The sequence below is a fragment of the Phoca vitulina genome, unplaced genomic scaffold, assembly GCF_004348235.1.
Source record: "Phoca vitulina isolate PV1807 unplaced genomic scaffold, GSC_HSeal_1.0 scaffold29, whole genome shotgun sequence".
NCBI lineage: Eukaryota > Metazoa > Chordata > Mammalia > Carnivora > Phocidae > Phoca > Phoca vitulina.
Genome location: NW_022589732.1, coordinates 22,628,904 through 22,901,301, shown reverse-complemented (window position 1 = coordinate 22,901,301; position 272,398 = coordinate 22,628,904). Strand labels below are relative to the sequence as shown.

The following is a 272,398-nucleotide window of genomic DNA, read 5'->3' as shown; positions in this document are numbered from 1 at the left end:
ATTGGAGCAAATTATAGCAGAGAACTTCCTTAATTTGGGGAAGGAAACAGGCATCAAAATCCAGGAGGCACAGAGAACCCCTCTCAAAATCAATAAAAATAGGTCAACACCCTGACATCTAATAGTAAAACTTACGAGTCTCAGAGACAAAGAGAAAATCCTGAAAGCAGCTCGGGAGAAGAGATCTGTAACCTACAACGGTAGAAACATTAGATTGACAACAGACCTATCCACCGAGACCTGACAGGCCAGAAAGGACTGGCATGATATATTCAGAGCACTAAACGAGAAAAATATGCAGCCAAGAATACTATATCCAGCTAGGCTGTCATTGAATATTGAAGGAGAGATCAAAAGCTTCCAGGACAAACAAAAACTAAAGGAATTTGCAAACACGAAACCAGCCCTACAAGAAATCTTGAAAGGGGTCCTCTAAGCAAAGAGAGAACCTAAAAGCAACATAGACCAGAAAGGAACACAAACAATATACAGTAACAGTCACTTTACAGGCAATACAATGGCACTAAATTCCTATCTTTCAATAGTTACTCTGAATGTAAATGGGCTAAATGCCCCAATCAAAAGACACAGCTATCAGATTGGATTAAAAAACAAGACCCATCGATATGCTGTCTGCAAGAGACTCATTTTAGAACCAAAGACACCCCCAGATTTAAAGTGAGGGGGTGGAAAACCACTTACCATGCTAATGGACACCAAAAGAAAGCTGGCGTGGCAATCCTTATATCAGACAAATTAGATTTTAAACCAAAGACTGTAATAAGAGATGAGGAAGAACACTATATCATACTTAAAGGGTCTATCCAACAAGAAGATCTAACAATTGTAAATATCTATGCCCCTAACATGGGAGCAGCCAATTATATAAGGCAATTAATAACAAAAGCAAAGAAACACATTGACAATAATACAATAATAGTGGGGGACTTTAACACCCCCCTCACTGAAATGGACAGATCGTCTAAGCAAAAGATCAACAAGGAAATAAAGACTTTAAATGACACACTGGACCAAATGGACTTCACAGACATATTCAGAACATTCCATCCCAAAGCAACAGAATACACATTCTTCTCTAGTGCCCATGGAACATTCTCCAGAATAGATCACATCTTAGGTCAAATCAGGTCTCAACCGGTACCAAAAGATTGGGATCATTCCCTGCCTATTTTCAGACCACAATGCTTTGAAACTAGAACTCAATCACAAGAGGAAAGTCGGAAAGAACTCAAATACATCGAGGCTAAAGAGCATCCTACTGAAGAATGAATGGGTCAACCAGGAAATTAAAGAAGAATTAAAAAAATTCATGGAAACCAATGAATGAACGAAAATGAAAACACAGCTATTCAAAATCTTTGGGATGCAGCAAAGGCAGTCCTAAGAGGAAAGTATATAGCAATACAAGCCTTTCTCAAAAAACAAGAAAGGTCTCAAATACACAACCTAACCCTACACCTAAAGGAGCTGGAGAAAGACCAGCAAATAAAGCCTAAACCCAGCAGGAGAAGAGAAATAATAAAGATCAGAGCAGAAATCAATGAAATAGAAACCAAAAGAACAGTAGAACAGATCAACGAAACTAGGAGCTGGTTCTTTGAAAGAATTCACAAGATTGATAAACCCCTGGCCAGACTTATCAAAAAGAAAAGAGAAATGACCCAAATCAACAAAATCATGAATGAAAGAGGAGAAATCACAACCAACACCAAAGAAATACAAACAATTATAAGAACATATTATGAGCAACTCTATGCCAGCAAATTAGATAACCTGGAAGTAATGGATGCATTCCTAGAGATGTATCAACTACCAAAACTGAACCAGGAAGAAATAGAAAACCTGAACAGACCTATAACCACTAAGGAAATAGAAGCAGTCATCAAAAATCTCCCAAAACACAAAAGCCCAGGGCCAGATGGCTTCCTAGGGGAATTCTACCAAACATTTCAAGAAGAATTAATACCTATCCTTCTGAAACTGTTCCAAAAAATAGAAATGGAAGGAAAACTTCCAAACTCATTTTATGAGTCCAGCATTACCTTGATCCCAAAACCAGACAAAGACTCCATCAAAAAGGAGAATTACAGACCAATATCCCTGATGAACATGGATGCAAAAATTCTCACCAAAATACTAGCCAATAGGATCCAACAGTCCATTAAAAGGATTATTCACCACGACCAAGTGGGATTTATCCCTGGGCTGCAAGGTTGGTTCAACATCCACAAATCAATCAACGTGATACAATACATTAACAAAAGAAAGAACAAGAATCATATGATCCTCTCAATAGATGCAGAAAAAGCATTTGACAAAGTACAGCATCCTTTCTTGATCAAAACTCTTCAGAGTATAGGCATAGAGGGTACCTACCTCAATATCATAAAAGCCATCTATGAAAAACCTACAGCGAATATCATTCTCAATGGGGAAAAACAGAACTTTCCCTCTAAGGTCAGGAACGCGGCAGGGATGTCCACTATCACCACTGCTATTCAACATAGTATTGGAAGTCCTAGCCACAGCAATCAGACAACAAAAAGAAATCAAAGGCATCCAAATTGGCAAAGAAGAAGTCAAACTCTCACTCTTTGCAGATGATATGATACTTTATGTGGAAAATCCCAAAGACTCCACCCCAAAACTGCTAGAACTCATACAGGCATTCAGTCAAGTGGCAGGATATAAAATCAATGCACAGAAGTCAGTGGCATTCCTATACACCAACAACAAGTCAGAAGAAAGAGAAATTAAGGAGTCGATCCCATTTACAATTGCACCGAAAACCATAAGATACCTAGGAATAAATCTAACCAAAGAGGCAAAGGATCTGTACTCAGAAAACTATAAAATACTCATGAAAGAAATTGAGGAAGACACAAAGAAATGGAAAAACGTTCCATGCTCATGGATTGGAAGAACAAATATTGTGAAGATGTCAATCCTACCTAGAGCAATCTACACATTCAATGCAATCCCCATCAAAATACCATCCACTTTTTTCCAAGAAATGGAACAAATAATCCTAAAATTTGTATGGAACCAGAAAAGACCCCGCATAGCCAGAGGAATGTTGAAAAAGAAAAGCAAAGCTGGCGGCATCACAATTCCGGACTTCCAGCTCTACTTCAAAGCTGTCATCATCAAGACAGTATGGTACTGGCACAAAAACAGACACATAGATCAATGGAACAGAATAGAGAGCCCAGAAATGGACCCTCAACTATATGGTCAACTAATCTTTGACAAAGCAGGAAAGAATGTCCAATGGAAAAAAGACAGTCTCTTCAACAAATGGTGTTGGGAAAATTGGACAGCCACATGCAGAAGAATGAAACTGGACCATTTCCTTACACCACACACAAAAATAGACTCCAAATGGTTGAAAGACCTCAATGTGAGACAGGAGTCCATCAAAATCCTAAAGGAGAACACAGGCAGCAACCTCTTCGACCTCAGCCGCAGCAACTTCTTCCTAGAAACATCGCCAAAGGCAAGGGAAGCAAGGACAAAAATGAACTATTGGGACTTCATCAAGATAAAAAGTTTTTGCAAAGCAAAGGAAACAGTCAACAAAACCAAAAGACAACTGACAGAATGGGAGAAGATATTTGCAAATGACATATCAGATAAAGGGCTAGTATCCAAAATCTATAAAGAACTCATCAAACTCAACACCAAAAGAACAAAGAATCCAATCAAGAAATGGGCAGAAGACATGAACAGACATTTTTCCAAAGAAGACATCCAAACTGCCAACAGACACATGAAAAAGTGTTCAATATCGCTCGGCATCAGGGAAATCCAAATCAAAACCTCAATGAGGATACCACCTCACACCAGTCAGAATGGCTAAAATTAACAAGTCAGGAAATGACAGATGTTGACGGGGATGCGGAGAAAGGGGAACCCTCCTACACTGTTGGTGGGAATGCAAGCTGGTGCAGCCACTCTGGAAAACAGTATGGAGGTTCCTCAAAAAGTTGAAAATAGAGCTACCATATGATCCAGCAATTGCACTACTGGGTATTTACCCCAAAGATACAAAAGTAGGGACCCAAAAGGGTACGTGCACCCCAATGTTTATAGCAGCAATGTCCACAATAGCCAAACTATGGAAAGAGCCAAGATGTCCATCAACAGATGAATGGATAAAGAAGATGTGGTATATATATACAATGGAATATTATGCAGCCATCAAAAGGAATGAGATCTTGCCATTTGCAACGACGTGGATGGAACTGGAGGGTATTATGCTGAGCGAAATAAGTCAAACAGAGAAAGACATGTATCATATGACCTCACTGATATGAGGAATTCTTAATCTCAGGAAACAAACTGAGGGTTGCTGGAGTGGGGGGTGGGGTGAGAGGGATGGGGTGACTGGGTGATGGACAGTGGGGAGGGTATGTGCTCTGGTAAGTGCTGTGAATTGTGCAAGACTGTTGAATCTCAGATCTGTATCTCTGAAACAAATAATGCAATATATGTTAAGAAAGAAAGAAAGAAGAAGAAGAATGTAGCAGGAGGGGAAGAATGAAGGGGGGGAAATCGGAGGGGGAGAAGAACCATGAGAGATGATGGACTCTGAAAAACAAACTGAGGGTTCTAGAGGGGAGGGGGGTGGGAGGATGGGTTAGCCTGGTGATGGGTATTGAGGAGGGCACGTTCTGCATGGAGCACTGGGTGTTATGCACAATGAATCATGGAACACTATATCTAAAACTAATGATGTAATGTATGGGGATTAACATAACAATAAAAAATTTAAAAAAAAAGAAAAGAAAATCAAAGTTAATCTCTCTTACATAGAATCAAAAATTGTACAAATCTAGCAATATATAAAAATAATAATACAGGGGCATCTGGGGGGCTCAGTCAATTAAGCAGCTGCCTTCAGCTGAGGTCATGATCCCAGGGTCCTGGGATCGAGCCCCCGCGTCAGACTCTCTGTTCTGCGGGGAGCCTGCTTCTCCTTCTTCCTCTGCCTGCCCCTCTGCCTCTCTCTCTCTCTGTCAGATGAATAAATAAAATCTTTACAAATAAAAAAAAAAATAAAACATCATAACCAAGATGTGTTTATTCCAGGAATGGAAGAAAATTGGTCATTAGACAATCAACTAATTTCATTTACCACAAACAGAATAGGGGAGAAAAAATCACATTATAATTTCTTTAAAGATTTTATTTATTTGAGAGAGAGAGCATGAGCAGGGGAAAGGGGCAGAGAGAGAGGGAGAAGCAGACTCCCTGCTTAGCAGGGAGCCCAATGTAGGGCTCGATCCCAGGACCCTGGGATCACAACCTGAGCCTGAGGCAGAAGCTTAACCAACTGAGCCACCCAGGTGCCCCATAATTTAATAAATAAAGATAAGTCATTTGATAAATTCAACACTCACTCATAATAAAAACTCATAGCAAACTAGAGTTACAGGGGAATCTTTTAAATCTGTGATAGGTACAAAAAACCTACAACCAACATTACACTTAATGAAATCCTAAAAGCTTTCCCTCTGAAGTTGGAAATGAAGCAAGAATACTTGCTGTCACAACTCTATTCAATATTATAGGAGACATCCTAACAGTGCAATTAAGCAAGAAAAATAAATGAAAGAGTTAAGGATTGAAAAGAAAGATGTAAAAGTCATTACAAGCTACTACATAGGCTATGATATATATGATAGAAAATACATGAAAATATATAGATAAACCATTAAAATTAACAAATAAATTTAGCAAAGGCACTGGATACAATATCAATACACAATTCACAGTTCATACACAAAAAAAGTAGTTGTAGCTTTATATTCCAATGAATAAGCAGAAAATGAAATTTTAAAATATTTCAATTACAGGATTATAAAAATACTATAAGATATAAAATATAAACCTGAGAATAAATTTAACAAAGAAGTTACAAGAATTCTATGCAGAAAACTACCAAATATTGTGAGAAATGAAAGATGACCTAAATAAATGGAAGGACACACTGTATATATGGACCAGAAGACAGTCTTATACAGATATTAATTTCTCTTCAAATTGGTCTAGAGATTCAATGCAACTCCTATCAAAATTCCAGCAGGATTTTCCAATTCAGTTTGGAAGTTGTTAAGCTGATTTTTAATTTTAAATGGAAATGCAAATGTCCAAGGAAAGGGAAGAAGCTCTTGAAATAGAACCAGGTAGGATAATAAATATAAAAACTTAGAAAGCCAAAATAATTAAGGCAGTAATTAAACCAATAGAACAGAACATGGAGTCCAGAAAGAGGCCCATACAATGTGACTGCTGGTTTCTAACAAAGGTAACATTCTATGCCAGGGGGGAAAATGATGCTGTTTTAATCAGTGTGGAGCTGGGTAAATTGGAAAAAAAAAATCGAATCTTGACCTCTACTTTACACTATCCACAAAGAGTAAACACATTTGGGTTATACATTTAAATAAAAACATAAAACAATAAAGCTTCTAGATGATAATATGGGGAAATTTCATCATTATCTTGGAATAAAAAAAGATTTCTTAAGTAGGACCCAAAAGGACCCAACCACTAATTTTAAAGGAAGTAATTGCTAAACTGGATCTGATTAAAATTGAGAGCTCATTCTCCAAAAGATACTATTAAGAGAATCAAAAACAAAAACAAAAGAAAATCAAAAACAGACCATAGAATGACAGAACTTCTGCAATATACATATATGTAACAAAAGACTTTAATCCAGAATATATAAAGATCTGTAACAAGTAAATAGGAATAAGACAATGCAATAGAAAAGGTACTTCATTAAAAAGTGTAGACAAATGTCCAATAAACATATGAAAATCTCCTCAACTTCATTAGTAATCAAGAAATTATGCATTAAAACCACATGAAATATGATTTCACACCCACCAGAATGGCTAACTTAAAAAGATTAGCAATACCAAGCATTGTCAAGTATAGCAAGTGGAACCCTCATATACGTTTAAATAAATTATGGTTCAGTAGATCCACACAATGAAATACCCAGTTTTTTAAAAAGCATGAGGTATTTATATGTACTTACATAGGGAGAACTCCAATTCATATTTTTAAATGAGAAGAGGAAAAGGAAGAACAGTGTATTATCTCATATGTATTAAAAAAATGAAAGGATACAGGTATGTGTATATATTTACATATATTAGTACACTTACAATGATATAAACTTTTTTGTAAGTATACACAAGAAAGTGTTAGTAGCAGTTCTTCTTAAGGAATAGAACAGAGGATAGAGGGAGGCTTTAATAATTCATAGTGTTTGAATTAACATGTGCATATATTTCTTCATATGTGTTTGTGTGTGTGCCTACTCATATACACCACACATGTACACAAACACACACACACATTCATGCATTCTTTGCTTTAATGTCTAAATCTTGTTTTAAAGTTACTATAAACTTCTATATGTTGGCAGACGTTTATTTAAAAATGACTGGAGGGCACCTGGGTGGCACAGTTGGTTAAGTGTCCAACTCTTGGTTTTGGCTCAGGTCATGATCTCACGTTCATGAGATGCAGCCCAGCATTGGGCTCCGTGCTCAGCACAGAGTCTGTTTGAGATTCTCTCTCCCTCTCCCTCTGCCCCTCCCACTTGTGCACTCTCTCTCTCTAAAATAAGTAAATAAATCTTTAAAAAATGACTTGAGGTTTAGAATATCAACCTCTAGCATTTAGAATATCAATGCTCTAATTCTGGTAATGATTAGATAATAGCCCAATCTGCCTCTGAGGACAGGCTTAGTTCGGGGCAATAAAACATTTCATCCCATTCAGAAGCAGAGTCCTGCTACATGCAGGTCACCAAGGTAACTGCAGAGTGGAGAGTCAAAGCAGAAGTCTAGACCTACAGAGGGAGTGAGGGTTCAGCTTAGTACACTCTGGATGCCTATGATTTGACCAAATAATTCATACACTATTCATTCTACTAATAGAAGTGATCCAGAGAAATTCCAGATCCATCATTGCCTATCCCCTACTACTACCCTTGTTTTGATCCTAACCTTATTCCTGATCCATCCCAGTCCTTCCTGGTTCTTAACTCTGGGTTCACTTTCTTGGCTTTATCTCTGCTTTTACCTAACTTTTATCATTTCAACACTGTCTGGTTTTTTGATTTGCCTTTTATTATATCTAAAAATTTGGTTCCTTCAACTTTTAGCTGACTTGGGTAGGTAACCACTCTCTACTATTTAAGACCCAAATCACAGTCCTAATACCCTTGGCCACAACCAAGCTAAGTCTACATAGCATCTACAGGGGAGTTTTAGTACTGACTATATCTGGGCAAGAACTTGCTTTTTCCTAAACCACAGCATCCCTACTCTACTCATAGGACAACCTTGAGCAAAGGTGTATCAGAGCCTAGGATTTGCAGCCAGTTCAGCAGAACTCAGGAATGGTAACTGGGCTAATTCTACCATCTGTACTTTCACCAAATGTATTACTTGTAAAAAGCCCCCAAATTATCTAAATTTATATATAAAATAACAGTATCCCTTGATAAACAAATAACTTTATTTTTAAAATACTATTATGAAGAATAAGCGAATGGGATATGGTGGCTAGATACAAGATAATTATATAAAGATCACTAGACTGTTTTGTTCTGGCTTTTATTTCCCCCTGTAGCAGTCAGAATTCTTAAATGTACACAACCAACTTGGGTTAGTTTAAACAGAAAAGAAATTCATTAAAAGATATGAAATCTCTTAGAGGGTCAGAGAGTCAGGCTTGGCATTTAGTCAGAGTCAAATTACTTCACGGAACTGGAGCAACAGAGTCACCATTGCTAGGAAAAAACATTACAGCTTGCATCATCAAGCCCATGGATACTAGGCACTATATGTCACAACTAGAAAATGCTTCTGCAAACTTTGTGTAGCTCCTTCAAACCATGCCAGACTTTCAGTACATCTTTCTATGTCATTAGCTTCTGACTCAAAGTCTGGAAAAGTATAACTAAGTGGCAAAGCCAAAGTCAAATGCGTGAGTCTCAGCTACAAGTGAGGCAAGGAAATTTCAATATGAGAGATGGTCTCTACCTCCCACTAAGATGCATAAAGTGGGAAATTCCTCAAAGATAGAAAATAAGTTCAATGCTCCTGGGTAGCCAGAGAGAATGAGAAATGTCAATTGCAGTCCACTCCTTAATTATCCAACATCAACATATGACTTTCTCCCTTAATCTTCCAAATCACAACAATAATGATCCCACCAAGAATAATGAAACTATCTGTCCCAGAAAGATGTACTCATGATCTTCCCTAAAACAGAGACAATACAAAGCCTTATTAGATACTTCACCCAACCCCTTATCTAGGCTTACCGAAAAATGCCCATTCCTCCTCTAGTTCTGTGATAATCATGTATTGACATTCTGTAAATCATGGACTAAATGGTAGAGTTCAATATCATAATACACCCTACATAAAATTACCAAAAAAGGAAGATGAAGGAAGAATATAATTAGCTAAAATATATCATTATATCTATGATATTGCAAAGAGAAAGTGCCTGTATCTATACTTCCAAAAAATACCATGCTTCCTCCTAACATAGTGCAACTAGCACAAATAAGGGTATGCTAGCCCTCTTCCCAAAAAGGGATGACCCAAAACCCATAAGTTACTAAATCCATATTTGGATGATATTTATTCATATCATTTAGTCACAATTCCCTTTTGCTCTCCTGGGTAACCTAAACTATATTACAAGACTAACTCCAAATAACACATATAACACCAACTAGTATGGAGAGAAGAGAGGGAAAATTGATCAGTAGATAAAAATATACACATATAAACATAAAGATGAATATTATGGACACTGCAATCCTCATTTCTACAACTTGGTATGAGGCCATATTTAGTGATTAAAATTTTCTGTTTCCACTATCCACCCTTCACTTTTAGCCAGTCTTTTAGCTCATTGTAGCTCTTTTCCCAGGTATTTCCCAGCCCATCCTAACTCTGTCTAGCAGTACTCAGCAAGCACTTGGAGAATGCTTGCTGGAAAAGAAGTCGTCAGCCTGTAGGGCAAGTATGAGGCTGAATAGGTAAGACGTGGGAGATCAGCTCTGCCTGCTGCTGACACCTGCTCACTGCATACTCAGTCCTTCTCAGGGCTCAGTCCCTTCTGTCCAAGGCCTACAAATGCCTGGAAGGACCCACTGGCATAGGATGAGGTCTGGTGACAACATGTGACGGCACATAAGCTCTATGAAGCAGAAAACAGGTGTGCTTGGTCTGTTCCTAGAACCCAGTTCAATGTTTGATTCATGGTGAGAAGGCCAGATGAGGTTTGGGTCCAGAGCATAGATCTAGGACCAGACAGAGCTAGATGTGATAACAATCTCTGACTCTTGTTAGCTTTGTAAATTTGTGCAAACTTCTTCATATCTATGAGCCTCAGTTCTTTGTAAAATGGAAATAAAAACCACAACTCCTTTAAAGAGTTATTGCCATGACTAAGGGAGACAATGCACGCAAATACTTAGCATGGTTCTGGGACATAGTGAATGCGCAATATATTCAGGTAATATTTCTTTTTGCCATAGATGCATGCAACAGTTTTTTTCCCCTCAATAAACGAGCCCACATTCAGGGAGCCTGGGTCCCTAGCTCAGTCTGGTGTGCCAGCGCTGTCCCCAGGTCCCTGCCAATTCTGTTTTGCTTCTAATAGGCACTCTGGGACTGAAGAGGGTCCTTCCCCAGAGCCCTGCCTATTTTCTTGGGCTCAGGTCACCTCCTCTAAGTTTTTACATGTCCCAGTCTTGGCAGTATCTGGGTCTGGCATCCCTCTAAGCATGCCCCCAGGAACAGAGAACTCCTATTGACTTAATCATCAGTCAGGCTGTTGAGCCCTGATGCCACTCTCAGGATTCCCTGCCCAACCTTAGCTGAGACCGAAAGCCTCCTACCTGTCATTCTCTGTGGACAGACGGCCAGCCTCTCCTAGTTGTCCTTTCTCACTTCATTCTCAGCATACCTGAGGGCTAAGCTGTACTGGGGAAGAAAATGGACTAATTCACTGAAAATCAGTTTGCCAAAGTCAATTCATAAATGATTGAGCCACCAACTTATTGAGAATTAATTTTCGCTTTAGTTTCATCATAGGTTTCTTGTAGCTATTTAACTATAGAGCAGAGTGCTCAGGTCAACTGAATTTGAAATCCTTCTGTGTTTCACAGTTCAAAGGCAGAGCACTGCTTAACATGAACAGCATCTAACTATGCACAGCTGGACTTTCTTTTAAATTCAGTTCCTATCTTCTTTATTTTTAAGTATCTTTCCCTAGCCCTTACTTTGCTTTGGAGTCTTCTTTCCGTGTGCCTCCTGCTCTGATGGCAGTGTCCATAGCCAGTCATCTAAAATACGGTTGAGGGTTGGACACTATTCAGTGAATTGGTCAGTAAGTTATTTAATGATTCAGCAAATTTATTTTCAGCAAATTAACTTTTGGTGAATTGGCTTTGGCAATTAGCCATTCAATAAATTAGCTTTCATCGAACTGACCTAGTTCCATTGGCAATCTAAGTTCCCAAGTGATATTTCAGAACAAAATGCCAACTGGTAGCAAAGAAAGAGTCACATTTTTCTTATACTCTAAGACAACTAGGACTCACTAACTCTTTTTTTAAAAAAGATCTTATTTATTTATTTGACAGAGAGAGACACAGTGAGAGAGGGAACACAAGCAGGGGGAGTGAGAGAGGGAGAAGCAGGCTTCCCACAGAGCAGGGAGCCCGATGTGGGGCTCGATCCCAGGACCCTGGGATCATGACCTGAGCTGAAGGCAGATGCTAACGACTGAGCCACCCAGGCACCCCAGGACTCACTAACTCTTAATCAGTCTGTGTGCCAGTATGTGAGTGTACACACACACACACACACACACACACTTTTAACAAAGGATGCAGTTGCCACATTGCAGCAGTCAGAGTCTATCTGAACAGATCTGGCAGTCCTCAAGAGAAAGGTGGTAAAGAGGATGGGATGAGGCCACATAGCATGTTGCCACCCAGAAACAAGGGACTGTGGAAGCCTGGATATATTCAAGAGTTGGTTGCTAAAAAATAAACAAATTACCTGGTTGAGAATCAAGTTCAGTGGCTTCACGTTGATGACCAGGTCTGATGATTATCATAACCAACATATATTGAGTACTTTATAAATACAGGCATCATCCTAGTCTTTCCATCAACTCTGGAAGGTGAGCATTCTTATCCCCACAACAACCAAAGAATACAGAAGTGAAGTAACTGGCTCAGTGTCACACAGCTAACAAGTGGTGGAACCTGCATTTATTTTTTTTTATTTTTTAAAGATTTATTTATTTGACAGAGAGAGACACAGCGAGAGAGGGAACACAAGCAGGGGGAGTGGGAGAGGGAGAAGCAGGCTTCCCGCCAAGCAGGGAGCCCGATGCGGGGCTCGATCCCAGGACCCTGGGATCATGACCTGAGCTGAAGGCAGACGCTTAATGACTGAGCCACCCAGGCGCCCCTGGAACCTGCATTTAAATCCAGAGGCCAAGATACTATTTCTCTGGTAGTCGTCAAAGCTTGATCTCAGTTCAGATGGACCCTTGGGAAAGATGGTGCCTGGGCCACAGTCCAACAGTGTGGAACAAAGCCATGGCCCAGGAGTAGGAATAGGAGATCAGAAGGGAGAGAGAGGAGAGAGAAGAAGAGGAATGGTAAGGTACTGAGCTTCTGCTCTGTGCTAGGAATTGTGGCCAGAACTTTCTTCCCCATAGTCCCAACGCTGAAGATATGTCTCAGTTGCACAGAGAAGGAAACTCAAGCCCAGAGAATTGTTCAGAGCCCACAGCCTCAAAGTTGAGCTAGGCTTAGCATTCAAATAGGTCTGACTCTAGAGCCTACAGAAATTGGGCTCAAATTTGGGTCTGAGGCAACATTCAAGGAAGACCCAAGACCAGAAAACAATCACTTGACTCTTGCCAAGTGTTTCGCGAGGAGGGGCAGGAGGTTCTAAGGACAGCCCCTGCCTCCTGGAGGCTGCCAGGCACTTGCAGTCCTTTTATAAACCCCCTCCCAGCGGCCAAATGCAGCCCACCAAACCATTTAATTTGGCAGAGCAAACATTGGTTATCAGTTAGAATGCTTACCAAATGTCAATTAGTACTTTGCGGTAATTGATGTCTAATTAACATACCGTCGCCTGTTGTTGGATGCCAATTAAATGTCTAAACAGTCCTTTCTATTTTATTGCATCAACAAGACAGTAATTGTACATTTCTCAGTTCAGTAACTTTGGAGTTAATTTTACTGTGAGCCTTTTGGAATATGGAAACCCAGGGAGAACTCTTAGGCAGATATTTAATTGATATGCGGCTTTGATATCGCTAAAGTCTACCTTATGTTCTCTACCTTCCTGAGAAATCAAATTATTCCTTTCTGTAAAGGTCAGACTCCACTGGAGGTGTCGGTGCCACGCTTGGGCGAACACATGTGACGGAAAGGGGCTGGACAGGCTGAGGAGGGAAGGGCGAAAAGCACTGCCTCGGCTTCCCTCCCTCCCCGCCCAGACCGACCGTCTCTGGGAAGGGGCTCACTCACTGCAGGGACTCACAGCCGAACTCGGGCTCCGGGCCACCCAGGAGTCTCAGCCCCTGCATGAGGACATATCACGCACACTCCTCAGTTCGGTTTGGAGAGAGGCCTTGGCTCTGGCTACCGGCATCCCATGGAAATGTAACAACGGCTGTGTGGAAACTGAGGCATTGCAGGGCTCACTGCAGGGCACTGCAGCCAAGCAGAGTCCACCTGGGTCTGGGGCATGTCCCGAGATATGAGACACAAGGGATGATGGGCCAGTTAGTAAGTAATTGTCCTTCAGCTCCAAACCCACCATCCTGTCTCAGCTCTACCATGCTGAAGCGGGTACCCAGCCCGCCACACGCAGGCGTGGACGGCGGCTCCCATCAGACTCTGCCAGTAGGGGACGCTGCGGAGACCGTGAGGCTGGAAGAGGGAGCCAGGCGTGCTCCTTCCCATTTGCCTCCTGCTCCTGGGAGGGTCTCCCCAGCATCGTGTCTTCACCCTGGCAGAGGCAGTTCCTTCCTGGAGCAGGAGCTGAGTTTGTCTGCGGGTTTTTCGTCCCATTCTACCTGCCCTGCCAGCTGGGCAGAGACCCCGCTGCAGCGCGTGCCCCTTCCCAGCAAGCCAAGTTCCAGCTCCAAGATTGGAGTCTTACTAATTCCATTGCTCCAGCCCTAGGAGTGGTGTGGCGTCTGGCTTCTTCCAGTCACTTCCTCTGGGACACCCTAGAGTCCTCTGACCCTTTCAGTCATGCAACAAACAACTTTGTATCTAGTGAGAATCCTTCGTATTCAGTGCTCTCTGCTCGAATGACTCCTGCGGCTCCAGACCCCTACAGAAGGATTGGACCAGAACCAGGAGGCGGCCTTGCAGAGGGCGGCGTGAGAAACACCTGTACCAAAAGGAGAACAAATGAGGGGTGAGGGTGAGGAAGCCCACCTGCTCAGGTGTGGTGGGGTGGGTTAGCCTGTGGGGTTGAACCCAGCTCCGCCTCTTGTTCTCTGTGTGGCCTTGGGCAAGTGGATTCGCCTCCCTATGCCTCAGTTTACTCATCTGTAAAACAGAGGCGATAGCAGTCCCTGCCACCTAAATTTGCTCCGTCTATGTAATGATATGTTAAGTGAAGGCATTTGGCAGAGTGCCTGGCATGGCAATGTGCAGTGCATGCTGCCTATTATCGTGATGATGGTCGTCATGATCCTCATCAGAGGGCGCTTGGAAGGAGTAAGGAAAGTGATGTGCAGAAAGTACAACAGCTTGCCCAGGACCACACGGCCAGCAATGGCCAGCTATTGCATTGAGAAGAAGTGATGCACTCAGCTCACCTGACCCTGAAGCCTGCGAGCGGGGGAGCTCTCCGGGCCATGTCAGTGCATAGCCCTGGCAAGGGCTCCCAACCCCTCCTGGAACCTGGGAGGTACCCTCCCGCTGCCCAGCGGAGCTCTCTGTCCCTGGGGTTGAGGGCTGAGTCTGTGGCCCTTCCCACATCCTCAGGCTCCCCCAGTGGCACTTTGCACTTGGAACAGAGCCGTTGGGCAGAGACACCTCCCAACCACCACCCTAAGAAGCTGAGCGAGGTGACCACTCCTCTGACCAACCTGGAGGTATATCCCGGCAAAGGACAAGGTCCTTCAAACGCCTTGGAAAGAGCCACCAAACAGTGGTAGCAGGGGCTCTGCAGACATGACCACTGCAGAGGACCCCAGCTCTGGGCCGTGTGGCTGCCAGTCACGGGGAACCCTTGGCAAAGCCTAAGTGATATGGAGAAGGGAGAGGAGAAGGTGTGGATGCTGTCGTGTATGAAATGATGTGAGCTCCCGTGAGCAGCACGACGCCCAGCACGTGTAACGTGCAGGTAGTCAGTAACTGGCAGCTCTTGGTCCCTGGACTTCTGGGCATCGCGACCCTCCTGATAAAAGCTTGTCCTCCCTCCAGGCCCTGCATGGCGGCTCTCAGCCATGCCTGCACCTTACGCTGCCCCCTCCCCACAGTCAAAACACCACCAATGCCCTGCCTGATCTCAAAATGAAATTAGAACTTCTGGGAGCAGCGTCCGGGTTTTAATAGGTCCAGAAAGTTGTCACTGTCACCTCATGCCTCTGCCCCAAATAGCTGGATATTCAGCAAGGTCGGGGACCACAGACATAGGGCTGTGATTTTCAATACCGGCTGAAACATTAGAATCAAAAATCCTAGCTTGTGGGCCCTACTCACAGGGTCTGCTCGTACACAGCTCCTCTGGCAAGGGAGGAGGTGGCCCCGCCAGCCACAGCCACCGAAAGTCCTGAGGGGCGCTTGTTCTAGAAATCAGCCAAAGATGGGCTCCATGTATTGGCCTCTAGGTTGTGTCTTTCTTCACTGCAGGCTGAGACCCCTTAGCTCAAAAGGGGTCTGCTCAAAAGCCTGCAGGTGCCAAATGCAAATATGTACATAACCAATTATTTTAAAAATAGTCGAACAAGCAAGTTTTTAGCCATTTGGAGCCTGCCTGCTTTGCATACCCCACCTCACCCAACAGCTGTTACCTACTGATAAGATTGGGCTTTGCAGCTAGAAGGTGCCAAGCTGCTAAGGCTCTTCAGAGTTCAGACTCCCCACCATGCCATGCTGCTCAGCACCTCACCAGACACATAAGCTCCCTTCCAGACTACTTGCTCTCCTAGGGAATTCCCTTGCCCCCTCCCCTCTGAGTAGTGACCCTGAACTGCCACAGCCGCTAGACAGATTCTTTCTTTTTTTTTAAAGATTTTATTTATTTATTTGACAGAGAGAGAGACAGCGAGAGGGAACACAAGCAGGGGGAGTAGAGGAGGGAGAAGCAGGCTTCCCGCCAAGCAGGGAGCCCGACGCAGGGCTCGATCCCAGGACCCCGGGATCATGACCTGAGCCGAAGGCAGACGCTTAACGACTGAGCCACCCAGGCGCCCCCGCTAGACAGATTCTTGCTGCAATGAGCTTCCTTCCCTGAAATGCAACCATATCCAAGCTTCATCCAACAGAACTCACTGTGTGTTACTGCATCTTGAAGTCATACCTTTTTCCTTGATTGCCCCCTCCAATCCCTCACACCCTTACAAGACTGCAGCCTCCTGAACAGAAAGGACAGGTGTAGATTGAGGGACCCACATCCATCCTTTCATGACAGGCCAAGGAAGGGGGGATAGGCCCAAGACCCCTCTACTGGGAAGGCTGGAGGCAAGGAACAATGTAGCCTGGCCTGATGGGAATTGGAAATGCACTCTAGGAAACACTCCCCCTGGGACCTGTAAGTTATTTTTGTGCATGGGATGAAGCCAAGACTTAAATGTTCTTGTTTTCCAAATATTTTGCCAGGGATTACAACACTATCAGTTAGTTAATTTTTCTACTGTTTTGAAATGCCATTTTTATTATGAACTGAATTCTGATATTACTTGAGTCTATTTCTGCATTTTAATATTGCCCACTAATGTAACCATTTCTCTACCAGTACCATATTCTTTCAATTATTGTCCCTTTATAATAGGTTTAATATCTGGAAGAAGCTTAATATCTGAAAATTTTTCAGCTCAGGATTTTCTTGGCTGGTCCGCGTTCATTATTTTCGATGAACATCATTAAAAGTTAAAAAATAAAATAAGGCCCCAGTAATATCTTAATTGAACTGGAATTCTATTTATCGACAGCTCTGGGAGGATTGCCACCTTTAGAGTGTTGAGTGTTCTGGTCCCTTCATTCACTGGCTGAATAAATCATTCCTGGGGCTCCGCTGTGCCAGGTGTAATGCAGGTGCTGGGATGCTGGGCAATGTCAGCAACGATTCCTGTCCTCTCAAAGCTTATTCTGAATGTTATATTTATTTAAAGAATTATTCTACACATAGGTAAGAGTTGAATTCTGGCTGTGAGTGCAAGTGGGTCTTGGCTAATAAAGGACATGATCAGGACTCACGACTCCATTCCCCACTTCTCCTATGGTGACTACAGGAAGAGACGGCTGCTAGCTCACCGTCCCTGAAGAGCATACGGGAGCTGCCCTCCCTTGAGTGTGTGTGATCAAATGGAGAGTGCATAGGAGCCTGTTTAATGACCCAGAACAGTAGCAAGATAGGAAGAAACTGGAAATAAAATGTCTATATCTGAGTCCTGAGGATCATGGCAAATGGGTTCACCTTAGGAAGTGGACTGAGATCCTAGCTTGTCTGGGCACCTTTCTTACTGTCTCCCAAAGAAGTTAGGGAATAACTTGCAGACAAAGTCAGCAAGACCCAGACTCTTCATGGAGGGTAAAACTGTGAAGGGCCCCTAGACTCCGCAGCCTCCCCATCTCCTGGCCTGGCCTCCTGGAGCTATGGCCTCATTTCTCCTGGGAGCTGTTCCTGCTTGACCCCTCAGGCTTCTCCTTCCCAACCTGCTCCTCAACAGAGGCTTTCTTTAAAGCACACCCTTTTACCCTTGGCTCAAATCCCTTCTCAGGGCCTCCACTTCCATCTTCCTGCCCCCACTGGCTATTATCTCCTTCCTATTCACTCAGATTCCAGTCCCTAGCATGTGGCTTCCAGGCAGACCCATCTCCTAAGCAGGCCCTGTGCTCATGCAGGTTACCCCACATGCACAGTGAGGCTACTAACTTCTCTGGGCCCCCGGGCTCACTTCCTTCATTCTCCCCGAGAAAATTAATAAGAGGAAACCTCACTAAAATGGAATCCAGAGGCTGGAAGGGGGAGCCAATGTCAATTACAGGAAAAAAACTGTCAATTACAGACTCTAATAGAAGAATCCTAGACTGGAAAGGACAATCACTTTCAGGTCCCAACAAGGAAAGATGTACATTGCATCTCCTGCAAGAAATCGACCACCCTTGCAATGAGAAACCATCATCATCCTGATTCATTCAAAGCAACCCCTCCCAGTTTCCTCCTTCTTCATAAAATAACATTCTTCTCCTTTGTTCCTTGGACTTGTTTATGGTTTTGCCACAGCTTGCATGTCCTAAATTCCAATTCCCTGCTATTCCCAAACAAATGCATTTTTTTTTTACGGTAAAATACCTATTTTATTTTTAAGGTTAATATCCCTTTCCAGCAGACATTCACCAAGGGCTGACCCTCTGTCCATCACTGAGGGAGATGCAGGGACGCAATGATGGGTCAGACAGGGTTGTGTATAACAGACAAAGAAGTCGGCTTCAAAACACTCCCAGAACAACAAACAAGCCATTAGGAAAACCAGCAACTCACAGGAGAAAACTCCCATGACCAACAAACATAAGACAGAGGCTCAGCCTCAACAGTCATGAGGAAATGCAAATGAAACAAAACATCATTGCCTTCTAGTCAGAGTGACGAAAACTTAGAAGTCTCATAATGGTAAGTGTTGGTGAGATTTGAGGGCTACATGGAAATGAAATCCTTTAGGGGGGTTGTGTAAACAGGTAGAACACCCCAGCGAGAACTCAGGCAATGATTATTAAAGTTGAGGGTGCAGAGACCCCACTTACGTATGTGCCAACAATTCCACCACTACCGGTATATCTGCTGATGGCTTCCTGCCTGTGAGCCCAGGAGACACATGCAAGAACATTCACTGTAGCAAATTTGTAATATTGAAATACCAAAGACAAATCCATTCATGGGGAGGAAAAAGGGTAAGTAAGGTTTATTGTTAAAATCAAAAGCACTCCGTTGTTAAATGGTGTTGGGAAAATTGGACAGCCACAGGCAGAAGAATGAAACCTACACCAGACAAAAAAATAGACTCAAAATGGATGAAAGACCTCAATGTGAGACAGGAGTCCATCAAAATCCTAGAGGAGAACACAGGCAGCAACCTCTTCGACCTCAGCCGCAGCAACTTCTTCCTAGAAACATCGCCAAAGGCAAGGGAAGCAAGGGCAAAAATGAACTATTGGGACTTCACCAAGATAAAAAGCTTTTGCACAGCAAAGGAAACAGTCAACAAAACCAAAAGACAACCAACAGAATGGGAGAAGATATTTGCAAATGACATATCAGATAAAGGGCTAGTATCCAAAATCTATAAAGAACTTATCAAACTCAACACCCAAAGAACAAATGATCCAATCAAGAAATGGGCAGAAGACATGAACAGACATTTTTCCAAAGAAGACATCCAAATGGCCAACAGACACATGAAAAAGTGCTCAACATCGCTCAGCATCAGGGAAATCCAAATCAAAACCTCAATGAGATACCACCTCACACCAGTCAGAATGGCTAAAATTAACAAGTCAGGAAACGACAGATGTTGGCGGGGATGCGGAGAAAGGGGAACCCTCCTACACTGTTGGTGGGAATGCAAGCTGGTGCAGCCACTCTGGAAAACAGTATGGAGGGTTCCTCAAAAAGTTGAAAATAGAGCTACTCTACGACCCAGCAATTGCACTACTGGGTATTTACCCCAAAGATACAAATGTAGGGATCTGAAGGGGTACGTGCACCCCAATGTTTATAGCAGCAATGTCCACAATAGCCAAACTATGGAAAGAGCCAAGATGTCTATCAACAGATGAATGGATAAAGAAGGTGTGGTATATATATACAATGGAATATTATGCAGCCATCAAAAAATGAAATCTTGCCATTTGCAATGATGTAGATGGAACTAGAGGGTATTATGCTAAGCGAAATAAGTCAATCAGAGAAAGACAAGTATCATATGATCTCACTAATATGAGGAATTCTTAATCTCAGGAAACAAACTGAGGGTTGCTAGAGTGGTGGGGGTGGGAGGGATGGGGTGGCTGGGTGATGGACATTGGGGAGGGTATGTGCTATGGTGAGCGGTGTGAATTGTGTAAGACTGATGAATCACAGACCTGTACCTCTGAAACAAATAATATATTATATGTTAAAAAAAAAAAAAAAAAGAAGACAGTAGGAAGGGAAAAATGAAGGGGGGGAAATCGGAGGGAGAGACGAACCATGAGAGACTATTGACTCTGGAAAACAAACTGAGGGTTTCAGAGGGGAGGGGGGTGGGGGGATGGGTTAGCCCGGTGTTGGGTATTAAGGAGGGCACGTATTGCATGGAGCACTGGGTGTTATACGCAAACAATGAATCATGGAACACTACATCAAAAACTAATGATGTAATGTATGGTGACTAACATAAAATAATAAAATAAAATTTTTTAAAAAATAAAATTTAAAAAAGAAGCACTCCGTTGTTGCTCAAAGGAACAAAACATTTACACAAATCAATACAGATAATTCTCAAGAGTGTGATGTTGAATAGAGACTCCATCCAGTTTCAGGAGCCTGGGAGCAGACGGAAAGAGAGTGGGGGATTGGGGTTTTAGTTGTATTTTCTAATTTTTATTTCTTCAAAGAGAAAGATAAAACAAATGTGGCAAGCTGTTGTTATCTATTAAATCTGGGTTGTGAATACATATTTGTTATTTTCTGCGGTCTCCTAATGTTTGAAATGTTTCATAATAAAACATTTAAAAGAGTATTTTATAGCACAGTCCTTAAGAAGTTTCCAGACTCCTGGGGACATGAGACAAGGAGACAACCATTAAAACTGATACATAAAGGACCAGCACAGAGAGCCAGAGCATAGACAAGGTAACTGCCTGGGAGAACTTGTGGGAGGCATCACAGAAGGAGTGACACCATTTGGGTCCTGAGGGATATAGAGGAGTTTTCTAGCTGGCAGGGGTCAGGGGGATGGCTGGGCACCTCAGGTAGGTGCAGGTGCAAAGCCCAAGCATGGGAAAAGCATGATGTTTAGGGGACCTAGATTGGTCCAAGAAGTCTGGAGATGGGGACACACGAAGGTGCTGGGGCCTCATCTTATGGGAGTGGGAGCCACCAGTGTATCCAAAGGGGAGTGGATCCTTTGCGTTCCTCAAAGTTTTCTCAGACAAGAGTAACTCAAGAGGGAAAAATATAAATAAATAAATAAATAGGCCTGTAGCAATGCAGGCATAAAAAAGGACAAACCTAAGAGCTGTATGGAAGGGAACCCCACATCTGTGGGATCCATGCTGATCCGCCTTCCTAAAACACTCCAGCAGGCTCTGGGCCTGACCCTGCTTCACCCAGCCTGCCTCCCTGTCATCAAGCGTTGCTGGCAAGTACGAGTCGCCAGACTTCTGACAGTGACTCATGGAGAACCACCATTTGGGGACCATGTGGTTCAGGGGGAGTCCATGGCCCTGGTGTGGTTGAGCACAGCAAGTATTTTGCTAGGCACAGGGGTTGTGTCAGGGGTGAGCACATGGCCTGATCAGTGTCAAAGGTCTGGCAATGACACTTTTAGTGGGTGCTTAGAAAGGGACACTGTGTTTCCCCAGAGCCTGACAGGATGAGTACACTCATCCTGGAGCCTGACCATGACGGGGAGTCCGAGACAAGACCCAAGGTGGAAGGGAATGGAGTACAAGAAGGAAAAATGAGAACTAGCCCCCTCTTGGCTTCCTGTAGGCTCAAATCAAGCCACACCTGAACTCCTTCTGCTTAAGCCAGCTTGGCTCTAGTTTCCTGCCATCTACTTGAGTCTATCCCATGGCTTCATCCCTGGCTCAGCTTGGAGTCAGTTTCTCTGTATTCAATGTCAGGGCCCTTGCGTGGCCCCTAAGACCATGGTCTGTCTCCTCCTTGGCCTGCTGGTGCCCAGGCTGATGACCTGCAGTGTGCATCTCTCTCAAGGACCTGCTTGGGTCATTGCCAGGAAGCCCTGGCCCTAAATGGCCAAATGCCCATTGAGAGACCAGAGCGACTGCTTGAAAGACTCCAGGGGAAGGGGCACGAAGAGGCAAAAACACCCTCTTCCCCAAGAAACATGCAAGTTACACACCACCTACTCACCCTCTTTATGGATATGGGGCCTTCCACCATGGCTGTGTGGCAACTGGCATATTTTACATCACTCCTTTCCAGTGGTGACAGACACTTCTCTTCTCATTGCCATTAACGTAGAAATAGCTCTAGAATGACACCAAGCCTTACCGAGCATCGCTATCCATTTATCTCATTATAAATGAAACTATCTTGTTATCTGGGTAAACTGGAAACAGGAACGTTCTGTGTCAGATGTCACGGGGCAGTTGTCTTATTATTTCATCATACCTAGAGGAACTGGAGTGGCTGCTAAAATCTGCTCCTGCTTTTTGAGTTTTAGAAGCCACATATCAAAATAGAAGCTTGGACATCACATGCAGTGAGTGAATCCTATGGGGCTCCTGCACAAGGGTACGTTTTCTGATGACAACTCCCAGGTATGCATTGTCTCTGCACAAAGCAATGCCCAGGGAAGACACAGGAGAAGGACAGGGGGAGATGGGCGGGGGGGGGGGGGGGGGGGGGGGGGTCCAGAGATGGCCAGAAAGTCCCCCAGGTCACTCACTGTGTCCAGGTTGGCCCTGAGGTTGGAAGGGGAGCCCGCAGTGATGACCAAAGGCCAGATGTTAACAGCCCACATGAAGCCTGGGGAGGTCCACCCACCTGTCAAACCAGAGAGAGAATCTTGTGACTCGGCCTTGCCTCCTACTTCTCTGAGTTCTCGCAGCAAATACGCACGGGACATGGCCTGTCCACCACACCTTGGCCCACTGCTCCCGTGATGGCTTTTCCTGGCCGGTGACGAATTGCTTTGGGACACCTGCCTGCACTGAGCCCTCAGGCCCCCGGCCACAGTGCTTTACGGCTGTCGGAAAGGAAACCACTTATCCGGCGTGTGTGAACTCAAGGCAAGTTGGAATCTTTAGAACATGTTCGGCTTAAGTTACAGGAGGACCAGAGTTCATAATACCTGGAAACACTGATCTCACGGGGAGCAGTAGCTTCTGTGACTTCAGAATGGAGACAGGACAACGCCCCCCCCTCCACCCACCAGGGGAGAGAAGACAGAATCTGAATCTGTCGATGCGGGTCAATCGTTCCCTGAGCAGAAGGCTACAGGACTGCGAGATGGCTAATAACGTTGTTGTAGCACCAAGCACTGAGCAGATCTCATCTAGAAAGTCCACAAGGAATTCCCTGCCCACCGATGTTGGGCAGGAAGCGTGCTCCTCACCTTGGACTGGTGTGTAGGCCATTTGCCTGAGCCCTGACTCCCCATCACACACACACACACACACACCCCCCCCCAGAAATCAGACATCATGCACTCACACCATACACACCTTCCTTATACCCTACACACACCTCACATACCCTACCCACACATACCATATGTATATGTATATACCATGTATACCACACATGCACACACCACACACACACACACACCACGCATACACACAATGTCACATGAACATACCACAGATACACACACACCAAAACTCCTTTCCTAGGTAGGACAACAGCAATCTGCCTTGCACAATCTTCAAAATATTATCGTCCCAATGACGTCCTTTATGTCAAGGAATTGGGCTGTAACTCATTCAGGCCTGGGGGGTAAAGGACACTAGTCGGTCAGCTTGCTGCACACCAACACTATCTCAGTGGCGTACGGCCATCCTCACACTTAGAATGTGGGCCTCTGGGTATCGCTGGCCAGGCTGGGCTCAGCTGGGCAGCTCCATGGCAGGTGTGCTCTCCCCACGACAGGACCAAGCCTGTGCTGCTACACGTGCTCATTCTGCGGCCCAGCATCTACCTGGGGAAGCGGGTCTGATGTTGGACCCCCAGAGTGCAAGAGGGCAAAGCCAATCCGTCAAGCACGTTACAAAGCCTTGGCTAACCTCATGCCACTGGCCGCAGTCATATGGCCAAGGCCAAAGTCTGGGGCCAGGAAGAACACTCTGCACAGCATGAGGCATGGTTAAGGGCAGGTATAGGATCCTATTACAGGCTGGTGAAGGATCAGGACCACCACTTCAATCTACCTAGGGTAACTTCTCAGGGATTTTATGGATGAGATCCTCAGATTTCTAAGCAGTTAGCTGACAACTTTCACAAGAACACAGGAGTTTAAAGCTAGGGATAATGCAGAAAATCAGCTCTTTAATTGGGTACCTGTTGGGGGGCTTGGGCTCAAGAACTCAGACCCAGGAAACTTTTTATCACAATGGGTCATGGCAGGGCTATGGAGAGCATGGACGGCCCAGGTTGTAAATGAAGGTGTGGGGAACTATAGCCCTGGCACCCTGCACACATACACCCACTCACTCAAAAGAGACCCCAGAAAGTGCCCTCACCCCTCTGGCCAAGTGAGGTTATAGTGAGCAGACCGCATTCAGTGAGGAATTCAGCTGTGTTGGCCTGGCGCCCTAATCTCAGACTTCTCGCCTCCAGACCGTGAGAAATAAACTTCTGTTGTTTACAACCACCCAGCCTGGGACATTCTGTGATAGTTGCCCAAAGAGACCGTCACCCTGTGCAAACCCCCCACCCCCCAAAAGAAAACATGGCTGGACCTCCCTACAAGGGCAGAAGGACGGTCATCCTTGGGCTTTTTTACTTCTTCCCCACTTTTTGCTCATTATCCAGTGTTCCTTCTTTCACACTGTCCCGTTCTTCTCCAGAGGCAGGGATGGGCCGGGACCCACCGGGGGCACCCACTGAGGCATGACTGCATGCCAGAGGAGTCTTCCCTAGCCTGGTTTTGTTCGCGGAGAGGTAACTGCTAGCAGTTTGGGTTCTTACTGGTTGAAACATCAAGCAGTGGAGAAGGCCTTTCTTTGCTTAGGGCCCGGCACGACAGCCTGCAGGGGGCGCTCCTTTGTGGGTGTCTGTCCTCAGGAGCAGGGTGGGTGGAAGAGGCCGTGGGGCGGGATGAAGAGGGGGCAGAGCAGAGGTGATGGTGGATCAGGGTCACCTGACCCCAGCTGGGCCAGTGACCCCCCAGCGGAGGCCAGAGGACAGAAAGTGCCCCGAGACTGGACCCCACTAGGGCCCAGCTCCCCCAAGGCAACTCTGTCTCCCTTCCGAGCCGGTACTCTGGCTGTCCAAACGGGCTCTGCCCTTGTCCCGAGGCCATGGGAAAAGAAGACAAAGGCTATGCCCTGACTGGGGGCTGAGGGCCCGAGAAGGGCCAGAGAAGAAGGCCAGACGTTGCTGTGTGGGACTGAGATGTCCTCGTGCTAGGCTTAAGGGCCAGACCAGATTCTTGCCCCTTTGTCCTACTCGGCCCAGGGAGGGAGGGCTGGCTTGGGCTTAGGACTCTTTCTTCTCCTTTTGCTTCCAGCGGTGAACACGTGGGTGCCGGGGCCACGTGAAGGGGCACAGGGGTGGGCCAGCTCAGCCTAAGTGCTGGCTCTGTGTCCCACCCCTGGCCCCCAACCTTCACACTGCGGGGCTGGGAAGGAGAAAGCAGCATCAGCACCAGGGCTGGGTCCCCTCCACCCTGCTGAGTCCTCAGGCACAGAGAGGCAGAGGGGGACACAGGCTGAGAAGCTCCTGACCTCAGGCAAAATGAGGAACAGGACCTGCCACACGGCACCCCTGCTGAGGGCCTGGGCTCATTCATGCATGTAGATCACGTACACACAGAACACACATGCATACACACTAACACACAGAACCTAGAGAAACACACACATGCACACTCTCACACTCACACAAAAACACATGCATACACAGTCACACATAAAAACACACACACACAGAATGACATACACATGCATACACACCCGTACACAGAAACACATAATGCACACTAACAAAGAACACACACATAAATACGCATACAGAAACACATGGAAACACACATACAGAGAAACATGCACACACAACACACTCCCACATACACCCCTAGGCTCCATCTACTAATGTCCACAATCCAGAAGCCTTGGTCTGCTCACATCGAACAGCATGCCTGGACCCTGCAGCACACGTGAGCCCCCAGGTGGGTGAACCGGGCAGTCAGGATGGAGGAAGGGCCTTCTGGGCAGCACGGAGGCCACCAGGGCTGGTGTTACCTGGAGAAGATGGCTCCTCCCTATAAAAACCAGGCTCAAGGGCTGCAGGCAGTGAGGTGGGTGCCTTTGATATCTGCCAGGGAGAGGAAAACCCAGGAAGTTTCCAGAGCTTACAGGATTGGAGGAAAACACCACAGAAACTTCACAATATGGGTGCTGGAGAGTCCACCATGACAGGCAAGACTACAGCCCAACAGCGCGTCTGCCATGTGGGAGAGTGAGGCCAAGGGGAAGGCCAGGGGCAGGCACAGGCGATGGGCGCCCTTCAGAGAGGGGGGCGCAAGGTACGCTTTCCCAAGCAGACCCCGGGAATGAGAACTCAGAGGAGGAGGTCCTGGAGGACTCCAGGCATAGAGTGCCAGAGAGATAGTGGTACCAGGCCCGGGACGCATTCTCAGATAGTAGGGGAAAGGGAGGCCGATGGGGCCCAGGACATTTCCTGAGCCCTCCTTTCTGTTCACCTTATTCTTGTTACTATCACAGGAATATTGAGGCTCAGAGAGGGTAAGGAACTTGCTCGAGGTCACACAATAGGTTTGCACTGACATCTGTCAGACCACAAAACTCAAAATCACGTCCCTATGGCTCTAGTCTAGAATGAGGCTTGGGGGACCCTCAGAGCCCGGGGCCTGGGTTAGGCTGTCAGCTGAGTCCACAGCCCTTGCAGGAATGCAACTGCGTTCCGCAGGCCCTCAGAGGTTGTCCAGAGGCCACAGATGGGGAGGCAGGCAGGGGCCCAGGAGGATGGCTGGTCTCCCAAGGTTCCTGGGCAGCAGGGTGACCAACCTTCCACGTTTTCCTGGGACTGAGGGGACCTCCCTGGTGGTCATACTGTCAGGCCCAGAGCTGGGCCAAATCAGGACAAGATGACCAACCTCTGGGGGGTCAACAGAGGACTGGACTCCTGGACTGTAGTTACACATAGGGCTGGAGCATCCACCTTTCAAGGAGATGGTGAGAATCATGCTGGCAGGGAGCCCTGACTTCTAGGGCAACCTCGAAGAGGGTGACCTCTTGCAGGCCCATCCACAGGAGGCCTAACGAGTTCTTGAAGTAGGACCCTGGGGGCACATACACCAGGCTGAGGGCCTTGCAAATGCCTCCTCAGCACATTAGCTGACAAAACTTCTAATGCTTTTAAATAAAACAGTTTTTGAAGGTCAGATTCAAGCATTTCTGCCTGCTATCCAAATTTTTAAATTCTGAGTATCAAATGGTCAAATATAACAACTGTAACCAGCGACGGGTCTCAGAGACGTTCACTCTTTTGTAGAGTTTCTTGTCTCCGCGTCCCTGGCCTTGTTTTTGCAAGAACTGTTGTCTGCGGAGCCTTGGAGGTCATGACCCACTGTTTTTCTACAGATGCAGTGCTGAGGAGTCCAGGGGGCCTCGTTAAGCACCCATCTGTACCAGGGCTTAGAAACTGTGCTTCTCCAGCCCTTGCGGCCTCAGGTCAGAGGATGGGGTCACCTGGCTCACCTCTGCACATCCCTCAGGGATCTAATGAAACAGTACCATCTCAGGGAAGCCGGCCCTGGCCTCCCAATCAAAACAGGAACCCCACACTCACACATTCATACACATGCTCCTCTCCTGTCCTGCTTTTCTTCCTTAGCGCACAGCACCATTTAAAGGTCTATTTATCTTACACATTTTCTCTCTTTCCCACCAGGATGCAAGTTTCATGAAGGTAGGGATTTGTGCCTTTTTTTCTCCCCACATTGGTGCATCCCTAACACTCAGAACTGGATCTAACATAGAACAAACACCTTATAAATATTTATTGAATAAATGAACTTCAGACTTCCATTTATAAGACACAGAAAAACCCTCTGGGAGTTAAGAGACACCTCCCCGACCCTTTGCAATTAGACCTCTGTGCCCTGAGTCCATGAGCTCTCGGCAGCTGCCTGCTGGCTCACTAGAAAAACTATTTCCTAAACCCCCACTCTGGGCCTGGACCTGCCCTCACGGGCTTTCAAGAAACTCATGTCGCCCCAACAGTGAGGGAAGGTCTAGGCGATGTTAGACAAGGATGCTGAGCTCAGGTAGGAAAGCTGAGAAGCACCTGACTATGGGGAGAGCGGGGATTCAACCCTGGGGTGAGTCTGGGTCCTGGAGATTCTCGGTCCTGCAGTGGTATCCCCTACATTTGGGCGGCTGTGGGCAAGCCACTGTCCTTCTACTTCCTCAACTATAAACCGGGGATCAGGAGCACCTACGTCCCGGGGCAGTGGTGGGATTAAGTGAGGACTCAGGCATCGAGGGCTGGCCTATGGGAAGTGCTGGGTGCTGGAGCTGTCATTGTGTGGGCCCCAGCCTCTCCTGTGGCTCCCAGTACCACTCAGGGCAGGACTGAGGCTCAGAAACCTCTGCTTCGGTTGTCAACTTGCAGCTAATGCCTTTGTCTAACCGTGGAAGCTCCCCAGCTCACGGCACAGGTTTGGGCCCTGCTGACTTCAGACAGACAGACCGCCGCCCCGGGGGATGTGGCCAGTACAGCCAAGACTGCAGAGGGTCCCTGATGGAGCCCCCTGCTTGGCTGAGGTTCCCAGTCCTCATCGGCACCCTGCCCACCCTGCCATCTGCAGGACGGCCCCTCCTCCCTGCCGGCAACTTCTGTTCTCAACAGACCCCTTGCATCTTCCCTGCACTTGAGAAGGACGAAGCATGCCCTGTTAACTAGTGAAATCTTTCATCTCTCCACAACCCTGCAAGGAGGGCGTTGTCATCATAGCTCCTGGATAACCAGATAGAAGCCAGGCTGCACTGCAGGTCAGGTGGCTATAGAGGCCAAGGGTAGGCCACCCAAAACGTACCCCAATGGCATACTGATTATTTTGAATTGAAGCTACTTGGGAAACGGCAGGTGCAAGGACACTCAGACCCTCCTCTGCCCCCTGAAAACAGCAAACAAATCTCCTACATGTAGGGTGCCCTCCAGGTGCTAAGAAGTAAAAAGACATCCTTATCACCAGATAGGAACTTAAAAATATATTTTTAAGATCTTATTATTTTTAAATTTTTAATTTATTTTTTGAGAGACAGAGAGAGAGAGTGAGCACGTGCATGAGTGGGGGGAGAAGCAGATAGAGAGGGAGAGGGAGACTCTTAAGCAGGCTTCATGCTCAGTGCAGAGCTTGACACTGGGCTCAATCTCACAACCCCGAAATCATGACCTGAGCTGAAATCAAGAGTCGGGCCCTTAACCAACTGAGCCACCGAGGCACCCCAATTTATTTTATTTTACTTTTTAGCAATCTCTACATCAACGTGGGACTCGAACTCCCAACCCCGAGATCAAGAGTCCATGTTCCATCGACTGAGCCAGACAGCTACCCCCAGATAGGAACTTTAAATCCAAGAAAGCTGTAGAAACAAACCTTGTCACTTTTTTAATAATCTACTTAGAAGCTCTCAAACATCTATCTTCGTTATCCTGTCAATTCTTCCCAAATTTATTGTCTCTGCCTAAAAAATATAAAAATTGCCTGCCTTGGTCATTACTTTAGGTCTCAATTTCATTATTGGGCCTCTGTGAGCACATAATAAAACTTTTTTTTTCCTTCAGTTAATCTGTTTCATGTAAATTTAATTCTTAATCCTGCTGGAAGACCTTGAAGGGTAAAGAATTATCCTCCCTCCAACAGCGAGCAGTCCCCTCCGGGTTGTCCTTGGCATCCTTGGAAACAAAGTCAGAAGAGAACTCAGGCACAGTGGCCTGGCCCCTCAGATGCTCAAGGAAGATCCCGCCCTCAGACAGGGTTCCTGCGACCCTAAGAGAAGTCCTCCTCTACACCGCTGACCACCGCCCTCCCCAAATCCCGCCTGGCCTTTCTCCCTCCCCTCCCCCTCCAGACGGACGACGAAGCTGCTCAGGAGAGGGAGCCGCGAGCCCCCTTGTGGCCGTGCCTGGGAACGCAGGTCCCAGAAACCGGCCACCCCAGGCTCAGGCCCCCTGGAGCCCCTCTCAAACTGGAAGGCACTTGCCAAAACTGGATCTCCTAGGACAGCCACCCCTGAGGAGCATTCCCCTGAGGAGAGGGCTGCCAGGTGGCACAGCTCCCACTCCTGTATCCCAAGGTTCTTGTTCTCCAAGGACTTCGCCCTCCCATGACAGCTTTACCCTGGTCTGGGTACAAGGCCCCGCCAGGGTTTCCCTGGAGATTTAAGGGCAGCTCAAAAACAATGGCCCAGAGTATCGGGCAACAAGACAGAGCACAGCTCACTCGGCTTCCTTCATCCATCCAGCAGTACTTACTGAGCACCTACCTACCTACTCAGCACGCTACCTACTTATGGAGCATCCTGCCACAGACTATGACAGGCTGTCAAATCTACCCACTGAATTTCAGACTTAGCAAAGGACCAAAGCCCCACTGTGAATCCTGTGTACCTCAGCACGGGGCTTCTCATCGCTCCCTTCCCAGGTTTGTGCCCCAGGAGAAGGCCCCATGCTCCTCTGATACGGTGACTCATATTTAAGAAAGAGGCATCATGTGGGAGGCACACACAGCCCTGCAGTGATCTGGGCAGTGCCAGTCCTACCCGTGTCTTACCTCAGAGTTGGTGTGTGACCTCAGATGCACTAGGAGTAAACCAGAAAGTCTGAGGAAGCTCATGCGGACAAGTTGCCTTCACGTGCTGGCCACCGTGCCAGGGTACACAGTAGAGCCTGGTGCCATTTTTGAGATTTTTGTGCAAGATTCCCAAACCTGTGCTCTGTCGTGTTCCAACAAGTCTCTAAAGGAGTTTTGTTGCTTTTAGTAATTATGCAAACATGGTGCCCTGGGATCTGTTGACATTCACTTGATGTGACTGTGAGAGTTTCTCTGTGATACAGAGAAAAGCTGTTAAAACTTTTGGGAAACTGATTCTTAATATTGTAATATGTGATGCAGAAGAAATAGAATCAGAGCAACGATGAGCTCGTGATTGGAGACTTGTGGTTCCTGCATGGTTGAAAATGTATGCACTTGGGACTTGGATAGCTTATGAAAGTTGTGTGCTAGAATCTCCCCACCTCTAGCCTTTTCAAAACCCAAAGGAAATTTGCAGAGATTTGCTTCTGAAAGTTGTAACTATATAACATAATAAAATAAAATTTTTAAAAAAGTAATGAGATAAATAAAAACAAAACAAAACAAAAAAAGAACACATATCCTCTTGCAGTCACTGTTCCTGCAAGACAAACCACTCCTAATAGCATAATTTACTTTTACCCATATTTGTCCTTATATAAATGAAAGCACATAGTTTGTACTCTTTTGTGTCTGCTTCTTTCAGTTAGCATTATATATGTGAAGTTTATTCATATTGCTGTATGTGGTTGTAGACCGTTCATTGCTGTATAATGTTCTGTTGTATGACTATGCCATTAAGAGAAATACATTCTACCTTGATGAGTAAAAAAAAAAGTTGTAACTGATGTAGTAGCAAATCAGAGCCTGCCTTAGCTGTATAGTGCAAACCCTAGCCCCCAGGCCTACACCCTGCAGAGGACTGAGCAATATATACCTGGAGACTGGGGAACCCTTTACAAAAGAGAGACCCCCTTCAGGTATACAAGGTTGTTCATTCCGGACTCCAGAAAAACAAACCTGCTTTCCCCTTCCTCCTCTCCCACGGCTGGCAACACTCCCCTTCCCCAGCACTGTGCGTACACTATACAACGAACCAGATGTCCCAACTGGCAAAGCAAAGCTGTTTGGGAGTACTGAACATTTTAGCCGAGTTCTCCAAATCTAACCCAGCTTTGGTGTGGCTCCTATCAAGGTCTTGAAAATCCTTTCTGGAACCAGCTTGTGTTTAGAGGACAAGGACAAAGTTCCTCCCCTTGATGGCACAGAATATTTTCCGGGGTCCTGGGCATTGCACATGACCACCACAGTGCCTTGTCCATCTGGCCTCTGGTAGGAGCCAGGGAGGGGAGGGGAGATGGTCTGGACCTGCTCTGTTTCACAGAAATACAATGCCAGCCACGCAGATAATTTAAAACTTTTTAGAGGACACATTTAAAAATTTAAAAAGAAGTGAAATTAAGTTTCATAACATATTTTAAAAACCTAATATGAAATAATTTATTTCAAAATGTAATGGGTATAAAAATTATTAATGAAATATTTTACCTCTTTAAATGTGAAATCTGGTGTGGATTTTATACTTACAGGACATTTCAGTTCAGTCTAGCCACATTTCAAATGCTCAGCCTTTCTATGTGACTCATGGCTACCCCACTGGACTGTGCAGGTCGGGAGTCCAACTCTGGGAGCCCAGGGCACAACTGAGCAACATTACTGCTGTTCTCCAAAGTCCTACCCCGGGGGTCAAGTCCTCAGTGCTGCTTTCAAAACATAACTGAGCCTAAAGTATTGAAATGTGGGAGACTGGGGCTGAAAGACCGAGTGGATAGAGTTTGCCAAAGCCTCCACAGGGCATGTCCATCCTGGGAGCGATGGCTCAGGGAGAGGAGGAGATGGGCAGGGCTGCTATACAAACAGGCACACCTGTTACCCTGAAACTCTAGGTTGGCTTTTCCAAGTTAACGAATGTCTACATGGACAGCGTTTCTCAGTACTGTTGTTGTTGAATGACTGATAAGGTCCAAGATCAGGCAAACTCTTGCGACTGATCTATTATTTTTGGGCGGTGAGTGCAATGGAACACTTAAATTTCCTTCTTTGCCTTGGCTACTAGGAAACTCAGAGTTGGGTCTGTTCTCAGTGCAAAGATACCGCCTCAGTAATACCTCCATTATTAACTAGTTATGCTTTCACTCTTATTTTAATACTTTGGAGATTTTGCAGGGTTTCTGTCTTCTGAAATTTTAAGAAACCTTGAAGTCTTTTGGAAATGGGCAGGGTGTGAAATGTGTAAGGAAGTTTCCAAATTTACCACTAGATGGCAGCATTGTGTAATAGACTATATTGGTTTCAGCCCCGTCAGGACTATTCTGCTATTTACTAACTGTGTGACTTTGGGCGAGTGACCTTTATTACCTCGTCTCAGTTTATCATGTGAGGAAGGAAGGGCTATTGTGAAAATGAACTGAGATGAAATACAGCTTGAGAAGTGGGGATAGCCTTGGGATTAGTTGCAAGGACTCTGAACCAGATGGCCTGCTTTTAAATTCTATTCTGTCATTTAATAACTGTGAGGTCTCAGGTAGGTTATTTAACTTCTCTGAGCCTCAGCTTCCTCTCTGAAAAACAGAGATAGTAGCGCCTACCTCAGGATTGTTCTGAGAATTACATGGCAGTATATAAGGTGCTTAGAACAATGGCACACACAGAATTCAGGGTATTGCCTTTTATCATTATAATTAACACATAAAGCACCCATCAAAGTGCTTGGCACGGTGCCTACTTAGACACCAAGGTTATACTACTGTGCCTGTGAATATCTAAGATGTTTGAAATGGGGCCTCCATTTGCCCTGTAGGCTCTTCTGTGTGTGAGGCTGTGGGACTGGCTCCTGGCCCTGTTGCCCTGGGGTAAGGACGGATGTGGAGGGACGCAGTGTCGGTGAACAGGGCAGAAAGATAGCTCAGAGTGGCTCAAATGTGGGGAAGGCTTGCAGGAAGTGGGCTGGACAGGTGGAGAGACCTCTTTAGTAATGTTGCTGTGTGAAGACCTTGTATTTGGATTCCATCGTAGTTTTTCCCAAGGCAAGTAAAGAATTTACACTACTGTGAAATTATTTTTGGTAGCCAGACTGTGTTTTGTATTTTCCATTTCACCTAGCATCAACACTGAACAAAACGGGTCCTTCATTTATAACAGTTGCATTTATAAAGCATTTAACTCTATTCTTGCAAATAGAAAGCCCTCAACAAACATTAAGTCTTACTATGTGCTGAGATTCCTCATTGGGCACCAGACTGGGGGCCACAGTAATGGTATTTCCCCAGTGTAGTCTCTACCAGGACTACAGCAACCCCTACAATTCCATGTTTCCTTTGAGACTCACTGTATCTACTGCAATTTTCAGTAACAAAGATGACTTTGTTGAATTTAATTTTTTTGTTTATATCGCAGCAAAAGGAGTTGATTTGGAAAACAAAATTCAAATTATAGAATTGAATATTCCTTCTTTAAAGTGTACCCATCAGACATTGTAATCTACCCCACTGAAGGCAGCTTAACCTTCCTTGAAGCTTCTTGGTTCCCATGAAAAGTAATCTCCTCCTCTCACCCCCTACTCCTCATCTCTATACCTCTTACTGTATTAAAAAAAATATATGTATCAGGCATGAGGCTCTATATTCTGTTTGGGGAGCATGTATCTAAAACCATAGGCCCTACAGTCTGGCACGCTCAGCTTCCCAAATGCCTCTATACTTTATTTCTAAGATCCCGGATATTTCAATAAGGGAAAATACAAGATGAATTTTATTACAATGTAGGGCCACCATTTGGGGCCTAAGCAGTCAGCACCTGCGGCAATGTGTGTTTGGAGGAATGAAGTAGGAATAAAATACTTAAAGCCTTCAGTCGGGCTCTCAGAACCAGGAGATGCCAAACTAAGAGGTCCGTCCAGAGGCCCCGCACACTTTATGTGCTTCCTGGCTCCATGGGCCGGTGTGACAGGCCTCTGACAAAGAGAGCACGGGCTTTACCCTCCTTGCCCCCCAAAGGTTGAAGGCTGTCTTGACTCATTGCTGCTGTCCTCGAGGCCACTAAAGACCACAGCAGGAGTTCGTGGCCACAGGGAGTCTCTCAAGTGTGTCCCACAACAGCAGCAGCAGCCTCAAGAGGGCCATGCAATCAGTCAAGGAGAAGGAAAAAGGCATCCACATTGGAAAGGAATAAGTAAAACTGTTTCTTTTTTTTTTTTTTTTGCAGATGACATGACCCTATATGTAGAAAATCCCATAGAACCCACAAAAGTGCTATTAGAACTAATACATAAGTACAGTAAGTTGTAGGATACCAGATCAAGATACAAAAATCAATTATATTTCTATATATGAACAATGAATAATCTGAAAAGAAATTGAGAATGCAATTCCTTTCACAATAGTATTAAAAAGAATAAAAAACAGGAATCAATTTAACAAAAGAAGTATAAGACTTAGACACCGGAAATTATAAAACACTGCTAAGGGAAATTTTAAAAAATCTAAGGAGCGCCTGGGTGGCTCAGTCGGTTAAGTGTCTGCTTTTGGCTCAGGTCATGATCTCGGGGTCCTGGGATCTAGCCCTGCATCGAGCTCCCTGCTTAGCAGGGAGTCTGCTTCTCCCTCTTCCCCTGCCCCTCCCCCTACTCATGCTCTCTCTCTCTCTCTTAAATAAATACAATCTTAAAAAAAAAAGATCTAAACAACTGAAGAGATATCTCATGTTCATGGATTAGAAGACTCGATGGTGTTAAGAATACTATTCTCCCCAAATTGAATAGATTGCATGCAATTCCTATCAAAATTCCAGCATGCTGTTTTGCAGAACTTGACGAAATGATCCTAAAATATATATGGAATTAGAAGAGGACATGAAAGGTCAAAATAATCCTTTAAAAAAGAACAAATTTGGAGAACTTTAACTTCCTAATTTCAAAACTTATTATCAAGTTATAGTTAGGGTAAAAGCAAGGCTTGTAAAAAATAGACATACGAATCCATAGACTATAGAAGAGAGTTGACTGTCCAAAAAAAATTACTTGTATTTATGGTTAATTTATTTTCAACAAAGGTGCCAAGACAATCCACTGAGTAAAGGATAGCCTTTTTAACAAATGGAGCTGGGACAATTGGGTATCCACACATGAAAAGATAAACTTTAAAATCTTAACTCACACCCTACACAAAAATTAACGCAAAATGAATCACAGACTTAAATGTAAGAGCTAAAATAATAAAACTTTTTAAAAGATGACATAGGGGAAAATCTTCAAGTCCTTAGATTAAGCCAAGATTTCTTAGATATGATACCCAAAGAACAATATATTTTTAAAAATTGACAAAGTTGATCTCTTTAAAATTGCAAGCTTTTGGACTTCAAAAAACATTATTCCCCTGAAATGAAGACAAGCAGCAGATTGGGAGAAAATATCTGCAAAACACATATCTGGTAAATGATTTGTACCTGGAATATGAATAGAATCCTCATACCTCAATAATAAGATAAGCAAGCCTACAAAAAAAAAAAAAAAAAAAAGGACAAGAGATTTAAATAGACATTTTACCAAGGAAGATCTATGAATGGTGAAAAAGCCCACGAAAAGATGCTCAGCACGGCAGTCATTAGGAAACCACAAAGCAAAACCACAGTGAGATACCATTTCACACCTGGTTGGGTGGTTATAATAAAAGACAAACAATAACAAATGTTGTCAAGGATGTGGAGAAATAAGAACCTCGTACGTTGCTGGTAGGGACATAAAATAGTACAGCAACTTCGGAAAACAGTTTGGTAGTTTAAACAAAAATTTGTCCTATGGCCCAGCAATTCCACTGTTTAAGGTATGTATCTACCAAAGAGAGATGAAAACATATGTCCACGCAAAGACTTACACATGAGTGTTGTTAACAACACAATTCACAGTAACCCCAAATTGGAAACGATGTCAGTATCTGTCAACTGCTGAATGTGGTGTTTCCATGAAATGGAAAGTTATTTAGCAATAAAAAGGAATGAACTGATTCATGTTATGACTTGGATGAACCTTGACACATTATGCTAAGTAGAAGAAACTATACCCAAGAGACTATATCTTATTTGATTTCATTTATATAAAAAGTCCAGAAAAGGCAAATTTATGGAGATAGAAAGTAGAATAGTGATGCTTAAGACAGGGGGCAGGGAGTAATATTAAATGAGCATATGGGATCTCACCAGGGTGAGGAAAATGTTCTAAAACTGATGTATGCTGAGGGTTGCACGATCTGGTAAATTTTAAAAAAAGCATTGACTTGTATGCTTGGAATGGGTGAATTATATGATATGCAAAGTATGCCTTGATCAAGTAGCATTTAAATAAAGTAAAGTGAGGCCACACAGCTTGGGAAAAAACAACCTACTTTATCTCCCTACCAGTGAGTATCAACTCTGGGAGGGGGAGGTGTGACAGGCAGGGGAAAGATACCTTATTTAAAGATGCTTAATCAATATAAAATACAAAGAACTCAGGGAAGCTGGGGCAAAATCCTCTTGCATATTGGGAACACTCAGAAGCTGGAGCGAGAAAGTATAGGCAGCAGGAATTAAAAGGGGCTAGAAAGAGCATTGTGTCTTCTTGCCCACATCATGCAGAAGAGGAGGAACAGCTCCTTGCCCCAGTCCCCACAAAGCCACCCACACCCTGATCTGCACAGCTCACTACTCTGAACACTCGTCTATTCCCTCTTCTCAGGCTCTGCAGAGAATCAGACATTGGATGCGCATGGCACAAAGGCACCTGTCTTTGAAGTGCTGAACTTGTCACATATGATTTACAAGTGCTGAGTGGCGTAAGGACAAAATAGTTAAGCGTGGGGGGCTTATTCAGATAAAAGGAAAAATTACCATTTCCTAAGGCAGAAAAACACAATCCTTGGTCTAGTAACTTCACTTGTAGTTAGAAGCTATTGGGGAAGTGGGGGTGAGGTTGGGCCACCAGCTACAGAAAGCCAAGTATTGATAACAAGAGACACAGTTGTCATGGGAAGAATTCTGTTTCTTTGCACACTGAATGAATACATGCTTGGATTTTCACCCGGTTGCTTGTTAGGGATTCCTTTTCCTGTTCTACTTCTCAACAGTGTGCAGCTGTGTGTGGTGTTCCTTAGGGCAAGAAACTGTGAGCTGACCCTGGGCTGTTCAACACTGGGCACCTGGACTCAGGCAGATTTTCCTACTCACCCCAAACTGCAGTAAAAACTTAACGTTAAGGAAACCGTAAATAAATGGTATACGAAAAGGCTGAGGTCTTCCTCCTTGGCTCAGAACAAGCAGAGTTGGGTGGACTGTTCTTGAGCTTGCCCAAGTTTGGCCAAGACGGGAGGCAGCAGAGCCAGAGCTGAACTGATCAGATGAGTCTTTGGGTCTGTAACCAAAGCATGGCCAGGCAAAGCCCTGAGACTTGTGTGTTCTGGTTTCCAGCATCACTGAACCATACTTTAAAAATCTATACAATTGCATGATACCAGCCCTGAAGGTCCGGTTATATAGGAAGAGTTAACATCCCACAGCAAACAGCCCTAATGATGCCGCGGGACCCAGGTAAGGATCAATCAACCTCTACAGATTTTCACTCATGGCACTCACATTTGAGAGGTTGTAAATAAAACTGATGACTAATAAGAAAATACTACATGAAGAAGGGTTGGTGTAGATAGAAGATGAATATCTCCAGGCCCAATTAGTATATGCTAAGTGTGTAAACTATCCAAGTTCAGGAGAAATGTATTTTGTCACTGATAGAGGCCCTATCTCTGATGCCAACCTCAATTACCTGAATGCAAAATGGAGTAAAACAATGATGCAGTTGTACTACACTTGGTGTCAAATAGATCTGCCACTAGCTGTGTCTTTGCATAAGTGACTTAAAATTTGCATAAGTGACACATCATCCTATAACAGGACATTGTGAACAAAGATGGCTCACTCCTCCGTGGCTGTACCCCTGTAACCAGAGACTGCTGGGCCTGGGGACCCTGCAGGGAGATGAAGGAAGCCCAGGACACATCTTTTCCTGCTCCAGGGAAGTGTAAAGGAGCACAGGAGACATAGGACGGGGACAGGTGCAGGTAGACTTAAACAGGTAGGTGAGAAGGAATTGGATCTAATGGATACTGACCAATATACTGATGGGATACTGAGGGTTACGCCAGGGCAATGGGCCCAGAGGCTGGGAAGGGGAGGCTTCCAAAGCTCCCGCCATTTTCTTTTGGCTCTGACTCTCCTACATGGAAGGATCATCACTACCTGCCACATCTTTTTTGAGTGCCTTCCTCTTTAGTGTTTTACACATTTTGTTGAGTGGGGCAACATAGTTAATAAAGGTAACCATTAAAGAAAATGCAACAATTTTGTACACCATGGATTTTAGTAACATTTCCAGTTCCTGTCCAATAGCCCCAAACATGTCCTTGCTCCAGGTAAGTCTGGTGGGGCACAGGAATAAAATTTAGCCGAGGCCAATTTGACCATGTTGTGACATACTAGTGACATTTCACATCCTATTATATCATGTTCCTAGAAAACTAAGTATCTTCCATTTCAAATGTTTTAACTTGCTGTTGCTAGTTAATAAGAGAAATTTTAAAGAATTTGAAATGCCCCATTCCATCCCTCACCCTTTCCCAACTTCAGCTCAATTGGTTGGGGGTTTTCAAATTCATGGTCACTCTTTCTGCAGGTCCTATCCTGACCTTCCATTTGTCTACTCATGTAACAATGTATCAGTAACCAGATAGAGAGGCATGAGTGTCAGTCCCAGAGGAGTGGTGGAGAGGACCAGCTCCCTCCAGGGTGTTGAGGGCTCCCGCTGAGGAGACGGCTTTCAGGTGTGTGCAAACCCAGTGGAAACAGAAAAGGCTGGACAAGAAGATGGAACGCTGAAGGATGAGTAAGAGTTCAAAGGCAGACCAGGCAGCACCAGGAGCTTGGAGGAAGCCTGCCTGCACTGAGGATTCCTGTCCTCCTTAATTTTACTAAGTCATAGCCCAAGTCAGCTGGGCTCAGGGAAGGCTCTAGGTCTATTTCTGGGTTCAAAACTTAAATGAGGACTATAGGATTGTGATGATAGCCATGAGTAAAGTCAGAAATTCCTAAGGACAAGGTGACCCAACTCTCCCTTTCCATAAAACATTTTTTTCTAGGCTCAAAGTAGTGTGTGTGTTTTAGGGGAACTGGGGGTTTGGAGTAAGGAGGATCAATTAGTGATTGCCTTTGCGCCAGGTGCTTTACAAATGCTGCCTAGACAATAGAAATGACCTTGCTAGTTAAAACAAACAAAAAACCCTTTTTCTAAGAGCACAGTCTCTTAATTTAAAAACATAGAAAATATATAAGATGAAGATTAAAAAATAAAACCACCCATAATTCTTTTTTTTTTTTTTTTAAGATTTCATTTATTTGACAGAGAGAGAGAGCGAGAGAGGGAACACAAGCAGGGGGAGTGGGAGAGGGAGAAGCAGTCTTCCCACCGAGCATGAAGCCTGATGTGGGGCTCGATCCCAGGACCCTGGGACCATGACCTGAGCCAAAGGCAGACGCTTAACGACTGAGCCACCCAGGCGCCCCAAACCACCCATAATTCTATCACTATTCTTAACTACTGTTCTTTTGTCTAGGTATTTATAAGAACATACATATTGGGATTGTACTGCATTCACAGCTTTGTTATTTTGCTTTTGTCCCAGTTATGGTGTGAATACTTTGAGTAAATGTTATAATGTGAACACTCGAGTAAATATTCTTTAAGACACAAAGAGACCATATAATTATTTTCATAATGGATTTTTTTTTTACTGTGATGAAGTGGGATTTATTTTTTTTACTTTTTTTATTAATCACCATACATCATTAGTTTTTGATGTAGTGTTCCATGATTGTTTGCATATAACACCCAGTGCTCCATGCAGTACGTGCCCTCTTTAATACCCATCACGAGGCTAACCCATCCTCCCACCCCCTCCCCTCTAGAACCCTTCATATGTGAATAATCTAATCACCCATCAGAAATTTCTTATTTTCCATTCTTTTAAATAGATCTTTGTGTACAAAGGCATATAAATAGCCTGCCATTCTATTTTGCCTCACTCTAGCAAAGGTCAAGTTTTCATGTTTCATTGTAGTTTTGTCTGTGGTTGGTCCATTCTGCAACTTAAGTAATGCTTTTTGCAACATTCACAAATGATTATAAATCCACGGTCTCCTCTGCTTCTCAGATTCTTGGGGAGTTCTGAAAGGCAGGAGTTCATTGTACTTTATTCCCTTGCCCTCAGCCCAAGCTCCCTTTAGAAGAACAGTCAGACCAAGGTCTAGGGTTCTCAGGGAGTCCTGAGATGAGCTGCCCAGGTCAGGCATAAGCTGATTCCCAAACATCTCCTCTAAGCTCTGTCTAACCCTGGCTCTTTGAACTGGACTGAGGTAGCAAGGTGCTTAGAGTACATGTGTTTGCATCTCAGCGTTAGTCTGGGATACAACTTATGAAAAACCATGAACTAATAATTCATCAAAGATCCTATTTTTTTCATTGCAATTCATGAAAACTACTTCTAATTTACATTACATAAATGTAACATTTCATCTAAAATTTGTCATGAAAATTCCTTAGAACTCAAAAGTATTTTGAACTAGTCATGTGCTTAAAAAGGTCTCAAGTTGGTTGAATGTATCATTACCTATGACATATGTGATAATGATCTAATTTTTACTGGTAATTCAGTGAAAAATTCTAACACAAATGCACATTTGTTAAGGGAGAATGGTTCTGGAGGTAGCCCTCCATCGTTTGGGGATCTATTCTGCTGTAATGTGATCTCTTCCATGGCAGGAACGTGTCTCATTCATCCCCTACAAGATCAAATCCAGGGTTTGGCACACAACAAGCATTTTAACAATATTTATTGGGAGGAATCAAAGAAAAGCTGGTATCTTTCACTTTAACAGATGAACATTTGAGATGTACTTTTGCAGAAAACTATAATCACCTAAAATATCACCAAAGAAGCATTATTCATACTCAAAATGTATGCCTGAATAAATGTATGTGTGGATTAGATCAGATAACAGGTCATACTCCCAAATCTGGAAAACAGCAATACCGTTTCTATGGTTGGAAAATCAGAGAAAGGCCTGTGAGGAATTGTTTTTCTTTTGTTTTTTTTTTTTTTAAACATGGATGCTAATTTGAGGATTTTTGGGGAAGAATTCATGAATGAGGAAAAGGCTCTTCCAGATGACCTAAATTTCTCCTCACAGATCACATAGCAAAAAATGGCAGGTAACCAAAAGTATCAACTAGGCCATACTAGATTTTATATGTATACGGGAATGGGACAGAAGGAAAATGAAGCCTGGATGTGAACTGTATGAACTGAATGTTAAAGGCAGACTTCAGAATATGAGATCCTATGGGCCAAGGTCTAAAAGGGAAGGTGGTTTAAGAGAGTTAGAAGCCTCAAAATTAAATCCTGACTGATGACATAAGAAAGAAAGGGCAGAGAATTTAAGAATATTTGATATGGTTAAAGAAGGAGTTCTGGAATCAAATCAGATTATCAAAGGGAAATGAAGGCATGTAACCAATAATTAATACAGAAGCAAAGATGTGAATAGTAAAAGGCAGTTAAAGCCCAGAATAAAATGAAATGAGGGGGAAAGGAGTTTTCTTGTTATGTTCTAAACAAGATGATAAATAGGGCATTCCTGAATAGGATGGCATGATGTTAAAACCACCCGCAGCTCCTCAAGCTCCATGAGGCAGGGACCACGTGGCCTTCAACCTCAGAACACCCAGCAGTTAGCACAGGGACTGACATCCGTAAGACATCCACAGAAATTACTTAAACCTCATTAGTAGAAGCGTAAGTCAGATTCAACTTCTACTTGTCTTTCTGTGGGGAAAAAAAAAATTTTCAGAATGGAAAATGTGGAATGAACATGAGAAACAAATGAAATTACTACACTTGATTAACAGCCTAAAAAAGAAAAATTTAGAGTTAATCTAACTAAGAAAGTACTTGCTAGTAACTCAGAGGGCCTTAAAACTGATAGAGATGTCTTAAGAGGTGGTAAATGCCATTATTAAAGTTATTAGTAATGAAATTTCCTTCATTCTTTTTCCAACATTTATAAAACCATTTTGAATTAATAATTAATATCACTGCATCAACTTTTTATATCCCATTATATAATTATTACCACATATAGTTAAATTGGAAAATTATAAATGCCCTGTTCCTTTTGTTCCTAAAAACTATGTAAAATTTCATTAAGCACTCTTGTTGCTTCAAGCTTTTTTTGTATATGTTATGTCTAAAAAAATAATTAAAATTACAAAGTCTTCCTCTTGTATGCAGTATTCTCACTCAAGGTGCTAATATTATTTTAAGTAAAAATTATCCATTATCCCAATTATTTTTCTGAGATAAAGCAGGCATTTGATTAAAATGGAAACTGATGTATTAGATCACTTACAGAGTCTGTGGAAACACTAAATTATTGTTCACCTCCTACTTAATCAGGGCTTGGAGTGTGACACATGTGTAGAAGGGAGCGTGTAAAATGACAGCTTGAAAATCAACCAAATGAAGAGCATTTTGGATCTTTGTGGAGAAAAATATATCCGAGAAAAAGTACACTATGGAAGGCAGTGCTGAGGACAAGAAAACTTTTATAATTATGAACTTTATTTTTATTTACTATGCCAACATTTTCAGGAGACTTTACATCCAGTTTTTATAACTCATTTTACAAGCAAATTCTAATATACAGTATTTACTCTGGTTTTTAAAATCAGTGGGGAAAACAATACTGCAGGTATTAAAGACTGTGGTGTTTTTGTTTTTAGTTAGTAATGACTTAGAGACTTTAAATTCGTAGGGTCGGTATTATTTTGTTATGGTGACGCTCTAATGAGGAGAAAGTGGGTCGCTTTTCCCCAACACAGTTAAAATATATGATGTATCTTTAATTAATAGCATAGTTGTAGATTGGCACCCACCATTGTAATCATTTATCCAAGTGTATTCTTTCAAATTGCTGCAGCAGAAAAATTGAAGGGAGGTGTGGAAAGAAAATTAGAAAATATAATTCAAGCATCAGAATTAAGAAAAATAGCAAGGCCATCATCCTCAAGGAAAAACATCAGGTATTTGTATTACAGCTATAATTAATTTTCAAATGTGCGCATAGGCATGCAAACATAACCACCTGAACTAATGTATAAACACGAAAACTACTGTGTAAGAGAGGAGTAAACTGAAACTATGCTGCAGTCTTACTGAACTTCATTGTAAGCCTAGTTGGTGACTCCAAATTACATCGTCAGTGCCCCAGAGACCAGGAAACCATCATGACAACTCTGCTCAGAAATGAAAAGTGCACTTCTGTGTCTGTAACAACCACCTACAGGAAGACCAGAAGTGACAGCTATGGGGGGGTGGGGGGCGGATGATCATGTTCTCTTTGACACACTGAGTAAAATACTTAAGGGTACCATGAAACATTCAAAGAACTTAGTGCTTTAATGAGTAAAGTGACATGCTGAGGATATAATTCTGTGAAAGGCTGTACTTCAAACAGCAACAATTATAGAGAAATTCATTTCAACAACAAAGCCACGCCCAAGAGGCATTTCGATATTTCAGGCACAACTCCAAGCAATTAAGCTTATTTAAAGTGCAAATCTGATACTTTCTCTCATTATTCAGATTTTTACTTGTTAAAATACTTACTAAGTTCCCTAACATCTATATAAATACAATGAACAGTAGTTTATATGCCTGAAAATATTGCACAAATTAAAATGAGACTCCAAAAGAAAAATGCTAGAGGGTCTCAGTTATTAGGAACATTCTAAATGATATAACTATATAATCCTTTGTTTAATGCCTTAAAATCATCTGCACCTGTATTGATTAACTCCTTAGGCCAAGCCTTCTCTAAAGAATTTGATATACATCCATTCTATCAACAGCCGAATGTCTAATTCTACATGCTCTATTACTTTTTTCATTCACAAATGTGAAACTTAACCAACCCCCACAAAACTTTTTCTTCAGGATTTACAATTCATATACTGCAGCCATCTTCACCGAAATCACAAGAACTCAGAAAAAAAGTGATCTGAGTTCCCGTAGAGGAGGATTTGGCACAGAGTTGACTTATAGAAGCACTAAACAGAGATCAAGCCAAATCTGAGAGTGATCCCTGATTATTCAGGTGAGTTACATCCTCACCTCATTTCTGACTTAATTACTATGGAGCAGTTTTTAAAGAAATATTCATGCAGTTTTTAAAAGCAAACTGCAGGCAAATCTTGTTTTGTACAAGCATCCTGGATTTTTTCTCTTAAATATATTATCCTTCATAATTATATTGCTGAGCCAAGACTGAGGCTCAACAAAAGCACAGAGAAGTTAATAAACTCATGGGTTAATATTTCTGTAAATTCATCAGGGAGAAAAAATAGAGCAGGAAAAAGACTGGAATAAACAAATTGCAGGAGTCAACATTTTTATATAACAAAGATATTTCCCTCAGACTAGGGGGTCAAAAATAAATAAAAAGCTTTGAATTTTTCCATTAAAGGACTACTTGTAAATAATGTTTCACAAGAGTCTACACCAACTTCTAAATAAACCAAAACCAATTCGTCAATGTTTACTTTAGGAAAATGTAGTGTGGTAACATTCCATTTGCAATATATGAGATCAGTTTTCTTTCTTCTTCAAGATGACACACCACATGACCCACTTACAGCTGCCAGCCATCACTTCTTGTCTCTATGAACAAAGAATAGCTTTGCTGATATATCTGAGTACTTTACACTAACAATATCTGGACTATGTGAAAATCTTTCTGAACTTTAGTGCTTCTCTGTTGAATGAGACTATGGTACTAGATTTGTGTTGCTCACCTGTTACCAAATCCAAGAATGGTTTTTGTATCCAGTGAATGGCAAATTCACTCGAATGGTCTTCTGGTAGGTAAGGGAAGAGTACATCAAAATGACAGTAAACAGCTCTTCCGAAATTTCCACTAAAGCACTTGCTGTTGTTTTTCTTAAAAGGGGCAATTTCACCAGTGTACATTTTTAAAATGAAATCCCTGGAACTTTGGGTGACTAACTTTTTGGTCATAATCCCTTATGATACAGTTTTGGTCAGCTGATCACAACAAAAATTGACTTTGTAAAAGGCTATCTGAAAAACATTAATTCTAATTAAAGCAGCAACAGGTGAACAGCCTAAAGATGACATGATTTGGGAGAACAGAGGGCAAATTTACTGAACCATCTGATGAGTGGCCTGCAGCATGATTGGGTTGGTGTATATGGTCCCTTGGCGGTTCCCCAGCTACCTTCCTAGAACATTAGGATAGCTTTTAATACCTTTTAGTAAAACACAATGTCCCTCTCCAATTCTATTTTTCATCCCAAATCTACTTCTCAAGAAACGGCCAAACACACTAACATAAAAGGGAAACCTGGAAAACTCAGAAAAACAAAACTATTAAGAATTCCAGCTTTCTCAAGATAGTCTTACTTAAGTTTATAATTATTCTCAAAATATTTTAACTGTTTTGCTATAGAAAATAGTTTCAATCCCTATTCTGGGGGGTATTTATAGCTCATCAAAGGTTTGTGCAAACATTTCAAGTCCATTATTCCAGTCTTCAGATATTAGCAGAAAGTCAATAAATATAAATATTATAATAAAGACTTAATTTAAAATATAAGCTGTGGAACCTTAAAACCGCTATCATGGATCCATAAGCCTACAGGGTTCAAAACAATTACCAGCAAAACTCTAGCACCAACAACACATATTACAAAATGAATACATCTTTAGGTACAGGCTTCAAGATGTAACCCAAGCTTTCCAAAATTTATGGAGTAGCAAAAACAAATACAAATGGGGTGGGAGGGTGTGTGTGCGTGTGTGTGCGCACACGCGCGTGTGCGTCTCTGTGTGTACTCACACACATGCAAAACAAGATGCTAAAGCAACATATAATTGGTTTTTATATCACATGAAACATCTTTATGTGGTAAATAAATAAATACTGTGACTAACTGGCTGATCCTAGCAAGGAAAAATAAAACTTACATAGACTTCCCATTAAAAGCCTGATCTCTTTTATTCATCACAAAGCTTTTGCATAGACCTTTTGAATACACAAAGCACTGGCCAGAATTTTACTTACAGTCTACCATCTTCAATTATCACCATATCTTCAGTTAAAACAGTAACCATATTCACAGGAGGGACAAGTGAAAAAGGGTGAGGCTCTAAGAACCACATTTAATACAGACCTTAAAAGGACTAAATGAACAAAGCACTTTTCTTGCCTGCTAAGTGGAATATTATGAACTTTCTGATGTGCAGAGGGATGGATAACATGATTAGAGCCTTCTGTAGGTCTCTGAAATGGGTAAGCAAACTTTTGTGTTTACCTGAGACAAATATGCTCAAATGCTGTGTACTTCAACCAGGATATAAAATGGAAGAGCCAAACTATTAGAAGCTTCCACATTTTAATTTTAAGATTTGCAAGCTTTCAATGAAACCTTCATCATGGTAGCAAACTGCACATAAAGCTATTACAGAACAGATTGTTTTTTTAAAAAACAAATTGGCAGGTGATGGCTGTGCACTTAATGTATCTTTGGTTTAGGAAGACGGGAGTATCGATTAGAAGCCAAACAATCCCCAGAATTCAAATTACCGTTCAGATTCTGCATGATTTCTTTTCTTCTTGTTAGAGGCCTTGGGATGCTTGTCTTGGCCTGGAAGTTTTGAGGCTCTAGTTGGGAGCTGCTTATTTGTTTTTGTCTGAAAGAGCCAGAAGGGGGACGGAGCTTAGATGCTTTTGGATTTGGATTGCTTGCAAGATTTGTTTGACTAGATGTTGGCTGAAGTTTTGATGAATTCCATGGTGTGATTATTGGTGACTTTTTATAAGTGGGAGTCCTACTTGGAGATGATTCAGAAACTGGAGGAGGTACCAAAGAATTTGAGATGGATGGCTTAAAAAGCGGTAAGGACTTGGGCTGGGATGTGTAGCCCTCCAGTGAAGACTGATTTCTTCCAACTCTCTTAGTATGGTCTACTGTACTTGACTGGGGAAGCGTCTGAAGGGAAGTAGGTACAAATTGCATGTCACTAATTTGATTATTTGCCGAATGATAAGGCTCTTGAGCATTCGTGGTCATGTTCAAGTTTGCTTCAGAAGATGTATTCTTAGCCACATCCTCAGCGAATTGTGGGCTTGAAGAAAAAGGCCGGTCTTCCAGACCATAGCTGCTTTCTTGTTGTAAGCCATGTGTAAAGCTTTCATCCAGATGTGCAACACCCTGCTGTATGTCCTGGATTGTGCATTCACTGTGGGCCTCGATATGTTGCGGCTTTATTAGTTTTCCCTGGGCGTGGTCTGTGGGTCTGGGAAGGCTGCTGGAAGGCTGTAGTACTTGAGGCTATTAAAATTAAAAACAACATTAAGCAACAATTCATTTTACAAATGCCACCCAGAAGTTATATAAATTCCAATTAGGCTGTGTTGATACTTATGTTTTAATATGAAAAGTATGTGGGGTTTTTTTAATAAAAAAATAAACTGCAATATTCAAGTGAATTCATGAGACACATACAAGAGTGATAATGCAAACAAAAAATGATACAGGCAGTAAACACTAAACAAGATTCAAAATCAAACAGGGGAAAAGAAAAATCTTAAAGTACTTATTTATTGTAGAAAAAAGATTTCCTGCCTTGATTCATTTTTTAAAACTTTATATGTAAGATAGCTTGATAGAATGATTTCTATAGCACTTTGATTTAATCTTCAAAAAGCACAGATAAAAACTGTGATCATTCAGAATATTACCCATTTTAAATACTTTTTTTTTTTTTAAAGGAAAGATGTATAACATTTTATCACACTTGGCTAGAGAAAGTATTAATTTAAAAGTGTCAAGGTGCTGTACTTCTATCAAGAGTTAAAATTACCAGCAGATAAACAAGGCTTAGATTGATTATATTCTCCCTTGATGTGAAATTCTAATTACTCAAAAATAGGTCAAAACATTTAGCTAATACTAACCTACCTTTAACATTCTTGTTGAAAAGTTTCAGAATAAAATGTTTTCACAGCTTATTTGTTCTGTCTCACTGCCATATGAGGGATCAACTAAGGTTTTGGTAAATGGAAAACAGTTACCCTGCCCAAGAGTGAACATTCATTTAAGATTTAAAATAATCAGCTTTTCTGAATAACAACTGAGAGTAAAACGAATGTGAAATTACCTGTAACTTGAACTAAAGCTGAGAAGCCTACAATAACAAAATTCTTCAGGCCAATGTGCCTCACACACACTTCCCTGGAGCTCACTGTGTGATTATATGCTATATAAATCAGAGGAAACATGCAACTTCTATTACTCTTGGGTAGTCGGTAAAGAAATATGAACCTTAAAGTTATCTTTCAATGGCCCAGATAGTAGAGTATATGGGGCAGAGCCTACTGGTCATGTCCTATTACAGGGGAGGTTGTTATCAATGTATAAACACAAATACACATAATTTTCTATTAAATAATGTGGGCCGAAAATATAAAAATGTTTGCCAAAGGGCTTTGAAACACAGACTTTAAAGGGTCAGCTTTTACTAATAAAATAACTTTTTTTTTGCTACACTAATCCACAAATAAATCTACGCAGTATCTCTAATTTCTCCAACAAAAGGGGCAAATCTATTTATACTGCATCATTCATGTTTTGTCACTTTTTCACCTCCTTGACCAGTACTAATTATGGCTGCTGCGGCCAGGAGTCAGGCCAATTATGGCAGATGACTGAGAGCAAAGTTTAATGACTTGTAGAGGGATGGCTGGCCAGGACGGTATATGGTCAACTGGTTATTCAAAAAAATAGTAAAATTAAGACAATGACTACTCAAAATTCATATAGAATATGTTACATTAACTCTTATTTTAGAATATTTAAAACAAATAAGCCATCTCAGTTTCTGCTTCAAGCTAAATATTCTAAACTTTAAAGTCCAGTGGGCATTTTCACAATAAATCACCACAGAGATGAATAAACTATCCTTCAAGAAGGAAAGTACTAAAATCACTAGGTAATGACAATCAGCTGGGATTCCCTAGAAAAAAATGACAGTGCCAAAGTGATCATACATTTTAGAAAGATTAATAAAAATATAGAGCAGGACCATATTAAGCAAACCAAAAACTACTAAAAGGAAAAAAAGCAACCAAAGGGAAAGGTGCAGCACCAAATGGTTGATTGAAATGGGGATTTACTTTCCCTTTTCCTATCTTTTCAAAACCTTCAAAAATATCAAAAGATACTCTAATCTTGAATAAAAAAAATCATAAAGCAACTTAAGACCTTTGAAAATATAACAATTTAAAATGACTTTACTGTAATATGCCTATTGCTAGTAAGGAAAAAAGGTATCAACATGTGCTATCAGTTCAAAGCATAAAAAGGTATGATTTCCTAATTAAGTAATAAACTTATCATTAAGATAACCAAACCTCCAGAAAAGGGGCACTGTGAACTGTAGATAAATTATCCATTTGCACTGATTATAGTAGTCCCCCCTTATCTGCAGGAATATGTTCCAAAACCTCCAGTGGATGCCTGAAACCGCAGATAGTAATGAACCCTATATTTACTATGTTTTTCCCTATACGTACATACCTATGATAAAGTTTAATTTATAAATTGGGCACAGTAAGAGATTAACAACAATTACTAATAATAAAAGAGAACAATTATAACAATAACTGTAATAAAAGTTATGTGAATGTGGTCTCTCTCAAAATACCTTATTGTACTGTGTTCACCCTTCTTCTTATGATGTGAGATGATGAAAGGCCTACATAATGAGGTGAATGATGTAGGAATTGTGACACAGCATTAAGACTACTATTGATCTTCTGACAATATGTCAGAAGGACAATCATCTGCTTCCAGGTGGCAGTCAACAGCAGGTAACCGAACCACAGAAAGCAAAACCATGGATAAGGCTGGGGGGACTACTGTCCTTTTATTACCCAACTGACTCCTGCTTATCAGAGAACTAAATGGAAGTACAGCAGGAAGATGTGCTGCATGTATTAAATGCAATAAAGCTCCATATCAAGTATTAAAGAATTAGGAAATAATCAGGTTTTAATTTTTTTATTTTTTAAAGATTTTATTTATTTATTTGAGAAAGGGAGAGAGCACACGCAGGGGGAGTGGTAGGCAGAGGCAGAGGGGGAAGCAGACTCCCCGCTGAGCAGAGAGCCTGACGGGGCTTGATCCCAGGACCTTGGGATCATGACCTGAGCCGAAGGCAGACACTCAACCGCCTGAGCCACCCAGGCGCCCCATAATCAGGTTTTTAAAAATAATAAAATTTTGAGTCTTCTGAGAGGAGTTAGGTTGAACAATTATATAAAAGATGCCTATCACTTAACTACAGTGAATAAATTAGTGGTTTCTAAGTGCTTTATAAATAATGCAGATTTTGCATTTTTATTAAAAGTTAATTTTAGTGGTGTGAGCTAATTTCCCTATCCCCAAATAAATGTCCTGTTTTATTATTTATTTGGAAACTAGTTTTGAAATCAATTCTATTACCATAAGAAAAAAGTCTCTCAAAGAAGATGAAGAAATGACTGCAGTAGTGAGGACCAAGAAAATGACTTCTCCTAAAGGTGGATGACTGTGTAGAATTGGATGCCCATGAAGGACTGAACTGTCATTAGTTACCTGCTGGCGAGTTAAACAACAAGCTGCCTCTTAACCTCTAGTAAACAAAGCAAAGATGGGTTTGGATAGCTTGTTGCTTGCAGCACTATTTCCTCCAAATTCTAAGCACTCAACTGTATTAACAAAAGGCAAGTTATTAACAATTCTTCCTGCCCACATTTATTACTGCTTCTATGCCCTCAGACACCTTTAGAATGAATTCCAAAGAAATAAATAAAAAAGACTCCATATTCTCACCAATAATAAGACTAATAGGAAGGAACATCAAAGACCATTCATTTTTTTTAAAGGTCTACAATATATCATGCATTGTACTAGGTATAGAAAAATAGGGAGCTGAATTACAATGCTGTTCCTATGGAACCTAGAGATCTAGCGAGGGAGATAGGTAAACAAATGACGAGACCATGTCTCAAGCATAACAACATATGAGAACAAAAAGAAAAAATATGCCTGATTATAGAGGTCATAGAAGGCATCCAAGAATCACAAACATCTGAACTGAGTTTTAAGATGAGTTAAGAGTTTGCCAAGTAGACAAGAAGGGAAGAACATTCAGGGTAGAGCACCAGTACATGCTAAGCACAAAGGCAAAAAAAGAATACGGTATGTTCTAGTAACTTCAAACTGTTAGACTGAATTTGGAGATCACAGTGTTGGTGGGAAAGCATAGGCAAAGGGCCAGCTCATAAATAAACTCATATCAGGTTAAGTGGTTTGACTTTATGCAACAGATGATGGCAGATAAATTTTAAACAGAGGAATTCTAAGATCCAATGCGTATTTTACAATGTTATTTTGGTGGAATTAGTGAGGAACGTACAGGAAGGGTGATTATAAGCAGAATAGCCAGGCAGTATGCTATTGCTAATAACCCAGATGATAAATTATAAGGGTCTAAAATTAATATACTGAAAGAAAAACTGGAAAGGATTGAAAGAGATTTTTTAAATGGTGGTTAGGTAAGCAGCTGTTTGGAAGGAATTCAAGATGAGTTACAGGTTTCTTGCTTTGGAGATGGATGATGAGGTAATAATCTGTATCCAAAAAAGTTGCCCACCAGCCCACTCATTTCATAGCCTCAGCAGCCCAAAAGACTCAGAGGGCAAAAGGAATCCCACCACCTACTGGGGGGTGGGGCAGACTTCTGGAAATATCCTGTAGTCACAAGTAAGTAGAGCTTTAGTACTCCATCCTTGCAACTTACAGAATGGTTGGTTACTGAAGTTTCAAAATGTGGACACATCCCCAGATTTGAAGAAGTAAGTTCTTCTAACTAGACTCAGTGATTTCATGTCTTACTTTATTTAGTTAGATACAAATACCTCAGCGCACCATTCTGAGAATTCTCAGAAACAATGGTTACAGGTATCAAGGTCAAGGGAGCCAGGGGCACACTAGGTAACTGTGCAGGGGATTGGTAGGATCTTCAAAGATAATCTTAAATGTCTATTTTGGGCTGCTTACAAAGATAACCAGAGACATGGGCTCCTTACAGGAGTGTACCATGCTTTATTTGTTGTTGTAGTTGGTATGCCTAGTATTTGGCACATAGTAGGGATTAAATATATATTTTCTAGATAAATTAATAAATAAATGAAATTAGTAAGTGGTATATTACAAAATTGCTTCTTTGGTAATAAATAATCAAAATGATACTTCCCTATTAGGTCAGTGATACAGCACTAATAACCAAATAAAAACAAGTTTAAAAAATAACACTGATGAAAAAGAAATCTTATAACAGAAAAAAAAGTCTTCTCTAAATAAGTTTGGGGTTAGCATAATGATTAATGTTTAGAAGGGCAGCAGGAAGAATTGTAAGTTAACTAGAACATAGCACCTCCCATGACCTACTAACTAAGCTACAAATATTTTTTACCTGAAGATCGATATTTCTGGATGAAATAAGTTGGAAAACTGTCTTAACAAACATTCAACTATTTTCCATTTCTAATCCTAATAATTAAATATGATTATACATGTAAAACACGTAGCATAGGACCTCCTAGTCACCAAAAGTGCTCAATAAATGTCACCTATGATTATTAAAAGGTGTGAGAATGATGAATTCAACCCATGGTCCTTTTGTAACTGGGTTTTGAAAAAAAGGGGCAAGTTTTATAGCAGTATAATAAACTAGTTGCTATAGAATAAGACTTTCTAGGCTTCGAATAAGTATTTCAGTAATGTCAGTTATATCTTAAGTGTTTTAAATCCATAGCAGGCATGTTTGATATGATACAGAAGTCAAGGTTCCTTAAGTACCTTCCTTAAGATAAAACAGAGCTAGGACATGCAAGGCACTTTAAAGTATAGAAGGAATTTATATACGGCTATATGGAGGAGCTAGTACAATACATACAATACTGAATCACTTAGCTTTTGGAATCAGACTGATCTGGGTTTAGTTTTAACTCCATCACTTATTATTGGTGAGATATTGGGTAAATTATCTTACTACTCTGAGATGGAAGGGTCTGGGATCAAGCCTCACATCCACAGGGAGCCTGCTGGTGCTCCCTCTCGCTCTCTCTCTCTCTCAAATAAGTAATATAAAATCTTAAAAAAAAAAGGAATTTCATAATTTATAAAATGACGATAATAACAGTATTTATACCTCACTGAATTGTTGTAAATAATAAATGATAACATGCACACCAAAGTGCTTAATATAGTGCCTGACACATTATAAATACTTGAGAAATGCTATATTCTGGGCTCTGAGAGAACAGCATTTCCCTTCTCCCACGGTTAAATAGCCAAACACTAAATTTGCATGCATGATCTCTAATTATCACAAGAGCCTCAGTGGAAAGTACTGTCTTATTTTTGTAGATGAGTAAACAGAGGTTGAAAGAAATTAAGTAACATATTGAAATTCACATACTTTAGCAAATGGTAAAGGCAGAATTTGAACTGACAGAATTTAAAATGCAGCACTAAAACTTTATCATTCTGTGTTATTTGGGTAATTCCAATGAGTTCACAGACTTTCAGAATATGCAGTATAGCAGGATGATTATTTTAAAAAGTTAATAGGCAAATTCAATACCAACATTCAGGTACTAACTTTCCTGGATAATATCCTATGTCTTTCTCAGCTGATCTATCCTACACAAGCTAAGTCTCAGACACCAAACTCAAGCCACACTATGCAGCAGTATTTTAGGAGAAAAAAAATGGTTCTAAGTGACCTACTGGAGGAAATACACTGAACACAAGGAAAGGCAAAATAGCACTCATCACTGAGAAAAACTTCACCTTCACTGTTTCCTACAATTTCAGAGATTTCTAGAATTAGCATAAGAAAAAACTCATAGCAGTTTCTGTAAACATTTTGTTCTAGAGTTACCAACGATAAGATGCCAGCTAGAAACATCAAATCGTGACTGAGAAAAATATGTCCAGGTGTGTAAGGTAGAAAGCAGGAAATGTTCTAAAGCATAATAATTCTACTGCATAGCAGGCACAGGAATCACTTAAAATTATTTTCTTGGTACATATAAGTTTATTATTATTAAATACATTTTAAAGGCTAAAAGGAAGATGGAAACGGAGCCATCTGTAACATGCCTGTATTTTCATGCAGGCTCTGACATGCATCATGCAAACTGGAAAAAAAACAAAAACAGAAAGTGACTATGAGGAAGGTGGTAGGAAAAAATCTGAAATTGTACTGTACCACGCTTTGTCAGAGAAGTAATGGACTAACTTCTCAACTCCTTGCCAATGGCATAATGGGAGAGCAGAGACAAGAAAAAGACAGGACAATGGTGTCAGAGACCACACACAACACCAAGGAACTGCCAGGACTGGGTACAGCAGCCAACAGTATTTGCTTAGCTTTTGTTGTGTTTTTCTAGGCGGTATTATTTTATTTAGTATATTTATGTAAAATGAAAACATTTTTAATAAATTTATACTTTCTTGCTAAAGAGGTTTGCAAGTTAATATAAATATTCATAACCACAGAATAGTATATGTAAAACTTCTCACACTTAAAAGGAATCATTTGAAGAATATTACCAAATCAAATATTGAAAGGGTTTTTACACAGTAGTCATACTCCAAAGATCTAAAAACGTTTAGCCACAAGTAATCCCTTATAAAGCAAGTAGAAATTATTTCTCTAATAATTTCAGAAAGCCTTGCACATTATAAACTAAATACAATTCAATATTAGTTCACTTTTATTACTACTGCTGCATTAAAGACCAATTAAAGTATTATCTGATCTTCATGTATGTGTCTGTCTTAAATATGATGTTCTAAATTATAAGCGAGGCTCCACACATCACTATAAAGATAGAAGATATGACTAGATCCCTAGTATAACTGGATTCAAAGAATTTTGCTCTGTAATTCACATGAAACCAATCACAACTTCCAAAGTGTTCTGGGAACCAGGAATGCTCTTATTCCTCTAGATCTCAGAATGATGCCTCTAGATCTCAGAGAATTTAGAGAAGATAACTGATTGATAAACAGAAATTATATATAAACAAATTCTGAGATAAGGAGTTCAATGGCTTTCTAAGTTGATCAGTTAACTTCTTTAAAAACTATCAAACTGATTAATATTGACTTAAATAATAAGCGTTTACGACCCAAGCACAATCGGTGTGAATACTTAATTTTCATAGGTCTTTATCTCTAAGACACAGAACCCATTAGCATTTAACCTCTGGGATTCAGAGTAGTTCAGAAAACAAAACTAAACATCATAATAGTACCATTCCATTGCTGTGACCAATATGCATGGTATATTTATCCAGAGTACGATACTGCAGGCATTATGGTACAACAAACACAGCTAACAAAACAGTTCCATAATATACAGAGCAGGTTGTTATAAAAGTCTTATGCAGAAAACAGCCATTGCTGTGTTTCTCATAATTACAAAGTGCCCAGAGAAACTAGTTTATGGGACAGCCTCCTGGACCATGAGTTTAATGCACATTTCTAGTCAATTAACCAATGACTAAAGTAAACAGCCTTGAAATTAGCTACAAAAATGGACAGAGTGTCATATTCTGTATTATTTGTTCAGTTTTTACTGAGTCACCCTAGTTTCCATTTCACTGAAAATATTTTATTTTTATGAAAAGTCACTCCCAGAGCTAATTTCTCATTAAAGCACTGAAGCTAATGCTACCCTTATATATAAAATTGATTACAGTCACATGGTGGAGCCAATCAGATTGAGCCACATTAACGTATACCTTATGAACATGTTTGGCATTTCAACAATACACATCAAGTGTTTTTAGAAAGTGCACACACCCTTTGATTAAGCAACATCCTTCTAGTAATCTACCTAAGAGAGATGGTGATACTGATCTATACACAAGGATAAACGTCATTGCAAGCGTATCTCTATTTAATAGGGAAAAATGTAAACAACATCAATGCCCAACAATAGGAAAAGATTAATTATAGTACAGCCACATAATAATGTATTATCATGTACCCATTAAAATGATGCTTTCAAGAAATATGTACTATATCAAAAATGTTCATATAATGATACTATGTGAAAAAAAGCAAAACAAAAAATTAAGAAGAAAATATGAGAGTATTATATATTCTAAGAGAAAGTATTATTTCATTCAACTTTTATCTGAATATTAAATACACTCACATGTGTGCTGGGCTGTTAAGTACATAGTTTCGTTTAGTAAATACATACTGGGTTGTGATATAAAGTGAATTTTAAGTGTCATTTGTCAAAAATGTTTGTAAAATATCCTCTGAGGGTTATAAGAGAAGGAGGAGGATATAAGACAATGTAATCATCATTCTTAATGTAATTCTGGGTGGAATGGTTATTATAATATAAATTTAGAAATCAGGCAATACTAATGCTACATCAAGAAACTGCTGAGCTATTAAGACATAGGTAGATGCACTTATGTTATTTTTGTTGTTTAAAAACATTTTTTGTCTCACCGAAGTTAGTGCACATTAAAGGTAAAGGTTGAAAAAAAAAAAGGTAAAGGTTGGTAAGATTTCTAAATTCTTCCAATCAAGGTGTTAAAGAACAAATTTAATAGTCTTTTTAGGCATGACAAGAAATTACTTCAAAATAAAACTATTACTTCAAAACATACTTTTTGAAAAGTCAAGTATTCCTAAAAGTATATGCTCTGGCAAGAAGTGCTACTTCAGATTACCATTAGGGCTTTTTACTTGCCAAAAGCAATTATTTTTATTAAATTTTCCTACTACGAGGTAGGTTATTTATCATTCCTAATTTTATACAGTTGGATATCAAAAAGACTAAACTAATGTTAGTTAAGTCAATTTGGACAAAAGCTGAAGTCAGGACAAGAAGAAGACCTCTTCTACGTCCAAAGGTAGATATTTTCTACTAACCTAGAGAAAAATTTAATTTGAAATTGGAAGACAAGCATTATCAAGTTGAGACTAGTAACATATTCAAGAAAAGAAATGGAAGTCAGAGAAAAATATATAAAGACCAGGATTTTCCTTTTTTCTCCATTTTTCTAGAGTTATTCTTAAATTCAGCAAGAACATCCTTGGCCAATGCAGCTTTCCTGAGTGACCAGAGCTAAACATTCCCTGTAAATGTTAATTATTTCACTCTCTACATAACCAGAACAGGCTCTCATTATGCTGGAAGGTCTACTATTCCTATAAATTAAAAACAAAAACAAAACCAGACTACCCTTACTAAAGCCTGCTTGACTTTTGCATTTAGAAGAAAAGTCAGTTCACTTATGTTGATGTTCAAGAGGGCCTCAAAAAGAACTTATTAATGAAACAGATTATAATAAAGGAGAACTCTCTCAACTATCTACTATCACTTACAGAATTAACTTCTCCAAAACTCAGCCCTAGGAATCACATACTAACTAACTAAACATGGAGACAAATATTATTTCACTAAATATAAGTTTAGTGTAGGTAGAGGGAGATCTATTCCAAAACCCTATGAAAACCATTGGAGACTCCATACCTTTCTTCTCTATATATTTTTAAAAGACTGTATTTATTTATTTGAGAGAGAGAGAAAGCGCACGCACGCGTGCACACGAGCAGGGGGAGGGCCAGAGGGAGAGGAAGAAGCAGACTCCCCACTGAGCAGGGAGCCGGATGTGGGACTCGATCCCAGGACCCTGGCATCATGACCCGAGCCGAAGGCAGATGCTAAACCGACTGAGCCACCCAGGCGCCCCTTTTCTATATTTTAGAAAAATTCAAAATATTCTTTAAAAACATTAAAATTCTGTATTTTAGATAATTTATATATAATACATATAATTCTATATTTTATATTCTATAAAAATTCTGTATTTTGGAGAAATTTAAAATATTCTTTAAAAATTAAAATAATAATAATTTTATTAGTAAACTGCTTTAGCTGTTCTCAGGGTAAATCCAAAATAGTGTAGTTTAGAATATATTTTTCCTCTAAAGGAACTTTCCCCACTCAGTAAGAGGTATCAAAAAGCCATGAACAAGTCATCTAATTATCACTTTCCACAACCAGGGTCCTACAAGTCTCAATGATCAAATTCCAGGGCCAGTTCTCTTAGCTACGTAAGCTGTGAGAACTTACTCAAGAAAAGACTCCAATATGTATTACTTTCTGATAGGTGGCTAACACATCCAAACTCTACAGAACCAAAACTTTCTCCTTACTAATGTGAAGATGAGGATAAGGAAGGTTTGATCTACAAAAGCCAGAAAGACAGATCTTGATAGTGTTGCAGGACAGTGCTTCTTCATAGTTGGGAAATGAAAAAGGCAGCTCTAACCCAAGAGGAAAGAAGGAAGAAACATTTAAAAATGGAGGGCCAATGACTCAAGGGAGAGACAAGAAAATTCTAAAGCTATACAAATAAGAAACCAGTGAAATGAGTGTTTCTGAGAAACATGTTTTAAAAATAAACATAAATCTTTGTTTGCAATATGGAATAATTAACCTTAAACTTCAATTCCACATTATAGCTAGCTGAAGGGAAGGAGAATGAGGGAGAAGAATGGTAGGGAAAGAGGACAGGAACTAAAAGGGAGTTACAGTAAATTCAAGGCAGGGATGTTAATCTGAGAGAAATCTGTCAAACCATGCAATTTACTAGCTATGAGCCTAAAAATATATTATCATGTTATAGCTGCCCTTTGAAAGTCAGATTAGTTCACTAGCATTTTAAGGTAATTTTTTATGTGCTAGGAATACTTAATACAGGAGAAAGGAATGGGAAGTAATTGAAGACAAGAGAAGTAAAAAGGAGGCGTACAGAGGTGGTAGGGGATGGGAAAGGAAGAAGAGGAGGAGGAAGAATCCCTCTTCTCATTGCTTCCACTAAACAAATTAACTTGCTACTAAATAATCTGACATAAAAGCCTATACAAACTTTCTATTAATCTATTTTCTTTGAAACAAAAAACACAAAAGGGAAACAGAGGCATAATAGCCAAAAAATAAACCTCAAACCTTGTCTCAAATTCATACTAATACCCCATAACTTTGCCTAATTCAAAAAATGAATTTTTATTTGAATAAATCACATTTCTTAATTTTAACTGCTTAAAACTTTGGGACCTTTGATACTTCACATGGATAAAGATAATTTATAAAAAAATTGATCTGAATCAAAAATCAGGGTAAATCCATGCAGGAGGCATAAAAGTGACTGATTGACAATATTAATATCTCTTTTCCATTAATATTAGCTTTTTTGGGTGACTTTTCAAAAAAGATAAAATATAACCAACTTACCAGGTGTATTTAAGCACATAATATAAAATAATAAACACTGTTTTGGAAAGCAGATTCAATGTAAACAAAAAATTTTTTAAGTCAAACAATTACTAAATCATTAGAAATGTTAGTAAACCATGCATATTCAAAAGCCATTTTTTTCTGTACTGTAAAGCAGCTGATGAATTACAAAAACATATTAGTTGTTAAACCCTTGAAATGATTAAATTAAAAAGATAAAAAGACTGCTTTTAGATGACAGTGAAATGCAATCGAAGCTTCTTGATTAGGATTTAAAGAAATGTGCAATGGTCTAGTAAGCCTGCTCCCTCAAACAGTATGCATCTGTCCATATCGCTGCAAATGGTGTGTACATTTTTGACGTAACTAGATAAAAAAATTTTGTTATTCATAGATCTCAAGGTCACAAAAAGAGAAAATACATTAAAGGCAGATGCATGTCAGTAGATCTAGGGTCACTGGCAATAGGTTTAAACAGCATTAAAATGAGATTAATTTCAGACAGTTCTCCTAAGGCTCTAAGTAGAAGTCTATTCACATGCAGTCAAAGGAAGGGTTAATTAAGAGAAGAGAGCCCAGGGAGTGCTGGTTTAGCACATGCCTGCAGGTCACTCTGGACAGGAGATGGGGTGCTGGGGGAGGGACAGGTCATGCAGAAGGGAAATACCATGAACGGGAAGCCAGAGCAGGATAGGAGTGAGAGACACAGACTCACTCTGTCTGCGGTGCGGCGGAACAGTCCGTGGGATCCCCTGGAAGGAGCCCTGCCAAGGAGAGAAGGAGGGAGCAGAATACCCACCCTGTGCAGAGAGAGATGGGGTAGGGAGGTATAATAAAAAAGGGAACCGAAAAATAGAGAAACCAAAGTCATACTTTAAAAAAAAAATAACAACAATAGTGTTAATAAGAAGATTTCATTTTTTTAATATAGGTAGCTCAAATGATTAAAAATACATCATAATCCAAACCTAGGTATTACCAAATATTTTAAGAAAAAAATTATTTTCCCCTAATATAGTTAATACATAAGAAATGAAATATATATTTTCTCATATACATTACATTTATCATCATATAGCTCTTTTTTAAATAGCAGATTCCAGTCTTTTAAAAATGTGAAAGCATTTAAAAAGGGAGATAGACTTTTAAGTGTTAAACACAGAAATTGCATCAATTATAAATCAGGCAACAAGAAAACTATCATATAAAAAATTTTTATTTCTTTTTAAATCGTAGGTTTTCAGAGGATTAGCAGGTAAAATAAAGAACATTGGCTGAAGATAGCAGAACCAACACAGCATTAAAAAGACTCAGGATGTTCTGAGAGTGAGTACTGTCAAGAATGTGACATACAGGCCACAGGTTAAACATGCACGCTTTTTAATATGAGTAACTTATGGTTTCTTAGATTTACTTAATAACAGGTTATCAAAATTGGAATACATCTGCAATGGCATTTACTTCAATTTCCTCACTTTCCAGATAAAACTGGGTTATCGAGAAAAAGATTCGTGCAATGTCTCACAAATAGAACCAGACTGGGTCTCAGGTCTGTTCCTAGCACCCTCATCGACTGAAATATAGCCACAAATAAAACTATTAAAACACTAACAAAATCATCAAGGAAAATGAGCTGTAAATAAAATAATCATCATACCCAGTTCAATTTGCAAAAGTATGCATAATTTACAGACAAATTAATCTGACATAGACATAATTAGAAAATTACTAATGTAGTTTTTATTGGTGTTTACAGATTTCACAAACACACTGGTCCAAATAAATTTTTTTTTTCCACTTCTGTATCAATATTTCTTGGCTCAGTTCAGTATAATCAGATACTTAATTTAAATTTAAGAGTAATTGTATCTACACTGCTCACTATAAAACAAAAACAGAATGATCCACTTTCTATGTTAATGAAGGGGAAAAACAGCTCCCAGAAACCATGTGGAATTAATGATTTTTAGAATATCCTAGTAAGTAAAGATCCTATCTTTTGAAATTATTATCTTTTCTCCACTAATTTAGCCACAGGTGTTTGTGAAAGTAGCTTAGAAAATATTTAATAGGGTGATAATCCCAAGTGTTCTCCAAAGAGAGTGCCTGATACAATTCTATTTTGCTGTTTCAGATATGTTTTGGTTCAAAAGCTTTACACAAAACAAATCCTCAACCAAGAAGGGGCTTGCACTTTTCCTATGAGTTTCACCAGGGCCAAGGTTCCATCCACTGTACTGGGTAAAGACACTTTCAGATGGGGATTTTGTATATAAGCTAAACCAGCAGATTCCTTTTCAAAGAAATAAATTCTCTCTGGAGGTTTGTGAAAATAGTACTGACTAGGAGCCAGGAGAATTGTGTTTTTCTTTGGATCTTCCGTAAGTCCTATAACCTTAAAAAAGTCACTGATCTTCTCTGAGCCTCAGTTTCCTCATTTGCAGGATTAGAATGTGCTAGAGAATGAATTATTTGTGTTCCCCCCAAATTTCATATGTTGAGACCTATTCCCCCAGTGTGATGGTATTTGGAGGTGGGGACTTTGGGAGGTGAGTAGGTCATGAGGGTGGAGCCTTCAAGAATGGGATTTGTGCCCTTATAAAAGAAACCCCAGAAAGCTCTCTTGCCCCATCCACCACAAGAGGACACAAGGAGAAGACAGTTGTCTATGGCAGGCCCTTGCCAGACACTGAATCTGCCGGTGTCTTTACTCTTGGACCTCCCAACCTCCAAAACTGTGGGAAAAAGATTTCTATTGTTTATAAGTCTGTGGTGGTCTATTATAGCTGCCCAAACAGACTAAGACAGAATGGTTCACTCTAAGGAGATTCTCCCTTTCAGTTCTTAGAATTCAGTGACTCACATATCTGTCCTTATCCCCACTCCAATCATTGTTATCCTTTAATTTTTTTTTTAAAGATTTTTAATTTATTTTTTGACACAGAGAGAGACAGCAAGAGAGGGAACACAAACAGGGGGAGTGGGAGAGGGAGAAGCAGGCTTCCCACTGAGCAGGGAGCCCGACGCGGGGCTCGATCCCAGGACCCTGGGATCATGACCTGAGCCAAAGGCAGACGCTTAACGACTGAGCCACCCAGGCACCCCTATCCTTTAATTTTATAACTATTTATATGGCATTTAAAACAACCAACTTTGTATTAAATGGTGTCTCATGATAATTCATTAGTTCTCTGAAATAATTTAAGTGAAACTATCTGTCAAAATACCGAGAACCTGGCAGGAGTTTTAAAGGATGTTAAATGTCCTACCTTCTTTGCCTAACAGTCCCTAACACACAGCAGACTCTAAATAACTGTTTATGGATTTACACTGAATTAAATGAAGCTATTAAAAAACAAATGAAGTTAATGTATTTAACTAGAGATAAAGCTATAACATCAGGTCTGGCTACACATTGCAAGCACCTAAGAATTTTAGAAACAAAAACAATGATACCCATCTTCCCTCACCCAAGATCAACAAACCATGATCTCTGGGATGGGCTTGAGCATGAGAGGGAAAGAGAGACAACCTTGTGAAATAAATACATAAATAGCTTTGCCTGCTCCTGCCAAGGGGCACCCATTTATTACCAGTTGAACAGCTGTCATTTCAGTTTATGTCTAGAAAGGCAAAGAATATTACTCATTTTATTTACTTCACTTCAAATGTCTCCTTCCACTTCTCCATCCCCATCTACCTAATTCCTATCCAGCCTCTCAAAGCTTCTCTGGATCCTACCTGAACTGATTATGATCATTCTTGTTTATAAATATCTACATCGTTTGGTGGGCGCTTGTCTCAGGGAATTTTTCTTCTGCTTTTCATTATGTTGATTTGAATGTTGCTCTTATTCTTCTATGAAATATAACCACCCTGAGAATAACAGCTTTCTCACTTTTCTTGGTGTCAACTATAGCTTCAGTAAGTGACTTTCACAGAGCAGAAATATACTTTGATTAAAATTTAATCAAACACTTCCCCTTCTCCTTCTGCAAAGTAGAGGCCAAAACTCTTGACATTATATATAAAACAAACATAAAACTCTGAAAGGTGGAGCTAAGAAGATAGATCAGCTAGGGACCTTGAAATCTGAGGACATAGTAGAAAATTCCTGAGGTATCTTTTTGCCTAACGTATCCTAGACTAGGTGATGGAGAAGCCAGCACACAGAAACGCCACTGGACACAGACAAAAACAAAAACAGAAATAGTGTCAAGAAAATCCTGAACCATGCCAAAGAACCAGGAAAGAGGTAGCCTAGCAGTTCACAAAACCTGTACACAAGGACATGCTAAATGCCACAAGAAAAACTGCAGCCCCAGCCCTATTCCCAACAGAAAAGACCAACGATGGAGCCTAGGCTTCCATCCTTCCCTGGCTCTAATATTGTCTTATGTCATTCTTAATATATGTATAGGAAATATTTAAGACACTTATATTATAAATGGGGGAGAGAAAGGGACTTAAAGGGTATAATACTTACAACAACCATAACAGTCCCATACAAACAGATACACTCAAAACACTTATGTATAAACCAAAATGGAAGTCTAAGAGGTCTAAGTAACATACAGAAAGGCAAGAAAAGGAAACCAGAAACAAATGAGAGGAAACAAAACAAAAAATAAAATGGCAGACTTAACATATCAGTAATTACATGAAATATAAAGGTGTATAGACACCAATTAGACAGACTGGCAGAGTGGATAAAGAATCATGACCCAATCATATGCAGGACACAAGAAATTCACTTTATATATAACAATACAGTTCTAGAGTGGAGGGGGGGTCGGGGGATGGGTTAGCCTGGTGATGGGTATTAAAGAGGGCATGTTCTGCATGGGGCACCGGGTGTTATGCACAAACAATGAACACTTGTTTCATGGAACACTACATCATGGAATCATGGAACACTACATCAAAAACTAATGATGTAATGTATGGTGATTAACATAACATAATAAAAAAAAATAAAAGGTTGCTAAGAAGAAGAAGAGGTGACAGAGACAGTATGTTACCTATAAAGCCTAAAATATTTACTATCTGGTCCTTTACAGAAAATGTTTGCCACCTACATCAGGATACAGTAGTAAGAGTGGATGTTTTATTGTATTAAAAACTATTTCAGAAATCCCCATATTTTAAGATGGGGATTTGATGAACAAGGTGATGAATAAGCAAGTGGCCTAAAGCTCTACAGACCTGATAAAGACAATTCATAAAAAATCCATAAATAATACAAGTGCTTCTAATTGACATAACCAGGGTCAATTAAATTTAACGCCAAAGGATATTAAGGAGAGACATAATTGTTGAATATTAAAGATGTGAAAGAAGAAAAAAAAATAAAGTAAAACAGGAAAAAGTTATACCATGCAAAAAAATCAAAAGATAGTAAGAGTTGCTATATTAATATCAAATAAAGGAGGATTCAGAGCAAATTACCAGGTATAAAAAGTGACCTTATAAAATGATAAAAGGGTCAATCTACCAAAAAGACATAGTGATTTTAAATGTGTATGCACCAAACTATAGGACTGTGCAACACATGAAACAAAAACTGATAGAACTGAAAGGAGAACAGACAAATCCATAATTACAGTTGGAAAGTCTAACACTCCTCTCTTAATTGATAAAACAACTAGACAATAAAATCAGCAGTGATACAGAAGGACTCAAGGATACCATCAACAATCAGGATCTATTCAACATATATAGACTACTCCATCCAGCAAAAGCCAAATAAACATTCTTTTCAAGAGTCCATAGAACACTTACCAAAACAGACCACAGTGTAGGCCACAGCAAACTAAAAGAATAAAAATTGCACAGAATGTGTTTTCTGACCACTACGGAATCAAATTAGAAATCAGTAACCAAGGGGCGCCTGGGTGACTCAGTCAGTAAGCATCTGCCTTCAACTCAGGTCATGATCCCAGGGTCATGGGATCAAGCCCTGCATCGGGTCCTGGCTCGGCAGGAAGCCTGCTTCTCCCTCTCACACTCCCCTTGCTTGTGTTCCCTCTCTCACTGTCTCTCCCTGTCAAATAAATAAAATCTTAAAAAAAAAAAAAAAAGAAATCAGTAACAGAAAAATGATAGAAAAATTTCCAAACCCTTGGATACTAAACAACATAATTTCATGGATCAAAGAAGTTTCAAGGGAAATTAAACACACACACACATGCACACACACACACTGAATACAAAAGAAATACATATTGAAAATTGTAGAACACAGCTATAGCAGTAACAGAAAAGAGAAAAAAACCCTCAAATCAATAAGCTGAACTGCCACCTTAAGAAACCTGGGAAAAAATACCAAAATAAACCAGAAGTAAGTAGAAAAAAGAATACAATAAAGAGCAGAAACTACAGAAACTGAACACAGAAAAACAGAGGTAATCAAGGAAACAAAAAGTTGGTTCTTTGAAAAGTTTGATAAAATTGACAAACCACTACAAATGATAAAGAAGATCAGAGAGATGATTCAAATTACCAAAATCGTGAATGAAACAGGGTCACAATACAGATCCCCCAACCATTAAAAGGGAATACTATAAACAACTTTACAGTCATAAATTTGGCAAATGAGAAGAAATGGACAAATTCCTCAAAACCACAAACTATGAAAACTCATCTGAGATGAAAGAGATCATCTGAATAGGTCTATAACAATTAAAACACTCCCCAAAAAAGAAATCTTCAGACCTAGATGGTCCACTGGAGAATTCTACCAATGTTTAAAGAATTAACACCAATTCTACATAATCTCTTCCAGAAAACATATTTAGAGGAAAGAATACTTCCCCACTCATTTATGAGGCTAGAATTACCCTAATAGAAAACTGACAAAGATAGTACAAAACAAAAAAAAACAGAAAGCAACAGACTATTACTCCTCATGAATATAAACATAAACAAGCTTTATCAAAATATTATTGATTAGAATTCAGAAATACATAAAAGAATTATACACCATGATCAAGGAGGGTTTAGGTCAACAAGACTGATTCCAAAAATGATCAATGCAATCAACAGGCTAAAGTGAAAAAAAATGACATGTTCATATATTAGTATAGAGAAAGGACTGAACAAAATCCAACACACATTCATGATGAAAATTCTCTGCAAACTAGGAATAGAAAGGAAACTTCTCAACTTGATAAAAAGCATCTTTCAAATATCTATAGCTAACATTTATTTAATGGTGAAATACTGAATGCTTTCCCCCATAGATCAGGAACATGGCAAGAATGTTCACTTTCATCATTCTTATTCAACATACTATTGAAAGGTCCTAGCCAGTGGCATAATGTAAGAAAAGGAAATAAAAGATATATAGATCAAAAAATTGAGAAAACTGTTCCTATTTGCAGATGACATGACAATCCACATAGAAAATCTAGATCTACAGGAAAAACCCAGAACCAGAAAGTGAGTTTAATAAATTCATAGGATACAAGATCCATATACAAAAGTCATTTGTATTTCTAGGGGCGCCTGGGTGGCCCAGTCGTTAGGCGTCTGCCTTCAGCTCAGGTCATGATCCCAGGGTCCTGGGAATGAGCCCCGCATCGGGCTCCCTGCTCGGCGGGAAGCCTGCTTCTCCCTCTCCCACTCCCCTTGCTTGTGTTCCTGCTCTCGCTATCTCTCTGTCAAATAAATAAATAAAATCTTAAAAAAAAAAAAAAGTCATTTGTATTTCTAAATACCAGCAATAAACACATGAAACTGAAATTTAAAAGACAATACCATTTATAATCCCACTCAATATGATGAAATACTTAATAAATCTAAGAAAGCATATGTAGAACTCGTATTCAGAAAACGAGAAAATGTTGATTAAAGAAATTTAAAAAATGATTTAAATTAATGGAGAGATATACGTTATTCATGGATTGGAATATTCAACATACTAAAGATGTTAACTCCAAAATGATATTTAGGTATGACACATTTTCTGTCAAAATCCTGGCAAGATTCTTTTTTTAGATAAACACAAGCTAATTCTAAAATTATGCAGAAAAGCAAATAAATTAGAATATATAAACAATTATGAAAAAGAAAAAGTAGGAGGAATCACTCAACTTAAGACTTTTTATAGTTAGAGCAATCAAGACAGTGCAGTATTGGTGGAGGGGTAGACACATAGATCAGTGGAATAGAAAACCCAGAAGTAGATCCATACAAGTATATATAGTCAACTGACTTTTGACAAAAACACAAAAGTAATTCAATAGAGAAAGGATAATATTTTTTTTAAATGGTGCAAAGCAACTGGGTAATTGTAGGAAAATAATGAACCTTGACCCAAACCTCATATCCTACATAAAAATTAACTCAAAATGGATCACAGATTTATTTATGTTAAAAATGTTATTTATGGGGCGCCTGGGTGGCTCAGTCGTTAAGCGTCTGCCTTCGGCTCAGGTCATGATCCCGGGGTCCTGGGATCGAGCCCCACATCGGGCTTCCCCCTCTCTCACTCCCCCTGCTTGTGTTCCTGCTCTCGCTGTGTCTCCCTCTGTCAAATAAATAAATAAAATCTTAAAAAAAAAATTTATTTATTTATTTGACAGAGAGAGAGAGAGGGAACAAGCAGGGGGAGTAGTAGAAGGAGAGGGAGAAGCAGGCTCCCCACTGAGCAGGGAGACCAATGAGGGGCTGGATCCCAGGACCCTGGGATCATGACCTGAGCCGAAGGCAGACGCTTAACTGACTGGGCCACCCAGGCACCCTGTGGATCACAGATTTAAACGTAGAATGTAAAACTATAAACATCTCAGAAGAAAACAAAATTTTCAGTGTCTTGGCCTTGGTAAAGAGTTTAGACATAACGTAAAAAGCACAATCCATAAAAGAAAAAAATATTGATAGATTGGACTTCAAAATTAAAATCTTTTACTCTTGAATGACTCTGTGAAGAAGATGAAAAGACAAACTATCAGGAGAAAATACTCGCAAACCACATACTTTACTCTTATGTAAGGACTCGGGGAGTACATAAAGAACTCTAAATTCAAGAGTAAAAAAATTAAAAATCAAGTTAGAAAATAGGAAGACATGAAGATATATTTCAAGGAAGATGGCAAATAAGCACACAAAAAGACGTTAACACTATTAGCCATTAGGGAAATAGAAATTAAAACTACACTGATATATCAATACACACTTACCAGAATGGCTTAAAATTAAAAAGTAATAACACTACTAAATGCTGATGAAGATGCAGAGAAACTATCACTCATACAATGTTTATGAGAATCTGTTCTGGCAGTTGTGATAAATAGTTTGAGAATTTTTTTGAGTACTAAACAGAGAATTGTCATATGACCCAGAAATCATACTGGGCATTTATCCCAGAGAAATGAAAAATGTACATCTACACAAGATCCTCTACACAAATACTCACAGCAGCTTTATTTGTAATAGCTAAAAACTAGAAGTGATCAAAATGTCTCTCAACAGATGAAGTGGTTAAACTATGGATCACCCATATCAATGGAATACTACTTGGCAATAAAAAGGAACAAATTATTGATAGACACAACTTCTTGGATGAATTTCCAAGGTATTATTCTGAGTGAAAAAATAATCTCAAAAGCTCACACACCATATAATATCACTTACATAACATTCTTTTTTTTTTTTTTTTAAAGATTTTATTTATTTGACAGAGAGTGACACAGCGAGAGAGGGAACACAAGCAGGGGGAGTGTGAAAGGGAGAAGCAGGCTTCCCGCTGAGCAGGGAGCCTGATGCGGGGCTTGATCCCAGGACCTTGGGATCATGACCTGAGCCGAAGGCAGACGCTTAACGACTGAGCCACTCAGGCACCCCACTTACATAACATTCTTGAAATGACTGAATTATAGGTGTGGAAAACCCGATTAGTGGTTGCCATTAGAAATGGTAGAGGAAGAAGGGAATGATTGTGACTATTAAAAGGCAGCACACAGGGGTGCCTGGGTGGCTTAGTTGGTGAAGTTCTGCCTTCGGCTCAGTCAGGGTCCAAGGGTCCTGGGATCGAGTCCCACATTGGGCTCCTTGCGCAGCAGGTAGCCTGCTTCTCCCTCTTCCCCTCCTCCTGCTTGTGCTTGCTCTCTCTCTCTCTGACAAATAAATAAATAAAATCTTAAAAAAAAAAAAAAGGCAGCACACAAGGCAGAACTTTGTAGTGGTGCAATAATTCTGCATCTTAAATACGGTGTTGTTGCCGGAATCTACATAATAATAAAAATGGCATAGAACTACATATATACTACTGTCAATTTCCTGGTTTTGAAATTGTACTATACTTACATAAAATGTAATCATTGTGGGATATTGGGTGAACCATACAAAGGATCTTTCTGTACTATTTTTATAACTTTTTATGAATCTTAAGTATTTAAAATAAAAATAAAAAATAGAGGAATAAAACCATAATGCACATTAGAATAATACAGAGGAAGATTATTTAAAATGCTGATTATATTGGTAGGGTCATATTTTCTTGGGGAGAGATGGAAAACATGTCTAAGGACATGCTCATCTCTATAAACTAAAGGTAATTTCCCTGAGTATGAAAAGAAGAAAGATTATTTACTCCTTTCAACAGTAAACAACTGAAATAGCTGTAAAATACATGACCAAACCCTGAGATCAGGCCAGTTCAGAAATACTAGACATCTGAACAACACTAAGCAGCAGCTCTAAGAGCAGGTATTGCCTCCCCATGATTCCCTATCCATTGGGAGTGTTTCTAAAATAAAAGAGAACTTGTGGAGAAGAACTTAACTTAGAAACTTAGAAGACAGGATTTATAAGATGTAAGGAAAGGGTGGGAGACCTGATCTTCAGCAAAAAGAGAGCAGAAGCAATGCAAATTCCCAGATGCACGGATCTGTTCCATCAGTGAGTGCTGAACACGCTACACTCCTGAACTGAAGTTACCATTAAGTGATGGCAGTTTTAAGATGGATTTGAAAGCCAGAAGGTCTAGTCCCCAAGTCTGGAACACATGCCCACCTTCCTCTGGTCTAGAAACAGAGCCTCACCCTCCTATCATCTCAGATTTACCCTTTGCTGTCTGCTCATGAGGATCATAAACTAAGAATCAGGCAATGTCTTTTTAGTATCCAAAACCCTTAGCACACTGGGATTGAAATATAGAATAAAGTAGTCAAGGTTCACTGAATGAATGAATGAATGAATGAAACTATGGTTTAAAAGCTGAAGGAATGTACCTTTTTTTTTGTGGGGGGGGTCATTAATTCCTGCTACTTAGTTCAGGTTTAAAGCCTAACCCAATGACGACCACACAGCTGAATTATGGATAGTCTGAAATGGAATGCTGTATAAATGTAAAATACCCCCAAATGTCAAAGACTTAGTACAAACAAAAGCCAAAACTCAGAATGTAAAATATCTCATTATCTTCTTTAGACTGATTCCATTTTTGAATGGTACTACTGGGTTAATAAAATATTTTATTAAAATTAATTCTGTGTGTTTCTTTTTTTTATTATTACGTTATGTTAGTCACCATATAGTACTTCATTAGTTTTTGATGTAGTGTTCCATGATTCATTATTTGCGTATAACACCTAGTGCTCATTGCAGTATGTGTTTCTTTTTAATTTGGATACTAGGGCATTTAATTATATATGCAGCTCACGTTATATTTCTACTGGAGCACTAATCTAGAGGGCAGAGAGTGCATAATTCTTTCTTAGTTGATGCCATGAACTCATGAAGTTCTCTAAGCTCTAGCCAAGAAAGTACCTTTTGCTCATCTGAGTCTACTTTAAAGCTTCTGATGACTTTTAAGATGAAGTGGTAGATATGAGATGCTTTCCGCTAGAGAAACCACGGTGGTTTTTCTAAAACACTTTGTTTTACAAACAAAGAGAAGTAGGTATGCATATGAATATATTCCATCCAAGGGGAAAAATAAAATCTAGTTGTAGAAAAACATACCTGGGATATCTGACATATAGTTTAACAATATGCATAATATTTTAATTATACCTGAAATTGGTGGGACATAAAAAAAATAAAGGAAAAAGAAAACATGAAAAACAGAAGTGTCTGAACTCAGGGTTTTAGAGGTAACTTCATTTCTCTCAAGATAAAGCCTACCAAGTCTTCACATAAAACACTGTGTGAGCTCTGTGTGGGATAAGACAAGGAACTGTGAGCCAATTCCTCCAGGACACTTGTAGCTCTTCCCTCAAACAGCTGCTTTTTCTAAACGCAAAAGTGAGAACAGATGAGAGTTTTCACCTGAAGTCAGAGTGTGAGGGATTTTTATCTTAACACCGAAGAGATAAAACTCTTCCTGATTCATGATTAAGTTTGCCTATTTCTCCCTCTTCTGGGAGAGTTTAGGAAGCTTCCTGGAATGGTCTTACTTGCTCTCAAAGGGTCTGTGGCATTTGGCCCTACAACACTGAGGTTTCCTAGTAGATGAAGCTCTATCATTAAAGATTTCTGCCTTCCATACACTCAAGTCCCCTCCACACTCTGAATCTACATCTCCACCTAACTTCTCCTGGAAGACTGATTTGATCAAGTTGCTTCTTTTTTTTTTTTTTTTTAAAGATTTTATTTATTTATTTGACAGAGAGAGACACAGTGAGAGAGGGAACACAAGCAGGGGGAGTGGGAGAAGCAGGCTTCCCGCTGAGCAGGGAGCCTGATGCGGGGCTCGATCCCAGGACCCTGGGATCATGACCTGAGCCGAAGGCAGACGCTTAACGCCTGACCCACCCAGGCACCCCTGATCAAGTTGCTTCTTGAAAACTAACAGGATTATCCATTTCTTAGTGATTGCTATCATTAAATTTCTACGAGTAAAATCTCTCTATGTCCTGCCTATACCCTTGGTGTACAAGTCAGTAAATTAAACTATGTATTACACAAATGAAATGGATCCCAGTAGTAGAAAACTTTGGTGTGATCCTCTGTTTTCTAACTACAGTGTAGATAAACTTTGCTTCTTCAATGGATACTTTAAACAAAGTTCTAAAAATGCTTTCTATAGTTCTGGCATTTGGTATTAGAAGGCGCCGATTTAGATACCCTTAAAATTTATGACCAGATAAGTCAATCAATTGCTAAAATAGTCATATTTAATTTGTTCTTAGCCTTGAAGAACAATTCTATTTTTCAGTTAGTGGTTTCAGATGTATCCACGAAAGTTACAGTACAATTGTTTAAAAATCAGTGTAAAGATACACGTAATAGGATTCTCGTTGTATTGTCATAAATACGTGCGGCTAGCATGATGTCTCAGCCACACAGATGGCTCCTGTCAGCATGTAGCTCATTGAAACATAGGCCATATTCAATAAAAATGACTAGACATCAATAACTTAAAAATAATTACATGCTCACATTATAATTATTTGTTTAAACACCAAAGTATATGTATATTTCACTTAAAAAATACTTCTAGTGGCATATGCTATATATAAACAATAGTGAATATAAACAAAGACCTCCACAAAGAAATAAATCAATTCCCTCTGAAATATATATGAGTAGTAATATAACACCTCTCCAATTGGGATAAAATGAAATACCAAAGTATAAAATCAGGACATAAATCTCACGTAAAAATTAATAATGCTGCCCACTCCCAAATCAGGAAGATGTACAGAATAAAAGAAAAAGGACTTAGGAGAGAGTCCTCTTAAGACAAATCTTTAGGTTGCGATGTTCCTTTCATTTAATATTTTATCTTATCTCCCAGGCAAGCAAAAAAAGGGAGGGAGCAGAGTTCTTTAATAGTACATAATAGCATGCTGCTAGGAAGTAGGCAAACTCCTCCTTTGGAAATTATGAACAGTTGACATGAATTCTGTTATATGTCTGTGATAAAGTTTTCTGATTTTATCTTTTCTATTTTATAAATAGTTATGATAGGAACATACATGACTATGATATTTTGAACTATATGCATAATCCAGTAAATCTCAGACATGAGAACCTAATTCTAAGCACAAAGAATTGCTGATAATGCTGACCATATTCTAATTGTTGAATTTATGTAAGTTATATACATATCTATTAAATAGACCATAAAATGGATTAAATCTTTGATTCACTACTAGAAAGTAATTCTAAGAGAACATTTTAAAATGCATATAAAATCATCTTTTCTCACCTCTTTGCCATATAATAAAGTGAGTTCTTAGAATATGAGAGAAAACTAGTAACAGATCTAATTGTGTATATTCTGAATTTCAACTGGTAGGCAACTTTCCCACTGATACTGATAAAACAGCATTTATTTCTACTCAATTTTAATAGTAATACAGGTGGGCCATTATGTGACAGGCCAGGTAGATCCTTTGGGTCCATCTTACAATCCCTTCTTTGAGATTCAAAGGGATAAATAATAAGAGTGTTGATGGTTTGAGTCTAGAAATGTTTTCTTTTTTGATATTTTGGCTTCTCTAGTTCATTTAAGATATTTAAACAAAGGCTCTGTAAAATGTATATATTGTGAAAATTTAGAATTTACTTAATGTGCAAATCTTCAAACACTGATGTTAAATGCTTTGAAACAATATTGGAAATATGTTAAAAATATTTACTTCAGTCCAAGATAATGCTATTTATAAGAACATGCTTGTACACAAATCAATAATGTCATACTATCTTTAAAAATAAACTTTTATAAGTTTATACATTTTAAATGAATCTTCTCACATAATCACCATCTTTTCTCACATAATCACCATCTTCCTACTATTCCTAGCTTACTTCAACTGTTTTTGCGTGAATGATTAGATACCTTCCCACATTGTTGTTGTTCTTTTCCATGTTACCCATTTCACCACTTTATTGGTATTCTGTCCCTCAGATGAGAATATTTCACCGGAAGCAGACTTATCCACTCTCCTCTGAAAGTAGCATCTTCTCCTATAGCTCATTCTTATCTCTCTTCCCTCTTTCTTTCCCTCCCTAAATTTGAAATCCATCTCCTTTATCTTCCTTCATTTCTTCAAAAAATGTCTATTTTTTTTTTCATGTTTCTTTCCATATCCTAAGTGGCTGCCAACAAGTATTATGGACGGTATCTCTCTCTTCTCCACCATCCTTCTCTGCCTTCTACTACAACCAGATTTCTTTCTCGGATGCCAGGAAATGTTCCGAGGACATGCTTACATATGCCTCACAAACCTCTGAAGTAGATTCTACTTCAGATCCTCAACTAAGAGTGTCAAGAAGGGCATTTAAATTTCCCAAGATATTCAGGGAATGGTAAAGAACAAGGACTCAGACTATAACTTTTAATCTTCCCAAAGTCTTATTAGCCAGATCAAAAAATGTTACCTACACTCAACCTGGGGATTTTGAAACATAACACATTTTGATTCCCCAAATTGCTACCTAACAAACTCACTCTGGCCAAAGAAGGATCCCACTGCACCTCCCCATCATCAACATTTTGTTTAAAGATATTGGGTTCCTGCTAAAAAACGAACATGTAGAGTAAAGTATAACTTTTTAGAAGAGAAAAGAAAATCTTTATTATAGTAAATGGTTTCTAAAATAAAGTAATTTTATTTCAAATGAATGCTAAGTCCAAAAAACATAAAAATCAGAGAATAAACTCAATATTTAATGTTAATAGCTAATAATTATCATTTAACTAAGTAAATAAATATATGTAACTACCTCTTTAACTAAATACAAGTCAGTAAAACTACTTTTCCAATAATTCCTGGATAAAATTTTAAATTCTATTTTCAAATGGACTTTACACCAACTTCAACTATTTCCCTAAACATACAACTGTGTGCAGCCAAAATCATACACTTACTATTGCCTAAATGTATCTTCCTACTTCATCACCTTTACTTGTATTGTTCCTTTTGTAAGGGATATTTCTCCCATTTCAAACTGCCAAACCTCTCTCAATCCTTCAAGGCTCCTCAGTGTGCCTTTGGGGAAAGGAACCTTGAACTAGTGGTCAGTGGCCTGAAGTTAGAGTACTATCTCAGCCACTGATTAATTATGGAAACTTTAATATGCCATTTAATCTCCCTACCTTTTGTTAACTTAGATAACTGTAAAACAAAAGTGCTAAGCCAGGTGATTCCTATAGTAGTAGATGACAAGGAAGCCTAAAGTCTGGGTTTGTTAGCAGTGCTAGGCTAGAAAACTGACCTTCATTTCACCCAAAATTATAGTAAAACTAACTGAGGAATGTCTTGGGGTTGTTTTGTACCATTTACTTTTGTCTGATTAACAGCCAGTTTTCAGAACAGAAAGATCAAGGAACCCAGAGATGGTATAAAAACTCCCATGAGGATGGGAAAATGGAACTTCTCACACTTAAAGAAATCACCAGTCTTCTTAGTGTCTGAAAGCACAAACTTCTGGAGAAACAGGGAAAGCCTAAACCCCCATCTACAAGCAAGAGGCATAGTCTTATTTTGCAATTTCCTTCAAATAGGTAAGTTTCCACAACCTTTAAAGAAATATATCATCTCTGTCTACCGGCATCTTTTACTTTCTAGAATTCAACCACAACCTTCCCCTTTTTCACCAAGCTCCTTGATTCTTCCAACTAGACTTTCCCAATCCTCTGAACCTAACAGAACTCACTACACTTTAATTGTAGTCTCTGTACACACCAGTTCCTTTAATAAACACTTGCTAATGGAGGAAAGAATTCTTACTGGTCTGTATATTTTCTTTCCCAATTCTTACTTCTACTTCAAGAGCCTAATAACTGAGATGGGAGAAGCTCACAAACTTTTGTTGAATAAATTAATTATTAGCATTGTACCTTATGTAGAGCACACAAAAAATAATTACTTACTAGATGAAAATGAAAAAAAGTATTTTATAAACTTTAAAGCCTGTACCTAAGTTTTAAATATTGGATTGTTGATTATATTAACCATTATAGTTCCCTGTTCATTTCTGTTACTAGGATTCCACTGCTAAAATAAGGCAAGAGAAGAGTCAAAGGTGGCTTACTAGGCATTCTCTTAACAAAAAATGTCTATTAGTTGGCACCCAACAACAGGATTATGATGACTGGATGGCCATGTGATGATTCTCTGGCTCAGGCACATCCTGAACTTAGTTTCAGACCTCAGTGTATGTTAGCCTAAATATGTTTTGAAAAACAAGAAACATGGTTACTTTCTACTGTTTAGAAGAAACTATTCCCTAACCATGCCTAAAACATAACCTTTACTATCTATATCTTAATGCATTTATACTTCTTAACAGCCTCAACATTTGAGTAATTATAATAGAATATATTTGAAAAATCTCAACAACAACAAAAGAATAAGCTACATCACATATTTCCAAAGAGTCATGCTGCTAAAGAGGGAAGACTGCTTTTTTGGATTTCTATTTCTTTTAGGGCATGGGGAAAACTACTCTCATAAATACATGCAATGAGAGGAGACTAAACACTCAAATAAAATGGGCTATATAGTGTGCAGAATGGAAAAGCTACTAAATGCACATTCATTTATATAAGACACACAAGAGAAGCTTTAGAAAGTACATGAACACCTATGAGACAAGAAAAATCAACTTACCTAAAAAAAAAAATTACAGCCATGGCAGATTCAAAATTATTAGATTAGAGTAAAAAGAGTGGAACAAACATCAAAAGAGTAAATGACATGAGAAGAGGTTAAGGTCATATGTTACTTACAGGAATTCTTCTCCAGGGTGTTTGAGTATATTTATCAGCATATGTGCATTTTTCCTCTTTAGATTTTTGGTGACAGTTACACCGAGTTGCCTGAATAAAACCACAAATTTTTACACTGGTATAATTCTATAAACACACATATACATACAAAAATAATTAGAGGCTCTCTTGAGGGGTAAAAGACCACCATCACAAAAAAAGGGCAAACATCCAGGTCTATTCAGTAGTCTCCCATCTTATTTAGAGACTGGATTCTAGAGTCAGTCAGTAAAGCTAAAATTTTGAATAGTAAAAATTAACCTTGGGAATCTCTTACGTTGTCCATAAACACACTATCTATGATCTTATGTACATAAATACATATAATACTATTGTATATAAATGTAGAATATATATACAACATACAGATTATAAAGAATACAATTGCAAAATATAATGTATTTGTCTAAACTACCGTGGTACTACAGTCACTACACCAGTTTCTTAAATTCATTTTTGATGGCACTCCATGGATATTAAATACCACAGTCTACAGATAAGGTTGTCTATTCACATGTGTAGTGCTTTTAAGCCTCCTTAATGAGGTGTTAACCTTATTGGACTGAAGAATTTGAAGGACCACTGCCTTTTGACAAGACGTATCTGACCATTTCAGTTCACAGATGAATTCTCTACATATGATTCCACTTAAAGCATACTCATTTAGTCATTTATACAACACAAAGCAATGTACCTATTGTGGAAACTCTGGTCTCTCAAATAAATAATGATCAAATTTAAAAAAAGAATGAAAAGATTGATAATGAGAATTTCTCCTTAGTGTGAAGTTGGAATATACCATATTATTTATTAAACAACCTCACCAGAGGTAAACATACTTTCTTCTAGGAAAACCCACATAACAAATTCTTGACTACTGCATCAAATTAAAATTAGGTGTCTTATTTTTAAAAATTTACCAAAATTCAGCATTTTTCTTAATTTTAATCAGATCATTCCATTTTCCATATATAAAATAAGATCTAATTAAAAACAAAAATCTCTGTAGTATAGACATTTTTCCATTCCTTATAGTACAGGTGAAATATTTCCCATTCCTAAGAAATGGGATAGTGACTGAAACAAAATTCACTATATAAGTAGGCAAATTAAGAGTCTCATGGGGGCACCCGGGTGGCTCAGTTGGTTTAGCGTCCGACTCTTGGTTTCAGCTCAGGTCATGATCTCAGAGTCCTGAGATGGAGCCCCGTGTCTGGCGTGGCACAGAGTCTGCCTGAGATTCTCTCTCTCCCTCTCCCTCCACCCCTCCCCCTGCTCACACTCTCGCTCTCAAAAATAAAATTTAAAAAAAAATCTTAAAAAAAAAAGAGTCATAGAATTCACTATAATAGGATGTAACTTTTAATATATATGGAAGGTATATAAAAAAAGAATATTTATCTTAATGCAAGCACATTATGTATTCTACCCTGACTACTGCAATTCCAGAAGCAATTTCCTTTCCTTTTTGTAATCTATCTGCTAACATATGAAGAACACTATTTGGCAAATGTTTGAATTTTTCATAATTTGAAAAACCTAGTTTTTAGTGACACTTCAGTAGATGTAAAACAACTACCCAAATCATTCTCTGTCCACATGCTTTTCTTTTTGCTAATAGATTGTTTGGATGATCACATTCTATGTAGTCCTGTATTGAGGGAAGTGTATCCTACCTTTTGACCCAATGATACATTTTGATTAGTCTGAACCAATCAGATTAATCCCATTTCACCATGCTTAGAAAGGGACAAAGAATCCAAACCTAGCCAATAAAACATGTGAAAAGTCTGGGTAATTTCTGAGAAAGTGCGCTTGATTTTAACAATAGGCATGCTAGAGGGATGCCTGGGTGGTTCAGTCAGTTAAGCATCCAACTTCTGGTTTTGGCTCAGGTCATGATCTTAGAGTTGTGGGATAGAGCCCCGCATCAGCTCCGTGCTCGGCGTGGAGTCTGCTTGAGAGTCTCTTCCTCTCCCTCTCCCTACCTTTCTCTTTCTCTCTTTCTGAAATAAATACCTTTAAAAAAAAAATAGGCATGCTAGAGAAAACAGGTCCTTTTCCTACATTTGGGGACTAATACAGAAGTATGTGACACATAGAACTATAGAAGACATCTTGTAACCATCACAGGACATACAAAAAGATTCCAGAAAAGCCAACCTAGAACTTCACCATTACCCAAATGACCATTTAAGTAACCATGAGATCTATACAATTTTGCTATTTGAGTTTACAAATGTTCTAATTTTTAAGTCACTGTTGGTTAGGGACTTTTACTTGGAACTTTTAACATCTTAAGATATGCATTGATTTACTAGCTGGGTGATCTGGGGCAAGTCATTAAATAAGAGTTAATATTTATCATGTACCCATGGTCCAGGTATAGCATTAGGTAGTTTGCATACATAGTTTATTAAACTACCATAATCCTATATGGTATTATTTTTATTACCCCCACATACAGAAGAGGCTTAGGAGAAATTAAGTAACTTCCCTAGGACAACATGGTTATTAAGTTTCAGGGCCGGATTTGAACCCAGATACATGCAGCTTTTCATAGCTGGTCACAGTTTTTCAAATATATGACAGTGCTAACTGCTTAAGTGGACTTCTACTTTCTATGGCACTATAAAGAAAATTCTACACTAATAATTTCACTGATTATTCTGAGGGTTCAATGAGTAAATGTATCTAAATTAACTATTACTTAACTAGTATACTGAGAGGAAAATAAAAGGGCATTCTCAGCATCTTAAATGAGGTTTAAATAGCTGAGCTTCTATACGATCCAGTTAAATACTTAGAGCACTGCAATCTGGTTTTATATATGCACATTTCACACAAAATATGAATTCAACACTTTATATTGTCACTTTTCTGAAAGTCTGCATGCAAACCCAGGTTGGGGTGAGTGCATATTTAAAAAAAAAAAAAAAAGATAAAAGGCATAGAAAGCTAGAACTAGAAAGGGACTTTGAAATCACCTAGAAAATCCTTCACATTTGTTCCTTCTTTTTCCTTAAATTCCAGTGTAATTGACATACAGTGATAGATTAGTTTGAGATGTATAACCCAGTGATCCACCAATTACATACATTACTGTGTTCATCAAGACAAGCACAGTCCTAATCCCCTTCACGTATTTCACCCACCTCCCTACCCACTTCCCCTTTAGTAACCATCTGTTAGTTCTCTATAGTTAAGAGTTTGTTTCTCACCTCCCCCACCATTATTTGGTTGTTTTGTTTCTTAAATTCCACACATGAATGACATCCTATGGCATTTGTCTTATTCTAACTGGCTTATTTCATTTAGCATTATACTCTGCCTCTATCCATGTTGTTGCAAATGGCAAGATTTCATTCTTTTTTTTATGGCTGAATAATATTCCAATACATATACATATATATAAGCATGTGCGTAATGGAATACATATATATGTGTGTATATACATATACATATATATTACACATATATGTATTACATACCCATCCACACACACTCTCTCATATATATATATAAACCATATCTTCCTTATCCATTCATCTATTGATGGACACTTGGGTTGCTTCTATAGTCTGGCTATTGTAAATAATGCTAAAATAAACACAGGGGTGTGTATATCCCTTCAAATAGTGGTGTTTTTTTTTTGTTTTTTTAAAGATTTTAGTTATTTATTTGACAGAGAGAGATACAGCGAGAGAGGGAACACAGCAGGGGGAGTGGGAGAGGGAGAAGCAGGCTTCCCGCCAAGCAGGAGCCCGATATGGGGCTCGATCCCAGGACCCTGCCTGCGATCATGACCCAAGCTGAAGGCAGACGCTTAACGACTGAGCCACCCAGGCGCCCCTTAAATAGTGTTTTTGTATTCTTTGGGTAAATACCCAGTAGTGCGATTACTGGATCATAGAGTAATTCTATTTGTAACTTTTTCAGGAACTTCCATATTGTCTTTCACAATGGCTGCACCAGTTTGCATTCCCAACAACAGTGTACAACTCTCATGTGTCTACTTTTATGCCAGAGGCATTCTGTTTTGATTACTACAGCTTTGTAATATAACCTGACATCTAAAATACCTCCAGTTTTGTTTTTCAAGATTGTTTTGACTATTTGGGGTCTTTTGTGGTTCCATACAAATTTTAGGATTCCTTCTTCTAGTTCTGTGAAAAATGCTGTTGGTATTTTGATAGCAACAGTATTAAATCTGTAGATTGCTTTGGGTAGTACAATTTAACAATATTTGTTCTTCCAATCCATGAGTATGGAATTTTTTTTTTTTTTTTTAAGATTTTATTTATTTGGCAGAGAGAGCACAAGCAGAGGAAGAGAGAGGGAGAAGCAGGCTCCCTGCTGAGCAAGGAGCCTGATGTGGGACTTGATCCCAGGACCCTGGGATCATGACCCGGACCAAAGGCAGCCGCTTGCTTAACCAACTGAGCCACCCAGGTGTCCCTGGAATATTTTTCAATTTCTGTCATATTCAATTTCTTTCATCAATATTTTATACTTTTCAGAGTACAGGTCTTTCACCTCTTCGGTTAAGTTTATTCCTAGGTATTTTATTATTTTTGGTGCAATGGCAAATGGGATTGTTTTATTAATTTCTTTCTGCTGCTTCGTTATTAGTATGTAGAAATACAACAGATTTCTGTATGTTGATTCTGTATCCTACAAGTTTACTGAATTCATTTATTAATTCTAGTAAGTTTTTTGATGGAGTCTTTGTGTTTTCTATATGGAGCATCATGTTATCTGCAAATAGTGAACATTTTTCTTCTTCCTTACCAATATGGAGGACTTTTATTTCTTTTTGTTGCCTAACTGCTGTGGCTAGGACTTCCAGTACTATGTTGAATAAAAGTGGTAAGAGTGGACATCCTTTCTTGCTCCTGCCCTTAGAGGAAAAGCTCTCAGTCTTTCCCCATTGAGTATGATGTTAGCCATGGGTTTTTCATATGTGACCCTTATTATGTTGAGATACGTTCTGTCTAACGTACTTTGTTGAGGATTTTTATCTTGAACAATGTTATAATTTATCAAATGCTTTTTCTGCCATCTCTTGAAATGATCGTCTTTTCTTATTGAGGGGATGTATCACATTGACTGACTGGCAAATCTTGAACCATTCTTGCATCCCAGCAATAAATCCCACTTGATCATGGCAAATGATTGTTTAAATGTATTGTTGGATTCAGTTTGCTCATATTTTGTTGAGGAATTTTGCAACTATATTCATCAAAGATACTGCCCTAAAGTTCTTTTTGTGATGTCTTTACCTGATTTTATTTGTTGGTAGTTTTTTGATTACTGATTTAATTCCATTCCGAGTAACTGCTCTTTTCAAATTTTCTATTTCTTCCTGCTTCAGTTTTGCAAGGTGACATTTCTAGGAATTTATCCATTTCCTCTAGGTTGTACTGTTTGTTGGCATATAATTTTTCAAAATATTCTCTTACAATCATTTGTATTTCTGTGCTCTTGGGTGTTATTGCTCCTCTTTCATTTCTGATTTTGAGTCCTCTTTTTTTTTTTTTCTTAATGAGTCTGGATTAGATGTTTATCAATTTTGCTGAACTTTTCAGAGAGCCAGCTCCTGATTCCATTGATCTGTTCTATTGTTTAAGTTTCTATATCATTTATTTCTGCTCTAGTCTTTATTATTTCCTTCATTATGCTGGTTAGGGTTTTGTTTGTTCTTTTTCTAGCTCCTTTGGGTGTAAGGTTAGGTTGTTTATTTGAGATGTTTCTTGCTTAAGGTAGCAATTTTCATTTCTCTCCATATAATTTTTTATTTCTTCTTTGATTTCTTGGTTGACCCATTCATTGTTTAATAGTATGTTAGTTAACCTCTATGAATCTGTGCTCTTTCCAGATTTTTTTCTTGTGGTTTATTTCTAGTTTCATAGTGCTGTAGTCAGAAAAGATGTATGGTATGACTTTGATCTTTTTGAATTTGTTGAGACTGGTTTTGTGGTTTAATATGTGATATATTCTGGAGAATGTACCATGTGCACTTGAAAAGAAAGCGTATTCTGCTGCTTTAGGATGGAATGTTCCGAGTATTTTTCTTATTATTATGTTCAATTAGCCAACATATAGTACATCAATTTTTGATGTAGTGTTCAACGATTCACTAGCTGTATATAACACCCAATGCTCATCACCACACATGCCCTCCTTAATACCCACCACCTGGTTACCCCATTCCCCCCGCCCCCGTAACCCTGTTTGTTTCCCAGAGTCCAGAGTCTTTCATGGTTTATCTCCCTATCTGATTTCTTCCCATTCATTTTCTCTCCCTTTCCCTGTGGTCCTCTGTGCTATTCCTTATGTTCCACATATGAGTGAAACCATATGATAACTGCCTTGCTCTGATTGACTTATTTCACTTAGTATAATCCCCTCCAGTTCCATCCATATTGATGCAAATGGTGGGTATTCAGCCTTTCTGATGGCTGAGTAATATTACATTGTATATATGAACCATATCTTCTTTATCCATTCATCTGTTGAAGGACATCTCAGCTCCTTCCACAGTTTGGCTATTGTGTACATTGCTGCTATGAACACTGGGGTGCATGTGCCCCTTCTTTTCACTACATCTGTGTTTTGGGGTAAATACCTAGTAGTGCAATTGCTGGGTCATAGGGTAGCTCTATTTTTAACATCTTGAGGAACCTCCATACTGTTTTCCAGACTGGCTATACCAGCTTGTGTTCCCAACAACAGTGTAACCCCTTTCTCCACATCCTCACTAACACTTGTTTCCTGTCTTGTTAATCTTTGCCATTCTAACTGGTGTAAGGTGGCATCTCACTGTGGTTTTGATTTGTATTTCCCTGATGGCTAGTGATGTTGAACATTTTTTCATGTGTCTGTTAGCCATTTGTATGTCTTCTTTGGAGAAGTGTCTGTTCATGTCTTCTGTCCATTTTTTGACTGGATTGTTGTTTTTTGGGTGTTGAGTATGAAAAGTTCTTAATAGATCTTGGATACCAGCCCTTTATCTGTAATGTCATTTGCAAATATCTTCTCCCATTCCATAGGTTGCCTCTTAGTTTTGTTGACTGTTTCCTTTGCTGTGCAAAAGCTTTTTATCTTGATGAAGTCCCAATAGTTCATTTTTCCTTTTGTTTCCCTTGCCTTTAGAGATGTGTCTTGAAAGAAGTCGCTTTGGCCAATGCCGAAGAGGTTACTGCCTATGTACTCCTCTAGGATTTTGATGGATTCCTGTCTCACACTGAGGTCTTTCATCCATTTTGAGTTTATCTTTGTATATGGTGTAAGATAATGGTCCAGTTTCATTCTTCTGCATGTGGCTGTCCAATTTTCCCAACAATATTTGTTGAAGAGACTGTCTTTTTTTCCATTGGATATTCTTTCCTGATTTGTTGAAGATTAGTTGACCATAGAGTTGAGGGTCCATATTCTGTTCCACTGATCTATGTGTCTGTTTTTGTGCCAATACCATGCTGTCTTGATGATCACAGCTTTATAATATAGCTTGAAGTCAGGCATTGTGATGACGACAGCTTTGGTTTTCTTTTTCAACAATCCCCTGGCGATCTGGAATCTGATTCCATACAAATTTTAGGATTGTTTGTTCCAGCTCTGAAAAAATGTCGATGGTATTTTTATAGGGACTGCACTGAAAGTGTAGATTGCTCTGGGCAGCACAGACATTTTCACAACGTTTATTCTTCCAATCCATGGGCATGGAATGTTTTTCTATCTCTTTGTGTCTTCCTCAATTTCTTTCACAAGTGTTCTGTGGTTTCTAAAGTATAGATCCTTTATCTCTTTGGTTAGGTTATTCCTAGGTATCTTACGGTTTTTGGTGTTATTGTAAATGGATTCCTTAATTTCTCTTTATTCAGTCACATTGTTCATATATAGAAATGCAACTGATTTCTGTGCATTAATTTTGTGTCCTGCCACATTGCTGAATTGCTGTATGAGTTCTAGTAATTTGGGGGTGGAGTCTTTTGGGTTTTCCACATAAAGTATCATGTCATCTGTGAAGAGAGTTTGACTTCTTCTTTGCCAATTTGGATGCTTTTTGTTTCTTTTTGTTGTCTGACTGCTGAGGCTAAGACTTCTAGTACTATGTTGAACAAAAGTGGTGAAAGCGGGCATCCCTGTCGTGTTCCTGACCTTAAGGGAAAAGCTCTCAGTTATTCCCCACTCAGAATGATATCTGCTGTAGGCTTTTCATAGATGGCTTTTATGATATTGAGGTATGTTCCCTCTATCCCTATATTCTGAAGAGTTTTAATCAGGAAAGGATGCTGTATTTTGTTAAATGCTTTTTCTGCATCAATTGAGAGGATCATATGGTTCTTTTCTCTTCTTTTGTTAATGTGATCTATCACATTGATTGACTTGCAAATGTTGAACCAGTCTTGCATCCCAGGAATAAATCCCACCTGGCTGTGGTGAATAATCCTTTTAATGTACTATTGGAGCCTATTGGCTAGGATCTTGTTGAGTATTTTGGCATGCATGTTCATGAGGGATATTGGTCTGTAATTCTCCTTTTTGATGGGGTCTTTGGGATCAGGGTAACGCTGGCCTCATAGAATGAGTTTGGAAGTTTTCCTTCCTTTTCTATTTTTTGGAACAGCTTCAATAGAATAGGTATGACTTCTTCTTCTTCTTTAAATGTTTGGTAGAATTCACCTGGGAAGCCATCTGGCCCTGAACTCTTGTTTTTTGGGAGGTTTTTGATTACTGTTTCAATTTCCTTGCTGGTTATTGGTCTGTTCAGATTGTCTATTTTCTCCCTGTTTCAGTCTTGGTAGTTTAGAAGTATCCAAGAATGCATCCATTTCTTCCAGATTGCCTAGTTTGTTGGCATACAGCTGCTGGTAATAAGTTCTAATAATTGTCTCTATTTCCTTGGTATTAGTCATGATTTCTCCCCTTTCATTCATGATTTTATTAATTTGGGTCCTTTCTCTCTCTCTTTTTTTTTTTTTTTTGGTAAGTCTGGCCAGAGGTTTATCGATCTTATTCTTTCAAAGAACCAGCTTCTAGTTTTGTTGATCTGTTCTACTGTTCTTCTGGTTTCTATTTCATTGATTTCTGCTCTAATCTTCATTATTTCTCTTGTCCTGCTTGGTTTAGGCTTTATTTGCTGTTCTTTCTCCAGGTCCTTTAAGTGTAAGGTTAGCTTGTGCATTTGGGATTTTTCTAATTTTTTGAGAGAGGCTTGAATGGCTCTGTACTTCCCTCTAAGGACCGTCTTTGCAGTATCCCATAGGTTTTAAACCAATGTTTTCATTTTCATTGGTTTGCATGAATTGTTTAAGTTCCTTTTTAATTTCCTGGTTGACCCATTCATTCTTTAGCAGGATGCTCTTTAACCTCCAAGTGTTTGCATTCCTTCCAAATTTTTGATTGTGGTTGAGTTCCAGTTTCAAAGCATTGTGGTCTGAAAATATGCAGGGAATAATCTCAAATCTTATGGTATCAGTTGAGACCTGATTTGTTACCAGCATGTGATCTATTCTGGAGAAAGTTCCCTGTGCACTCAAGAAGAATGAGTATTCTGTTGTTTTAAGATGGAATGTTCTGTATATATCTACGAAGTCCGTCTGGTCTAATGTGTCATTCAAAGCTCTTGTTTCTTTGTTGATCTTCTGCTTAGAGGATCTGTCCGTTGCTGTGAGTGGAGTATTGAAGTCTCCTGCTATCAATGTATTATTATCAATATGATTTTTTATTTTGGTTACTGGTTGGTTTATGTAATTGGCTGCTCCCATGTTGGGGGCATAGATATTTACAATTGCTAGATTTTCTTGTTAGAAAGACCCTTTAAGTATGATATAGTGTCCCTCTACATATCTTACTTACAGTTTTTGGTTTAAAATCTAATTTGTTATGAGGATTGCTACCCCAGCTTTCTTTTGAGGTCCACTGGTGTGGTAAATGGTTCTCCATCCCCTCACTTTCAGTCTGGAGGGGTTTTTAGGTTCAAAACAAGTCTCTTGTAGACAGCATATGGATGGGTCCTGCTTTTTTTATCCAACCTGAAACCCTGTTTCTTTTGATGGGAACATTCAGCCTGTTCACATTGAGAGTAACTATTGAAAGATATGAATTTAGTGCCATTGTATTGCCTGTAAAGTCCCTGTTTCTATAGATTGTCTCTGTTAATTTCTGTTCTATATTACTTTTGGCATCTTTCTTCTTTTATAGAACCCCCCTTAATATTTCTTGCAGGGCTGGCTTGGTGGTCATATATTCTTTCAGTTTCTGCCTGTCCTGAAAGCTCTTTATATCTCTGTCCATTCTGAATGACAGCATTGCTGGATAAAGTGTTCTTGCCTGCATGAATATGTCTTGCCAGCCCTTTCTGGCTTGCCAGGTCTCTGTGGATAGGTCTGATGTTATTCTGATGTTCCTCCCTCCGTGCGTAAGAAATCTCTTCCCCCTAGCTGCTCTTAGGTTAGCTTCCTTGGCTCTAAGATTTGCAAGCTTCACTATTATATGTTGGGGTGTTGATCTATTTTTATTGATTTTGGGAGGGGTCCTCTCTGCCTCTTGCACAGGAATGCTTGTTTCCTTCTCCAGATTAGGGCAGTTCTCAGCTATGACTTGCTCAAATATACCTCCTAGTCCTCTCTCTCTACCTCCTCGGGGATCCCAATAATTCTGACATTGGAACATTTCATGGCATTACTGATCTCTCTAAGTCTATTTCATGGGCTAGGGATAGCTGCCTATCCCTATTTTCCTCAGCTTCCTTCCTTTCTATCAGCTTATCTTCTAGATCACTGATTCGATCTTCTGCCTCATTTACCCAGAATGTTAGAGTACCAGTTTAGACTGCATCTCATTCATACCATTTTTAAGTTTGGCCTGATTAGATCTCATTTTTGCCCTTAGAGATTCTATACTGTCACTAATATTTTTTTCCAGCCTAGCTATTGACTTCATGATTGCTATCCTGAATTCTATCTCTGACCTCTTGTTTATTTTATTTTTTATTTTTTATTTATTTTTTTTTTTTAAAGATTTTATTTATTTATTTGACAGAGAGAGAGACAGCGAGAGCAGGAACACAAGCAGGGGGAGTGGGAGAGGGAGAAGCAGGCTTCCTGCCGAGCAGGGAGCCCGATGTGGGACTCGATCCCAGGACCCTGGGATCACGACCTGAGCCGAAGGCAGACGCTTAACGACTGAGCCACCCAGGCGCCCATCTGACCTCTTGTTTATATCCATATCCATTAGTTCTCTGGCAGAGGACAATTGTCTCTGGTTCTTTTCTTTGTTGGGAGTTCCTCCTCCTAGTCATTCTGTCGAGGGATGGTTGAGCGAATGAACAGAGTCCAAAATATCTCAAGCAAAATGCACCCCAGAAAAAATCCAAAGTGGTTGAAAGCTACCAGAGATATGCAACCAAAGCCAAGATGATCCAAAACAAAACAAAAAGCGGGGCGGGGGAGGAGAGGAGAGAGATTATAATCTCTCAGGGTGGACAAAGCAGAGTGATCTGCCTGTTCCTGACTGATTTTTGGTCTCTGTGTTAAAAGACACTATATCCCCAAATTGCAAAGAAATCAGAATATTACATATACATATATATATTCTTGATATGTATGTGTATATGTATCAAGATAAAATTGAATAGAGTGAAAAACGGGCTAGTATGGGGCATAAATCTACAAAACACAGATGTGAAAAACATAAAAGTTAAAAAGCAACTTAAAAACTTAAGTTGGGAAGAATCTATTTGAAACGAGAATAGGGTAAAAAAAAAAAAGAAACAAAAGAAACAAAAGAAGAAATGTAAAATTTTAGCCTGAAGTAAACGAGTCGTGAGGGAACACCTGGAGCTCCCTATATTATTTTCCCCTGTTGCTGGAGTTTTACAGTCCTGTGGGAAATTAAGCTTATCATTCACCTGTTCTTCCAGTCTGTCTTCTGGGGGAAGGGTCTGCTGCTCAGCTTCTCGGGCGTCTTTGCCTGGGTGGAGATGCCCCACCCCTTGTCAGGGGGATGGGCTTAATGTGAGCTGGTCAGCTGTGTGGCTTTTGTTCCCTGGTGTCTTTCCACTTCTCTTTAGAGGGTCAGAGCATATATGGCTATGTGGGAATCTGTGGCCCAGAGCAAAAAGTAGTCGTTTTTTTGCTTGTAGAGATCCAGATAAATCTTCTTACATCTCAGGCTGAATTTGCGTGTGTTCAGAGTGGTTTGATAGATATCCAGTTCACACTATTCATGCCCACTGCAGCTCTCCCAGGGGAGTTATGGGGACCTGCGAGTGTCTCTGCACTTTGTGACTTTGCATTGCTAGTGACCGTGTGCTTTCACGTGCACCCTCTTTCACAGCTCCCAGGTCATGCTGGGTGCTGCCCCAGTGTCCCTTCGGGGGTCACACCACCCTGAGAGCTGTTGCGCTGTTGTGGGTGCAAACTGTTTTATATCTCCCCTAGGATGTTAAACACCCCACACCTTCTAGTCCTTTTCAGGGTGGTCAGGCAGAGAGTGGTCTCCCTACCTCAACTCTCGGTTTATGCTGACCAGAGCTGAGAGACCCTTCTGGACTCACTGACCATAACCAGTCTCCCCTGTTCTTTCTGAGTCTCCCGGAATCCTGAGACCACAATCATCCACCTAGAATTCTGCCCTATTCATCCCCTGCCCTTTTCAGAAAGGGGTGTCTTTCACTAGAGCAGATTTCCAAGGGTCCTGATTTTTTGCACCAGTGTTATATCACTTTCCGGTGGCCGGCTTATGGAGGTTCTCTCCCCCCTCCATTTATCTTCTGATATTTTCCCCGAAGATTCAAGGTTCCGTACCTCTTCCCTTGCAAAAAGTAGTCGGTTTTTTGCTTGTAGAGATCCAGATAAATCTTCTTACATCTCAGGTTGAATTTGCATGTGTTTGGAATGGTTTGATAGATATCAAGCTAAATTCAAGGGACCAGATGAAACGAGGTCCCCTACCCTGCGACCAACTTGCCCCCCTCATCCCAAAATGTTCTGATTATATCTGTTAAATCCATCTGTCCCAGTGTGTCACTCAAGCCCCGTGCTATTATTGTATTACTATCAATTAGTTCCTTTATGTTTGTTATTAACTGTTTTATGTATTTGGGTGCTCCCATGTTGGGTGCATAAATATTTACTACTGTTATATCTTCTTGTTGGATTGTCCCCTCAATGAATATAGTGTCCTTCTTTATCTCTTGTTACAGTCTTTGTTTTAAAGTCTATTTTGTCTGATATAAGTACTGCTACCCCGACTTTCTTTTCACATCCATTTGCATGATAAATGTTTCTCCATCCCCTCACTTTCAATCTGCAGGTTTCTTTTGGTCTGAAATGTGTCTCATAGCAGCATATAAATGGGTCTTGTTTTTGTTATCCATTCTGTCACCCTAAGTCTTTTGATTGCCTTTAGTCCATTTACATTCAAAGTAAGTACTGATAGATATGAACTTATTGCCATTTTGTTACTTGTTTTGTGGTTGTTTTATATTCTTCTCTGATCTTTTCTTTTCTTGCTCTCTTTCACAGTTTGCTGGCTTTCTTTAGTGATATACTTAGATTCCTTTCTCTTTATTTTTTGCGTATCTCTTACTGGGTTTCGATGTGTGGCTACCATTATGTTTGTATGTAACATGTGCATATAGCAGTCTATATTAAGTTAATGGTCACTTAAGTTTTAACCCTTTCTTTACTCTTCTCCTTTCCACATTTTAGGTACATGGTGTTATATTTTACATCCTTTAATTTTGTGAATCCCTTGACTGATTTTTACAGATATACTTATTTTTACTACTTTTATGTGTCCTACTTTTCTTACTCTTACTTATAGTCTGTCCTTTCCACTCAAAGAGTCCCCTATAACATTTCTTGTAGGGCTGGTTTAATGGTCAATAACTCTTTTAGCTTTTGCTTTTCTGAAAAATTCATCATCTTACTTTCTATTCTGAACAACAGTCTTGCTGGATAGAGTATTCTTGGCTGCAGATTTTTCCTTTCAGAACTTTGAATATATCATGCCACTCCCTTCTGGCCTGAAGTTTCTGCTGAAAAATCTGCAGATAGCCTTAGGGGGTCTCTTTTTTTCTCTTGCTGCTTTTAAAATCTTCTCTTTATTACTACTTTTTGCCATTTTAATTACTGTGTCTTGATGTGGACCTCCTTGGGTTAATTTTGTTCAGGGATCTCCGTACTTCCTGGATCTGGATGTCTGTTTCCTTCCCCAGATTAGGCAACTTTTCAGCTATTACTTCTTCAAGTAAATTTTCTGCCTCCTTTACTCTCTCTTCTTCTAGGATCCCTATAATATTATGCTTGATGGGAGTCTCTGAGTTCCCTAAGTTCATTCTCATTTTGCATAATTTTTTTTCTCTCACCTGCTCAGCTTGATTACCTTCCATTACTCTGTCTTCCAGGCCACTAATTTATTCTTCTACTTCCTCTAGCCTGCTATTTGTTTTTTTTTTTTTTTTTTTTTAAAGATTTTATTTATTTATTTGACAGAGAGAGAGACAGCGAGAGAGAGAGAGAGTAGGGGGAGTGGGAGAGGGAGAAGCAGGCTTCCTGCCGAGCATGGAGCCCGATGCGGGGCTCGATCCCAGGACCCTGGGATCATGACCTGAGCCGAAGGCAGTCGCTTAACCGACTGAGCCACCCAGGCGCCCTAGCCTGCTATTTGTTCCATCTAGTTGTATTTTTAATTTCATTTGTTGTGTTCTTTATCTCTGATTGGTTCTTTTTCATCTCTTTGTTAAGGATCTCACTGATGTCTTCCACTCTACTCAAATCCGGTGAGTGTCTTTATCATCATTACTTTAAATTCTTTATCAGGCATATTACTTCTGTTTCCCTTAGAAATCTCTTACTGTGGTTCAGTCCTGTTCTTTCATTTGGGACATATTTCTCTGTCTCCTCATTTTGTCTAACTTTCTGAATCTGTTTCTTCATGTCAGGAAAGTCAGCTATGTCTTCTGCTCTTGAAAAGTAGAGCCCGTATGAAGAAGAGGTCCTATAGTACCCTGCACTGCAGTGTCCCCTGCTCCCCAAGCATTTCAAGGGTGAGGGTTCTCCTATGTGTGTTGCGTGTGCCCTGCTATTGTGTCCTGGTCACTTTTTCTTTTAGTCCAGTTGTTTGCAGAAGTTCTCTTTGCCTGCTGTGGGCAGTGTTTGGTCCCTGGCCGGGGTGCACAATTTTAACACCTTGGGCTTCCACAGGGCCTGCTGCCAATGGGTCTGCTGCCAACCCAGCCTTGCAAAATGCCTGGATCAGGTGACAGTGTTGGCAAGGTTTGTACAGGTCTTCTGGGGGAGGGGATCTGCAGTATTGTGGACTGAGGCAAATATGACTCGGAAGGGCAGATCCCCCAAAGCACGAGGGGTTGGGCAGGGCTTGGTGTTACCAAGTTAAGTAGTGAATGTCAGTACTTGGCTAGTTCACACAGGTGGCCATGTGTTTATGCTGGGGGGTGGAGGAGGCAGATGGTGCCTGCCGTCTCCTTTGTTCCTGTAGAAATCCCTCAGCAATCCCTGCCCCTCTGGAACATGCTCCAAAATAAGTAAACTGCTCTCCCTTACATATGTCCCAGGTGTTTTTCAAACTGCTGCTTCTATACTGTATCTCCGTGGGTTGTCATGCTGTCTCTTTAAGGGCAGGGATTCAACTTCCTCTCATCCTTCAGACTCTCTCAGATCCAAGCTCACTGATTTTTAAAATTCTAGGCTTTAAGTCCCCCTGTTTTAAAAACTCATGAAATTCAGCCCCTCTTGCTTTCAAAGCCAAATGTTATGGGGATTCATCTTCCCCACTCAGGTGTCCCAGTATGATAGTCTGTTTCTCTCCATCTCTGTTCCTGGGGCTCCCTCCCCTCCACAGATGGCTGCAGTCTGTTTCATTCCCAGCCACATCTCCACTCTTCCTACCCTCTTCAATGTGGCTTCCTCTCTACCTTTAGTTACGGAGTTTGTTCTGCCTATCTTCAGGTCATTTTCTCGGTTATTTACACTGATGGGAGTGTTTTCTAGTTGTATCTGTAGGATGAGCTGAGTTTAGGGTCCTCTTGCTCCGCCATCTTCCCAGCTTCCAAAACCTTCACATTTTTGATAAGAAAAGCACTGGAGAGTGGTGAACCTGCCAATGTCATTCAGCTAATTAATACTGAAGGCAAACAAAGTCCCCTATCCATATCTTTTTAAGTTATTTTGATTTGAACAAGTGACTTTCCTAGAGTTCCATTACTAAAGATAGGTGATGAGCTCTTCCAAAATAAATATGATTTCTAGGTTTAATATAGCAACATAACATAGGAGCAATGTCCACAACAGCCAAACTGTGGAAGGAGCTGAGATGCCCTTCAACAGATGAATGGATAAAGAAGATGTGGTACATATATACAATGGAATACTATTCAGCCATCAGAAACGATGAATACCCACCATTTGCATAGACATGGATGGAATTGGAGATTATGCTAAGTGAAGTAAGTAAAGCAGAGAAAGACAATTATCATATGGTTTCATTTATATGTGGAACATAAGCAATAGCACCGAGGACCACAGGGGAAGGGAAGGAAATCCAAAAGGGGAGAAATCAGAGAGGGAGATGACCCATGAGAGACTCTGGACTCCAGAAACAAACTGACGGTTTCAGAGGGGAGATGGGTGGGGGCAGGGGTAACAGGGTGATGGGTATTAAGGAGGGCATGTGCTGTGATGAGCACTGGGTGTTACACGTAACTGATGAGTCACTGAACACTACATCAAAAACTAATGATGTACTATATAGTGGCTAACTGAACATAATTTAAAAAAAAACAAAAAAAATGAACATAGCAAATATAGAGAACTTCAAAGCATCTTTTGCTGAAAAGTAATGTTTTCACTTTTCTTCTGTTTTCTTTCTTTAGGATTCTCTTAGATATTTCTAAGATCTTTCTAAAAGTTATTTGCAAGGTAAGATATTGTTCAGGACAATTGGGCCAGTCTCTTCAATAAGTCAGTATAGCAGCAACAAAAAAGAATGGTTCTACATGAAAAGAGACTTAAGAGATGTAACTAGAGGTAATGTACAAAGGCACAGGATATTTTTGAAACTAGGGAAATCAGAAGATGGACTGCATATTAGAAGACATTAAGGATTTACTATTAGTTGGTTAAGATGGTAGTATCTCAGCTATAAGCTGTTCTTATTTTTTAAAGAAACATATTAAGACTAACAGAACACTATTAAAACTTCTCAGCATAAAAAGCTTTACCTTTTCATTCCTTATTAATCATATATCAATATATAGTGACTTCTTTTCATAATTTTTTCTGTCTTAAATTTATTTTTCTATTGCAACCCCAGCTTTTTTGATGAGAATAATTTCATTCTGTCTCCTTTTATGTTCAGCATTATTGTACCATTTTACTTGATCTAAATTTCTCTTATATACAAAGAAAATTAATGGATTTTGCATTAAATCCTCAATGAAACTAAGGGAGATAAGACCATTTTCATTTACTGCTATATTTATTACATTTGATCTAATTTCTGTCACCTTAGTTCTGCTGTTTTTAGATATCCTTGGTATTTTTCAATTTTCTATGTCTTTTTAAAATTTTATCTTTTTGCAAGATACATTATTCTAACCTAATAGTTATCTTAAAGCATTTCATAAACATTTTATAATTTATGTTAAGTATATCAAAATAATTTTAAAAATAATTTTAATATCCATTTGCAGAAGATTAAAACTTCAGTACGACTTCTTCAGGATACTCATTTCCTTCCTCAAACCTGTATTTTACTTAATGTAAACATTTTCAAGAATTTAATAGTAATTTAAAAATTTAAAAACTAAAAACTTTCAATTTCAAGAAAATAAAAATGTATAAATTCAAAAAGTCCAACATTCAAATGATATATAATTACATAAGATGCAATAAATTTTCTCCCATTACTAAGTTTCTCTCATCTAGCCTACCTAAAAATGGTCTTCTTTCCTTTTTTTTTTTTTTAAGATTTTATTTATTTGACAGATAAGAAGAGAGAGAGAGAGCACGCACACAAGCAGGGGGAGCAGCAAGCAGAAGGAGAAGCAGGTTCCTCACCAAGCAGGGTCCTGGGATCGTCATGACCTGAGCCAAAAGCAGACGCTTAACCAACTGAGCCACCCAGGCGCCCCCAAAATGGTTTTCATTTCACTCTTCGTTCATTTTAATCTTTACCTCCTAATTTTTTTTCTAAACATTTTATTTATTTGAGAGAGAGAGTGAGAAAGAGAGAGAAGCATGAGCTAGAGGGAAGGGCAGAGGGAGAGGGAGAAGCAGACTTCCTCCTGAGCAGGCAGCCCGATGCGGGGCTTGATCCCAGGACCCTGAGATCATGATCTGAGCCGAAGGCAGATGCTTAACTGACTGAGTCACCCAGGTGCCCCCTTTACCTCCTAATTCTTGAGTTATTTTTAAATCTCTCCCTCAAGTATTTGGAATGCATTATTTTTAAAAAATGCAATTTTACAAAGGTAACTGGACGGAAGGTCTGAAAATTTACCTGGTATATGAATAAAAATTTGTTTAGATATAAAATATGAGGGCATAACCTTTTTCTGAAGTGCACTACTTGTGCTCTGTAATATATTTTTCCAAAATCTGAAGCTTATTTAATATCCTAATGCTGTTTTTCTTCTCCCTGCAAACTGGCTAGGTTTTTATCTTTAGTTTTGAAATACAAACATTAGGTCTTATTATTTTCCTTTTTAGTTTTATATTTGGTAGGCCCTCAATTTGCAATATTCATTCATTCATTTTTCAGATTTTTAAGTTTTCTTCATACTCTTAAAACATAACATCTAACTGGCCTTATTATTTATTCATGAATTGGATCTCTGTGATCTGACCTCAGTGGCTCAGAGTTCAGTATATTATATCCTTTATATTCTAAGTGATATTAATATTTTATATTACTAAAAGCTTTGCTATACCAAAATATGCTTTTGACTTCCAACAAAGATTTTCCTTGGCCTGTTGTCATTTTTATGCCATTATGTTGTTATCCTGGCCTTCTAGATTTTATGAACTGAATTATAATTACATTCAAGACAGTGTACATATTGTTTTTATATGAGACTAACATTTGAAATTGTAACAATTATAAAATTACAAAGACCCAAACATGACTCTGAGGGATCACTCAATATCATCCATGGGAAGAAACATTTTCTTGACTACTGTTCACTCTGACAGTCTTACTTACAGAAACTTAACCCTAAAATCCAGTTTAATTTCTGCTCTCAGAGAGAAAAAAAATACTGCTCTCAACTCACCAGTTCATTTCTTTAACATATATGAAGAAAGACATTTACCCTTCATCAAATAACATGAACGATAAGTTGGTGAATTTCAGAACCTCCAAATAAAGGCGACTGAAAATGGATTGATGAAGACTTTCTTTACACTTTGAATACTTAATATTTAGACAAAACTTTCTTAATATTTAGATTGAAGTAAATCCCATACTTTCAGAGTGCATATAATCTAAATATAATACAAGAGTGCAACTTTGAGAGCCAAAAATAAAGTCAAATTTCAATTCTAGCCAGGCTTCTATAAAAAACAAGCAAACACATATATTGTGTAGTTTGAAAAGCCTCTACTTTATGTACTATACTATAATACTTACAAGCTGATGTTCTAATAGTTGAATTTTTTCATCTTTTTTCTTTATTTCCTCTTTAAGTTGTTTTATTTCATTTAATAAATCTTCATTCTGAAATATTTAAAAAATTAGCAAGCATTAAATCAATGATGAAGACGGAATAATGAATGGTTTTTGTTAAGGGGAAATTAAAGGGAAAACTCTTCTTAAAAATGCCAGCTATTAACCTATACACAAACAAAACGAACAAAAACCCATTTTGGTCTTCTAAGAATTCATAGTATAGGGGTGCCTGGGTGGCTCAGTCGGTTAAGGGTCTGACTTTAGCTCAGGTCATGCTCTTAGGATCCTGGAATTGAGCCCCACGTGGGGCTCCATGCTCAGTGGGAAGTCTGCTTGTCCCTCTTCCTCTGCCCTTCACCCCATTCATGCTCTCTCTGTTTCTATCTCAAATAAATAAATAAAATCTTTATTATTTTTTAAAGATTTTATTTATTTATTTGACAGAGAAAGACACAGCGAGAGAGGGAACACAAGCAGGGGTAGTGGGAGAGGGAGAAGCAGGGAGCCCGACGCAGGGCTTGATCCCAGGACCCTGGGATCATGACCTGAGCCGAAGGCAGATGCTTAATGACTGAGCCACCCAGGCGCCCCATAAATAAAATCTTTAAAAAAAAAGAATTCATAGTGTAATGGAGACCAACATGTGAAAAATGAACAATAACAGCAACACAGCTAACATTAAATACTTTTTAGGTGCTAAGAACAAAGTACTTTTAGATATCTAAGCATTTGATCCTGAGTATGACCCTGAGACCCTGAGGTAGATACTATTATCCCCCTTTGCAGATAAGGAAACAGGGACATAGGCCAATAGTAAAATAAATTACATATAAAACAGTAACTTCGGGTAGATTTAAAGAGATGTATGAGAGTTGCCTATCAAGAACAATGCAGGGCACAACAAACAGAAGAACAGCATAATTAAAGGCACAGAGTCATTTCACAGCTGGTTCAGAAATCAGCAGAAAGATAAATATTCATGGCAGGGTAACAGGAAGATTCTTTTTTTCATGAACCACTTTCCTGAGAACTGCCTGTCAATTTAGTCTATAAGAAATTCCTAATAGTATTAAATGGAAACCTACTGTCAAGCTTATTAAGCAGGAATCCAGTTACATTTCGAAGTGTAAAGTATCATTACCTTATAGTTAGTCCACTGTGTTTACTACTATTCAATTATCCAGAAATATCTACTGAGGAAACAGTATAAGCAAGGAAATAAAAATATATGTACGTGAATGATATATCTTTCTAGAGAGAAAAATATGTAAGCAAATAATTATAATATGTTGTTACTGAGCAAAGTATGGCATCTCTTGCAGATACATTGGGAACAAACAAAATATTGCAGTCTCTTTAACAAGAGATCAGAAACAGACATTTTACAAAGGCTTTAATACATATAAGCATCACAAAAATGGGGAAGAAAAGATTTTTGTAATGCTGTTATGTATACTGCAATTGAACAAGACTGTTTATTATATATAAAAAATGATTTCCAGTTGAATTTAAAGAGTTTAATTTTTTTAATCATAAATCAAGACCAAAAAAAGAGAGAATCGGATTGCAGATCGTGAAGGATACACTTTTAAGCTATGTGGCAAATGAAACTATTAAGAAATGATAAGTATATTTGACTATATAAAATTTTAAAGTATCTATACAATTATCATTGAAGTTAAAAGCTGGTGAAAACCTATCCAATTATGACAAAGGATTTATACTCAAGTATATTAAAAGCCTGTTCAAACATACAGATCATTTTCTAGGCCCCAAGACAAATAAACCAGTTCTTACAAATATACAGATAACTGGTAAAATGTTCTATATGACTTGCTGAAGAAATACAAATTCAAGTATTAAGGTATTATTTTATAGGTATTAAGTTGGGGGGAGAAATATTCAATGTGATTAACAAAATTGCAGGAAAAAATGGTACATTATCAGGTATCAAAACTGGCCTTTCTGGACAAACATATGGCTGTACATAGAAGAGTCATAAAAATGCTTGCACTCTGCTTCAGTTGTCCCACTCCTGGAAACTATGCCAAAGAAGAGTCATAAAAATGCTTGCACTCTGCTTCAGTCGTCCCACTCCTGGAAACTATGCCAAAGAAACAATGTGAGTTTTAGATATACTATTAGAGGTACCTGTGGGAGGGGCACAGTGGAAATGTCCAGTAGGCAAGTGGATCACCAAGTATGAAAGAGATAAATTTATAATTGTCCAAAAAGGGGGCAACTGAAATAAAATGTAGCAATTTGATGAAATACTATGTAGCCATCATTCAGTCACTGCTAGGTCCTGCCAGTGTTGGAAGAAACAGACCTGAAAATGAAATCCAAATACAATGTGATAACGTATTAATGACCAACATGTACATAGTACTTAACTTTATTTATGACAGGCACTGCTCTAAGGATTTTACACATAAAGATGGGCAAAAACATATCAGGAAATGGGTAACTCCAGTGAAGTTTTAAAGGATGAGTAAAAAGTTCTGAAGACACCAAAGTGTGTCAGGCTTTGGATTTTAGAGTAAGAGAGTCTCAGTATCATACAACAAGACAGAGATGAAGGCAAGCATAGCATATTTGGAGAATTACAAGCAGTGATGTTGTCGCACAAAGGCTATAGTGAACAGTGGGTACCAATGTGGTTAGTAAACTGGGCAAGGGCTAAATCATAGAGGGCCATGAACATCAAGCATGGCCTAATAAGCCAGGGGAGTGACAGTGCATTTGAGATGTCTCTGACAGCTGTTTAGACAACAAACTTGACAATAATAACAAAATTAGACTAGGGAACTTGTTACCAAGATGTTGTAATACTTCAGATGACAGTAGGAGCCTGACCCAAGAGAGTGATAATAGGGAGAAAAAGAAAGAGCAGGAATGAAAATTAGGAGATATTGGTGATTGACTCCATGTGAAAGAGCACAAGGGGCAGTCAAGAGTGATTACCTATATTTCTAGCTTGGGTGATATGGTGATTAGTTGTGCCACCAAAAGATATGGAGATTAAAAGAGGAGAAATACATCCAAAGAGGAATATTTGTGAGTTTCAGATATACTATTAGAGGTACCTGTGGGAGGGACACAGTGGAAATGTCCAGTAGGCAAGTGGATCACCAAGTATGAAAGAGAAATTGTATATGTTATCAACACATATGTCATATATGAAATCACGACAGTAAAAAGTTCAAGGAGAAATGGACAAAATATATAAATCTCTATTCTAAAGAAGAGAAGGAACCTACGAAGGAAATGGGAATATGGAAAAATGTTGAGGAGTGTAAGGAATTTTAGAGAGAAGTGACAGAAAAATAAAGGATAAACCTTTTAAGACAACAGTCACACCAAATGTTTATAGCATTAAAACAAGTAGCTGCTTTCATCTTTCCAGGCTTCCATGTTAACTGGAAAAAGGTTTAAGGAGAGTCAAGGAAAGGTTTATTTGGTTTACTGAATTTATGATACAGGAATTTATAAACTGAGAATGAAGAGAAAGTAGAGAAAGCACAGAGAAGAGAGATGAGAGAGGAGGAGCTAGTTAGGTCCTTAACAGCAGCAGAAGATAGTCAAGAACCTAACAAAGGATGGTCTTCCACAGCATAGTGACCATTTTTGTCCTATAACTGGAACAAAGTGAATGAGAATGATAACAGACATAGGTAAGTCAGAAGGCAGAAAGGAAGGTAGCAGATCTTGCTTGATGAACACAAGGCCACCTACAGAAACTGAGAAGAGTGGCTAAGAATGAGGCTTGAAGAGAGTGGTCAATGTTGAGACTAGCTCATCAGCGGAATGGGAGAGGGAGCTGTCCTGAGATAAAAGACAGATTAGAGATATGGCAGGTCCAGTGGAGATTTTAGACCCTAAATTTGCAATGACACAAGTCGCCATATTTGTATGCTAAACCATCTTGGATAAACAGGGGACATAACTGGGAATTTGATGATCAAAGTGCAAGAGAGTCCAGTGTACTGGAGACAGTATCTCACCTTGGGAAAGAAGGAAGACTAGGAACTACCTGCTTGGAAGGAAATGGAATAGGGACAAGAAATAAATACCATGTAACAATATATTTATCATGTAACATTAAATATATAGACAAACTGGAAAGGAACACAGAAAAAAATAGACACTAGTTGTGTAAAAAAGTTGGAATTAAATTTTTTTCTTTAAAAATTATTTCTTTATTTGTAAAAGTTTTTCACAAAAAAGAATGCAGGAAAAGTCAACTTTACTTTAAAAATGTCAGTCACAAAACTTAAAATTGAGAGATGATCAGAGACCATCTAAGTCAATGGTTCTCAACTGGTATATATGTAAAGGTTTTTTAAAAAAAGAGATGTCCTACTGCAGACCTGCTGATTTAGAATACTATACATACCCACAATAGGATGGAAGCACAGAGATGGGAAGAGATTTGTGCAAAAACAGGTAAGATAGATAACATGTTGAAAAACCAAGACTAGATAACCAGATGTTACCATTAATCCTATATTCTTTTGATTTTGGTTGTTTTATATACAATCTTGTTGCCAATAAGTCACCCTACATCCTACGAGAAAATTATGCTTTTCTGACCTCTAATACCAGCTGTTGGCTACTTGACTTGATTTGGAAGTGAAATACGCAACATGCAAGCAGAATCCACATGTGGTTCTGCCAATGCTCTTTTCCCTCAGATACAAAGACATGTCCCAGGATAGGGGCTGATCCTTCAGCTTGGGTCCCAGAATGAAGAAGAAGCATAGAGTCCCAGCTGATATCTAGCCAATATGTAACATATAGAAAAATAACAAGTGAGAAATACATTCTTGTCATTGTAAGCCACCAGTATTTCAAGATTATTTATTGACTAGCAAACCCTGAAAATAGAATGTAAAAGAAAAAAATAATTTTACTTGGAAACATTAAACCAAGAATGCTTTAGTGTGCTTAAGAAACAGTACTTCAGAAATAACTGCAAAAGAAAAGAGCTTTTTTTCTTTTTTTTAAAAAAGATTTTATTTATTTATTTGAGAGAGAGGGGGAGAGATTGAGAGAAGGAGTGGGGGGAGGGGCAGAGGGAGAAGCAGACTCCCTGCAGAGCAGGAAGCCAAACGCAGGACTCGATCCCAGGACCCTGCGATCATGACCTGAGCTGAAGGCAGATGCTTAACTGACTGAGCCACCCAAGTACCCAGAAAAAAGTTTTTTTCAACTAAAAATGAAAATTATAAAAAATATACTTTCAAAAACTAAAATGCATCCGTTTTCTATAATTATACTTTTAAACATGAAAAAAGATAAATTAATATCATTTTCTGTATATTTCAATGTTGTGATTATATATGAGGAGTACCTGTTAATCATTTTAATTGGTAGTTATATTTTAAAAACTGCTATTCATAATTATCAAAAAGAATTTAAAAATTTAATAATTTCTTGATTTTTTTTTAAGAAAAAGAATCCTGCACCAGTAATAGACAAATAATTATCCAAATGATAAAATAAATTCAAATTAAAGTACCACCGTGATATCATTTTAACTTAGTAAGGTAGCAAAAGTTAAAAACAGACCTGATTAAAACTCAACACAGCAAAGCTTCAGGTTTTAACACATTTATTATTAAATGTTTTAATTGTTACTGCTTTATAATTTTAGTAATAAAAAAGAATTTTGAAAAATTTAGCATGACTCCTAATCATACCTTATATATTTGATCACCATCTTCTGGTTCTGGACTGGACGGCAAAGAGAGTTGAATATCATGCAATGAACCACTTCCATCATGCTGTCAGAAGAGAAGGAAAACATGAGATTAATACAGTATCTGCAGACACTCATTTCAACCTGAATTCACCCCAACCAAATGCTAGCATGGCAAAGAACAAACAGGAAATAAGATTTCAGAAATCTTTTCATCCCTATGCACAGGTAGAATAAAATGTGGAAGAGGGAAAAAGAGAGCTAGGGCAAGAATAATTTGTGGAAATAAATAAGATACTACATGAGTGGATGAAGCAAAAAGCCACTGAAAGTTTTAGAGTGGGAAAAGGAATATGGAAAATTTCCTAGAAAATTTGAAGATTAACTCACCTACAAAAAATACAAAATGAAAGTCAAATTAAATCTGTTTTAGTTTAGATATAGTTTTTTGAGTATTTTTTCTTTTTAGTCAGAAACAATAACCCAACAAGGCGTGGCCACAAAAATCATTTGATTAAAAATACTAGACAGGGGTATACATATTGCATGTATACCCCTTCATATTTATATGAAGCCTGAGAGCAGGAAAAACTAATTTATTGTGCTATAAATCAGAACAGGGGTTGACTCAGGGGAAAGGGGCTACTGACTGGGAAAGAGCATTAGCAAATCTACTAGGATGCTGGAAATGTCTTGACTGTATGATGGTTATGTGGGTAAGTACATATGAAAAGTTCAAGTTGTACACTTACGACTGGTATACCTTAAGCACCTTACTGGGATGTATGCTACACTTCAACAGAAGTTGAAAAAATTAAACTCTCATCCTTAAATGCAATAACGAAAATGACAAGATAAGAATTGAGGCCTACCCCTTGCTGAACTGGTTAGGAACAACCAACTAAGAAATGGCATGTTAAATAACTCACAGACAACTTTGAGAAAGATGAACCAGTAAAGAATATGCCTGGGATGATGGTGAGGGACTGAGCCCCTGACCAAGGCAGCACAAGTGTGGCTGGACACCTGGTTTGTTCAGATGGTACCTAGCTGCCTTGGGACACCCACTCAATCAACAACCTTTAAGAGTGCTACCATCATAATCCTCCTCAGACATATCTGTCCTGAGGAAGTCTAGGCCATAGACATGTCCTGTATTAAAAGAAGAATGTTAAAGTAGAAGACATAGCATGTAGGTCATTTTCTTCTTTATTTACTATACTATACACCCACTGAGTCAGAATCTCTAGGTATGGGGTCTACAAATGTGTATTTAGTAAAGTTCAATAGGTAATATTGATTGACAGCAAAAAATAAGCATTTGTCAAATTTCTACAATAAATAAATTATATTTTTTGGAGATTAAGAATTTGACCTGAGAGTGAAGGCAATGTCCTAATGAATAACTAAGTGTCTTTAGAATGCCACGTTAAATGTTTAAAATAAAAAAGAAAGAAATTTTACAAGATTCATCTCAGTAAAAGTTCATCTCTGCTGTAAATACCTTGACATATAAAAACAGTCCTACATATAACTATATATTTGAGAAAAGAGGAGCTGTAAAATCTGGCTTATTTTCAAACATCTCCGTTATCATCTTCCTGCCCACTACAAAGCAGGAACCCCAAAGAATGGGACACAACACAAGTATACACCACTTTTGTCTTGCACATGGTCATAGCTGTGGAAAGTAAGTAGCAGAACAGGAAAAATAAAACATCAGCTTTCAGGGTGAAGGAACAAAAAGGGGATCCCCAGGTAAAGAGAAAACATCAGGGAGACCATGAAGTACCAGCTCAGGGAAGTGACTCCAGAAAGCTGTATGTAACTTTCTAGGTTCACCCCTCAGCAGCACTTTGGCTTCAATCTGATCCTAAACAGTACATCAAAGACTTTGAGAAATAAACTAAGACCATCGCCCAGACCTAATCTAGCCTCTGAAAGATGTATACTAAGAACAGATCTGACAAGCATGGCAAAGGCTTTGAAATAGAACTGACATTACAACCACAATCCAAAGGTAGCTGGCTAGTTGTAAATTATAGCCTGAATCCAACCAGAGTGTTTACCTGCTTTAGAATTAAAACCAAAACCAAAACCAAAAACCCCAAAAATCCCACAGTATTCTCCGTATCATTTAAACAAAATTAAGTGTCTCATAACAAAACATGCAAAGATCTAAGATACAATCCAAAACTACTCAACCTACAAACAACAAGGAAAATCTCAACTCACACAGGAAAAGACAATCAACAAACACCAATGCCACAACAAGACAGAGGTTGGAATTAATTGAAAGAGATTTTAAAAGGGCTATTATAAAAATTCTGTAAAAGTAAAAGAGAACTCTTGAAGGGGATAGAAAAGAGAAAGTCTCAGCGAAGAAACAGAATATATAAAGTGGAAACACATGCAAACTTTAAAACTGAAAAGATTCAATAGCCAAATTTTAAAATGCACTAGCAGGACTGAATACCAGCACTTGAGATGACAGATTGAACTTGAAGACAGATCAACAGAAATCATGCAATCTGAGCCATGAAAAGAAAAAAGACCAGGGGGAAAAAAACAGAGCCTGCTGAGGGAGCTATGGGACAAAAACGAATTAAACCATTAAAGTCACAGAAGGAAGGGTAGAGGGCAGAAAAAAATGTTTGAAGAAATAATGGATATATACACCTCAAACTTGGTGAAAGACATAAATCTACATATTTGAGAATCGCAATTTAAAAGACTAGAAAACGCAAAGCATGCTCTCTGAACATAAGGGAATTTAACTAGAAATCTTCAAACTCTTGGAAAGTAAACAACAAACTTCTAAATCATCCATAGGTCAAAGAAGAAACCTGAAGGCAAATAAGGAATTATTTTGATTTGAAGGAAAATGAAGATACCACATTATCAAAATTTGTGGAATTCAAATAAGGCAATGCTTAGAGGGAAAATTACTGTATGAGATGCTTATATTAATACAAAGGTGTCAAATCCACAACTGGAGCAAAATAAACCCAGAACAAGCAGAAAGAAAAAAATAATAAAGAGCAGAAATTAATGAAATTGAAAATGAAGAAATAGAAAGAAAGCAATGAAACCAAAAACTGGTTATCTGATAATTGCAAAACTGCCAAAGAACAAAATAGAAGGCACAAATCAGACACATACCAGGACACAGAAAACATACATCAGGAATGAAAGCAGGGATATCACTACAGATGTCTCAGGCATTAAAAGTAAATAAGGCAATAATACTATGAGTGACTCTATGCACACAAATTTGACAACTTACATGTAATGGAGAATTACTCAAAAACCAGACTATCAAAACTCACCCCAAATGAAATGGACAGCCTGAGGAGATCTGTGATTATTAATAAATTTAATTCATAATTTAAACCTTCTGTAAAAGAAATATTGAAAGCCAGATGTTTTCCTAGCAAATTCTTCCAAAGTTTAAAGGAATAATATCAGTTCTATATAATCTCTTACAGAAAACATAAATCAAATTAAATTAGAAAATTAATCAAGTTAATGAGCCTTGGGGTGCCTGTATGGCTCAGTCGATTGAGCATCCAAATCTTGATTTCGGCTGGGGACATGATCTCAGGGTTATGAGATTGAGCCTGCTTAAGATTCTCCCTCTCCCTCTGCCTCTCCCCTATCCTGGTAAAAAAAAAAAAAAAAAAAAAAATGAGGCTAGTACTTTCCTGATACCAAACAAAGATAGTGTAAGAAGACTTCTAGATCGGGGCACCGGGGTGGCTCAGTCAGTTAAGCATCCGACTCCTGATTTCGGCTCAGGTCATAATCACAGGGTTGCGAGATGGAGCCCCGTGTGAGGCTCATGCTGGGCGTGGGGCCTGCTTAAGATTCTCTCTTCCTCTCCCTCTGCCCCTCCCCACTCCTTTCTCCCTCTCTAAAGAAAAGAAAAAAAAAATAAAGAAAAAAGACGACTTATAGATCAATATCCTTCATGAAAAGTCCTAAGGACACAAAAGTCCTTAACAAAACATCTTTAAATCAAATTCAACAATATGTAAAAAGGAAAAAAAGATCGTAAACAAGTGGAGTTGATCCTTGGAATGTAAAGCTTATTCAATAGTTAAAAAGCAATGTGATTCCACATATCAAGAGATATCTATATTATTACGCCAAAAGACACAGAAAACATTTCTGCCAAAATTCAACATCATTCATGACAAAAACTCAGCAAACTAGGAATAGAAGGGAACTTGCTCAACCTGATAAAATCTATCTTAAAAAACCCTGAAATTAATATCATATTAAGTGAAAGACTGAATGTTTTACCCCTAAAACCAGGAACAGGTATTCTATTATCTAGAGTTTCTACCCAGTGCAATAAGGCAAGAAAAATAGAAATAAAAAAGACAAGTAGAAAAATAGAAATAAAAAAGACAAGTAGGAAAAGAAGAAATAAAATCATCTCCATTCAGTAATATAATTTTAGCCATAGCAATTCCCAAGTTATCTATAACACTACTATTAGAACTAATACCTGAATTTAGGAAAGTCACAATATACAAGGTCAATATACAAAAATCTACCATTTCTATGGTAAAGAACTGAAAATTGAAATAAAAAAATTACTTCTATTTACATTAAACCAAAATCCAAGAAATAAAAAACAATCAAAACTAAAAAAAAAAAATCAAAATCAAAACTTCTAAAAAAAAAAAGAAATGTTTGGGTACAAATCTAACAAAACAGATAAACTCTCTATATAAAACAAAAAAAAATCAATGAAAGAAATCAAAGCTGACTTATATAAATTGAGAGGCATATTCTGTTAATGAATTTAAAGACTCAGTATTTTTGAAATGTCAATTCTCTTCCAAATTCAACTACAGATCAGTGCCCTCCCCCAATTCCCAGCAGAATTTTTTGCAGAAATAGAAAAGCTGCTTCTAAAATTTATACCATAAGGTAATAGAACTAAAACAGCCAAACACTTTTAAAAATAAAGCTGGGAGATACCATATTACTTCAAGGCTTAGTATAAAGCTATAGTAATCAAGGGAATGTGGTATTGGCAAAAGGACAAACATTGATCAAAGAAACGAAAGAGTCCAGAAATAGACCCACATATATGTTCAAAGGCATTTTTGACAAACGTACCAAAGCAATTCAACAAAGAAAGGATAGTCTTTTCAACAAATGGTACTAGAACACCCATCCATATACATTAAAATTAACTTCATTCATACCTCACACCATATACAAAAATTCTCAAAACAGTCTGTAGACCTAAATGTTAAACTTAAAACATTCTCCAAATAAACAGAAAATCTTCGTAACCTTGGGTTGGGCAAAGATTTCTTAAATATGATACTGCAGAAATGACCATAAAAAAACTGACAAATTTGACTTCAAGAGAAGAACTTCTGCTCTTTACAAAACGATTAACAAAATAAAAAGAGAAGCTATGAACTGGGAGAAAATATTTGCAATAATTCAGGTAAAATACTGAGCACAGTGTGTATCTCATAGAGAGCATTTATAAATTGTTAGCTACTTTTTAAACAATAGCGACAGTAAAAATAATGATAATGTGAAGATCTAGGGTTTTTTACGGACTTCGTTAACTCAGAATTGTACATAGCTGCCTAAAAAGCAAATTCCATTTTTTTCAATATTCATTTGTTTCATCATTCACATGCCTGCTTAAGTACTTATATACATAAATACATAAAGAACTATCAAAAATCAATAAAACAGACAACATTTTGTTTATGGGCAAAATAATAGACAACAAAGAAGATACACAAATAGTAAATAAGTACATGCAAATATGCTCAAAATCACTAGTCATTAGGCAAATGCAAATTAAAACCACAGTGAGATACCATTACATATCTCTGTGAAGGGCTTCTGAAAAACACCCAGGCACAGGCAAGGATGCAAAACAGCTGTGACTTCCATTAATCACTGGTAGGAATACAAAATCAGACAGCCACTTTGGAAAACAGTTCGGCAATTTCTTAAGTTAAATATATACTTACCATAAAACCCAGAAATCCTACACGAAGGCACTTACCCAAGAGAAATGAAAACATGTACACATGAAAATCTGTGCATAAATGTTTATAGAAAGCTTTATTCATAAATGCCCCAAACTGGAAAGTGACACAAATAACCTTCGACTGGTAAATGGATAAACAAACTATGATACATGCATACAATGGAATACTACTCAGCAATAAGCAGGAATAAATTAGTGATATGAGGACAGCATGAATGAATTTGAAATTAATTATGGTAAGTGAAAAAAGCCAGACTCAAAGGACTATATATGATTCCATTTATATGACAGTCTTGAAAAGGCAAAACTACAGAGACATAAAAAAAGATCAGAGGTTGCCAGGAGCTAGCAGTGGGTGTAAGGATTGACTGTAAAAGTTAAAAAGGGGGGGGGGGTGGAATTTTGGGGATGATTGTAATACCTGTGCAATTGTACAGATTTGTCAAGCTCACAGACCATACAACAAAAAAGGCTGAATTTTAGTGCATGTAAGATATACCTCAAAAGAGCTGTACTAGATTGAATAGTGTCCTCCTAGAAATTCATGCCAATCCAAAACTTGGGAATGTGTCTTCATTTGGAAATAGGGTTTTTGCAAATGTAATCAAGTTGAGGTCATAATGGATTAGCATCAAGCTTAAATCCAATATGACTGGTGTCTTTATAAGAAGAGAAAAATTTGGACACACCCACACACACACACACACACACACACAGGTCATGTGAAGATGGGAGGCAGAGACAGCAGTGATGCACCTATAAGGCAAAGAATGCCCGTGATTGCCAGCAACCACCAGAAGCTAAAGAAGCAAGGAAAATTCCTCTCCTAGATCCTCCAGAGAGCACATGGCCCTGACAACACCTTGACTTCAGATTTCTAGCCTTCAGAACTTTGAGAGAACAAATTTCTGTGTTATATGCCACCTAGCTTGTTGTACTTTATTATGGCAGCCCTATAAAATTAGTAAAAGACCTGACTAAAAAACTTTTTAAAGCAAACAAAAGGAGAGTGTAACACCAGATAAATCTCACAAACACAAGAAAAAGAAAATTGACATATCAATATTACTATAACACAAGAGGCAAGGAAGAATTAAAGATAAAAAGTATTAATGAGGATAAAAAAAGACTTTAGTGATCAAAGAAACACTCCACCAAGATGATATGCCAATCACAAACATTTATATACCTAATGAAATAGCCTGAAGATACTAAAACAAAAACTGACAGCATTAAAAGCTGAAAAATCTATAATTATAGCAGGAAATTAACACTACTCTCAGAAACTCACAGATCAAAGATAAAAATTTAGTAAGGATGAATAAGATATAAATAATACAATTAAAAAGATTAATATAATAGATATACTGCTACCTAAAATATAAAGAATATATGTTCTTTTCAAACAAACATAGAATGGTCACAAGAATTGAACATACTCTAAGCCAGGAATAATTAATTATGGTCCACGGGACAAACCCAGCCAGATGTCTTTTTTTTTTTTTTTTTTAAACAGATGTCTATTTTTATTATAGTCCATGAGCTAAGAATGGCTTTTACATTTTTAAATGATTCCACTTTAAATGATTTTATAAATATCAACATAAGAGCTGCAATTTTGTTTCTTGCCCCAAAAAGCGAGAATATTTACTATGTGGCCTTCTAAGGAAAAGTCTTCCAACCCCTGCTTTAGGACACAAAAGCGAATATTGACACATTCCAAAGAACTTGTATCATATAAATGTTCTTTATTGTTAATGTACTAAGACTAGAAATCAATAAAAAATGAAAGCCCATACTTAAACCAGTATTTTTGAAAATTGAAAAAATATTATTCTAAATAAGTTTATAGTAAAGGCCAAGACAATGGAGAGTCATTAATGTTTAAGTTATTTGCTATGCCTCAAAGAAAAAAAAATTCCACTTTTTATTAACGTCCAGCAGTCTAGACTTAGGCAATCAAGAGGGAAAAATTTATTTCCATCAGAGTACAAGAGCCTAAAGATCATGAATAAAATCTCCCAACTGAATCAATTAATAAAACCATCTCCCCTCCAAATAACTCTGAGACTAACCAATGGTAGTACTCCCTATTAAACCTTGATTCAAATGAAAAGTGCCTAAGGCTAAATTAGGAAAAGCTTCTTTAAGCATTAGAGGGGGAAGAAAAACATAAAATGGACAGAAAATCTTCTCTTTTTAAAAAAAACACTGAATAACAATCATGCATGCAATGTTCATGCTTCATATTACATATACTAAGAAGCTAACATTTATTGGACAATGCTGGCACTGTTCTAAGCATTTTGCATAAACATATTTAACGAATGCACAGATGCAGAAATACATAATAACTACAACACACCAATGCACGAAAAATAAGCAATTCATAGTTAACTGATTGTCCAAGTATGCTGGGCTGCTTTACTAAGTGAAGTGTCTCAGTTTCTATGGGTTCTAGTTAGGATTTTTAAACTCTAAATACAATTAACCTTAATTAACTCTTGTGCCATTTACATTTTATTTAAGATTCAAAAAGATAGATAAACTTTCCTTTATTCTAAGAGCATCAGGAGACTACTGTCAGCAAGTCATCTTTCACTTTTCTCTTTTGACATAGCATCAAGGTAAACTTTCGTTCTAACGTTATAACTCTTCCACATATTAACTTATTGGAAAACCCTGTAACAAACTCCATCTTACCCAAGTGGTTCTTCCATGAGTTTGCAAAAACTGGTATTTTCCTATGAGTTCCAGAGCAGCTGCAATGGACATGGATACTTGAAATGACTAACAAAAAAGTTTTGGCAGCGTTGACCAATCTCTGCTGACAAGCATCATCAGTGATGTCAACAAAGCTGCCTTGTTTTTCAGATATGCTACAACACAATCACAAGAGGCATCCTAGGAAAGGGAGTAGAGGAAGAGGAGAGATTGATTTTTTTCATTTTCTTTTTGAAAAGTCGTTTCTTTAAAAACAAAAGTATATGGATGAACAATCACATATACTCTACAATGTGCACTGAGAATAATTTTTGAGTAATGCTGTAATTCACCTATGGGATTTAACATCTAATCATTGAAGCTATACTTGAGAGGATTTCTAGAACGCAAACTTATAAAGCCTGATTTTCAATAACAGCTTCAGAGATGAGGTGATCCTAACAAATGGTTGGGATAAAGATATTTTTAAAACAGAAAATCTGGCATTTCAATTGACTAGAACATTGTTATATATGGACAGGTCTGTAATATTCTAAGCAAATAGTATTTATAAATTTCCTCTGTTTCAACTTTTATATTGAGCCTAATTATATATATCTGAGACAGGATATCCTTTTCTACAGGTTTCTTCTGTTACTTGAAAATATTAGTTGTAAATTTTTTCTAATTTTTTTAATTAAAAAAAAAAACTCTTCAAACCACCTGTTTACTATAGTATGAACTAAATAATTGCTTCTATACTACTGAGTTTTTCCTCAACATTTCCTTTAAAATCCTTCTGTGTCCAATTGTTTTTTAGTAGATACCTCAGCGCGTATGTCTGCATTTTCTATTCTTTTCCACCGCTTTATGTTTCTATTTGTGTCAGTATTATATCCTGCTCTAAAGAGTTCCCTCCCACCCCCCTTTCTCTTTCAGTCTTTCTCAAAGAACACAAAGAGTAAGCTCTTTGGTGTTAACAGTTTTGGAGTCACTTTCATGAATACCACAAAGGTGTTTTGATTTTGACTGAAATGGTATTACATCTATAAAAATAATACTGGGAAGAACTGTAAGTTCCAATCATACACTCAGTTTGTATCTTATCTTTTTGCCCTTTATAAAGTATCATTTTTTAAAAAGATTTTATTTATTTATTTGATAGAGACACAGCGAGAGAGGGAACACAAGCTGGGGGAGTGGGAGAAGGAGAAGCAGGCTTCCCGCCAAGCAGGGAGCCCGATGTGGGGCTCAATCCCAGGACCCTGGGATCATGACCTGAGCCAAAGGCAGACGCTTAACGACTGAGCCACCCAGGTGCCCCTATCATATCATTTTTATAATTACTTAATGCTTATATGTTCTCCTAGAGTATAAGGTAGTTGTCTTGGTTACAACATTAATATCCATGGAATAAGTTAATTTTCACAACATTTAGCCTTCCTATAGAATGTATTTTCTTCAAATCTTTTATACAAAATTTTGCAGGAGTCTTTATAAAACGTCACAAACATCTTTCAGTGTATTTACTGATGATTTAATGTTTCATTGATGCAGTGATCATTCCTTTATTTTCAATTTAAATCTATGATTTATTATCTTGGAGTTTTGAGTATAGTATTGTTTATGTACTAAAACAGGTTTATTTTGGGGGGAACCATAACCCACAATAAGAAATAATTTATAATCCAACCAAGCATACATACTCATGAATATGTGTGCATGTATGTGTGTGTGGGCATATATCTAAGTAAGGATGGATGGGTAGATAGTGGACATACAGATACAGATATCACATTAAAAACAAGTTCCACAAGGCAATATTTGTCTTTGCTACATGTGATGCCCCCTGATAGTGCCTATCCTATTCTACTTTATTAGGAAAAAATTCTAGTTATGATGGTCAAAGTTTATTTCAAAATCCACTAACCAGTTGTAACGTGTAGTTTTAAGAACAATTCACTATGTATAAGACAAGAATTGTGTCTTTTTTATCTTCATTATTACCCCAATCTTAGTACTCAACAAGTGCTTAAAAAATATACTGAATGATGGAATGACACTAATTAAATGAATACTAAAGTAAATGGAATTAGCTTTCTGAGTAGCTACATAAAATTTTAAGCAATGCAAGCAGTTAAAAACCCCTGACCTTCCCATTTTTACTGTTACTGTTACCATTGTTGTTATAATAACCTAACATTTATTAATTGCTTTCTATGCAGCAGACATTATGCTTACCACGTTATCTGAATTTCCTCATGCATTCTTTAAAACAGTCCTGAGATAGGAGCTATTATAATTTCTGTATTTTTTATAGGGAATTTGCCCAAGACCACACAACAAACAAGTAGAAGAACTGGTCGAAATTCTAATTTTTTGAAATTATATTCATTCTTATTAGTTTTCATCATTAATATCTAGAAATTAAGCATTATCTCAATTACCCCACAACTAAAAACCACTCAAATGTCTATCAGCAGGTATATGAATAAAAATAAAATTGTGGTATATATACACATACATACACACACACACACACACACACACACCCCAAAATGCTATTCAGTAATAAAAAAGAACGAACTACTGATACTCTCAAAATAGATGAATATCAAAACCATTATGGTGAGAGAAAGAACCCAGAAACAAAAAGAGTACACACTGGATGATCTCATTTAGATGAATTTCTAGAGAAGACAAAACTTTAGTAACAGCAAGCAGAGCAATGGCTGCCTGGGACAGGTTTGAGAGAGGACTGACCCCAAAGGGATATGAGAGGATTTCAGCAGCTACAGAAATGTTCTTTTTTTTTTTTTAAAGATTTTATTTATTTATTCATGAGAGACAGAGAGAGAGAGAGAGAGAGGCATAGGGAGAAGCAGGCTCCCAAGGAGCAGGGAGCCCGATGTGGGACTCGATCCCAGGACCCTGGGATCATGACCTGAGCCGAAGGCAGACACTTAACCATCTGAGCCACCCAGGCGCCCCCAGAAATATTCTTTATCTTGATTGTGGTGGTGGTGGTTATACAACTGCAGACATATTCATCAAAACATAAACTGTATACATAAAATGGGTACACTTTATTTGAATGTGAATATTACCTTAATGAAGTCGATAAATTTTTTTTCCTAACTTGTTTCTTCTTCCTCTTCACTATCTTTTCCCTTCCTGAACAAGCCATTAGGTGAGACAGAGCAAGTGAAGTCTCTACCCAAAAAAAGCCCAAGTAGAGAACAGGTCCCTGCAGGGGGGCAGCTTACCAGGCATGTCAGAGTCTACAAGACTGAGAAGGACATCCATAGAGGGAGTAGGGGAACAATGTGATATCAGAGTCAGCCTGAGTAGAATGAGAAGGGTACATGCACTAATGGGCAGCCTGGTATGGACTGTCAGAGTCCAAGCTGACTGAGGTGGGAATCCACACATGAGATGGCCCGGAGAGGGCTACCAGAGCACAAGCAGCATGAGGAGGGCACCTATACAGGAAAAGAACTAGTGCCAGGTGTCAGAAACAATTATGGCAAGAAGTGTGTCCATGTGCAGGCATCAACTGACATGTGGTATCAAGCCCAAGCAGAGTAAGGAGGCATCCATATGGGGAGGGAGACTGGTGTGGGATGTCAGAATCCAGGGGGCTGGTTGACAAGGAGTTGGAGCCCAAGTAGGATGAGGAAGGTATATACAGAGGATGATAAGAAGCTATGCATAACGATCTCACTAAGATACAGAATCTTTTTTTTAAAGATTTTATTTATTTATTTGAGAGAGAGAGAATGAGAGACAGAGCATGAGAGGGAGGAGGGTCAGAGGGAGAAGCAGACTCCCTGCCGAGCAGGGAGCCCGATACGGGACTCGATCCCGGGACTCCAGGATCATGACCTGAGTCGAAGGCAGTCGCTTAACCAACTGAGCCACCCAGGCGCCCTAAGATACAGAATCTTAATGGGGTGAGGAGAGCAACTACACAGGACAGGTGGTAACAGCGGTGGCAGGAAATTGGTTGCACTCTGGATGATTGATTAAATGAATAAATATACTAAGGAAAACAGAGACCAATTTTCTCACTGTTGGAAGAGAGAATTATAAACACAGAAAAAGAAATGCTGTATTTAGACTGGAATTAAACTTATGAGAACAAACCCACAGTTTTCAATACATAGAGGCAGATACAGAAATATAGTCATAAGTATGCATATAAATACCCACAAATACACACATTCACACTCACACACCTTGAGAGGGCTTAAGGGCACTGACAACCCAATAGCAATAAGCACACCTAGCCCCCAGATCTTGGCTTCTAAATACCATTCTCCACTAGAAGTAACCTGGGTTCCTTGAAAAAATGACTGTTTCCAGATAGGATTAGGGCAAATACTAAATAAGAATGGGATTATCTTGCATTGCCAAAAAAGTACTCAAAGAAAGATGAATACAAGAAGTCAAAAGTACATAGAAGCCAACCTGAAGGAGTTCTCAAATGCCAAATCCTGGACAATGTGAGCATCAAAGTAAATTATATTCACAGATTATAAACGATGATATAAAATAAGGAACCATGAGTACATGGCATAATTACATAAATAAATCAGTGAATAAAGTGGAAATCTAACAAGGAATAGGATATTTATATAGTTTCAAAATTCCTCCCTATAAAATACTAATTACAAAGGGGGAAAGAGTAATGTTACAGTAGAGAAGGCTAACAGACCATACCTTTATCAAGTGATCAGAGGTAATATCACTAATGAGACAAACCAAAGTCATGAGCCATCTGACAATGAGAACAATACAGCACTGTTTCTGTGACATTTCTGTTGAGGATATGTAACTTGAATCCAATCATATGGCTACAAAGACAAACCCAAACTAAGAGGCATTCTGCAGAATAACTGGCCTATAATATTAAAAAGTGTCAAGGTCATCAAAGCCAAGAGAAAACTGAGGAAGTATTGCAGTTTGAAGAAAACTAGACACATGACAATTAAAAACAGTATGTGATTCTGAACTGGATCTTTTTGCTATAAAGGACATTACTAGCACAAATGGCAAGCCCGAAACAGGCTCTGAAGATTACAAGGTAATAATGCATCAGTGCTGACTCCCTGAATTTGATGACTGAATTGTTACAGAGGAGAAAATCTTTATTTGTAGGAAATATATACTTAATATTTGGCAGTGATGCACTTCAGCAGGCAACTTACTCTCATATGATTCAGGGGAAAAAAATATGAAACTTGAAGTACTTAAAATGTTTTTGTAAGAATGAGAATGTTTTTAAAAAAACTTTCATATTAAAAAATAAAATAAAAAACAAATTTCCTTTATCTCATAAAGGGTATCCACAAAAAACATATAGTAGATATCATGTTTAACAGTCAAACATTGAAAACACTCCTGTTAAGTTCAGGAGCAAGAAAGGAACAAATCAATATTAACCTGGAATTGCTAGCTAGTCCATAAGGCAAGGAAAAATACAAACACTGAAAAGGAAAAAGAACTGTCATTACTGCAAATTATATAATAATCTAAATTTAAAAATTCCAAATAAATCTATGGATAAATTATTAAATAAGTAATAATTGTATCCAGGTTGCTGGATACAAACTCAATATATCAAGAGTCTATTGCACTTCTGTAAACCAGCAACGATCCGTTAGAAAATGACAGCACTTAAAATAGCAACAAAAACTTTAAGTACTAGAAATAAATCTAAAAAAATGATACAAGTCTTGTAAATAAAAAAGTATAAAACTTTATTGGAAAAAAAAAACCTCTTAAAACTGAATCAGTGACCTATATATATATATCATGGTTTTGGATACTAAGTTGTAAGATGTGGAGCGCCTGGGTGGCTCAGTCGGTTAAGTGTCTGCCTTCGGCATGGTTTTGGATACTAATATTGTAAGATGTGGAGCGCCTGGGTGGCTCAGTCAGTTAAGTGTCTGCCTTCGGCTCAGGTCATGATCCCAGGATCCTGGGATCAAGCCCCATGTCAGGCTCCTTGCTCAGCGGGGAGCCTGCTTCTCCCTCTGCCTGCCACTCCCCCTGCTTGTGCTTGTGCTCGCTCTCTCTTTCTCTCTCTGTCAAATACATAAAATCTTTTTTAAATAAGTAAATAAATATTGTAAAATGTTAATTCTTTCTGAAATTGATCTATTAGTTGTTATTCCCATTAAAATCCCAAAAGAATTTTTCATAGGACTCAACAAAATGATTCTAACATTTTATGAAAAAGCAAAAGACTAAGAATAGTTAAGATATTTTAGCAGAAGAGCAAGATAGGGAACCATGATGATGTATTATCAAGCCTTATTATAAATGTTAGACTGTGTTACTTAACACTGGGATAATGTCACATATATGGACAGGTACTGCATATCCGAGGAAAAAGAGTGGATTCTTAATACTTTTAGAACTGAACCCACTGATTATTCATATAGAAAAAAATGAAAGTGGATCTCTATCTCACACTTACACACAATGAAATCAATTCCAAGGTTTTTGTAATTTAATTGTGAAGGTCAAAACTCTTAATGTTTTAGAAAAGAAAGGGAGATTATGTCTATAACCTCAGGGCAAGGAGAGATTTCTTAAAGATTTCTGAGAGGAAAAAAACCACACACACAAAAAAAGGTCCGATAAATTCAACTACATTAGAATTGAGAATATTTGTTCATGAAAAGATACCACAGAATGAAAAAGGAGGCTACAGAAGGGAAGAAGGTACCTGCAACACATAACTTATATCTAGAATATACAAAAAAACTCTAAAACACACACACAGACAAAAGACATGACCAGGCAACAAACATTCCATAAAGATACAAAGCAGCTCAATTTTATTATGAGTCAAGCAAATGCAGAATAAAGCCACAATTAAGTATCATTATATTCCCATCACATGACAAAAATTAAGAAAGTGTTGCACAGATGTAGAACAATGGAAAACAGCATAAACTACTTAAGGGGAGTGAAACAGATTGAACAATTTTGGAAAATAGTATGATATTTCTAGAGTACAATAATTCTATGTCCCATGATTCAGAAATTCTACTCCTAATGAATCCAGAAGAATTTTCATATATGTGTACCAGGAAAATGTTCATATTATTTGTCATAGCAGGAAAAAAACCCAAACTGGAAAGAAACAAAGTGTACATTAAGAGTAAAATGGGCAAAGAAATTATTGTTTGTTCATAAAATACAGAAATGAAAATTTATGAAACAGAACATAAATGTGAATGAACCTTAAAATGCTCAAAATGCCTTAAGATCACAGAAAAACACAGTATAATTTCATCTATATAAACTTCTAAAAGAGTCAAAACGAGTATCACAGGATTACAAATACAGATGGTTAAAAATTAACAGAAAAACAAGGGAAATGCTAGATTCTGGCAGAGAAGTCACTGCAATCAGGAAGGAGTACAGAGGAGCTTCTTAATGCCTTTCTTAGCCTGGGTGGGGAGTACAAACCTGTTTCACATTATTCATTTAATTGTACCCTTATGTTGTGTATGTGCTTTCCATGTATATTTCATAAACTTTTTCCCCCTAGAATGATGAAAGAAGTCCGGAGATAAAGAAGCATGATGTCCTTCGCTTTTCTGTGGTTCTCTGCCACCAAGAGGCATTATTTCAGCAGCTCCTTAACTCTTAGTACACTCACCCAGGATGCTGCTGCTTTAAATATTCCATCCATTACACACACACACACACACACACACACTCCCTCACTCACACAGAGAGCAAGAGCCAAGGTAGGGGCAGACAGAAGCATTAGAAGAGGGAAAAATTAGGGGCGCCTGGGTGGCTCAGTCGTTATACGTCTGCCTTCGGCTCGGGTCATGATACCAGGGTCCTGGGATCGAGCCCCACTTCGGGCTCCCTGCTCCACAGGATGCCTGCTTCTCCCTCTCCCACTCCCCCTGTTTGTGTTCCCTCTCTCGCTGTGACTTTCTCTGTCAAAATAAAATAAAATCTTTAAAAAAAAAAAAAGAAGAGGGAAAAATTAATGGTTTTATTCTCAACATTGGAGGTGAGAGGAAATAATGAAATAAAACATTTGTATATTATACTTGACAGTTTATAAAACACTATTATACACTTTATTTTTATCCCCTAAACAGGTAGATAGGGTATGAATCATCAGGATCAAATATTTTACAATCCCAAAGAAAATGTCAGAAAGAGGTATCATCATGCTCTTCTCATTATTCCATCTTAGAGTTTTCATTTCCTACCATAGGGTCAAAACAGATGCTGACAATGATAATATGATAAAAGCAAACAGGGAAAATAATGAAAAAAAAAAATGGGAGGCAAGAAAATGGATGGGCATAACCACTTTGGAAAACTGTTTTTGCATTATATACTAAAGCTGAATATCTACATACTTTATGATTCAGCTACTCCACTCATATAGACCCAACAAAAATGTACACATATGTTCACCAAAAAACACATATTAGAATATTATAGCAGCATTATTCATAGTAATCCCAAACTGGAAAACTGCTAAATGCTTATCAACTGTAGAACAAATAAACTGTGTATATTCACATTATGTAATATTCTTACCTACAGCAACGTGAATGAATGCAGAAAATGGATGACTTACAAACAAAATGTTGAGCAAAAGAAGCCAGATACAAAAAGAATACATACAATTTCATTTATATAAAGTTAAAACACAGGCAAACGAATCTATGTTTTCAAAAATTGGTAGTCACCATTAGAAATGAGGGGTAGTGGGGCGCCTGGGTGGCTCAGTCATTAAGCGTCTGCCTTCGGCTCAGGTCATGATCCCAGGATCCTGGGATCGAGCCCTGCGTCGGACTCCCTGCTTGGCAGGAAGCCTGCTTCTCCCTCTCCCACTCCCCCTGCTTGTGTTCCCTCTCTCGCTGTCTCTCTCTGTCAAATAAATAAATAAAATCTTAAAAAAAAAAAAAAGAAATGAGGGGTAGTGATGCTTCTGTATGGTGGTTCTGGTAAAGTTCTGTTTCTTACTGGGTGCTGTCTACATGTGTATTTTCAGTTTGTGAAGACAGAGATAGACATTTATTAACTATAACTTCTCAAGTGTTTGAAATAGGGTATATGGAATTAAAGTAAGGAGACAAGACACCACTGAAAGATTTTTTTTTTTTGGTATGTCCCCATGTTCCAGATCAGGATCAAAATTCTTATTTAAATATCTCTAAATTAGGCAACACAATATGAGAAGTACTAAACTAAAAAATTTCAAAAGCCCTGAGTTTAAAATGCATTCTGCATTAGAATGCAACTGTGTGGCCTTGAGAAAAACAATTAAATCTGGGAATTTCAATTCTCTGCCATTAAAATAAGATTACTGAAATCCTCTCTGTCCCACAGTGTCATTGTAATAAAGAAAACAGGGTACATGAAAGTGCTGTTTAAACTGTGAAATAACCTTGAACTACATATAAAACAAAAAATAGATCAAAAGCCAAATGGTTTACAATTTTAAATTTTATCTGTGTGCAATCAGAACTCTGTTCAAGTGAATGCTTAAATATAGAGGCCTATTTAATAGACTCCATAGCTGTGGGTTTGGCTGAGGGGATGCAAGGTGATGGTGAGGAGTTGGGAGCTGCCTTCACATTCTCCTCTCCCTGTTGTCCCCAGTGAATCTCCTAAGAATGCCACTGTGTGCAACAGGCCTTGGAGTCATGAAGATTGAGGGAGAAAAAAAAGGTATCCTGGTTTTATCCCTAATTAGCTATCTTTTTTCTTTCTTTTCTTTTTAAGATTAGAGAAGCAGACTCCTTGCTGAGCTCAGAGCCCTATTCAGCTCTATCTCATGACCCTGAGATCATGACCTGAGCTGAAATCAAGAGTCCAATACTTAACCAACTGAGCCACCCAGTTGCCCCACTAATTAGCTTTCTGAGCCTCAACTTCTTCAGCTGTGAGTTGAAGCAACTATCACCTACTTTTCAAGGACGAGAGATAATGAACATTAGAAAACCTAGAAAAATGCCCAGTACGCAATATAGACAACTATATAAAAGTTTTACATACACAACTCTGTAGGACATATGCATGAAAGAGAACACAATTTTAACTATTTTCAAAGCAATTAAATTTAACAAATATAAGCTAAAATTTGGATGTCTGCAAAAACCTCTTAAATATTATGATTTAAGTCATTCCCTCTGCTATTCATTTTCCACAAATCCCTTCAAATAATATTTTTAAAATATCAATTTGGCCATGTCACTCATCTGGCTTACTACTGCCTAAAGAGTAATGCTCAAGCTCCTTCTGTGGCACATAGGCCCTTTACAATCTGCCCCAAACCTAACGATCACTACTGCCTCTTCTCCAGCATCCTACCTTTTAACCATATCCCATACGAAAAATACGGACATGTACTTTTTCAATAACGTTTTTTCCCCCCAAAATAGTAAATACATATTATAGAAAATTAGAAATTAGAAGATGTAGATTTAAAAAAAAAGGCATCACATTCTCACCATCCGGGTATCACCACTATTAACATCTTAGTGCATTTCCTTCTGGAGATACACATATACAGATATATGACTATAATGCACATACCATTTTATAACCCATCTTTAGTCAACAATCTTTAGCTTTCCATTTCAGTAAATTTCTACCTCATCTAAACATAAGCCATATTCAAATTTCCCCCAATTGGCCAAAAATGTCTTCTACAGTTGATGTGTCAACCAATATCCAATTCAGAATCTCACATTACATCCAGTTGTCCGTTAAATTTCTTTTAATGTAGCGCTTTCACCTCCCCACATCAACTTTTTAGGACAATAACAAGCTAAAGGGATATTACTGTTTTTCCTACAGAGTTTTCAACCATATGAATTTGTCTGGTTTCTTCCTCTCTTTTTCTTCTACCACCTGTTTAACCTATAAAAAGAAAGTTGTAAGCAATGGCTTGAGGAATTAAAATTAAATGGTTTTGCTAGAATATATTATGCACAATTACATGTATCGTATGAGCAGATACATATTATCTGGATAACTCAACTCATTAGTAATGGGAAAACCATCTCTGGATTAGGGTGATAACAGTTTGATCTCTTGGCGCGCCTGGGTGGCTCAGTTAAGCATCTGCCTTCAGCTCAGGTCATGATTCTGGGGTCCTGGGATCGAGTCCCCACATGGGGCTCCCTGCTCAGCGGGAAGTCTGCTTCTCCCTCCCACTGCTTGTGCGCTCTCATTCACCCGCTCTCTCTCTCTCTCTCTCTCCCTCTCAAATAAATAAAAATCTTTAAAAACAAACCAACCAACCAAACAAACAAAAAACCAGTTTGATCTCTCCAGTGAACAAGAATGTTTTTCTCTTGCAACCATAAATAATTTATATGGAGTTACTTTGGCACAACAAGAACTGACTAGGAACCCACTGCCCATTCACCTAACAGTTATAGCAACAATTAATAATCCTGGCATAAAGCAGAAATTTCTTTAGGCTTTGTAAAATAATGTTTTTCTAATTTTATCAGACTTTCTACATTTATTTGCTGGCATTCTTCAGCAAAAGTCAATCCTATTTCATTAAGGATTTAGTTACTGAAATATAGACACCACTACAAATGCAATATAAATGCTTAATTCTTCTTATTAATAAACATTTTAAAAGTAAGAAGTTGTATTAAAAGTTATCTCAAAATGTATCAAGTGAGCACTGCTTTTCTGGCTTTCTCTTTATTGATTATCTTACGTACTCATGGGTTTTCCCAAAGTCATTATGACAAATGAGAGCTCATGCTCTCAAGAACCTCTAACTATGTTCATGCTGATTCCACTGATCTCCCTCAAATTTTTCACCTGATAAACTCAACTTACAGTTTCACATCTTCTCCATAATGCCATAGAATGAATTTCTTCATCTCCAATCCCAAAGCAATTTCTCTATTTCGTATACTACATAAAGATACCTCTAGTGTAATATTTGGTTGCATATCTTTTTCATTTCCTGGACTTCTCTTTCAGAAGTAAGGATAGTATCTTTCACCAGTGTTACTTACAGTTTGATTTGCAGATCACTTCTGGCACAAACTATTTTCTGTCTGTGACACAATAAAAAGCTTGCACCAGACTATAAATCAACTAGTTACTAAGCACAGTTTAGTTTTGGCTCAGTTTTTTTATTTGATAGCAAGAATTTCTGGAAGAAGGATGAAATGTGTTTATTTTGATTCTGGCAAGAGCTACTTTAACTCTCCCTGGACTAATAACAAATACTTGTACAAGCTACTTTGAATAGCACTGTCCAGTCATCAATTTACCCTTAACTGCCAGGAACACAAAAGGAATATAAACAATTGTTTGTAGAGAAAGAAGGCAGTGTGCAGGAGTAAGGACCATGGGTGTGTCAAAATATCCCTTCTAAGGTAAAGGATAGGTCATTGCACCTGGATCCTGCTATAACCAAAAAAGATGTACAGTACGTAGTGGGCATCTTTGGAGGCAACATACTCCTCATTTGGGTGTGTTATTCTGGTCCACTTACCACGTGACCCAAATAGCTGCTAGTTTTCAGTAGGGCCCAGAAGGTTCTGCAACAGGTCCAGGCTGCTGTGCAAGCTGCTCTGCTCTGTGGGTCATATGACCCAGCAGGTCCCATGGTGTGGAAGTGTCAATGACAGATAGGGATACTGTTTGAGACTAGAGCCCTTTGTAGGTGAATCTCAGTGCAGGCCCTTACGATTTTGGAGCAAAACCCTGCCATTCTTTGTAGATAACTACTGTCCTTTTGAAATACAGCTTTTGGCCTGCTACTGTGTCTTAGTAGTGACTGAATGCTTAATCTTGGGCCACCAAGTTACCATGCTACCTGAGCTGCCCATCGTGAACAGGGTATTATCTGACACACAAAGTCATAAAGTTGGAGGTGCACAGAAACATTCCATCATCAAATGGAAGTGGTATAAATGTGATTGGGCCTAAACAGGCCCTAAGGATACAAATAGGTCACATGAAGAAGTGGCTCAAATGCCCATGGTCCCCACTCCTCCTACACTGCCTTCTCCCTCCCAAACCACACTATGGCCTCATGGGGAGTTCCCTAGAATCAGCTGACAGAGGAAGAGAAGACTCAGATCTGGTTTACAGATGGTTCCATATGATATGCAGACAACATCTGAAAGTAGACAGCTGCAGCACTACAGCTCCTTTCTGGTACATCCTGGAAGGATAGCAGGGAAGGGAAATCCTTCCAGGGGACAGAACTTCAAGCACTGCATGGGTTGTTCACTTTACTTAGAAGGAAAAATGTCCAGACACGTAATTATATAGAAATACATGGGCCAATGGTCAAGGACTTAGAAGAAACATGATTGAAAAACTGGTGACAAGGAAATCTGGGGAAGAGGTATGTGGATAGACCTCTGTGAATGGGCAAAAAATATGAAGATGTGTGTCTCATGTGAATGCTCACCAAAGGGTGACCTCAGCAAAAGAGAATTTAAAAAATTAAGTGGATAGTCTGATCCATTCCTGGATACCAGTCAGTCTCTTTCCCCAGCCACCTCTGTCATCCCCCAACAGGTTCATGAACAAAATGGCAATGATGGCAGAGATGGAGGTTACGCATAGACTTAGCAACATGGCCACCTTGGTTACGGTTACTGCTTTGTGCCTAACTTGCCAGCAGCAGAGATCAACACTGAGCCCCTGATATGGCACCACTCCTTGGATGATCAGCCAGCTACCTGGTGGCAGGCTGATTATACTAGACCACTTCCATCATGGAAAGGACAATGTTTTGTCCTTACTGGAATAGACACTTACTCTGGATATGGGTTTGCTTCTCTGCTCACAATACCTCTACCAAAACAACCTCCATGGGGCAGAAGAAGAGGGAGAAGCAGACTCCCCAATGAGGAAGGAGCCTGACACAGGGCTCAATCCCAGGACCCTGGAATCATGACCTGAGCTGAAGGCAGACGCTTAACCGACTAAGCCACCCAGGTGCCCAATTTAATTCAATCTTATAAGGGAAATAGCCTAACTAAACTGCTAAAAAAAATCAAGGAAAAGATTTCTGTCTATATTTAAGGAACATTGCCTTGAGGTAAACCATCTGGAAAAGAGAGGAGCAAAGTAAAAGAACATAAGAGATAATGCAACTACCTCTTTCTTTGTGGACATTCTTCTTTCTGAGCTAGTACTCAGTCAAAATCTTTCACGGCTTCATATTTTACTGAAATCAGGGTGACTCCTCCCTATAATAATCAATCTTTTATGAGTAGGTCCAAGCAGATACCGGTTACCAGTGCTTATTTAAGTTCTTATGTTTGCAAATCAGTGCAAAACCCCACCTCTCTAATAGCAAATCCAGCAAACAACAAGAATGTGCAAAGAATAATCAAATTTTGAGCTGTGACACACTGAAATTTCAAAGAAGCATTCACACAGCTAAAGTAATTTTAAAAATATTTTCTCTTTATTTTAAAAAGAAGAGAACTTTTTTTTTAAGGGGGGGGCGCAGGGCGGAAGGGGGAGAGGGGGAGGGAGAATCTTAAGCAGGTTCCACACCTAGTGCAGAGCCCGAGGCAGGGATCGATCTCACCACCCTGAGATCATGACTTGAGCCAAAATCAAGAGCGGATGCTTAACCGATTGAGCCACCCAGGTGCCCCAAAAGAAGAGGACTTTTGATTAGAGATACTTTTATCTTTTCTTTTAAACCTATATTAAAATGATAGAGAAGAAATTTTTAAAAAAATATTTATTTATTTGACAGAGAGACAGCTAGAGAGGGAACACAAGCAGGGGGAGTGGGAGAGGGAGAAGCAGGCTTCCTGCTGAGCAGGGAGCCCGATGCGGGGCTTGATCCCAGGACCCTGGGATCATGACCTGAGCCGAAGGCAGACACTTAACGACTGAGCCACCCAGGCTTCCCGACAGAGAAGAAATTTTTAAAAACATATAAACCATAATGATAAAGAGCATTACAAAGGGGACGGAAACTTTAATAAGTGAGTTAGCAGGACCGGAAAAAGACCCGAAGTATGTACAGATGGGGAACATGGACAAAAAGAGAACCAATTTGCTCCCCACAACCCCAAAGAAGGTCAAAATGCTAGATACAGAAAAAAGTAAGAATATGACCCATCAGGGTTAAAGATGATGGGAATTAACTGGAAGTCTGCATAAGGCAAGAACAGACTTCCAGTCTTCTACCTCTATTCCAAGCAAAAAAATCAGAGGTTGCTTCTCAGGAGAAAATAGAACAACCTAAGAAAGAAAAAGCTTCCACTCAATAGATATTGAGGGTCCTCCACTATCCATCTAGTACTATAAAATCAAGCCAGCCAGTTGACCAGCCCAGCCCACGTACAAAGAGTTCTGAATCAACTTTTTAATTCCTCACTCTTAAATATTAATAAACAACAAATAATCATTAGATATTTGAAGAAAGATTCCAAAAGAAAGAAACCAAAATAAACACAAAGAACAAAATGACTATTTGGAAAGAGAGAGATAATACAATGAACCTAAGAAATCTTAACAAAACCTAACAGGAACACTCTACTTAATACAGTTACTGATAAAACAAAAATTGAATGATATGAATAAGGAGTGGTATATAATAAAGAGTTCTTGGAACTGAGGATACAATTGCCAAGATAAGTAATTCAACAGAAATGGAGAGCTGGAATATGATGCTGAGTAAATATACCAGAAAAGATAATCAAATCCAAAGGAAAATATGAAAGAAAAAGATAAAAGATTGAAAATCAATTCAGAAGTTCCAGTTTGTAATTACCAAGAATTCCAGAAAGATGCAGAGAAAGTGAGGTAAAAAAAAAAAAGAAAATTTCACACAATATGAATCTCCAGAGTCTACTAAATTACCCATACATTAAGTGGGAAACATATAAACAACTACAGCAAAACTCAAATCCCAGGACATCTCTGTGAAACTATATAATGCCAGAAATAAAAGATTAAAATGCCAGAAAGAAAATTACAAATCTCTCAGAAAAATAAAAACGGGCAATATAAAATGTAAAATGGATCAGAATGTAGAATCTTCTCAGTGGCTAAACTGAATCCTAGAAAAGCAATGCATTCAGACTTCTAAAGGAAAACTCATTTCTTCCATCCCTGCCAAATCATTAATATCAAATATTAAGAGTAGATAAAAGAAATTTTCAGTAATGCAGTAACTAAAAAAAATTTACCATCCATTTGCCCTCTCTTAGAAAGTAAATTAAATATATACTCTAGCAAAATGAGGGAATAAACTAAAAAAAAAAAAAAAAAAAAAGATACACAAGAAATAGTATACCCAATCCCAGAATATGACAAAAGGAAAGCCCTGAATGATAGCTTTAGAGAAATCTTCAGATGGTAATCTGTTCAGACTAAAAAGGTTAACTGAGGTGGAGAGAAGGACAGAAATACTGCATTTTCATTAAGTCTCTGAATACTATGTGAATTTTTTAAAACTATGTATATGTATCACACTGAACTTCTTTAAATTTAGTAATATTAAACTGGAAAAAATAGAGGTAGTTATATGAAATCTTAGACTCATTCAGCTTTTAACTTCTATTAGCATTTTGGGAAATTTCAAAGATGCCCTAAAAAGATTCTGCAATTTTTCTTCTCATAATTTTGTTTTCACTGCATAAACAAAAAGTAAAGTAAACTTGACCAGTGTTTACTATAACATTTCAGAGGTCATAATGACAGAAAAGAACCATTAAGAGAATCACAGTTTTTCTTAATGTGTCTAAAAAAAGTTTTCTATTTTTATGGTGCTTTATCATTGGTTATCATTTCATGTATTCTCTCCTGGATTATACTATTTCTTCCATTATTAGAGATTAGGCCTGGTCTGGTTAGCTGGTATTTATCATGCTTCATGTTTCAGAGCAATAAACCCAGACAAAAAAGAGGGTATGTGGTATAGGTAGTACAAGGACTGATTCAAAGTATATATCGAACATATTTTAGCTACTCCCCACCACTTCTACCTTCTCTTTCCTTTGACTCTGAAGCTTCTGATAAGAAAATCTCCCCAGACTAGTGAGCAGAAAAATACTATAAACCAGAGTATATCTCCTAGTTACAGTTAAAATTCTAAGCTCTATGTTTGGATATTTCAATCATGAAATCTCTTTCTCCCTCTAGAGAAGTCCCAGGATCTCAGATCTGAAAAAGATCTTCCACTTTCTTGCTCCCAGCCATAGCACAGAGTTTATTTTCAAAAAGTAATCCAACATCCACAAGAATGGAGAAGAGTAGTCCAAAGAATCCACCATCAAGTACTTACATAACAATTTTCATGACTTTAACAGAATATTTATACTAATCGTCATTACTATTACTAACACAGGAGCCATATTTCACTTCAACTAGCCTTTACTGAGCATATATCAAGAGTTTGCTTTTGAGGGACACCAGGAATTCTAAGAATTGGTCCCTGTTCATAAGAAGCTATAACATACAATCCTGAGGAAGGTAATCCAGAAAATAAGTTCAGCAGAGAAGCTAGATTGTTCATTCTCAACCATAATTTTAAGCAAACCGTGGCTAGTCTACAAAAAATAAACATAGCTTTAAAACTAACCAAAAGATATCCATAATTTAAAATTAGTATTTTATTCCTTAGTTTTCTGCTATTTATCTGACCTTGTCTGTAAGTTCAAACAAAAAAAAGTACTATTGAATGAGAAGCCAGGTTCTAACATCAGCTCACCCTGTGTGTTTGGACTTTGGACAAATCACATCACTGCTATGAGTCTAGATTTTCTCAAATAAAAAATGAAAGGACTGAGGAAGACTAAACTTGAAGGTTTCAAACAAAAGTTAAATTATATGACTATGATTATGTAAGTAAAAACTGCTGTTTATTTCCTACTTAGCTGAAATTATAGTAGCAGCCACTGCTGACTAAATGCCTGAATACCATACTTCAGGTATTAGATCTCTAAATTTACAACTACTCTTTCTAATTCTGTCAACAACCTTAAATGTAGGTACTACAAAAATAAGGAAACAGGAGAAAAACTGGCTTACCAAATACCACACAGCTCATAAATGTTGGGGACTGTACTGAAATATCACACAAAATCCCATGTTTTCTTCTCCAGCAAAAGTTTATTATGTATTATTTACAAGCATTATTTCTACAGAAATTTGAATAGACGTTAGAAACCCAATTAACTTAAAAAAAAGTAAAGTTAATCCATTTTGCAATTCAAAATTTCAGAGCTAAAAATGTTCACATATACTCACCTGATGCAACAGACGTTTCAGTTTGAGTAACTGAGTTTTTACAGCAGTACAATCTTGGACCATGTGCCGGAGTATCATCTCATCCAGTATCACTGCATTTTCGGGTACATCTACAAACATCTTCTGAGCCTGGAAAAAGGGGGTCCCTCCATAGCTTTCAAAATGACCCAAAGGAGATTCTCTATAGGGAGAGCCTCTGGAAGGGCAGGGGAAGAAGTTGGAGGAAAAGATATACAATATAATTTCAGAAAGAAATAGGGTAATGAAATTATTGCAGTGATTATTACAAATCAATTATCATTATCACATAGCCTTTGACTTTTGCTTACCTCAGACACTGAATTTGTTTCCACCAAAATTTCCAATCAGTTCTAGTTCTCATTAATATAATTATCTTCTTACTCCTCCCCCTTTTTGTGCATTTTACACATTGGTGAATAAACCTTACTCCTTAGGAAATGGAGAGAAACAAAAAACCCTAGGGAAAGGCCTTGCCTGAAAAAAATTATACTTATTTTCCTTGCCTGAACAGATTGTCTGCGCTTTAGCTTTTGACTTTAATTGGCCTCTTGAACTTCACATCTTTTTTTAGGCCCATAACTATACTACCTATGTTAATTCCCAGTTTGGTCACATACCCCTGGATTCCGGTCTCTTGTAAGTCCCAGAAAACAGTTAAGACAGACGAACTGTTACTTCTTATTTTGTTTTTACATTATTGATAAATCTTCTTTTCCAATAAAGGTTAAACTTGGTTTTATAAAAGTCCTATACACACCACGTATTTCCTAATCTTAAACTATATTTTTAAAAAATCGACTCTAAGGGGTGCCTGGGTGGCTCAGTCGTTAAGTGTCTTCCTTCGGCTCAGGTCATGATCCCAGGGTCCAGGGTCCCTGCTCGGCGGGAAGCCTGCTTCTCCCTCTCTCACTCTCCCTACTTGTGTTCCCTCTATCGCTGTATCTCCCTCTGTCAAGTAAATAAATAAAATCTTTAAAAAAAAATTGACTCTAAGAAAATTTAAACTTCCCTTTAGTTTCATACAACATACATGCTGAAAAAAAAATAAACAACTAGGGCTGATGTGTTTCATGGATGTGAAAAACACAATGTTTTAATCAGAAGTCATTAGCTACAACAATTTTGAAATTACTTCATTCACATAATACATAATTCCAATTGGTTCTTAAGACATGAACTTTTTATATATGTCAATAATATATGCATATATATGTATATTTAAATATAAAAATAAAAAACATATAAAATATATAAAATAACACACTGAAAGAGTATTCTCTCCAATATAATGACTATGTTAACATATCAGGATTAAAGTTAAATTCATGATGCATTAAATTTGCAAAAGCCACAACACATTAATTTTTAACCAGACTGAAAAAGTAGAAACATGGTTTTCACTAAATTCTCTAGTTTTTAAACAAATATTCCCAAATCCCCAAACTCTTAAATATTCAATATAAGCTTGGTTTTTACAAGATTATATTTCTCTGAAACTATTTTTCATATTTGATTTCAGGTCTGATTTTTGTTTTAACCAAGGAAAAAAAATTTAAGAACTTTTAAATTTTGATCTATAGTTAAGACCTAATGTGTTTATATATAATTCTGCTTTATTTTTATTGGTTCAAATTATAGTTGAATTATTAAATTTCAAATACTGATCAATTAATTAATATGATTTAACCATTCATTACTGAATAGATGGACAATCTATACATGAAATAATAAAAAATATATAGTAATAGTAAGTTAGCAAAGCAGTAAAACAAAAATATAGAATCAGCTGGCCTATGAAGAATGAGATAGCGATGTTTTCAGAGAAAAAAGGTGACATACTTTGGAAGATTTTCTTGGGCAGAAAAGAACCTGGGTGAACTATAAAGTATGAAGTTTGAATTTGACTGGAATGAAAAGTGAAGGCTTTCTGGAGAATGAAAATGAAAAGCAATGGCACAAAGTGCAAGGCATGTTTTCAGGGACAGGGACACTCTTAAATATGGCTTATGAGGCCAAAGATAGCCTGAATCCAATTTATTCTTTAACTTCATCCCTTAACACATCTGCCTCCCACAGACTGACTTCTTAATCCACAGTCAATTACCTGAGATCGCCTGAAGCACGCTACAATCTCCCCCATCTCCAAACCTATGTCAATCTCTCTCTACTCCTGGCCAGGCTACCCACCCTGCCCTCCACTGCACACTTGATCTGGAGAGTGATAACTCTTCTTCATCTTAAATTAGTTGGCATTTCCTCAGGGAAAGCTTCCTTAATCCCCCAAAGCAGGGCTTGGTACTTCCACAGGTGTCCTTATAGAGCCCTCTAGTATGCCCCACCATATTATCTGACATAGTACCTTGTGTTCATTTGCAATCTGTGCCAAATTATAAACTCCATGACGACAGACTATATATTCTTTTCCTCTATGTCACAGACCAGTTAGCTTTTTATTTTTGTTGCTGTTGCTCTCACTGAATATTAAGGATCATGGATTTTAACCCCTAGGTTGTTTCTTTTCAAGCTTCCATCACTGAAATTCTAAAGTTCTTTAGCTACTACTTTAAAATTATAATTTGGAAGCAGTTACATTAAAAAATCCCAGTTAATAATCAAATTAAACTTTACCTGCTATGTTACCAAGTGAATAAAACAAAGATTAGAGAGGGAAGAGACTGAAGGAGACTGGTCTGCAATCTACAAGAAACAGGTACAGAGTAAGGCTTCTTTTAGGTTGACTAAATATTAACCACATGCAAGGAACTAATGAATTAAAAACATTCAAAGGAAGAGTCACAAATCTTTATCACTAATAATACAGGGTCAAAGATTTGGTATCTAGAAAACCACAATGGTATAAAAGAGCCACCTCTTGCCTAGGATTAAGGTTTAAATCCTGACTGACAGTAACTAGCTACTGAAAATACTTAATGTCTTCGGGCCATAATTTCCTTAACTCTCAATGTTCTCCAGTGCGAAATAAAGTTCATATACCTTAGGTTGCATTTCAAATACTTCCACTATGAGATCCAAAATGAAACTTAAATATTCTCCTCATACTAAAATGCTACTTCCTCCTAAAGCCCTTCCTGATCCCCTCAACTAGATAAAACTACCACTTTAGGATCCTTAATTTATTTAGTACAAATTAAAGAAATCTATATAGCTATTACCTCTAATTAGATTACATGCCCTTTGAAAGCAGGACCATATCTTATTTTTATATTATCTCCACAGATTACCTGAGTTCAAATCTCAGCTTTGTCAATTATTAGCTAGTAACAGGACAAGTTACTTTAACAATCCTTCATTTTCTTGATCTATAAAATGAGGATAATAAGAGTACTTACCTCATTAGGTTGGTATAAGCTCAAATGAGGTAATATATGTTAAAGTGCTTGGAACACTGCCTGACACATAGTAAATGTTAAATAAAAACTAATTGCTATTGTATTATTGTTGTTACGATAATTTCCAACTTCTTTATATTGAAAAAAATTTCTAACATAAATGTCAAAAGAATACTATAATGCCATATAACCTTCACCTATATTCCCCAATTGGTAAATTTTAACACAATTTGTTTATACTTGTGTATTTGGTGCGAAACCATCTGACAATACATTGGAAATAACATTAACACCTTACTGAACTTTGCTGGAAAAAAATGAAGATAACTGAGAAGGTCAAGAGGCAAAAGAAAACAAAGATGGAAGAGAAAGTAAATATATAACGGGTTATTTTCAGAAAATAAAAGGACACTATTAAAGACAGGAGAGGAAAAAAAATAGGACAGAAAGATAATGAGGATTTTGAGATTCCACATTCTAAGAGAATGATGCAGTTCACACATGGAAATCTGAACCTTTAAAACAGAATGAGAGGCAAAATCACTTTCCAAGAGTACAAGCACAAACCCAGGGTTGAAGACATAAAGAATGTAAAGAAAAATAAATATGAGACAATAGAGGAATTATTGGACACAACACCTCATAAGTTGACAGGCATAAATCTGTATTTGTATACAGATTTTAACAATCGTGGATTTCTGGTAGAGAACTTAGATAGTGAAAGCAACAGAAGACTGCATGCTGTTTGGGGGAATACACTGGACAGTTAGCAGTGTGTTAGCATAGGCAGACTCTATGTAGCTGACCACAGGCCAAGTGGGCTGCTGAATATGAAGAAGTGAACCAATACAGGTATGGGTTAAGGCAAAAATGAGTCCAGTAGTTACAGAAGCATGAGAAAGAATTGTCTACCATCACCAATATTATTTAACATTGTTCTAGAAGTATAGCCAATAAAATCATCCCCCCAAAATGGGATCAGAATAACTGTAAAAAGGAATCTCTAAGAGATAAGCTTTTTTAAAACCCATTTAAACTGAATCCATACAATAGCAGCACCTGATATTCAATCCACACACCTAATAATCACATCACTGCATAATCATTATTGCAGTTTTAAAGGAATCTCTCCAAATTACGTGGCTGTACCCATATACTTATATCCTTCACTTCTACCCAAGCTTCTTGATTACTAAGATGTGTGATTCTGGGCTAATCTGAAGGCTTGTGATTCACACATTAGAACAGCAAGTGGAAATGTGTGTGTGAGAGACAGGGAGAAAGAGAATTTTTCTTCTTCATTTATTTCCTAATCCGAGTCGCACTTCGACTTCACAAAACCTTTAGTGTTTCTTTTTTCATCTTTAATAAAAACTGTATATTAAAAGTTAAATATATGTATTTTATATTCATGGTTATTATATTTTTTCAATGTTAGATTCAACACAATCTCAATCAAAATCCCACCAAATTATTTTGTGAATGTCAACAAAGTGATTCTAAAGTTTATATGAACAGGAAGAAGAGCCAGAATAACCAATACAAAGAAAAAGAAAGTCAGAATACTGACACTATCTGATTTCCAGACTTACTACATAAAGTGACAGTAATCGAGACTGTGGTGCAGATGAAAAAATAGACAAACAGATCAGTGGAACAAAAGAGAGAATCCAAAATATATCCACACATATAGTCAAATGATCTTTGACAAAAGAGCAAAGGCAATTCAAAGGAGACAGGATGACAGAAATACCATATGATCTAGTAATTCCACTACTGGGTATTTACCCAAGAAAACAAAACACTAATTTGAAAAGATACATGCACCCTTATGTTTACTGCAGCATTATTTATAATAGCTGAGATATGGAAGCAACCCAAGTGTCCACTGATAGATGAATGGATAAAGAAGATGTGGTGTGTGTAAGTGTGTGTATGCACACAATGGAATATTACTCAGCTATTTAAAAAAAGAAAAGAAAAGATCTTGCCATTTGCAACAACATGAGTGGACCTACAAGGTATTATGCTAGATGAAATAAGTCAGACAAAAAGACAAATGCCATGATTTCACTTATATGTGGAATCTAAAAAACAAATAAAGAAACAAACAAAGAAACAGACTCTTAAATACAGAGAACAAACTGATGGTTGCCAATGGGAATCTAAGTAGGGGGATGAGTGAAATGAGTAAAGGGTATTAGTGGGTACAAATTTCCAGTTATAATATAAAATAAATAAGTCACAGAGATGAAAAGTACAGCACAGAGAATTTAGTCAGTAATATTACAATAATGCTGTTTTGGTGACAGATGGTGACTATATTTATGGTGAGTACTGAGTAATGTACAGAACTGTTGAATCAATATGTTGTACACCTGAAACTAATAACATTGTATGTTAATTATACTTCATAAAAAAAATAAAGAAAACCTACGAAAAGAAAAAAAACCAAAAAAACAAAATATAGGAGACTGGATAGTTTTTTCAACAAATGATACTACAAAAACTAGAATCCATACAGAAAAAAATGATCCTTCACACTGCTCACAAAAATTAACTCAACATGTATCAAAGACCTAAATGTAAAATGTAAAACTACAAGGTAACAAAGAAGAAAATCCAGGTGACACTGGGTTGGGCAATAACTTTTTAGAGGCAACACAGAAGTACAACCCATGAAAAAAAAAATTTGTAAACCTGACTGAATAAAATTTAAAACATCTGCTCTTTGAAAAAACACCATTAGGAGATTTGAAAAGGAAGTCACAGACTGGGAGAAAAATATTTGTAAAATATCTGATAAAGGACTGGTATCTAAAATATATAAAGAACTCTTAAAATTCAACAAGAAAACAAACAACCAAATTTAAAAACGAGCAAAAGTTCTAAGCAGACATCTCACTAAAGAAAATGTACAAATGGCAAATAAGCATATGAAAAAATGCTCAATATTATATATCCTTAGGGAACTACAAATTAAAACAACAATGAGATATCACTACCTACCTATTAGAATGGTTAAAATTCAAAACACACCACCAAATGCTGGTGAGGATGTATAACATTGGGAGCTCTCATTCATTGCTGGAGAAAATGCAAAATGTACAGCCAATTTGGCAGTTTTGTACCAAACTAAACATCTTACTATATGAGCCAGCAACTGTGCTTCTTGATATTTACCAAAATGAGTTCAAAACTTACACACGTAAAGGTTTAGAGTAGCTTTATCCATAACTGCCAAATTTTGGAAGCAATCAAGATGTGTTTCAGGGGGTGAATGGATAAATGAACTATATAGTGCACGTACACAATAGACTATTATTTAGTGATAAAAACAGATGAGCTAGCAAGCCATGAAAAGGCATGGAGGAAACTTAAATGCATATTGCTGAGTGAAAAACGCCAATCTGAAAAGACTACAACTTATATGGCATTCTGGAAAAGGCAACACTATGAAGGCAGTAAAGATCAGTGGTTGCCATTAGTATTGGTGGCGGTTGGGGAAGAAGGAAGGGATAATACAAGGAGGACATGGTAGTCTAAGGGCAGTGAAATTATTCTGTATGATAGGTAATGGTAGATACAGATCATTACGCATTTGTCAAAGGCTACAGAATGTACAAAAGAGTGAACCCTAATGTAAACTATGGATTTTAGTTAATAACAGTGTATCAATATTGACTGATCAACTGGAACAGCTAATGCAAGATGTTTAAATTGGAAAAATTGCATTAAAGAAGGTGAGGGAGTATATGAGAATTCTCTATGCTTTCTGCTCAATATTGCTAAAACTAAAACTGCTCTAAGAAATGAAGTCCATCAATAAAAAAGAAAAAAAAATGACAGAAGGAAGTATTTCTAGAATGGCAGAATAAAGATCTCCAAAAAGTCCACTCCTCCATAAAAGCATTGAGAACAATGGTGAATTTGTCAAAATCAACTTATTCAGTACTATGGAAATCAACCAAACGCCTGCCACAACCAAGGAGCACTTACAAAAAAAATCAAAAACCAAAAAACAAAACGGTTGAATCTTGGTGAGAACAAGCTCTGTGGATTTTAATTTACTCTACTGCCATGCCTATCTCCCCAGCTCTGTGGCAGCTTGAAAAACAAGAGCCTTACAAGCATAATAGCAGTGAAATTCAGCAATCACTAGGGGGAGGGGTGAATGGTAATCTGGGTTTGGAATTCTTGGAAAAGCACCATTTCCAGAAAATAGTTACTATTTGACCTAACTAGCACCTCCCTAGAAAAGGCCCATTCTCAGTTGTTGTTTTATTTGACCCAATTCCGAGGTTTCTCAGTGGGAACAGCCTTATCTCTAGCGCATTTGTTGGAAAAAATCAGTGCAATTGTTTAAAATTTCAAGCTGTCAGAGACGGTGATCAAAAAACTTAAAGAAAAACCTGAGGAAGGAGATGCCTACAGGAGGCTTTGAAATGCCCCAACATATTCTTGGACATAGAGAAGGCCATACACCTATGTAGGGCTGTGCATGCCAAGGAAATACCTGGAAAGGCCTTCACCTCTCACATTTGGCTGACCCTGAGTCTCTGAGCAAGGAGGAAACGAAGGCTAAGGCAGAGCTGCAATACCAGGTTGTTGAAAGTATCCCTAAACACATACACATATAGAGCCCCTTGGCAAAGGCTGGGATACTTACTGGTTCAAGGCATTTAAAAAAAAATTGTTATCTAGTCATTAGCTCAACAAACTCCAAAATATATTAAGAGAAACACATCATAAACTATCAAAAGCTAAAGAAAAAGTGAGAATCCTGAACAATGCAAGAAAAATACGACTCATGAGAAGACACACTGATTTTTCATAAGAAAGCATGGGGGTCAAAATGTTAAAAGGAAGATTGTCAACCAAGAATTCTATATCCAGCAAAATTAGTCTTCAAAATTAAAGAGAAATTAAAACATCACCATATAAACAAAAACTGAGAGAATGTGTTGCTATCAGACCTTCCCTACAAGATAAACTATAGTTGGAGACTTTAATACTTCCTCATTAATGGACAGAACTAGGAAAAAGGTCGGCAAGGAAATAGAAGATTTGAACAATACCACAAACTAACAAAACCCAATAGATATCTATAGAACATTTACAGAGATTAAACTAGTAATCAAAAAAATTTCCACAAAGAAAAGCCTAAGCCCAAATAACTGCACTGGTGAATTCTATAAGATCTTCCAAAAACAGAAATGAAAGAAACACTTCCCTATTCAATCTATATGATCATAATACCAAAACCACACAAAGACATCTCAAAAAAATAAAATTATAGACCAATACTTATTATGAATATATACACAAAAATTCTCAACACAATACTAGCAAATTGAATCTAGCAATACATAAAAAGGATTATATACCATGACCAAGTAGAATTTATCGAAGAAATGCAAGGCTGGTTCAACATCTGTAAATCAGTCAATGTCATATACCACATTAAGAGAATGAACACCAAAAAATGATTATCTCAATAGTCACAGAAATATCATCTGACAAACTCTAACAGTCTTTCATGACAAAAACACTCAACAAAATATGAATAGAAGGGAACTTCCTCAACTGATAAAGACTACCCATGAAAAAGCAGAGCTAACATCATACTTAACAGTGAAAGACTGAATGCTTTACCCGTAATAATAGAAAGGCACAAATGTTTGCTCTCACCACTCCTGTTCAGCACTGTATTGGAGGTTCTAGCCATAGGAATTATGCAGGAGAAAAAAAAGAGAAGTACCCAGATGGGAATGAAAAAAGTAAAACTATCTCCATTCTCTGATGACATGATCTCATATACAGAAAATTCTAAGAAACTAAGGAGCCAGGAGGTTAAAGAATCATGTACATGAACACTGGAGGCATTCAGGATTGCAGCAAAGCTTACAACGGAGAGGGAAAATAAGCCAAGGGTCAAAATTTTTGTGAGCGAGGGGTAGGGACCAATAAGGAGGATTTGATACAGCCAAATGCCCTAAGTCTCAAGGAAAGAGACTGAAGAATACTTTGATTAGAAGCAAATAAGGAGTGAAGACAAAAGATCCCACCTCTAAACAGTAAAGTACTAGAGTGATTGGAAAATAAGAATCCTTCATATAAAAATACTACTAGGGAACCAGTACATTTAGGAAAGAGTGAGATTTCAGTTGCAATCAGGAGAATGTAGGCAAAGGGGTAAAAAATGTGAGTTTGTTAGGATGTGAGAGAATTCCATACAGCATAATGGAAAGTATAGGGAAAGAAGGAGGTTGCAGGAGAAAGAGGAATGAACGCTTAGGCCAGATGAAAAGAGAGCATAGTATTATGATAAAAATATAAAGGAAACTGAACTACCAGTCCCCTAAATTATGGATAAGACAGATTCGTATAATTAAAAAAAAAAAAAAGAAGACAATGATGGGAATTAAAGGACAGAAAGGAAAGGGAACTTACACTCAAGAAGTCATAGAATGGGAAGAGATACTTTTACACATGTCATGTCAAAAAGGCCCTGGGATTAGTGTATCCAAGCTTTTAAAAATCAAGGCATGGAGAGAAGAGAATAGTTTTAAGGTATACTGGAGAGTAAGCCTTGTCTTAAATGGAGTTTCTCTCTGTACCACCCAACTTCATAACTAGTTCTTGGGGATCTAGATATCCCAAACCCAGATGGCCACCCCAAAGCCTGAAGGGATCAATAAAATGGTTAACCTATAACTATTCATGACAAACCAGTGTGCCCACTTGTTGGGAAGTTCTGCATTGAGTCAAATGAGCAACCCCCAAGAATATGGTGCATTTCTCTCTCCTCCCTGAGAATCAACAGTGTGGGTGATCCACAAATTACTAGTCCCTCAAAATATACTGTGTAAAAGGGATCTGCAGTCATATGTTTTACAAAATGGCTACATATTCTATCTTTTACCACATTTTGCAAAATCATAGTACTATATATATCAAAGGCAATGCAAAGTCCACTTTACAAAAAACTCATTTAATATTAATTTGTTTATTCCTATACTTATTTGATCAGATAATTGCTCTTCTACACCTATTAACATCCAGGAATATGGTTTTTGGAAAATGTTCTTTAACTTTTCTGAAAGATGACTAATCAGTCTCAGCTTGATCATTCCCAGGGACAGAGATTACTACCTCCATCCAGGTAACTCATTCCATTTGGGACAGTCTGATTTATAATCCCATTTTAAGCTGAAATTTGCCACTCATTATCTTAAAATAGAGAGTTTTGCTGTTAAGAGTTAGAGAGCACATCTATTCATTCCTCCAAATGACCTTGCAATCCAGCTATGAACTTAGTTCTCTAAAAATAACACAGTACTGATATATGGTTTTGCACATGCTATTTTTTTCCATCTGAATACTCATCCTTCTCCTATAGAAACTCCTCCTCTGCAATCTCTACAGTCACACTTACCCATTCAATAGTAACTTCCTTTACACACCACTACCCTAGACAAAAACCAGATGCTGCATGCTTCTGGAGTCCTATATAAATCACTTTAATTAAGGCACCCATCATCATTGTGCTGCACTAATATTGTAATATACCTACCTCTCCCACAGACTCAACATCCAAGAAATATTTACTACTCAACTTTGTATGGGATGGAAGAGGAACATGAATCTTCTACATAACCAATAACTGTAATGACTCCAACTGAGCTCATGCATTACATAATTGTTTTTAGCATCCTCAGAACAATGCTCTAAGAAGCCATTACCAATCCACAGCTATCACCTCTCACACTATTTCCAAATTCAACCCAGCTTGAGAATTTAGTACAGAGTTCAACATATAGGTTCTCAATGAATATTTGTTAAATGGATGAATAAATATTATCAGAAGTATAAGCAATTCATATTTTAGTTAGGCTTCTAAATTTTCATAAGTTGGCCTCAAATTTACCTTCTTATAAACCAACCATCAAAAATGAGGGAAGCATAATCTTCATTATTTGCAATCACAACTATCTTTACATCATATTCTTGCCTGACAATAACAACTCTGATGTCCATTCCTTATCAAAAGCCTGCTATAAAAAAACAACAGCCAAAATAATGCCTGGAAAAATATATACTCCATGTATTCTTCTAGATCTTCTACATTTTATCATTTCATCAAATTATACCAACAGAGGATCCTTAGTTAAACCTCATTATTTTGTGACCCACTGCAGAACTGCCTTTTCTCACTAGTCTAGAGTTCTTTGTAGCTTGCACTGAAGAACATAAGTAAAAAACTGACTTAAGGAATTTATCATTTCTACTTTGGGAAGCTGAGACCTGTTCACTATATCACAAAGTATTCCCCTTCTCTAAGAACTCATGCAAAGCAACTTCTTTCAGGTTTCTGTCTCATGAAAGCAAATCAGTTCAGGAGAAACATTCTTTCTTATGTATAGTATAAATCTTGTAATGCATCAAGGTTTGTTCTTTGTTTTTGCTGCAAGGATTCTTAGAGCCAATTTTTTTTTCTTACTTCAAGAACTATATGGACCCACACATTTCCCTTCCATTGTTTCTTTATCCAATTTTATTATCTGCTTGGTAACTGTGCCCCAAAATGATCTCAAATCCCTAGTGAAATGAGATGAGGAAGTGAAAAGGAAAAAAATTAATAATAACTACCACCACTGGGTGCCTACTCTAAGCCATATACTGCTCAAGCACTTCTGCCTCTCATCCTTGAACAGTGAAAGGTATTATTAACTGTGTTTTACAGATGATAAACTGAAGCAGAGAGGGTTTAAATAAATTATTTAAGCTCACAAAGCTAATCTGTGTCAGGCCACAGTCTGACCTCAGGTTTGACTGACTACAGAGCCATAATGCACATCTTATCAAATTAAAAACTATGCTATGCTTCAAAAAGGAAAAGAATCCTAGCATTGTACAGTATCTTCATTTCTAACAGTACTTGAGGAACTTTTAGGTTTTAATTTATTATATAAGCAAAAGACAAATCACTTGGCACTAATTTCATATATTATTTTAAAAATAATTAACTTTAACAAATTCAACATATAATCATTCCCAAATGAGAACTAGAAAATCACACCAAAACATGAAGTACAAATAGCAGACATAAATAAAATACTTTTATTTATGATAAAGCTAATGAAAAAAGATTTGGGCCAAAAGGAAAGAATCAGACAAACTATTCCAATTAATACCATATATAATTTGAAATATTTTTTGGTGCCTCTAAAAACCAAATTAAAAAATAGTTTTGAGGGGGCAGGGGAATATTAGGATTCAAAATTAATCAAAAGGGAATATAATCTAAATTAGACTCACCTGCTCAAGTCACTTTTTCCATGGTGATGATAGTGGTCAGGATGGCTGAGGTGGTAATGCTCCTGTCCACTCCACCTCTGGGGTGGCCTTTTCCAAAATCCTTCCTGAGACTGCCGAACATTTCTGTCTGACCGGTCAAAGCGGTTCATATTGTCACACTCCACTAGACAGATTCAAAAGCAAAACACTATAAACATGCACACACTCTATAAAAGTTAACTACTTATAGCTTGATAATTAAACGCTGCTGAGAATATAAAAATGATATGCTAAAAATACCAGCCATTTACATTAGCTAATCACAAAATCAAAATTTCCAGAAGAAAAGTAACTAGTTCTTTTGGTGAAAACTGAACTTTATAGTATCCAAATTGAAGTAAATTATAAAACTTTCATATCATAGGCACTTAAGTAACAACGGTCCCAGTGTTTTAAAACAAGCAAATTATCCTTGTTATAAACATTATACATTTTATACATTTTAAACACCAGTAATTAGTTTTTAGTGGTTTTCATCATTATCACTAGCTGGTTCTGACTTCAGAATGAAAATTATTAGAAAAAGTATAAGATTTTAAGTCTAGTAGAGAACTTGTTCCCAAAAATAAATGCCACAATTAGCTTTCACTGATTTCAAGAAGCACAGATTAAGTTTTCATCACAAACAAATCGTATTTTTTTTAAATTAAACTCACAGTTTAGAAAGTAAGAAGCTTCAATATGCTTACAGTAGAGCTTGTTCAAAAAGTCTAAAATGTCACTGAAAACAAAGCCAGTACTTTGCCGCAACAAATAGTACACTCCCTGAAATCCAAATGCCACAAAAACACGAGAAGAATCTCCTTCAAACACCCCAAGCTTCTCCTTCACTTACCCAAACACTTTTTCCTCACATATCTGAGCACTCACTAAGAGAGTTACTTTGTACAAGGGAGACATTGTGTCGCCGGCTGCCTACTCAGACATAGTTGCATACAAGGCACTGACAAACAGGCCTTCCTTCCTGCTCAACTCCCAGCCCTCCCTGTGGGAAGCAAGCCCAGTTTACCCTGTGACTCCATCTTCGCTCAGTGGTTACATAGCTACTGAGTTAGGACTGTTACTAAAAATACAACTAAACACTAACTCAAGCCAGGAACAAAAAAGGTTTCTCTAGTCTTAGAATTATTACATGAGAAAGTTCAAATCCGGAATGCTTAGAATGCTTAGAATAAAGAAGCTGTAGAAATCAATGTGATCCCCAATTTTAAAAAATTCATTATTTAAGTGATTATTTTCACTTAACCTAAAACTTGAATTTGAAATACGGAAAGTGTTTCATTACAGTACACCAGATAAAAACAAACTTCCCCACTACAAAAAAGTAGTTAAAGTGCAGATGTTCAATTCTCATATACACTAAACTCAGTGTAACGTAATTTCTTCTAAATGCATAATAATTTTGTATAACTTTTTAAAACACTTTGAAATTTTATTTATAACCATTAAAGAAATCAATTTTGGGGGAAAACTATACATTTTATAGTTTAAAAAAATTTAAAGAAAATATTTTCTAAAGAAGCCTTACATTTGAAATTATTTCAATTTCTTGTCATTTTATTGAGATAAATTACAATCTATTTTTTATCTATTTTTTTTAAAGTTCAATTATAGAAAACCTGACTGTTAGATAAATAAAGACATGGTGACCATTATAATGAAAAAAATAAGGAATGGAAGATGAGATCGGAAAAGAAAAATAAATTTAAAAATATCCCAGAAAGACTTAAAACTGATTTTAGTTCATATTTGTATTACACTCAAAGACTCAGTTAAGCTCAAGTATTTCTACATGGCATTAAAATGTTACTTTAGTTTAAGCAATTCTATAAAGCTAGAGATAATCTGTTATCTACTTTTATCTGAATCCATATTTAATTCAGGCAAGTAAAATTCCACTCACTCCCCAAACAAGAAATTCTGTCATAATAAGAATCTGATATGTAATTAGGATATCATCAACAAAGTGCATACAGAGTAGCAAGAAGCAAATGAACCAGGCAAATAGGCCAGGAGATGGGGTTAAATACTGTGGGAAATTAAAGTGCATAAAATTGATGTGCCACTTTTGTTTTTGCTAAAGAGGTTGTTGATACTACACACAGGCTACAGATTAAAGCCCCTTTATTGAAACAAGAACTCAACCACAGACACAATGGCAAATAAACAGTGGAAACAAACATTTGCCATGACCACAAAAGACTACTGGTAGACACTGAGATAGAGGGGCCTAAATTCTCAGATAAATGAGTGCTCCAAGACTTTTTAAGGTTTCTGCTTATATAGTTGACCTTTGAACAATGTGGGTGTTAGAGTATGGGACCCCCTGCACAGTCAAAAATCCGTGTATAATTTTTGACTCCCCCAAAACTTAACTACTAATAGCCTACTGTTGACCGGAAGCCTTACCAATAACATAGTCATTTAACACATATTTTGTACATTATATGTACTATATACTGTATTACAATAAGCCAGAGAAAATAAAATGTAAATAAGAAAATCATAAGAAAAAATACATTTACAGTACTGCACTGTATCAAAAGAAAATGATATTAAGAAAATCATAAGGAAAATAAACACATTTATAGTACTGTCCTTTATTAATTGGAAAAACCCACATATAAATGAACCCACACATTCCAAACCTGTGTTGTTCAAGGGTTAACTATACTCCTATCTGAGGCACCCATCAAACATATATTCATGTACTTTAAAATGTTACTAAGAAAATAATGTGAAATAACATTAGTGGTGGTTTCTTAGATAAGATTAGGGGGTTCTCTGACAGAATGAAAGAAACAACATAGAAAAGAAAATGGAAAGCAAACAAAATTACAAGATGGAGATAAATCAAAACCATTTCCATAGCCAATGATGGAACACGACAAAGAAGACTAAGAAAGGAAATAAATCCCTCTGAACATGAAATACCATAAGGCATGATGAGGCAAACCAAAACATATCCTGGCTTGAAAAATTTTAACCAGGTATGTTGATCACAGCTCTCTACACACCAGATTTTGCCCTAACTATGCATTTAGGACTAGAAAATAAAGGCCCTGTGAAGGAGGTTTCCAGGTCCAAAAGTAAGAGGCAGCAGATTTTAGTTCTTTTACTGTGAGTAGGAGACAGAAATAATATCAGGAGAGGGAAAGAGGATCTAATATAGATAGCTAACTGAAAGGTATGGGACTTGGGATGCCTAGATCTACCACTCATCACACTCATTTCTTCTGATTTGATAAAGGAAAAAATATAACACCAAAAGTAACCTAGATTATTTCTCTGATTATTTAAAGTCATAGGAAGGTAATGGATGACATAGGTATTATTTCCACCTGTGAATAACAATTGGCTATGAAGATGGCAGGAAGAAATTACACATTACAAAGCCTAGAAAGAATGTGCTTTGCAGGAGGTTTTACAATCTGATCAGAAAAGTTCTGAACTAAAATTTGGTTCAAAAGAAGAAAAGCTCATCTAAAAAAAATAATAATAATAATCATGAACCTTGTTATTACTAAACACAATTAGCACTGAAAAAGAAAGATAAATTTCCAGAAGAAAATACAGTAACTGGAAAGTGATCAAGGATAATACTATAGAACTCATATAACTATAACTCAATAAAAGCAAAAATGTGGCCTTAGGAAATATAACAAAGAATAAGTACAATTTAATAGGAACCATAACTTGCTGTGGTGTGGGATTCAGGAAGTAATTAGAAAGATATCTCTCTTCTTTTTTTTTAAGAATTTATTTATTTATTTATTTATTTATTTATTTGCGAGACAGCAAGTAAGCACGAGGCGGGGGTAGAGGCAGAGGGAGAGGGAGAAGCAGACTCCCTGCTGAGCGGGGAGCCTGATGCAGGGCTTGATCCAAGGACCGGGGGATCATGACCTGAGCCAAAGGTAGACACTTAACCAACTGTGCCACCCAGGCGCCCCAGAAGACATCTTTTTCCAGAGAAAAGTTTAAAAACAGAAGGAGTAGATAAAATAGCACATGTAACAAGGTATACACTATAGAAACATCATAAACCTGAGGATTAAACTATAAATATGCCAAATGCTAGGCTTTAATCTGTAGGCAATGAGTGACCATTAGATGTTCCAGAGCAAGAGAATAAAGCAATACAATTGTGTTTTTGATACAACCTGAACAGTTCATTTGAGAACTTTAGAACAAAAAAGGTGAAAATATCAAATACTCAACAGTCTGCCAAAAGAAATTCAGAACCAAAACTGTTTCCTTAAGAGATTCCTTGACAAAGGTAAAAGAAAAAATGTAAAAGAATTAAAACAATTTTGTCTTTCAGATCCTTCCTAATCACAACTGAAACCTAAAGTCCTTTCTCGTTTTATTCTTCTTCCCTCATTCTATGCTCCTCGATTTTGCTCTGCCCCATCTCTCCCTTGACCTCTTTCCCTACCCTGAAGCTGGCCAGAAACCTCAAAGGCTCATTATCTCTTGAAGTTAAACCTCTTTCAGAAGAGGGAAAACCCCATAAGATTGATTTTTAAGACCTGGACTCATTCTAAGCTGAGAGTCATGGCTGCATGTTTTCTAAGATCTAAATAAGACTGGGAGAAATTTGCAGAGGTATTTAGAATAGTTTCAGGAATTGATAATCCAGGATCCCTATTACACATTATTAGTTCATATATTGAGGGAACCCCAGGTGCAAAAAATAAAATGGAAAAGGCACAGTGTGAAGAATCTGAAGGTCATGTAACTTAAGAACCATGATTGATTGTGTAGAAGAGGAAAGAGTTTTTCTTGATCTTGTAGGGTCAGAAAATTAAACTGAAGGAAAGCATACAAACTTATTTAATATTATTTGTAACAGGGGAGCCTTCACAAGGAAATAAAGACCCAAAGAAACAGACCTGTATTTTTTTTTTTTAAGATTTTATTTATTCGAAAGAGAGAGAGAGCGAGAGCAGGAACACAAGCGGGGGGAGTGGGAGAGGGAGAAGCAGGCTTCCTGCTGAGCAGGGAGCCCGATGCAGGGCTCGATCCCAGGACCCTGGGATCCTGACCTGAGCTGAAAGCAGACGCTTAACGACTTAGCCATCCAGGCGCCCCAGACCTGTGTATTTTTATGCTAGGTTTGATAAAAAGTGGTCAGTCATGGAGGAGTATGACAGGTCAAGGAGTATGAGGTAACTGTAGTAAACTGAGGGAAACTTAGCAAGCCCTATTTTTTAGGATTCCTCTTGGGAGTCTCTTTGTCTTGGTATTAAGAATGCGCCTTTCCTCTAGGTATAGGGAGGGTACCTCTCACATGAGGGTTTTATGATCTGTTTCAGGGAAGGAGGGTTGGGGAGGAGGTCAAAGTGACTTTCTTGTTTCTGCCATTTTCTCAAACTCCTTGAGCTTAAGCTATTCAATATGCCAAGGTGCCATATTTTTGGGTAGTACATACTGAACTCCATCAATTGCATAAGAAACTAGAAGAGGTTAGAAAAGGACTTTCAGAGGCTGTTAACAAAGTCTTCTCTATGAATGTAGATTGGGCTCTGATTCAGTTCTGTAAGGAAAGAAAGGATAAATCCACTGCAGACTTCAAGAGTAGACTAACACCTTTAGATAGCATTCAGGGGTAGATTCTGAAAGAGATGTGACCAGTCTCCTCACATTCTGTAAAGGATTTTAAGGCAGAAATAGGATAAATATAGCCTCATTACCAGATTTCTAATACTTGGAAAGAGCCTTAGAAAAAAGTAGAATACAACTCAGAATAAAATGATGTCCTTCACATATCACAACTAGATGCTTCCACCACAGCCAATTAAACACTAGAGGAAGAAGTCTCTTAGTACACTTCTAACAGCAGGGCACTGGAAAAACAAGTGTCCTGCATCACCTGTGAAATAAAAGACAAAATAAAGTAGGTGATTAATCAAAGTGTTCTGGAGGGGAGATCAAGTGCTCAATTTCCAATTTTATCCTTGCACTCAAAAGATAATTTTCTCTAAACATTAAAAGAAAATCTTGCAAATGTTTTATTGCTACAGGCACTATGATATCAACCTTAAACCCTCCTATTGTTATATAATCTTCCCCCCTCAGTGTCACCAAACAACTCAGTTATGGATATTTCTGAAAACTCTCACTTCCCAAATCCTAGCCCATAACAATCCAAGAAACACCTGACCACCAAACATTCTTTCCTCCTCTGTGTTATCACATATGCTACCTAATAGGTCATGATTTACTGTACAAATATAATTGCCAGATGACTATTCTCATGGCCTCTTCCTTGAAATCCCAGAAGATCCCTTATTCATAATGAAGTCATAACAAACTTGTGTCCAAAGTTAAACCCAAACTAAAGATCTCAACAAAGTCTCAGACTTCTTGTTGGTAAAAATTCCACTGATATTGGCAGAATTAGTGATGCTGAACACACCAAGCTTCAGAGTGACCCATTCAAAACTCTACCCAAATTTGCATAATAGCCACCAAAACCAGAAGCTAAAGGGAATGAAAATCAATAGTCAAAAGTATATTAGAAAACTCCTTTAAACCTAGTACCAGTCCTTGTAACATTCCTATCCTCCCAATCAAAAAACTCAGTGGGGGGTATAGTCATCCAGGACCTCAGAGCTATAAAGAGAACAGTCACTCCTTACTCCCCAGTAGTACCAAACCTGAATACTATTTTATGTTTGGTGCCTCGGAAGGCTACGTATTTTAGACTTATGTTCTGCTTTCTTCAGTGTTCGGTTATCTCAAAACAGTCAAAATCTGTTTGCCTTCTCCGAGGAAAATCTACAATATATGTGAGATATTATACCTCAGGGGTTCCCTACTACTTTTCATAAGTCCCCAACCAAGACCTCGAAGATTTTAAATTTCCCTATGATTCTAATTTTATCTATCATGAGGATAACTTTATGTTGTCCTCTAAAGATGAGGCAGGTTCTAATACCAATTCCTATAGCTCAGAAAGGGTATAAAGTTCCCAAAGAGAAGTTAAAATCTGTCAAAGTAAAATGCATTATCTAGGATGTGATTTATTCCAAGGAAGTATATTCCTCACTCCTCACTACCAACCCTTAAAACTTCACATGAAATCTCCTAGTTCATCATCTCATTTCCCCCCCCATAATTGTCAATGGTTTATATTTTCCCCTGTTCTCCAATATTTTTCCACCTGATCTTCCAGGCCACTAATTTGGATTTCAACAGCAGCTATGCTTTCTGTCATCTACTGAACTGTTCTATTAGGAAATCTTTTATAGCTCCAGAAAGCACTGTGCTACAACTGTTATTTCCTTAAGTGCTTTCATTATTATTTCCTTGGGCCACTCTAAACCTGGGAGTTCTGTTGTTTTCCCTATTCTTCTTCCTGGATGTTGGCTGTGATTTTTCTTTCTCAGTTGACTGGAACTCAACTCTGGTTGCCAGAGTATCCCAGGTGACAGCAGAACCATGAGAAGGTGCTAGAGTCTCTACCCCTGTGGTAGAGTAGATATTGTTCTCAGCTCTTCACTCTCTCCTTTAGTAGAATTATATATTCAGTGTCCTCTGCCACAGAGTTTCTAACTGCAAACAGAATCCGCTTCCCAGTCCCACTGGTATTAGGCTTGGCCATATAACTTGCTTTGGCCAACAGATGTGCGCAGAAGTAACAGTGTGTTGGTTCTAAGTCAAGACCCTAAGAGCTATTATATTTTTGTTTCTGTTCAACCTGTTGTCCTTTTGCCATCTGCCATGAGAGCAACCTGCTCCAGGTAATCCTGGTCTCAAAATGAAGAAACAAGGAGCAGACCTGAACTCAATCCCACAGCCTGAGCTGTCCCAGCTAATCTATAGATCCATGAATACAGAAAATAAATGTTTATTTTGAAAGCCACTGAGATTTTGAGATTGTTACAGAGCATCCTGGCAGCATGGGGGCGGGGGGGAGGAGTGACAAACGTGAGCTCCTAGTACCTTCAATAGCACCAGAACAAACACCTGCCCTCTCTGAAATATCCCTACATTTTTCTAGCATCATGTACAAAAAGGACTTCACCACCTTCTTTGGTTCATCTCTTGCCCCTGGGAGGCCTGAGAGACCAGGAAAATGTTGACTGACAGGGAATCCACAGATCTTCTGGAGCCATTCCTCTTTCCAGAGAATTCCCATTTCAACCCTTGCCCCAGGGGCTTTTTTTTTAGGCTGGTATCTGATTCTAGATCAGTCCTTAAGATAGGAAATCCTACAAATATTAAGTTAGTGGGGGCAAGAGTACCTAGGCCCCTCTTGCATATGGATTGTCTAAATCCCTACTCCAGCATGACTGGGATCCAGAGAGGATGAGAGATTGGATTTGGGAGTAAAAAAAAAGTGGAATGATTCATTCAGAAGGTCACCATTTTCCCAGAATTAATCTTTTTAAAATTTTTTCAGAATTGATCTTTTAAAAATACTTATTCTTAGTAAAACTTACTTATCATAAGTAAAATTTAATAAATTGTACTGCTGTATCAAAAGTCAAATGATATCTCTGTTTCTCTAAATGTATTTCTTCTTAGAATCAAAACAAAAGGGAAGAAAAGTTGGATATGTACACAGGGGCAAAAAGGACAAATCCTATCTACTACTTACTTTATAATATAGATATACAATTTTATTGGATCATACAGAATTATATCTAAGACCTACAAAATCGAGGTTTTAAACATTTAAATAAGTTTGCAAATGAATTTATTTAGTATCACTTAAGATTGATTCTCAGTCTGAAAAGACTTCCTTCACTGAGATTAAGAAGTTTGTAAATAATAGTAAATTGGCCCTAGACAAGCAGCTCAACTATATATGCCTCTGGAATTTCAATATTGTCCTCACTTACCATTTTCAAGAGGTGCATCCTCAGGCAGATCCACATCAAGCATAAGGTCATCGTCCTCAAGGTCACATGATTCAAGATTATTCAGGATATCCTGTGAACAAAAGCAGTAAAAAATGCTATAACCTACCTCAAGAAATGTATGTAATCATCAGTTTTGAAAACATCACTCTATGATAGTCTGAATTTACTCAATGTTTGTGTTGTAAAAATAAATTTTTAAGATAAAAATTTTTTAATAGAAAAGATTCAATTGGTTTACTTGTTAAACTATTTGTAACATTCTTCTTCTACTCTTCCTCCCACCAAGAAATTTTTAATTCATTTTTAAAAACTTACACAATGCTCACTGTCCACAAGATACTGTTCTTAGTACTTTACAAATATTAATTCATTTAATCTTCAAAATAACTCTATGATTTAATGACTAGTATAATTACTAGAAATTAATGTACAGAGAGCCAAAATAGGATGCAAACACAAAAGGTCTACCTCCTGAGTCCATACTTTTATCAATCTCCTTGAATAATCAAAGATGGTAAAGAATCTCCCAAAATTTATTCATATTTGGTGAGAGGTTGTGTTTGATTATATATAGGGATTGGACCACTCATGTAAATAACAAAAGCATTTAACTACATGATTATTCCATTTCCTTTCTTGTGCCAAACCCACCTACTCTTAACTTCAGCACCACTATTACCTTGGCTTGGTTTGCCTTAATTTGTTTTTTCTATAAAAGACAAATAGTACTGGACTAGTCAAACTGGTATAAGCAGCCACTCCTGGGCTCTATTTGCAACCTCGCCAGCTCTCACCTATCCTGAGAAAAGTAATGTTTTGCTTTCAAAGACTCTTATTCTGAAGTCAAATTAGCAAAATAAAAACTAAGTTTAAAGTCAGGAACTTAGTTTGACCTGTAGCCCACTAGCGGATCCTTCCAATCCAAGAACTGATTCAATACTGCAAGACCTTTCATTAGTATATATAAATAAAAAGATAAAAAAATCCACAAATTTTTAAACAATTTAGAGATTATGGACTGAAAAACCATTATAGAAGGGGGATGTCTACTTTATTACAGATGATATGAATAAAATTAGAATTTGTTTCCTATGTTGGGTATTCCATCCAAAACTTTCCAGTTTTGTGTTGTTGGCCTTCCTTCCAGGATGCATTGATGACTAAAGCAAATGGAATAATTGTTTCTGAAAAAGCAGAAACAAAAAACACCTCTGGATAATTATTTAATCTTGACACAAAAAGGGATTATTTCACAGAACCTCTTTCCATCATGAAATACCTGCTGTTCCTAATATGTAAGTCTTCCTAAAAGCCAAGAAAAAAAAAAAAAGATGGACATGGAAAAAAACTGGCAAAGGCCATAAGAGACAATTCACAAAATATAAAATAAACAGCCAATAAATATGATGTAGGAAAAAATGCTAACACCCATGGTGACTTAACACAATTGAAAAGAATCTAGTACTCATTAATATTGCAGATAGGATTAGATTCATAAACTTCCTGGAAGCCAATTTGTCAAAATTTAACTAAAACCTTTTTATTTTTTTATTTTTTATTTTTAAGATTTTATTTATTTATTTGAGAGAGAGTGAGCGACAGAGAGCATGAGTTGGGTGGAGGGGCAAAAGGAGAGGGAGAAGCAGGCTCCCTGCCCAGCAGGGAGCCCAATGCAGGACTCAATCCCAGGACTCTGGGATCATGACCTGAGCTGAAGGCAGACGCTTAACTGACTGAGCCACCGAGGCGCCCCTAACTAAAACCTTTTTAAAAAGACAAGTTCTTCCTTTGTCTTTTTAGCCCTCAGAAATAAACAAAATGTATGTGTAAATATGGTTATTGCAGCATTATTTAGAATGGCAAAAAAGTAGAAATGCCCAAGAACAGAAAAATGGCTAAACACAAAGTATGACACAGTCGTACAACAGAATATTGTTTTATTAAAAAATAATAATGAAAATATATTTATAGACATGGAAAGATGTCAACTGGTGAAAAAACACACTAGGTTGTTTCTAATCTTTTGCTCTTATAGATGTTTTGATGAACCCCTATAAGTCAAAAGTAAATTAAAATAAATGAGTCTAACTGTGTATTAAGTTTATGGCATTATACTCAGAAACTATTTCAAGTGAGGAAAAATTTTCAAACTATTTTCAGTAATTATATTATGGATGGTAGTACTGGTGTCATTATTCTAGTTGTGTATACATGGGTATAAATGAAAACAGTTAAATTGGTGTTTGTTGAAAAGTGGATTCTCATATTAGGAAAAAGAAAAAAAGGATGTAAAAAAACAATGAAATTAAATTAAAACCCTATGTTCCTGAATATAAGTGCAAAGTATTGGTATGAACACAAAATGTTTTTAATCTTAAATGAGAAAATACATTTTTTCCACTGAAAAGGCCTAGATATTAACTTAAAAAACTAGGTCTGTAAAACAGTATGTACAGAATTATACATTTTATGGAAAAAAAAAACCAACACTATAATATTCAAAGAAAAAAGTTGAAAGGAAGCCAAAACATGGGTTATGGAGTTTTTCTTTTTCTTTGTTTTCGTTAGAGTACTTGCATTTTCTCATTTTCTGCATTAAGCATTTGACATGTAGTTTTACTAAAAAAAATCGTATCTCCTATAAAAACATTTGGCTGTCTCTGTATATATAAGTATGTGTGAAACAAAATAATGTTGGGTGCCCCAAGCCAGCTCTGATAAATAAGGATGCAGCAAAGAATCAAAGGCAATAGAGAATCTCATTTTCTAAGTCCAGAGGAGGCCTTGCCTTGCTGAGACACACCAGTCAGCAAAAGCAGCACTGCCAAAAAGATGTTCAACTTTTAATAACTAACTAAACCCTACATTTGTTTTGTGTGGTTTTCTGTAGGTTTCATTTTATAACGAAAGGTTTAAAAATTAATCTTAAAGAATGAGAATGAGCCTGTTTCAATGAACGTAAAAGTAATAGAATAATTATGATATCACACTGAGAAGGTACTAAGAAAGCCCAGTGGAAAAGGAAGGGGAACACAGTTATCAGTAGTTACAGGGAGGAAAGGAGAGAGGGAAAACCATCCATATTTATGCCTCAGCTTAACACTCACAATAAATCACTGCATATGATGTTTCATAAATTTAGTCACATGGGAAGATGGTCTGTAACATGGGGGTAGGGGAAAGAAGATTGCATATGTACAATATGACTTCATCTTTAATGCTGAAAAAGTCAAAGGATTATTATAATTTTCCATTATGTGAGATAATATGTACTTATGTTCTTTATACTCTTTTTTTTCTGTAGTAAGCTTTTATAATATGCAAAACTTCATGTTGGAAAAAGTGTACCTTTCTTGGCATCAGCAGAGAAGTTCAAACCACACAAACCTAGCCTGAGTGTGGGAACCCATCAACCTGGCACATCCCTTAACAACAATAAAAAACAGAGCTATTTGCCCCTCCTAACTTAATTCAAACTATTCTGGACGACTTTGGGTACCTGCCCTGCCCTCCCCATAAAGCATCATTATGTGAATAATAAATCGTTTCATACCTTCTTAGTATACAGTCTTGACATCTAAACAAATTTGGGGGGAGGGAAGTAGACCCTGTCCCTCCATGTGGCAACTGAAAGACACGCTCTCAATAACTCAACACATAAAAAAAACCAATATATGGAAGGCACGTCTTTGTCAAGAGTTTAGCTAAACTACTCTATGATATTGCTGCCTTGGCATCCATTTAGTGTGGCCAAAGGACGTGCAGGGGCCTTGAACAGAAACTAGCCCCTCCCATGAGTTCATGCCCTACGTAACAGCCCCAGCATCACAAGAAAATGTAAATTCCTGATATGATTTCTCCAACAGCCCTTGTGAGCAATAATCACCCTGTCTCCTAGGGCCTTCCCCTTGTGTACCCCTTAAATAAACCCACGTGGGGCTTATAAAAACCCTGCTCTTTTTGGTTTGAATTGACCAATCCAGGCTTAGTTCAGGAATCCCAAAGCACTCTAGTCATCAACCCTAATAAAGTCACATATCCCAGATTCTGTGACTCTCCTTATCTGCACTTTTATGGCCCCTCCAGGCATGCCAAATACTTCCTTCAGAACCTGTTAGTAATAAAAACTTCTCTATTTCAATTTCCTTTGTGGTCTTTTATTGAACTGGGGTTCACCATCCAACACTCCAGCGCTCTACTTCACAAATGTTAATTTAACAAAGTTGAACAGCCCTCCAAGTCTACTTGTCTTCCCTCAAACAGTTCCTTTACAGTATGGTAGTGGCTCAATGACCATGAAAGCCCAATGGATGGATATCTAAGTCTTAGCTTGTCAGAAAAAAACCTAAAACAAGGTCAAGTCAGAGAAAATCTAAAGAACAAGCAAATATGGCCTCTAGAACATGGAAGAGGAGAATACCTTCTGCATAAACAGTATGCTAAAGGCAAGGAATCAAAAAGCATAATCTATTCTAAGTGTTAGCAAATTTGTTTTTAAAAGACAAAAAGTAAATACTTAGATTTTACAGGCCCACAGACAAAATCAGTATATTATATAGGTACTTATATAACCATTTAAAGTATAACCACCTAAAATATAAAAAACATTTTTCAAGCTGTAAAAAACAAGGTGGTTGGCCAGATGTGGCTTATATGACACAGTTTGCTGACCTGCTCCATGCAAATAACTGCAAGTAGTTCGTTAATAATTGTTATGGACCGAGTATCTGTATTTTCCCAAAGTTCTTATACTGAAGCCCTAGCCCACAATATGAGTGTATGTGGAGGTAGGGTCTTCAGGAGGTAATTAGTTTTAGACAGGGTCATGATGGTGGGAACCCCATGATGGGATTAGTGTCCTTATAAGAAGAGAAAGAAACCAGAGCACACACTCTCTCTCCCCCAACCATGTGAGTATATCGTAAGAAGGTGGCTGTCTGCAAGCCAAGAAGAGGGTCTTCACCAGGAAATGAATTTGCCAACACCTTGATCTTGGACTTCCAGCCTCCAAAACTGTGAAATAAATGTCTGTTGTTTAAACCACTCTCAGTCTACAGTATTTTGTTATAGTAGCCCTAGATGACTAAGACAACACTCAAACAGAGAAGCAGATCTACATCATGAACAACTATTTAGGCCACATTAAGGAGTTTGGACTTTACATCAATGAAAGGGGTATGACTGATGAGTTTTCACAAGTGGTAAATTGAGATTTACATTAAAGAAATACTATTCTGGCTGCTGTGTACAAAATGAATTTAAGTAGGAAAGAAAAAGCAGTTTTGTGGCTATTGCAGAATGCATGTGACATATGATGGTGGTCTGACATTAATCAGTGTCAGTGAGAATGAAGAATAAGCAGTTATGAAACATACTGAGGAGTTAGGATCTATAGAACCAAAGCTCACTGAGGGGTAAGGAAGGAGCCACGAATAGCTCCTTGGTTCCTGGCTTAAGAAACAAATGGATAATTCCTATTTAGAATTAAAGTATAAAAAAAGGAAAACCAAATCTAGTAAGAGATAAAAGAATTAATATATAATTTTAGAACCTGGTAATTTTGACATGCTTGCTGCATCTTTGAGAAGACATGTTCAGCAGATGACAATATATGAGTGTGGAGTTCGGCAAAGAGATTTGAGGTGTGGGAGTTAGCACCACACTGATGACATATAAAGCTGAGTAAGGAGTTTCACAAGAGAGACAGTACAGAGTTGAAGACTGGATTCTAACATCTGTCTTAGACAATTTCCCCCTATTCATCTTTATAGGAGGTCTATGTTTCTCTGAGTTATATCAGAGATATTGTTGAGACTTTTCAGTAAGGAACCAGGCAAAGAGAGAAAGAAAAAAAAAATTGATCTACTGTAATTTTTCTTCACCAGCTTAGAAATCTGTCGTCTGCACAGGTTAGGAGCTGTATCATTATAGAAAGAAAGAAAACCATGTAGCATGGAGATTGGTTAACGTGGGAAAGAGTTTCTGTTCCCATGTTTGTTATACCAGGCTCCTCTCACTGGCAAGCTTGCACTTATTGAGAGCCAATATCCACTTATACCTGTTTTAGTTGGGAGACCATCTAATAAGACCATTAGCTGGGAGTATGACAAAGAAAACCTAAATCTGTATATTCTGGCTCCCAGAGGCTTCCCACAAGCCTCACTGGAATTAAAACTCTGAATACATATTAGCAGAATCATCACAGAATTTCCTTGACCTCTGAGAAGAGAATACTTTTCCATTCAAATAGAGCAAGCTGGGGCGCCTGGGCTCAGTTGTTAAGCATGTGCCTTCGGCTCAGGTCAAGATCCTAGGGTCCTGGATCAAGCCAGGCATCGGGCTCTCTGCTCAGCGGGAAGTCTGCTTCTCCTTCTCCCACTCCCCCTGCTTGTGTTCCCTCTCTCTTGTTGTGTCTCTCTCTGTCAAATAAATAAATAAAATCTTTAAAAAAAAAAAAAAAAAACAAATAGAGCAAGCTATGAGATGGTGGGGGCCAGTTCTTCCTCCCATGAATCCCTCCTTCACTAATAAATTGGAGAAAGCCTCCAAGTTTGTTTGTTTTTTTTATATTTTATTTATTTGACAGAGAGACACAGCAAGAGAAGGAGCACAAGCAAGGGGAGTGGGAGAGGGAGAAGTAGGCTCCCCGCTGAGCAGAGAGCCCGATGTGGGGCTCGATCCCAGGAGCCTGGGATCATGACCTGAGCTGAAGGCAGAGGCTTAACAACTGAGCCACCCAGGTGCCCCAAAAGCCTCCAAGTTTTTGACAAATGAATAGCACTATCACAATCTGCTGTAATTATCATGCAGTAAAATTAATTTTTTCTTATGGTATACAGTTTATGAATTTTAAAATACATATTAATTTGTGTAAACACCAATGCAGTTAGGACACAGAATAGTCTCTTCACCTGAAAAATCTCCCTTGTACTATCCAGTTATAGTTACACCCGCTGCCCACCCATATCCCCAACAAACAATGATCTGTTCTCCGTCACTACAGTTTTATCTTTCAAGAATGTCATATAAATGGAATCATACAGTTTGTAACCCTTTCAGACTGGCTTCTTACACTCAACAGAATGCCTTTAAGATTCACCTAAGTCGGGGCACCTGGGTGGTTCAGTTGGTTGCAGCATCTGCCTTCAGCTCAGGTCATGATCCCAGAGTCCTGGGATCGAGTTCCGCCCACATCAGGCTCCTTGCTCAGTGGGTAGCCTGCTTCTCCCTCTGCCTCCCGCTCCCCCTGGTTGTGCTTTCTTTCCCTCTCTCTCTCTCTGACAAATAAATAAATAAAATCTTAAAAAAAAAAAAAAGATTCACCTAAGTCACTGAATAGATCAATAATTCATTACTTTTTATTGCTGAGTGGCATTCCATTGCATGGATGTACCAGTTTGTGTATCCATGTATTCACTGAAGGACATTTTGGTTTTTCCAGTTTTTAGCTGTTATAAATAAAACTATTATGAACATTCATGTACAGGTTTTTATGTGATTATAAACTTTCATTTACAGAAGTGGTGGGATTGCTGGGTGACATAGTAAGTATATGTTTAACTTCTTAAGAGACTTCTAAACCATTTCTCAGAGTTGCTCTAAGGGTCTGCATTCCAGTTATCAGTGACACTGGCCTTTCCCATATGCCCCTCTACAGCTAGGCTGCAAATCTGAGGACAGCAGATCTTGTTCCCAGTTTAGGACCTTGGTCCCTGTTTCCAAAGAGCTCAGTGGAGACCTTATACCAAAAAATTGTGTTTCTCTGTTCCAACCTGTTTGGGGTTACCTGAATGACTGACACAAAGTGCATGTCTTTGTTTTGCCTAACTTGGAATTCACACACGGTAGAAAAGTAATGGGCATTGCTCAAAACCACTGTGAAGCAAACAATCCACAATCACCCTGGAGCAAAATACTATAGTTGAGGGGCGCCTGGGTGGCTCAGTCGGTTAAGCGACTGCCTTCGGCTCAGGTCATGATCCCAGGGTCCTGGGATCGAGCCCCGCATCGGGCTCCCTGCTCCGCGGGAAGCCTGCTTCTCCCTCTCCCACTCCCCCTGCTTGTGTTCCCTCTCTCGCTGTCTCTCTCTCTCTCTGTCAATTAAATAAATAAATAAAATCTTTAAAAAAAAAAAAATACTATAGTTGACACATATAATTGAATACTGAAAGACTGAGAAAAAGGCTAGGGAGAGTGTTCCCTTGGGAAATTAGATAATTAGAGGTGCCATGTATAGTGGGGAATTTATCACTTATTTTTTTTTGAGAGAGAGGGAGCGTGCGTGCGCACATGGCAGGGGAGGGGCAGAAGGATTCTCATCTTAAGCAGGCTCCACACCCAGCAACAGGGCTTGATCTCACAACCCCGATATCATGACCTGAGCTCAAATCAAGAGTCAGATACTCAACCAACTGGGCAACCCAGACACCCCTACAGTGAGGAATTTAGAAAGCTACAAAAAAGCCCAGGGCAGGATGCATTCTCAGTAAAGACCTAAGGGGACCTGAAGCCTTCAACTCTAGCTAATCTCTAGGCTCAGAAAAAGTAGTAAGTGAAGGTTAAGGCAGGGTTGTAAATCATCAGGCTAAGCACTGAAGGAGTACACGAACAAAGAGCCAAAGTGCAAAGATGAAAGATAACAAGGTTTTTTTAATTTTGACTTTGAGAATTTTTTATTCTCCTGCTTTGAATTCTTTGTTCTTTCTCTGTCACCCTCCCTTCATCTTTCCCTCCTTCCCTTCTCTCTTACTCTCACTCTCTTTCTCTCCTCCTTTTGTCTCTTTTGTTTGTTTTTGGCATTCAAGGAAATCCCTGCATAAAACACTAAAGAAACACATGCTAAAGTAACACAAACTTCTTAGACCAAACATGACAAGCAAGAAGACTTTACAAAAATAGTTTTAAAAAACTACCTAAAAAGCAAACACCTACAGCCTACAGCAAGTAACAAAACAAACCCTAAGGAGAGTAAAGAATATGATTTCCAGTTTTACCACATTAAAATATTCAAAATGTCCAGTTTTCAACAAAAACTTCAGGTCATGCAAAGAAAGTATCATCCATTCACATAAAAAAATAAAATAAATAACAGAAATGATCCCTGAAGGAGCTCAAGCACTGAATTTTGTCTATTGACAAAGACTTTAAAACAACTGTCTTTGATATGTTCAAAGAACTCAAGAAAACCATAGGCAACGAATATCTAACCAAGTACAGAACATGGGTAAAGAAGGAATATAAAAACAAACAAACAAATTCTGAAGTTAAAGTATAACAAATGAAAAATTTGCTGAAACTCCTGGGTATATATCCACAATAACTGAAAGCAGGATCTCAAAGAGCTATGTACACACCCACATTCACTGCAGTATTATTCACAATAGTCAAGAGGTGGAAACAATCCAAATGTCCATCAAAAGATGAATGGGTAAATGTGGTATATACACTTAATGGAATATTATTCTCCTTTAAAAAAGAAGGAAAGCTTATTAAATGCAGTAACATGGATGAACCTTGAGGACACTATGCTAAGTGAAATAGGCCAGTCACAAAATGACAATACTGCATGATTCCACATATATGAAATATCTAGAATAGTCAAACTCATAGACACAGAAAGTAAAATGGTGGTTACCAGGGACTGGTGGGGAGAGGGAAAAGAAGAGCTTGTTGTTCAATGGATATAGAGTTTCAATTATGCAAGATAAAAAAAGTTCCAAAGATGTGTTGTACAGCAACATGAATATCGTTAATTCTACTGAACTATACTTTAAAATAGCTGCAATTGTAAATTTTATGTAATTTTTTTACCGATATTAAAAATTAAGAAAGAACAATTAACTGTTAACTCTTAAGAATTAAGAGATTATACAGTTGTAAACCTATATTTTTGCATACCTACTTGATGCCAGGTATTGTGATAAACATTTCAAATAAATTACCTTGATTTGGTCCTCATGAAAAAAAAAATCATGAGAATTTCAATAGCAGATCTGAACAGGGAGAAGAAAGAATCAACAAATATGAAGATTTGTCCATTGTAATTATTCAGGCTATGTAGAAGAAAGAAAAACAATAAAAATAAAAAGCTTGATCAGAACCACGATGAGCTACCACTTCACACCAGTCAGAATGGCTAAAATTAACAAGTCAGGAAACAACAGATGTTGGCAAGGATGCAGAGAAAGGGGAACTTTCTTACACTGCATACACAGTGGGAATGCAAACTGGTGCAGCCACTCTGGAAAACAGTATGGAGGTTCCTCAAAAAGTTAAAAACAGAACTACCCTATGACCCAGCAATTGCACTACTAGGTATTTATCCAAAGGATACAAACATAGTGAATCAAAGGGGCACATACACCCCAACGTTTATAGCAACAATGTCCACAATAGCCAAAATATGGAAAGAGCCCAGATGTTCATCAACAGATGAATGGATAAAGAAGATGTGGGGTGTGTGTGTGTGTGTGTGTGTGTATATGATAAAATGAAATATTACTCAGCCATCAAAAAGAATGAAATCTTGCCATTTGCAACGATGGGAATTGAACTAGACGTTATTATGCTAAGCAAAATAAGTCAGAGAAAGACAAATGCTGTATGATTTCACTTATATGCAGAACTTAAGAAACAAAACAGATGAACATAGGGAAAGGGAAGGAAAAATAAAATAAGATGAAAACAGAGAGGGAGGCAAACCATAAGAGACTCCTAACTATAGGAAACAAACTGAGGGCTGCTGGAGGGGAGGTAGGTAAGGAGGATGCAGTAACTGGATGATGGGCATTAAGGAGGGCAGTTGATGTAATGAGCACTGGGTGTTATATGCAACTGATGAATCACTAAATTCCACCCCTGAAACTAATAATACCCTATATGTTAACTAAATTGAATTTAAATTTAAAAATTTTTTAAAAGCCTGATAGATTTCTGTCAAGGCATCCAACATATGCATGATAAGAACTTCAGAAGGAGAATGAAAAACAGGCAGAAAGAATATTTGAAAAAATAATGGCCAAAAACTTCTCAAATTTGAAAAAAGGGATACACACATTGAAGAAACAAACTGAATTACAAAAAGGATAAATGCAGACAGCACACCAAGACACATTATATTCAAATTGTCAAAAGCTAAAGATAAAGCACCAAGAGAAAAGCAATGCACTGTATGCAAGGGATCCATAGTAAGATTAAGAGCCAAGTTCTCATCACAAAGCATGGAGGCCAGAAGCCTATGGGATGGCATGTTTAAAGTGCTTAAAGAACACTCAACCAAGAAATCTCTATCCAGGAAAACTATCCTTCAAAAATAAAGGAGAAATTAAGAGATTACAAAATAAAAACAAAGACCAAAAAACTGAGTTTGTAACTAGTAGGCTTGCCTTACAAAAAATGCTAAGGGGAGTCATTCAGGCAGATACATAAAACAAGAATTATATGTTAATTGTACACAATGTATTAAGATATAATTTGTGACAATAACATGAAGGGGAACAAAATTATATAGGAATAGAGTTTTTGTATACTACTGAAGCTAAGTTTGTATCAATTCAAACTAGGTTGTCATAAATTTAGGATTTTCATTGTAATTCCTAGGTAACCAAAGAAATATTTTAGATACACATATTTGAAAAATTAGAAGAGAATCAAAATGGTATATTCCAAAAAATCAATTAAACTCAATAAAGTAGCAATTGAAGAAATAAGAAGCAAAAGTATAAGACATGCAAAAAAACCCCACAAAAAACAGCAAAATTAGATACAGATAAGGAATTCCTTATCTGTGACTACTGTAAATGGATTAAATACCCCAAATGGCAGAGTGGTTTAAAAAAAAAAAATCCATATGTAAATATACATATAGTCACCTTAGAATCACACTGTATCTAAAGACACATAAAGGTTAAAGGTAAATATGCAAATAGGAACCAGAAGACAGCTAGGTGGCCACACTAATATCAGAAAAAATACTTTAAGGATATTATATATTGATAATAGGTGAATTAATCAAGAAGATATAACAATTACAGACATGTATATACCAATCAACAGAGCAAAATATATGAAGCAAAGACTGACAAATTTGAAGGGAGAAATAGAGAGTTCTACAATAATACCTGGAAATGTCAATACTACACTTGCAATAATGAATAGAATATCTGGATAGAAGACTGTTATGGAAATAGAGAACTTGAACAATACTATAAACCAACTTGACCTGAAAGATAAATATACATATAGGTACAGATACAGATATGTAATATTTAAATATATATAACACATAATACAGATTTATATTTATATACTTATAAATATATATTTATATTACATGTTACAAGTTATATATAAAATAAAAATTCAATTATATAAACACACATATATATGTATACACACAAAATAAAAAAATTTACCCAACAAAAGCAGAATACATATTCTTCTTATGTGCATGGGGCATATTCTCCAAGATATAACATGTTATTCACAAAATAATCTTCAACAACTGTTTAAAAACTGAAATCACAAGAAAATCTTCTTGGTCCAAATGTAATGAAATTACAAATCGTAACAGAAAAAACCTGGAAAACTCACAAAAAAATGGAAATTGAACAATGCATTTTTTAAAGAACTTTGCAACAGGTTTTTATTAAAAATACGGAATGCTTCACAAATTTGTGTATCATCCTTGCCTAGGGGCCATGCTAATCTTCCCCAAATTGTTGTATATGTGCTGCTGAAGTGAGCACTGAACAACATATTCTAAATCAATTGATCAAAGAAAAATCACAGAAGAAATCAGATAATACTTAGAGAAAAATTAGTGCAAAAATACAACATACCAAAACTTATGGAATGGAGCAAAAACAGTGCTCAGAGTGAATTTTTTTGCAGCAAATGCCTACCTTAAAAAGAGAAGAAAAATCTAAAATTCAATAATTTAACTACAGCTTATGGAGCTATAAAAATAATAGAAAACTAAACCCCAAAGTTAGCAGAGGAAAAAACATAAAGATCAGTGCAGAAAAAAATAAAATAGAAAACAGAGAAAACTCAATGAAACCAAAAGTTGGTTATTTGAAAAGCACAAATATGACAAACCATTAGCTATACTGACAAAGAAAAAAAGAAAGACAAAACTATAAAAAATAACTAAAATCAGAAGCAAAAATGGGGACATTACTACCAACCTTACTAAAATAAAAAGGATTTTAAGAGAGTATTATGAACACTATGAACAACAGTACAAAAATTAGACAATTAAAATAACTGGACAAATTTGTAGATGCATAGAAATTACCAAAATGACTCCAGAAAAAAATAGAAAATCTGAACAAACTTAAAACAAGAGACACAATCAGTAATCACAAACCTCCCAATAAAAAAAAAAAACAACTATCAAATCAGATGGCTTAACTAGTGAATTCTACCAAAAATTTAAAGAATTAACACCATTCCTTTTCAAACTCTTCAAAAAAATATAACACTTCCTAACTCATTCTATGAGTCCAGAATTACCCTGATACAATTGCCAGACAAAAACACTACAGGAAAAGAAAACTACAACAGATGAATGGATAAAGAAGATGTGGTCCACATATACAATGGAATATTACTCAGCCATCAGAAAGGATGAATACCCAACATTTGCATCAACATGGATGGAATTGTAGGAGATTATGCTAAGTGAAATAAGTCAAACAGAGAAAGACAATTATCATATGGTTTCACTTATTTGTGGAACATAAGGAATAGCATGGAGGACGTTAAGAGAAGGAAGGGGAAAATGAAGGGGGGGAAATCAGAGGACGAGATGAACCATGAGAGACTATGGACTCTAAGAATCAAACTGAGGGTTTTAGAGGGGGTGGGGTGGGGGGGATGGGTGAGCCCAGTGATGGGTATTAAGGAGGGCACATATTGCATGGAGCACTCACTGGGTGTTATACGCAAACAATGAATTATGGAACACTACATCAAAAACTAATGATGTACTGTATAGTGACTAACATAACATAATAAAAAAAATTATAAAAAAAAAGAAAGAAAACTAGAAACCAATATCCTTGTGATATGGATATAAAAACATAAATATATACTAATAAATTCAACCAATCAGCATATCAAAAAGATTATATGCCTGGGATTTACCCCAGGAATACAAAGATAGTTCCACATATGAAAATCAATCGATGTAATACACCACGTTTATAGAAGGAAAGAAAATAACCACATCACCTCAATGCAGAAATAACATTAGACAAAATGATCATCCTTTCATAACAAAAATATTCAGAAAAGTAGAAATATAATGGAACATTCTCAACATGATAAAGGACCATTTATAAAAAACCCACACCTAACACACGCGATAGAGAAGGACTAAAAGTTTATTTCCCTAAAATCAGAAGCAAAACAAGGATGTATGCTTTCACCATTGCTATTCAACAGTGTACTGGAGGTTCTAGCCAGAAAAATCACACAAGAAAATTAAATAAAAAGGCATTTGAATTGGAAAAGAAGAAGTAAAGCTATCTTGTTTCACAGATGACATGATTTTCCTTTTTCAATACTGTTTTGATATTTGGGGCACCATGGAATTTTATTTATATATATATATATATATATGATGATATAAAGAATTCACAAAAGAACTACTAGAGCTAATAAGAAACTCAACAAAGTTGAAGGGTACAATATCAACACTGAAAAATCAGTTATTTTTTTCTATACACCAAAAGGAACAATCAAAAAAAAAAAATTAAGAAAACAATTCCATTAACAATGGCATCCAAAAAAACAAAACAAAACAAAAGCCTAGAATAAATTTAACCAAGGAGGTAAAAGACTTACATGCTGAAAAGTACAAAATATTGCTGAAAGAAACTAAAAAAGACCTAGATAAATGAAAAGACATTTTGTGTTCATAAACTGTAAGAATTAATGTTGTTAAAATGGCTACTAATCAAAGTAATCTATATTTTCAATGAAATCTTTCAAAATCTGAATGGCCTTTGTTATAGAAATGAAAAAACTGATTCTAAAATTCAAATGAAAGTGTGAGGCACCTCAAATGTCAAAACAGTATTGAAAAAGTACAAATTTGGAAAATTCATACTTCTTGGTTTCAAAACTTATCTTTGTAATGAAGTAATCAAAAACATGTGATTACAGGTTACTACAGTATTCAAAATAGTGTGCTACTGACACAATGACAGACATACAGATCAACAGAACAAAACTGAGAGAACAGAAATAAATGTATTCATCTATGGCCAACTGATTTTTGACAAGGGTGCCAATATCACTCAATATGGAAAGAGTCATCTCAACAAATGGTGCTGAGAGGTAAATATCCACATGCATAAGATGGAAGTTGGACCATTACTTCACACCATAATAACCTGCACAAAAACTAACTAAATGGATCAACAACCTAAATATAATAACTAAAACCATAAATGTTTAGAAGAAAACATAAAGGTAAATCTTTGTAACTTTGGATTTTGTAGTGAATTCTTAAGATATGACATCAAGAGCAAAAGCAGTAAGAGAAAATATAAATTGGACTTCATCAAAATTAAAACTGGACTTCATCAAAACTGTGCATCTTAGGATATTATCAATTAAGTAGAAAGACAACCTACAGAATGGAAGAAAATATTTGCAAATCATGTATCTGATAAGTGTCTAGTATCCAGAATACATAAAAACACAAGCAACCAATTTTTTAAAAAATGGGCAAAGAACTTAAATAGACATTTCTCTGAAAAAAGATATATAAATAGTCGGCAAGCACATGAAAAGACGCTTAACGTCACTATTCATTTGGGAAATGTAAATCAAAACCACAATAAAATACCACTTAACACCTAGTAGGATGGCTTTAATTAAAAAAAAATTTTTTAAGGTAAAAAAAATTAAAGGAAAAAAGTAGAAAACAACTACTGTCAAGGATATAGAAAAATTGGAAGCCCTACACATTGCTGGTGGTTTATAAAATGATTCAGCTGCTTTAAAAAGTTTGGTAGTTCCTCAAAAACTTAGACAGAATTACTACAAAGTAAATGCCCCTCAAAAATGTAAAGCAGGTACTCAAAACAAAAACATGTACATGCATGTTCATATCAGCATACATGCATGTTCATATCAGCACTATTCACAATAGCCAAAAGATAGAAACAACCCATAGTCCATCAATAGATGAATGGAATGTACATATGATGGATATTATTCAGTTTTAAAAAGGAACGGACTACCAATACATGCTATAATGTGGATGATCCTAAAAAGACATCATGGCAAGTAAAGGAAGCCAGACAGAAAAGGTTACATATTGTATGCATGATTTATATGAAATATCCAAAATCCGTAAATCCATACATGCAGAAAGCAGAGTGGAAGTTTCCAGAGGCTGGGGAGGGGCAGGTGGGAAGTAACTACTTAATACCTGGATACAAGGTTTACTTTGGTGTGATGAAAACATTTTGGAACTAGACAGAGTGGCGGTTGTACAATATTGCAAGTGTACTGTCACTGAGATGTTTGTTTTAATATGGTCAATTTTATGTTATGTGAATTTCACCTAAAGGGAAAAAAAGCTTTTGGAAATTAAAAATTATTGCTCAAACATCTTACAAAATTACTTGTGCATTTAACCTTTGATTCAACATCACAATTCGAAGTATCTATCCCCAAAATACAGAAAGATAAGGTTATTTATCAAGGATTTACTTGTAATAGCAAAAGCATATTACACATGCATAGAAGTTGAGGGGAAGTAAATATATACATATCGTCTTACTTTTTCTAAAATCACTGGAGTAACAAAAAAAAGTTAAAAATTTTAAACAAAAATAGATATATTCATATCTCTTCCACTACTTAGCCTCCATAATATTATATTTTATGTAATACAGATATTATTTGGATATTTGGGTTGTTTCCAATCTTCTTACTAATACAAACAATGCTTGAATGAATCCCTAAAAATCTAAAGTAAAATGATATACACAAACCCAACTATATATCAAGTTCATGGAATAACGATTCAGGGAGAAACTATTTCAAGTAGGAAAAAAAGAAAAAAAAAATCCTCAAACTGTTTTCAGTAATTATATTGTCAGTGGTAGAATTATTATTCTGAAACCTTCATAGAACAAGATAATCCCATCAACTGTTGCATCCCCAACGGTAACCTCTATCATTAAGACTTCACCAAGCAGTTCTGGTTTTACAATACTAGGTAAGGCATATTATTTTGCATAAAACATTCAGGTAAAGAAAACCAATCATTTCACATAAAACCTGTTCAAACATTCCAGTTTTCATCTGAACTTTTATCTTAATCCCATCAATCCATACATTACTATATTCTCTCAGTCTAAAAGTAGCCACAGTTAGGACATCATCAACAGGTTGGTTTTTTTTTTTTTTAATTATTTATTTATTTATTTATTTATTTATTTGACAGAGAGGGAGACACAGCGAGAGAGGGAACACAAGCAGGGGGAGTGGGAGAGGGAGAAGCAGGCTTCCCACTGAGCAGGGAGCCTGATGCAGGGCTCAATAATGACCTGAGCTGAAGGCAGACGCTTAATGACTGAGCCACCCAGGCGCCCCATCAACAGGTTTTGATACCAAAGCACATGGGGTTCCTATGTTAAAGAGTCCCAGAAAGGTCTCGTTTACACACAGTCACCATTTTACCCATTTGTATACATAAGGCCTTAGGTCCCCAGAGGGGAAGAGTTAAGAGCCAAGGGACCCAGACCCTTCTTCAATCTTCATTTTGACTAACCTACCAGACCACTGTCCCAGGTAATTCCAGGTCAGGTTCCTCATTTGCATCTTTGCCTTTCACCTTTTAAATTCTCCCAAACTAAGATAAATAGGGGGTACTTATTTAGGGCCCTTTAAGGGTATGGGACCAGCACTGGCTTCCATTGGTACACTTGATCTTCAATAGTGCTGCATTAACACCTCTGCTTCAACCTCATCAATGTTTGGTATATTCATCCCATTTCTAATAAACATCCAGCCCTGAAAGAACAAGTCCCTAGGCTCTCTCCCCTTCTGTCTTTCCCTCCTTTCTTGTTAATGATTTTTTTTTTTTTTTTGATCTTTAGTACCTATAAGGGAAACAGAGACAGCAAATATGACAAAGTTTCTTGAACAGTTGCTTGGTTTTACAGCATGGTTACATAGGATGCCCATGTAAAAGGGGCCCCCTTAATCATAGCAGTTACCATGATCTGGGTAAGGAACGTATTCAGTAGATGACTATCCCAATCACCATAAAGCCAGTCCAGCATGGCTTGCTATAAGGTGTACAGCCACTTCATCTTGGGTTTTCCACTAGGCATTTACAGAGGAAAGACAGTCTCTCTTTTCAGGTAAACAAACTTCACAGCAGTTTTTATCCAGTCCACCAGGCTACCTGCTCCCTTGGTAATAACCCACTGTATATAGCCATTTGTGACTGTTACATAGTAAGCTGTGGGTCTTATATCAACCATTCTCTTCCTCTTTATAACATTCAAAACCAAAGATACTAACCCTAAATTAGTCATTCTCACGATCCATTTCAGTAAAAATTCTTCAAGAAGCTGATGATGAACAGATCCACAAAATGAGACAACTCCTCGGCACTATAACCACTGGTTTCAGAAGTTTCTTGGTTTTGCCCTCCCTCCAACTGGACTACTTTTCTGGTAACCAGAGGTCATAGCAATACTGTCTGTTGTCCTAGAATAATTTTTCCCATTGCAGGTGGCTTCAAGACTACTGGTTGTAGTTCAAACTGACTGAAATCTAAGCTTGCCTCCGCATCAGAATCAGCTCCAGAACTCTACATTACTTTCATTTTAGCTATTACACATAACAATAATCAAGAAATTCTGTATTTAGCTTGTTTCTTATGTATGTATCCAGTGAGCCATCTCATTGGGAGTTGAATATCATCATTTCTAAATTCCATCCCATAACTTTTGCCTTTAGTAATGGATCACAGCACAGCTACAGTTTCATATCATGAATGAATATATAGCCATCTAAAAATAAAAAATTCTGCACTCCTTTGCCCCTTCATCCTTTCTCTTCTCAAATTATGTTTCAGTGAGTCAGGGTTGATATAGCAAATTTCACTTTTTATGGTACAAACTCCAATGACTTATCATGCTAACGATCCAGAGTTAAAACAAACTTCCTAAGTTAAAAGCACAGTCTTCCAAAGACTGACCTCAATTCAGACACCACTAGCTAAAACTCAGGGGTTCCCAGGCCCTAACCTTCTGATCAAGTGGCTACATATCCAGAGGTTCCCAGTACTCCCTCAGGTTCAATAATTCACTAGAAGAACTCACAGAACTCAGGAAGGCAATACACTTTACAATTACAGTTATATTACAACAAAAAGTGTATCAATCATGCCCAGCCAAAAGAAGACACACATAGGACAAGGTCTGAGATGATCCCAAACATAAAACTTCCGTATTCTCTCTCTTTGGAGCCAAAAGAGGTCACTTCATTGGTACAGTGATGAGTAACAATATGCATAGAGTATTGTTAACTAGGGATGCTCATCTGTGATTCAGTGTCCAGAGTTATTGGAGTTTCATTACATAGGCATGATTGATCAAATTACTGGCCATATACTGAACTCAATCGCCAGCCCACTTCCTCTGCTCCCCAGAGGTGAGACTAATTTTATCTGGCTCAATGCCCCAACCCTATAAACACAGGTATGATTTTTCTTGCATAGTTTACCCCCATCCTGAGTTACCTCATTAGCATTAACTATTAAGGCCAACATGAACAAAAACACTCCTGTCACTTGAGAAATTCCAAAGGTGTAGAGATTCCCATGCACAAACTAGATACAAAAGCCAGCTGAATTCTTTGTTATACAACACAAGACTTACTATAAGACAAAACAACACAATAAGACAACATGTTATTGGCTAAAAATAAACATAGGGTGCCTGGGTGGCTCCGTCGTTAAGTGTCTGCCTTCGGCTCAGATCATGATCCCAGAGTCCTGGGATAGAGCCCCGTGTCAGGCTTCCTGCTCAGCAGGGAGCCTGCCTCTTCCTCTCCCTCTCCCTCTACTGCTCCCCCTGCTTGTGCTGTCTCTGTCAAATAAATAAATAAAAACTTAAAAAAAAAAGAAGAAACACATAGATCAAGAGAACAGAACAAAGTTCAGAAGAAGTAGACCCACACAAATATACTCAACTGATTCTGACAAAGAGGAAGAAGAAACGGTTCAATGTAGAAAGGACAGTCTTTTCAACAAATAGTGCTGCAACTCTTAGACAAAATTATATGCAAAAAAATTGACCCAAATACAAGTATTAAACAGAAATTAACTCAAAATGGATGACAGATCAAAATGTAAAGTACAAGACTATAAAACTTCTTAAACAAAGTAGAAAACCTACATGACCTTGGGTTTAATAATGATTTGTTAATTACAATACCAATAGCATTATCTTTGAAAGAAAACATTGATAATTTGGAATTTATTAAAACTTCTGCTCTGTGAAAGACATTTTTAAGAGAATGAAAAGACAAGGCACAGACTAGGAGAAAATACTGTAAAACACATATCTGATAAAAGATTTATATCCAAAAAATACAGAGAACTCTTAAAACTCAACAACAAGAAAACAAATCAATTAAAAAATGGGCAATAATCAAAAGGAATGAGATCTTGCCATTTGCAATGACGTGGATGGAACTGGAGAGTATTACGCTGAGCGAAATAAGTCAAACAGAGAAAGACATGTATCATATGACCTCACTGATATGAGGAATTCTTAATCTCAGGAAACAAACTGAGGGTTGCTGGAGTGGGGGGTGGGGTGGGAGGGATGGGGTGACTGGGTGATAGACACTGGGGAGGGTATGTGCTCTGGTAAGCACTGTGAATTGTGCAAGACTGTTGAATCTCAGATCTGTACCTCTGAAACAAATAATGCAATATGTTAAGAAAAAAAAAAAAAAAGAAGAAGATAGCAGGAGGGGAAGAATGAAGGGGGGGAATTGGAGGGGGAGACGAACCATGAGAGACGATGGAATCTGAAAAACAAACTGAGGGTTCTAGAGGGGAGGGGGGTGGGAGGATGGGTTAGCCTGGTGATGGGTATTGAGGAGGGCACGTTCTGCATGGAGCACTGGGTGTTATGCACAAACAATGAATCATGGAACACTACATCAAAAACTAATGATGTAATGTATGGTGATTAACATAACAATAAAAATTTTTTTAAAAAATGGGCAATAGATCAAAAGTGACACTTCACCAAAGATATACAGATGACAAATAAGCATATGAAAAGATGCTCAGCATTATTATGAGGGAATTGCAAATTTAAAAACAATGAGATACCACTGTACACCTATTAAAATGCCTAAAATCCAAAACACTGACAATACCAACTGCTGATAAGAATGCAGAGCAACTGGAACTCTCACTCACTGTTAGTGGGAATGCAAAATGGTACAACTTTGCAAAATAATTTGGCAGTTTCTTTTAAATAAGGCTTTTTTAGCCTTACCCCATGAGCAAGCAACTGCACTCTTTGATACTTTCCCCAATGATTTAAAGAAACATCTATACACAGGGCTCACTTTGGCAGCACATATACTAAAGAAACATTTACACACAGAAATACCTGCATGTGGATATTTATGGCAGCTTTATCAATAATGGCCAAAAACTGGAAGCAACCAACATTTCCTTTGGTGAATGGATAAACGAACCGTGGTACATCCATACAATGTAGTATTATTTATCAATTTAAAAAATGAGGTATCAAGCCACAAAAAGACATGGATGAATCTCAAATGCATATTGCTAAATGAAAGAAGCCAGTGTGAAAAAGATACACACTGTACGATTTTAGTTATATGGCGCTCTTTAAAAGGCAAAACTATGGAGATAAATCAGTGTTTGCCAGGGGCTCAATGGGGAAAGCAATAAACAGATGAAGTATAGGGAACATTTTAGGATGGTGAAACTACTCTTTATGATATTGTAATGGTGAATACAAAACATTAAGCGTTTGTTAAAATCCACTGAACTTTACAGCACAAGGAGTAAACTTTAATGCATGCAAATTTGTTTAAAAATCTTTTAGGAAGTCAGCGTCCCTGGAGGGAGTACAGAATGTGACAAAAGTCTGAATGTATTTATTACAAATGTATGACGCAAACTCACTGAAGGGGATGAGTGGTATAAGGTGCTGATCTAAGTAACTTCAGAAATGAATGGAGTCTAAGACTAAAGGCTAAGAAATTCTATAAGCACTGTACTCTAGTTGATAAAGGTGTTTCCTGTCGGGGTACAAACTAACAATTCTGAAATGATTAAATATACTGGAATTGAACAATTACATAAATGGATGGCTGAGAGTAAGCAGTTTTCTTCCTCTTAGAGTGGGAGGTTACAAACAAGCAAGGGGAAAAAGCAAGAATGATGCACATGGTAATGGATTAGAATCGGACACATCAATATGTGAACTCATGTTTAGCTCAAAATATAAAAGGTTACATACAGAAATATTTATAGATATGTGTATATACACAGGTTGGTACACACACATATATCTCTTCTTTCAGCTGACAAAATCTAGAACCAAAACCCTGGTTGCCACATATCTTACATGCAAATTTTGGTTTCTAATACAATTCTCCAATTAGAAACTAAGGCTCTTTGGGGGTGACTGGGTGGCTCAGTTGGTTGAGTGTCCAACTCCTGATTTTGGCTCAGGTCATGACTCTGGGTCGTGAGATCAAGCCCCATGTTGGGCTCTGCGCTCAGCAGAGAGTCTACTTGAGATTCTCTCCATCTCCCTCCTCATGCCACTCTTGCTCTCTAAAATAAATAAATAAATCTAAAAAAAAAAAAAAAGAAACTAAGGTTCTTTGGAGAAAGGGCTGATTCTAAGACTGAGGCAGGAAATATACGAGATGAGTCTGGAGCATCTTACAATGCCAGAAAGTTAAAAAAAAAAAAAAAAAAAAAGCTACCCAAAACCAAAATAACAAAAAACACAATGACAGGGGTATGAATTAGAACCAAAAGTATAAAATATGTAATCCATACTGATATAAAGAAATGAGGGAATAAATAAATGAGGAACGAGACAAATCCTTTCCATCTTGCAGTAGAAATCCAAATAATTTATATAGAGATACTCCACACTTAATGAGGTGGATCATAACTAGCTATTCCTTAAGTGTGTGCTGCCCAAAGTGATGTTTCCCAAAGAGTACAGTATGGAAAGAGAGAAGAAAAGAAAAACTTTCACTGTGGAGAAACCTGAAAAACACTATCTCATGCCAGGGTCAACAGCAACAATGATGAGTCATATTGACAGTATGCATCCCTGAGAGAATGCACTTTAACTCTGTGGTCTTCTGCCCAAAAACATATTTCCCCAGTCTAATCATAAGGAAAGCATGAAACAAACCCCAGGTGGGCAACATTCTAGAAAATATCTAACTAGTAGTACTCTTCAAAAATGCCAAGGCCATCGAAATCAAGGAAAGTCCAAGACACTGTCACAACCAAGAGCAGTCTAAGACATGACTACTAATTATAATACATATCCTATATGGAATCCTAGAACAGAAAAAGAAGGGGAAAACTGAGAATATCCAAATAATGTGGACTCTAAGTAATAAGATATCAATATTGGTTCATTAATGTAGCAAATACGCCATATTAATATAATATGCTAATAATAGGGGAAACTGGATGTGGGATAAACAGGTACTCTTTATACTATCTTTGCAATAATTCTGTAAATCTAAAACTCAAAACTGATGAATCATTGAACTCTACATCTGAAACTAATGATGTACTATATGTTGGCTAATTGAATTCAAATAAAAAAAAACCTAAAACTCAAAAGTTTACTAAAAATTGAGTATTTACTAGGATCTTAATGATATTAAGAAATGACTTATTTTTTAAAGGTACAGTAATGAAATTTAGCTATGTCTGAACAAGAGTGCTTATCTATTAGTAAAACATTGAGAAATAACTAATTATTAAGGCATAGTGAAATATCTACATATAAATGTACAAGTGTACATTTACATATAAAAATTTTAGGGGTGCCTGAGTGGCTCAGTCAGTTAAGTGTCTGCCTTTGGCTCAGGTCATGACCGCAGGGTCCTGGAATCGAGCCCTGTGTCAGGCTCCCTGCTCAGCGGGGAGTCTGCTTCTCCCTCTCACTCTGTGCCCCCCACCCACCGCCCGGTTCATGCTCTTTCTCTCTCTCAAATAAATAAATTTAAATAAATAAATATTTTATATTACATTATTGTATCACATAAATCATGATGATGTGTAAGACTCACTCAAATTAATCCTGTTTGGGGAGAGGAGTGGGTGAATCGGGATATAAATGAAAAAAGGCCATGATTTTGATCATCCTTTAAGTTGAATAGCTGGTATAGTGAACCCCCTTGACTCTTCTCTCTAGGTTTGAATAGGTGTGAAATTTTCTACAAAAAATTAAGTAACTGCCTGATTTAAAAATTTAACATAAAGGGCCAGAAGACAGACTCTAAGAATTAATCTCTCAGAAAGACAAAGGACAAAAAAATAAATAAATAAATAATAATAATAATAATAGAAGAAGAATGAACAGAAATAGAAAAACAGGAGAGAATGGAAGCTCATAAGCTCATGTGAGATATAATAACCAACTATTAGAAGTTCTAGGAAAAGGGCACAGAAACAAGGGAGGGGATAAAATAATAAAAAAAGAAAATAAAAGAAAAATTTCCAGATTTGAAAAGGATAATGGATCAAACTCCTCATTTAAGAAGGCTTCAAAAATTCTTGTTTGTGATTATCTCATAGATACCCAAAACATATGAGTGAAAATGAATCCAGACTAACACTCAGCCTCAGTAACTTCTAATCCAGAGTTCTTCCTTGTCTCTCACTCCCACCACAATATTAAAAAATCCCTGCTCAGAGAGATTTCAGATGTAGTACTGCTACAAGACTCTACCTGAAATAAAGGCTGAGGCAGTTAGTCTAACCGTAAAGAAAACTCCAATGGCCAGATGTGATGACAGTGACCAAGTTTAAATAAGCTTATAAAATATCACTACAATACAAACATTTTACAGAAGAAATTTCCTTAAAATAGAGCTTGTTCCCAGACCAAGAGAACAGAACAACAGGGCTCTATTGACATTTCTACACAAATTCTTTACAAAGAATACCCTATGACACAAAACTCTTAAAAAAAAATTTTTTTTTAATTAAATGACCACTCATCATTGTTATTTCCTGTGAATTATGTAACTAGAAAGAGAAGACTTCAGCTATAGCTCAATGCTTTATAAATTTCTCTTTTGCTCTCAAGAAATGCTCATCTTAGATTTTCCTCCATTATTCCCAGGAACAAACCCACCTTAATACCCAGGAACACCTTACAAAAATAAACACAGTATACAGGGTCACAAATCTAAGAGCTCCAGAGGAAGAAATGACTACTCACTGTTTCATTTTGGGATCTCCATGCTGAAATTATGATTTCTCACAAAATATTTTAAGAATTCTACTGCAATAAAAATAGGAATTCCGGAGAAATGAAATAATTTTCCTGATAAAGAGAATAATCCCTGGAATAATACCTGTGAATATGTTAAGTTACACAGCAAAAGAGGAATTAAGGTTGCAGGTGGAATTATGGCTGCCAGTCAGCTGACCTTAAAATAGGGATTTTATCCTGGATTATCTAGGTGGGTCCACTGTAATCATCTTTAGAGTGCAAGAGAGAGGCAGAGGAAGAGTGGTGAAAGAGATGCAGTGTTGCTGGCTTTAAAGATGGAGGAAGTGGGGAGGGTCATAATTCAAGGGCAGCTGCTTGAAACTGGAAAAGGTTAAAAAAAAATAAAAATAAAAAAGGATTCTCCCCTAGAGCCTCCAAAAAGAACACAGCCCTGCTGACACCTTGATTTTAGCCCACTGAGACCTGTATCTGACTTCTCACCTACAGAACTATAAGATAATAAACGTGTGTTGTTTTAAGACACTAGGTTTGTGGTAATTCGTTAAAACAGCAAAAGAAATCAAATATATTCTGTTTCTTTAATTCTATAATAAGACATTTCTGTTTCTTCTGTTTTTGTTTTTTAAGATTTTATTTATTTATTTGACAGAGAGAGACACAGCGAGAGAGGGAACACAAACAGGGAGTGGGAGAGGGAGAAGCAGGCTTCTCGCTGAGCAGTGAGCCCAATGTGGGGCTCGATCCCAGGACCCTGGGATCATGACCTGAGCCGAAGGCAGACGCTTAACGACTGAGCCACCAAGGTGCCCCATGTTTCTTCTGTTTTAAATCCAATCCTATTCCTATTGCCTGAGAACTTTATAGGTTTAAGTATCTGTTCCCTCCTTTCTGTGGTACTTCCCAGTGGGCTGAAAGAGACAAAGGCCAACACATAAGCACATCACCCGATGAAAAGGAAGGAAAGATGAGTCAGTGTGTGATCCTGTGTGGGACTTCTACTGGAGGTAGGTAAACTGTCTCTGCCCTGCCAGTCTTGTAATATGTTGTAGACTTTGGCAAAAAACCCAAGTCAAATTCTGCTTGACTTGACTTAGATCTTTTTAAAATTTACTTTAGCCTTTACAGGTTTCAGATGAACAATTTTAGCCACACTGATTATAATGGTGGGTGGCAGATTTCAGTTAACATGTATGTTTGTTGAGAGCTTAGCTGAGCTATTCCATCATATTGCTGCCTCGGCTTACATTTTTGGCCAAGCTGCCTGCAAGGGCCTTAAACTGACACTAATCCCTTGTACAAGTACAAGCCCTAGATAACAGCCCACAGTCACAAGCAAATGTTAAGTTCCTTGCCTCCCAACACCTTCCCCTTGTGTGGCCCTTAGGTAAAACCCCTGTGAAGCTTACCAAAACTCTTGCTCTTTATGGTCTAACTGGACAATCCACCTTACCCCAAAAAGGAACCCCAAAGCACTCCACCCATAGACCCTAATAAAGGCAGGTGCCCCAGTTCCTCACTCTTTCTGCCTGTACCCTGCCTTGACCTTCCTGGGTGGTCCCTCAAGACAAGGGGTATACTTCCTCCACAGCCTGTGAGTAGTAAACTTCTCTTTGTTTCTCTTGTGGTCTTTTGGCTCACCATCCAGCACCCTGGAGGCTCTACTTAAAAATGTTGATTTAACAAAATCATAACAATGTTTAATAAATTGAAATGCCAAATGCATTGGTGATCTGGTGTAGTACTCTTGTTGGATGATGGAAAAATGAATGTATTTAATGGCCCCAACTCCTTCAGTAGTCTGAATTTCCTTGAGATTCAATTTTCTGTCCTTAAAACCAGTCAAGTTACCGTGCATCACTGAGTGCCCATTTTAGCTGAGCATCAGACTTATTGCACATTACATCAAATGGAGTTTAATATGCTGTTTTCAATGCCTAAAATGAATGTTCATCCTCTCTTTTCCTTGGCCAACCGGTCAACTTTGTATTCATTCACTGAAACTCAACTCAGACATAACTTCCTCTTTGAAATCTTCCAAACACACACACACAGAGTTAACCTCCCATCTGCATTATTTTGAGACCACATGCATACTAATCATAGCATGCACATCACTTATAAAATTACAGTATGATAATTTATTTATATCTGCCAATCATACTAGACTTTGTATTCAGTAAGGACAAAGATAACCTTATCTGTATCAGTATCTTCAGCACTTAACAGTATGTTTGGAACACAGTAGAAGCTCAATACATAATTACTAAATTAAACTTCAGATTGTAATAAACAATCCATAAGAAATAATGTAGAGTGAAGAAAAATATTGTGTTTAAAGGGTCATCACAACTATATTTGATAAATTTAAACTTTTTTTTCATATATAAAAGTTACATTAACAGGTCAAAAAAAACCCTACATTAATAATTAAATGCAAATGGAAGATTTACTAGTTTGGCAAAAAAAAATAAATTAAAAAAAATTTAGTTTCCTTATCTCATTTTATCCCCTTATCTTAAAAAAAAACAAACAACAAAAGCTGAGTTGGATTAAATCCTTCTATGTGTTCAAGTTCTGTATGCTATATCACAGCACAGCTGAAAGTATCAGTATCAGTTTAAAATTTTCATTTACCTATATGAAGACGGTCTCAACTTTCTGTAAGCTGTCCCTCCACTATGACATCCATGCTAATGTCACATTTTTAGTTACTTGTACCTTGCCATTATGACACGTGGTACCTTAGAAACTTACTTTGTGAACAGGTTATGTCACAATATGAATGGAAAAATACTGAATAGCATTAAACAGTACCTTTAAGTTTTTCTATTTATCTCAAATTAAATGGCATGTCATCACAGCACCCATTCCAACGAGTATATATTGAGCACTTACTTAGTGCCAGAAACCTAAGAGTGATGAGAGAGATAATGAAATATCAAGTATATTCCAGTATATTCTCCTAATAATAGGAGATTAAAAGCAACCAGACAGACCAGCATAAGAACCAGTCAAAGGAGTTTAGATTTGACATTAGAAGTAATGGGAAAACCAACAGAAAAATAACAAGTCAAACTAACAATTTAGGATGATTTGGGCAGAATGAATAGAACCAACAATATTAGTCAGAACTTCTAAAAATGAGGAGGTAACACTTTTCTCCCCTACAGTTAACAAATAATTCAATTTTACCAATTGCACCCACTAAACCTGTTTTCAAAATCACCCACCCCTCTAGATCTCCATTTTGCTACCACTTTAGCCCAAGCCACTACCATCCGTCTTCAGGAACAATAGCTTCCAGCATCTTGTCTAGCTCCCTTCTAATTCAATCTTCATACAGAGCATTTTTTAAATGTAAATCAAATTATGTCCCTTTCAAGCTTAAAACCCTCCATCAGTTCCCCTTCAATTTTTAGGACAAAGATCCAAATCCTTTGAGCTCCATAAGAGCCTGTACTTATAGCCTCCTCTCCTGCCACTCCTCCCTTCCATGTCAGTGCTCAAGCTATAGTAGCCTTCTCATAGTTCCTCAAATATTCCATAATCCCTTCCTGCCTCAAGGCCTTCTCATATGCTTTTTACTAAAACAGGTAACATCCTTGCAACTACATATACCCTTTTAACCCTAGGGCAACTTAGCCTAAATATCATTTCCAAAAAACGCCTGACCTAACACCCACACTAGACCAGGTTTTCCAGTAACATACTTTCATACTTTGTAATTCTCCTCTGTAGAACTTTCCCCACTTACTAACTGAAGATAGTTACTAAGTTAGCTAAATATTTCAACCACATCGGCCTCATTAGGACACAAGCACCACTAAAATAAAAGCTATAGCTGCCTGATCAATGTATCCTCAACATCTTGCGCATAACATTCAAATATGTTGAATGGATTGATGGATGCCTTCCACTGGAGGCCAGAGAAAGAATGGTGCTAGAAATAACAAAAAGAAAAGTGAAAGCCTAAAGAGCTTACATAGACTTATACTGAGTTTGAAAAATTAATTTCTGAATCTTTAAAATTATCTGTAGTGTTCTAATGCAGGAGTCAGCAAACTTTCTTAAAAGACCAAATAGTAGGGGCACCTGGATGGCTCAGTCAGGTAAGCGTGTGACTCGTGATTTCAACTCGGGCCATGATCTCAGGGTCCTAGGATCGAGTCCCACATCGGGCTCCACCGCGCTCAATGTGGAGTCTGCTTGTCCCTCTCTCTCTCAAATAAATAAAAAATAAATAAAATCTTAAAAAAAAAAAGACCAAATAGTAAATATTTTTAGGTTTGTGGGCAATACAGTCTCTGATGCAGCTATTCAATCCTGCCATAACAGCATGAAAGCAGCCACAGACTATATATAAATTAAAAGGTATGGTTGCACTGTAATAAAACTTTATTTACAAAAACAGGTTGGCAGCCTGAGGCTACAGCTTTGCTGGCCCCTATTAATATATCCCAAAGAAACAGGAGGCAGAAATTAAACAAAAAAAAATAAAACTGTTCTTTCATTTTAAACTCATAAAGAAGCTTTTCTTGAGATGCCATACAAATTTTTCCCCAAACTTTGAACTCAAAATGGGTTAACATGTATTAATTAAAAGCACACATGGAATCTTCCTTTAATGGTCAGAATTAAGTATATCTCCTCTCTTAATGTGGATAAGTTTCTGTTGAGGCAGCAATTGTCTCTTTATTCACATGTATTTCTCAGTAACTAGAGTACAGAGCACACAGTGGAAATTTAAAACACATGCTGAACAAATGAATGATCCAACCACAAATTAGCCTTTCCCCTTTTCATTCTTCTAGTCTACTATAGTTTGGTGCAGAGACAAGAGGAGAAGCAATTAATCTGTAAATTTCGATTTTCAAAAAAGATAGGGACACCTGGTATCAAGCATCTGCCTTCGGCTCAGGTCATGATCCTGGGGTCCTGGGATCGAGTCCTGCATCAGGCTCCTTGCTCAGCAGGGAGCCTGCTTCTCCCTCTGCCTGCCGCTCCCCCTGCTTGTGCATGCTCTCTCTGTCAAATAAGTAAAGAAAATCTTAAAAAAAAAAAAAAGATATTCTCCAGTAAGACTGAAAAGGAACAATTTTCCAAAAGGCAGACATTTAATAACAAAGAGAAAACAGAATACAACAGTGAATAGCACCTTCTTTACCTTAAAGAAGAAACCCAGTATAAATTTATGGTGCCACATCGTACAGTAGAGACAATAAACTGGGAGCTGGTTTATTCCAACTTCTAATTCCTCTGTGTCTCTTAAGTGATTGTGTGACTTAACTTTTCTAGGCTTCAGTATCCTTATCTATAAAATTAGTGGATAAGAGTAAATGATCTCTATGTCCTCAATTCTACAGCATCTAATTTTTCTGTATATAAAAGACTCAATATAGCACTGCCAAGTGGATGAATAGAAACAAATGCAAAATCTCATAAACTGAATAATGAAGGGTGGGAAAGAGTAGTAAACAATCTCCATTGTGATAGGTATGACCAATAGATCTAAAATGAAAATTCAGAGTAAATGTATAAATTCCCAGAATATATATTGGTCCAATGTCCAAGAAAACAAAAGCTGGGAGTTATAAAGTAATCCCATCCTCCTTTTATTTAAAATCATAGTTCATAGTGCAGCACACCTAGCATGAAAATACAAACATACACACACAAGCTGCTATAAGTTATTTCCAGTTATTGGAAGATATCAAATATTACAAGTAAAAATATCAAATATCTCCAAATAATAAAACCTATGATTAGCTACAGCAATGACAAACCTTAGTGAAGGCCACTTCAATAACTATGTCATCAGTTTAGAGTAACTTAAATTGAAAAAAATGAGTTTGGCTAAACTGTGCTTAAAATTTACTATTTTATTTTTAGTACTAGAGCTAAATTTGTCAACTTCAAAATAATATAATAATCGTATTATTTAAAAAAAACTCTAAGGCAAGGTAGAAGAATAATGGCCACCTCAAAGATGTCCATATTTTAATCCCTGGAACCTGTGAATATGTTAGGTTACATGGCAAAGAAGAATTAAGGTTACAAATGAATTAAGATTGCCAATGAGGAGACCTCAAAATAGGGCAGTATACTGGATTATCCAGTTGGGCCCAATGTAATCACAAGGGTCCTTAAATAGAAGAGGGAGACAAGGTCATAGTAACATGAGGTGAGACTCAACCAGCCATTGCTGGCTCTGCAGATGGAAGGGGCTATGAGCCAAGCAACGCGGCAGCCTCGAAGCTAGAAACGCAAGGAAAGAGATTCCCCTCTAGGGCTTTAAAAAGGAAAGCTTTGCCCACCTTTTTTTTTAGTCCAGTGAGGGCCTGGGTCCTAAGACAGTAAGATAAGTTTATGTTGTTTTAAGCTATTAAGATTTTTGGTAATTTGTCACAGCAATAAGAAAAAACTAATACACCTATAGATTTATAAATGTGTTTTTAATTAAAGTCTGAATCTGATTACAAAAACAACAATAAAAATCAGAATGCCCAGCATCCTTAATGAGATTTTTCTAATTTCTGAGATTATGTAGTTCTTTATTGCTACAAATACACAACAAAGACAGTATTATATGTGCTATATTTTTTCCAAATAAATACTACTTTTCCCCCTTTGAAAAAGCAGTTTTGCAATAGATGCCTCTTAAATCTTTATGGTTGACCCAATCCCAGATTCTCATAAATCCTTCCAACACAAGACACTGTTCACTTTCCTCATTGATTATAATTAATTTCACTGACCATTATAATAATCTAATTCACATTTCCTAAAAATCAGAGCAGTTCATGTCAAACTCTGAATTTAACCAGTGTTTGAAAAATGAACCTTTTAGCTGTCTGGATACTTCCAGACCCAGATTTTCATATTAATCACATAAAATAATACAGATTCTATAAAATTTACTACATATAGAAGCATTTTTCATGATTTTTATGAATTTTTTATCATTTGCTTTGATAATAAAACAGATACATGTACAGGTCTGGGAATGTTTATACTGTACCTATATTATTAAGATTAAGATGTCCAAGAGCATCTTCATAAATATTCTTTCAAATTGGCAGGTAGGGGTTGGGGGTGAAAGAGTGAGGCATGAAGAGTCAGAGACTGAGCAAGCTAAGGAAGGCATACATACAGAGGGACAGTGAACATGGGCAATTAGAACCCAAGTAATGTGAAAAGAGCATCCATGCCCAGGTGGGCCTAGTACATCAGGGCTTAAGTACATCAGGGGTAATGATGAGAGTGAAGAGGGAGCATTTGAGGCAGGAGGTTGGCCTGGTATGAGATATAAGAATTTAAGCAGAATATATGTGGGGGATGGCCTGATATGGTACATCAGAGCCCAAACACGGTAGAAACATTATCCATGCATGGTGTGTGACCCATTATAGGGGTTTCAGAGCCCAGGTAGGATGAGAAAGACATAAATGGGAAAGAGGAAGTGGTGGTAAAGAACAGAAATCAGTTACATAGAGGGAAACAGATCAAGTAAGTAAATATTTTAAGGATAACAGAAGCCAGGTTTATCACCATCAGAGAAGGGAGGTTGCAAATATAGAAAGAAAATTTGAATGAATCCTGTGGCATTGGATTGGAATTGGAGGTATTAGTATGAATGCATGGTTTTCAATATATATAGATAATGTAGAAATAAATATTGATGTAAATGTGTATGTATATAAATAAACACACACACACACACACACACACACACACACACACTTATATTCCCTCTTTCTGTCCACTGAAGATGCCTGGGAGCAGCAACTTTTCAACAGCAGTAAGTATACCTAGCCCCCAGAATTCGGCTTCAAAAAGAGCATTTTCCATTAAAAGGAACCAGGGCTCTTGGAGGAATGGCTTTCTTTCCCTTTAATACATTTATGTATTTGTGAACAGTAAATAATATTGTTTTATATGTGTTTTTACAGCTTATATAAGTGATACATAATGTTCTGCAACTTCTTTTTTTTTAGTTTTACATTTTTGTGGTACATGTGTATTATAAGTGTAAGTTCATTCATTTTTACTGCTGTATAATATGTATAATATACTGTATAAGATCACTTAAATCTGTTAATTTGTTTCCCTGCTAATGAACATTTAAGTTATCCCTAATAATAATAAGACGACGACGACAACAGTACAGCAACAAACATTCTTATTCATGTCTCTGATCATATATGTTAGGGTTTCTTTAGGATATAAACCTAAGAATAACATTACTGGATCAGCGCATATTTGGATCTTCAACTTTACTACATGTTGCCAAGTATCTTCCAAAAATGATTTAGCAATTTATCCTTCCCAGCAGTGAAGAAAGATTTCTATTGTTCGTCATATTCACCCCACTTGCTATTATCTGACTAAAATTTTAGCCAGTCTGGTGAGTGTGAAATTGTATGTCTCAGTACACATTAGCTATTTACTATTTCATTATCTTCTATCTGTTGTATTATTTTGCCTTTTTCTTATTGATAAGGAAAATTTATCATGTGGTCTGACTTCTAATTCTTGTTAAATGTATCACAAATAATCTCTTAGCCAGTGGCTTTTAACTTTGTTTTTATTTATTATCTATGTCTAGTTTTAAATTTTGATGTAATTAATTTTTTTAAGATTTTATTTCTTTGAGAGAGAGAGCATAAGCAGGGGGAGGGGCAGAAGGAGAGGGAGAAACAGGATCCCCGCTGAGCAGGGAGCCTGATGTGGGACTCAATCCCAGGACCCTGAGATCATGACTTGAGCCAAAAGCACTTAACCGACTGAACCACCCAGGTGCCCTTGATGTAATTAAATTTAGTAATTTTTTTCTTTATGGTTTTTAGTGAGTGTATGTGTGTGTGTGTGTTTAAGACATCCTTTCATGTCCTAGGACCATATAGGTATTTTGCATATTGAGAGGCAATATAGCACAGTGATTAAGAGCCAGGGCTCTGGAACAAGCTAAATTAAAAATCCATGTACTAGCTGTATATCCTTGGATTCTATGTTTATTCCTTTTTTTTAATAAGATGGATATAATAACAGCACCTACCTCTTGGGCTGATATTAGGAAGTACATGCCTGAATAGTGTGAATAGCCATGGTGATACCGGTGTTGAGTATTTTGAGTATCATCTCTGACTATCTCATGGGGTTGCTATAAAGATTAAATAAGGTCATACATATAAGATACTTAATGCCAGGACTATAGCAAGAGCTCAGTAGACATCACTATAATACCGTAAAGATGTTAAAAGATAAGATAATCTGGGGGTGCCTGGGTGGCTCAGTTGGTTAGGTGCCTGCCTTCAGCTCAGGTCATGATCCTGGGATCAAGCTCCACATTAGGCTCCCTGCTCCGCGGAGAGCCTGCTTCTCCCTCTCCTCCCTGCGCATGCTCTCTATCGCTACCTCTGTCTCTCTCTCTCTCAAATAAATAAATAAAATCTTAAAAAAAAAAAGATAAGGTAATCCTGAATAATTTTTTTTTTTTTAGAGAGAGAGCATGCACATGAGTGGGGTAGGGGGGTGGGAGGCAGAGGGAGAGGGAGAGAGAGAATCCTAAGCAGACTCCACACCCAGTGCAACACCCAACACTGGGCTGGACCTCACAACCTTGAAATCATAACCTGAGCTGAAATCAAGAGTCAGACACTTAACCGATTGAGCCATCCAGGAGCTCCCTGAATAACTTTCACCAAGAAATGACAACTTAGATGAAATTGACAAATTCTCAAAAAGCAACACACACAAAAACTATACCTATATATCTTAGTGGGCATATCTACTTAAAACATTATATCTGTTATTAAAAACCTCTCACAAAGGAAACTCCAGGTTCTAAAGTTTTATTTGGTGAATTTGTAGACATTTAAGAAAGGGGAATATCAACTGTCCATAAGTTCCTTTAAAGGGCAAAAAAAACAGGGAATACTTCTCAACTCATTTATGATGCCAGCACAACCCTGATACCGAATGTGAAAAGAAAAGATAGAGCCATCTTGCTCATGAACATAAATGCAACAAATCTAAATAAACTATTAGGATATCAAGCCCAACAACATTTAAAAGAATAATACATCACAACCAAGTGAATTTATTCCAGGAATAGAAGGTGGTTTAACATTTGAAAATCAAGAAATGTAATCTACCACACTAACAGATAACATATAACAGGAAAAAAATTTTTGATGATTTTAATAAATGTAGAGAAAAATTAACATCTACTCACAAAAAAAAAAAAAAATCAAATGAAACAAAGGGAACTTGCTTAATCTGATGAAAGATATCTATAACCACCCCCACCGCACACACACAGAAATTTTAATGGTGGACTATTAAAACTTTGCTGAAATTCTATCACCTTTTCAATTCAACGTTATGTTGGAGGTCCTAACACATCCAATGAAAGGGAGGATGGGAAGATGGAGACTTTGCAAATGGTATGACTTCACAGTATATGTAGAAATTCCAGGCAATTATTAAAACTAGTAAGTGAATTCCCCAAGGTCACTGGAAAAACGGCTCAAAATACAAAAATCAAATATATTTGTACATACAACAAAAACAAAGAAAATAAAAATTTAAAGTGGTACCATTTATACTGATGAAATCAAATACCTAAAAATAAAGCAAATATGTATAAATTTTTATAGAGAACATTAGCAAGAAATACTTCTGAAGTCCCAAGTAAATGGAAGAACACACCATATTCATGAACTGGAAGATTCACTGTAGTAAACATGTCAATTCTTCCCAAGCTGATTTACAAAGTTAATGCAATCCCATTCAAAATCCCTGAAGGTTCTTTGTAGAAATTGACTTGTTCATTCTAATAATTAAAGAGACTGCAAAAGGTGAGCTATGGAAACCTTAGAAAAGAAAAAGCTGTAAGACTTACATTACCAGATGTCAATACTTAAAGCTACAGAAATAAAAACAGTATAGCACTGACACATGGATAAAAGAAGAGACCAATGAACTAAAAGAGAGTCAAGAAATATATTGATACAATCACTGATTTATAACAAAGATAACTCTGCAGTAGAGTAGGGAACAAAAACTTCTCAAAAAAAGAAAAAAATTAATCTTGACCTCTACCTCATAACATGCACAAAAATAATTTCCAGATGTCTCATAGATCTAAATGTAAAAGGCTAAAAAACAAACCTTTTAGAAGAAAATACTGGAACATATCTTTAAGACTTTGGGGTAAATGAAAATTTTGCAGTTCAAAACAGGGCTAACAACAAAGGAAAAAATGTAAACTACACTATATTGAAATTGTTAATTTCTACTCAACAAAAGACACTATTAAGAGATTTTAAAAGCAACCCATATGTATGAAATATATACACATACATGTATATAAATGTGTATGTATATATGTGTGTAAAAAAATTTATATCCAAAATATACGAAGGGGTTTTTACAAACCAAAAAGAAAAAATACAGCTTAATATAAGACATGTCACATAAGAGGATATCCTAAGGGTGAATAAACATAGGTGAAGGTGCTCAACAAGCAGTTATCACAAAACACAAGACAAAAATCTCAGTGCAATACTATACCCCCACCAGAATAGCAAAAATGCAAAAAGACAGACAACACCAAAAGAAAGTGGAATTTCTAGAATGCTCATTTATTACCAGTGGTACTGTACACTGGTACAACCACTTTGGAACACTAATAGCATCTGAAGCTATATACATAAATACCCGATAACCCAGTGGTGCCTCTCCTACATATTTTACCAACAGAAATGCATAAATGTTTACCCAAAAACATGTAGCAAAATCTTCCCAACAGTAGCAGTTGCCAAAAACTGGAAACAACCTGAATGTCTATCAATAAGTGGGATAAAGTAAGTTGTACTACCTTCACACAAAGGAATGTTATATAACAAAACAAGAAACAAACTATAAAAAGTACAAAATATTGACTCAAAGAAGCCAGATATAAAATAGGCATGTTTATAATTCTACTTATATGAAGTATAGGCAAAACTAATCTATAGTGATATAAATCAAAACAGGGTGTGCCTTTGGGGGAGGGGCTGATTGACTGAAAAGCACAGGAAACATTCTGGGGTGATAGAAATATCCTCTATCACAATGTGGATGACTTAAACAATTATATAAAAATATTCAAAATTCTCTGTGCTGTATGAAAAATATTTGTGCGTTATATTTAATGTAAATTATACCTCAACAAAACACTATTCATATTTAAACAAAAAAAAAAATCACCTAGATTCTAGATAAGCACTATGCAAAGTAGTCAGTCTACAAACTGTTTGTTAGGGTCCATGACAAGATAAGGAGGAGCTCCCACCAAAATGCTATCAATGCACTGCTTTTTTCAAAGAGAAAGTTTTACTATGAAAACAGTATCAACTAAACTAAATAGTGGGTTGAACTAAACTGTGTTAGTAGTGACACAGTTGACTCACATTCTAATGAAAGCTCCTTATCTTGACCTGGACCGGAAGGAGCACTGTTGTAGAGAACAACCATGAGGGTGGCTGGGGAACTGGGGGTGAAGGGGGTGGGGACATGGGCTTTGGTGAGAGGGATAGGGAGGCCAAGAAAAATGAGAATATGTTAAAAGTTCTTTTTGGGTTAAGTTTTAAATATTCATTTAAACTACTCTAGGCAAAAAAAAAAAAAAGGAGAAAAAGTGAGACAATTAAAAATAATAAGATGGCAGAATGAAGTCCAAGTATATCAATAAATGCAAACATAAAAGGACTAAACTCACTGGTTAAAAGAAAAAGAGAAATTGTAATTTAAAAAAATTATAACCTATTTGCTATGTATCAAAAGGTTCATGGTAAAAGCATGGAACATACATAAATAAAAATGATAAAATATACTAATATCTGAAAAAAGGGCCTTAAGACAAAAAGCATGAGGAACAGAGAGCACTAAATTATGACTTTAAGTCCAATTTCACCAAGAAAACAATTCTAAACAGGTACACACCTAACAAAATACACTCAAAATATAAAAAGCAAAAACTGATAGAATTTCAGGACAAAAATGGTAAATCCACTATCCCAGTAGGAGATCTTAACACTTTTTGAACATCTACCATCAATTCTCCATCCTTTCTCAGAGTGTTTTCCTCTTAAATCAGAAGCTCTGAGATCTTAAAGACTAATGGTCAATCGAGGTGCATTCTTTTTTTTTTTTTTTTAAGATTTTATTTATTTATTTGACAGAGAGAGAGATAGCAAGCGCAGGAACACAAGCAGGGGGACTGGGAGAGGGAGAAGCAGGCTTCCCGTGGAGCAGGGAGCCCGACGCGGGGCTCGATCCCAGGACCCTGGGATCATGACCTGAGCCGAAGGCAGACGTTTAACGACTGAACCACCCAGGTGCCCCTCGAGGTGCATTCTGAACTCTTTTAGAGGCATCATTAAGTTATAGGAACAGTGAACTGAAAATAGTGGGAACCTCTGAAAAATGTCAGGTACTAAGTGGATTATTGCTGCCATCTGCTGGACACAATGTTCACTCCCACTTTGATCATGCTTTAAAAAGTCCTAGTAAGAAAGCACATAAGGCCCTAAAACTATAATCTTTTCTAAACTTCCTTTATCTAATGAGATAGAGATACTCTCTAAATTAAATATGTGTCCTCTCTATGTCTGTGAAATTTAACAATTCCCTGGTAATGATGTTTATTTTTTCCAAGTCACAGGTTTATGAGAACATAGAAAATTACATTTGCAAAAAATCCACTTGGAATTTAGTATATCCACGAAGACTACCAATTTTCCCATACAACTACTGGAAAATCTTTTTTATATACTGAGTAATTACAATGAGTCACTTTAAACACCCCAACTACACTTTACTCATGTGGCATATTAGCCACATTACGTGCAATGTCTCTTAAAATATGCACATAATAATGTATGGTAGGTCTTCTAGTGCTGACCCATATTTGGTTCCCTTGCCTTCCAGGCACACAGGAAAATTACACTTCTTGCCCAGTTAGTACTTAATAGGGTCAATAGGTTGTGAGTAAAAGTACCATGTGCCATCTGCAGGCCACGGCAAGTAATTGCACATGTGAGACCTAGCAGCATTCTTCCTCTACAACAGTGACCTTTTGATGGGGCCTCAAAAGGAGATGGTGAAGCCACCTTGTTTTGGTGATGGTGAAGATGGTGAAGATGAAAGCAGCTGAGAACACTGAAGTTGCCCTATATAGTTTTCCAGACCTACAACAGACTCTGGAAGAGTAAAAAATAAGCTTTTATTGTGTTAAGCCACTGAGTTAGCACTTAAATGATACCTCAGCATAGCCTAGCCCAGGATTTCTCAACAGTGGCACTACTGACATCTTGGGCTGGATAATCCTTTGCTGTGGATACCACTGTAAGGGCATTAAGCAGCATCCCTGGCATCTTCCCACTATTTGTCAGTAGCACCCCTCAATATGACAACCAAAATTAGATCCAGACGTTGCCTTCCTCCCCAAATTTGAGAACCACTAGCTTAGCTTAACCTGAACATAGTATATCTATTTATATATACGTCTGTGTATATAATGTATGAGAGTGTATTTAACTCAAGTGTCACGTGATACAAATATACGCTTTATTATGTATTAAGGTCAGATGTTTTATAGGCTCTTAACAGGTATGAATTTCCTTTTTTAAACTAGGAGAGCTATTTATAAACTTAAAAAAATCCAAGCAGTATCACAAGTCTTTCCATAGTAAGGTAAACAAAATGTTGCAAAACAATATACAAATTCATACGTACTATGCTGTTCATTTCTGAAGACTCATAGCTCCCAACTGGATGGACATTTCCAATGGGCTCCAAACCCTCTTCATCCCACATGTATGTTCCATCAGAACTATCAGATGGAGAGAGCTCAAATGAAGAACCAGCTCTGTAATCTGTATCTGGTGAAATCAAGTTATTCCCAGAAGTATGTTTTGTACATTCACTCCTGTCTTCAATTGATTTTTTAAGAAGAAAAAGAAAAAAAAAGTTATTAATTCACAAAAATATATTTCTCAAAAATAAATTATAAATTCTAATAATTTAATATATTATAGCAAAAAATGGCAAAAAAGTATTAGTAACTATAGCATTTTCTAAATCCTAAATAATAAAAAAGATCCAGAGATAAAATCTTAAATAACCTACTGAAATGTTTCCTAATACATTATGTAAAAGAAAATTCATGGAGCCATCTTTCACTTCTGCAACATTTCTAAAATTATAAATAAAGCTTCATATTCTTTTAATATTTCCTAAGATATTTACTTTTACACACTGGCCATGAAACTCCTTACTCTGTATATATCATTTAACCTTGCAGTTGCCTCCTCATAAGAGAAACACTTGTTCTGGCATTCACTTCTAACTAGAAGACCCTCGGACAGTCAAGGGTTTTTATGCATTTATATCAATGCGCTGCTTTTTTCAAAGAGAAAGTTTTACTATGAAAACAATATCAACTAAACTAAATAGTGGGTTGAACTAAACTGTGTTAGTAGGCATAGCCTAGACCCTTGACCAGATCACATGCCTACACCCAATCCCTTCAGTTTGCTCTTTTTCAGGCTATATGGGGACAAAGATATATTTTCTCCAGACTTTTAGTACCAGGATGACCAAGTATAAGAGGAAATGTTTAATAGGTACTAATCTCACTTTCTTCAGTTAAAAAAATATAGTTCCTCTGAAAGTATAAGAAATCTAAGTCCTCCTTTAAAAAAATGAAAATTTCCTAGGATAAAAACATTCATTAGATTGGACATAACCTGTATTATTATTAGCTCATTTACCCTTTGGCACAGCTTTACTCTAAACAAACAGCATCTATTACCATAAGGGAAGAGACAGTCTAAAATGGCATGCCACTGTTTAGGGAAGTGTGGGAAAAGAAAAAATTCTGAAGCAGTAGGAATAGGCCTGTACATGAGAGCCAAAGAAGAACAAAGTTAAGATACATTAGGGAAGAGTATTTTTATTGTTGTTTTAAATAGTGAAAAATAATACCAGGAGCAAAAGTCACAGGAAGATAAAAGTTGCCCTACCCCAATTTTATCCAGATCCATCCCTCCACAAAATTGACAGTATCTTGGAATTAATCAAAAGGTAATCCTAAATGAAGTTCAATTATATTATCTAAGAAAAAGCAAACAAACTTAAGAATATTAATATTTACCAGAGACACTTATATCTATCCACTCGTCAGTTTTACTTTTTTCATTTTCCTTGGGGGAATCAAATATATCCTTCGATGGTGCATTTTCATGCTTTTCTTCTTTGAGAGAAATTTCCTCTGGAGTTATTCTAGTTCTGTTGGAGTCTTCTATATCTATAAAATCATCACTAAAGTCTTCACTTAAATCATTCTTATCAGAAGATGACAAAGACGACAAGGAAATATCATCCACATCATCACTCAGGTATCTAATTTTAGCATTATGCTTCATGGTCTGGTCATTTTCTGTTCTATAACTATCATTTTCAATTAGTTCTTGGTCCTTATTAGTAGCACTGTCCTTAGCCATAAGTTCAGCATCTTCTTCTACACATGAATCAGCAGGTGAATTTTTATTACCATCAACGGTGATAGTGCCAGAAAATGGAGGTCGGCTAGATTTCAGTAGCGAGGGATGAACCATCCTATAACCCAAAGTGGAAGTTACACCTGGGCCATTTGGTAAAGCCAACTTTTTTCCACCAGCAGCATAAGGCCTATTAAATCCAAATCCTATGTGATCATTCCCATTGAGTACTTCTGACTGTCGGGAATTTCTTGCTAGCATACTTGACCTCAGAGGCACTCTAATGGGTAGCTGTTGGTTCTGATAAGGCTTTGTAAGATCTGCAGCTCTATTGAAGGAATGTGATCTGGTTATAGATGAAGGTGGAAGGAATGAATTCTGAATGGAATGTGAAAAACTTTGTGACCTTACCATTTTTTCACAAGTAAGAGATTTAATATTGTCTAGGGACTGTGCTAAGCCTTCTCCAGAACTGCTTCTGGTGGCACAGGAGTTTGCTCTAGGCCTTTGTATGCTACCAGCTGAACGGTTCCCATACAATCCATTCAACTGTGATTTTGGAGCACTGACTGAAGAATATGAAGTCCTTCCTAATAATGTGCCTTTGGTGTATTTACCCAAACTAGATGGTCCAGACAAAGACTTTTGGTTTAACTCCTCTGTAGATGACACAAACATAGTGGATGGCTTTGCTAACTTTGATGTGAGTAAAGAAATACTTTTCAAGCCTCCCTTTATCCCATTTTTATCAAACATTCCTTGAGTAGGTGCATGTTTTTCAGGATCAATTACTTTATCGTGTGAAGTTTGAGTACTGTTACGCTCTTCAACACTTTGTGCACTGAGCTGGTATTTAGTTGCCGTTCTCCAATTAAATGAATGGGATGATGGGCAATCAGAGCCATTATTTTTGATGTAACTTTTGACGTTGCTACTCTTGGAAGTTCCCAATAAATTAACAGGGGTCCCATTTGGCATTGGCTGCAGTGTACTTCTCACAGACTTTGTTCCATACTTTGGCAATTTGGAACCCAAAAATGTCTTGATTTGTGTTTTTTCTTCCATGAGCTATAAGATGCATTTGTTCTTAAAATTTGACAGAATCTGAGGAGACAAAAAAGTAGATTAAAGGTTCCTAAATAAGCATAATTACATGGGTTATTACATAATAAGTATATTCATAGACAATGAAATGCAGCAAAGCTCAAAACCTACTTATGATTCCTACAAAGCTCTTAATAAATATTGAATGCAGTAATTAATAAATTAATGTTAGGAGAAACTAAAGAACATTTTTATAAATACTTTTATAAACTTAGGCTATGCATAATGATAGCAAAATCCAGAATTAATGAAACTAGACTGCCAATTTTGACATTATTTTTTTTATTATGTTAGTCACCATACAGTACATCATTAGTTTTTGATGTAGTGTTCTATGTTGACCGTATTTTTTAAAAAAGAAACACTTCTATAAAAAACACATCTTCCAATTTCCAATCCAAATTATTTTTTTCACTTCGGATAGTATTATCTCCTTTAAAAAATAAAATGTGATTTGTTATTTTTTAAAGCATATATGATCTTATAAAAACTGGAATACATTTTTAAAATTCATTACTAAAATCATGGTAGGATGTAGGAAAAAATACAGTAACACCAAAAAAAATTCTTCTGACATTAACAGTGGAGATATCAGGTATCATTTTAAGCAACTATCTCAAAAAAATTTCCAACTGGTAAAATAAATAGATACTACAGTAGGTGTCATGGTGAAAAGTACAATGGTTTTAATCAAGTTGATTAGCCCACTAATCTCAACCTTCCAAATTTATTTTAAAGGTAACACAAAACAACAAACACAACAGGGTTCAATGCACAGACAAGAGCATAAAACTAGAAACACCTAGTGTTCTTTATTTAACTGTTTAATAAGGTATGACATATGTCATGGTCACATGATGAGATTACAAAGATGAGATAGAAATATTAAAATGTTTATCCTAACATTAACAGAAATATAATATGCTATATGCTTACTGCTCACTATATGCTCACTGTGATTATATAAAAATTCTACAAAAGCATACAGAAGTGCAAAATGTGAATAAAAGAAAAATATATGCCTTAGGGTCACTGACAGTTTTTAAAATTATTTTCTTACAACACTGTAATTTGTTGGTTGTTTTTTTAGTAAGCCATCCCTATACTTTAAAAATTGAGAGTTTCTAGAGTATGTATATGTTATTATGTCAAAAGTAAATATTCAGGAAATCATACAGACATTCAAGTAAAGATGGTGGGGTGAAGCAGAATTTCAGAACTTCCTATCCCCAGTAACTAATAAAAGAGAAAGATTATATACACATGTGTGTGTATACAATTTTTAGCCAAAAAGTCACCAGCTTCAAACAAAAATTGTTGAAGCACCTCTAAACTTTAAAAACTAGTGGACAGAAAAAGATTCTGTACAATGTGGTCTGGTTCCTAGCCTGATGACACTGCCTGAAAGCAGTAATGGGGAAAATAGGTGAGTTGATAAAACTTCAAGGTTTTAATAAACATCCTCCAGTTTGGATAGAAACTGGTTTGGCATGCCATAGAAAAGTCCAGGAAAACACCTTCAGCACAGAAGCTCTGAAATCTCAGCTGAGGCACAGTGGGACCAGAACCTATCAACTACTAAGGCACTATTCTGACTTGAGGGAAGGGTCTGAAGCCCCTAAAATTATACTACACCCTCAGCAGGATGGAGTGAGGCTAGTAGACATTTAACAAAACCTAAGGAAACAGGAGAGCTTGGAGCACCAGAAGAGTTCTTCCCACAACACCACCTTATACCCCTCGATCACAGAGAAGCAGACAGAGAACAGCATACAACTGCTCAAAAGGTCTATTGAGGGGGTGCAGTAAAAGGAGGAGACAAAATCACAGCTAAGGTGAAAAAGGAATCAATGGGAATTCACCCATGTTCTATCAGGGCAAATACAAGTCTTGATCTAGCTAGTTAAGTCTCTACCTAGAAAGATAAAAAGAAATGGCCACACAACTGTATACACAAGGGAGTAGAAGGAAAGAGAGAAACAAATAATGACTATAGCAAGCAGAACAAAGGAAGAACCCAGAGTGAAAGAAAACACACAAAAGGAAATAAGGAAATTCCCAGTGAGTTCTTTGTAACAAAGAACAACCTAATAAGAACAAACATTTAATACAACAAGAATTCAAAGATAAAAAAAACAAAACAGGTAAATTAAAATCAGCTAAGGAAATCAATTAGGAAGTAAAGAACTAAAGACTAAAAATCAAACTAATTGGCAAGGAGAAAAGTCTTAAAATAACCTGAGTATTGAGGAGAAAAAAAGATATCAGAGCACTTAGATAGAAGATGTAGGACAGAGATCGAATGTAAAGATCATTAGTATCCCTGACACAGAATAACTAAACAAATAGAAGAGAAAAAGCAGGTAGACATAAGGGAAACTATCCCTAAAATAAAGGGGAAAACAAATCTATAGAACAGAAGGAAAATTAAACCACAGATCTAAGTACATATCTAGGTTAAGTTAATAAAATATCAAGGATGGATAAAGAAGTCATTCTCCAGGAATGCAGGCAGAAAAAAAAATTACTTTGTAACAATGATTGAGAGTTTGATTTCATGGACTGCCATTTACTAATCCCTGATGGTTTATAGAAACCTATTCTGTGTTGGGTGAGACAAAAAGGAGAATTTGACCCATTAGTGATTTGTTCATTTATCTCTTCTGTTTACCTATTCTGAGCTCAAATCAATTAAGAATCTCACACGGACCAGAAAGAAGAATAGCCCTTTGGTATCTAGACAGGTCAGGTTTTGTGTTTCTGTGTTAATTCTGTAGCCACAGTTAAAATTGTAGAACTGGAAACTATAAACTCTCTTAGTGTTTGTAAGGCTATGTATCTATAATTCAGAAAGGTCTTTTATTTCTCATCCCAAGTACATATTACTTTCCTACCCCTGGAGGTTATTAATAAATTAGATTATAAAGTCTCTTAAAGCAGCTCTGTTCTGATTAGCTTACAGAGATAAATATGCATTTATACAGATTATCAAAATTCCCAGAAAATAAGAAAATTGATCTTCTAATATTTTAAATGTGTTATACTTTTAAAAATCATTCTTACAGAAACTAACTCAGAAAGGTTTTAAGAACCAAGTTCACATAATTAAGGTTAAGTATCTGGCAAACAAAACTAGTTTAATGAAACAAGTTTGTCTTCTGATTTTTTATCAGTGTTAAATATAACATAAGCATATATTTTATGTAGGACAGAGAGTAACTTTTGTATTTATGTAGGACAGAGATCGAATGTAAAGATCATTAGTATCCCTGACACAGAAGAGGTTAAGTATCTGGCAAACAAAACTAGTTTAATGAAACAAGTTTGTCTTTAGTAGAGTAACTTTAATGAAACACATATACGCTTGATGATCAAATAATCCATTCTTACTCATACAACAATGTTTAAGATTATGAAAATGTAAATCTGTGTTTAAATTGAATGATTATTTTGGGACGCCTGGGTGGCTGAGTAGGTTAAACGTGTGCCTTTGGCTCAGGTCATGATCCCAGGGTCCTGGGATGAGCCCAGCATCCAGCTTCCTGCTCAGCGGGGAGCCTGCTTCTCCCTCTGCCTGCCACTCCTCCTGATTGTGCGCGCACGCGCGCTCTCTCTCTCTCTGGCAAATAAATAAATGAAATATTTTTAAAAAAATAATATGAGTGATTATTCTGACAAGCTTTTTATTTCAACAGTAATTATGTTTTAATAGTGTCAGCTTACTCATAATTTTCAAGAACTTTAAAGGTAACTTAAAAAATAATTAAATTGAATTAACTAATGAATAATCATTGACTTACTAGATCATTTCTAAGTAAGGTAGAATGCTAAAACATTGATTACAAAGCGTAATTTCAAGTTTATATGCTTTCACTTCTTGTTATTACAGAAGCTTCTCGTTATTATAGAGAAAGACTAGACTTGGGACATGTAAATGAACACACTATTTTTGCTACTTTGAGAAACTGTACACTGGATCCCACTTTTATAAAGGTAGCATGATAGAAATCACATAAAGACACAAGTGCACACATATATTTGAACACAACAAAGTGTTAATAGTGGTTACCATTAGGGAAGTGAGAATTAGGTGAAGGGAAGACTTCTTTTTACCTTTAAATCTTTACTATTTAAATATTTTAAACATGCCCAGATTTTTGCAATTTAAAAAGTTTTAACTAAAAAACTGTCTTAAAAATAAAAACCATTAAATAAATAAATAAAAATAAAAACCATTTATTCAATATGAAAACAAGACTCTCTTTTTTAAGATTTATTTATTTATTTAGGTAATCTCTACACTCAATGGGGTGCTCAAACTCATAACCCCAAGATCAAGAGTTGCATGCTCTTCTAACTGAGGCGCCCCTCAATATGAAAACAAGACTTAACAACAATTTAATCTAACCAAAAACAATTATTCAAAACTAAGTTTAATATATAAAATATACTTAAAAGGCACAAAAATAGAAAATGTCTGAATAAAAAACAAAAGATTTTTTTATTCAATAGATAGAACATCTTCATAAATTACCATTTCAATTTCTCCAGACCTAAACCTCAATTTAATATGTTTTACTTATCAATTTTATCTTTAAAAATATATTCTGAATTCATTATTTCCATTCCGTAACTCTGGTTCTTACCCTCATCATCTCTCTCTACAGAGGCTTCCTACATTATTAAGACTCCCATCTCACTTTGATTCAAACTGTCAACAGTTACACTCTTATAGCACAGATCTGATCATATCCTTCTACCGATTAAAAACTATGCATGGCCCAGGAACAACAAAATAAAACCCAAGATCCACTACAAAGATTAAACTTCTCTGTTTGGTTCTACACTATCTTTGCAATACTATACATTCAAGCCAAGATGATTGTTGGTCATTCCCCAAAATCTATCCTGTATTTTCTACTTTCTATGCCTTTGCTATTGTAAAGACCACCTCGAAGGCCCCATGCTCAAAGTTCAAAATCCCTACACACACAAACCTTTCAGTTAAAACTGATTTCTCATCTTTCTCTATTCCCTTCACATCAGTAATATAGCTGAGTCTGTCTTTTAATTGTGGGCATGTCTATTTGACCCATTAGAAAGTAAACCTGTTAAGAGCATAAACTAAATGTTATATACTTTGGGTCCTACCACAGGACCACAAATTTGAAAGATCCTCAACTTTTAAGTAAATTCATAATCTCTTAGTGCAAGTTAATTTAATAAATACTAAATCAAGACTGAAAAATAACTTTGTTTTGTAAGCCTGTGATTAACTGGTAGCAGCTGCCCTGAGGATTATGTTGAAAAAGATTCTAAAGTGAAATCTAGACTCTATGATAAATTATCATGATCAAACAGCAATATATGCCATGACCAGAAAAAGGGACAGGAGTAGTATTCATGCCAGATGACTGCCATCCCATTTTTTAATAATAGTCTTTACCACAAAACATACTTCCACACCTACAAACACTTTCAGGATAAACATAAGGAAACTGGTAATGATATCAGATATAAGGGTTATTTTGCAAATCACTAAATAACACACATTAAAGATTCTGTCCTCTGGTGAGTCAGTCTATGAGTCAGAAAGGCTTTAACATTTCCCTGCCTATCACAAGTAGACTCACTTCTCTATTCCTCTATTTTACTGTCTAAAATGAGAGTAATGTATATTATCTCCCAAGAATATCTTAAGTATTAATAATTTAGAGGCACAAGATAAGCCCACAAGAAAGACACACTACTGCTACAAAGTGAGGTGCCACCACTCAGAACAAAAACAAGAAAAATTTATTAGAACCTGAATGCACTATTTCCTATCAAGAGTATTTATTTATTTCTAACTGCACAAATGATTGTAATAAATGAAATCAATCATTTGGGCTGTGGTCTTAAGTATAAACTCATCTGATGGCTCAATTGTAAAGCCTGCATATCTGCTTATATTATGAATACTGTCACTTCATTAGTTGATTGACTACCTATTATCTTTAAATATTCATGAAACTTTCTCCTATATTTGCTTATGTAACTATGAAATGAAATAAAACAAACATTGTGAGTCCACCTCATTTTAATAGCTATGCTACCTCTGATGAACTTACCCTGATATGCAGTCTGTTAAGTGATTAAAGAATGCAGTCATAACAATTTGAAAAAGTACATGCTGGCTACAAAATCTAATGATATCATCTTCTCTGAAATGCTTCAATATTGTCTGTGAGCTTTAATTTAATGCTGAACTAAGAATAATACCTGGCACAGGGCTTGGAAATATCTGAGATTTTCTGATTTAATTTCTGTAAAATGATTTTTGAAGTATAGCACATTTACAGTATTGGTATTTCACATTTGAAAGAATTTTCAAAACTACATATAAATTCCTTTTTAAAAAACTAGTAAATCAGGGACACCTGGGTGGCTCAGTCTAGTTAGGCTTCCGACTCCTGATTTTCGCTCAGGTCATGATCTCAGTGTCCTGGGATCCAGCCCATGTTGGGCTCTGTGCTCAGCGGGGAGTCTGCTTGCTTGAGATTCTCCCTCTCCCGCTCCCTCTGCCCCTCCCCCCATAAATAAATAAATCTATTAAATAAAAGTTTTTTGGGGTTTTTTTTTGGTTTTGGTTTGTTTGTTTTATGCTTTTAAAACGAATCCACAATTGGATGGGAAGGGAAACGAAAAAGCAAACTTTATTGAGCATTTACATGATGGGTATCATGCTTACCACTCTATCCTTGTTCAATCATCGTAACATTATAAGGTTGTGGATGTCCTCCCATTTTAAATAGATAAATCAAGATTTGGAAAAGAAATAAAATACTTGTCCAAAAAATCATGAACTACTGAAAAGGATTCAGTTTCAAGTCTACCTGATTCTAGGATCCATGCAGACTGCCTTCCTGACAAAGGAATGAAATAGTCTTTTTTTTTTTTTTTTTTAGATTTATTTATTTATTTGAGTGAGACAGAGAAAGAGAGAAAGAGAGCACATGTGGGGGCAGGAGAGGGGCAGAGGCAGAGGGAGAGAATCTCCAGCAGACTCCCCGCTGAGCACAGAGCCAGGCATGGGGCTCTGCAGGATCCCAGGACCCAGAGATCACAGCCCTAGCCGAAATCAAGAGACTGAAACTTAACTGACTGAGCCACCCAGGCACCTCAGGAATGAAATATTCTGAGAGCCTTATTGAGAGGTACAAGAATGAAGGAAGGGACTGGATAATTAAGGTTAGGGAAGCATAAAGACTGCAAGGAACGTAGATATAATTAAATGAGAAGTTTTGCAGAGCAACAGTAGAAGCTTTCACCTTTTCAAACTCCTTTCATATCCATTACCTTATCATCTGAGGAACCACCCACTCACATTCTTTTTTTAGTTTTTCAAATAGCTTTTTAGAAGGTATGAACTGCCTGCATTTTGGGGATTTACATAGGCATAAATTCACTACTGAGACCCAGAGCAACTGAACAGCAATGCTGATGGCTGCATACCCATAACCAGTCACTTCTTAATATGTGCTTTCACATTCAGATAAATATATCTTAATTTAAATTTTTTTTTTTAACCTTGTGTTACTCAACCACTTCCCCCAAATCCCCTTCTGCCCTGTTTCTCCTAGCTTTCATCTGTGGCATAAACTGATTCAAAGTCTTGATTACAATAATCAAATAAACAAAAATGACACCTTCAGCCAAAAGTAAAGGTTTAAAACAGTACTTCATTCCTTGCAGATTGTTTGTGGTTTTAAAAAGAGCACACCAAGCTCAATACAAAGCCCCATTACTGTATCAAGCTGACTTTTTGTCCTCCAGCTACAACTTATTACTCAGGCAGATGGGGATCAAAGCATCTCATGAAAGTGAGGCTTTAAATTAATTTGTGGCTTAGGAACATTAAATAATGTTATTAAATGTAGATTCAAGGCATATTAGTTTCTGAAGTTTTAATTTAAGGAACAGGAAAATACTAGCAGATAAAGAGGAACCAGAAGCTCCCTTGGCCAAACCACAAAAATTCTCTCCAAATTTTACCATTTAGTTCCGATAAACTTAAGTAACTGTGTGGGGCATGCAAATGACATTAAGGTGCTAAGGGCTAAGTAAAGATGATAGGTGCCAAGCTGCTTGAATAATGACCAACCCTAACACCTGAGTAGTTGCACTGCCTTTTAAAATATATACAGGCATAACAATTAACCACAGACATTTTATAAGACACTGGGTATTGAAAAATCACAGTATGCAATCCTTTTGCACTTTGGTCTATTTAGGACTTGCTCAAGCAAAGTTCTTAAGTTAAATAGGCAACGAGAGCAGGGCTATAGAGAATCAAGTGTCACGGAGAAGAGTGACAGGGGTAACATTAACACAGATGGCTCATTGCTAGGCTGTAAGTTCAAGAATGGCACAGGCTGAGTTTGATACACCAGTATACATTACCCAACCCTAAGGTTCAGTATATAGCAGACACTCAATAAATAGCCCAAAATGAAACATTTTGTTAAGATTTAGATGTACGGAAAGAATATCATAGAAAAATAAATTTACTAGTAATTTTGACTTAACAGAACACAACATTGTAATTTAAAAAAAGAGCTACTGGTTACATGCAACAATATAGATGAATCTAGCAAGATCCTTTAAACAAAAGAATCCAGATATTTAAGAGTACATATAGTGTGGTTCCATTTATAGAAAGATCAGAATGTCACTTCCACTTAGGATGCAGAAAGTTGCAATGAATGTCACTACTACCTAACAACCTGGAACAGCTAGATAATCTTCAAAATCCTAACTTTTCTTGAGCCCATCAGAGAGCCAACATCAGAAGACAACCAAATAAGCCAAATTCCAAAGGGGGCCAAGAACCTCCAAGAAGAGACAAGACATTTTTTAACAGTTTCACTTTTGGCAGAGCATAAAAGAAAGAAGTGACCATCATAAGGAGTTAAGTAATATGCTCACATTTTCGTGGATGCTTAAAAGCCAAATGTGGAGTAAAATGTCAGCTTGGAATAGCGAGCTTTTTTCCATGGGCCTCAACCTATTATTCAAGGAAAATACACCAGAGAGCCTCCTCTCAATGGCACAAGCACGCAAGAGATAAGATGCTAAGCTGGAACAAGGACAAAGCCCCACTAGCTTCTATGCATCCTTCTATTTTATGCAGCAAAGCCTTAAATTCCCGGGGAAGGGGCAACAAACCCTCTTACCCCTGGGACACAGGGAAAAATCCACTGCACCCGGGGAAATAGAATGGAACATAACAAATGTTCAGCTGATCCACTTATATAAAGAGACGGTCAAGAACAGACTAATTATGATAATAAGGATTAGGACAGAGCAGTGGTTCACCAATGTTGGTGTGTATCAGAATCACCTGGGAGGGTTTATTAAAACAAGATTGTTGTGCCACCCCCACCCCACTTTCCAAGTCAGTATGTCTAAAATAGGGTCTTAAAACATGTATTTCTAACAAGTTCCTAGGTGATACTGAAGTTACTGATCTGAGGTTAGCATGTTGGAATAGAGATTACCTCTATGAGAAGGGGCTGACTGAGTTGTTAACAGTCTATAACTTAATCTGGATGGTGTTTCTCAGGTGAACACTTAGTAAAAATTCACTAAGAGGTACATCATTTAAGATTTATGCACTTTATTGTATGTAAGTTATAACTCAATTGTAAAAAAAAGCTTCTCTGAAGAATTAAAAGTCTTTACACTAGTATTTCTTATATTTCAAAGCAATCAAATAATTGATGATGAAAGTTTTCCCTACAGAAGAATCATAACAAATGCAGAAAAAATGATGGAATCACAAAATAAAGACAACCAGATATACTTGTTTGGTTAGCAAGCAATCTCTAATGAATTAATATATCCAGGTAGCAATCACTAATGACTGTTAAATCCATTAAGGGAAAAGAACCCGATTCTGAATCAATCTTAATGTCCTGTTATAAGACAAGAGGACCTACACAGTACCATCTATGAAATATTCTTGCCAAAACAAACTCAACTTGAATCTATTCAAGCCTCTAGATCTACCAGTTTACAGGAAGGACAAGGAATAGAAAAACATGTTAAACATTAGGACATCATCAGCCAAATCTAGAATATGAAAATACTATAAGAGGAAGGATTAAGTTTCTTTCCTCAGCAAATAAATAGGAAGAAAATGTTACAAGTTTAAGAGATATATTAACCAAATGCAATGTGTGGACGTTGTGTGGATCATAACTGATTCAACCCCCAGTAATAAATAATTGTTTTTGAGACAATTCAGGAAAATTGAGCATGAAATGGGCACTGGATCATATTACGGATTTTATTATTTTTGTTGTTGGGAGTGTTAAGAGTATAATGCTCATACCTTAAAAAAAAAAAGTGTTATACATAAAACAATACTGATAACTGCTAAAAGCTGAGTGATGACACTGGAGGGGTGGGGGGATTCACCATACTGTGGAGAATTATGTTTGATACTCTATATATAATTTTTTCTTTAAAAAAGTGAAGTGCACCTGGGTGCCTCAGTTGGTTAAGCCTCCGACTCTGGGTTTTGGCTCAGGTCATGACCTCAGGGTTCTGAGATCAAGCGCCAGGTCCAGCTCCGCACTCAGCAGACTCTGCTTGAGATTCTTTCCTTCCTCCTTCTCCTTCCCTGATGCTCCTCCCATCCCCATATGTGTGCTCTCTCTCTCAAATAAATAAAATCTTTAAAAAATAAATAAGAAGTAAAATTTTAAAAAAGTAAACCTCAAATAAGGATGTTTCCATAAGAGGAAAAGAGGTGTAATAAAATACAACACATTCTACATGTTCCCCCTCCTACTCTTAGGATTCATTCTCTCTCCAACCCCCTCCCACCTCTCTCTTTCTTTCTTCCCTTCCCCTCAACCAACTCAGGAGTACTTCTCTTTTTCCCTCGATAAGTCTCAGTTTGTACTTCCATTCAGAGAACTCTCAATGTCTGGATCTCTACATTTAACTTCTCCCACAAAGGCCTCTTGCTTTAGCAGTACCATAAGCCTAAAGGCTTGAGAGGTCCCATCAAGAGAAAAACTATCTTGTAAAGTGGTAAAGGGTAATGGTTAAGAGGGCTGTGGAGTTGCCCAGATTAGAATCTTACACTCAGATCACTTCCTAGGAGTGTGGCATAGGACAAAATACTTGGTCTCTCATTAAATCTCATTTTTTAATATGTAAATGATGGATAAATAAGAGTACCTAATCAGGGCTTTTCTCCTAGGCTGTGCTGTTTTTAGATTAACATAACAATCTAATCTGATGAAGCCAGTCTGGACCTGTTGTTCTAACATTTGCAAAGGGATATTTCCTGAAAACACTACCAAGTAAAAAGAACAACAGGCATCCTTGACCCTTACCACACCAAAGTGCTACCCTACTCCAAAGCTCAGAAATTTTGCAGAAGTGGCTGTGTCACACATTACTTTGTGGTTCACAAAAGTGAGATACTTAATAATTCATTTTTTTCTGGCTTTTTTTTATTGTGTTATGTTAATCACCATACATTACATCATTAGTTTTTGATGTAGTGTTCCATGATTCATTGTTTGCGTATAACACCCAGTGCTCCGTGCAGAACGTGCCCTCTTTAATACCCATCACCAGGCTAACCCATCCCCTCACCCCCCGCCCCTCTAGAACCCTCAGTTTGTTTCTCAGAGTCCATAGTCTCTCATGGTTCGTTATTTTTTAAGTAAAACAAAATGTTTTCACCAAAATGTCTAGGTCATGATGCAGTGTATCCATTTTCAGTTTCATTATCAGCATGGCACAGAACTTCCTATAACACTCCCAGCTTCTTTCCTATATTTAAGCTTTAAAAACAGTATTTTAAAAAGTATTTAAGACAGTATACCATAAAGCTCATATTTTAATATTAATCTCAAATATAACTGAACAACAAATATTTAAATAATAAACCAACCTGGTAAATTAGGTAACAAATTGTTCTGATAACCAAATACTAATATACAGAATTGAATAGTATACACTTGGTGCAAGAGCTATAGTAACACCTAATGTAAGCTTTCTCTGATGATTCAGGAAGCACCTCAATACCACAGGATCTCTCTCAGAGTTATCAGAATTCAGTTACTTCATTGAAAAACGGAAATAGAGATTTCACTGATTAGAGATTTCTAGCTAAAAGAATAGCTGGATTGCAGCCCTCCATTCTTACAGAATTTTAAAAGAATGGTCATTCATGTTTTCTAGTTCCTTCAGAGTTGCAAGTGACCATAAAGCAGATAAATCAAGTTTCTGGTTAATTCTTGAATTATATACATTAGTATTAGTAATGACTGAATTAACTAATCCTTTAGAAATAAAGCTTAAAAAAAAAAAAGGTCTACCTATAGCTGAGAGTTAGATGTTCCCATCATTTGAAACAGTAATAGTGGGAGGAGGTTATAGGAATTCTTTTGAGGAGCAAACTTCACAAAGCCAATCAAGGGTCCTGGGACCACGAGGAAAAGAATAAATGCTGAAGGTTCATAGATCCTACATACAAAGGCTCCTCTACTCACTTTCAACTCATAAGCTTTTATACATGTGAACGAAGCAAAGTGAACATATGAGGGAAGATAGGAATCTCTTTTTCCTTCAGTAAGTCTCCGTTTGTATATGCCCATCTGCATGAGCATGTTACCAGGAATGTGATACTATCTGAAGATAGATTTTTCTTGCATAAGCCAACTACTTGAACTAATGCTCAGGCAAAGCTTCAGAAAAGAACTAGGTTGACCTTAGGTCACCATCTGACTTTTCAAGGGCAATTGTGACATTACAAGATTTTTAACCTCCACGCTAACTAGAACCTAACTTCAAACAAGATGTCCTTTGTCGTTACACGTGTCTTCTGAATCACTAGAGGTAGAGGAAATCAAGATAAACAACTGAAGATACATGTGTGTTCTCTATGAAGTCTAAATAGCTAAACTACAGCCAGCAGGTAAGGAAAGAAATCTGGCCTGAAATTAAAAGGAAAAGAACCCATAGCTAAAAATATGCATTAAATCACACCCCCTTCTCCAACAAAACTATTACTACATGCTTTCCATAACACTATTACAATGTTATCTTTAATACCCTTTATTTGTTGACCTAATATTTACTGAGCACGCATTATAACCCAATCACTGGACAAGGTTCTGGGGAAATAGCTGTGACTAAAACAGACATAAACCTTGCATTCACAGAGCAAAGACTGAAAATGCATGTGAAGACAGTAAAACATGCATAAAAATATAATTAGTGTTATAAAAGATGGTATCAGGACACACAATGGGAACCAAGTCCAATGGGAGGGTAAGGGGCGATGAGGGCATTTTCAAGGTTTCTATGGATAGTGTAGGTAGTCATCAGGCCAGGATTATTCCACTAATTGCTTATAAAGGCTCATGGTTGATTTGTTGAGTTTTGGGACTCAGAGCTCCCACAACATAGCAAGGTCTTCCACTAACATATGTTTAAACATAGTTTCTTCTGCCTGGAATGCACAACCCCTTACCCTTCACACATTCTTCATAGTATCAAGCAACCTTTGCAGGGCACAGTTCAGCAGGCTAAAGTTGTAGGCTTCTATTCTGTCAACAAACCAAGATGCTCCTCAGACCACTTTAGGTTTATGCTCCCTCCACTGGAGGCCAAGTTCTTTTAGAAACCAGACCATGCCTTTCACTCATCTGTTTCTTCACTCTAGCCCTAGGACATAGCCTGGCACAAAAGTGGTGTTTTATAAATGTAGGTTGTTTATAAATGAACAGCATATCCCTTAACAGTGTCTTGCTGAGAATTGTTAGTTTTACTTCAAATCTATAACATTAACATTTTTGTATAAAAAGCGTAAGACAGCTTGACAGAAAATAGGCAGTATATTTCAACTAATATCTGAGGTCCTACAGAACTGGCTTATAGCTTCTGTTTATAAGCTCCTCTTTTCCTAGGCAAAAAAGGTACCCAAATTCATGATATTGGTTTTTTTCTCACCCCTCCACAAACCACCCTGGGTTATGAAACCCCATTAACAAACCAATCTCTTTCCTGATAGCTTCTTTCTGGCTTAATAATTGATTCCAATTTGGAATCTCAATTCCTACCCATATCCATGATGCCTAACTCTTTAAGTCTTTTTCAAGAAGAAACCTACAATTTTTCGTATAAAACATCACTTAAAAAACTAAATTACAAAAGAAATTGGACATGACACAATCAGTCTCAGTCGGATTGTGCTTTTTATCTGCTGACTCCTTGTGTGATTTAGTTACAAAGTGTTTATTTTATTTTATTTTTTAAAGATTAATTTATTTGAGAGACAGCATGAGCGAGAGGGGCAGAGGGAGAGGGAGAGAGAATCCAAAGCAGAGTCTGAGCTGAGCCTTACGTGGGGATTGATCTCACAACCCTGAGATCATGACCTGAGCTGAAACCAAGACTTGGATGCTTCACCGACTGAGCCACCCAGGTATCCCTAGTTACAAAGTATTTTAGATAATTACCCCACAACTTTTAACAGTAACTAGGACACCCACACTTTAACAGTTTTAAAAAGTAAAAATCCTCAACCTAGTTAACAGCATTTAATCAATCCCTAGAGTATCTGCCCTGAGAATCTTCTTGATTTGGCAAATATCAAAGTGATTAAAGTTAGGTGCAATGTTTCCATCTATAAATTGATCAAGATGTATGGATAAAACATAAGGACCATTAAATATAAGAACAATCTTACTGTGCTTAAGACCAACACAATTCAACTTCCTCCTCTGCAGGAAAACCCTGCTTAAGCCACTGCATACCTATACCTCTGATTACAATACTTTTTTATTAAGCAACTATGAGACAAGATCCTGAAAAATAGACAAAGTAAGATAAAGTACCTGCTAAGAGAAGCTTAAGATCTAGTAAAGGAATTCCCATCTAAGGAAAGAATGTCTCATTATGGTAGTAACTTGTATTCATTCAGTCTTCAAACATTTATTGAAAGCCTATTACAAGTCAGGCTCTGTGTCTGAGGGTGCAGATACAAGACATTCCATACAGAGAAAAAGACATATAGACAAGAAAAGGGCAATGAAGCTCTATAATGGCTATAGGAGTGTACAGAGTAGTACATGGGGGTACACACAAAACACAAAAAAATTCCTTAAGTGGGAGAAGGGGATATCATAAAAAGCTTCATAGAGGAGGCAATGTTTAAGCTGTCTCAAATGATAAATAGCAAATAATAATAAAGACATTGAATGTGAAAAGTAATACAGCCTAAGAGCATAAACAAAAGCACAGAACCAGCATGGCACATTCAAGAAACAGTCATTAACTTATTAAACAAGAGTAGAGAACAGAGTTCAAAGAAATGCAGCAGGAAAAGAGAACATTGGAGAGAGAACAAGCCCACAGAAAGTCTTATGTGCCATACTAAGAAATGTGGACTTTACTATGGGAGTTAGGAAATCGAGGGTTTTAAGTCAGAAAAACAGTGATCGGACCTCAATTTTGAAATGTTTGAAATTTTGAAATGATTTTGGTATGGAGGATGGACTAGAGGAAGAAAGGGAGATAGGTCAGGTTATAACATGAGAAAGATGGCAAGGACTGTAACAAAAAGGTTAGAGAAAAGATACAAACACAAAAGATATTAATAATATTGAATCTTAAGAACTTTATCACAATAGTGGGCATAAAATGAAAGCACAATATTTAATTGGAATAAATGGATGAGTAATTGAGTAAGTGATTAAATGTAGAAGATGAAAGAGAAAATAGGGTTCAAAATTTCAGGCTGTCTGATCTGACAGTGGGCAAGCATTATGTCTGGAAAAAGAGATCATGAACTTAGCACGTCAACCTGACTTTGAGGTACCGACAGAGGGCACAGGTGGGGATACTTACTAGTCATGTAAAGGAGTCTAAAATGCAAGGACAACGTCTCAATGGAGATGATGATTTGGGAATTGTCAGCACAGAGATAATGGTCAAATGTTCCACCAGAAACAGTTGAGGCCACCTAGGGAAGATGTAGAACAAGGATAAAAAGGCTAAGGGCACTGTCCAGAGGATCACTAACATTTAAGGAATGAACAGAAGGAAAAAAAAAAAGCAACAGAGAAGGCTGAGAATGTATAACCCAAAAGGAAAGCAAAGAACTGGAAGATAATTTTTTTTTTTAAGATTTTATTTATTTATTTGACAGAGAGAGACACAGCGAGAGAGGGAACACAAGCAGGGGGAGAGGGAGAGGGAGAAGCAGGCTTCCGGCGGAGCAGGGAGCCCAACGCAGGACTCGATCCCACGGCCCTGGGATCACGAGCTGAGCCGAAGGCAGACGCTTAACAACTGAGCCACCCAGGCGCCCCTGGAAGAGAATTTTTAAATGGTAGTGACAATAGTGTCAAATTCCACAGATAAGGAAAGAAAATATAAAATCTAAAAAGAATGATTTGACTCGGTAGTTTCAGGATGCAAGATGAGGCACAGACAAATGACTACAATGAGGGCAAGAGTAAAAAAAAGATAAAGAAATGAAGTCAGGAAACATAACCCATTCTTTTAAAGACAAGAAAGAAAAAGACAATAGTTTTGTTTTTTTTCTAATTGTGTGCTCTCGTTTCTGTTTCTAAGATGCAGGGAAAGAGCTAAAAGAGAAAGGTAAAAAATTTTTTTTAAATGGTGGGAACAATAGGTAGAGCAAACTCGCATAGGATACAAGATCTAGGTGGACATCAGTCCCATTATAAGACTTGGAATGTTAGACAAGAAGACAAGGCAGAGGTCCTGATTTATACCTGAGCTGCAAAGAAGGTGGCAGCTTAAAAGGCATACTGTTCAGGGCTCTAGCCCCAGGAACACTGAACACTGCAAGTACAGTAGCCACACTGATTGTAGGTCCCATCAGCCCACCTTAGTGAGGACTGGCTGAACCTGTAGGTATGGGAATTGTACTTGCAGCTGAATGGTGGTAGAGAAAGTAGGGACCAGGTCTTACTAACTGTTATGAGCACACAGGAAAAGTGCTCAATACAAATAACTTAAAAAATAAGTATAACGAAAATGCCTATAACCTATAATCAGTAGTTTAATTAAAAGACTCATTTTTAAAATTCTCAGCATCTAGCACAGAGTCTGACATAAAAGACAACAGTGCATACAAATGAATGATGTTCTAGGGCTAGCTCAGGCCAAAATCCCAAGAGACAGGAAAATCAGTGGAAGATAGGCTCTGCAGCGTCCCCATGACTTGAACAAGAAACTCTTCTTCCTATGGGACCAGGAGGGTGGAAAGACCTAATTGTCCCTGCTGAAGACAAGAGAGGACAACGTGATTGTGAGGGGCCTTAATGGTAACAGCTAATTTTTATCAAGAACGGTATGTGCTTGGTACCGTGTTAAGCAGTTTATAAGAATTATCATATCTTAACCTCATGACAACACATTAGAAGTACATATATTCTCATTTCAAAGTTGAAGAAACTGAGGTTTGCAGACATCATGTAACTTGTCCAAGTTCATATGGCTATTCGGGACCAAGACCACTAAACTCGTCAGTGGCACTCAGCATGGAGTGGAATGGTAGTAGTAGTGGTGGGAGTGGGAGCAACAGCAGGAGCATCTAATACTTTCATAGCTCTTACTATGTGTTAGGCAAGGTTCTAAGGATTTCACATATATTAACCTATTTAATCTTCACAACTATTTTAAGAAGTAAATTCGATCTTTATTTTACAAACAAAGAAACTAAACAGAGAAGGGTTAAGTAGCTTTCCCAAGGTGAAACAGTTAGTAGTAGTGGGGCTAGGATTCAAATTTAACCATTACCTTATACAGCCTCTCTCCAATTCATTTTCTTAAGCTAACACTCAATATACCTGTGTTTTACAAACTGCTGATCATGACATAAATTTATTAGTTTATGACAAGCAAGTTTTGTTGTAAATGAAAAGACTAAAATAAAATGCCCCCCCCCCCCCCCAGTTTTTTTCCCAGTACCTTTTCTAGTGCTGGACGAAGTGGCTGAGATCCTGGAGGTGGCAAACTGCAGGAAAAGCATTAAGTAATGGATGTGTTTAGTTCTGTAATGGGTGGGGAAGGAAGCAAATTTAACAGTGGAGAAGTATTCAAGAACTTATTCATGGAGCACAAATCAGAAAATCTCTCTTCTTTTACGAGTATAAAAGTTTTGTAGAATAGATAAGAGAAAATGTTTAAGGGTTATTCAAAGTAACTGTAAAGAAACAAAGAGTAACTTTTTTTTTAAAGAAATCAACACTTCAGGGAAATTTCTAGAAGAATATGAGGAAAAGGGTGGGGAGTTGAGAACAGAAAGCTGAAGACGTTCAATTTAACTCTAATAAGAAAAAAAAAAAAAGCCACCGAACACAAGTATGCAAAATTAAAAGAATGAAAAAAAGAACCAGTTACCAGAGCCTTTAAAGAATTGAAAACAAACAATACACAAACTGCAATTTTTTTCGAGAATATCATAGTACGAAAAAATTCACTTTTTAACCGTGAACTGTAACATGGGTAGGAACTGTATCTTAAAATAACTTTTTTTTAAAGTTTATTTTTTTTAGTAATCTCTACACCCAACATGGGGCTTGAACTCACGACCTCGAGATCAAGAGTCACATGCTCTTCCAAATGAGCCAGCCAGGCACCCCATGTATCTAAAATAACTCTTTTTGCAAACATAGCTAAAGCTAAGAAAATGAAATATGAAATATAAATCAGAAGAATACTACAAACAAAAAAAGAATTAAAGTCTCTTCTGCATTAAGCCAAAGAAGATACTTCTCACCATAAAGAAATTAGAGGTGGCTAAGAAATCAGCAGAGGAAAATGAAAAGCAATGCTCTAGATAGGAAGATGACCCCAAAGAATACAAAAACACTAATTCAAAAGGATATATGCACCCCTATGTTTATTGCAGTATTATTTACAATAGTCAAATTATGGCAGCAGCCCAAGTGCCATCAATAGATGAATGGATAAGGAAGATATGGTGTGTGTATACATCACACACACACACACACACACACACACACACACACACACAGGAATATTATTCAACCATAAAAAAGAATAAAATCTTGCCATTTGCCACAACACGGAAGGAGCTAGAGAGTATAATGCTAAGCAAAATAAGTCAGTGAGAGAAAGACAAATACCATATGACTTCACTCATATGTGGAATTTAAGAAAACAAATGAACAAAGGACAAAAAGGGAGAGACAAACCAAAAAACAGACTTTCAACTATAGAGAACAAACTGATGGTTACCAGCGGGGAGATCAGAGGAGGAGGAATGGCTGAAGTAGGTGAAGGAGATTAAGAGCACACTCATCTTGATGAGCACTGAGTAATGTATAGAATTGCTGAATCACTATATTGTACATCTGAAACTAATATAACACTGTGTGTTACCTATACTGGCATTAAAATAAAAATAATTAAAAATAATAATAAATAAACAGGAAGATGACAAAAGAGCACTAGAAGCAGACGTGGCTGATCCAGATGATGCAGAGAAGTTTTGAAAAGCAGTTTGAGAAAGAAATCTTAAGCAAAAGGAGAGACACTGAATTGGAAATTAGTCAGCTCCATCATTTTAAGGAAGTTAAGGAACAAATAAGGAAAATAGTAGCTATAAAATGACAAGTGGAAAATTTTCAGTGAGACAAGAGAGATGAAGGAAGACTGATATTTTTGTAAAGAGGAAACAGGTGAAGTTCAGGGAAATCTAAAACTTCTCATTAAAGAACAAATAGAAGGCAAAAAGATGTTAGACAAGTATACACACACACGTAGGTATTTATTGTTTGAAAGAGAAAAAACATCAAATAGAAACTCTGATGTAACTGAGAAATCAAAATCAAAACTTTCTGAAGGTGAAAAAGAATTATCTTATTTGGGGTGAATTACAAAATAATACTGGAATGAGCCACCGGGAGGGAAAACACCAGCAAAGGAGAACAGAAGTTCTGGATTGCCTCAAAAGGCTTTATCCGAATTCTATAATCAAGCTGTCAATGAAAGATTAAAGTAGATTAAGGATTATTAAGTGGTGACAGACTCAGTTTCTTCATGTGGAGTGATTCCATTTGTGTGTGGTATTGGTCTTTTTTTTTTTTTTTTTTGAGAGGGAGAGAGAGAGAGTACACCAGCATGAGTGGGGGGAGGGGCAGAGGGAGAGGGAGATGCAGACTCCCTGCTGAGCAGGGAGCCCACAAAGCTGGGCTCAATCCCAGGACCCGGAGATCACGACCTGAGCTGAAGGCACAGACTTAACCGACTGAGCCACCTAGGTGCCCCTGGTACTGGTCTTATTATCAGATCAAAAAACCAAGGCATGTCACGTTCAGTGGACTCAGACTAAGAAACTTGCTTGCAATGTTTCTTAAAACCTGAAACAGTACAATAAAATTATTTCATGTAAACATTTTTGCTTTTGTAAGTGTCTCATATAAGGAAAACCAATACAGAACCTAAGATGGTTATAGCTTCAGCAGTTTCTATAATGTTCATGTGGATTTTCAAAATTAATTTTGCAACATTTCAGTCATTTTATATTTTGGAAATTAGATTTATTGTAGTAATATCCTAAAGCAGACTTTTCCTATTTAGTAATAAATCAATATCCTTGCTACACATACAACAGAATAAAAAATAAAAAATATCAGAAGGCATCATGCATACACAGCATTTCACGACACTTTAGTTTGTTATGTGTGTATATACATGTGCAGCATGTAATATGTTCTGAACATCATAAGATTTAAAATACACAAGGATAAAAAATTTTTATGTAATGTCTAAGAAATTTTTTTCTGCATAGGTATTCCTTAAAATGTAAAGACCTTATCAACAAACTTTTGCATATACAGAAATCTTCATTGGCCACCACTCAGAGGACTGCTCCCCTCATACTTCCTCTTTCCCCAGTGACTGTCCCATAACCAGCTGATCTGAGTGGACACTGCCACCTTCTGGCCGGTGCAAAGAAATGTATGTATGTTTTGGGGCCCTGCTCATAAACCTCCTCTCCCTCATTCTACCTTCAAGATTGAGTCTCTTTTGCCTTAAAAGGATTGTGCACACAAGTCACCATTTTGTCTGTCTTCACTCTCATGAGTAATCCTATCCCATACAATTTATTATGGCACTATCTATAGAACTTTCTGTGATAATGGAAATGTTCTGTATCTGCCCTAACCAATACTGTAGACACTAGCCACACGAGGCTATCGAGCACTTAAGAATGTGGCTAGGGTGACTAAGGAACTGAATTTTTACTTTTTATTTAATTTTAACTCATTTAAATTTAAATAGCTCTATGTACACAGCTAGTGGCTACTATAATGGAAAGCACAGTCTTATACACAAACATAAAAGCAAAATATTTATCCTTCTCTCCTTCTGTCTTTTCAAATTCTTGACTAGTTATTATTTCAGAGGAAAAAAACCTCTTATTTATTTTCGTTCCAGTTATGAATCACAAAATGTGCCTGTGGGAGATAGATAAAACTTGAAAAATAGATAAATCACACCTGTCAGAATGGCTAAAATCAACAACACAAGAACAACAGGTGTTGGTGAGGATGTGAAGAAAAGGGAACACTCATGGACTGTTGGTGGGAATGCAAACTGGGGCAGCCACTGTGGAAAACAGTATGGAGGTTTCTCAAAAAGTTAAAAACAGAACCACCTTATAATCCAATAATCACACTACGGGGTATTTACCCAAAGAATACAAGAACACTAATTCAAAGGGATACATGCATCCCTATGTTTATAGCAGCATTATTTATAATAGGCAAGATATGGAAGCAGTCCAAGTGTCCATGAATAGATGAATGGATAAAGAAGATGTAGCACATACGGGCACTGGGTGGCTCGGTAGGCTGAATGTCCAACTCTTGGTTTCAGCTGAGGTCATGGTCTCAGGGTCCTGGGATCAAGCCCCGCGTCGGGCTCTGTGCTAAGCATGGAGTCTGCTTGTCCCTCTCCCTCCCTCCATTTGCACTTGCTCTCTCTCTAAAATAAATAAATAAAATCTTAAAAAGTAAAAAAACAGAAGATGTAACATATATCTACAATGGAATATTATTCAGCCATAAAAAATGAAATCTTGCCATTTGCATTGACATGGATGGAGCTAGAGTATAATGCTAAGTGAAATAAGTCAGTCAGAGAAAGACAAATACCATATTATTTCCACTCATATACAGAATTCAAGAAACAAAACAAACAAGCAAAGGGGAAAAAATAAGAAAGACTCTAAATTATAGAAAACAAACTGATGGTTACTAGAGAGGAGGGGATTAGGGGGATGGGTTAAATAGGTGATGAGGATTACGGAGGGCACTTGTCCTGACGAGCACTGAATGATGTATGGAATTGCTGAATCATATACTGCACACCTGAAAATAATATCACACTGTATGTTAACTAACTGGAATTCAAATAAAAACTTAAAAAATAAAATAATGAATAAATAAATAAAATATTTTGTCCAGCATGCTTATTTATTATTAGAAGGAAGGTTGGCTGGAATGTCCTAGCTTATGAGAACCAGAAATGGAGTCTCCTCTTATACCTTTCAGAAAACTGAAAACTTTCCACACACACAAACTTATTACTCTCTCCATATGAAAAATATAAAATGGACATTAAAAAAATAAACCAGATAAAAATAACTTCTTAGCAAGAAAAATATTTTGAAGTGAAATTAGATGTAATAAATAAAAGTGCTATTAACCTCTATACCTTTGAAAATGCAACCCTGTCATACAGTGTACTTCAATAAACCAGAATTTTAGAACTGGGAAATTACAGCTCATACAGGAAATTGAGTCCAGAAAAGTTAAGAGAATTGCCATTCAGAGTTTGCTGACCACAAAGCCAGCCTTTCTGACACCGGATGGGCCCAGCAATTCTTTCTGAATTCACTCAACAACCACTTAAGCAAATTACTAGATACAAAGAATAATAAGAAACCCTGCTCCCATTCTTTCCAAGTGTCCACCTATCTCCTTAATGCTCCTCTAATAAAACTTGATTTTCTTCACATATCAATTAAAAGAATAATTTCAATTTTTTTTTCTACATTTAATTACTAATATCCAATGGTATCATTTTCTATTATTTTTGGTTGACAAATATAAAATAATGCCTTTATGAGAAAAAAAGCTTTCCAAGTTTGGACATTATTAAATAATTCAATTCTAAAGACATTTTTCTGTAAAATCAAGGTATGGGTTTATTTTTAAGTTTGCTCTTAAATATGCTAGTTTTAGCATATTAAGTAAGCTTTTTCTCAGAAATAACTGTCTAAACTCTAGTTATAATTACTACTTATTAGTTTTGATTAAAAATAATATTAAAATATTAACCTATTTCAGGACAACAGGAATTACAGTATTGGTACAGAATATTCAAATAATATACGAGCAGTACCTTCAACAAATAATTTAGACAGCAAAAAAATGCCCTAAATAATCCCCTGGTCATTCAGTGTATCTCAAGTCTCTAACCCAATTTGATGCCACCATGAAAAATTCAAATGTTTTTTAATCTCAAGGAAACAAATTTTGCTCTTTAGTTTAACTTTAGTAATTTTAGCTGATGAGGTCAAAGGGGTTAACAGTGTGATAAGGCCACAAAACAAGCAATCTTAGACTACACTAGAAGAAACACACTATCTAAATCAGAAGAGTTAATGCCGACTATTGAAGGCTCACTTACCTCTAGCTGGAATGACACTAATAGTTCTTAGCATTACATTTTCCCCTTATTAAACTAACTATAAACTAGTCAGCTGGCTATAATAACTAGATACGATTTAACATTTTACTTTTTAAATTATTTTAAAGTATTTCCCATATTACTATACTTACAATTATTATTTCAATCGCTATATTACATTAAGATAATATGCTTAAATCATTTAACCACAAATTACTAAACCAAAGATTAAGAACATCTTTATTCTTCAATATACCACTTCTAGAGTCACCCTGACAAAATGGATATATACAGAGGGGATAAGAGTGAAGAACCATGTTACATAATGTAAAGCATTTACAAATGTTTTAGCCTAACCAATAGAATATATGATTGTTACTATCAAATAGTTTAAGATGTCAGAGAGGGACAGAACTAGGATCAATGGATAAAAATAACAGAAAGGCAGTTTTCAGCTCAAAGTAAAGAAAACCTTTTAAACTACCAGAATTATTCAACAAGGTTATGCACTACCACATAAAACACTAAGCTGTACATCTGAAAATGTTCAAAAACAAGCTGAATAATCACTTGCCAGAGAAAGTGCAGACTCTTACACTGGATGGGCAGTAGGACCAGATAACCTCTCATGTTTCCTTTCACTAAGCATATTCAAATATTTAATCTCCTGCCATGATCCCGGCAATGTGCTAGCTGCTAAATATACAAAAGTTGACAAAACAGACATGGCCTCTATGGTTTTTGCAATTACAGTCTAGTGTAGGAGACAGAGAAAAAGAGAAAGAAAAAGGAAAAAAAAAGAAAAACAGGCAAAAAAGTAACTACAAATCATAAGTCCTGTTGAAGGAAAACAACAAAATGCTACAGGAGAAAAATGGGCATCAAGGAAGGCATCTCAGAGGAAAAAGATGTGAAGTTATAACCTAAAGAAAGAAGAGCTAGGTAGACTCTAGTGCTCTAGCCCAATGGAAAGCCATTGAAGGTTATGAGGAGAGTGACACGATCTGATTTTCAGTTCTAAAAAATCATTCTGGCTGCTTTGTGGCAAATGAATTGGAAGGGAGAAAACACAGAAGCAGGGAAATTAGTTAAAAAGCTACGTAGGGGGACACCTCGGTGGCTCAGTCAATAAGCGTCTGCCTTCGGCTCAGGGATGATCCCAGGATCCTGGGATCGAGCCCCATGTTGGGCTCCCTGCTCAGCTGGGAGCCTGCTTCTCCCTCTCCTCCCCACCTGTGCTCTCTCTCGCTATCTCTGTCTCTGTCTCTCTTAAATAAATAAAATCTTTAAAAAAAAAAAAAAAGCTAGGTAGGAAGGAGCCCAGATGAGAAATGATGATGGTCTGGGCAGGTTGAAGTGGATGGATGGAAAGGAGTAAAAGAGTTGAAGATGCAGGCAGGGGTAAACAGAAGCTATAGCACTTGGTTGATAGATTAAATGCATGGGATGAGGAAAAAGGGAGAGAGAAATCAAGGATGACACTCAGGTTTCTGAGTGCCTGAACAACTAATCAAATGGTGCTGCCATTTTCTGAAATGGAAAGAATGGGGGAGAGACAGATTTGGAGTAAAAGGGGAATCCAACTTTAAGTTTCTATGAGCTTCTTTAGACCCTTAATAAAAACTATCTATCAAAAAATCTCATTCTTCACTTTCTGCTCTTTAAAATCCAGTCTGGGGGCGCCTGGGTGGCTCAGTCGTTAAGCGTCTGCTTTCCGCTCAGGTCATGATCCCAGGGTTCTGGGATCGAGCCCCATGTCGGGCTCCCTGCTCAGCAGGAAGCCTGCTTCTCCCTCTCCCACTCCCCCTCCTTGCGTTCCCTCTCTCACTGCTCTCTCTCTGTCGAATAAATAAATAAAATCTTTTAAAAAAATAAATAAAAAATAAAAATAAAATAAAATAAAAGCCAGTCTGTTTAAGGGGAGAAATGCTATAAAGGAGACTTGGTCAGTGAAAATTTTTAAAAAAATTGGAATACAAATGGTAGATTATTGTATCAGTGTTAAATTTAGCAAACCCATAACTGCATAGTGGTTAGATTTTTTTTCATCCCTATTCTTAGGAAATACATGTGGATGTATTTAGAAGTAAAGTGTCATAATATATGCAACTTACTCTCAAATGCTTGGGGTGTGTGTGTGTGCATGCATGTGTGTACAAAAGACCATATATATGTATACAGACATATATGTACATGCATATGTACATACGTGTATACAGAAGAGAGGAAATGATAAACAGCATAAAATTTTGACAGTAGGTGAATTTGGATTAAGACTATGTGAATATTCTTTGTACTATTTTCATTCTTGCAACTTTCCTCTGAGTATGAAATTATTTCCAAGTTTAAAAAAAATGTTAGGCAGTCAATACTACACTTACCTTATTCATGCTAACTAATTCTAATTCTTTTAGATCCATCTCATATGTATTTCCCCCCAACAGCTTTTCCATTACCAAGAGTGGTGTCTCCATCAGGGAGACAAGAAGCATACACAATAGCTCCACCAAGAGAGCACGACAAGAAGTGAGGGCTATAACAACAGGCTTCTTGCAATTTGCAATTTCCCATGACATACAGTATCTATACCTCTGCTCTCTGGAATGTACTAAGTCCTATGGCCTGATCTATATCAGGCTGCTAGATGACAGCTCTTAGGTTTTATATTTTTGCTTCTCATGTAATAAATAGCAATAAGGCTCACTACAGAATCAGCATGTTCATGTGACACCTGCCTGGATTAAGTGCTCCTCCTGTATGCTCCCATACATCTCTGGGTATAGCAACTGTCACCCTATTTTATTTTTAAAATCATATCTACATGTGTTCTACTTTCTCTACTAGACTGGGAGCTCCTTGAGAACAAGGACCATAATATATTTGGGGTTTTCTTCAATTCCTAAAGAGTATCATAATATGTAGGAAAAAACATTCAATGAAAGCTAGTGAGTGAAGAAATGAAAGTTACTGAAAAATCTAAATATGTATGACTGTAGTTTTACTAGAAGGTATTCTGTTTCTTCCCCTTGGACATAGCAGTATATAGAAAAAGTCTTACTCTAATTCTATAGCAACGGAGACATAATATCTAAGTGTTGCTGATAAAGAACTGAAAATGCCAGTAACACTATGCACAATCCCCAAGTATTGTTTACTTCAACAACACAAATAATTATAATTTTATAAAATATGATTAATAAAAAGTAAAAGGGTATTGTAGGCTGACGCCTAAGTATCAACCACACCTTAAAATCAAAGTACATTTATATTTAACCTATACTTACTACTGGTCAGTCAATGCAAGGAACACTTCAGTGACAAGAAAATATATGTCATAATATTCTAGGCAGAACTTTGTTCTTTATTATCAAAGAGTCTTTAAGTAAAATTATGTAAGGTAAGAATATTCAACTTAGTAAAACAAATTAAAAACTAATCATTTTACTGTGAAAGGCAGCATTTTTTAAATGCTACAATTAATCTTGCAAAGAATATATGATTAAATGAGAATATACATTAAGTACTCCAAAAACAAAATTATAAAGCAGATATGCAGCCTTAAGCAAAATGACTATATGTTAACATTTCAAAATGTCCCAACTATCAAATGCTAAAATACCAAATGCTTAAAAGATACTTCTGAACTTGTAAAATTAACAAAACTTAGCTAAGTCCCTAGTAGGGCCTGACCTTCTTTTAGCACTTAGAAAGGGCAGAACCCAGAGATTCAAATCCAAACATAATTCAAATCTCCTTCCAATCCCTTAGACATTAGCTCTTCCTCTGTTTCAAGCCTAGTACTGTTTTTAGCTCTATTTGTGGTTTATTATCATGTCTCTCCTGCACTCATGAGAGCTTCCTGATATTTGGTACATTATCCCTGTGTGCTGCCCGAGTTACTGCTCTGGACTCATCTTGAGTTGCCCAAATACTCCAGCCCCATCTGGAGAACAGGAGGCAGCCCAGCTCAGCCATTAGATCCCTGGCAATGGTGAGCATGTGCCTCTAACCATCCTCTTCCGCCTTCTCCTATTAATGAAAGGAAGAATACAATGTCTCCTACCCAGCTGGGTACTCTGTCTACATCCTTGCTGTCTACTTTTCTAGTTCCCTTTAGATTTTCCCAACTCATAGAATATAATGCACATGTCAATTTTTTTGGGGGGCGGGGAGGGTGGACAGAGGGAGAGGGAGAGAGAGAATCCCAAGCAAGCTCCACACCCAGCACAGAGCCCAAAGCAGGGCTCAACCTCACAACCCCGAGACCATGACCTGAGCCAAAATCAAGAGTTAAACACAACATGTGTCACATGTCCCACACATGTCAATTTTTAATAATTCTCAAATCCATCCTGTGTTCTCCAACACCACTTAATCTAGACTCTTATCATCTCTAGCCAGTATTCTAGCATTAAGTTTCCTTAATTCCCTACCTTCAGCTTCTTCCCCTTAATCCACCCTTTATACTTTTCCCAGACTTAATATTCAAAATTATAAACCTGATCATGTCACTCTTCAATTTAAAATCCTTCAATGGCTCTCCAAAAAAAGTGCCTTTAAACAGTACTAACAATAACAGCTGGTACCTACTGAGTGAGCACTTGTGTACCAGGTAGCTATTACCTCATTTAAATCTCGCAACAATCCTACAACATGGGTAATTTTATTATTCTGATTTTGCAGATTTAAGGAAATTGCAACATGGAGAAATCACATAATCTGTCCACAGACACACAGATAGTAAGCAAGTACAGCTAAGATTCCAAATATGGCTTTGGTATTCCTTTGCAGCTGTTCTCTCCTACCACTACCCAACAAACCCTGCCTTCCACTCACGCCAAACTACCCAAGATCCAGTCTCACACTATGATCTTTCAGGACTCCTTACCAGACTACACACTACTCCCTTGCTCAAAATGCCACTCTGGTCTACCTTGAGAACTCTCTGAAGCCTTTTTCCTTTCTTTCCTCTGCAGAGGAACTCCTAGGCAGAACAGCGTAAGCCAAAATGATACACACTCCCCATTCTCAACTTCAAAATGCTACAATACAGAATGCTCAAATAGATTTTCCAAGATAACTTCCAAGTGAGGATCTAGTGCCATCCTCATAAACCCGAAATTCACTGGAAAATTAATAAAGATCAACAATATAGCAACAGCAAAAGCTAATAAAAATACACTTAATAGCTTGGCAAAATATTCACAATATATAAAATTCAATTATCTTGAAATATATGCTGACTCATTCAGAATATAAGGGACTCAAGTATGTTATCTAAAATTTAAATTAAAAAAAGAACACAAAGGACTCAAGTTTTAAAGTACTTTTCTGCAAATCTGACTTTTTAAAATGTTACAAGCAAGACAAATTCTATCTAAAATCTATTAGCAAACCAAGAAAAAATTCAAAAAACTAAAGAGCTCTTCTTTGACTATACCTGAATTCAGAAAATAATGATTCAATACTAAAGGACTTGTGCTTATGAAATATATTAGATGACATATAGGTAGTGAGTATGGTACCGTATCTGCAGCATCAGCACATTAGGCCAGTATCTTCCAGGAACATGCAAGAATGTTATCAGGAGTCTCTCCTGGGTATTAACTGATGGTTAAACAACATCTCTTCAAAGTACTACTCAAATATATTAGCTTATAATTCCCCACCCTAAAGCTCTCAGTTTTGTCTATTCACAGTCTCAAGATCCTTCTGTAGTTAACTGCTCTTTAACTGGCATTTGGACACGAAGCACCAAGTGTTAACTTTCAAACTTACAATCTCTTTTCTAGTTCATTAAGAAAATGTCCTATAAGATCATTTCTGGCACTTGTCCCAGCCAGACCTCTGTCTTCCTATATCTTTCCTTGCTTTTTCCCTTTAATCCTTAGAAAAAATATTCTTAATCCTTAAGCAAATTTCTTGTACAAAGCATAAATTATTTCTTAACAATACTATTTTACAGAGATATTAGGAAATTGACCTTTAATGGATACACAAAGATTAATCCATGGTTCAGGTGCTATTCTAGGGTAGCAGACCCAAAATTATTTTGCCTTTGGCATTTCTCCAGAATACAATCAACATGTATTTCTTACACAATATCCAGGATCAGGCAGAAGACTTACTTTAAAGGGACTTTTTACAATGGTCTACTCAGGATAATAGAGCCTGGCCCAAGGAAACAGTAAAGGGAATGGAGAGGGAACAACTCCAACAGCAGGACATTGCAGCTAATGGAAAATGAGGGATAGGAGACCAGAAATCAGGATGATTCCCAGGTTTATAATTTGAGTAACTGAGTGATTGGCAGCATCATTAACCAAGAAAGAAAAATGAGGTGAATACACGAGTCTGGAGGAAAACACGTACTTAATCTTTGATGTTTTTAAGTTCCAGGTTTTCTGCTAGACAATCAGGTGGGCATTCTAAGTAGCTCACCTAAGGACTGGAGTGCTCAAGAGGAAAACAGGGCTGAAGAAATGAATACAAAGGAGATAATGAAAACGACATGTGTTCAAAGAAAGCAGGACAGAATGAAGATAAAGAGGTCAGACTGAAAACCCTGGGAAACACGAGCATTTAGGGATGGGGTCGGTAAAGACAGCTGAGAAAGAATAAGTAAGAAGGAGAAACAGGAGTGATGTCATAAAGGCAGAGAGGGTGTTACGAACATGGGCATGATCATCTAAAAGGCTCACACTAGATTTAACAACAGGAACTAAATCCAAGTACAGATACAATTTCAGTAAGTAGAAGAATCATGAGTAACAACACTGTTGGGATGGCAGAATGGCTCAAACAAGGCAAAAAAGGAAAAGTATGAAGTGTGTTTGGAACAGAATGTAGAAGAGTTTTGCTGGAATGGAGAGTTCATGTAGCAGAAGAGAAGAAAGGAAGTCTGGGCCAAAGCCTCTGCATTCCAGATTGTATTCTATTTTGGATTTTATTCCACAAGCAGGAAGAAGAAAGACTGGTAGCTTTTTTTTTTTCTTTTAAAGACAATGAATCGATCTGATGACAGCTTTCATGATGAACTGGAATGACAGGAGAGTTAAGGCAAGACAAACTATTAAGCAGTCTTAAAATTATCTAGGGCCTGACAGAGGTTGGTAGCAGCCAAAGTAAGAATTAAGGAGTACATAAAAGAGAGATATTCTCTACTCCCGAGGTGCCCTAAATATTCCACTCTTACTATATTACTATACTCATCATGTACGACAATAATTTGTGGACTGAGACCTTCTCTTATTCAGCCTTTCATCACAAGTACTAACAAATCAGGAACAAGGGAAGTGGCCAAAAAATGTGTGTTGAATTAGAATAGAACTCAATAACGGTTAAGATACAGAAGTGAGACTTAAAAATGCTACACAGAAACTTAAGTAACTTACAAGATGGTGCTACAGAAAATACTAATGTAAAAGTCAAGATCAAGTTTAGAAATTGAGTTTAAGATATGTTTAGGGTAGAGAGGGTGAGTAAAGATAACCAAACAGAAACATCAAAGAGAAAAAACTGAAACCACAGAGGAAAAATATTCAGATATTCAGACAAAAAAGAAAGATTTGAGATACACAATGGAATCAACAAATCTCATTATTTGCTCAGAAGAACAAATATTTAATAAAATATTAACTTTCTAATACATTTTGTATGTGACTCTTCTTTAAGAATGCTATCTGGGTGGCTCAGTCGGTTAAGCGTCTGCCTTCAGCTCAGGTCATGATCCCAGGGTCCCAGGATTGAGCCTCACACTGGGCTCCCTGCTCAGCAGGGAGCCTGCTTCGCTCTCTTCCTCTGCCTCTCCCCCAGCTTGTGCGCTCTCTCTCTCTCTCTCAAATAAATAAATAAATAAAATCTTAAAAAAAAGAATTGCTCATTTGTATAATCTTTACAAATTAAATTGACGTAAAAAGCCCAACCAAATGGGTCAATCAAAACTGGGTCAGTGGTGAATAACCATCTGCTTTACTCAATCATTCATTCAACAAAAATTTACTGAGTGACTATAAGTTTGGTGTTGAGGCAAGGGAGACCAGCCATGACAGAAAACAGAGTAAAATACAGCAAGTATACAACAAAATAACTGCAAAATGTTACAGGAATACAGGTAACAAAGAATACCATAGAGGACAGGTAGAGGAGGCGTGGTAAAAATATGCCTAGAAGCTTTCCTAGAAGAGGAGACTTTTATTTGGGTTTTTAAAAAGATGAACTCATTTAGCAAAGTAGCTAAGAAGTTGGATGGTATTCTGGAAAAAAGGAATATTATGTGCAAAAGCATAGAGATGTCACAGAGTTTCTCATCTTCATGGAACCATGACAGAAGATAAGGGCCACATCAAATGGAGGACTTTCTGTACACAGACAGCAAATCTGACCATTATCCTGTGATAAGAAACATCAGATATGCATTAGAACCCAGTAAGGAGCACTCCAAATCCCCTAAAGCAGATTGCAGGTGTAGGCAGGAGGTGGGCAAGAAGCAAAAAAAAAGGTGTCTGACTTCCGTAGACAACAGAAAGCCACAAAAGATTTTTAAGCAACAATAAGACCTTATCAGATCTGTGTTTCAGAAATTCAAAAGTCAGTAGTATGGATAAGTGGCTAAGGAAAGAAAATCTGGAGGGAGACCAATGAAGAAGATTAAAAAGCGATTGCAGTAATGCTTCAGCACTAAACATTGACAACGACTTACTCAAACATAAATGAACCACAGAAGGAGGCATATAAAGTAATGTAACTGTAATATGGGCTTTCAACATAAGTTTCTGAACTCATCTCAAACATCAACTCAGTAATCAGAAGCAATTACAGAAAAAGTGTGGTCAGGTACATTAGAAAAAAAAAGGAAAAAGAATGGCCATCAAATCTTTCTCTTAAAAATACTTCACTTACACTTTATGAAGTTTTTTTTAAATTAAATAATTTTTTTTTTCCTTTTTTAAAAAGGTACTTTTTAAAGTACCTTTTTAAATATCGGACAGAGATTACCAAAACAGAATTTAGAACCACAGGGTAAGCACTGTGCAAAACTGCTGAGAACGATAAACAGGGAGAAGTTACCAGACAAAAATAGGTTAGCAAAACAAAACAAACAAAAAAACACAATCTTTTGTTACTCACGTATAAAAACTAGTTTTGAACTGATAAAAATTCACCAAATTGGGGGTAGAAGGTATTCTTTAACACCTCTCCCCACTAGCCACTGTCTTAATTTGAAAGAAATAGGTCAATACATAAGGACATATATATGATAATGATAGACCTAGGTTCGCAGACTAGGATTAAATTAATTTCATTTATTTTTCAAAGAAATAGCTCCTTCAATTTTCTTCTCTCTCTACTAGATCATTACATCAGCTATAAATATTTTTATATTTATTCAAATATACTAGAAAAGCACCCATCTTTAAAAAAATAACAATTCCTTGACTCCACATCCCCTCTAGCTATCGCTGTTTTTCTCATCTTCAGTTTATGGCAAACTCCTTGAAAGAATTAGTTGTCTCCATCCTCTCCTACAGTTCTCTCTTAAACCCGCTCCAATAATATTTTCATCACCACTAATCCACCAGGAACTTGTTATAGTCACTAATGATTTTCATATTGTTAAATCTAGCAATCTGGTCATATCCTAGTCCTGGATCTAATAACATCTGACACAGCTATTCACTCACTCCCTCCTTCTTAAAACATTTACTTGGCTTCAGGGATACCATTCGCTCTTAATTCTCCTCCTTCGTGGAGTGCTTCTTACTCTTACTCTCTTAGCTCTAGCTTTTCCTCTCCCTCTCCCTTTCCCTGTCAACATTACAGGACCCTAAGGCAAAATCTTTGGGTTTATTCAGCCACACTTCCTTTCTAGATTATCCTAATCAGTTCCCAGGGTATTAAACACTATCTCTATGCCAATGACTGGAAATATGTATCTCCAGCCCAGACCTCTGGCCTGAACTGCAGACTCATGTATACCTGTTGTCTGGACAGTATCTCCAGTTGAATTGCTAACTTATCATGTCCAAAATTAAACTCATTATTTCCCACCTGCTTCTCCTGAAGTCCTTCTCATCTTGGTAAATGGCCACTCCATTCTTCCACTTGTTCAGGACAAAACCGACAAATGGCCACATCCAATCCACCATCAGATTTTGTTGGCTTTGCTTTCAAAATGTATACAGATTATGAGCACTTCTCCCAATCCCTGCCTAAAATCACTTTCATCTCCCACCTTGAACTGCTGCTGGAGTCTCCTGAACGATCTCATTATACCTAGCCTCAGATATTCTCTACAAAACTGTTGAGAGGTCTATTTGAAACAAGTCGAAACCTTTCAGTACTTCCCACCTTCAGAGTAAAAGCTAAAGTCCTACTGGCCTACAAGGCCATATATGATCTATCATATACCCCTCTCCCAGTATTGCCTATGGCCCCCCCACCTCATCTTCCACTAATCATTCCCCTCAATGCCTCCACTGATCTACTTGCCACTCCTCAAACAAAACAAGCATGCTTCAGCTACAAGATATTTGCACGCCTTTCATTTTCCTCAAACACTCTCCCTTAATACCTGCACAGATTAAATCACAATCTCACTTCTTCCATATAACTGCTCAAATACCATTCATCATTGCAGCCTTCTCTAACGTCTTATATAACACAGCAGCATCCTCCTTGCATCCTCTCTGCCTTATTCTGCTTTTTTTCCACAACACTATATTAATTGACATATTACATATATACTTGTCTATTTTCTGTATCTTGTCATTAGAATGAAAGTTCCAAAGGCAAAAAATAACGTTTTCTTCCCTGCACTATTATTAGCAAGGGCTTAGTGGGTATTTCTTGAATGGATGGATGGCATGAATCAGGAAAATCTAGACTCAGGATCTGGTCTCAAGCCTGGGTTGAGGGAATTTATATAGCAGAACTTCTCAAGGCCTGGGAAAATGCTGGCTGCCAAAAGCAACCATGAAATGAAGAAAATAAACCTGAGAAAATTTTTAAAAATAAAAATAAAAGGAAAAATAAGAAGAAAAAAAAAATGGCCATCTCTGCCTCCCCACTCCCTGGATATGTTTCCTATAACCTGGCCTACAAACTCAGACCAAAACATCACCAGACCCATTCTACACTTAAATAGCTGTTACAAATAGTTCCTGCCTTTCTAAAGTATGATTGTCAGAGAAAACTGTAACTGCCAACCCCAACACTGCCTGCCAAGACATAATGGTCAGAGAAGGCTCTCAAATTTCCCCAAAGCACTCAGGCTGCAACCAAATATCATTAATATGATGACAACAAAATTCAAAGTACCTTCTGGTGTCTGCCTAAGTTAGCTGTCCCTAGTGTATTCTCTAGGGGCTCTGTCATCAAGATTATGGTATCTTGGTATGGGGGGGAGGGGTGTGTTTGAGGAAGCTGGGGGGAGGACAGAGAGAAAGGCAGAGGAGAGGGAGAAGGGGAGAGAGGGAGGGAGGAAGGGGAAGGAGTGAGAGGGTGGGGGGGTAGAGAGAGAGAGAGAATGAATGGGAATTAATTCAAAGAAATAGGGCCTAAATTTATTTTTTGTATTTTAAAGAGAAGTAGATTGCCAGGGAATGAAAAGCATCTACTAAGCTATAAGACATCACATTACAGAAGGACCAAAACCCTGAGACATTCACATTCCTCAGCTAAAAAGCTGTCTTGCACCTCCCATTCCCACACACAGAATTGAAGATATGGGGTAGGGGGGCCATGACAAATTGGACAGTTGGGAGCAGTGATTGGGGTGAAGAGTGTGGTAACAACTACAGAAAAGAAGGGAAGAGAAAAGTAATTACCCATTTTTTTTTCTCTTTTTCCCCTTCCGATTGTACTTACCAAGCATAGAAACCAGATAGATGAAAACCGCGAAGAAGGCAGAGAGTGAAGAGTAAGGATGCTCTGAAGCAAATAATAGCAGAAGAAATCAAGCACAAACTCCTTTTCTAAGTGGCTCTTTGAAAACCAGTCATATGAAGTAAGTTAGGAACTGACCAAGAAAATTTAAAACAAGCCCCCACACCTTAGATAACTACAGAACTGTACAAAGAGAACAGAGATTCTTAACTATTTGGAATGATGGTCCTGGGGCATTTTTAAGATCAACAATCCTCAAAGATGACCCAATTATATTCAAACTGATCAATATGGAAAAGTAAACAGGTGAAAAAACTTCAGCTTTCATGGATCCAGTCTTTAAGAATTCTCTGGCTCCTCAAGGTTCTAAATCTCAAAACAACCAATCAGAAGTCTTAAAAGTCAGAGAAGTAACTGGAGGAACATTCAAAAGCAATCACCTCAGCAGAGAAGAGCTGAAAACTCACAGATTACACTTAACATACTCTGATTTGTCAACTCACTTAAAAAGGAAGGAGAGTTCTGACTGGTTGCTCTCCATAGGCTGAGTCACATCCCAGCATCAGCACAGTAGCAAGTGTGTCGGACGTTAAAAGAAGCAGGAAACCAAAGGATACTCTGAGAAAGGTATGGGAGGAAAAAGTAGCAAAGTAAAGACAACTTAGCCGTAGGTAACTGCTGGTCAGCAGCCTATCACGCTAGTACACAACAGCTAGAACTGTTTGTAGCCTAAGGTGGCATTCTGTATTTGCTTTTGTGCTAATACTTCCCTCTCCTTAACACTCCTCCCCAGTCTGGCACTGATGGCTCTCCCCGCTCCCCCCTGACAGCTGCCACTTTTTAGAGCTCCCCTCCTCCAGGCACTACTTGATTTAGGTGATTTGGCGTTTCCCACCCCCAATTCAGTCTTCTGCCCTCTTCCTGTATTAGCTCATCCTGTATTAGATCATGCCTTCTACTCAGTCCCTGTCCTTGAAAAGCACATAATCCAGTGGGGCAGGTAGATGTGTCACTAGATTAGGTACATCACAGTCAGTGCCATGAAAGAAATTTAACCAAGTGCTGGAAGCACATATTTATCTATCATTACCCTACTCCATATCTTCCAAATCAACACTCCAGCTTCCCACTCTCTTGTAAATCAGTTACTCAGTCCTGTATCTTTCCATAATATCCCCTGATCTCCAAATTCACTTTGCATTTCTCATATGACCTATTCAACTACTTCCTATCAGAAACACAATTCAATATACTGCCACACTGCCACATCAGCCAATTCCCTAAAAGACATACTCTATCATCCCCTTGCTTTGAAACATCTAATATCTCTCCAATGCCTACAAGATAAAGTTCAAATCCTTAGCACAGAAAATAGGATAATACAGTTCTCAAACAGAGCCTTTTAAAAGTAGGCAGACGGAGTTCCAGTTCCACTGTTTATTAGCTGTGTTACCTTTGGCAGGTCACTTTACCTCTCTAAGTTTCCTCATTTACAAAGTGAGGGTATAAAAACAACCTACTCATGGTTGTTAGGAGAATTAAGTAAGCAACTCCATGCCAAGTACCCGCACAGTATCCAGCATTCAGTTAATGTTAACTACTACCCTGGGATATCTCATCTGTCTGGAATGTCTCACTCATCAAAGGAAGCAGATAACCAAAGTTTTACTCTCATATACTTTAGAATGATTAACAATAAGAGTTAAATCAGAAATGACCTTCTGGTTAACCATGAACCAACAAAAACGTCAATTAACCAAAATATGCTTTCCTGAAATTTTCGTTTGTCGAAACTTACTATAATTTATTTAAAAACAAGTATCCATTTATTAAAAAAAATAACTAGATTACTTATGTTTTGTTTCCTATTCAAGCTCAGGAAGGAAAAAAACAGCTGCTTACCAATAGAAACTCAGATATTTATAAGAATGTGATTCTCTATAGTATAAAATCCACATAAACTAAATTCAATCTCAATTGCATATATAATTTTCTAAAGATATATACATATAACAAAACAAACTCTAGAAGCTTAAGAAAATAAAAGTGTATATCAGATAGACGGTGGAGTGACATTCATTCTTAGACCTCACAATCAAAAGATGAAATCAGAAAAATTTTTTGTAAGTCAGTGATTTAAATTTTAAAAACTGCCAAGTCCACAATAATAACAACAAAACAGATCAGATACATATTTTAAGAAATTCATATATGTATGATGTTAAGTGTTAATGGAAATTGGTAAAAAGTTTCCAATAAATTTATGGGCAAGAGACAATTCATACAAAGGAGAAGGTAGAACTAGAAAAATACTGCATTTGCTTTTCTATTGTGGATAGTGATGTTAGACAGTAGATGCCCTTACACCTGTTTTTAAAAAAACAAACTTCTTTTTTAAAGATTTTATTTATATTTGAGAGAGAAAGAGATAGTCAGAGAGAGAGCATGAGCAGGAGGGAGAGGGAGCAGCAGGCTCACCACTGAGCAAGGAGCCCGATGTGGGGCTCGATCCCCAAACCCTGGGATCATGACCTGAGCCGAAGGCAAACGCTTAACTGACTGAGCCACCCAGCCACCCCTAAAAAACAAATTTTAAAAACAAAAACCTAGGGGCGCCTGGGTGGCTCAGTCGTTAAGCGTCTGCCTTCAGCTCAGGTCATGATCCCAGGGTCCTGGGATCGAGCCCCGCATCGGGCTCCCTGCTCAGCGGAGAGCCTGCTTCTCCCTCTCCCACCCCCTCTGCTTGGGTTCCCTCTCTCACGGTGACTCTCTCTGTCAAATAAATAAAATCTTTAAAAAAAATAAAAACAAAAACCTATAAAAGTAAGCATCTGCCTTCGGCTCAGGTCATGATCCCAGGGCCCTGGGATCGAGCTGCATCTGGGTCCCTGCTCAGCGGGAAGCCTGCTTCTCCCTCTCTCACTCCCTCTGCTTGTGTTCCCTCTCTCGCTGTGTCTCTCTCTGTCAAATAAATAAATAAAATCTTAAAAAAAAAAAATTATGATGAAACTGGTCAACCAAACTGCAGGAGGCAGCGTAAGTCAATAAAAAAAAAAACTTTCAGAAATAAATTCGGCAATATTTTTCAAAAGTGACAAAAACCTTCATACCCTTTGACCTTGTAATTCCCCCTCCTGGGTCTTTAGCCTCAAGTAAAGAAGCAAAACAGCACAGCTATATGATAACTGCATTACCTGCAAAACAAGAAACAACTTGGATGTCCAACTATTAAAAATAAGTACCTCAATTCACTGTAACATGTATAATTTAAGTGTACAAAAATTATAGCAAAAAGAAAACATTAAATATGAAAACAAATATTAAACATTATATTTATGCTTTGATTATAGTATAAAATAGTATAGTACAAAATCACATATATACGGTAAGAATTAAATGAGAAGAAAAACTAAACGTTTATTTTTTTTCCTTATGTGCTATTGATCAGGCCCACTATAGTAAATACACATTTCAAAACTGGCTTTTCAGAGGCATAAAACCACAACTATCCATTTTTTTCCCAAAAAAAACCTATCACAGAGGAGTAATCAGATAGGCTCTTCTCACATACAGACTAGCCATACATGTAATTTTAGCCATGCTACTAACCATCTGTAACCTTATTATATTAAAATCTCATTTTACCATCAAAACGTAACTGTATATGGGATCTCCATATGGTGAGCAGAAGCCACTTGTTATGGGGCATCTGCAGAGACAGCCCCAAGCACTGAGGTTAAAAACTATCTAGCCAATGGAGTAGTGAAGGTCAGGTTTCTCCTCTATCCCCAAATGAATCATCATGTTTCTCATCACTCAAGGGCTCTAAGTTCCTAAGAATGGCAGCTAAGCATTCATGGAGGGAGAAAATACAAGTTGATTTGTTCTCCCTCTGAAAACTGGCAGCTTCCTCATTTTCCCCAAAAGCACCATGAAGTAATGAAAAATACACAAGCATGAGGTCAGGAGATGTGGGGTACGATTGACTCTAAGCAACCTCAAACAAGGCACTTACCTTTCGAGCTTTAGTTGTTTAATGGGTAGAATTTTTACAGTTGAACCAAATAATGTATTAATTCCTTCAAGTTCAACATTCTATTTATAGACCCCCTTTACTAATACATGTCTATGACTTTCAAAACCTTCCACTCAGATGGCAGAACGATTATTAAGACTTAGAATTAGGAAAATGGGGGCAAACGTGAAATACAGATAGTCAAAACTGTATCCCAGGTCTGTCCCTTTCTACCTGCATGACCTTGGGCAAATTACTTTGCCTCAAAATAAAGTCCTAAAATCAATGAAGCTGCAATCCTTACTGGCCATGCCTTTTTAAATTTTGCATCATAAAATGTATTGATTTTTCACTGTCATAACTGGGGTTTCATTCCCAACCAACAACAATTTTGACTGTGTTCTCGGAAATTTAAAAGTACCTTGCACATCCATCTTTTCCATGTTTTCTGATACTGAAAGAGATAGTTAACAAAGTTTGCCTATCTTAAACCTATATTCAGGATTAAGAGCATTCCTCAAAAATGTATTCAATAAGTAGTTGAGTACCTGTACTACATAACAGTATATGCTAGAGTTGCAAAGGTCCTTCCCTGAAGAAACCCGAAAGTCTTATGGAGACAGACATATAAACAAATCATTACTAACTGACAAATGCTAAATGCAGAATATATGATGTGCTATTGGATCAGTCAAGACAAGGGGGATAAGATGTCTGGACCATTTTCAGAGGTGATATTTTCAGTAGGTCTTGAAGAGCAAATTGTTTACTAGGTAGAGAAGAATTCTCAACAGAGGGAACAATGTAAAACCACAAAGGAAGATGTCATCTTCAAAGAACTCTTACGTAGTCTTTGTATGGAAAGGCAGGCAAAATGGCAGAAATGAAATCAGAAACACAAGTTATCAGAAACTGTGAAGGACTTTGACTTTTATCAAACACAGATTATGTAGAGTCACTGACGGAGTCAATAACTATACTGAGTCATGGATGCAAGCAAAGTCCCCTTCTTCTAGCATACAGTCAAAGGAGTTGAGTCAAAGCCACAAACAAACAAAATGCAGGTCTCCATATGGAAATACAGAATAAATGGTTGCTTGTTGCTGTTGTTTTAAATGGAGAGTTCCTGCCCTTAGGATGGCTTCTAGCAGTTTCTTACTACAGCATATTAATACCACACTGAAGTGAAAGAGTATGAATTATGGCTAAAAGATTCAAGAAAGTGTGTGTATTTTTACCTAAAGATTCTTTGAAGTCAATGTTGTTGAGAACACTAAAGAAAACAACGAAATAATACTTAAGAGCTTAAAAAATCACAAGAGGCAAACAGTAATAATGTCTGAGAAGACTTGACTTCAGGTGAAACACTCAGGAATGTTTAAATACTTATATATTGATTGCAGATAAGACATGTTTTGTGCAGAAGGGTATCCTAAATTCCTTTTGGTTAAAGAAGAGCTGCCACCACTAAAATCTTTAAACTAGCCTAAAAGATGATGTTTTTTTTTAACTGGCAAAATTAATAGGTTCCATTATATTTTAATGCTCAGAAAAAAAGGAGAAAAGGAATGCCTTCTCAAATGGCTACTCTGAAAAGACTAAAACTCAATTTTTATCTCACCAATGGGAGCAAAACATCCACATTTCAATCTGGGACCACGAAGAGTCCCTGAATCAGTAATTTCCACACTGCTAAGGCCTAGTCTTGGAAATGCAAGCCTAACTGGCTGGGTAGCCTACAAAGATGAATTTGCAATTATTGAAATTCAAACTCAAGCTTAGCCACCGACGACTACCTCAAAGGAATCATTCTGCCTTTTACTTTGATAAAAAAAAAAGTAGCATAAAAAACAAATATATGTATAAAAACAGCAGATGTCAAAAGGAGAGAGAAGCACCATCTGAACCTATGACAACGGTGTGGTCCACCAAAGTTTGATCTCTGGATGTGTTTTAGGGTGTGTCTTTGTTTTGGCCCAGTAATTAAAAAAAAACAAAAACAAAAAAACCCGTCATTGGGGCAACCGGGTACTTTCCCCTGTCAACCCTCACAAGCATCCTGGCCCTGAAATCACTGGGTAACTCGGCCTCGCCCTGATTCCTCCTGAGAGAAAGGCACAGCCCCAGCGCCTGAGGCCCCCGGCGCGCCTGTCACGGCCCGGGGGCGGGGGGCGTCCGGCCTCCAGGCTCCACGCTCGCCCCTCCTCAGGCGGCTCACGGGGAGCTCGAGAAGGTGCCGGGAGGGCGGGAGGCCGGAGAGCGTCCCTGCCTCACCCCAGGTGCCTGGGCCCGAGACCCGCCGCGCCCCCAGCCCTGGACAGTCGCGGACGCCCGCCCCGCCCCGACTCCGGCCCCCTCCCGACCCCGACTCTCACCGTGGGGAGGTCACGCTGCCTCCTCCGCCGCGGCCCGGCTGCGGGCCGCCCAGTGACCCACAGGCCCAAGGACCGCAGGTGACGCGAGGGACTGCCCGTCACATCCCCGCCGGCCCTGCCGCCGGACCCGCAGCAGCCAGCATCGCGTCCGCGGCCTGAGGGAGCGCCTGACTCCAGAGACACCGCACCCCCTCCCTCGGCCTGCGCCCGCCCTGGACTCCGCCCTCCAGGGCCCGCGCACCGCGCGCGCGCAACCCCGCCCCCGGGGCCCCCGTGCGCAGGCGCAAACCCCACGGGGCCAGGCTCCGCCTTCAGACCCGCCCCCGCCGCCTGACTCTGGCCTCAGCCCACCTCTGGCCCCGCCCCCACCCCGCGCCGGCCTTTCCCAGGCTCCGCCCCCACCTAGGGACCCGCCCCCCTCCCCTGACCTTGCCTCTCTGCCGCCTGACTCAGGTGTCTGCTAGGCTGAACCCGTGACGCCGGCACCGCGTCGGACCTCAGCTTTAGCCGGCACCTAGAACTAGTAACATTTGCTGCTTGACCGCGGTCAAACTTGTCAACTGCACCTCCCGACCCCGAGAAGTTGATAGTCTGAGCTTCAGGACTGACATGGGCTCCTCTCCCACCTTACAGTGGTGTGAGCATCTCCAGCGTTTGTGTCCATCCCTGTTCCCTGCCCTCCCGTGCTCTGGGCCATGCCTGAACCATACACCCAACCCACCACACCAAAACACGGGGTCTTGCTGAGGCTGAGGGAAAGGAAGAGGCACCCCCAAGTGCTGAGATTTGCAGCATCTTCCATGGCACCATCAATCTGGGTTCCCACTGCCAGGAATCGGTTCCTACTTTCCGTTGGAACTTCCATCACCCACAAGCCTTCTTCCATTCCTTTCTAGTGCTCTTACCCTGGAGGTCTCCGAGGTCTGGCTGAGTGTTAAAGCCTGCAAGCTGCACTTATGTGGCAAATAGACTAGCTGTTCACTGAAATCCTTGTGGGCCACACTTATCGACAGCTCAACTGCAACAAATAACATTTAAGGAGAATTCTATTGTTTATTGATTGTTCTTAAAAGTATAGTATATATATTTAGGGGAAAACCATAAATATATATCTCTTAAGTATCTTAAAGCTCTGTAACTCCTTTCCTCTCTGCTTTTTCTCAGGTTAGGACTGTCCAATATTTTAATTAGCTCTGGATTTTTTCCTCCAGACTTTGACATTATAATTAGTTTTATACAGTATAAGTTTTCTTATAATTACATGTTTACCACTTTCTCTTATTATTTATTGCATTTCATATTTGCTCGGGGATCATACTCCATTTTCTTGAGGTATATCCTTTAAAAGTTATTTTAGTTGAAGTTCATTAATAATAAATTCTGTTATTTTTTTAGTATGAAATATTTTAGTTCATTTCATTCTTGAATTTAACATTAAGCTGGGGGTAAAGTTTAGTGTGAGAATCTTCTCTCTTAAACCTTTGATGATATTATTCTACTGTATTCTAACTTTCACTGTTGTTGATAATTTTTTATCAATTTCTTATTATTTGGGGGTAAACTGTCTATACACTCTGGATGTTTTAAGATAGCTTTGATTTTAACATTCTGTAGTTTTATTATTATGTGGTTTACAATGGATTTCGTCTTATTTATATTGTGCAGTGTTTATTGTGCTTCCTGAAACTATAAATTGAAGTCTATCATCATTTCTGGGTAAAAAGAGAGATTTATTTATTTATTTATTCATTTTTAAAGATTTTATTTATTTGAGAGAGAGAGAGAGCATGAGCACTAGCACGAGCAGGGGAAGGGGCAGAGGGAGAGGCAGACTCCCCACTGAGCAAGTAGCCTGATGCAGGGCTAGATCCCAGGACCCTAAGAACATGACTGGAGCTGAAGGCAGACGCTTAACTGACTGAGTCACCCAGGTGCCCCAAGAAAGTATTTTTTAAAGTCCATCATTTCCTCACAGATTCTGATGTAATTTAATGTTTGGGTCCAAGAGCAAATGGTCAAGAAAGAATTCTTGAGATGTTTTTGGTGCAAAAAGGTGGTTTTTATTAAAGCACGGGACAAGACCCCTGGGCAGAAAAAGCTGCACATTATAAGTCTGAGGAATGACTGATTATATAGGGTTTCTTATTCTATGGAGCGGGAAGATGATGTTAGGGCTCCAGGAAATTGAATCTATAGGTTCCTGGAGGTCTGGCTATTATTAAGATTGTGTTTTTCTTGTAAATCATTAAGACAGTGATGAACTGATAGAATTTCATGTCCTACATGACTGTGATCTTTATCAGTTCACCATTTGTTTTTCCTTTCTTTGTTCTTGGGCAGTCATGAGTGCCTGAGGAATGTCACACATATCCCACTGCCACCTTGGGGGTGGGGGGATGTATGTAGAGTGTCAGTTTGCCTTTTGCCATTATCTTGCCTTTGTTATCTTATTTTCCCCCCTGAACAATTTTGACCCTTAAATCTTTAAGGTTGTTGAAAGTGGAAGGTCTCATCTTCTGTAGCTTCTTTCTGCTGAACAGGGGCAAAGAGATGTCCCTACCTATGGGTCAACATCAGTCAGGGCATGTATAGGGGAGTTATGAAAGGTGGAGGCAGCTGAGTCCAATGTGGACAGCAAAGAAGTATCTCTGTGGGTGGTAAGGCCATCTATCTATGTGAAGTTATTGTAGCGATGGAGTCTCGGCACCAGGCAGAGAAACTTTGAAAAAGGCAATATATTAAAATTAAAATGGCTATAAGGATGAGAAGTCCAACAAAGAGACCCTTAATAGTCAACCATAGTCGGGGCGCCTGGGTGGCTCAGTCGTTAAGTGTCTGCCTTCGGCTCAGGTCATGATCCCAGGGTCCTGGGATCGAGCCCTGCATTGGGCTCCCTGCTCTGCGGGAGGCCTGCTTCTCCCTCTCCCACTCCCCCTGCTTGTGTTCCCTCTCTCACTATGTCTCTCTCTGTCAAATAAATAAATAAAATCTTTAAAAAAAAAAAAAAGTCAACCATAGTCCTTCCCCAAACCAGGAACTTAACCAATTATTGAAAGAGAAGGAAGGATTTTGTAGAGCATATCTTGCTCTATGGGTATTCATATCTTTTAGTAGTCCTGTGACATTTTTGTGATCACCTGGGATGTATACAGAGCACTCTGTTTTACTAATGACACATGTACCTCCTTATGCCATGGTTAGGACATCTAAAGTCATTCTATTTTGCAGAACCACTTTGTGCATTTGTGTGACTTTAGTAATAAGTTAGGAGATGCTGTCTTGTGAATCATTGAGTGCCTTCATGGTGTACTTACTGAGGGCTTAGAGATGCCAAATTGTGCTTTCTAATCCTACAGATGGAACAACAATGGATACTAAATGGTCATACCATTGAAAAACAGATCATGTTCATCTCTGTTTTAAATTGGGAAGATTATGGGGCGCCTGGGTGGCTCAGTCATTAAGCGTCTGCCTTTGGCTCAGGTTAGGATCCCAGGGTCCTGGGATTGAGCCCCGCATTGGGCTCCCTGCTCTGCGGGAAGCCTGCTTCTCCCTCTCCCACTCCCCCTGCTTGTGTTCCCTCTCTCGCTATGTCTCTCTCTCTCTGTCAAATAAATAAAATCTTTAAAAAAAAAAAAAATTAGGAAGATTAGGGGTGCCTGGGTGACTCAGTCAGTTAAGTGCCTTCGGCTCTGATCATGATCCCAGGGTCCTGGATCAAGACCCCATCGGGCTCCTTGCTCAGCAGAGAGCTGCTTCTCCCTCTCCTTCTGTCTGCCACTCCCCCTGCTTGTGCTCTCTCTCTCTCTGTCAAATAAATAAATAAAATCTTAAAAAAAAAATAAATAAATTGGGAAGATTAGCTGGGGTAGTGATGGTTTTGATAATGTGCACATGAATCCAGGTAAAACCTAAGGTGTAATGGTCTATCCACCCTGGAGGAAGCCAGGGCCATAGGTTAGTTCCACGTAACCACTGGGTTCCATCTGGAGCTAGCCATCCAATTCCAGGTCTCCTTATCTAATCAGTAGCAAACCAGTCAGTAGTCTGGAGCACAATGATTTGAGAACATGTTTCCAATGATAGTCATCCTAAATGTCGGGTGTTATTTTGGGGTATAAAGTTTTTTCCCTCATGATTAATAACCCAGTCCTATGCATTTTTTAAATATCCCTGTTCCTGGGCTATGTGAATTTCTTGGTCTGAATAGACTGGAGTTAGGGACTTTATTGGAATCAAGACTGGTATGACTTAATATTTATTTTGAGCTGCCTGCTTGGCTGCACGGTCTGCCAAATTGTTTCCTTTAGATTCTAAGGTCATACCCTTTTGACGTCCTCGGAGGTGAATTCCGGCTACCTCCTTAGGTAGGTGTACAGCTTCAAGAAGCGTAATTATTTCAGGCCCATATTTGATTGCAGAGTTATGGCTTGATAATAATCCCCCTTCCTTCCAAATTGCCCCATGGGCATGTAGCACCAGGAAGCATATTTGGAATCAGTATAAATATTAATTTTGGGAACTTTTGCCAACTGAAGAGCACAGGTAAGTGCTATTGATTCAGCGTTTTTAGCAGAAGTGTTTATTGTAGGGGTTTTGCCTCAATGGTCTTAGTTAAACTAACCATAGCATATTCAGCTTTTCTTTCTCCCTGTTCATGAAGCTACTGGCATCTGCACCTGTGGATTGTAAACCAGGTGTCATCTACATTTTCAGTAGGGGAATCTTTCAAATCTGGGCTGCTGGAAGAAACAAGATTAATAATCTCTGAGCAGTCATGTTCTAGTCATAAAAGTATGATGGTCAGGTACAGGCATAAGGATAGCTGGGTTAAAGTTTGACGGGTTTTGAATATTATTTTAGGTGTGTCTAAAAGCGTAGCCTGGTATTTAGTAAGTCAGCCTCCCATTATCCATTGGTGGCCTTTGGTCTCTAGGACACTTAGACCTGATGTGGAGTCATCAATGTCAAGGATTGCCTCCTAGTAAGTGTTGAAGCTGCTTCTACCAGGAGAGCTGTTGCAGCCACTTCTCAAACACAAGCTTGCCGCTCCCATGCTACATTGCCAAGTGACTATGAAAAATAGCCCACCGGTCTTGTTTCACTTCCTAATTTCTGGATAAGAGCTCCCTCCCAGAGCTTGTCCGTTTTTCTGTTACATATAAAATGAAAGGTTTTTCTAAATTTGGTAAAGCCAAAGCTGGGGCTGACGAAAGCTTAGCTCTTAATGTTTGAAAGGCTATCTGCTGGGCTTTCGTCCAGAGTAAAGTTTCTTCATCAGGGTCTTTAACTGAATCATACAATAGTCTGGCTAAGAGCCCAAATCCAGGAATCCAAGGCAGCAAAAACCTGCATGCTTAGGAAAGTACAGAGTTGTTTTTTCATAACTGGGGGTCCAAGATCTAATATAGCCTTTTTTTTGTCAGTAGACAGGGTGCAATGACCTGGTGTTAATTCATATTCCAAATATTGTACTTTCTATTTAGACATTTGTGCCTTCTTAGGGGAGAAGTGACACCCTCTGTCTGCCAAGAAATTAAGTAAAGTTACAGAATTACTATCAGATGTTTCTTTTGTGGGACTACAGATTAAAATATCATCCACATATTGAACTATAGTCCCTTGAGAAAGGGAGATAGCATGGAGGTCTTTACTAAGTGCATCCCCGAATAGGTGAGGACTATTTCTAAATCTCTGCAGCAAGACTGTCCAAGTTAATTGAGGAGCCTGTGAGCTTAAAAGTGAGGTCCATTCAAAAGCAAGTAGTAGCTGTGTTTCTTCACTTAGAGGAATGCAAAAGAAGGTGCCTTTTTTTTTTTTTTTAAGATTTTATTTATTTATTTGGCAGAGAGAGAGAGAGCACAAGCAGGGGGAGTGGTAGAGGGAGAAGCAGGCTTCCCACAGAGCAGAGAGCCGATGTGGGGCTCAATCCCAGGACCCTGGGATCATGACCTGAGCTGAAGGCAAGATGCTTAACCAACTGAGCCACCCAGGCACCCCAAGAAGGTGTCTTTTAAATCAAGTACTGTAAATCAGTTGGCATCACCAGGGCCCTGGGTGAGGTTGTATATGGATTTGGCACTACTGGATGAGTAGGCACGACTGCTTCATTTATAGCCCTTATATCTTGTACCATTTGATAGTCCCCATTTGACTTTTTTGCTGGTAAGATTGGAGTGTTATAAGGAGATTGACAAGGTTTTAAATGACCATGTTTGAGAAACTTATCAATAAGTGATTATAACCCAGCTTTTGCCTCAGGTTTTAAGGGGTATTGTTTTTATGAGGTATAGTGGTTGAGTCCTTTGAGGTCATTTTAACTGGTTGGGCTTTAAGAGCCCATCCTGGGACATCGAAATCCCAGACCTGTGGATTTACTTCCTTCCGGATATTAGAAAGGATACTGAGATAAGTTTTTAATTCTCTGGGTGTTAAAGAGAACACGTCATCCATCCTCTTCTTTAGTAAGAGCAAACCTGCTCCTTAGTTTATACATCAAGTCTCGTCCAAGTAATGGAGTGGGACAAGATGGAAAGACTAGAAAAACATGAGTGGCCAATTGACTTCTATATTTACAAGTTAAAGGCATTGTCTGGTGGCACATTTTAGTTTACCATTCTATGCCAACAATTGTATGGTTAGAAAGACAAGTAGGGGGGTGCCTGGGTGGCTCAGTCGGTTAAGCGGCTGCCTTCGGCTCAGGTCATGATCCCAGGGTCCTGGGATCGAGCCCCACATCGGGCTCCCTGCTCAGCAGAGAGCCTGCTTCTCCCTTTCCCTCTGCCTGCCGCTCTGCCTACTTGTGCTATCTCTCTGTCAAATAAATAAATTAAAAAAAAATCTTAAAAAAAAAAAAAGAAAGACAAGTAGGGCCAGAGTGCTGAATAAGAACGGATTAAGTGGCTCCTGTATCAATAAGAAAATTTATAAACTTACCTCCCACATCCAGGATAACCCAGGGCTCAGTCATCTTGATGTCAAAGGGAGCCAGACCAGCCTGAGGGCCCCATCCTCTGGTGCCTGCTCTCGGGTGGGGAAGTGAGTTCCTGTCTTCCTCTTTCTCTGGAGTTGAGGACAGTCTCTCTTCCAATGTCCTTTTTCCTTACAGACAGGACATGACCCTGGTGGAAAGCATTTGTTCGGACATTCTTTACTCCAGTGTCTGATTTGGCCACACTCATGGCATGGGATCTTACCTGGTCCTTTGTCTGATACTGGCATTTTCTTTGGCCCCTGGTTGGTATGGTGTTGTGGGGAATCTGCAATAGCAGCAGCCCATATTTGAGCCTGTATTTTATCCTGCAATTCAGCTCTCCAGTCCTTTTCCTGCTGTAAGGCCATAACTCTATTATTAAAGATTCCAGTAGCTACCTCTAGTAGGCACTGGGTTGGGGGTTCGAGGACCTAAAGTCATGTTAGTCATTTTTTGGCAAATGTCAGGTGCGAGCTTATGAAATGCATGTTTAGTATAGTTGTTCCCTCAGATGGGATTGGATCCAGATTTGTATATTTACGGATGGCTTCTATCAAATGACCCTGAAATAGAGCTGGATTCTTGTCAGCTCCTTGAGTAACTTCCTGAATTTTATCAAAGTTTACAGGTTTAGAGAATCTTTTTTCATTCCTTCTATTAAACAGGTGATTATGGTCTCATCTTTCCTTTTCCTGTCTCTTTTTGATAATTCCTGTGAGGTTCAGTATTGGGAACAGCAGTGCCCCCCTACCAGAAAAGGATCTCTACCTCTGGCTGCCAGATCATCAGCAAATTCTTGAGGCCCTGCCCAGATACAGTTCTTTTCCTCAGGGGTGCAACAATGAGTTAATATGATGTATAGATCTTGCCAGGTCAAATCAAACATAATAGATAATTGTTGAAAGCTCTCCATAAATTGAGAAGGGTTTTCGGAATATCATTCTAATTGTTGTCTTACCTGAGTCAGGTCTGCCATGGAGAATGGGACATGGACATAATTGTGCCCATTTTTCCATTAGCAACCTCCCTAAGAGGATGCAGTCAAGATTTAGTTGGAGCTGCCAGATGATAGGGGCTTCTGCTCCTGGTATGTCCAGCTTGGCTGGGAGCAGAGGGGTCTTGTGGTTTATAAGAACAAAGGATAGCAACAGAGCTGGTGTCCTCTTTGTTTAGACTGGCTGGTGTTTCCTCCAGTAGCCCAGGTATATTAGGAGGAATGGGCCTATTTACACAATCATCATCCAATATGTTAAGAGGGGGTTTATTAACCTGGTTGGTAGTAAACACATTCTGCAAGAGGCCCTTAGGTCAGGGTCCTGATTCAGGGACATGAAGACCTGGACATAGGGTACCTCAGTCCATTTGCCCTGGTTTTTTACAGAAAAGATCTGACTGATAGCCATTAATGGGCCATTTTTCCTTGTCTCTTAAGGAGTACTGAGGCCATGCAGTGTTACAGAAGATCAGCTTTTTCTTTCTTAAATCTTGCAATCTGAATTGATTCCAGGGGGTTAAAAGGCATCCCAAGGGAGAATTCTTGGGAACTAAAGAAGATCCCATGTTCCTAGAAAAGTAGAGAAAGTCCATTACCAAAAAAAAAAAAATCCACCCTGACTCCTAGGTGGCATCCCATGCAGGATATGTCAGAGATTCCTGGTGTCAAAGAGACTGGAGACGTCCCTCAAACAAAATTGCTCTGATCACCGCCCCTGCCTTGTGGGAGGGATGTGGGTGTCCCCCATTGCATCTTAGGCTACAAATGGTGCCAGTGAATGGACCAAAATGCCATGCTGTGCCAGGAAGAACCTGCCATTTTTAACCCAGGGAAAACACACAAAAAAAGTTTTACAAGTTACCTAATTTTGTAATTTAAGTAGTTAGTAGGGGACGTTGATGAAAAACAGTAAAGACAGAAATCTACCATGATCTAAGCAACATTTCAACACATGTAGTCCTTACAGCTGACTTCCCTAGGAAACGTCGCTGGTTGGGTTTTAATTCACTTGGGTGCTGGTTTCAGCTGGCTCCAGGCAGAGGTGAAAGATGGTTAGACCAGAGATATGAAGGGGACCACATTAGACCAATGAGGAGGAAACCTCACATGGGAGCCTTAAGATTGGCACCTGTCCTAGTGACTTAAGTGGTTGTCCTCTGCCCAAGAAAAGACAACTTTGTATAAGGACAGAAATGATGAGAGGGCATCAAGTTTCTGGGTCTTATTACCATTCCAGCCTTGGTACTAACTTCCAGCCAAAAGGCAGGCTTTTTTCCTCCCTATAGAGTAGCCATGGGCTAGAGGATTGCAGCCTGAGCAATCAACATGAAAGTGTTCCAATAAGACTGTACTCCCTGAAAAGCCCTGAAATGAAAGTAAGGGAAGAGAAGAGGAAGTACTCACCAAATTTGCCCCTAGGCTCAAAGTCCAGATGAGAAGACTTGAGCCCCAGAATGAGCACCAAAATAATGAAGTTTTGATGTTTGGGTCCAAGAGCGAATGGTCAAGAAAGAAGTCTTGAGATGTTTTTGGTGCAAAAAGGTGGTTTTATTAAAGCACGGGACAAGACCCCTGGGCAGAAAAATCTGTATTATAAGTCTGAGAAATGACTAATTATATAGGGTTTCTTATCCTATGGAGCGGAGAAGATGATGTTAGGACTCCAGGAAATTGAATCTATAGGTTTCTGGAGGTCTGGCTATTATTAAGATGGTGTTTTTCTTGTAAATCATTAAGACAGTGACAAACTGATAAGAGTTTCATGTTCCACATGACTGTGATCTTTATCAGTTCACCATTTGTTTTTCCTTTTTTTGTTCTTGGGCAGTCATGAGTGCCTGGGGAATGCCACATGTGTCGCACTGCCATCTTGCGGGCAGAGGGTATGTGAAGTGTCAGTTTGCCTTTTGCCCTCAGCTTGCCTTTTATTATCTCATCAATTTGAGATGCTGCCTTTGTCATATATTACCTTTATGAATGAAATTGAGTCTATTTCTGGATTTTTAAATTCTGTTTTATTGATCTTTCTGCATATTAATGGACCATTACCAAAAGGTTTTAAATATAAAAGCTGTATAAGGTTAACTCCAAGCCTCTCCATTGCTCTTTTTTCCCCCCCAGTGGTTTTCTGGTTAATTTTGCTCCTCTGTTCCTAAAGTTTTACAATCAACTTATGTGGTTTCAGAAAAAAAAAAAGACATATTTTTATTGGAATTGATCTGCATTTATAAATTAGGGAGAACTGACATATCTATGAGGTTGTATCTTCCTATCCAGCAACTTGATGTGTTTCCATTTTTTCACATTCGAATTTGTGATTTCTTAGTTATTTCAGCTTTCCTTCTTTGGATAGCACGTATTATATTTATGCCTTAGTATTTTATATACTGTAATATATGGGGACTTCTTTTCCATTATGTCTTCTGTTTCTTGTTTGCATGGATGAAGGTTTTTGGGTTTTACATGTTAATTTGATGCCTTTTTTGGGTACCTTACTAAATTATCTTGTTTGTACTACTTTTCTCATTAACTCATTGGGGTTTTCCAGATATGCAATTTGTTCTCTGTAAATATTCCTGGTTAATGCCTCCAACTCTATATTATATAATAGAAGACATAATGACATTATTTTGTTCATTACTTTAGCAGAAAAGCTAGTAAGGAGCTAACTTTTGAGCTATGGTACATATATATGTCTCTACCATAGCTCTCTCTCTCTCTCTATATATATATATATTTATTTATCATGTTAAGGATATATATATCAATTTCTAGTTTCCCGAGTGCTTTGACTTAAAAAAACACACAAATAGATGTTGAATCCTATCAAATGCCTTTTCTACATCTGTGGGAATGCTTACATATTAATGGATTTTCTAATATTGCTTTTTTTTTCATTCTTGAAATAAACTCCACTGGATCACAATGTATCTTTTAAATTTGCTGTTAGATTCTATATTAAGTTTTTTGCATTGACATTCTTAAGTGAAAATGGTCTGTGGTTTCCTTTTATTGGAATAAAAATCTTTGGAACTTATTCCAAATAAATTTGAAGTTTATTGGAATAAAAACCTGGCAATTCTTATCAGGTTTGGGATTAATATTATATGTGCTTCCTAAAATAAAATGCTCTAAGATAATTTAACTAACAATGGAATTATCTGATCCTTAAAGATTATGTAGAATTTCTTTGTGAAACCATTTGTCTTCTTTGTATATTCTTTGTGATTCTTTGTGTATTTCTTTTTGCGGAATAACCTATAGCCTTTTCATTTCTTTTACATTAACTAGTTTTTTAGACTCTCTATTAGGATCAGTTTTGGTAAGGTGTGTTTGCCTAAAAACATACCTATTGAATCCTCTATGTTTGTACATTTATTTGCATAGAGTTATACAAAGTATTTTCTTCTTAAAAACTGTTTTGTTTTTATGCTATTTCCTCCTTATCATTTCTATTTTTGTATACTTGTTCTCTCTCCCTTTTTAAAGATTTTATTTATTTAGTTATTTAAGAGAGAGAGAGCGAGAATGAGTGAGGGGGAGGAACACAGAGAGAGGGAGAAGCAGACTCCCGGCTGAGCATGGAGCCTGTTGTGGGGCTCAATCCCAGGACCCTGATAACATGAAGTGAGTGGAAGCTAGCCGCTTAACCCTGAGTCACTCAGGAACCCCTGTGCTCTCTCCCTTTCAAAGCTCAAATTAGCTAATGGTTTCTGTATTTGTGTTTTTCAAATAACCAACTTTTGGATTTATTAGTTCTACTCTTTTCTGTTTTCCAAATTATTATTTATAAGTGTATCTTTATTAATTCCTTTCTTCTTTCTTTTGACTTACTAATTTTTTTCTAGGTTTCCATTTGGATGTTAATTTATATTTATGTTTTCATTTTAATTGTACCAGGTATTTCCAGCTTTAAGTTTTCCTGTGATATGTGCTTTAGCAGTATCACAGAGATTCTGTGTTGTTGTTTTATTATCTTCAAGAAATTCTACTATTTTATTTTTTGTTTTCTCTTTATCCCAGTAGTTGTTTAACAGAGTGTTTTTAACTTACCAGGAAAAAGAAAATTAAAACATTTTAAGTAAGTCTGTCATTAATTTCTAAAAGTTTTATTACATTATGACCAGAGAATGTTATTTGTATATTTCTATTCTTTGGAATTTCTTGAGATTTCCTTGGTGGCCTGATATTTGCTCAATTTTCATGAATGTTCCATATTCACTTGCAAAAAAAGGTATAGTCTCTTTTTATAGGTACAGAATTCAGTATAGTTTTATAGGACCTATTAGTTCCTCTTTCCCACTTAACAGTGAACAGAAAACCAAAATTGTAAGACACTGGAGGACAACCTTTAACATGGAAGACAGAGACCCAAACAAATAGACCTGAAAGGAATCAGAAACTCTGCAGGAAGAAGAAAACTCCCCTCCATACAATCCCCTCCCCAAAAAACTATCAGTAATATGTGCAGAGAAGAAAGAATATTGCATCCATGAAACAAGAATAGGTGTTATTAAAAAGAAATGTTCTGAAAACACAAAAGAGCCCTTGAAAATGAAAAAGATACAGCAACAATGAAAACTCTACAGAGGGGATTGAAAATAACATTGAAAAATATCTCCCAGAAACTGATAACAAACAGAAAAAGAGATTGAGAATACAGGATAAAATGATCTAGTTAGGTCTCCTGAAAGTTGGCCAAAGTCCTCAGATACTAAGAAGAAGCCCCTCACTGCAGATGAATCACTGTGGGATAAGGGCTTAGTAGGCTCTCCCATGAGGCTGGGCAGGCAGGGCAAGTGCCGACCTGTATATTCCTTTCTCCTCTGTGCAGCCTGACCTGGCTATTTCTTCTCTCGTCTGATATCCTTCCTGGGCACTTCAACAAAACCCCCTCTGGTTCTCTGCCTCTGTTCACACTAAATCTGACCCTTTCCAGTCTACACACCACAGATGGGACCACTCACAGATGGCCCAGGCACTGGACCCCAGGACCCAAAGGCCTTCCTGTCTTCTACCCTCAGCCATTTCTTAGGATGCTGGCTCCAAATCCATCTATTATCACTCCTAAAAAAAACCCCTCATTTTGCTTCTTTTCTGTCGTAATGTGGCTTAAAATCCTTTTCAGGCAAAGCTTCTCAAAAAGGAGTTCTGTTAGCAATGCAAAAGTGTCTGCTAAGTTAAGGAGAGCCTACCAATCCTTAGAAACACAATGGCCACTCTGCTCCTGCAGGGGTGAGAGGAAATGTCTTAATTCTTTCTAGATGAGTCACTGTTCCTGACGATGGGCACAAGGCCACTTGCTAAAGCAGCAAAGACACTAAGACAGGTTTAAGTTTTATACCCTGGAATAAAACACAGAATTCCATATGACTCTTCAAACAAAAGCAGTGACTATATGTGGACTGATATGGAAAACCACCAGGAAGTAAGTTCAAGTGAAAAACCAAGTTTCCCTGTGTTAATGGAAATGCCTGGCCCTGAATCCTGTCTGCCACTTGACACTTTGCTCTGTGAGGCTTTTCTCTGTCCTTCAGTGTTCATATCTGTAAATGGGGATTAAATGAGGTGGTAATAAAAATAAAATGAGTTGATATAGGTAAGCCCATAGAATGATGCCTGGCCCATAGGAAGGGCAAAATAACTAGATATTATTATAAAATGCTCCAATGTTTGTAAAAAAAAAAATAATAATGAAGATGTAATAGGGTTGTAAATTTATTTAAATTATTATTCAGACATGCAGATGTATTAGTTTGCTATGACTACCATAACAAAGTACCACAGACTGGGGGGCTTATACAACAGAAATGTGTTTTCTCACAGTTCTGGGGGCTGGAAGTCCAAGATCGAGGTGTCAGCAGGTTTGGTTTCTTCTGAGGCCTCTCTCCTTGGCCTGTATGTGGTCATCTTCTCTCTGTGTCCTTTACATGGTCTTCTTCTGTGTCTGTGTCCTAATTTCCTCTTTTTTATAAGCATACACATTGTATTTAATTAGGGCCCACCCCAATGATTTCATGTTAACTTCATCACCACTTGAAATACGCTCTCTCCAAATACAGTCCACATTCTGAGGTACTGAGGGTTAGGACTTCAACATATGAATTTTAAGGGGACACCGTTCAGCCAGTAACAGCAGAGAAATTTAAATTCCTTTGTTTGACTATAACTAAGCTGCCTTTTTTTCCTGAGTCCTTACCTGATGTTTTTTTGGGGGAAAAATTACTAAAATATCTACCTGTTTAAAACTTGGACATAGTTAATCTTTTAAACAATACGCTTGAAGAAGTCTGATCATTTCTGGATGAAAGGGTCTAATATCTCCACGGCTTTCTCCGTTCCCTGCCTCTCTCTCTAAGAAGGTATCTTCGAAGGTATGGGGGTAGGGGGAGGGCTATAGCTTTCAAGGCTGCACGGTGGTAGGGAAGAGTTTTGTTCCTCAAACATGATATCTCCTGCCTCCTCTGCCCCCTGTCTATTCTTCCAGACAGATGATTGCAGGGGAAGTAACAGGTGATATAGTTCTCTTGACTTACACAGGGCTCCCTAGTTCTCCCTGGATGACATAGCCTCACTTTAGCTCCTGCAAACACAAAAGACCCTCTGAAGTGTGTCTGTGATCCTGGGTAGGTGGTTAAACAATGGGCCAGGGAGGAAAATGATGATGGGTAGTTCCAAGGCTCATGTCACTGAGGACATTGTAAAGAGGACTTCTAATAGAAGGGGCAAGGATTCTAAATTAACATGCAGGGTACTTAGCAAATATGAGTTACATGATGAGCCAGCATGCACCTCAGTCTGGTATAGTTGATGGAGCCACTTCTCCAAGCAGCTTTTCTAAGCAATATGGACACTCTAAGTCAGTTGACAGCAGCTGAGCACTTCCAAATGACCCATCCGATTTAGAGCTGAGCAGAGTGCAGGTGGCCAGGCATCAGCAACCCAGAAAGGCTTCTCTCAGAAACTATGCAAGTTGCCCTGGATCTTTAAGCTGGGTAAATATGCCCACGCATCACCAGCCAACAGTGGTGCCAGTGATAGGAAGAAACCATCTGCTTAGTGACCCATGGGCTGCCTTTCTCACTTCATCCCAACTGGCTCCTATGTCAAATCTGCTTCCAGTTTCCTTGGTTTTTGGGATCAGTTATGGAGAGGATATCCATCCCAGACCACTGACCAGTAGCCGGTTCTTCTAACAGATGTAAGAAGATGTGTGCTGTTGAGAAGCAAGTGATCCGCTCATGACAGAGAGGCAAGAAGTCTGTTTCCGACTCTGTGGGTCAGGCAGGTGTTAGGCTGAGGGTCTATGAATACGTAGGTGTCCAGGGTGTCACCTCAGTAAAAACGGGCATATTGGAATCCAACCTCCCAAAAGAACAATTTCAAACTGCTCTGCAACCCTCTGCCCTGCCTCATACGCACACTATACTCCAGCCGCTCGGCTCACCCACTGACTAGGACTGAGGTTTCAAGCTGGATTTACTATGTAGGTGGGAAAGGCAGGGGCTGAGAACAGCTGATAGCTTTTAAAACCAACATCTACAGATTAACCATTGCCATTACTAGCAGCAGAAATTTAAAAATGAACATTAAAATCTATTTCTTGAGAATTCTGAGAGGATGGTAGTTCATTAGGATAAAGTCGAGATGAAAAAAAGAAAAATGTCAGCAAAATTCATCCTGACAGAGGTTACAACTAGACCAAAACATATTCCTCCCTCATGGAAAAGTCAGGGTGTACGTAGTTCCAATTTGGTAGGTGGGTGTGGCTCCATCAAGTCTCTGAAAGTCCCTCTTCCATCCCTAGGGTGTGGCCCTCATCTTCAAGATCTAAGTCAGCAACTGTGTTCTAGACAGCAGGGCAGAGAAAGGAAGGAAGACAGGGCAAAAGGCGTAGTCCAGCAGTCTCTTAAGGTGGATTCCTGAAGGTGGCCACAGGACACTTCCTCTTACATTTCTTCAGCCAAACTTTAGTTCATGATCGCAACTAGTTATGGGGAGGCTGGCAAATGTGTTCTTTCTTCTCTGCAGTTCTGTGCTCAGATACAAAATCTACAACTACTGAAGAAAAGAAGAGTGTGTATTAGGGACAGTCTCCGACCACAGATGACTTCAATGCAGTGTTTGGTCCCTTCTCCCTTCATTTCACTCCTTTGCATTATCTTGAGTACCAGGGCATGAAGCCAGGGGAGGCGGGAGACTCTCTTTCCCCCTGAGCCATGGAAATCACTGGGGGAAGGAACAGGAAGGGAAAGCAAGCAGAAAGATTGAGTACTTTTCCATCCTTCCCATCAAGTTGCTCTCCAATGGAAACATTATGCAAGAAGCAGACACCAGGCAAGTTTTAGAGCATATAAGAGGAAAGATTAGAGAAGAAAAAACCATAAACTAGGTTGAGAACAAGGACCATGCCTTCCTATACAATTATAGTCTTGGTGCCTAGAATACAACCCGTAATGTAGTAAGCACTCAAAACTATTAGCTGAATTGGGGAGGAAAAGGCTAACTTTTTAGGGACTGATAATGCAATAACCTGCATGATCAAGGGGTAAGGAAATTGAGATATCTTACAGCCCTGGGCCCTGAGAAAGATGCTGACTGTTCCTTGTGGAAAGTGACCCCTTGTTTATCTTACACGATAAACACTCTGATAAAGCAGAAAGGATTGCTGATTTGATATTGCTGAGCCTTGCCCTCGCTGTATAAATGCTATTTGTCTGCTATGGCTGGGGAGGTTTTGTGACTCTGGGCTCCTTGCCAGATGTCAGCATGTCATTGTTGAAGGTCCACAGACTCCCTTCCAGAAACAGCCATTTCCCTTTTCAGCTCAGCTGTTCTGGGAGAAATTAAAGTGCTGTGGTTAGAACTGCTTCATTCCTGTCCACCACTGGCAGGAAAGCAGGGAGAATTTCAGGGAAGGTGCCAGCTGCTGAGTGGAGGATGTAAGGGGGTGGGGGATATTTGGGGGATGGGAGGACTCAGGGGGTACCTCTTACTGGAAGATGCAATATGGGGAACAGAGGGCAGGTTGGGGGGGTCCTCAGAATGACCTAAGACACTTTTCCAAAAGTCAAAGAAATGTAATGGCATTAACAGGAATGAGCAGCTCTCTATGTACTGAAATGGAGCTCTCTCCAAGTCATGATGGAAAGAGGGAAAAGCCAGGTACAGAGTAGTATGTATAGTATGCTACAATTTGCATAGGGAAAAATAAATATATGTATATCCATAAATATTTTTAAATTCAAAGGCCATCTCTTAGAAGATACTCAAGAAAATGTTAACTATGGTTAACATCCCTAAAGGGGATTCTGTTACTAAGAGATGTGGAATGAAAGACCTTATTTCACTCTATACCCTTGTGTAGTCTTTTCTTTCTTTTTCTTTCTTTGTTTCTTTGTTTCTTTGTTTCTTTCTCTCTCTCTTTCTTTCCTTTCTTTCTTTCTTTCTTTCTTTTTTTTTTTTTGTAGGCTCCACTCACAACCCTGAGGTCAAGACCCGAGCTGAGATCAGGAGTCAGACACTTAACTGACTGAGCCACCCAGGGACCACCCCGCCCCCCCGAACCTTGTGTAGTTTTTCAATGTTATATCATGTTCAAAAAAAAAAAAATACCACTCAAGGGGCACCTAGGTGGCTCAGTCGGTTAGGCATCTGATTTTTGATTTGGCTCAGGTCATGATCTCAGGGTTGGGGGATTGAGCCCCACATCTGGTTCCCCACTCAGCAGGGAGTCTGCTTGAGAGTCTATCTCTCTCCCTTTCCCTCTGCTCCTCCCCCAGCTTGGGTGCTCTCTCTCTCTCGAAAATAAATAAATGAATCTTAAAAAAATACCACTCAAAATAGGAAATAAATAAAAATTATGTAATAGTAATACACAACCAAAAAAGAAATTACCAGAATCATTGGTTGAAGCAAGAAAGATTGAGGGAGGAAATGGCAGAGAATTAGGAGCCAAGGCTATGAAGTGCAGAAAAGCCAGGAGCCAGACAGCGTGATGGAAGCAAGCCCAAAAGAGAGCAGGAGCAGGAGAATATCACAGACAGGGAGCCATTTTCTGGGCTGGGCGTTCACAATGAAGGGGGGTAGGAGCAGACTCTGGTGTATTTCCTCCCCCAGGAAAACCTCACCACAATTCACTTAGAAGAGACCCAAATACTCAATTTTGTAAAATGCACAGGGTTATGTTATTGCAAGCTTTAATGCGAGGACAGGAAGAGGGACAAGTCTCTTTAGCTGGAGCTTTACCATGTACCTATCCAGGTCCCGGCTGTGTTCGGTGCCACCCGCTGGCAGATGGCTGTCTCAACCTAAATACTTACAGGGTTGATTCTGGGCTCTGTGGCTGATTCAGACATCCAAGAAAGGAGGGACGAGCCGGGGATCTCTTAGCTGGTTGGTATCCAACTGACCTGGAGTGAATGGGCCAGGGGAATCCCAGGAAGTTGGAGGCGATATTCTCTTCACTTCACAGCCCAATCTGACGTTTCCCCCGTCCCCTGAGGAAGATAAGAATTTTAGCTTGCCTCCTTTGAAAAGGAAGAGGAGAGCGGAGAGAGGGAAGAAAAGAAGCACCAATCTCCATAGATCTAAATTGGGATTATGTCCAAATTCACATTATCTATGGCAGGATTTTAATGTCTGTAGAAATTAAAGACAGTGACCACGCTACATGTTGAACCAGTGGAATCCAGCCAAATGATATAAAAAGATAAACTTCTGTCCTCAAATGTTTTATTATATAAGAGGAAAGATTATGCAAGGGGTGGTACTAATGGAAGGGGATACAGCCAGGGGCTTGCAAAGGTGTCTGCAATAAAAATAGCACATATGACATGATCCCATTTATGTAAAATTACAGATTTCTGTGTGATTGTGAGATACACCTTTAACGTTGTTGATGAACACCAATGAAGCTTTCCATTTGAGATGTTAGAAAAAATAACAAAGAAAGCTAAAAATGAAAAACATCATAAAGGTAACGAAATTATTCAATCTGAAAATAGGAAAAAAGTAGGATTAATGAATAAACCCAAATCAAGAAGCATAAACAAATAGAAGAATGTCCAGCAAATGTAATAAAGAAAAAGGATAACATAATTTCTACATGTATCGAGGACAATATTTTGAAAACATTGGACAAAGTATTTCTGAATATTCTCTAACTCATGTTCCGCAGCAGCAGCCTTGCCATTATGGTTCCATGGAACGTGGCCAAATGTCCACCACAGGAAGAAGGAGGAACTAACAATGGAGAAGCAATTTCCAGACTAGTGGGGAAATCAAAGAAAGCCTTTCTGGTTCTGGGGGGAAAGAGACGAGAGACAGATACATTTAATGTCAGGTGCCAGTGTCCTTGTGTTTACCCATCTCCACATTTGGATTCTAATGTTAAAATGGGGGAAGATGGCAGGGAAAAATTACCCTTCCTGTAGAAAGCCTAAAACAAAGGGAGCTTGTATTTCTCTTCCCCTTTGGTACTCTAGAAGGATGCCTTTCACAGGGAGCTCCCACATCCTTTTAGGGGACAGGAGGTGGCATGGAATGCTCATCAGAGGGACAGCTAGAGGAAGTGTTCCCTCATCCCCTTGTGGGATGCAAGGACTGTTTCTCTTGTGGAATGCAAGGATTCCAGAAATTCTCTTGAGCTCCCAGGAACATGTGGGGTAGGCAGCTGAGTTGAGAACCACATGAGCCAGCCATAGGACTACCACCGTGAGAGCAAAGTGACCCCAAAGCCATGGTGCAGAAGTGGTCTAGGGCTCCACAAAGTATGGCCTTTGGACCCACCTCACCTGGTAGTCTGTTAGAATTGCAAACTCTCAGCTCCACCCTAGAACCCAGAATCAAAATCTCTGGGTGTGGTGCCCAGGATTCTGTTTTGACAAGCTCTCCAGAGGATTCTTCTGCATGCTGCAATTGGAAAAACACTGGTGAAGATAGCCTGACCAGGAGGAGGATGGAGAAAGTGTCTAGACTCAGAGGAGTTGGGAGTGGGAGACTCAGTTGGCAGAGAGGGGCTCGCAAAGACTTCGGGTGCCTGCTGGACCCCATAGCCAGATGTGGCAAAGTACACAGCTGGGAGACCTGCCTGAGGACCTGCCCCTCCATGTCCTCAGTGCAAGCTGTGCTCCCATCCATCCAGATCCCTCATTCAGAAGTAGAAGACTGAATATTGATGGATGATTTATCTCTAATAGGAAACACAGAAGAGAGAGCTAAACGTTGAAATGTCAGGTCTAACTTGCTGCCAGCTCATCTGGGCCCTGGCTGCTCCTTGTCATCCAGGACAGCACCGAGATGGTGGGGTCGTGTCGGGGGCCCCTCTCCTCTCCCACGCCCATAGAGTCCCCAGGGCCTCCTCTCCAGAGACCCCTGCCATACAGAGCAGGCACACTTCCATTTTCTAAATAACTTCATAGAGGTAACAGTTTTTATAAAAGTCATGCACAAGCATGGCTACGAGTGCTAAGAGGATGATGATGATAGTGATAAAGCAAAACCTTGCTGCACCTCTGACCACACCCCAGCTCTCCCTGGACAACCACCTTTAATCCCAGCATTAGTCTTAGACATTCTCTCTGCCTGCTATAGATTTTAGCTCTCTTACGTCACCTTTTCTTCCCTCCATTCTCCCAATATAGCTCTATTACTATTGTTGGTTAAATCAATAAACCAGAGGCTACCTTATTATGTCTACGTTGACAATGTTCTTTGTAGAGCTAGGGAGTGTGTTATGACTACAGATCCTTTCTTGTATAGCTTTGTGTCTTCCTCTCCTGGAGTCCTAACATGCTTTCTTTTCTTTCATTAAATGATAACCACAAAGACAAGGCCTCGTGGTATGAGGTATGGCGTTACCTCCTTTTTTCCAGGACATAGAGACTCCTCCCAGGGCATATGTCTGTCTACTCTGCCTGCTGCCCGGGATGTCATTAAGAGGCTTTGATTAGGGCAGTGGAGGAAGAAGTTTTGTCTCATAGAAGGTGGCAATTAGCACTTCTCCCTAGAATCCAAAGAACCCTGAGGAGGTGAGCCCCTCAGGGCACGACCCTCCCTGAGGGGAGGAGGCTCCCCAGGGCACGACCCATGTCCTAATCCTGCTGTGGGCCTCCTGCTTGCACCTGCCTCACTGTGGTGATGTCTCTTTCTTTAAACCCACCATTTGAGCAACACCCCCCACCCCCATCTGAGGAACAAGACCTCATTCTCCACGCCTATCCTTTTATATGGCTCCAGCCCCTTTCCCCAAATCTGGGTTTTTCCATCCCAAGCAGCCCTCTGGGGAACTCCTACCCCATAACCTAGTGCCCTGTGAATCCTGGGGCCAGGAGGGGCTTTGGTCTTCAGAGGCCAGTGATGGAGGTGCGCGCTGCCTGCCATTGGTCAGCTTTCCTTTGTCGCATTCCTACTGGCATGACCTTGGACTCTTCTGCTTCCTCAAATGATGCACCCATTAAATCCAGCGCCAACACCCACATGTCCCATGGATGAATACCAATGCTAATTGTCAGGGACAGTGCCCAAACCTACAAAGAGGAAAGAGCTCTTCCCTGACCGGTCTTGTAATTAGTAAGACACCTCTCTTTTTCCTGGGAGTCAGTACGCTGCATTGTTATGGGATGTCCTGCTTGGTTGATCTCCTTGGGGCTGGCCTGAAAAATAAAGAAGCCATATTATGCTTTGAAGGGGGCCCCCTGGGTTACCCGGAGACGGGCTGTGAAATGACCCTTCCAACAATGTCTTCATTTCATTCTCAGCCAAGAGCCTTTGGTCCCCCACATCCTTCTGAAGGAAAGGGAGATAATGGCCAGTTCTTCCCATACAGGGATGTGTGGTATGTTCCCAATTTTACATATATTGGGGAAAAAAGAAACTGGAAGGAAATGCACCTGTGTGTTAGCAGTTGTTATCCCTGGGTATGGACATGGAAGTGATTGATTTTCTTTTCTATACTTTTCTGCATTTTCTTATTTTAAAAAAGACATCTACTGTGAGATGCTATCTAACAAATGTTTTTAAATATTAAAAAAATTTATCATCTATCTATCTATCTATCTTTCTATCTATCTACCTACCTATCTATCTATAAAGTAGCAGGAGTAAAAGGACCCATCTTGAATTTGAATCACAGTCTATTCTATTTAGGTCTATTTAGACACATCTGACCACCGGGGTGTTAGGAGCAGAGGTCACTTTGCAAGAATGGGCACCCCAGGATGGCAGAGACTGGTCACTGTTGAATGCCCAGCATCTAGAGCAGTGCCTGGTGCATAATGGGCACCCAAAGTGTGTTTTTAAAATGCACTGGTGAGTGAATGGGAAGGGAGGAATTCCTCAGGTGGAGCCTGATCCAATCAGGAACTTGGTCATCAGGGAGGAGGCCAGACCTGGCACCTCTCAGCTTTGTCTCTCAGCCCCATGTTTAATATCCAAGTGCCAGGAGAACAGGATGTTGTAAGTAAAACTTCTAGAGACAAACACCCTGCTTTATAACTACACCAAGAAAAGGCATTACAGGAGGTAGGGAAAATATATTCATTCCCCTGCTTCGTCAAAGACCACACAGAATCTCTGGCAAGAGGGACTTCCCCGTGAAACCCAGGCAAAGCCCATCCCAGTGGAGCTGAGGTGCCTGGGGAAGCAGCCAGCAGGGTGAATGGTTCTGAGTGGCTTAGCTTTCCCGGCATGGGGTACTGTCATTAGAATTCAGCAGGACAGCAATATGCTCTCTTAAAATTTCCTTTTTGGGGGAGGGTAGTGGCAATTTCTATCCTTGTTTTTCTCCCAACTTTCCAAGTCTAATAGCTCATTCTTGAGGGTCAGGAGACAAAACCATAATGGAAAGTGGAACTTTCCACTTCAATCATCCCTGATTGTTACGTCTGTGGCCTAATTTGTCCTTGTTCTTACTTCCAAATAGTTTGTGATGACTGTATAGGTATTCTTATCATTTTTGCCAAACATTATTGCTCAACAGTCAGTGTGACGGAGGCAGGTGTCCCTGGACCAGTGGGTCTCTGGATATAAGATGTCCACTTGAGGTCAAAGAGCAAATACTTTCTACCTCACTTTTATCTCTATGTTATGAAGAGAAGGGTTGTAGTGAGAAGGACTCCTCTGAATTGTCTTCTCTAAAAATGGAATCAGAAGATAGAAACTGCCACTAGCCATGCTGGGAAAGCTAAGCCACTCAGAACCATTCACCCTGCTGGCTGCTTCCCCAGGCACCTCAGCTCCACTGGGATGGGCTTTGCCTGGGTTTCACGGGGAAGTCCCTCTTGCCAGAGATTCTGTGTGGTCTTTGACGAAGCAGGGGAATGAATATATTTTCCCTACCTCCTGTAATGCCTTTTCTTGGTGTAGTTATAAAGCAGGGTGTTTGTCTCTAGAAGTTTTACTTACAACATCCTGTTCTCCTGGCACTTGGATATTAAACATGGGGCTGAGAGACAAAGCTGAGAGGTGCCAGGTCTGGCCTCCTCCCTGATGACCAAGTTCCTGATTGGATCAGGCTCCACCTGAGGAATTCCTCCCTTCCCATTCACTCACCAGTGCATTTTAAAAACACACTTTGGGTGCCCATTATGCACCAGGCACTGCTCTAGATGCTGGGCATTCAACAGTGACCAGTCTCTGCCATCCTGGGGTGCCCATTCTTGCAAAGTGACCTCTGCTCCTAACACCCCGGTGGTCAGATGTGTCTAAATAGACCTAAATAGAATAGACTGTGATTCAAACTCAAGATGGGTCCTTTTACTCCTGCTACTTTATAGATAGGTAGGTAGATAGATAGGCAGATATTTTTTAATATTTAAAAACATTTGTTAGACAGCATCTCATGCTAGATGTCTTTTTTAAAATAAGAAAATGCAGAACAGTATAGAAAAGAAAAACAATCACTTCTATGTCCATACCCAGAGATAACAACTGGCAACACATGGGTGCATTTCCTCCCAGAAGTGTTCCCACCCATTAGAGTTACCACCTTCCATTCTGTACTGCACTTCAGTGTGGACGGGGATACTTCTGAATCCCCTCAGTTCATGTGGGTAACTCAGACAGCTGGCTGCAGGCTGGTGTGAGGTAGGGCTCAGGAACTGAAGAACAGGACTGTTAAATTACAACAAACTTCTTTTGTGTGGAGATGTCCTTTGTGAGGACATCTACAAGACCCACAGAAACTTCAGGAATATCAAATTGTGGCAAAGATTAGGATGCCAGGTTAGGTCTCATGGGACTAGAGAGCCTCTCTAGAAAGCAGCTGCAGATCCACAGTGGGGTGGCAAGTCCTCATCTGGGTGAGGGAGTCACGGGGACAGGTGCACATTGAACAGATGATGCCACCCTTCTTCCGGCCGTTGGTACCCACACAGGAGGGACCTCAGCTGTCATCTCAGGGTGTGGGATCCTCTTCCCCCAACCTCTTGACAAAGCCCACAAGATCCAGGTAGGGTTCCAGCCCCAGACAAGTGTCCAGCAGAGCAAATGAGTTGGAAACCAGGTCAGATAGACAAGGACAAGAGGAGGGGTAGCCAGGGATTCAGTGGGCACCCGACAGGAGGCCCAGCTGTGGCACAGCTGGTGGGTGAGGCCGTGATGTCCTCCTGTCCTGGTTGGAAATATTTCAGGACATGGGTGGGGCTGCCTCTGAGGAAGAATATCACTGACACGTCCGTGGGGAGGGCCTGGGGCGCTGAGGCCCTATCCAGCTTGTCTTTCCAGCTCCACCGCTGTGAATATGGAGACATGCTAAGGAGTGTCTCCCTTTTATTGTCAAAAATTTGCATTTTTTTCTTTCAGTGACCTGCATCATGGCACGGTAATGATAATAATACTACTCCTAATAGCTAAATCGTGTTGAATACTTTCCATAGGCCAAGCACATAACATACATAATTGTATACAACCAACTCTATTATCCCCATTTTACAGGTGGGAAAGCCCAGGCTTATAAAATTAAGTAAACGCCCTTAAGTCACACAGCTAGCGGAAACAGTGTGAATGCGGACAATCCAAGTTGACACTTAACCACCATGCTGTTATCTTACCATAAAAGGTTCCTTCCCTAAGTCTGTTTAATCCTGAACCAACCATATCTTAGGCTTCAAAGGAGGCTCCTGGTCTTAGTTTGTGAAGCCCATTCTATTCACTGGGGACCTAACCACACATCAGGAAATCCCTAGGTTGCTGTCAAGCATTGGCACTCTTAAGTCACTGTCTTAGGACATTGCCAGTCCACGTCTTCAGGGATGACCTTACTTTCTCCCACTGAGTAGGAATGTAGCTACTTGCTGGGTCTGTCTAGCACCAAGCGGAGCTCCCCTTAAGGCTGAAGAAGTGGGTATGGAAGAAACAGTATCCCCTGGCTTCAATCAGACCACTACAATAATAAGTAATCAAAAGTATCTATTACTTAATCCAAATGCTCTTTAGTTCTTCTTAGCTAGGTCAAGGGTCTTCAGTGCTATCAACTTTTTGGAAATAGCAGCATCCAGAGTATAAAGAGCTGGAGCTTTGACTTGAAAGAGACCTGGAATTAAATTCTTTCTCCACTGCTAGAGCTGACTCATAGGGGCTCAAGAGAGCTAACTGTGTGTAACTTTTCCCAACTGTGGTGCTAGCAGGAGCTTAACCATGGTGGGAATATTTATACCACAGAACTAGGTAAGTACTAAGACTCAGGGCTTTCTAAATTGTTCTTGAAATAAGGCTTATGAGCATACCACTGGCCCAGGCTGTCAGAACAAGATAGAGGCAATGTCAAAGTCTCTCATTTATGCCTCTGGTTTTTAGTTGGTGGTTTTCTGGCTACCTCTACACCACACAGGGGAAGTGGGAATTAACAGGATTGGTGTATTTGTTATATATTGCTGCGTAACAAATTGCCCTGAAATTTATTGGCTTAAAGCAATAGTATGCCTTATCACTCGTAGTTTCTTTGAGCCAGGAATCTGGGAGAGACTTGGCTGCGTGGTTCTGGCTTGGCGTCACTTATAAAAGTGCAGGCAAGATGTCATCTGGATTTCCAGTTGTCTGAAGCCAGACCTGGAGGATCTGAGCAAAGTTTATTCACTCCTATGACCAGCAACTTCATACTGGCTGTTGGCAGGAGGCATCAGTTCCTGGTCCCATGAACTTTATCATCAGATTGTTTGAAGGTTTTCACCCTGTGAGAGCTGGGTTCCTCCTGAATGAATAATCCAAGAGAGCAAGATAAAGCCTGCAATGTGTTTGATGACTTAGCTTTGAAAGTCAGATTTAAATTCTGCATTTCCACAATATCCCTTTGGTCACACATCAGCCCTATTTTATATAGAAGAGGACTACAGGAGGGTGTAAATACCAGGAGGCAAGAATTATTTGAAGATCTTGAAGGCTGCTTACCAAAATTTGTATAGAGAAATTGTAATTTGCTCATCCACAAGGACTGGCAGCAAATCATTTTCTCCTAAATCCCATGGCCACCTGCCTGATTCTGTAGCAAATAGTTTTTTTTTTTCCTAAGCAATAAAAAAGGGGGATGGTCATTGGATGGGCAAACAAATGACAGTGTCTGCTACATTATACACTCTCCAGACAAGAAACCCTTCTTGTGCTCACTGTACAATTGGCCTCTACATGTTTCCCCCTAGCTTATTAACCAGAATAAATTGCTCTTGTGTCTTTTATGCTTGGTTTGCACAAGCCAACTTTGTGTCTCTCTGATGAATAGACACCCTTTTCATGGGGTGGGGCTGGATCTCTGAGCAGAGAGCAAAGGAAAAAAAAATAAGGCTGATGTGCAAAATAGAGTTTCTTTGCCTCTGAAGAGCCAAGGGTAAATGCTTCTACCACATTTGGCTTGATCACAAGTGCATAATTCTGAAGCAGCTGCTTGCCAGGTTAATATCCAGGTGGAGGGAAAATGCTCTGGGACAGCTCCCGAGGCAGTTGTCTTTGGAAGTATTTGAAACATTTTCAGAGCAGTGTATAGTGAAGGCAGGAGAGGTGAAAGCAGTTTTTATAACAAAGTATTTATGATTATTAACATTTGATTCCTTGATAGTATAAATGACACAAATGAGTTCCAAGGTAAGAAGATACTGGACCTTTCATATCACAGACTGTGTTTTTCACTCAAAACTTTAATATGGAGAGTTCAAAACAGTAACTGGTTAATAAATCTTCACCTTGTAAAAATATTTGGATAAAACAGATGTCACAACATCTTCTCCGTATTCCCTCCAATGCCCAAATTGAAGACTTAACTCCAAAGGTTCTCAAATAGAAAATGCAATGTGTTTTCCTCCTAACAGACATATAGCTGGGTCTGAGACAGAAGGCTTTGAAAGTAGCTTTCTTTATTAATTAGATGATTTGTCCCATCCACCTATGATAAGTGTACCGTGTAGAAAATCACACCATCCACAAAATGTGCCGGACTCCACTGAGCCATTTGTGATGGGATCACTAGACAGGCAGATTAAAGAACTGCATTACACAGTGGTGTCTGGACTTCAGCAAGCCACGAGGTGAGTAACTCCTAATTACCACGAAGACAGAAGGAGGAATGGGGGCTGGATGACAGTAACATAGGGATAGTCGTCATTGGTTGTTTTCAAGGGGTCCCAAATGACAATCTCTATTGACCTGAAGTGAGGTTCCCTGTCCCTTCCTAGACACTGTTAAATGTGTTCTTATCAAAAATCCCTTGTAACAGGGTCTTTTGCAGTGAAAATGTTTTTAATTTTGATAAAGTCAGATTTATCAGATTTTCCTCCTGTGAATCATCCTTTTGGTGTCTAGTCTAAGAACACTTTGGCTGGTTCTACAGCCTGTAGATTTTTTCCTAAAAGTTTTATAGTTTTACACTTTATATTTATGTCCATGACCCATTTTAAGTTGATTTTTATATGAAATGTGACACTTAGGTCAAGTTTCATTTTCATTTGTTTATTTGTTTGTTTATGCCTACAGATGTCCAATTGCACCATTTATGTATGCTTCTGCACCCTCATCAAAAATCAGGTGGGCAGGGTGCCTGGATGGCTCAGTCGGTTAAGTGAACTGCCTTCAGCTCAGGTCATGATCCCAGGGTCCTGGGATCAAGTGCTGCATTGGGCTCCCTGCTCAGCGGGGAGTCTGCTTCTCCCTCTCCCTCTACCCCTTTCCCTTGCTTGTGCTCGCCCTCTCAAATAAATAAAGAAAATCTCTAAAAAAAAAAAATTAGGTAGGCGTATTGGTGTGGGTTTTTCTGAGTTCCCTGTTCTGTTCCACTGATCTACGTGACTGAATTTCTGCCAATACTACACAGTCTTGATTCCTGTAGTTCTATAATAAGCCTTGAAATTGGGTAAATGGATTCCTTCCAGTTTATTCTTCCTTTTCAAAAATTTTAAGGTATTTAAGTTCCTTTGCCTTTCCATATACAATTTTTAAAACCTATATCTATAAAAAATTTTGCTAGGATTTTAGTAGGAATTGCATTATACCTGTATATCAATTTAGGGAGAATGAACACCTTTACTGTGTTGAGTCTTCCAATTCGTGAACAAGATGTGTTTCTCCATTTACTTAGGTCTTTTTTTATTTCTTTCATCACCATTGCACGATTTTCAGCATGTAAATCCTATATATGTTTTGTTAGATTTACACCTAAGTTTTCCATTGTCTTTGAGCAATTGTAAATGGCATTGTATCTTAATTTCACATGCTAGTTGCTAATATATAGAAATACAATTGATTTTTGTAAGTTTTTCTTTTTCATTTTTTTAAAAAGTAGGCTCCACGCCCAGCAGGGAGCCCAACATGGAGCCTGAACTCATGACCCTGAGATCAAGACCTGAGCTGAGATCAAGAGTCGGACACTTACCCAACTGAGCTACCCAGGCACCCCTGTACATTTTTCTTTTATCCTACAATCTTGCTTGTAGGATATTTGTTAGTTCTAAGAGTATATTTGTACATTTGCTGGAATTTTCTATGTAGGTCATTTGTCATCTGCAAAATAGAGGCAGTTTATGTCTTCCTTTCCAATCTGTATGGTATTTACTTCCTTCTCTTGCCCTTATTACACTGGCTAGAACTTACAGCACTATATTGAACAAGAGTTATGAAAGTGGACATCCTTACTTTGCTCATGGTCTTGGGATAAAGCATTTATTTTTCTTCTTTAAGTACGATGTTAGCTCTAAGATTTTTAGATGCTCTTTATCAAGGTAAGGAAGTTCCCCTTTATTCCTATTTTTCTGAGACTTTTTATTACAAATGGGTGCTGAGTGTTATCAAATGCTTTTTTTTTCTACATCTGTTGATATGATTGTGTGATTTTTATCCTTCAATAGTCTAATATGGTGGATTACATTGATGGATTTTCCCATATTGAACCAGTCTTGTATCTCTGGGAATTAAACCCTCTTGGATCATGATGTAAAACTGTTTTTATGTATTGCTGATTTCTATTTACTGATACTCTAAGGGCTTTTGCATCTATATTAGTGAGATATATTGGTCTATAGCTTTCTTGTTTTGTCTTTGGTTTTAGTATTAGGGTAATGATAGCTTCTTAAAATGAACTGAGAAGTCTTCCCTACTCTTCTGTTGCCTAGAGGAGATTGCATAGAATTGGTATTAATTTTTCTTTAAACATTTGATAGAATTCTCTGGGTCTGAAGATGTTGTTTCTGGTAGATTTTAAATTATAAATTCAGTTCCCTTAATAGTTGTAGGGCTATTAAATTATCTGTTTCATATTGGGTGAGTTGTGGTCTTTTGTGCTTTTTAAGGAAATGGTCCATTTCATCTATGTTGTGAAATTTATGTGTATAGAGTTGTGTGTGGTATTCCCATATTAATCCTTCAGCTATCTGCCGAGTCTGTAGTAATATCCTTGTTTCATTCCTGATATTGATAATTTGTGTCTTCTTTCTTTTATTCTTATCACTCTTATTAGAGTTTTGTCAATTTTATTGACTTAAAAATCTGTTTTATTGATTTTCTATATTTTTTTTGTTTTAAATTTCAATGATGTTGTTCTCTTTATTACTTCTTTCCTTCTACTCATTATTTTGCTCTTCTATTCATAGATTCTTGAGGTGAGAGCTTAGATAAGTGAGTTAAGACCTTTTCTCCTTTTTTTAATTGAGATATAATTGACATGTAACATTACACTCATTTCAGATATACAACATAATGATCTGATATATGTATATGTTGTGAAATGATCATCACAATAAGCTTAGTTAATATCTATTAACACACAGTTACAGATTTTTTTCTTGTGTTTAGAGCTTTTTAAAATCTATTCTCTTAGTAACTTTCAAATATACAATACACTATTGTTAACTATGGTCACTGTGCTGTACATTACCTCCCCATGACTTATTTATTTTATAACTGAGAGTTGTAACTTTTAACCACCTTCACTCATCTTGCCCACCCCCTATCCTCTGCTTCTGGCACACACCAATCTGTTCTCTGTATCTGTGAGCTTGGTTTAATTTTTTAGAACTTGTTTTTTAAGATTCCACATGTAAGTGAGATCATGTGGTATTTGTCTTTCTCTCTGACTTGTTTCACTTAGCATAATGCCCTCAAGTCCTATCCATGTTGTAGCAAACAGCAAGATTTCTTTCTTTTTGTGGTTGAATAATATTCCATTATATATCTATACCACATTTTCTTCATCCATTCAACCATCAGTGGACACTTAGGTTGTTTCCAGGGCTTGGCTATCATAAATAATGTTGCAATGAACATAGGGGTGTAGATATGTTTTTGAGTTAGTGTTTTTGTTTCCTTTGGGTAAATACTCAGAAGTAGAATTGCTGGGTCATATGCTAGTTCCATTTTTAATTTTTTGAGATCCATACTGATTTCCACTTTTCTTCTTTTCTAATAAATGCATTTAATGTTATCAGTTTCCTTCTCAGCACTGTTTTAGCTGTGTCTCACACATTTTCCTATGTTGTACTGGGCTAAATGCCCTTTAAAATTTTCCCTCGAGACTTCCTCTCTGATTCATGGATCATTTAGAAGTGTTTTGTTTAGTTTCCCAGTGTTTGGAGGTTTTCCTGTTAGCTTTCTGTTACTGATTGCTAATTTGATTCCATTGTGATCAGAGAACATACTGTATATGATTTTCATTACTTTAAATTTGTTAAGGCTTATTTTATGGCCCAAGATATGGTCTACTTTGGTGAATGTTCTGTGACCCCCTTGAAAAGAATGTGTATTCTGCTGTTGGTGAGAGGGGTGTTCTATATGTGTTGATCAGGTATGTTCTTTGATGTGTGTTGAGTTCCTCTACATCCCGGCTAATGTTCTATTTAGTTGTTCTCTCGATTATTGACAGGGAGACACTGAAGTTTCCCACTGTAATTGTGTATTTTTCTAGTTCTCTTGTCAGATCAGTGTCTTTTCACATATTTTATAACTGTTGTTTGGTGCACACATTTAGGATCGCTGTGTCTTCTTGGAGGAATTTATACTTTTCTTCTGATATAAAATTCTTTTGACTCTGGTAATTTTCTTTGCTCCGAAATCCCCTTTATCTGACATGAATGTAGCCACTCCTGAATTCCTTTGATAAAGTTTTCCTCTGTCCCCTCCATTCTGCTGCGGTGCCCATCCACTGAACTTTTCATTTCAGTCACTATATTTTTCGGTTCTAAAATTTCCATTTGTGGGCGCCTGGGTGGCTCAGTCATTAAGCGTCTGCCTTGGGCTCAGGTCATGGTCCCAGGGTCCTGGGATCGAGTCCCGCATCGGGCTCTCTGCTCAGCAGGAAGCCTGCTTCTCCCTCTCCCACTCCCCCCTTCTTGTGTTCCCTCTCACTGTGTCTCTCTCTGTCAAATAAATAAATAAAATCTTTAAAATAAAATAAAATAAAATTTCCATTTGTTTTCCCTTTATATCTTCTGTTTGTTTGATGAGGTTTCTCTTTATATCTTCTGTTTGTTTGATGAGGTTTTCTAATTATTTTTACTGTTTCAAGCAGGTGTGTAATTGCTTGTTGAAACATTTTTATCATGACTGCTTTGACATCTTCGTCTAATAATCCTAACTTCTGTCTCATCTTGGTGCTGGTATCTGTTGATTATCTTTTTAAATTCAGTTTGAGATCTTCCTGGTTTTTTGTATGATGAGTGATTTTCAACTGAAAGCTGGACATTTTCCTATTATGTTATGAGTCTCTGGATCTTACTTGAGTCTGTTTTATCTGGCTTTCTCTGGCAGAGGACGGTGACACCTCCTTGTTATTTATAGGTGGAGGAAGGAGTTCAGGTTTTCTATCTGGCCTCTATTGATGTTCAAAGTGGGGAGAAGGCTCTCCATTGCTGCTGGGGAGAGGTGAATGTTCAGGCTCCCACCATGTTCTCCACTGATACTTGGGGGATTGATTTAGTTGAGGAGGAAAGTCCTGCTCCCTTCCTGACCTTCCCTGATGCCATCTTGGCAGGGATAGTATGGTTACACCCTCACAAGAGTGTAAGCGTAGCCTCCTCACTCAGTTTTTCCTGGTGTGGGTGGGGAAGGGGACCATAATTTCTTCCATGGTGTTTGATTGAAGGGGGGCAGTCATTGTCTAAGAGTTTTCTGTTTTGCTAGGCTGTGTCTTTGTTATTAATTTGGCTAGAGAATATTGTAATAACTCTGTATGGCGATTAGACTTATAATGGTGATCATTTCATAATGCATGTAAATGTCAAATCACTATGTCGTATACCTGAAACCAATAAAATATTGTATTTCAACTATACTTCTTTTTTTTAAAAAAAAGACAATGAAAGGTCAAAGAAATAAAAATGACTATGAAAAATAATGTATTCAGATGTAGAAGAAACATCCACTGAAACATGGGTGGACAAAGGGGGCTTGGATTGTGTGGATGTGATGTAAAGCCTGTACAGAAGAAAGGAAGGCACGAGGAAGGAATATCAGAGGACCTCACTGCTCTGAAGAGACATTGCTTCGGGACATGATGGTAAGCCAGCGATATTCAGAGACTTGAGAGCTAGGAAAAGGACAACTTGTGTCACTTCCTTGAGGACGCCTTCCTGGATCCTCCCGTTAACTTTTAACTTTCCTCTGAGCTCCTGTAGCACTTTCAATTCACAGACCATAAAACTAAGACATAGGGTAAGATATAAATTGAGATATAATTCACGCACCATAAAATTCACCCTTTTAAAGTGTTCAGTGGTTTTTAGCATATTCGCACAGTTGTGCAATCAATACCATTATCTAATTCCAGAACAGTTTCAATATCCCCAGAAGAGCCCTGTATCCATTAGCAGTCCCTCTCCATTCCACGTTTCCCCCAGTCAGGCAACCACTGATCTATTTTCTGTCTCAACGTGTTTGCCAATTCTGGATAGTTCCTATAAATGAAATAATATATAATGTGGACTTTTGTGTCTCGCTTTTTCCACTTAGCATAATATTTTTAAGATTCATCCATGTTGTAGCATACATCAGTACTTCATTCCTTTTTATGGCTGAATCCTATTTCATTTTATGAATACACTGTATTATCCATTCATCAGTTGACATTTGGATCATTTTCACATTTTGGCTATTACAAATAATGTTGCCATGAACCTCAGCATACAAGATTTTGTGTAGAAATATGTTTTCAACTCTCTTGGGTATATACCTAGGAGTAGAATTGCTGGGTCATATGATAACTATACATTTAACTTTTTTTTTAAGGAACTTACAAATTGTTTTCCAAAATGCTGCACCATTTAGCATTCTCACCAGCAATGTATGAGGGTTTCAATGTCTGCACACCTCTGTCAACACTTGTTGTAGTCAATCTTTTTTACTATGGCCATCCTAGTAGGTGAGAAATGATATTTCATTATGGTTTGGTATTATTAACTAATAACTAATGATGTTGAGCATTTTTTCATGGAATAATTTTCCATTTGCATATCTTCTTGGGGGAAATGTCTATAAAAATATCTTGCCTGTTTTAAAAGATTGGGTTATATGTCCTTCTATTGTTGAATTGTAAGAACTCTTTATATATTCTGGATACCACTCTCTAATAAGATATATGGTTTGCAGATGTTTATCCCAGTCTTCAGGTTGCCTTTGCTTTCTTGAGTATCTTTCAAAGCACAAAAGTTCTTAATTATGAAGTCCAATTTGTCCATTGTTTTGCTGTTGTTGCTTGTGTTTTGGTATCCTATCTAAGAAACCAGTCCCTAATCAAAGGTCGCAAAGATTTATGTCTATGTTTTCTTCTAATAGTTTAATAGTTTTAGCTCTTACATTTGGATCAATGGTCCATTTTGAGTTAATTTTTGTATATGGAGTATGGTAGAAGTCCAACTTCATTCTTTTGCATCTAGATACCCTGTTGTCCCAGCACATTTGTTGACTGTTCTTTCCCTTTTGATTTATCTTGACATCATTGTTGAAAATTAGTTGATCATAAATGTAAGGATTTATTTCTGGACTTGATTCTATTTATTGACCTCTATGTCTGCCCTTGTGACAGTAGCACACTGTTTAGATTGCTGTCACTTTAGAGTAAGTTTTTTTTTTAAAGAGCTTATTTATTTATTTTTGAGAGAGAGAGAAAGAGCAAGCATGAGAGCGGGGAGGGTCAGAGGGAGAAACAGATTCCCTGCTGAGCAAGGATCCTGATGTGGGACTCTATCCCGGGACACCAGGATCATGACCTGAGCCAAAGGCAGTTGCTTAACCAACTGAGCCACCCAGGTGCCTATAGAGTAAGTTTTGTTGTTTTTTTTTAAGATTTCATTTATTTATTTGACAGGGAGATAGAGAGAGAGCACAA

At 38.0% G+C, this 272,398-nt stretch overlaps 2 protein-coding genes and 1 non-coding gene across 7 annotated transcripts; all 3 read right to left on the bottom strand.

Annotated features, from left to right (window-relative positions):
* Positions 1-43,796: 43,796 nt before the first annotated feature.
* On the bottom strand, positions 43,797-195,589 carry CCSER2 (coiled-coil serine rich protein 2). 5 transcript variants are annotated; one of them, XM_032423830.1, is made up of 11 exons: positions 194,143-195,589; positions 192,723-192,919; positions 152,380-152,470; positions 143,489-143,651; positions 130,797-130,992; positions 103,788-103,871; positions 98,047-98,133; positions 78,349-78,438; positions 61,330-61,462; positions 55,596-55,635; positions 48,011-48,604 (listed from the first exon to the last, which is right to left on the bottom strand). In XM_032423830.1, exons 1-11 carry the CDS (start codon positions 195,551-195,553, stop codon positions 48,541-48,543), a joined length of 2,556 nt encoding a protein of 851 aa, XP_032279721.1. In that variant the 5' UTR covers positions 195,554-195,589; the 3' UTR covers positions 48,011-48,540. The 5 variants fall into 5 exon arrangements, with proteins under 5 accessions (XP_032279720.1, XP_032279724.1, XP_032279721.1 ...); XM_032423831.1 differs by having other exon boundaries at positions 61,378-61,462; XM_032423832.1 differs by lacking the exon at positions 55,596-55,635 and having other exon boundaries at positions 61,378-61,462; positions 194,143-195,588.
* LOC116644432 lies at positions 165,049-165,146 on the bottom strand. Its single transcript, XR_004301750.1, has one exon. It is a non-coding gene; the product is annotated as a U6 spliceosomal RNA (small nuclear RNA).
* On the bottom strand, positions 195,557-244,978 carry LOC116644212. Its single transcript, XM_032423565.1, has 6 exons — positions 244,834-244,978; positions 238,543-238,655; positions 237,638-237,946; positions 234,358-234,441; positions 211,511-211,625; positions 195,557-195,592 (listed from the first exon to the last, which is right to left on the bottom strand). Exons 1-6 carry the CDS (start codon positions 244,976-244,978, stop codon positions 195,576-195,578), a joined length of 783 nt encoding a protein of 260 aa, XP_032279456.1. The 3' UTR covers positions 195,557-195,575.
* Between the last annotated feature and the right edge of the window lie 27,420 nt (positions 244,979-272,398).

Excerpts from the sequence above, each read along its gene's own strand:
- CCSER2 (XM_032423829.1), bottom strand. The coding sequence starts at position 195,553 with ATGGAAGAAAAAACACAAATCAAGACATTTTTGGGTTCCAAATTGCCA. Across the intron at positions 192,920-194,142 it reads GATAGATATAAGTGTCTCTG|ACAGGAGTGAATGTACAAAA; the intron begins GTAAATATTAAT and ends AATCAATTGAAG. Across the intron at positions 48,605-78,348 it reads CACCCTGGAGAAGAATTCCT|CCTCAAGTACTACAGCCTTC; the intron begins GTAAGTAACATA and ends TAATTTTAATAG.
- LOC116644212 (XM_032423565.1), bottom strand. The coding sequence starts at position 244,978 with ATGGCCTTACAGCAGGAAAAGGACTGGAGAGCTGAATTGCAGGATAAA. Across the intron at positions 238,656-244,833 it reads AGTATCAGACAAAGGACCAG|TTGAGCTGTCGATAAGTGTG; the intron begins GTAAGATCCCAT and ends TATTTGTTGCAG. Across the intron at positions 234,442-237,637 it reads GGCAGCGTGACCTCCCCACG|GTAATGCAGTTATCATATAG; the intron begins GTGAGAGTCGGG and ends CTTGTTTTGCAG.